Source organism: Asterias rubens, chromosome 9 (genome assembly GCF_902459465.1).
Source record: "Asterias rubens chromosome 9, eAstRub1.3, whole genome shotgun sequence".
NCBI classification, from domain to species: domain Eukaryota; kingdom Metazoa; phylum Echinodermata; class Asteroidea; order Forcipulatida; family Asteriidae; genus Asterias; species Asterias rubens.
The window spans coordinates 1,494,695-1,713,818 of record NC_047070.1 but is presented as its reverse complement, the minus strand read 5'-3'; the positions used below and the strand labels follow the sequence as shown (position 1 = coordinate 1,713,818).

Here is a 219,124-nt window from a genome sequence, read left to right as displayed (position 1 = left end):
CTGCTCTGAATTCATGGCATAGCATTGGACGACGAACTGCGTCTGATACATATACTGACATGGTACATGTACTATGTATTTGATGTACTGCATGTATCATGGAAAACCTCGAAAAACCATGCTTCGACCCCACAGTAATCAGATTGAGAATCTTGCCATGCAGGACGATGCTGTTTCTTCTGCTTCTATTTTCCAGATCTTCGTTTTATTTCTCAAGCTTATAGGAGTAAGAATGGTTGGCATTTGAACGGGTGTTTATCATATGGGTGAGGGATAGGTTCTTGTCGTTGATTATTTCCACGTTGGCTTGCAAGTCGCTGATTTCTTGATCATGTTTGGAGACGGCGTGCGAGACTTCTGAAAGCTTGATTTCCAGGTTGGATATTTTTGAGCCCATCGTGGCCAGTATATGTATCTATGCAGTATGTCGACCAATGCTACCAGGTGAATTCAGAGCGGGCCGGTGCTTGCGTAGAGCCTTGGACAAGGCTACATTGTGGTTTGTGTTATGATTCGCATGATGTCAATGACGTCATGATGCCACTCAAAGCTTTATATTCAATATTGTATTTATACTTTTAAACTTAACTTTCTTTAACTGACATTTAGGCTATACCCTTTCTATTGAGCATGTATTTCGTTTCATAAAACTATGTTCGATTTACATAAATTTTTGGGAATACGTTAAAATAACTGTCATTATATACATGAAGGCCACAAGGGGTTACTGTATTTTAATTATATTTTCAGATTAAAGTAATGTTTTTGACATGAAATGAAATAATGTCAATTCAATTCTGTATAAGGATTGATTACATGAATTAAAAGATTCGTTTTTACAAAACCAAAATTATGTGGACTTTCAAGATTTTCCTTTGGAAGTGCTGTTTGCATAATTTTGGATTTGTAAAAACTAATCTTTTAAAGGCAGTGGACACTATTGGTAATTACTCAAAATAATTATTAGCATAAAACCTTGATTGGTGACGAGTAATGGGGAGAGGTTGATGGTATAAAACATTGTGAGAAACGGCTCCCTCTGAATTGCCATAGTTTTCGAGAAAGAAAGAAATTTCCACAAATTTGATTTCGAGGCCTCAGATTTAGAACTTGAGGTCTCGAAATCAACCATCTAAACACACACAACTTCGTGTGACAAGGGTGTTTTTTTTCTTTCATTATTATCTCGCAACTTCGACGACCAATAGAGCTCAAATTTTCACAGGTTAGTTATTTTATGCATATGTTGAGATACACCAACTGTGAAGGCTAGTCTTTGACAATTACCAATAGTGTCCACTGCCTTTAATTCATGATTATCAACAATCGAGATGAACTTATTTACATGAGGATTGGTTACAGTTTAAAGGCACTGGACATCTTTGGAAATAACTGTCAAAGACCAGTATTTTTACTTGGTGTATTCCAACATATGCATAAAACAGCACTTAAAACAACAAACCTGTGAACATTTGGGCTTAATTGGTCATCGAAGTCGTACAAGAATCATGAAAGATAAACACCCTTGCATTACTTTGTGGTTTCAGATGCATAAAAAGGGTTTCAGCTGAAGTCTTTTATTATTTGAGTGAGAAATTACCTCTTTCTAAAAACTTTGTTACTCTCGAGGGAAACGTTTTTCCCAATGTTTTATACAAACTATCAACAGCTCTTTTTTTATGCCAACAACTATTTTGAGTTATTAACAATAGTGTCCAATGCCTACTGTGAAGGATATCACTTGTTCGTGCCTTTGAGCTGTGTTGTTTAACAACTCCTTGCTTGATGTCCCATACGAGGGAAAGTGATGCCAACCTCCCCGTTTAAAGGGGTTTTACAGGATTGAAATGTACTCATTAATTTTTCGTCTTTGATTTGTAGAAAATGCATACTGTTTTATTATATAATTTTCTTAGTTTGTAAGAATATTGATTACAAAACACTACTGAGAACGTTATCATAAAGTTTTAGCTTTGTTGAAAAAGCGAGCCTTTATCACTGACATAAAAGTGCCTCACAAAACTGTTCGAGTGCAGAATAACTCTAATTAGTTAAAATCTTTAGTGATTTGGTTGCTTTTAGCATTAACTTTGCTAATTGCAGGCGAACTCTGTTCTTCCAATAATTTTGCTTGGTAAATATAAAAGAAACATGAAATGCAGTTAACCATTGTTTGTTTCCCTCTTCGCTTTCCTTTGGTTGTATTGGTGTTGATAACGTCCTGCTTGGTTTAACTTAGCTTCATGTCACACCAGGCAACATGCAGGCAACACAGCTCCAGACAATCTCCAGAAAGAAAGGCACCCTGACCTCAGCACCCTTCTGGCACCCTCGCCCTAATCCCTCACCCTAATCCAACACCCTAATCTTCCTAAACCCAGCACCCTAACCTCAGCACCCTAAACCCATCACCCTAGCCCCAGCACCCTTGATCTAACCCCAGCACCCTCACCCTAATGCTGAAACCCTCAACCAAAACTAAGCACCCCTGGCCCGGCACCTAGTCCTGACACCCTCACCCTAATCCCGGCACTCCCACCCTAATCCCAGCACTTTCGCTCTAACCCCGGCACCCTCACCCCAACTCTGGAACCCTCGACCTAACCTAAGCACCCTCACCTCTGCACCCTAATTCTGGCACTCACCCTCGCCTCGGCACCCTAGCCCCAGAACCCTAATCCCGGCACTCCCACCCTAATCCCAGCACTTTCGCTCTAACCCCGGCACCCTCACCCCAACTCTGGAACCCTCAACCTAACCTAAGCACCCTCACCCTAATTCTGGCACTCACCCTCACCTCGGCACCCTAGCCCCAGAACCCTAATCCCGGCACCCGCGCCCTAATCCCAGCACTTTCGCTCTAACCCCGGCACCCTCACCCCAACTCTGGAACCCTCAACCTAACCTAAGCACCCTCACCTCTGCACCCTAATTCTGGCACTCACCCTCGCCTCGGCACCCTATCCCCAGAACCCTAATCCCGGCACCCGCGCCCTAATCCCAGCACTTTCGCTCTAACCCCGGCACCCTCACCCCAACTCTGGAACCCTCAACCTAACCTAAGCACCCTCACCTCTGCACCCTAATTCTGGCACTCACCCTCACCTCGGCACCCTATCCCCAGAACCCTAATCCCGGCACCCGCGCCCTAATCCCAGCACTTTCGCTCTAACCCCGGCACCCTTACCCCAACTCTGGAACCCTCACCTCTGCACCCCAATTCTGGCACTCACCCTCGCCTCGGCACCCTTGCCCCAGAACCCTAATCCCGGCACCCGCGCCCTAATCCCAGCACTTTCGCTCTAACCCCGGCACCCTCACCCAAACTCTGGAACCCTCAACCTAACCTAAGCACCCTCACCTCTGCACCCTAATTCTGGCACACACCCTCACCTCGGCACCCTAGCCCCAGAACCCTAATCCAGGCACCCGCGCCCTAATCCCAGCACCCTCACCCTAACCCCGGCACCCTCACCCCAACTCTGGAACCCTCAACCTAACCTAAGCACCCTCACCTCTGCACCCTAATTCTGGCACTCACCCTCACCTCGGCACCCTAGCCCCAGAACCCTAATCCCGGCACCCGCGCCCTAATCCCAGCACCCTCACCCTAACCCCGGGCCAGCACCCTCACGCTAACCCAGCATCCTCGCTCAAATCCTGGCACCCTCACCCTAACTCTAGCCTCCTTACCCATGAGTAAGGATGAGAGTCTCTAACCCTTATCCCTGCACCCTCACGATACCAGCATTTTAATCAAATTTAGGCCAAAATGTGAAATAATTACAAGTCGAGCAGTTTTGTGTAATTTAGACCAAAATGTGAAAACAAATCACAAGGGGTAAGTCTAGCAGTTCAAACAAATTTAGGCCAAAAAGTACACAATCACAATGGGTAAAGCCAGCATTTCAGTCAAATGTCGAAAAAAAGGTTCAGCATTATTTTTTGGGCCAAAAAGTGAAAAGAAAAAACAAACAAAGGGTTGGTCCAGCATTTGTTCCCGCATTTAGTCCAAATTGAGAAAACGTCATAAGGGGTAAGTACAGGATTTTTGTTTCATCTAGGCGTAAAAAATCACAAGGGGGGTTAGTCCAGCAGTTTTGTCAAATTTGTGTCAAAAATGAAAAAATCGCAAGGGGTAAGTTCAGCATTTTTGTTTAATTAAGGCCAAAAAGTGAAAAAATTGCAAGGGGTAAGTTCAGCATTTTTTCCGCATTTAGGCCAAAAAGAGAAAAATCACAAGGGGTAAGTTCAGCATTTTTGTTTAATTAAGGCCAAAAAGTGAAAAAATTGCAAGGGGTAAGTTCAGCATTTTTCTCAAATTTAGGCCAAAAAGTGAAAAAAATCACAAGGGGTAAGTTCAGCAGTTTAATCAAATTAAGCCAAAAGGTAAAAAAAAAAAAAACACAAGGGGAGAAGTCCAGCATTTAGGCCAAAAAGAGACAAAATCACAAGGGGTAAGTTCAGAATTTTTTCCACATTTAGGCCAAAAAGAGAAAAAATCACAAGGGGTAAGTCCAGCAGTTTTGTCAAATTTGTGTCAAAAATGAAAAAATCGCAAGGGGTAAGTTCAGCATTTTTGTTTAATTAAGGCCAAAAAGTGAAAAAATTGCAAGGGGTAAGTTCAGCATTTTTTCCGCATTTAGGCCAAAAAGAGAAAAATCACAAGGGGTAAGTTCAGCATTTTTGTTTAATTAAGGCCAAAAAGTGAAAAAATTTGCAAGGGGTAAGTTCAGCATTTTTCTCAAATTTAGGCCAAAAAGTGAAAAAAATCACAAGGGGTAAGTTCAGCAGTTTAATCAAATTAAGCCAAAAGGTAAAACAAAAAAAAACACAAGGGGGTAAGTCCAGCATTTAGGCCAAAAAGAGACAAAATCACAAGGGGTAAGTTCAGAATTTTTTCCACATTTAGGCCAAAAAGAGAAAAAATCACAAGGGGTAAGTCCAGCAGTTTTGTCAAATTTGTGTCAAAAATGAAAAAATTGCAAGGGGTAAGTTCAGCATTTTTCTCAAATTTAGGCCAAAAAGTGAACAAAATCACAAGGGGCAAGTTAAGAATTTTTTCCACATTTAGGCCAAAAAGAGAAAAAATCACAAGGGGTAAGTCCAGCAGTTTTGTCAAATTTGTGTCAAAAATGAAAAAATTGCAAGGGGTAAGTTCAGCATTTTTTCCGCATTTAGGCCAAAAAGAGAAAAATCACAAGGGGTAAGTTCAGCATTTTTGTTTAATTAAGGCCAAAAAGTGAAAAAATTGCAAGGGGTAAGTTCAGCATTTTTCTCAAATTTAGGCCAAAAAGTGAAAAAAATCACAAGGGGTAAGTTCAGCAATTTAATCAAATTAAGCCAAAAGGTAAAAAAAAAAAAAACACAAGGGGGTAAGTCCAGCATTTAGGCCAAAAAGAGACAAAATCACAAGGGTAAGTTCAGAATTTTTTCCACATTTAGGCCAAAAAGAGAAAAAATCACAAGGGGTAAGTCCAGCAGTTTTGTCAAATTTGTGTCAAAAATAAAAAAATTGCAAGGGTTAAGTTCAGCATTTTTCTCAAATTTGTGTCAAAAATGAAAAAATTGCAAGGGGTAAGTTCAGCATGTTTCTCAAATTTAGGCCAAAAAGTTAACAAAATCACAAGGGGTAAGTTCAGAATTTTTTCCACATTTAGGCCAAAAAGAGAAAAAATCACAAGGGGTAAGGCCAGCAGTTTTGTCAAATTTGTGTCAAAAATGAAAAAATTGCGAGGGGTAAGTTCAGCATTTTTTCCGCATTTAGGCCAAAAAGAGAAAAATCACAAGGGGTAAGTTCAGCATTTTTGTTTAATTAAGGCCAAAAAGTGAAAAAATTGCATGGGGTAAGTTCAGCATTTTTCTCAAATTTAGGCCAAAAAGTGAACAAAATCACAAGGGGTAAGTTCAGAATTTTTTCCACATTTAGGCCAAAAAGAGAAAAAATCACAAGGGGTAAGTCCAGCAGTTTTGTCAAATTTGTGTCAAAAATGAAAAAATCGCAAGGGGTAAGTTCAGCATTTTTGTTTAATTAAGGCCAAAAGTGAAAAAAATCACAAGGGGTAAGTTCAGCAGTTTAATCAAATTAGGCCAAAAAGTAAAAAAAAAAAACACAAGGGGGTAAGTCCAGCATTTAGGCCAAAAAGAGACAAAATCACAAGGGGTAAGTTCAGAATTTTTTCCACATTTAGGCCAAAAAGAGAAAAAATCACAAGGGGTAAGTCCAGCAGTTTTGTCAAATTTGTGTCAAAAATGAAAAAATTGCAAGGGGTAAGTTCATCATTTTTTCCGCATTTAGGCCAAAAAGAGAAAAATCACAAGGGGTAAGTTCAGCATTTTTGTTTAATTAAGGCCAAAAAGTGAAAAAATTGCAAGGGGTAAGTTCAGCATTTTTCTAAAATTTAGGCCAAAAAGTGAAAAAAATCACAAGGGGTAAGTTCAGCAGTTTAATCAAATTAGGCCAAAAAATAAAAAAGAAACACAAGGGGGTAAGTCCAGCATTTAGGCCAAAAAGAGACAAAATCACAAGGGGTAAGTTCAGAATTTTTTCCACATTTAGGCCAAAAAGAGAAAAAATCACAAGGGGTAAGTCCAGCAGTTTTGTCAAATTTGTGTCAAAAATGAAAAAATTGCAAGGGGTAAGTTCACAATTTTTCTCAAATTTAGGCCAAAAAGTGAACAAAATCACAAGGGGTAAGTTCAGAATTTTTTCCACATTTAGGCCAAAAAGAGAAAAAAATGCAAGGGGTAAGTTCAGCATTTTTGTTTAATTAAGGCCAAAAAGTGAAAAAATTGCAAGGGGTAAGTTCAGCATTTTTCTCAAATTTAGGCCAAAAAGTTAACAAAATCACAAGGGGTAAGTTCAGAATTTTTTCCACATTTAGGCCAAAAAGAGAAAAAATCACAAGGGGTAAGTCCAGCAGTTTTGTCAAATTTATTGTCTGGTTTATTGCTCGGATACAAGAGTTGGAATAAGCATTTTTTACCTTTATCAACACAAGAGGGCAGAAATGATTAAGCATCTTACCTGTGACACATTTAGCCCTGTGTGGCTTGGACCTGACCCAGGGACCAATTTCATAAAGCTGCTTAAGCAGAAATGAGCAGTCAGAAAATAGTACATGTGACATGGAAGGTTTGCTGCTAAGCTTATTCTAGTATTAAGCATAATTTTGTGGCGCTTGGCTGCTCTATAAAACTGGGCCCAGGTTGCACATCATATGTCAATCAACAAGATAGAGTGAATACTTGAGAACAAGAGATAAAAACAAAAACTACGCAAACATTCTTTAACCAAACCGATCTCAATGCCTTAATGTTTCCTAGTGCCAAGGGGGGTCAGGTTGGTGTAGTGGTGTCTTGCCTTGCCTTCCATCTCAAGGACCCTGGTTCGAATCACACTGGGGGCACTATATGTGGATTGGGTTTTCAGTCCATACCTGATTGTGTGGGTTTTCCTTGGAAAAAAGACATTAGTTCTTTTCGGAAATTTTGTCACATTTCGAGATGCAATGAGTTTAAACAACAAATGAACTAATAGAACTAAATTATTGAGGAAATTATGGACCACTATGAGTTCATTACTTTACGGGAAATGCATATTTGTTTTAAGCTCTCCCAATAAAATACTTTCGTAAGAGGCAGCAGACAACTAGACTTAGAAGCAGAACAACTGTGGAAAATTCTTGTACTTTTGGCTGAAGGTGTCACGGTTTGTTGCAAAGCAGTTGGAGCCGGTGCTGTCGCATCCACACATGAAGGCCTTGCATTGTGCTTTCTTATCAGATGCTGGGTACTGGTCCTCTGTACCTATAAACCAACCATACAAAGCCAGGTGGTCAGTGAAGTTTAACACCATTCATAAATACCCCAGACAGTTTCGCTTTTGGTGGAAAGGGTGTCACTTGGGGATGTTTAAACGGTTGATAGCTGGAGCTGTTTATAACTGGTCGTTTACGGATAGCATTTGTGGGGGTTTGACCATGGATGCGAGGATGCATAACTGCGAGTGCAAATGCTATCCGAGAACCGTCTCTTAAAAATGCACCACATGTAACAGAACTCAAGAATGTCCGAAAACAGATAACTTTTTCCTAAAGAGTTTCCTACTTTATTACACCTTTTGACCAAAATGGCATTTATGAAAAACCTTTAAAAAACTTTAAAAACCTAGCCAGGTCGTGGCCTTGAGTAGAGGCCCTCACCTTCGGCTCGGGTCTTTATCGCATGGCCACGACCCTGCCGGTTTTAAACGGTCGTTTAAGTACTCGTCCTCATTGGTTCTTCAGGCCTGGAATGTCATCTTGGACAGGGCAAGGCCATTTTTATTTTGCAAAGGGCACTTCCATTGGGGAAATCTTAAAGTCAATGGAAAACCTTTAGAGGGGCACCAGGGCCAAGACCTGGGGTGGATTTCACAAGGAGATAAGACTATTCTTATACAGTATAAAACAAGTTATTGTATAGCTTTAGGACTAGCCTTAAGTTTTTAATACCTAGTTAGGACTAGTGTTAGGACCAGTCCTAAGTTCCTTGTGAAATTGACCCCAGGGGTAAAGGAGGCCAAGGCCTCCGTTGCCTGCGTGTGATTTCAGGACTGGGTTCTAAAGGATGATGTACTCACTGCATGTGACTGAACAGGTACCATCAGCAGCCTTAGTCTCTTGATAATCATAGGTGATCAAGTATCTATCTGACATACTGCACCCGTTGTTCATAGCCTCTCTGTAGCAAGCGTCGTGATAACCACAGCATCTGAATGAATTACAAATTAAACCATTATATATATCAGGGATCAAAACAATAGCAAACTTTATAATGCGCACATATCCATCGATAGAGTGCCCCAGGCACCTACAATAGTACAGTACAAACTCACATTAAATTATACATGGAAATAATTATCATATTACAATGAGGGCGAAAAGGATGTGATAGGCTGTTGAAAAAAACCTAAACTGTGAACGAAAGAGTGAAAGCTTTAGAGGGCAAAAGCTTACAAAAACTAGTGCTAAGCCTACTAACATAAATTTATCTTTGGCTTAAAAAGCCCTCCTCTGCAATCATGAAGAGTCGTTGAAAAACAATTGTGAGAAACGGCTCCCTCTGAGGTAAAATAGCTTTTGGAGTAAGAGGTTATTTTTCACTCAAATAGCAAAAGACTTCAGCTGAAGTCTCTTATTATGTGTCTGAAAACACACAAATTTGTGCAACAAGGGTGTTTTTTCTCTCATTATTCTCTCGGAACTTCGATGACAAATTGAGTCAAAATTAATGCCTTGAGAATACTGGTCTTTGACAATTTCCAAACATGTCCGCCTTTAATGTCAAGATATTTCAACACCTTTTTTAAACAACTAAATTGTAGCTTGAAACTTACTTGTCCGTTGCATCCCTTGGATCACCTTTCCCGCCGAATCCACAGTGGCAACCATAACCCATATAATCAGACATTGCATCCGAGAAGCTGAGACCAACGGTGCACATGGTCATTTCATTGAATTGCGGTAAACTTGCTGCAAGTCAAAATGAAAATAAGAGGTATTTTATTTTGCTAAAAAAAATTGTTTGGCTGGTACCCTTGTTCTGGTAAGCATAATTTTGTTGTGCTTAGCAGCTGGGCCCAATTTCATAAAGCTGCTTATTGGTTAGCAATTTCTTGCTTAACAGAGCAAAAATAATTGCTTAAGCCTAAACCTATTTCACGAGCGGTTGCTAGTTTTAGTACGTAAACAAACTGCGCACCCAACATTTTAGATCTTTTGCTTGAGCAAAAAAGAAGAAGGTACTGACAAAATGGCGGGCGAAATAAATGGAGAGTGGAGATAAAACAAATCACCTTCTCCATCTGTTACGTATTATTTGTATTGGTTCAAAGCGCCCCTTGAAAAGTTTACACACTAACCTCAGACTAAACAAGAAGAAGATGCATACGTACAACATTTCTGAAACATTTAAGACACTCGTTCACTTTGCTGCACCAACTGTACACACACACAAGTAAATTACACACCGCTGCGCCGCCACACAAAATACGCATTGCAATGATGTTGCACTATGCGCTGTGCTTAAACAGGGTGCTTAAGTAAATAATAGAGGCTTTAAGAACCCATTTTGCTTGCTTACCGCTTTAAGCAAAAAACCTTGATCAAGCAATTACTATGAAATGAAAAATTTGCTAGACACGTCCGTTAAGCACAAAATCGACTGTTAAGCAGCTCTATGAGGTTAGGCCCTGTTTGTGCTTAAGCAGCTCTTTGAAATTGGGTCCAGGACCATGACATCACCATGTCTCAGCATGCGACCCCTCCTAGCCCCCTACCCACTAAAGCCTACCTGAGCCAGCTGCGACAAGTGTGAGGAGTAACAACAACTTCATGTTGAAGAAAGATGTCCCTGATTCAATTATACAGAGAATTACAAGGCGTACCGGTGTCAGACTGATGCCCTGAGAGAAGTGGTACTAAGTATGGTGCGTGTCGTGTTATTTATACAACTGCTTATGACGTAGTTCAGCAAATCAGTTATGACAAAACAAAAGATAACAATTTTTGAGCGAAAAACAAAACAAAACAAAAAAACAGAAAAATATACAGTAAGTTTGAGTAAACATGTATCAGCGATTATACAGATTGACCACTGGAATAAGTTTGACATAATATTCAGATAACGGCTGAAATGTTGATACCAATAAGTGACTGTAATTGACAGAAATTATTTGGCCGAGGTCTTTAAAAGCTGAAAAGCTGCAACAGTACAAAATATCTTCCATTAAACAAAGATCATTGATTTTTTTCATAAAGACCTACATATTATATTTAAATAATATAAAACGTAAAAATCAATCTTAAACCTTAATAAAACTTCTCACCCCCCCCAAAAAAAACCCCCTCGAAAAAAAAAATCTTTGCTTAGATTGACACTTCATTCTAAAAACTGCAGAGTTAGAATTTATCCTGGGGGGCATATTCTAGGAGCATGAACCTTTTAAGGGTCAGACTGACCTGTAAACTGGTTGAAGAATGGAATTTTGACTCAGATTCTGGGTCAGTTTGACATTATTTGGGGGTTATTTAGTCACAGATTGCAAGTAATTCTGACCCAGAAAGGGGTATAATTATAAGCCACATAGAATCCGGATCAGGGTAAATGTTAACCAAGGATTTTTGTGCCTCTCCTTTGGCCAAAAGGTGTCAACTGAATTACCACCATTTAGGGGGAAGCAGGTTTAAAGGTTCCATACTCACTCACTCTACCGCAGGGGTCCGTCACGCTGATCTCATATGTCCACGGTTAGTAGCTAGGTTCCAGAGTTAGTCAACCTTACTTGGTATACCCAGTTCCTCGATCCAAGATGTCCTCGGGCTGCCTCTAGTTCTTGAGCAACCAGATGCCAGTGGGATTCTGCCTCTGCACTTTAGGGCCGTGTTTAGTGCCTTCTTTCCCGGGGTGTTGTCGTCAAGGCGGGCAATGTGGCTGCAAAGAGCCTCTCTGCGGTTATGAACTAGGAAGTTAATGGTGGCAATTTCTGCATCCTTGTTGGAAGGCCTCTAGTCTAGTCAATCTGGAGGAGTGTCCATGTGTCAAAACCGTACAGAAGAACTGGCATGATGCAGGTACACTACAAAAAGGGAACTAAGCAGAACATAGACATATGGCCTGTCGGCGTATTTATGTTTTTTATTCTTAAATCCTTGTGCGTGTATCTTGTGCTATTTTTGTATCTGCCTGTTGTTTCAATAAAGTTTTCTTATGTCTTCTTATGTCTTAACATTGAGTAACAAAAGCTACATGTGTCTCATGTTTTTTTCGAAAACAGGCGCCCGTATTACAACAAAAATATTAATTAATGATGTCTTCCATCATGAAAACTATAAAAAAAAAAATTCTCATAATAAAAAATAAAAATAACAAAAAAAAACCTGTACTAGAATGTTTCTGTCTGTTGAAGCTCCTTAGGTTCCTTATTGGTACATGTGAGTGCTATGGATTTAAAAAGTTATCAATATACACCACAATGGAAACTGACTGGTCAATATACACCACAATGGAAACTGACTGGTCAATATACACCACAATGGAAACTGACTGGTCAATATACACCACAATGGAAACTGACTGGTCAATATACACCACAATGGAAACTGACTGGTCAATATACACCACAATGGAAACTGACTGGGTAAATTTTGAAAAGTTCAAAGAACGCGTGTATCTTTTCTGCGGAACACATGTGTGGTGATAACAAACTATTTTCAGCAGGACTGACACTCATTCTAAACAAAGTTTGTGGGATTATTGCAGCTGTAAGAGTACCAGACAGCTGTCTGTCAGGACTATCAGCAAACAACTTACAGTAATTGAATAACACAGGCATTTTACAGCCAAAATTCAAAATGACCGCCAACAAAAAATATAGTACTTTTGTTACACAAGATGTGTTGGCTTTTGACAATAGTAAGATTAAGAATACAACACTGCCATATGAAGTTGGTTCACAAAAACTGCTATGATATGAATAAAACCCAAACAGAAAAAATATTGTCTGCGGAGTGGAACGTGTGCCAACTTCACAGAGTATGACAGATCTTTATTTTTAACTGTACACCAATATCATACCACTGGTTCTTGTCCACTATTAATAAAGCTCATTCCTGAACTTTGGGAAGTACCATTGCTGATTCAATTCCGATGTAAGGCCTACAATGTAACCCTATTAATTTTTTTTGGGACAACCAAGTACACGGTGTCTACGTTAAATCATAAAGAAAACGACATTGCATTACTTTCTTTCTTTGTTACTGAAAAAATTTGAATTTATTGAAATTTGACACTCAGTATTGATTTAAATTTACTTTCATCTGAAAAGAAAAAATACATTCATGCTTGACTACAACTGGGGGTTATTTAGGCCAAACTTATTACAGAAGTTTTAAAGGAACTTTGAGAGAGAAAGACAATTAAAGTCATAATTAGGCGTTGTTCAAGTTAAGAATTATATCTCATATTTATGACTTAGTACAAGTCATAAATTAGAACTCATAAAATATGGCTTAGTACAAGTCCAAATTATGATATAATGAGTTTTATCATGGTTTTAACTGTTCTCAATAACCCTTTAATGCACACGCAACTTAAAGAGTTAGAAAAATAGAAATAATAATAATAATAACAATAATAATAATAATAATAATAATAATAATAATAATAATAATAATAATAATAATAAAGTGCTAATTTGAATAACTAAAGCTCGGACCAATTTGAAGGGACTCAAAAACAAGTAATTAACTCAGACTTTATTCAAAACGAGCTCATGGCTTATTTGGACACAGCTTTTGGCTGTAGGTGAAAACAATAATTGTTGACACTGTTAGGTAAAACAGGAGTTAGTGTTTATTGCTACAAAAACAGCAAAAAAAAACAATACTGGCAGCATGAGGTCAATTAGATAAATGGACAGTTATCAATAAAATAACCGTGAAAAACAAAGATTAGAATGAGATAAAACATTGCCATGAAGTGCATTCTGTGGTGATCAACAGTGTCTTTGTACGAGCACTGGATACGTTTTATTTATTGTCAAAGACCATTGCCCAATATTATATCACAAAGCTGCTTAAGAAAAAAATGTGCTTAACGATTGTTTGCTAAGCAAAACTGAGCAGGATACGAGTCACATATTGCACATGTGACGTAGCAAATTAGCTGGTAACTTTGTTCAGCTTAACCTTATTCTGGTACACATAATTTTGTTTCGCTTAGCAACATTTCGTGCTTAAAGGATTTGGGTACTTTTTCAAAATGTCCATAGATTTACATTAAACTTACAGGGTTTGACGATAATGATAGTGGAAAGCTTCCTTTCAAATATTACTTACTGAGGTGCTGTGGTTTTTGAGAAATGATTAAAAAAATGTCATGAAAATACGTTTGTAAATTATTAAAATAGTTTTCATGACATTGTTTTACTCATTTCCCAAAAACTACAGCACCTCAGCACATAAAATTTTCAGGGAAGCTTTCTACTATCATTATCTTTAAACTGTGTAAGTTTAGTGTAAATCTGTGGACACTGTGTTTTTTGTCCTACAAAAGTTACATAGACCCTTTAAGCAGCTCTATTTAAATGGGCCCAGTTTCTAACTTGATGTATCCCAACATATGCATAAAATAACAACTATGTAAAAATTTGGGCTCAATCGGTCATCGAAGTTGCAAGAGAAAAATGAAGAAAAAAACCCCACTCTTGTAGCACAAATTTGTGTCCTTTTAGATGCCAAAAAAAGGCTTCAAGCCTGAAGTCTTTCTCAAATTAAAATTTTTGTATTGGAAAAACCTGTTTCTCATAAACTCTGTTACTTCCGAGGGAGCCGTTTCTCACCCTTTTTTTTTATATCAACAGCTCTCCCTTGCTTCTACCAAGTAAGGTTTAATGCTTATATATAAGTCGCTACCAAACACGCCCAGTATCTTTAAATATAAAACTGACAAGACACGTTCTCTTGGTGATATCTCAAAATGGCGCTAAAAGTCAATCTGAAATGCTATGCAGCATCTCTGCTTTGATAAAACATGCAACCGTTGCAACCACCATGTGCATTGACAATAAACCATGTATACACAAAACATCTTCATATAATATAAGATAGTAAATTAATTTAAAAATAGATCAGGACGTTGAGAGAAAAGGTGCTAAGAAATAATAACTAATGATATAAGTGTCATTTTTTTCATGTACATGTGTTAAATGTTAGTTATCAATGGACATGTGAATATTTTAAAGACACAAACCAGAGGGAGTGAAAAGGAACTTAAACGCCATTACGGGAAAGCCCCATCAAAGAATTTCAGTGTTTGGCAACGAAAACTTGGGAAAGTGTACATCCTTTTGAGTAAGTGAGTGTGTTTACATTACGAGCAGTTACATTTGCCTGGGACATTCAGCAGCACTACTGGATTTTGCATGATCCAACGGGAGACTTTGGAACAATAGATGGCAGCAGACTAAAGCCCGGTTTATAATTTCTGCGAATGCAAATGCAAATGTGACGTCACATGGCTGTTTTCTTTTGAAGCTGAGCACAAGTCAACTACTGCAAACTATTTGTTGAAAATTTGTGTCGTCAAAGTCCGTAAGACATTTGTATTTACACAAAGTATGAAACGGGCTTAACCAGGTAAATTTCCATTTTTTACGCAGTTCTGAGAACGATGGATTTACGTGGTAAGTCTGCTGCTACCTAGCATCCCACGAGTCCCCCACTAAATCCACTGTTTGGAATACCAATTACATGCAGATAACCGTTGTAAGTTGCCAGACAAAAATGCGTCTTTTAAGCCTCTTCCTTTAATGGAGCATTCCCAACGTAAACATTTAATGGATAAAAAGCTCAAATTCTAACAATGTGTTAATGAAAGCTTCAGTATTACAATGTCAATGGACTTATCGGAATGCGCCTCATCTTTTCTTGTGACCCTTTTGAGCCTGCTTTGTACCCCTCTTCCCCTTTGGAGCCACTTTCTTCCAAAGGCCTCCAGACTTTGCTTTAATTCTGCAAAAGAGGGAGGAGAAAAATGGGAGAAAAGTAGTAACAAATCAATTTTTGAGAGTTGTTTGAGCACTGTGTTGTGATGTTGAATGTGATGTCTTGCAAAACTTACAATGGATGTGACTGGACAAACTTGTAGCAGTCAGCTAATGCAATCCTATAAATTCCAAGGGAGTCACATATTCAAGCATAATGTTTAGCCTTTGGGAAAAAAAGTAGATTTTGTTGATTGAATACAGAGGGCTTATCTTGAAATGTGGGGGCAATCTTTGGCCAATTAGAGGCATAATTGATGAACGAAACAGAAGATAGAGCCTCAAAACTTGAGCCACAGAATTTGGGACTTTTGGATTGCCAGCATCATCAATGGCGGGTGCGGGGGCGAGGGGTAATTATGTCAAAGATGGAGCATGCCAGCGTGAAGCCTTTTGCATTCTAGATGCTCTGTGGTGCAATCTTGGGCCAGTTAGAGGCACGATTGTAGAACGAAACAGAACACTGATTGTGCTGCTGGATGTGTCATCAAATAAATAACAAGTAAAAAAAAAAAAAAACGTCTGTAATTTCAAATCCGTGACAGTTGAAGAAATCTCACCTTCGATTGAGCTGTTGTCTGTTGAGAGGCAGATAGGCATAAGGATCATCTTTGTTCTTCTTCTTGATGTCACCTTTGGCTTTCTACAAGAGGTTAGAAACACAAAATGGAAAAGACTTGTTGAAATCTACAAGTGCATAGGATTTGAAAACTTTGCTAGAATAACTAAGAGAGGTTTGCGGTAATACCATGTGAGTATCTCATTCGAGTAGTGTTGGTTCTGAAAAGAATCGGTGGTTACCAACCCAACGACAGGTTCTTCCTAAGAACCAACACTACTCGAAACAGATTTTCACATGGTGTTAACGCAAACTTCTCTTAGTTACTTGAGAGTTGTTGTCCCTTGATCTTGTTAACTTAGGGAGCGTCCCAAAAGTCAGGTGCCCTTTTAAGCGAAAAGGAACATTCCCATGGACCGTCAGAATTTTTTGCTAGATGACATCATTTTGCCAAAGTACAGGAGCAATCATAAATAAGTGAATGCGCATGTTAGAATATATTAAAACTTCAAATGGAACATTCCAGCAGTCCAAAAGAGCCGTCCATGAGCACACGCTAGAAACTTGTCCGATCAAGTTAGAACGTTTCTACCATTCCCATTTATGAGACGTTCCATTATAAAATGTCATGATATGGCCAGGATTGTAGTCAGCTGAAGGAATAAAAGCAGTACTAATGAGAATATCTGATTGAAACATACCTTTGCCTTGTACTCCGCTCCAGGCTCTTTTAATGTCCGCTTAGCAACAGCAATCGGTCTGTGGATTCCACTCCCACCAGCTACGTTAGAAAACAAAAACACCATTCGCCAGATCACAGATTTACAAATAATTTACAGGGTTTACAGAAGGTAATGGTGAAAGACTTAACTTGAAATATTATTCCATGAAATGCTTTACTTTTTGACAAAACATTAAAACAATATCAATTCTCAATAGCGAGAATTACGAATTTATTTTAAACACATGTCATGACACGGCGAAACGTGTGGAAACAAGGGTGGGATTTCTCCCGACTCCGATGACCGATTGAGCCTAAATTTTCACAGGTTTGTTAATTTATATATAAGTTGTGGTACACGAGGTGTGAGCCTTGGACAATATTGTCTACCGAAAGTGTCCAATGGCTTTAAAGGCATTGCTCAAGAAGTGTAGCATCAACACTGCATCCTGGGAGGAGCAGGCAGGAGATCGAGCCTCATGGAGGCAACTGTTGCACAGACGCACTGCTAGCTCTGATTCAAATTGTCTAGCTCAGGCAAACACACAAGGCATTCTTCGCTTACACAGTAAGCGCAGAATACAGCGGTAAGCAGAGCCATGAAATTGGGCCCTGGTAGTTTGTGGAAGTTAAATGGCGGAAAAGATGCGGATAAAAAAGGAGCGACTTACCTTGGTATTTGTTGGGTGTCTCGTCTTCATCATCACTGATGCTGAAATCTTCCATCTTTCTTTTCCGATTTGTCTGCAAGAAATAAAAATATAAAAAAAAATTGAAAAAAAGAATGCCTACAAAACTACTTTCTTTTTTATATCCTTAAACCAAAAACAGTTTGTCACATACAGTCAAAATAAAATACAACCAATTAGATGCTAGATTGAGGTTACCATAACAGCAAAACAAATAACAAACAAAGACCAGGTTTTGTTCATTCTTTGCTTACCCCTGTAAAACGTGATTCTATAGGCTAGTTTTGCTGGTTACCTTAATCTGGTAATCATATTTTTTGTGCTTAGGCAGCTATATGAAATTGGGCCCAAGACCCAATTTCATAAAGCTGTTTGGCAGAAAATACTGCCTAGCAAATTTCTTTACTAACGCGTACCCATCGCAACAAGGTCAACTTGTGTTAAGCAAGTTTATGTGCTTACATGGTTTATAAAATTGGGCCCTGGCCCCCATTTCATAAAGCTGTTCAGCAGAAAATACTGTTAGACAAATTTCTTTGCTAAGCAAACATTGAGTGAGGCACCAGTTGCCACAATGTAAACTTAAATGGAACTTTGGCTGGTAACCTGTTGCTGTCAAACAATACTTTTCTGTGCCAAGCAAGTTTTTTTGTGCTTACAGGGTTTATAAAATATGGCCCAGGTCCTCAACTAACCTTCCTTGCAGCTAGTTCCTCATCCATCATCTCATCTAACTCATCTGCCTCCTCCGACGCCTTCCCTTTTCTCTTCTTCCCCGGCCCAGACTTCTTCCCTTCCTGCCCATCCTCGTCGTCGTTCGGCTCGGTGATGATAAGACGACCGTCTGGCATTGTCTTGAAGTTGTGTTTGACCCCTGTGTATGATTTCTCTGTCTTTTCTTCAGGCTTTGTGGCTTTATTTCAGAGAAGAACAAAGACATTCTGATCAATTAATTTTTTTAGAAACAAACTTGGTGGATAACTAGTTACCCGATGCGAGGTAATTTCTCATACTATCCAGGTTTCAGAACATGATCCTGTTCACCTTTATCCGATGTGATGTTATTAAATAGAGATCATAATGCCAAACAATTTGATCAATTTAATATCATTCCAGCAAATGTCTCACAAATGGGTTAATTCTAGTCACAAACATGAGTCTTGAAAAATTCTTCTCTTGGAGGGCCTGAACATAATCTTGGACTCACCCAGAACTCTTCTGGAGACACTCGGATCAAGGAAGTCTAGCGGCGCCTCTTCACTTTGCCCCTCCTTCAGCCATGCTGCTCCCTGCTCCCTGGCTTGGTGCTTCTTGCTCTTACGACCTTTGACCTTCTGACCTTTACCCTTGGCTTTGTCATCATCCTCCTCATCGGTTTCAGACTCAGAATCTTGAAGGAGCTCTTCGATACTGAAGGTGAAACAAATATCAAGCTCAATTCATTTTCAGGAATTTCTAATATTTTTCTTTATTTGTGATGCCATCAAGCTAAATGAGTCGGAACTATCAGTATGGAAAGATCAGCCAAAACAGACCAACAGGAATGACAATTTAAAAAAATATTTTTCTTGTAAGTTTAAATGCAAAAACAAATGTTATAAATTTTTGGGGCAAGTTCCTTCCTGAAAAATAACATAAAAAGAGGTTCAAATTAACATTGATATAAAAATGTGCTGATATATTTTCAAAGAACAACTCAACTTTATAAGAGATTTTAAATTTGCATCGGGGATAAGGAATATTAATTTTGGTTTTTACCCATACACTGATGTGTGTTAGCACTGTATACTCAGTACTTTACTTATCTGGCTGGTCTCGTCCGTCTGTCTGTCCTTGTCTAGTCCTAGTCTTGTCTGTCCCAGGGTAAATTTTAAAAAAGCACTATGCTTCAAATTCTCCCTGCATGTTGGTAATAACTTAACGGAGTATTTTTTTAGCCATGTTATAATTATGTCTCAATTCTGTAGACTGTATAATGCTTGTATTACATTTGATGCTTTTGTTGTTGTTGCCAATATTGAAATAAACACATATTTGTTGATTTTGCTTAACACCCTAGAGCCTTGCCAACTGACCCCTCATGTTCGAGTCCTCTTTTTGAAATCCACCCCAGAGTCCTTACCTTTTAGGTTTTGGTTTTTGAGGTGCGAGGGCTGTATTCTCCTCCTCTTCCTCATCAAGTTCAGCTTGCTGGCTCTCCTTCAAGGCTCGATGTCTCTTAGTCCGCTCCTGCCGCTTTTGAATGTTATGTAACATCTTCTGCTGAGCGTCAGGGACAAGTTTGTAGATCATCTCGTACCTGTTGAGTTGGACGATGGAAAGTATTTATAATTTAAATATTTATTATTAAATTAATTTTTTATAATTTTTTACTCAGTTGGTCATTGAAGTTGCAAAAGAATATTTAAAGAAGAAAAAGACCTTCTTGCACAAATTTGTGTGCTTTTAGATGCCAATAAGGCTTCAAGCCAGTGAGTCTTTTATTATTTGAGTGAGAAATTTCTTCTTTCTCAAAAACTATGTTACTTCAGAGGGAGCCGTTTCTTACAATGTTTTATACTATCAACAGCTTCCCATTACTCGTTACCAAGTAAGTAAGTTTTAAGCTAACAATTATTTTGAGTATTTACCAATAGTGACTAGTGTCTTTAAGAAGATGAAACTCACCCAAACTTTCTGACAAACTTGGTGTATATTGAGCGTACTGGTACACGTAGATTCCTCTGGTTGGCATTGCCCATCCTCCCAAGGTGCAATATCTGCAGAATGAAACAAATATTACAAAAAAGAAAATGTCAACTCAGAAATAAAAACACAAGTTAGATCTATGACAGGCACAGGGTATAAATAGCTTCCTGATGAGTATCGTGAAGGGAAAATTTACACATTTTACAGTTATCTCAAGAATAAAAAGTTTCCAAAGTATACAGTGTAACATCAAAATGTGTTTATTTCTGATAGATTAAAAAAACTCATCATGTGAAACTTTCATAATACCGACCACTCATTTCATTACAGCCATAATTGCAGAAACTTTTATCTTACCTTGTGACTGCTTATATTTATTTTTTGATTTTTAATTTATGTTTTAACCTTTCTTGTATGCCCTTGTATGTGTATTTCTTTTGCATATTACAAATATTGTAATATTTTGTATTGCTGGTAGAACATTTATATATTTATATATTTTTTATATTTCAATATAAAGTGCTCTTTAGGACCAGCTGGAGAGGAGAGCCTCTAGACAGGAACTCTGTTCCTTTTAGGCAATCCTTCGGGCTCCAGCTTTTTCTTTTTCTTTCCTTTGTATTTTAATTCAGAGATGTGATAGGCTGTTGACAAAAACCTAAACTACATGTATGAGCGCTTAGTATGAAAGCTTTTGAGGGCAAAGCATGAACGCTTGCGAGCGCGAACTTATACATTTATCGTATATGTACATTTATCTTTGTTTTGAAAGCCCTACTCTGCATGCAATCTGGGGTGTTTCCAATGGTCTTCATTTTCTTATGAATTTGATTTAAAATTATTTGTGTAAGGTAGTTGTTATTTCTTTTTCGGTGGGGGTTAAAAAAAAAAACAGATTTCCAGTTAAAAACACAGAAATCACATCCCAGTAAAATGCTCATTGTTGTGTCTAATATATTTAATCTACCCCAGGAACTGCCTGCCGACTGAAATTACCTCGTCCACATCCATTGCTTCCTTCAAAACCTGTTTGAAGACCCACTTGTTTCTTAAATGATTGTACTGCCTTCAAGGTTTTGATTACTGTTTAGTTTAAGTTTTAATTTACTCATTATTGTAATGTGTTTGCTTAGAACTGCTACTGGCTTCCTTCAAAACCCTTAGACCCACTTGTTTCTTAAATGTTTGTACTGCCTTCCAGGTTTTAGTTACTGTTCGGTTTAAGTTTACCCAACATTGTAATTTGTTTGCTTCGATCTGCTTCTGGCTGGTCCAGGTTTTAGGGATGGTTCATTTCCAGTAATTGTATTCCTGTTTTTTAATTTCTTAGGTTTGTTAATGATAAATTACTTAGATTAGTTCTTTTTAGCCTTTTTTCTTTCTTAAATTGTATCTATGTGAAGCGCCTTGAGCGTCTTTTAGGCGGACTTTGGCACTATATAAGTTTTCGTTATTATTATTATTATTATTATTATTATTATTATTATTATTATTATTATTATTATTATTATTATTATTATTATTATTATTATTATTATTATTATTATTATTATTATTATTATTATTATTATTATTATTATTATTATTATTATTATTATTATTATTATTATTATTATTATTATTATTATTAAGAAACGAAATAAACATAAATATAAACATAGTGGAGACAAATTTATAAAGAGCTGAAGAGGCACTTACCAGTGGTTCCACATACTGCGCCATAGTGACGTCCTCCAAGATAGCAACAAGGACCTTAACGAGACCGAGGGTGGCGCTAAGAACTTCTCTTGCATTGGACTGGAGTAGACTGCACACTCCCTCCATCATCTGACTCATGAAGGACCCTTGTACAACATCTATAAAAAAAACCGATAAAACAAAACATCAAGTTTGTTGGAGGTTTTGGTTTTTTGTTGGGTTGTTTTGTTGGGGTGCTGTTGTGTTTGTTTGTTTGTTTGTTTGTTTGTTTGTTTATGTTGTTAATATGCATTGTGTTATTATTTCAATGATCTTATTACTATCCATTGTTTTATAAAGGCACCAGCGCCATCAAGCTTTGCTTTAATGGGCCATGCCTACATACAGTTTTTCAGTCTTGTAAAATCCTATTCTTTGTATTTGTATATAGAAAGACAGTTCTCTAAAGAACAAACTCAACATGGCAAGAAGATACATAAATGGTGTTTGCCGCAAACCAAACATATAAAGGTAATTGCTCACTAAAATATTTGAATCTGAGAAAGATTTTTGGCCCTAATTAAGCCTTTCTCAGGCATCTAAAATCACACAAATTTGTGCAACAAAGATAATGAACAATTTATAAAAAATCATTGGTATTGAAAGGTCTGTACTCAGAAGATATCTCTGTATACAGTCTTTATTAGGCCAAGTAAAAAAATACCAGTTGATCATCCGGGTTTTTCTAAAAACAGGAGGATGAGGGCCTTTTTATTTTCTATTTTTTATTTCTTTCAAAGGTGGCCGCAAAGTATTTAAATTCAAACTGGCCAACAATTCTGCAATTTAAAGTCACCACTTGCTTAAATGAGTTAGAGTTCTTAACAGATTATAAAGTTAATCTAGAAACACACCAATTTCTTTCCTTTTGACAAACAAGTGCAAAATAAAAAATAGCAAAACATGGATGAGGGAGGGGAAGGGAAACTGTTATTTTTTTTATTTAGCCTTAACAAGTCTTTATAAAATTTATTATGATTATTATAAAGGAAGTGCCGCAGGAAAGGCCGTCCGATGGATCAAAACAACTACATTGATGGCATTAGAACTTCCTTTTTGTCTTCCACTCGGAAGTTAACAAGTTCAGAAGGAAAACCAAAACAAATGTGGTTGTCTAAAAGCAGTATGGACAACCACAACCGGGCAACATACAGAATAAAGTTACTGATGTGACTTTTTCGTTCCTAGTTTGTAACTTTGACCGATAATTTTCAGCATCAAACGACTAGCATTTCAAGAACTTTTTCCAATGTTTCTTGCTTCTTCAGAGCTTAGTGGCTAGCAGCCCCCAAAAACATCAACTCGATGAAGTAGTTTTTTTGCCCTACATTTATGGTAAGTGGAGGTTTCTCTCAAAAGGGATGGACCGTGGGGATTAAAGTTGACATCATTTTTATAGTTTTTAGCTTTCTGGTATAATCTTAATTTCGACCAACTGTGTTCTGTTATGACAATGAATTGAAAAAGAAGTGATACTTATAATTATGTTGTTTTATCTCAAATTAACTCACCCCCTAAATTTGTTTCACTCCCTGGCTGGACTATAGTGAGACCACGGAGGCTACCTCCACGGTGAAACTAACTTTTGAGTAATACACAAGATTTCCCCTAGTCCATATGTATCAGGAAGTACAAAATTTCCATCACACTTTTTTTCAGAACAAAGTTTCTGTTATGCCCTTTCAACAAAGGAAATAGTATTTACCTAAAATCCTGGGCCCAATTTCACAGAGCTGCTTATAAGCACAACAAATTAGTTAAGCATAACAAATTATGCTTACCAAAATAAGGTTATCAGCTAAACTGCCATGTCAAATGTACAATTTGTGACTGGTATCCTGTTAACTTCTGCTTGGCAGACAATTGGTATAAATACTTTCTGCTTTAGAAAAATTATGCTTACCAGAATAAGGTTACCAGCTAAACTGCCATGTCAAATGTACAATTTGTGACTGGTATCCTGTTAACTTCTGCTTGGCAGACAATTGGTATAAATACTTTCTGCTTTGGAAACATTAGGATTACCAGAATAAGGTTAGCAGCTAAACTACCATGTCACATGTAAAGTTTGTGACTGGTATCCTGCTAATTTATGCTTAGCAGACAATTGTTATGCAATAATTGCTGCTTAAGCACTGGTCATAACTTTGTTAGGCCCACTCCCAAAGTTGGTTCTCATTGTGTAATCTACATTGCAGACTGGGTGGTTACTATAATTATGATACAATTACGTACTCATTATTGTTCAAGACTCTGGACACTGTTGGTAATTGTCAAAGACCAGTCTTCTCACTTGGTGTATCTCAACATATGCACAAAATAACAAACCTGTGAAAATTTTAGCTCGATTGATTGTTGGAGTTGCGAGATAACTATGAAAGAAAAAACACCCTTGTCACACGAATTTGTGTGCTTTCAGATGCTTGATTTCGAGACCTCAATTTCTAAACTTGAGGTATCGAAATCAAATTAGTCGCAAATCACTTCTTTCTCGAAAACTACGTTACTTCAGAGGAAGCCATTTCTCACAATGTTTTATATTATCAACCTCTCCCCATTACTCATTACCAAGTGAGGTTTTATGCTGATAATTACTTTGAGTAATTACCAATAGTGTCCACTGCCTTTAAATTATAATCCAAGAAACTAATGTTTGTTTTTACTAATTACATGCTCTCTAAATTTTGAAGAGTTATATGAGGGACAACTCTTTTTCGGTCTTCCACTCTTTTAGATTGAAGTTTGCATCTTTTTTAGTGATTTTCCATCTGACCTGTTGTGAAACCCCTCTAAAAGAGTGAAATAATCACCACTCTTTTAAAGAGCCATATGAGGGACAAAGAGTGGTGTTTTTCACTCTTTTACATTTAGAGAGTGGAACAGTAACAGAAAGGCAATTAGAAACACCTCTGCAATCCAACGAGGATAGCTAGAATTAATAACAGTGAACCTAAGGAGAAGACATTGTAATAGCTTGTAAACAGAGCTCGCCTGCAGGGGTCGAAAAGACCAGTTAAAATCTCTGATGCAAATTAAAAACATCAAGTTCAGATTTCTATGTTTTTTTGCTTTTCCATACTCTGAAACAACTGAACTTTATTTTTGAATCCAAACACAAGAAAGCGTACAATAAATAACATTTATTTTTCATGTCAACAATTAGCATACACTAGAAAACAAATATCAATGAATATAATAATGAAGGATGGATGCAATGTATACAAAATTTGAATAACTACGGAAATTAACGCTCACAGTCAACATGCAGGGGGAAAAAGTTTAAGCATAATGCTTTTGTATCTTTCCCTGAGACAGACAAGAACTTGGACGACAAGGACAAAAGTAAAAAAAAAAAAAATAAATAAAAAGATACAGAGAGAATGAAGATTTTGGGATAATTTGGTTTGGAGACATTAGTGAAACACCCTTTAGTCCTACAGAGCTGAACTGAAGAACCATAGGTACTGTTAAAATTGTTTGGTTACCACGCATGCATATCCAATCTTTCACCCGTAATTGAGGTTCAACAATAACAAATATAACAGCAGCCTTGGAAAAAACCAACAGTTTTCTTTCAATTTCATTGGGAGTCTACTCTTTAGCTGTCCATCCATCCATGCATTCCCTTTACACACTTTGTGGTACTGGTCAACAAAATTCCAGCTCCTGATCCTGCAGTAACATGGAGCAGCAGCTATTCATAGTTTGCCAACCATTCACCTGGCATTGTAGCCCACACAAATGAGAAATCACTGAACTGTTCAGAGAACATCCCAGAGCTGGGACTGTATATAAAAACAGCAGAGATTGTAGTGAGGGTGTTTTAAAGAAAGAAAAAAAGGGCTGAATGCTGGGACCTTTACAGCGGAAGAGTTTTACTCGTCGTTTCCTCAATCTATAAACCAAAGTGGAGAGCAACATTAACTGGACTTAGTGGACAGATAGAGATGAGAGTGAAGTCAGGTTTGAGGTAGTGTGAACGGAGACACCTGTTGCTTTCAACTGGACTTGCCAATAAATCACTGTTCTATCGTGAAGTCAGTTCACTACCATTGATGGGATTGATCTTCGGCTAACCCTGGTAGGACATCCTGTGCCACTGCAACGGAGAAGTCCAACTTGGGCTCGACTTCAGCATAGAAAGCAACGTTGATTACTAGATGACTGGTGACATTTGGATTTAAGGTTTGTAGTTGAATGATTCTCAACACTTTCACCTCCACTTTTTTTTTTAAAGCAAAATAGGAACAGTTTCTGTATCCTTTCACCACTTTTTCATGGGTTATGAAATAACACAGTATCTAATTTAATCAAATGAGATATTCCGTTTTGTAAAAATGAATGAGAAAGTGGAGGCAGAAACGGAAACTTCTCTGCCAAATATTTGTATGTTTTGTATAAAGTATAAAGTCTTTACGGTCAGTGATTTTATGGGGTGGTTTGAAAGGAAATTCGTTTGAAATTTGGGCAAACTTCTACATCTCGACCTACATCTATGATAATACTTGTCAAAGCCTTTTCAGCATCTAGACAAGGTGAGAAGACAATGAGGAAATTTCAGTTTAAGAAGTGGGAGGAAAACTTCAGAGAATTGTTCCAGGGAAAACCCACGAAGTCAAGTAGGGACTGAATAACCCAATACACATAGTGCCCCCCGGTAGGATTTGAACCGGGGTCCCATAGGTGGAAGGTGAGGCAAGACACCACTGTACACCAACCAGACTTTGCAAGGTTTCGCCCGAAACAACCAAATGACCATTAGAAAATATCCTCAAAGTTTGAAAATGTTTTAGGATCAGGTGGTGTATACTCCATGTGAAGTCAGTATTATTATTATTTTTTCTCTCTCTTAAAGGGTGGCTGCAGTGGGTTTATTAAAAATTTAAACGATTAAACATGACTTTTTAAACCTGAAATATTTTTTTTATTTTTTTTATTTAATGTGCAAGTATTTTAAAAGTGGTTTTCAAGAGATTAGGGGAACACACCCCGCCCCTAAAAGGGAGCCTTCATGTGACGTCATGTCGGGAACCCGAGCCGTCGGGCCCCCTGGCTGTGTGCATATAGAGACGTGTGCATTGTGTGGCCTGGTACCTATGCGCGTGTAGTTAGGAACCAGACTCTTTTTGCCGCCGATATGTTTGAATTCCCGACGTGACGTCGATGTTAGGGGGGCGGTAACAATCCACAAAAGGGGGGCATGACTTATTCGCTAATTACGCAAGTGAGATATGTCGGGGAAAAAACAAAACACATTTGATTGATGTTCAATACATATATCAGAAATAAATGACAGCAAAATTAACTGTTTATGTTAATTCACTGCAGCATCCCTTTAAAGATGAAAGCAAAAAATAGTTGGTGGATGGCCTGAGATTTCGACCTTAGCAGAGTCTAACTCGAATGCTAAATAAATTGAAAACACTACACACTAAACTGGTATACCTGTTTATTTATATGTGTTTTGTTGTAATTCAGTATTTGAGAAAAAGACTTTCTAACTGGGTCTTTCTATTGGTAATTACTCAAAATAATTATTACCGTAAAACCTTACTTGATTACGAGCAATGGGGAGCTGAGAGGTTGGTATAAAACGTTGTGAGAAACAGCTCCCTCTGAAGTAATGTAGTTTTCATGAAAGAAGTAATTTTCCACGAATTTGATTTTGAGACCTCAGATTTAGAATTTGAGGTCTCGAAATCAAGCATCTGAAAGCACACAACTTCATGTGACAGGGGTGTATTTTCTGTCATTGTTATCTCGCAACTTCGACGACCAATTGAGCTCAAATGTTCACAGGTTTGTTATTTTGTGCATAATGTTGAGAAACACCAAGTGAGAAGACTGGTCTTTGACAATTACCATTAGTGTCCAGTGTCTTTAAACCATTGGTCCTTTTTTGTATAGTGAGTAGTTTATTTGTAGAGTGGTGTGTCGTAATGTGTTTTTTATGTATTTTTAAAAATATGTTAAAATATGTTTATACAAACTTTTCCCAGTACAATTGTATATTTATATTTTATTCTCTTCTACAAGAAGAGACACAAAATATGATACCATACAATAAACAATAATAATAATACCAAAACTTATATAGCGCCCTAATCATGTAAACATGCTCTAGGGCGCTGAACATGTAAAAATAGACAAACTAAATGAAAATACGGAAATATAACGGGAGTAAAAATTCTTCAACACATTTAACCAGTTATAGTAAACATACTTTAAAATAGAATTTGTTTAGATAAACATCTGTTATGATTCTATTGATATTTTTTACTAATCTTGTAATTTTATTGATTCATACATTTTTATTATTTTGTCTGCGCATTGATTTAATTTTCAGGCCTGTATGCTTTTTAAAAGAGCAAGGGCGTAAAGACATTTTCTGCTTGGTAAAGGGCACCCTATGAGGCAATTGTACATTTGTACTGTAGCATTTCAAGGGCACCAAGGCAATAACCAGGGGGCATGGAGGCAATCGCCTCTGTTGCTTCCAGGCTTGAATTTATTTTGTTTTTGTGTGTGTATCTGTATTGTTGCAGGTTTAAATGTATTTTGTGAAACATTCTGAGGCCTTGGAAAAGGCGCTATATAAATGCTTAATTGGTTAATCCTTTATATAATTATTACTAGTTATAGTATTATTATCATTATATGTTTATGCCTCGGATTAAAAGTTAAATCTATAAAACGGACACAACTTTGTGTGACAGGAGTGTTTTTTCTTTCATTATTATCTCTCAACTTCGAAGACCAATTGAGCTCATATTTTCACAGGTTTGTTATGTTATGCATATGTTGAGATACACCAAGTGGGAAGACTAGCCTTTGACAATTACCAAAAGGGACCAGTGTCTTTAAGTGTTGAGTACAATAGATTAATTGTGACACAATGTAGTGTAGGATTTAATAAAATATTTTGTATGGTGTAAATTTAGGCATGAACTGTAACTTACAAAATCCCAATGGTTTGTACAGTAGTTTGAATGGCGCAAATGAGAATATCCAAAAAAAAATCAGCTAGTCCTAGAAAAAGTTGCATTAATGTAAATTAAAACAGACTCTCATTTTTTCTTTGCTCAACCAACATAAACAACCAAAAATACCTTCTCAATAAAAGGCAATGGCCCTTGAAGACCTTTTATAGATGGAAATTTGCATCAGGACAAAGAATTTGTGTGTTACAGGTACTCATATATACACCGATGTGTTATAGTGCTGTATACTTGGTACTTATGGCAGACCTCCTGTTGTTTTTAATAACACTGTTAATTGTAATATTAAAGGCACTGGACATCTTAGGTAAATTTCAAAGACCCTTATTCTCACTAGGAGTATCCAAACATAATGCATTAAAAACACAACGTTGTGAAAGTTTTGACTCAAATTGGTCATCAAAGTTGCAAGAAAATAATGAATGAAAAAACACCACTGTTGCACAAATTTGTGTGCTTTCAGATGCCTCATATCATTCTGTAAACCATCTCAGCTCCCTGGGGAGTATACAGCCTGTGCTGCCAAATATGTAACGCACTAAAGGAACACGTTGCCTTGGATCGGTTGAGTTGTTTTTTTGGAAAGCGTTTGTAACCGTTTGTTATAAAATGCATATGTTTAGGAAGATGTTCAAAAGTAGAATACAATGATCCACACACATTTGCCTCGAAATTGCGTGGTTTTCCTTTTACTTTGCGAATCTTTACAAATATTTGACTCCCATAAATGGCCGACCGTGTTCGTCGACGAGGTAAAAGGAAAACCACGCAATTTCGAGTGATACTTGTGTGGATCATTAAATTCTACTTTTAAAATAACTTTCTAATCATATGCATTCTATAACAAATGGTTGCGTACGCTTTTCAAAGACCAACTCGACCGATCCAAGGCAACGTGTTCCATTAACCCTAACCCCTAAGCATGCTAATCAATCACAAGAACCATCTCTGCCCTCACAGGTACCCATTTACCCCTGGGTGGAGAGAAGCTTATGGTTAAGTTTCCTGCTCAAGGACACAAGTGTCATGACCCACAGTCTGCTGATCAGAGCTTGAGTTCAGTGCTCTTATCCGCGAGACCACGAGATACATTGATACATGTACAGTGTACCTCACCATGCAATGCCTCATGCTTCGCCATGCATCTGAAGCTCTCGACCACTTAATCTGAGATCTTGTCTTTGTATCGCAAAATTTAATCTCTTCTTAAAACTTATCTTTATGTAATGCCGGTTTTCAAAGACTAATTCTATTGTGTCTGTTTTCTTCCGTTTTGTTTTTGGTTTTACTGCGCCCTGAACACCCAACAGGGTGGATATGTGCACATTAAAAGTCTTTGTTATTATAATTATTATTATTATAAACTGTAAACACTTCCTGATGACTTTTCTGCGGTACATACAACTATACATCACACCTGTTTTTAAACAGGATATTTTGTCTCAATGAGCGTGATTCACCTGGAAAGCCTTTTGTCTTCTTCAAACCGATATTTCTAAATATTCCCCGAGGGCTTGATCACTGAAAAAAGGGGGAAATTGCGGATGCATTGTGTATTCAATTACAAAAGTGAATCAAAACTCTTTGATACATGCATGTCCATGTAATTCCAGATGAAATGATAATAAACCTGATGAGTTAGACCAATACAAGACTTTTAGACGGTCCTTTTTTTCAAAGTAGTGCGCGTGCTCAGACCTTTGGGGGCAATACTGAGCCTGCTGCGCGCGCACGCTCAGAGCAGCAAAAAAAAAAAAAATCTCCTATTGCAGAAAGTAATAGTGAAAGACTTCCCTTGAAATATTATTCCATGAAATGCTTTACTTTTTGAGAAAACATTAAAACAATATCGATATCGAGAATTACGGATTTATTTTAAACACATGTCATGACAAGGCGAAACGTGCAGAAACAAGGGTGGGTTTTCCCCATTATTTTCTCCCGACTACGATGACTGATTGAACCTAAATTTTCACAGGTTTGTTATTTTATATATAAGTTGTGATACACAAAGTGTGGGCCTTTGGACAATACTGTTTACCGATGTTGTGCGATTGCTTTAAAGGCAGTGGACAGTATTGGTAATTACTCAAAAGATAAAAAACTATTTTCACGTAAAAGATTGTAGAAAGTTCTTTTTCAACAAGATTCTGGTCTTTTAAAGGATTTGGGTACTTTTTGTAGGTGAAAAAACACAATGTCCACAGATTCACATTAAACTTACAATGTTTGAAGATAAAGATTGTAGAAAGCGTCCTAAAAATTTTAGTTGCTGAGGTGTTGCAGTTTTTGAGAAATGAGTAAAACAATGTAATGAAAGTACGGTTTTACATACTAAACTAATTTTCGTCTCATGATCACCGAAACGAAAATTATTTTCATGACATTGTTTTACTCATTTCTCAAAAACTACAGCACCTCATCAAGTAATATTTCCAGGGAAGCTTTTTACTATCATTATCTTCAAACTGTGTAAGTTTAGTGTAAATCTGTGGACATTGTGTTTTTTCACCTACAAAATTATTTCTGGAACGTAAAAAAGGTGAGCTACGAGCCCTGCAGTCTTGTGGAACTCCACCCTAAAAAAAGGCCTCCCCCCCCCCTCCTTCCAAAAAGACAAGACGCTAAACATGTTTTGTTTTTTTGCCTCACTTCTGCTTATCTAACGTATTTCTTAATAATGATGACAGTGTTTTATAACTGGTTTGCGTTTGACATAAAAATTTACACAAATTTGGGCTTTTAAACAATTCCAAAATTGCCGATGGTACACTTACAAATGTATATGGGTTTTCAAAAATAGGCCAGACATAGACATGGCACCATGTGCTTAGAAACGTAGTATTAAGTGCGGTATAAATTTGCATTTTTATTATTATTATTATTTTAATAATCAACCGCTCAAGGTCCAAAACAAAACAAAGCAGTAAATAATCATGACGATATTGTTAAAAATGAATTGTGCTTAAAACGTGATCGAACTACCAGGGGAGACATACATGTACAGTACCATAGAGCTGTAGCTTTAAGAATGTACGCTGTTTATAGTTAAATAAGATTTGTGTTACTCCATTGAACTCAGATAAACATTTATTTCCATACTTCTATGAAAAAAAAATTGACAAATACATATATATATATACATGTACATAATGAATAGGGTAGATGGCCTTAGCTTTCGATCCAATCCGGACCTTCTTCAGAGGCATAAGACAAGTACAAACAAATACATATCCATTTATAGAAAAAGAGAGGGGGAAAGGGATTAAGGAAAGGATCCAGAAAGAAGCGGGAAAATAACAGCCAATCAAAGTTCCTATTTCAGAAACAATATTGGGGGCTATGAACCAATAGGAGTGAAGTGGCGAGGACAAAGGATGTTTAGAATGAAAGGAAGGGTTACTGGACCATAAAAGTGGTAAATGTATAGTTCGACAACAATGGAGGGAGACATGAAAGGGTAGGATTAGAGAGCAAGTTGCATCATGATGCAACTAACAATGGTCAATTAATAAGAATAGCAAGATCAAAGGTATGATGATTTTAAAAATAGGTATGAGGGACCTGTGGAAAAAAAAGGGGGGGGGGTTACTTACATCAGATAGTTACAGTGATGAATTTATAAAAACAACTTTAAACTAGGTTAATTTATATTTTATGTACAGAATATATACAACATATGAGTTCTTAGGCAGAAGTGAAGTGGAGGGTAATGAGAAGTTATTTAACACCAGTGTTTATGTTAAGTCCAAAGGGTTTGACTGTCTTGAGTTGGTGAATCCAGTGTGATTCTCTATTCTTGCGGTGTGTGTCATCACCATTGCAAGCTTCAATCACCAGAAGTTCAACATCAATGACACTATGATTGGGGCTGTTGAAGTGGATAGAGACTGGGTACGGTTTCTTAGTCTTTATGGAAGAGACATGATTCGCAAAGCGAAGACTAAGTTTGGTCTTAGTCTCTCCCACATATTGTAGCCCACATCTCTTACATGATATGACATAGACTACATTAGACGTGCTGCATTCAGAGTCGGTCTTGATGTTGTATGAAGAGCCAGTGGTATGACTCTTCACCTTAAGTGAGGGCTTAATGTGCAGACACGTTTTGCATTTGGAACGGGTACATTTGTGACAGCCCAGTATATCTGTCGGGGGTTGTGTTTGGACTGTACCTGGGGGAAGTTTGGCCCTGACTAGTATGTCACCAAGGTTCTTAGGGCGGCGGAATGCAACCATGGGAACCTCAGTGATTGCTGAGTGTAACCTGCTGGAGGAGTGAAGTATAGGCATGTTATTATTGAGAATTGAGGGAAGTTTGGGTAGTTTGGGGTGGAAGGTGGTGACCAAAGCAACTCTATTGGTAGGAGGTTTTTTAGCTCCCGTGTTAGTCAACAGAGTATGACGAGGTACGTTGAGAGCCCTGTTGATAGCAAGTTGGACCCTACGTTCGCTGTGTCCCCTAGATACAAGGTGTTTCCTTAGCTCTGATGAGCGCCTCTTGTACAGGGTATCTGTGGAACAGATACGCCTGATACGTAAGGCCTGACTGTAAGCAATTGCCTTCTTACAGTGACTAGGGTGACAGCTATTGGAGAGAAGGTACTGGTGGGTGTCGGTGGGTTTACTGTAAACATCTGTGACAAGGCCATTAGGAGACTTGGTTATTGTCACATCTAGAAAGTTCACACTGGTGAGAGATTGTACACATATTTTATTGTCCACGTTAAAAACATAGAAACTTGACATCCACTGGCCAAATTACAAGATGTTATAATGATGGAAAAGATAGATTAAGTATAAATGGTGCTGTTTTGAAGCTGAAGCTTGTGGAAAACAGCAACAACAAAATACGCCCCAAAACACCAAACTAACAAACAAACAGACACGCAGACGTAAAGATATAGACAAACATGGAACATGACAACAGCTACACTGACACAGGACACATCAGAGGTGATACAACAAAATACAAAACTAGCAAAAGATTATAATAAACAAGTATAATGGGATTAAGAGGTGAACTGAGCGCATTACTTCGCATTCTTTGGAGGGGAAGCTATGCATATTGGGAGATAAGGCAACATCACACCAAACACTTACTGTAGAGGCAACAAAGGTGATTGCCTCCATGCCCCCAGGTCATTGCCTTGGTGCCCACGAAAATTAATGCTCCAGTAGAAACTTACAATTTCATCCCTTTACCAAGGAGAAAACGAATACAGGCCTGCCACATTTCAACAAAGTGCAAACCCTGCTGACAAGACTAGACAGTTTAGCTATAGCATTTAGCAGGTGCCCTAAATCATGACAATGCATGATGCAATCAAGCAAAATGAATGGTTTGATGTCCCAGGTAACTTTGTGTACATTTGAAAAGAGCATAATCTATGCGTTAATACTAATGAAACCCCATTCTGATACCACATTTTGTTCAAAAGTTGTGTGAAAGTAGAAACACAGCTTTGCTCCTGTCTTAACTCAAGGACACGTCGAACGAGTAATTACGATTAGAGGCATGCATAATACATGTATTGTTATGCAGAAACAAAACCAAATGAGCATAGTAAATCTGTTTCCCATTTTAATTACCATAACTTTGAAATGATGTTATGTAATCTTTTTCACACAGTCAATTTTCCTAGTGTTTTGTTATTAAACCACTGTATGTATGTACAGTGTACATGTATTTTTATGCAGGTTTATTAAAAACAAAACCAAATTCGCAAAAATCAAATAGTCTTTCCTTTTTTTAATTATTCACCCAGTCAATTTTCCAACTGGTTTGTTACTAACTAAATAAAATAAAATCTCACCGCATACATGTGGAACTTCAGATGCTGTTGTTCTCTTACATTGTTCTCTTACATTGTTTAAAAACTTGCTGAAAACCCATTTATTAAAATCCTCATACACTTAGCTTTATACATGTCTTGACTTAGATTATTCATTGCATAATTATTTTGTATTGTATTCTATATTTCTTCTTTGTTGTGTATTTTATTTTTATTTTTTTGTTCGGAGCCTCCGAATAGGGTCTTGTACACTAGATAGATGGCGCAATATAAATGCATTATTATTATTATTATTATTATTATTATTATTATTATTATTATTATGTATACTGTGATGTAATACTTGACGGTATAATAGTATATACGCACAGCTACATTGGTAATAACTATAAGTCTAAACAATAATTATGCTGGTCATCTCAAACAAAATGTAATGGTCCATGCTGAAACCAGCAACTTTCTGCTAAAACTGGGTTTATATTTGCTTATCAAATAGATGAGAAAAACATCTTTCAAATGACATCTAGTTCAGTCCAATAAAGTAAGTAGTTGTATTCATTTTATTCCCCCTCCCCCCTCCCCCCATTTTATTGCCCAAATTTGCCGTATGTTTGTTGACTGTGCGAGAGCGTATGTGTACAAATGCCAGTTAATGATAAAGCAAACAATTAATTTTTGTTTCATTGATATATGTTTAATGTATTTTGTCATTGATGTTTCCGTAAATTGTCTGCATGCAACTTTTTTTTTTATTTTTTAAGATTAAGATGAAAGCTTCATATCTTTTTGGATAGCCTAATAACTTTTTGGATAGTCTATTAACTTTTTGGATAGTCTATTAACTTTTTGGATAGCCTAATAAATTTATGAATAGCCAAATAACTTTTTGTATAGCGTTATAACTTTTTTGTTAGCCTATATGGATAGCAGTAACTTTTTGGATTGGCTTTTTGGATTGCCTCATAACTTTTTAAATTGCCTAAAAATTGTTTGGATAGCCTAATAACTAAACAGCTTTATAACTTGTTGGATTGCCTCATAACTTGTTGGATTGCCTCATAACTTTTTGGATTGCCTCATAACGTTTCGGACAGCCTAATAGTTTTTTTGTGTCATATATTTGAGCGGTTGTGCAACTATGATCTGTGATCACACCCTGAGGTTCTCTGCTTCAACTTTAAAGAAAGTTTATTTTGTTTCCTTTTCTTTATAAATGTGGGTTCTTTTTGGATTGGCAAGAAGAAATAAGCCAGTTTTTTAAGAGAAATCCCACACTTTAGGGTAGGTTCTTTAGAGTGGTCATTAGCAAAATCTAGTCATCAAAATTAGTAAAAATGTCAATCTGCTAAAAAATTACATGCAGACCAAGAAGGTCATGGCTTCCGTGCCCCTGGTCTTAGCCTCGGTGCCCCTACAAAGGTTTCCCATTGACTTGAAGAGTTTCCAATGGAAGTGCCCTTTGCAAAATGGAACTGGCCTTGCCCTATCAAAGATGAAATTCCTGGCCTGACAAGACGGATTAAAACTCAAACTACAACACTAGCCTTCTCGCCAGCTGAGAGGGTGATATACATGTACATGTACAAAGTTTCACTGCGAAAACAAAGACTTCTACACTAAAGTCAGTAGTAGTTCATTTGGTATTTCATTAGGGGGAACTACTGTTTCAGTTCAACCATGGGCTGCATGTATCTTGAATATTGCTACCCTCACCCCCCCCCCCCCAATATGTTACAGCTGGTTTTCTCATACCCGTGCTTTTCACTAAATAGGCTGAAGTGATGATGTATGACCGTGAACTAAACCAGCACTGGTAGTACACATGGCATTGACAGTACACACCAACCATGGACAGGGACACAACACCAACACTCTGAGTTAGCAGAAAGTGGTTGCTATTTTGATGAGTTTATAACAATGGATAATATCAATTCTCTGAGAGTGTTTGATTTGTTTGGTGCTGATGAAATTCCAACTTGTTTTAATTTTGATGGCTTAGAGACTGTCTTTACAGACAATGTGACGAGTGAGTACAAACAAATTGTGACATACACTGTAGACATGTATAATTAAAGTGCTGGGTTGAGAAATTTTGACACAAATGTACAATATGTGTACAAAATTCTTTTGTTTGAAAGGTAGGTAAATGATAAGTTCTCCAAAATGAATGACAATTAAAATTTACTTAGTGGTAAGCTATGCAGCTGTTGATTTCATTAACTATTTTGAGCCTTTTTTTTAAAGTTATATTTGTGAAAAGTTTGTCACCCAAAACAATTGCATCTGAGAATTTTTTTTCTGAGGTTTGGTTTGTACCTGCTGTCACCTTGCTAAACATGGATGGATTTTATTTTCTTGTGAACAGATACTTTATTTTGTTGCCGTCTCTGCAGAACCCTTTAATCAGCTGAAACTTTTATGTGACTTTTGATGTATCCGTCTTTATAATTTTGCCTGTAATTGGCACTATGTTGACAACAATGTTTGACCTTATAATCTTTAACCCGATTCTCCCCATGCACAACCTATATAGCGCACTCTGCAATTGCAGTGGTACTGTGTGCTTTTGCTGTGGTGCCTTTTGCAAAGTTCCATTACAAACTTTTAATTCTCCTCATAGAAATGCCCCTTTTCAGAGAAAAATTGCTGTGGCCCTTTAAGAATGAACTTCAAGGCCCGTAGCTATGTCATAAAACAAATATAAACCTTGGGGTTTTTTAATGAAAAAAAAAACCCTCAAAATCAAACCAACAGTCTCATTTTCAATAGACTTATCTCTGAAGTTTTACAAAATATTTAGAAAAAAATAGTTTTGCAATAATAATACTCATAATTATTTAGCACTTTATAACACCCGAGGGCATATTAAAACACTCAGTTAAACATTTTATTTAAATAGTAAGCGTACTTATGTTTGAAATATCAGACATTTATTTACATAAACAGCCAACCATACCAGAAAACACCAGGACGGACACCTTCTATTGAAAACAACTGTACTGGGTTCTCTTACATGCATCAAAACAAAACAAAAACAGCGTCATATTCGAAACACCAACACACTCTTTGAAGAGTAAATTAAAAACACATCTATTCTCTTCTCGCTCATAAACTTACTTTGAATAGTGTAAAATGCGCTTTATAAGTCTTGTTTATTATTATTATTATTAATGTCCCAATTTAAGGAGGAAGCTCAAGGATTCAAGTGTCAAGTAAAATTTCAAATGAATACAGCGATGTTGTACATTAATTTTGGTTTTTACCCATACACCGATGTTGTACATGTTTAGACAAGTACAAAGCATGTGTGTTTATGTTCAACAAAATAAAACTAATTTCAGACAGAACCTCTTTAGAAAAGTGGTACTTGCATCAAGGTTATAAAAAGTAAGCTCGCAGATTTAATTATAATTTTTTTTTTTTTAAAAGGCAAAATAAATATTACCAAACATACTTTTAAAGGTACTTTTTGAAATGGTTGAGGTCACCCTGTACTTACTTTCCTTATTAGTTCACTAAGGTGTAATTATGTGTAAGTACAATATATTGACTTTTCTGTTTCAACATAGATGCATAAAATGATGTTTGAAGCTTTGCAATTGCATAGTGTGAGTATGAAGAATCAGCTATAAATAATACTAAACTTGTGGGTTCAACCCTGTATCAGGTCTTTCTCCTGAAGACGAGCAGAGTTTGAAACATCAAGACCAAACCGGCTCTTTTCAGAGCCAACATTCCCTCAAAAGAGAAGTAATACATGGCTGTACCTGCAAGTTTACTATCATTTATATTTTATTCTTATAGACACTGTGGCCCATGTTTCGCCCAAACCGCCCCCTCTTGTTAACAAAACACTGTATAAGGGCAAAAAGAGGTGTAGTCATGATAAGATTGCATACACTTTCTAGCTGGCTGCCAAAACAAAGGTTTTGCCCGGTGGTATGAGCGCGTGTCAGGTTATGGTTTTCGAGTGACGTCAGAGGTCACATCATCTATAGACACACATGTAAAGTATTTGTAAACAACAATAGTTTCAAGGAACTTGAACTTCTTATTCTAAATATGTGTTTTCTCTTTACTTTTCTTTTTCCTTCAGTGAGGGTCTCAAACTTTGTGAGTGTCTTCGGCAAGTAAAGCATTTCCAAAATGGCACTGAAAAAAATCGCAACCAAGCGCAACATATCTGCCCTGATGCTTCTACTCCTGATGCAGGTCCTTCTGACCTATGTTGGCGTATGGGTGGCTCTCGATAGCAAGAATTACGACAGTTATCCGGGCAAACTTAAACGCCAGGACATGGCCGTCGCATTCTCCACGCAGAATGGTGGTAAGACAGCAACCACAGGTGTTCCTCTGCTTCAAACCAACTTGACAACAACTCTTGGAGCAAAGGACAACAGTTCTCATCTAAAGACATCTCCCAAAAGTAAACTTAAAAGTGAGAATCTTGCGAACGTCACCAAGGAGCACCTGGTCGGTAAAGTTCAAGTATCGGGGAGTAAATGGCTGCTTCATTTGTTTTCAGAGAGCAAGTCTTACTGTAATGGCAAGATTGAAATGATAGAGAACGTCGCTGCATTGTTCAGGAATGCAGTTATCGACCCTTCGCTCGGCAGTGCCCAGGCACAAAGCAGAGCCAACGTCAAAGATGTTCTTCTGCAGAAGGAATTACTGGAGTTTTACCGCCTCAAGAAGGGATACCTTAAAGTCGATGACTGCTCCGATGTACCGGCCCCTAAGAATGTACAAATTGATGGGGGTAAGAGCGACCACATCAAGGAATTTAATAAGGCGGTTGAAATTTCAACGAATGCCGCTGACGTCACTCACCGATATGATGGAGACTTTGTCATTATGATGACCCGCTATGAGTATGCCAATGTTTACTGGACTGTCATTGATCTCTATGATGCTTTCCTCATGATGCGATTCTACAATAGAACATTCAACTCAACCGACCTCTTGCTCTTCGACGCTCACCCACTAACGAAACTTGATGAGATTTTCGATGGAGTGTTCAGGCGAGTGATCCGTCCTAGAGACTTGACCCAGCCTACTCGCTTCAGAAACTTAGTCCAGTGTTTCCATCGAGGAAAAAGCCCGGTTCTGAGGAAAATTCTTCAGCCTTTACCCCTTGTGAATGAATTCAGAAGTCAAGTTATGTTGGCAATGAAAATCGAACTTCAACCACTGGCAGATCGAAAAAGGCGTTGTGCAGAGAACACACTCAACGTGCTCTTTATCTGGCGGAGGAATTACGTTGCGCATCCACGAAACCCAGCAGGCGTCGTTGCAAGAAAAATTTCCAATGAAGACGAACTGTTGAACATTACAAGACGCAACTTCCCAAAATACAGCGTCGTCGGTGAACAACTGGATAAGTACCCTGTGAAGAGACAGCTTGAGGTGATGGGTAACGTGGACATTATGGTCAGCATGCATGGGGCAGCTTTTGGCTTTGTCATCTTCATGCAAGAGGGATCAGGAGTTCTTGAGATGTGGCCAAAAGGTGATCCAGGAAATTGGCACATGGAGTATCTTGCCAGACGCAACCGACTTTATTATAAATCCTGGCAAAACAACGATGAGAAAAACGAAGACCGGAGGATGAAAGCGACTAAAGTATCCACTCAAATCGTGAAAGACGCGGTGAAAGGGTTAAGTGAAAGTGTTTGCTCAAAATACTTGAAAGATCCGTTGTAGGAGTATTTTAAAGTTTTTTCGACACCGAGGCTCAAATTTCAGGAAACTGTTTACCACTGAACTCTGCGCTATCAATAAAGTGCATGATTCTCGAGTGTAGAGTTCTGCGATAAGCAAAGCCATGTATCTATGAAGCCAATGGTTGCCATGAAAGATTCCAAGACACCATGAAAGATTCAGAAGCCACCCGTGGTGTCTTTTATAACTTCCTGCCACCTTTTCTAAAAACTATTTTAACACGGGGTCCCAATTTCCACTGTTTTACAGCAAAACCCTGGGAATCAAATTTTCAAAGGACTTTTAAAATTCCTTGATACTAGCAAAAAGTTTTTCTAGATGAAAGTGTTGATAGAAATGTTTTCACAATTTGAATGTCATGTGTTTATTTTTGAACGAATATATGAATATAAAGTGTTTTTTTACAGTTTTCATTTTTATAAAAAGGTTAAGGTAAAAATTCTAAATGTTTTAAGTTCTTTTAATATTTGCCAACTTGCACAATTTTAAATTAAGTACTTCCATCAAGAATTTTTATCATTTGTTAACTTGTATTTTTTAAAGTTCCAAATTTGTATATTTTGAACAAGTTCTACATGCTTTAAAAGCATCATGTTCTATATTAAATTAAACATTTTTTAAATAAGTTGAATTTAATTTGTTTTTAAAGGGTTAAAGTTATTAATGCATGCATGTAATGTGCCGCCAATTTTAGATTTTCCATTGGTTGAGCTTGCAAATTTTTGCTACAGGATTGTCACATAATATTAATGTCCATAGTTGACACAGAATAAATGTGCAGCAGACACATACATGTCACAGTCAAGCTCAGCATTCTCTGTGTTCTATTTTTACGGTCAAGCATAAACCTGCATTTTGGACAATCTATCGAGAAATTTTTTGTTTTGCAGTTTGAGTTTGGCCTATATAGTGTACTTGAGGTAAGGGTTTATACTAAGTCAGTCTATACATGTAGTGTTGTTTGTTAATGTTTTAAGAGTCATTCCACACTTCTGTGTCAGGCTTTTGTGTTTTAAGTTTCTCAGAAGTTTTCACAAACAGCACGGGTCCAAATGAAGAATGTGTCTTTATTAACGCGTGAATGGAAGTAGGTAAAATCTTGCGACCGTTTGTGGCCCATCACACAGAACTCATTCTCACTAGAGTCTGAAAAAATGTAGTCTTGTTGCAAGATGATAGTGATGTGCGCAGCTAGGAGGGAACGTGCAGGGGACTGCGATAGTGGATGACGTCTTGCACCAGGACTACCAAGAATGTAGTGAGGACAAATTCGGTGTGATGGGGGGGGGGGGGTATAACGGGTTACAGAGTTGAGAAGGTCCATGATGTTAAATTCTTATTGAAATTATTTTTTAACAACTTTGTATTCAGATTTTACTTTATGACTTTAAATTAAAAACTAGAATAGTAGTCCAAACTCGAACAATTTTGGTGTAATTGGGAAATTAAATGATTTTTTGTTCAGTTTTTTTTTCTTCTAAATTTTGTGCAAACACTAGGTGTTCGGCTTTCGTTGGGTCAGTGTTTGAATCAATGAAAAGAGTGTTGTGAATACTTTTAATAGCTCATCAAATTGCAAAGAAATCAAACCGAAAATGTTTTTTTGCTGTGAACACCTAAAAAACACTCCAATCTATTTGTACTAATCAGAGATTTTTGAACGCTAGGTGGCATCAGACTTAAGTAGCTTGGAGGAATAAGGGTGACTCATTTTGCACTTAATTTGAAGGTTGGGTCAAAGATTGGTTTTTGTTTACTGGAATGCTGATTTATAGGCAAAAATATGAAAAAAGGATATAATACAAGTCACATGTGAAAGTTTCAGCGAAAAAACAACCTAAGAGCACATCACATTTTTTTCTAAACAATGTTAAATCCATCCACCAGTAGGCAAGACAACTGGTACCAATGGTATCCTTGGCCGCAGCATTCACAAACAAACACTGACCTATAAATGTTTTCACGCATGAATCATTTCTCAGAATCCAAAGTATCCAAAAATAGTTTATTATAGGCGATGTGACCTCTGACGTCACACGAAAGCCATAACATGATTCGTGCGCATACCGCCGGGCAAAACCTTTGTGTTTTGGCAGCCAGCTAGAAAGTGTACGCAATCTTACTGTGACTGCGCAACTCAGTGCCCAGCGAAACATGACGTATGAGTGTTTTGTCAACAGAGACGGTTTGAATGTAAACATAGGTCACATCGTCTATACTAGCACCAGCTGCAGTGCTTTTCACCATGCAACATTTGATGGTCGATAACTTTTTGACTTTTGAGTGCGTAGTTAGAGTATCGCAGTACCTTAACGTTTCGTAGGCAACTCAGCATACATGTAATTGCCAATATGGATGTTAAATTTTTTAAAGATTGATTAAGGTCTCGTTTGAAACTACATGTATATTTTAAAACATATTTTTTTAACGGACTTTCTCAAAAATATTATGTATAATTTCAATCTATTCGTACCAATAAGAGACTTTGGAACGATAGGTGGCAGCAGACTTACAGGGTAAATTTCAATTGTTTGCGTAATTCTGATTATACGCACTTCACCAAGAACAATGGATTTACCTGGTAAGTCTGCTGCCACCAAGTGTCCCAATAGTCCCTGGCTATATGCAGTACTTTAATAAAGGGTAATATGTGTATAAAGAATGTGTGGGGCTGTAATGTTGGTACCTAGGGGTGTATTAGACTTGTGTGTAATTCCATCCAAATCTTCTAGAAATCACATTTTTCTGAAGTGGGTAAACGTTACGAAATGTTTCTTATCGATAATAATCCCACCCAGAAAGCAATAAAACATTGATATTCTATGAATATAAAGGTTATGGTATGAAAACATGGTTTTTGTTCAGCAGAACTTAACAAAGTGGTCTAACTTGAAGGAACGTTACAGAATTGGTAAGAACAAAAAAACGTGAAGATCACAGATTTAGATATCTGTCTGAAATGTTAAAATTGATGAGAAATAAATAAAACTAATTCCCCGTTTGGAGTTTATCGCTCACTGAACGTTTTATTCATTTTAGTTTTTGCAGCGATGTCATGCAAAAATGTGTAATCGGTTTTTCACTATTTTCTTGTGACCGAGATGGCCGATCGATCTCAATTTTCTAGAGGTTTGTCAGTTTATGTATATGGTGGAATACATAAAGTGCTTACACTGCCAGCAACTGATTTGTTAGCAAAAACCAATTCTGTAATGTTCCTTTAACTTAATTCTCCCGACTCGCACAACGGATTAAGGCCAGAATTTTCACAGGTTTGATATTTCATGGCTGACCGCACAAAACACAAACACTGTCCTTGTCTATTTTGTCAGCTCTACCACGATACTCCAATAGGTTGAAATTATTTGCTTCAGTCAGGTAGAAATAGAACTCAATAGAAATACAACTCAGATAATGCTTGTCTTTGTAACCACTTTCCGCCTTGAGTCAACTCAAAGCCGCTATTTTAGTTAACTTCCGTTGTTCAACCCAAAATCATTTAAAATTTGTCTGTTTTCTTGTGGTTTATAAAATTTTGGTTGTATGGCAAATTTGTAATTGTTAAGCTTTCTAAATTTTTTCTGTATCCAGGCTTTTCACATGATATTTATTTTTTATATTTTAAGAACTTCCACAAACGGAGGTGGTCAAGCTCATAACATTTTTTAGGTGTTCGGGCAACAGCCCGAACAACTCTTTGATTTTGTTCGTTTTTTTTTTTTAGGTGTTCGGGCAACAGCCCGAACAACTCTTTAATTAGGTGTTCGGGCAACAGCCCGAACAACTCATTGATTTTGTTCGTTTTTTGTTTTTTGTTTTTTTTGGGGGGGGTTTTTCTTATTCTTCTCGCTGTCGATTGTCCGCAAGAAAAAGCATAGATGCGAAGCTTGCATTAAGTTGAAACTTTGCACACAGGACAATAACCAGTAGATGATGCAAAAGTTTTTACGTCACGATGACGTCATCAGTTGACGAGATACACTCATTCAAAGTTTATTATTTCAAAAAAAGGGATTCTTACAATCAATACAACATCGGAAAGGTCAATAAAAACTCCGTAAACGCCTCGCAGATATGACCCCTTTTTGATCTTGTCTTCTGGTTCAAAATTGGGGGTTGAAAATTCTAAAATTCATGTATAAAGGACTACAAAATTCCCCCATTGATTGCGCTTAAAGATTTTACAATTACATGTACATGTACTTTGTCACCACGTGTAAGCGTGCGGTGCATTGCGGTCACCACGTGTAAGTATGCGGTGCATTGAGGAGCATAGTCACGCTCTGCACCACGTGTTGATCATTTTACTCTGCGTTCGAGGTGTTCTCAACAAACATTTCCCTTTCGGTTAGTTAGTCTCTTCTCCAGTCGTTATTATGCATAAGTTCCTATTTCCTCAACCACAAAAGCTATTTTGACAATCTAAACATCAAATGAAAGGGCCTCACGTACTTCACAAAAATGGGTACGTTGGTGACCTTCTCTTGACCTTTGACCTTTTTAAACCGGAAGGGCCTGTGAAATGCTTTGAAAAGGCATTATTTAAAGGCTTTTAGGTTGAAATGTACACTTTTTGATGCTTTACCATAAAATTATTACACATCAAGAAAACTGTTTGGTTTTGATTTCTTTGCAATTTGACGAGCTATTAACAACACTTTTTCATTGATTCAAACACTGACCCAACAATAGCCGAACACCTAGTGTTTGTTTGTACAAACACTATATCTAGTTAATTTCTTAGGTTTGTTAAAGATTAATTACTTAGATTAGTTCTTTTTAGCCTTTTTTTTCTTTTTCTTAAATTGTATCTATGTGAAGCGCCTTGAGCGTCTTTTAGGCGGACTTTGGCGCTATATAAGTTTTCGTTGTTATTATTATTATTATATTATTTCCATCAAGGCCTTGACTGCTGGACCACACTCTCGAGGCCAGTGGTTTTGGCTTTGGGCCACCCAGTACACTGCTGGACCACACTCTCGAGGCCAGTGGTTTTGGCTTTGGGCCACCCAGTAAACTGCTGGACCACACTCTCGAGGCCAGTGGTTTTGGCTTTGGGCCACCCAGTAAACTGCTGGACCACACTCTCGAGGCCAGTGGTTTTGGCTTTGGGCCACCCAGTAAACTGCTGGACCACACTCTCGAGGCCAGTGGTTTTGGCTTTGGGCCACCCAGTAAACTGCTGGACCACACTCTCGAGGCCAGTGGTTTTGGCTTTGGGCCACCCAGTAAACTGCTGGACCACACTCTCGAGGCCAGTGGTTTTGGCTTTGGGCCACCCAGTAAACTGCTGGACCACACTCTCGAGGCCAGTGGTTTTGGCTTTGGGCCACCCAGTAAACTGCTGGACCACACTCTCGAGGCCAGTGGTTTTGGCTTTGGGCCACCCAGTAAACTGCTGGACCACACTCTCGAGGCCAGTGGTTTTGGCTTTGCGCCACCCAGTAAACTGCTGGACCACACTCTCGAGGCCAGTGGTTTTGGCTTTGGGCCACCCAGTAAACTGCTGGACCACACTCTCGAGGCCAGTGGTTTTGGCTTTGGGCCACCCAGTAAACTGCTGGACCACACTCTCGAGGGCAGTGGTTTTGGCTTTGGGCCACCCAGTAAACTGCTGGACCACACTCTCGAGGCCAGTGGTTTTGGCTTTGGGCCACCCAGTAAACTGCTGGACCACACTCTCGAGGCCAGTGGTTTTGGCTTTGGGCCACCCAGTAAACTGCTGGACCACACTCTCGAGGCCAGTGGTTTTGGCTTTGGGCCACCCAGTAAACTGCTGGACCACACTCTCGAGGCCAGTGGTTTTGGCTTTGGGCCACCCAGTAAACTGCTGGACCACACTCTCGAGGCCAGTGGTTTTGGCTTTGGGCCACCCAGTAAACTGCTGGACCACACTCTCGAGGCCAGTGGTTTTGGCTTTGGGCCACCCAGTAAACTGCTGAACCACACGCTCGAGGCCAGTGGTTTCGGCTTTGGGCCACCCAGTACACTGCTGGACCACACTCTCGAGGCCAGTGGTTTTGGCTTTGGGCCACCCAGTACACTCTCGAGGCCAGTGGTTTTGGCTTTGGGCCACCCAGTAAACTGCTGGACCACACTCTCGAGGCCAGTGATTTTGGCTTTGGGCCACCCAGTATACTGCTGGACCACACTCTCGAGGCCAGTGGTTTTGGCTTTGGGCCACCCAGTACACTTATGACCAGACAAGTCTGACAGTCTTTTGTTTTTTCCAGTTGAGTAAAAATAATTCACTGTGTAAAATCTTGAATACACATAAACCTTAAAAACTTTGAGTCTGACCAACATCTGTTAATTCTCTTGAGAAACAAAATATACTTTCCAATATCTGACAAAATAAGACATTGTCTTTGCGCTTGTTCTATCATGGTTCAATTAAACAAAATTCTGGTCCGGTAAACGTTTTGAGCTACAGGTTCTGCGATCCTGTGGGTTTCCAAATTGTGAACCGTTTTCATTTACTTATGTACAAATATAATTATGTATATCATGTTTTACTTAAAGCCAATACACTTTCGGAACAGCAAAAAAAAAAAAATCACAGATTTACAAATAACTTACAGGGTTTACAGAAGGTAATGGTAAAAGACTTCTCTTGAAATATTATTCCATGAAATGCTTTACTTTTTGAGAAAACATTAAAACAATATCAATTCTCGATATCGAGAATTACGGATTTATTTTAAACACATGTCATGACACGGCGAAACGTGCGGAAACAAGGGTTGGTTTTCCCGTTATTTTCTCACGACTCTGATGACCGATTGAGCCTAAATTTTCACAGGTTTGTTATTTTGTATAGAAGTTGTGACACACGAAGTGTGGGCCTTGGACAATACTGTTTACCAAAAGGGTCCAATGGCTTTAAAAGGCAATGTGTGTGTACACAAAAGCAAAATATACTTAGTTTGGAAGACACAGTCTATTTGGGGCTTTAATTCTTACATGTATGTAAAGGGTTTACATGATTTTTAAATGCATACTCTAGTTGTTTTCATTTTATAGTATTTGTTTATTTTCAATTAAACTTAAAAAGTACTGTGACAAATTTAAAGTGTTTGACAGATAAAGATATTTTTTAATAAATTTGTTTAAGACAACACAGGGTGAGCAGTGTGTATTTTGTACAGTGTGTACAGGATGTGTAAATCCACTAGGACAAATGTGGGCTATGTACATAAAATGGGCGCAATTATTGATGTCCAGAAAAGGGTTTTGTGGACGAATGATCACCACATGGGATCTTGAGCCAATGGTGATTTTGGGGACCACTGCGGATCGGCTGTTCTTCTACTGTCGCTTCCCAAGGGTGCATAGATTAAGATGAATCCAATCGAACGACTAATAATTATTTTAAATTATATGTAGGCTCATTCAGCAGCATACGTTTGTACTGCTTCATGGTACCTGTACTTTCATCACAAACATTTAGGACCATTTTTAGTTTCATTTAATGGTTTATTCTTTCATTATGTATAAACCTACTCCAAAATCAAGGAACATTAGGAAGAAATTTTTATTGAGAAAACGCGGCATTTACAATAAAAAAAGGACGGAAAGCAACTGCATGAGAATGCACCAGCCAAAACTGGCAACGATAAAAAGAAAAACAGCTAGGCTCTATTTAAAATGCGAGTGAGGTAGGGGGGATATCACTTTTGCTGTGTACCTATCAATTTTGAAATTCAGTTCTTGAAATTGTTGCGTGTTTCTGAGTGACATAGAATGAGATTCGGGATTTATTGTTAAACCAATTTCCAAAGCTGTTAGAAGAAGCACAGTTTTTGGCAAAATTGAAAACACTATTCATGTCTCCTGTTGGACATAGTTATTACATTCACTGATAGATGAATTAAAAAGTGCAGCTTGTTTAGAGACACACCCTTGATAGAATATATTACCCCATACAATAGGGAACTTCATTGGCTACCGATTAGAGAACGAATCCATTTTAAAATTAACAAAACTACTCTTCGATATATAGCCACTTTACTGTCACACTACACTCCTCCACGATTTCTACGGATGACACTTATCGTCACTCGCTTGAATGCTCCCTGAGCAAACAAAGTTCTAGGTAAAAAAACTTTCATTGTTGGTGGGCCAATGCTTCGGAACAATCTCCCTATACTACTGCCATTAGTGAATCTGTTACTCTATCTACGTTTCGTAGTTCTAATTAGTGGAAGACCGCACTGGATGGCGCACAATCGTCAATAAGTCAGCTGTGGTGCCCCTACGACTTTCAAGGTTATGTGATTAAGCACGAGTACAAGTTCTAAAGACTCACTTTTACCATGTTAATTGCTTTCTAGTAGGTTATGATCTTGATGAAATAGCGGCTTTTTAAATTTAAATTGTTGTGCTATGTTATAGGCCTTCATTGGAAGTGTCATGGCCGAGCGGTTAAGAGCATCGTATTCAGATGGGACAAAAAGCCGTTGGCCCCATGTGTTGCGTAACGCATGTAAAAGAACCCAGTGCACTTACCGAAAAGAGAAAGGGTTCCCCCCGGTGTTACTGGCTGTAAACCCTTACAAGGTGCTAAATAATTGGGTCTCAGAATTCATCACTTCAACAACCTATCTTTCTGAAAGTTTGTATATACTCAGCACCTTGAGTACCTTGTTTGGTAGATACATGCGTTATATAAGACTTCCATATTATTATTGACCACAGTGAGGTCACCGTTTTAGCTTGTAATTTGGTATGCAAGGGATCTATTGTGCACATAGGTTGAATGATGGTTAAACAGAGGGATTTATTTGGCCATATCTATCAAATGGAATAAGCATAACCATTTTCAAGAAGTGACAAATCCGCCCCGCAATTCCACGTTTTGAGTAAAGTTTAGATACAAATCAAAGTGCAAAATTCTTCTGAAGACGATTAGACCATACTGATCAAAACTTTGAGTTGATAAACCACCAGTTCTTTTCAGAACCACCACAACTCAAAGCGAGAGTTTATGTCACGATATCTTTGCAAACCCTTATAAATTTCAAATTTAAGGAAGAGTTACTTGCTGAATTATTTGCAACAAAAGTGCACAATTTGGCAAAATAAAACGTTAAAGTTGTACACTGTAAAAAATAAAAAAAAATAAAAAAAAAGATTGATTGATGCTTACACTAAGATAGAGTGCTCGCCAAATATTTTCATTGAACAATTTTGAGATCGAAACATTACCAAACTACACATTAAAGGCACTAGATACTAATGGTAAATAGTCAAAATAATTGTTAGCATAAAAACTTGGTAACTAGCAATGGAGTAATGTTGAGAAATAGGTCCATCTGAAGTTTTTGAAAAAGAGGTAATTTCTCATCAAAATATTAAAAGACTTCAGGTCTTGAGCCTTCTATGAGGCATCTGAAAGCAGACAAATTTGTGCAACAAGGGTATTTTTCTTTCATTATTCTCTTGCAACTTATTCTCAATGACCAACAGAGCCCAAATTTTCACTGGTTTGTTATTTAATGCATATATTGGGATACGCCAAGAAAGAATACTGGTCTTTGACAATTACCAAAGGTGTCAAGTGCCTTAAAAGTGATAATAAAGTGATAATAAAGAGACATTTGTGAAGAAAAACCAGAAAAAGGAAAAGACTGCAAGAGGAAATACTTACCTTTAAACTCATACACAACTCGTGTAAGAGCTTGCACAGTAGCACTAATCATCTGCGGGGAACCAGCTAAACCAGCTGACAGCATCCCAATATAGCGACCCACACAAGCTGCGAATAGGAATACAAAAGAAAAATTGAAGAATAATCCGCCCAAAGTTCAAAACCTAAAAGAGATTGTTGCAAACTGCTGACCAACCAAAATGGCCTGAAGTTTCGACCCTAGCAGAGTCATTCGAGAAAGACATTTTAGCCTTCGAGAAAGACTCTGCTAGGGTCAAAACGTCAGGCCACAAACTATTTTTTTGTAAAAACTCAAAAGCACTTACATACGGAAGCCCATTAGCGCCAGTAAAATATAAATTTCAAATCCGTTATTACAGATTAGCAATCCATTATTACGGATTGCAAATCCGTTATAACGGATTACTTATCCGTAATAATGAATCGCGAATCCGTAATAACGGATTTGAATTTTATTTTTTGCTGGCACTAATGGGCCTTCGTACTTACACTTTAAAATCTGTGATATAAGAATTAAAATAAAGGCAAAATTTCATGTGGCAGCTATTGGCATATACCTTACATTCAAATTGTGAGATCGTTTTATATAATTTAAAAGACAAAATGAAGTCATCACCAAGTTGAATGTTTTTACTGCATAGCAACAGACCAATCCTTTAGTCTATGTCAATGGCATATTTTCAACAAACTTTGACATTGGCATCTGAAAATAACTACAGATTTCATAACTTATACCTGCAGGACCAGATACTTAGGCCTTTGATTCGCCCCTTAGGGGTGCGATAAAGCCCTTTATCTTCAAGTACTAATCCTCCAATCAGATTCGCAGAATGGGGTGGTGATAAAAACCTATATTGCACGGCTAATATCACTACCTGCGTATTGTGTGTTCTATGTCACGCCCCAACTTTGCTTGAAGATAAATACGTTATCACACGCGCTCGTGGAAATACGGAAAATGTAGCGCGTCTGCAGCCCATATCCTACTCTGCCTTCAGCCTCGAAGCGCTATATTTTTCCGTATTCCACTCGCGCTTGTGTGATAACTTATAATATAAGAACCTAATATTATAATACCTTCTTTTGGTTCCTCTGACCATCTCATCATTGCCTTGCCAAGGTCAACCAAGAGCTCAAAGGCTGTGCCCCTTGTCTTAGAGTTGACCTCCTTGGTGCAAAGAATGATCTCTGGTATGATCGTTTCAAGGAAGTCCAGGTTTTCCGAGGGAAGGACGTGAATGATGTGAATCAGACATTTCATGCGGGGCTGAAAAGCAGGAAAAGGAAGAAAATTATTCATCGTGGTAAAATATTTTCATATTGTTCAAACTTTTTTCAACTGAAAAAAAAAAATTTAAAATAGTTAACGGTCTTATGTTTTGCCCCTAGCAGAGTCTTTCTCGAAGGCTAAATGACAACACAACAAAATATACCAGAAGGGAAACTGATGGGGGGTAAATTTTAAATAATTTAAAGTTAAACACAGACAAATTGACTAGATAAACGTGGCAGCACTTTACTAACTAAGCTATCAAGGCAGTCAGTTTCCCTTGCAGTTTATTACTTGATGTTCGAAATAAAAACTTTGATTTCTATATAGGGCTAGATAGCTCAGTTGATAGAGTGCTGGCACATTAATCCGGAGGTTGTATTAAATTCCGCACTGTAAACTTTGCTCTTGTGAAACCCATTTTTTGTAATCACTTATTTCATCATTCAAAGCCTTTTCTTACGATAGAAAGTGATATTTCTGACGAGACTTTAAGACTTTTTTCCCTCTTTCATTGAACAGGATAAGCTGCAATGTAATAAATATTCATTGAATATTCACAAATAAATTTAAATAATTTCCAGAATTTGTCCATACCCCTTTGGAGGCCGGTGATGAACTGGAGAGTGAAGTGACGAGTGTCTCTTGAAGCTCCAGTAGGTGTGATGATACAAACTGGCGCCCCGCCTCCGTGGAACCATCGCACAGGTGTTCCATTATGCGGTATGCTTTCTTCTGCATTGTGCGGTGGGTGCTCTGTTATGAAAACAAACACAACAGTTTATGTGCAACAATTATTTATATTTACTTGAATTTATATTGCACCTGCTGTGTAATGTTTCCAGAGGTAGAAATAAATAAATAAAAAAAACCAGAAACATTACACTGGAATTCATCGACCATGATTAGGTTAGAGAAAAAAAAAAAGAAAAAAAAAAGAAAAAAAACAGCGCCCCCGCCTGCTTCCTTTTAAGAGGACGCCTCCTTTTTTTGTTCACAAAAAAAAGAGGATACTCTTTAACAAAATCAATATAAACCACAATCTGAGACAAATTATTAATATTAATTTTAAATAGCCCAGCCATTTGTTGTTGAAAGTGTGTTTTCTTTCCCAAAAAGCAGAAGGCTTAACATGTTTTTTAATTTTGTATTTGGCCTTAAATCAAATGCAGAATAAAGAGATTAAAGATAACATTCTGTGATCCACTCATTCATTGATTTCTATCAAAAAGTTTAATTAGAAAAATTGGGGGAAAACCTTACTCTACCTTTTGTAAAAATGGTCTGAACTGCTCTGTGTTTGATACCCTTCAAGTGTAATTGTTGTGGAAATCCCAAACATTCAATGACGATCGTAAGTCAAATCAAGTACAGTGTTTTTATCCACTCGGCCACATGTTTCTTGGTTCTGCTACAAAAAGCCTTTGTTTCCCCCGGTACCCCTGGTTAACTTGGTTAACTTCGTTGAAGCACTGTACAAAAGGCACACTGCTCTCCAAAACAGAGGACGGAGCTCAAGCCTGGAATTCATAAAAGGCAAGTGCCAGAAGCACTTGGCTTTTGGGCTCTTGTATAACATTGTGTCAAGATCAGGGATGTAATAGGCTGTTGGAAAAAAAACCTGTGAGCGGAAAGTGTGAAAGCTTGCGAGCACGAAAGCTTGCGAGCATGAGGCCTGCTTACATACATTTACCTTTGGTTTAAAAAGCCCTACTCTGCAATCTGGGGGTGTCTACATGGTTTTGTCTTCATGGTGGTGTTTTTGAATTTTATTTTTGGGATGGGGTGGTTTAAAAAAAATATATATCTGGGCGCCTTGTTCGGTTTTCTGGAAAAGTGCGCATTATAAATCCATATTATTATTATTATTATTATTAAAAATGGAGAAATTACATCTTTGGAGTAGATTTCACTAAAAGTTAAGACTAGTCTTATCTAGAGTTAGGACAAGTTGCTAGTCCTAACTTCGGACTCCTTACTCTTTGTGAAATCAACCTCAAGTTCTTACTGTGAGAAGTTTACTGACGATCTCAAACATCTTCTTCATATGTTTCTCATCGAGATGGGGAGTCAGAGCAATGGCCAGGTCCATTAGAGGATGGTGGTCTGCTGTCTCCACCGATAGCTTAGCGGAAAGCTTCTCAAATAAGCCAATAATCAGCTGAAAAGAGTAAAAGAGAAAACACATTTACAAACTGCTTACCAACCAATCAATAAATTTATCATTTATTTTATATGGCGCCAATCCAACAGTCGTTGTTCATAGCGCCGTACAGTAGGCTTTAAAAAAAAAAGGTGAGATTTAAGCAAAGTTTTGAAAGTGCCTTAGAAGTAGATTGTTCTGAGGAAGATGATTCCACATCCTTGGTGCTGCGATAGAAAAGGCATGATCCCCAAACTGTGCTTGGTTCTTTGAAAGTGAAAAATTTAAGTTTGGGAACAGGAACGCAGATTTCTGACAGAATCTTTGATGGACATCAGGTCAGTGAGATATAAAGGAGCTGAGGCATTGAGGCAGAACAAGAGTAGGGGGTTCTTAAATTGAGAGCGTGACTCAACTGGTAGCCAGTGAAGACTCTTCAGGATTGGTGTGGCATGATCACACCTCTTAAATATACTACCATATGAGCTGCCCAACAAAAAGATTAACTGTGCATCCGTTTAGTGTAATGACCCAGGTAACTCAATTTAAACAAACCCACTAGTGGAAAGGATGAGTAGTTTTGGACTCTTTGTGGCGAAACTCAGAAAATCTTTCCCGTAAAGTACAAAAAACCAACCTCTGGGTCGGCAATCTTGAAGTACACCTTAGCAGTCTCAAGAACAGCAGCCAGCGTAGTGTCTTCTCTTGAGTTTCCACTGGTGTAGATGTTGAAGAAAATGGGCAGGAAATTCTTGGCAAAGCGAGCCACCTCTGCACGATTCTCTTCTACAGGAAAAAAAATAACCATTATAAAAACATATAACAGAAACAGCATTGATTATTTCCCAGTAAGCTGATTTTCTCTACTCAAGAAAAATTGTTCCGTTCAATATGCTATTATTTTTCTAAAAGACAACTATAAAAACCTATAACCTACAACCATTTCACTTTGAAGTAATGTGGTTATATACAAATATATCAGTGTTTTTATACCTCATGTATAGAATCCTCTAATCTGATTGTTTAAAAGTGGAGTCATGGAAACAACTATGCCCCCTTTTTCTATCAAGATGACGTCATATTGACTATGCCCGGGGCATAGTCAATTGACTATGCCCGCTCTGAAAATAACGCAACTATAATATGTATAATGTAAGACTAGCGTGCCGTGTCATGGCAAGCCATGACCATTTTTCGCAGACGACCTTTCACCTTATAGTTAGAGTGTTGTTGATAAGAAGAATCTTTATTCGGTATATACAAGAAATATTGACTGCTTAATAATCGGGGAACAGTTAAAATTATAGGCCCTCGGTGATGTCAAAACCATGACTATGCCCTCAGCTCCCTCAGCTTCGCTTCGGGCATAGTCATGGTTTTGACATCACCTTGGGCCTATAATTGTGTATTTCTATTTGGGATTATTATTCCTAAGTGGACATATTCGCTAAAAATTTTCAGCAATTTTTTTATTATTTTTCTTTAAGGCAAGTCGCTAGACACAAAAGGCCTGAAGGCCACTTCAAGGTGTGGGCTACAATTATTCTTTTCCAGAGGCCGTTGCCACCTACTCCTAGGACTGAAACAGGGTTACCCCCTTTACAGTCCATAAGGATGTAGGCTTGGGTATCATCAATCAGAAGCCTGGTCGGTAGAGCAGAAAGCACTACCTCCCCAATTTTACGTAGCAAGTGTCACGAGTGGGATTCAAACCCAAACTCCGAGCTTAAATCCGATGCTCTTAACCGCTTGGCCATGACACACCACGCTATTTAAAAAATGCGACCACCTTTTGAAATGAAACTTACAGCTGTCGGTTATATTGCGTATTTACATTTCTGTAAATCAATCCAATGGCTGATAAAAGTATACTTTTCTTTCAAGTCATACCTTTATCCAAATTTCTTGTGACAAGATGTCGGATGGCGGCGCATACATCATATCTTAGCTCAGGTCTGTCGCTGAGGGCCGATCCAAGGATACGAGCGATCCCCTTGAAGGCAGGACTGATATCTACAGGGTCTTTACAGAATCCTGGTAGTAGAGACCATAGCTGGGCCTCTAGAATATCGTAGGTTTTACCCTCGACCTTACGACCTTGATGGCTGCAGTCCATGGCTGATGAAAAAAGAGTAATGAAAAATAATAATGAGAAATAGAATTAGCTGTTGTAAACTGCGTCCCAACCAAAAGGACCTATGGTAAAAATGCTAAAATTTTAATGGCCTGACGTTTCAACAATGTTTACAATCTTTACAAACATGTTTTATATACCGCCATTTCATCTAGATCACAGTTTCGGTTCTTGACAACCCTAGCGGATTCTTTCTCGAGGCTAAGCAAAAGAAAGACTCTGCTAGGGTCGAAATGTCAGGCCATTAACAACTTTTTGAAAAATAATATCAATAACAAACTTGTGAAAAGTTATGCTCAATCAGTCATCGGAGTCACAAGAAACTATTTTTTAAAAATGTTTTTAGTGTTTTACAAACAAATTCAGCCCCCCTCCTAACCTAACATCAATGATCTTATATTGGATTTGAGAAAATACATGGTGAGTTATCAATGTATATTTGGTTTGCGGTAACACCATGTGTATCTACTTGCTGTGAAGATTATGTTCTTTTGGAGAGCTTGTCTCCAAAAGAAGTAGACTTTTTGGAAATCGGGAGACTTCTCTACTACCGCTCTCTACTTTCGGAGTCCAGAAGACTCAGTCCTGCTTTCTAACTACTACCTGGGCGGAAGGTAAGAAATCCGCAGGGATAACTATTTTTGCTTAGTGGATCGAGGGGACTTCTTGCTATTAAAGATGCTATGTCAGATTTTTTGCCCCAAACATTAAAAAATAGACTTTTTTGAGTGAATGGTATTTCAAAGAGTATCACCCGCTCTAACGAAAAAAAGTTCAACTTTTACTTTTAATGGTCAGGAACCATGACAATAATTTAAAACATTTTTTGATAAAACACATAAGAATTGGTCCTGTGATATATTGTCGGGATCCAGACAAAAACTAATTTTGAGCACTTTATTTTAATGAAAGCTTGTAAGTTTCTCCACCCCCATCAAAATACCTATTGAATTTTAAATCAAAATTTGTGGGTCAAATCGGCCAAAAAACTGACATAGCATCTTTAACTTCACTGCCACGTGTGTTCTTAATTGGTCTGAGCATTTCAACTAGCAGTCCTCGTCAGTAGAAAAGTCTCCTGAATTCCTAAATTCTCTGCAGTAGTAGACTAAATAGCAAGACAAGTTCTCAAAAGAACATAATCTACCCAGCACATCCATATACACATGGTGTTATTGCAAACCAAATATACATCTAATAGATGGAAATTTGCATCGGGGATAAAGAATATTAATTTTGGTTTTACCAATATACACATATGTGTGTTAGCACTGTATACTCAGTACTTTCCCGAGCTCTGTGTTGAAAAAAAAAATAGCCCGGTAGCTAGAGGCAGTTTAAAACTTATATTTAAGCGGCAGCTATTGACCCCTCACGCGCGACACAAGCGGAGACTGTTGCCACGCTCACCATGTTGGTGGTCAATAGGTTTACGTGTAAACGAGGCGTCGCCTAAAACGTGCACTTCACTGAAAAACCCACGTTGACATTGACCACCAAAATGGTGCATCCAATATTATTCTGATGATGATGTCAGGTGAATTGGGTCAATTGATATACATCAATAATCTTGTGGATCCATTTTACTTTCGTCCAACAAACCTTTTGCTTTAAGCCTCGCAGCCAGGGGTAGGAAATACTTGGTGAAGAACTGCAGCTTGGTGTTACAGACATTGTCTCTGATGACAGGCAGAAGCCAGCTCCGAGGAAAGTTATAGTTATCTCTGAAAAAAAAAAAAAATGTGTTTGAACAAAGACAAATATACTGGAGTGAGACTTGAACTAACGATACCTGGATTAATGTACTGGCACTCCAGCAACTGAGCAATATAGCTCTATGTTGGCGGTCTTATAAGTCATTATCTTTGTCTTGGGGTTGTCAATAAGAAGCTATGTAATCAAGAATCACACCCAGGTTTACAATTCAACCTGGGAAGCGACAGCTATCACCTACTAGAGATCGATTTTTTAATTAAATTTAAATTAATAAACCACAAGGTTCCAGTGCCAAATTTCATGGCTCTGCTTACCTGCCGATATCTGAGCTTATGATCACCATTCCCCACTTACAAGCAAGCACCAGAGTTCTGAGCTAGCTGTGTAAGCGAAGAATGCCTAATAAAGTAGAGTATGGCACCTGGACACAAAAAAACTGCCAGCTAACTGATTCTTTGCTTACGATGAGCAGAGCCATGAAATTGGGCCCTGACATTGTGCTTTGCCTGTATAAACATTATTAGTAACTTAATTATCTTTGAACTTTTGCTATCTTGTAACATATTTTGTCTATCTTCATATTTTTTAAAAGTCTTTGCTACTGTGCAGAGTATTTTTATTCACTGTTTAATATAACATTTTTTGGTGCTTTTCAATATTTATTGTAAAGCACTTTGATCCTTTGGGGAGGCGCTATATAAATGTTGAATGATAAAAATGATAATAATAACATATATACTCACTCATCCCCAGTAATCTGCAGAGGTACAGCAGCCAGAACAAACGATGGTTCCATGGTACGGACAGCCATCCCTACAGCGCGATCAAGCTCTTGGGTGTAGGAAAAGTGATGCGTAGTTCTCAGATCGCACATGGACTGAAGACACTTCTTCATGAAATGGCAACCTTCCTTACCAATAACCTGTTGAATGCAAATTAAAACAAATTAATAATAATAATGTTGTGTTCTATAGCACAGGTATCCTAAAGGATGATTATGGCGCTTACTGTAACAAGATCAAGAATTATAAAAAAAAATAAAAAAAATTATGGAATGTATTAGAAGAGTTTATGAAAAATCTGAGTCTTAAGGGTTGTTTTGAAAATGTCTATTGACTGGCTGGCTCTGATGGAATGTGGTAGACTGTTCAATACCTTCCCTGCAGCTACCATTAAATGGTTTATAGTTCCTTTTGTAGATCAAGTTGTTAGAAAAAATGAATTCTCATCAAGAATAAAATGCATGTAATATAATTTACCTTTAGAAGTTTCAGCTCGTCAAGTTTTTGAGAGAAAAAAAAAGGGAAAATCACAGAGCAATGTTTTCAGGAGAGTCGCGTAAATCTGTGTACATGCTTAAATAATTTTTGTCTCCCGAAACAAATTGATTTTGGTGAAATTGTTGTACTAATTATTCAAAAACTATCGCACATCAGCAAGTTTTATTTTCAGGGAAGCTTTCTACTATCATTGTCTTCAAACTGTGTAAGTTTAATGTTAATCTGTTTGTATTTTGTGTCGTACAAAAAGTACCCAGACACTTTAAGGATAACAGCCACTCACTGCATCTTACCTCAAAGAAGGATCTCAGTATCTGCAGCACCTGGCCCCAGGAGGAGTGATACTTGTAGGATAGACCGCCCTCAGCAGTTTGGAACATCTTATGTATTGGTGTGGAGGAGCCTTTAGTCAGCTCTGTAGCTAGCCAGTCCCTGGCTGGTTTAACGCACTCGTACAACAGGGTCTACGGAAACAAGCATTGCACAGGATTCAAGTTAATAAAGGCACTATTTACACAGTGCAAGAGTCGGACTGGGTTTACATCATCCTAGAGCTAGCCAGAGGTCGCAGGACTCTAATTGCTGGCAGGGCAACCTGTTGGAATGCTGAGATGGATGGCGCATAGACTGCTGTAGAGGGTAGATGATTCCAGATCTTAACTGTTCTTGGGTAGAATGAAAATTTGTATTGGTCGTTAGAGGCATCTGTTATGGTATACTTAGTGTGATCCTGTCTGCCAATGTATGTAGCTAACTTGATAGATGGTGGCGATTGGATGTTGACGAGACCATGGTGTATTTTGAAGAACATGGTAGACTGTGCAAGGAGGCGTCTTACATGCAGTGTCTCCCATCCCAAGTTGTTAATGAGCTCTGTGATCGAGGTTTCTCTTTGGTAATCAGTGAAAATGAAGCGTGTTGCTGATCTTTGTATATGCAATAAGAGGGTTAACAGTAACAAGTATTCCATCAACTGATTCCCTAAACTTCTTTCACTCACCTGGATTGTCTTGGATGCCTTGACAGTGATTTCCGACTGTTTCGATAAAAAACAGTTCATTGCCGCGTTCATTATTCGAGGTAGATGACTTACACACAGCTTCTGGTCAAGTCTGTAGGTTGGAACAGAAGATTAACTTTAATAACAATCCACAAACAGATTCTTTATCCCCGATTCAATTCTAATGACTATTAAATCATTGCGATACCCACTCCTAAAACTGTATACTCACTCAGGACTTTCCCAAGTTCCGTGAGCCTTTGTTCAAACTGCCTCTAGCTACCGGGCAATCTCAATGGTCTAGTTAGTAAGATACTGCTCTAGAATTGCAAAGGTCTAAGGCCGTGTCCGAAACGACGACTTCGGCTACAGCTACGGCTAGATCGCGCGCGTCTGCCTATTCTTCAACACTGGTAGACGCGCTGATCTAGACGTAGCTGTAGCCGAAGTCGTCGTTTCGGACACGGCCTTAGGTTCGAATCCCACCCAAGTAACATGCCTGTAAGTTTTTTCACAGAACTCGGGAAAGTACTGAGTGTACAGTGCTTAAACACATCTGTGTAAGGGTAAAACCAAAATGAATAATCTCATATAAATTATATGACAAATGTAGATTTGCAAAAAATAGTTAATAGCCTGACGTTTCGACCCTAGCTAAAGGGCTTTCTCAAAGGCTTAACGACAACACAACAAACATGAACAGGTAACTAAGTGTATTTTGTTAACATTCTATGTACTGATATTCTCATATTGAATTATTTTCTAAAAGAGTATGGAATTAACGTCATAATTGAATTGAAACTGCATTTGTGTTGCATACCTTGCAAGGTTAGTATGAGCAGCTTCCATGACAGCTAGCCACGCCTGCATGGGTTGTACATCATTCTCTCCCGGCTGGTAATCGTATAATGCATTGATGAGTTGAGCATTGAGACTGGCTGGGAGGTAAGACGCCTTGGGTTTGGCTATGAACATCCCATGAAGGGCTTGCATACACACAGACGTCATCAACTGAAGAGGGGAAAAGAGATTTTAGGTTATGTTCACAAGCCTCCTATAATAATAATGATAATAATAATAGTAATAATTTATGGTCTATATTTGAGTGTTTTTACAGCCTGTTAATGCACTTTTTTGCTTGTAAAGTTGTATATCTACTTTGCTTATATTTTTATGGGTGTACTTTTCTTTAAGCTGTTCACTTAATGTTGCCATTTTCTTAATCTTTTGCAATTTTTACTGTCATGCGCCCTCGAACAGGCTGGTTCTGGAGAGAGCGCATTATAAGATCAATAAATTATTATTACTTTCATTATAGTGAATAGAACCATAAGGTCCCTATGCGCTGTCAGTATTTTCCTACAAATCCTTTTTTTAATTTGAAACTTCTAAAAACCGCAGTAATTCACATGTTACAATGCAAATCAATACACATGTATTAATACAGGGCACAGCTACGGTATCCAATTGTTGAAGCCGGAAATTTACTTACCACATTACTCAATGTCATCAGTCGTAGGATCGTTTCACAGGCCAATTTCAAACTGCTTTGCGGCAGACACGACATCACCTCTTTCAGAAGACCCAATACGTGCATGGTAGTCGCCACTTCACCGGTTCCTAGTCAAGTCAATCAAATAATCAATAAAAACAATCAATCAATTAATCAATCATTCAAACTATTGATCAATCAGTCAATGCCATTGAATAGACTCTTTAACTGTGTTTCTCATCCTTGTTTACCATGCCTTGCTAATGTATTTGCTTAAGTGTTATCTTTGGGTGTTGTTTCAAATCCACGCTACTGACCTGTTTTTTGTAACAGTTTTCCTTGTCTATTACTGATGTAACTTTGTACTTTTCTATGTTTTTGTAAATTCTGTATAATTTGTGAATGAATAAAGTGTTTGCTTTGAAAAGTCAAAAGTCAATCAGTCAATCAGTCAATCAGTCAATCAGTCAATCAGTCATCAATCAATCAGTCAATCAGTCAATTAATCAATCAGTCAATCAGTCATCAATCAATCAGTGAATCAGTCATCAATCAATCAGCCAATCAGTCATTCAGTCAATCAGTCAATCAGTCAATCAATCACGCAGTCAATAAGTCAATCAATCACTCAGCCAATCAGTCAAAAAATGAGGTATGTATAAGGGAAGGTACACGTTTGGCAATCAGTCTTAATATAAATGACAATAAGACGTTTTGGTTAGAAGCCTACAGCAGCTTTCTATAGTATAAAGCATTTTGAGAAACATTTAATTTCGAAGTAATGTGGTTATAATTTGAATCCGAGAAGCTGTACCAAAGTAACGGTGACAAAAAGGGAAGGTATATTTTGCCTTTAAAGGAACACGTTGCCTTGGATCAGTCGAGTTGGTCTTTGAAAAGCGTTTGTAACCGTTTGTTATAATAATTTAAAAGTAGAATACAATGATCAACACAAATTGCCTCGAAATTGCGTGGTTTTCCTTTTACTTTGCGAACTAACATGGTCGGCCATCTATGGGAGTCAAAAATTTGACTTCCATAAATGGCCGACCGTGTTAGTTGACGAGGTAAAATGAAAACCACGCAATTTCGAGTGATACTTGTGAGGATCATTATATTCTACTTTTAAAATATCTTTTTAATCATATGCATTTTATAACAAACGGTTACAAACGCTTCACAAAGACCAACTCGACCGATCCAAGGCAACATGTTCCTTTAAGGACACAAGTGTCAAGAAGAGTACTCAATCAGGCCCCCAAAATTCATAAAGCTGAAGAAAAAACCGTGAAGGATACCAAGTCACATATGGCACACATGACATGGTATATTTGCTGGTAACCCTATTCTGGTAGGCATGATGAAAATGAAACTAACCAAGATTAGTAGTTGGTTACCTACCTCCACATGCCTGTATTTCCTCTATGCAGAACTTAGCTGTTGGGCCAGCAGCAGGGTGGTGGGAGGGAGCATCGTCTACAAGCATGAAACCACTGCCTTTTAGAATGGCACAGACAGCATGGTGAGCTGCCTTACGCACCTATCAACATGATCAAACAATAAAACAATAATAATATTTTGGGAGGCTAATCATCCATACATTGAGCGTAACTAATCAGTTATTTAGACTACATGTAGGGTCCAATTACATTGAGCTGTTTAAGCAGAAGATTTTGCTCTTAGAATTTTGTTCTTAGCACAATTTTCTTCTTGAGCTCCTCAAGGGACAGCAAGGCACTAAGTCTTTTCGTAAGCCACTAATCTTTAAAGGTGGTGGGTAAAGGCACTTACTGCCTTAAAAGAACTGAAAAGCACACAACTTAACAGAAAACCGCTCAAAAACGTCACGTGTAATATGGTATTTTTTTACTTAGTAAGTTTTAAATAGTTTTTTGGGTTTGAACAAAAAGAAAACCTGACTGGAGCAGGACTTAAACCAATGACCTCCGGATTAATGTACTCGTGTTCCCACGCTCTACATCCATTTGTTTTCCTGTAAGAGGTCAAAGGTCGTCTTAAAATCAACTTTAAAGACACTGGACACTATTAGTTATTGTCAAAGACCAGTCTCCTCACTTGGTGTATCTCATTGATGAGATAATAATGAAAGAAAAACACCCTTGTCACACAAGTTGTGTGCGTTTAGATGCTTGATTTCGAGGATCTCAAAATCAAATTCGTGGGAAATTACCTGTTTCGTGGAAAATTACCTGTTTCTCGAAAACTATGTCACTTCAACCTCTCCCCATTACTCGTCACCAAGTAAGGTTTTATGCTAATAATTATTTTGAGTAAATACCAATAGTGTCCACTGCCTTTAAGTGTTTGTGTAATTGAGACAAGGGCTACTACATAATACAAGATTGCATTTAGCGCAAACCTACCTTTGGTTTTTGGTGGATGGTATAGCTGAGTAGACCTTGGTATACATGCATGGTAGAAGACTCTCCCCACGTACTGTAATCCTGCTGCCTTAGGGTCGTACTGAGGCATACTAGGCAGGATCTCAGTAATGTAGTCCCGTTCTGGTGCATTTGCGACGCTAAGATATCTAAGAAAGATTTGCTGATCTGTGAAAACTTCAGACGAAGCACCGAGGTTGGAAGTCTGGAGTGGAAGAGATTAATAATTATAAAATTAATAATAATAATAATAATAATAATAATAACAATAACAATAACAATAACAATAACAATAACAATAACAATAACAATAACAATAATATCTTAAATAATAATAATCCACCCTGCTGGGTGTTCAAGGCGCAGTAAAACCAAAACAGTACGAAAGAAAACAGTCACAACAAAATTAGCCCTTGAAAACCTGTGACATAAGATAAGTTTTGATGCGTGGTGCAGCTGAAGAAAAAGACCTGTCACCCCAGGAGTGTCGAGACTTGGGTTCATTTAGGAAAAGCATAGTACTGGATCGAAGATTCCTTGATGGAGTGAAAACTTGAAGTAGTTCTGAGATATAGTGGGGAGCCCTGCCGTTATATGGCGATCGTTAGGTGGGCATGCTGAACACAAATACACTTTTAATTTTAGATTAACCCTCATAGTGTTAGTGTTAGCACTGTAAACTCAGTACTTTCCCGAGTTCTGTGAACAAAATCACAGGCTTATTACTCAGGTGGGATTCAAACCCCGACCCTTGCAAATCTAGAGCAGTGTCTTACCAACGAGACTACCGAAACTGCCTGGTTAGCTAGAGGCAGTTTGAATCCTATATTTTAGTACCTGGCTGCAATGATCATACATTTTTAAAACAAAATTACTAACTAAATTGTGTGTTTTTTCCAGATGCAAAATTAACATCTATTAGATCCAGAGTATTTGACACAATAATTTTACAGATAATAATACTGTAAGAGGCAATACTGACCTTTTAATGACGAGGCTAATAAGAAAGAGAATTGCCGACAGCGATTCTTCACTATCTACATTGTCCACAGCAGTCATCTGTTCAGTAAAACATTTAAAAAAAAACAAAAAAACATTTAGACATGAATAATTCATATAGATAGGTGATGAAAGCCATCAAGTTTTGCTTTGCATTTCTATTGTCATATTTTCACTATTTAGAGAGGTAAACAATAGAGGGATGGTCCCCAAATTGACAGAGTTCATCATAAGTCAACGTCATACTGTTGGGCGCCTGTTCGATTAAATCTCCTGACGATGACTTGAGTCAAAATGTTGAGACCAATTAAGAACTCACTCCGTGGTAGTGAAGTTAACAACGAGAAGTCCCCCCGATCCACTAAACGAAAGTAGTAGTCCCCGCTGACTTCCTATCTTCCACCCAGGTAGTAATTAATGAGCAAGACAGTTCTTTCGGGAGTAGAGAAGTGTCCTTAATTCCGTAAATATTAAGTGGTAGTAGAATAAATTGCAAGTTCTAAAAAAAAAACAATCTACGCAGGAAGTAATACACACATGGTGTTATTGCAAACCAAAGACATTGATACCTCACCATGCAATGCTTTAAATCCCATATATATTATTCCGCCACCCCCACCCCCCCCCCCCCCCCCACCAAAAGAAGACTGTGGCGAACACTGTATCCTTATAACTCACCAAAGCGCCGAAGTATTCTGTTTCTGTTTCTTTGCCTCCTTGCTCTCTGATGACCTCAGTCACTGCAGCCAAGACGGCACAAACCTTGAGTACATAAACAACAAAAAATTATAATTGTTACGCCCAAATCACGTATGTTGGCATCTCCGGTCTGGTAGAGACTCGACTGCCAAAGTTTCAGGGCAAGGTCCTACTACTTGCCGCCAACTCACTTGTGCCGTCAAATTGACCACTACACAGATGGCAGGTATGCGTTAGTCTTGACCCAAGATTCAACGATCAATTTACACGAAGCGAAGTTACACAATACACTATAGCGTCTATAGCGTCTATTCCATATTCAGGAAAGCGCCCTCTGTTGTCCATGTTGAACAAGCTCTGTGAAAAAGCCAGATGGCCCCGACAGCTATGCTGCTTTGTGATAAATTTTTCACGAGAAAAAAAAATCAATTAAATGTAGTAAAATTAAAGGAAATGTAACGTAAAGCTAATGAAAATGATCTTTTAGCTCATACTTTACAGTTCTATACCTCTTTTGTGAATTTTAAATGTTTATTGGAGGAGTCGACTGCGAGTTGACGGCACCAAGCGAGTTGACGGCAAGCTTGGGTAAACCTCTACACGTACCTCTTTGTGTGACGCTGCGTTGGACTCCCAGTAACGTTTGACTTTGTAGAAAGCTGGATTGGAGCAATCACTGACACCACTCAAGAAGGTCTTCATGGTGTCACCACCGGTTGATTCCATGTCGTCTCCGCCGAGGCTGAAATCTGTAGATTCGTCATTGTGATGGGCCAAAGCTTTCGCTGTCAATTGCATTCCACCTAAAATATGAGCAAGAAAGATAAATCCACTTATGTTAAAAAAAAACAAAAAAAAAAAACATCCTGCTTTTTAATTTGAAAAAATAACAACGGGCCTTTTTTTCTTTTTTTTCAACATCCTTTAAAAATAATTTCTTTACTAATCGGGGTGATAGGATCCGTGGTTATTTACTTGTTTTACTTTTTTATTTATTACAACACATTTTTTGGGGGGAACATTTTCACTCATTTTGACTAAAAGGGAACATCTCATTTTTGAGTTGACTGTGGGGGGGGGGGGAGTAAATTTTTCCTATAATTTTTCCTAATTTAATTATAAATAAAAAAAAAATCATAAATGAAAAAGTGGTGGTGATGTTGGGTGCGATCGGTCAATCTGCGCGATTGGTCGATCGCGCAGCGCTATTGAAAGATCAATTAAGATCAATTGGTCGCGCAGCAATCGGTCGATCGCGCAACAATCGGTCGATCGCGCAATGAACATCTTTGCGTGATTGACCGATCGTGCAGGAATGGGTTTGCGCGATGGACCGATCGTGCAGGTAAACCATTCCTAGGGGTGATTTCTCAAAGCAATAACATTTAATGCAAGACAAATTTTCAGTATCACCAAAGTGATTTATATTGTGACGTCACACTTTAGTTAGCAACTACGATTGATTTGCAGTTACAATAAATCTTACATCTTTGTGAATTCGGCCCCTGAACATCGGCCGATCGCGCCAAACAATTCCTGCACAATCGACCGATCGCGCAAAACAATTCCTGCACAATCGGCCGATCGCGCAAAACCATTCCTGCACAATCGGTCGATTGCGCTGAGCCATTCCCGCACGATCGGTTGATCGTGCATGTTCGTTGCCGAATGTTGCGCGATCGACCGATTGTTGCGCGATCGACCGATTGTTGCGCGATCTACCGATTGGTGCGCGATCGACCAATTGCTGAGCAATCAATAGATATTTCAATAGCGCAGCGCGATCGGTTGATAGCGCAGCGCGATCAGTTGATCGCGCAGATTGACCAATAGCGCCCAACAGTGATACCCAGAAACTTTTCCTTTGGAATAAAAATAAAATAAAACATGTAGGCCTACAATTTACAATTGGATACCATCAATTTATGAAGAATATGTGAATATTTATAATTTTTATATAAATTCTTGAAGTCAACGTCCCATTACAAACGTCTAGCATGACTCACCGCCTCCTCTTCCGAAAGCACCGGGTGATCGACGCGCAGGTCCCGGTAGGAATCGGTTGTTGGCGGCCGCTTGGCGATGATTCATCTTCGCCGGGTTGCTCACACAGCTCTGGCCCTTCTTCCATCTCTTGACTTTCTTTGCGGAACCACTCTTCATACGACCTGGACCCTTAACCATGTTTGTTTCACAGGATTAGTATTTAGATGAGAAAAAAAAACAATTAAAAAGTTGTTTAAAGTCCACCTAGCTCACCGAAGAAGCACGAACACACAACACATGTGGCGCATTGCTCAATAGTCAACCTACGCGTAATGAATGAAGTCAAGATTAAAAGTAATAGTTTGTACTGAACGGAATGCAATAACAGACTGGTACTTTTTGATCATTTATTACCGTTGTAGCGCCCTCAAGTGGTAAGGATTTACCAATTTACATGTTGTGTTTTTGTGTTTTTGTGCACAAAATAGCCAATGTCATTGTCAACTACAGTCTACTGAGATGAAATTCCTGCTAAGCATACACTGATCGCAAAGTAACAAGCAAGATACAGTTAACCACATTAGCATCATGATACCTCATATATTTTACCACCTTGGAATTTGGACGGCTTTCTTCTGCATGTGTTGTTTGTAAGTCATTTAATATTGCACTTTGTATTATAATTTATTATTATGTTTCCTCTTTCTTTTTTCTTGCTTCCTTGCTTGACCTTGAATTTAAAAATAACGCTCACAGAAAAAGGAAACACAGAAGTAATTGAACTGCATTCTGAACTGCAATTGACCTGTTTGGGAACATTATGACCTATATTTGTTTTTGTAGTAAATGTATATTATTGTATATTGCCTTAAATAAAGTTCATAAAACTATTTATTCATGAAGTAATGATTTATCTTCAAATAAATAGGCTAATGAATTATAGGAAAAAGTTCCGTATGGCGCCACCACTTTTTCATTCGAAATAAAATAATATAGTATCTAATTTACCTGATTGATATATCCCTTTTTGTAAAAATGAGTGAAAAAGTGGTGGCGCCATACGGAAAGTTATCCGAATTATATAATTAACACAATTGTATTAATTTATAATGAAAAAAGTAATAAATGTGGGACTACAAAATTGTAACTACAACTTTACACATTTTACAGAGTTGTTGTTCGTTTGAATTCCACCAACTCGTGATTTCACAGTAATACTAGTCTACAATAGTAGTAGTAAGTCCCTAAGAAGTTATGTAGTAAGAAGTAATGATGTATTACAAGAACAAGAAGCTAGCACAACTAATTTTGTGCAATCCATTTGTTGTAAATTTAATGAGAGATAGGATGTTGTTACTTCTATAAACCATAGTGGCTCATGGGGGAGCTTTATAGTTTCTAGAGAAGTAGGATGTTGTGGGAGCTTAGCCAAGTTTCCAAGTTTTGAAGATCCTGTAAACAAGCAAACAAACAAATAAAAGCCTTTACAAAAACATTTAGGGTTCCGTAACACTAACATTAGCAGGTCATTAACAATTTATAAAAACTGAGATGCTACTTTTTCCACCATAACTTTTCTCACTGATGATACAGATTTGGTTTTAGTTCATGTACACCAAACGTCACTGATGCTCCTCAAATCCCGATTGGACATTCATCTTGTTATCAAGGAACCATTGAAAGCAACCTAAAGGGACAAATACCTCTAGATGCTGAAGGGAAACTGACGACGCATCCATGTGATCCAATACCCACGACTGTTGCTCCAACGACTGTTGCTCCAACAACACAAGGTCAATAGATGTTAAATTTGCATTGGGGATAAACAAATCAAGAATGTTTGGTTTTTACCCATATACACCGATGTATGTTAGCACTGTATACTCAGTACATACCCGAGTTCTGTGAAAAAAAATCATGACATATATTTTTGTCATATTACTCAGGTGGGATTCGAACCCACACAAGGTTAGTAGTGTATTGTAGTTGTACTGCATAGATTCCTACACAGGGCTCAATTTCATGGCTCCGCTTACTGTAAGCAAAGAGTCTATGCTTATGGAAACAGGGAACTCCGCGCTTACTTCTTCAGGCCCAACTCACCATGTTAGCGCATTTTACCTTTGTGAAAGTTCAAATTCCAAAGATTCCAAAGAGTGATCATTGGCTTGTTTGTGATTAAGGTGTTATTACACCGGTCACTGGGCCATTTATTTCATTCGTGAAACCATCTCAGCTCCCTGGGAGTATACAGCCTGGGGTGCCAACGCTCAGCTTATTCCATCTCTGCCCTCACAAGTACCCATTTGACCCCTGGGTGATGAGAAGCAGTTATAGTTAAAGTGGCTTTCCCAAGGACACAAGTGGCATGACCGGGATTCGAACCCACACCCTGATGACTTGGCACCCAGAACATGAGTTGGAGGCACTTAACTGCTCACTTGGACATTTTTTTTTTTTTTAATTCTTTTTTATAAGTATTAAATATTTGTTTTCCCCTGTAGCTGGAAGTGGAAAACAAAAACCTGGTAGCGTGGTTACAACTGTTGGTCCAGCGACGGCCAGAAATGTATCATGTACTGCCCTCCTGTATTTTAACAATGGAGGGAAAGTGACGACCGATGTCACATGGACGGTAAACTTCACGTGTGGGACAAGTGAGGATTGCCCACAAACAGTAAGTAGTAGTTAAAGGCAGTGGACACTATTGGTAATTACTCAAAATAATTATTACCATAAAACCTTACTTGGTAATGAGTAATGGGGAGCTGATGATAGTATAATACACTGTGAGGAACGGCTCCCTCTGAAGTGACGTAGTTTTTTGAGAAAGAATTAATTTTCCACGAATTTGATGTCGTGACCTCAGATTTAGAATTTGAGGTGTCAAAATCAAGCATCTGAAAGCACACAACTTCGTGTGACCATGGTGCGACAAGGTTGTTTTATTTTTTCATTATTATCTTGCAACTTCGACGACCGATTGAGCTAAAATTTTCACAGGTTTGTTATTTTATGCATATATGTTGAGATACACCAAGTGAGAAGACTAGTCTTTGACAATTACCAATAGTGACCAGTGTCTTTAAAGGCTGGTCCACACCAAAGTAGTTGTCAAAATGTCCAAACCTGTGCTAAAAATAATAAAACAGGTTTGGTCTGGTTAGAACGTATAGATTTGGCCGGAAAATGCCTATAGTGTGACCCTAGTCAATTGAAGTCTGGTAATGAGTTGGGTCTATCTGTGAACGAGATGAACGTGCTCCAAACGGACCTGGTCTGTGTGCATCCAATGTCGCCTGATCGCACCACATCTAGCACATCCGTAATAATAACAACCAGTTTTTAAATCGCGCTTTTCACACCCAAAGGGCGTCTCAAAGCGCTTCAAACAGTTTTACCCCTGGTCACTGGGTCATTCAATTCATTCCTTAAACCATAAACCATCTCAGCTCCCTGGGGAGTGTACAGGCTGTGCAACAACCATGCGCTACTCGGCTAAATCAAACACAAGAACCATCCCTGCCCTCAAAGGGACCCATTTTTCCCAGGAGAAGCAATTTTAGTTAAGTGTCTTGCTCACGGACACAAGTGTCGTGACCGGGTCTCGAACCCACACTCTACTGAACAGAAAAACAAGAGCTTGAGTGCGGTGCTCTTATCAGCTCAGCCATGACACTCCGTTTAAAAATGTGTACTTTTTGTCTTTTCTTTGTACAGATTGGCAAACAGTTTTGTTGTTCAGGACCAGATTGTAATAGTCTCCAGTTCTTCCAGAAAAGTAGTCGAATGTCGATGGCCACCGTCGATAGCTGTCTGACTGGCAGTCAAACAAGCGCAGATACAGGTACAGAGGTTCAAAATCAACACTGGTCCGAGGCCAGTGGTTTTAGCATAGGCCAGTAAACTTACTACCTTACCAGTCCGGCCGTCTTGTGGTTTTGAATAATAACACCTCACTGCATCTTAAGTTTAAACTGATAATATACTGTGTCCTTCAATTCCATTGAGTATTAAAGTATTACGATACCCATACCAAAAAAATGAGATAAATCTTAGTGCTCATTTCAAAAACGGCTCAAATGTGTGTCTAGAGTTCTTCTCATTTTGAATCAGGTCTTGTAACGCATTCTCTGATCCAGAAAAGGTTTTGAGACACCCTTACATTTCCTCATTTCTTCAAAGTGAAATGTTTTCAGAAGGCATAATTATTAAGGAGGAACTGCTAAAAGCTTACTTTTAAACATACTCAAATTATATTTTTATCGTTGGCAGGGGTCTGGTTTTACACATCTTTTGATGACAGTTTTATACTTTTGTTTTAACCTTGACGGCCCCTGTACAACTTGTAACTATTGTGTATGTCTAAAGATTTAAAATAAAATAAATAAATAAATAAAATAAATAAAGAAGTGGCATTAGTGAGAGGAGTGTTCAAAGAGTTCCAGAGTTTAGGACCTTGCTATTTAATACTATTGTGAGAAAGAAGGGTCCTAGTTAAGGGGAGGTGATAGTGGGAAGCTTGACGGCTACAATGAGTATGGACAAGCTGCTGCAGACTGTTAACCACAAGTTTTTATTGCTAGGGATTTTGAAGAGATTACCAAATATACCATTTTATTGACCCCCAAATGATATCTTGGATCCTGCTCCCCCCAAAGAAAAATAATACAAAACGCAACACTTAACTAGTGCTCCTAGATTTTTGGCTTGAGCTGAACTGCTATCAGTGACTTAAGAAAGTTTAGCTTTTGGCTGTCACTCTTGCCTTGTGCTTGTGTTCGCCTAACCGAACACCCAACCATCAGAACACTCTCATCTGCTCACACCGAACACCCAACCATCAGAACACTCTCATCTGCTCACACCGAACACTCTCATCTGCTCACACCGAACACTCAACCATCAGAACACTCTCATCTGCTCACACCGAACACCCAACCATCAGAACACTCTCATCTGCTCACACCGAACACCCAACCATCAGAACACTCTCATCTGCTCACACCGAACACTCTCATCTGCTCACACCGAACACTCAACCATCAGAACACTCTCATCTGCTCACACCGAACACCCAACCATCAGAACACTCTCATCTGCTCACACCGAACACCCAACCATCAGAACACTCTCATCTGCTCACACCGAACACCCAACCATCAGAACACTCTCATCTGCTCACACCGAACACCCAACCATCAGAACACTCTCATCTGCTCACACTGAACAACCAACCATCAGAACACTCTCATCTGCTCACACCGAACACCCAACCATCAGAACACTCTCATCTGCTCACACCGAACACCCAACCATCAGAACACTCTCATCTGCTCACACCGAACACCCAACCATCAGAACACTCTCATCTGCTCACACTGAACAACCAACCATCAGAACACTCTCATCTGCTCACACTGAACAACCAACCATCAGAACACTCTCATCTGCTCACACCGAACACCCAACCATCAGAACACTCTCATCTGCTCACAACCGGACTTTCTCCTTTATTGCTCCGCGAATATGGAACAACCTCCCAGTACGCATCAGAAATTGTAACTCTTTGCCATTGTTCAAAAAATATCTCAAAACTCACTTGTATCAGATGTAATTTGTTGTATTTATAGTTCCATTGGTCTTGCTCTTTCCAGCGCTTTGATCTTGATGTAAAGGCGCTTTATAAATATTTAGTTGTATGTATGTATGTGTAGGGAACTGTAGAAACTGCTTTGGTATTTAGGTATGGAAAAAAACTAATGTACGGTTTTGAGAGGTACTGATTAAAAAACAATCGTGTGTTTTTTACAGGATCTTTGGTTGTCTCAAGAAAGTGCCAAGGGGCGAGCCATTACTGCTATAACTCAACCAAGGATGACAAGACTTCATTTGGCTGTGCGTTAGATAAGCAATGTCAAAGCAGCTCCCCATCATGCTCAGAGGTGAAGTGAACTTGTTGTGTTAAAAAGTGAAAAATCCAGAGTTCCATTTCTTTATAAAAAGGAAACAAACATATTTTTGTCAATCTAAATCCAATGTGGACTATATCATCAAAACCATTGTGAGTAGAATTTGCATTGTGGAAGTTTAATTACTTGAAAGTGTAGTAGGGGGCAGTGATCGGTGGGCCTGCCAGGACTCACAAATTTTGCCCAGCACTCTGAGCAATGAAAGATTGTTCCACCCAGCACAGATTCAACAATTTTGTCCGCTGGGCATTGATCTGAGCATAGCTGAGACGTAGCTAATGATAAGGAGTATCAAATGTCACAGAGAAAGAACACAGTCAAAAGGCCATTCAACTTATTGCACTGCCCCATAACACCAACAGTTTAGAAACCTGGCATCACTTCAGCAATAATGGACCCATAACTAAACATGAATAATTTTGTTGATCCGCTCTCCCTTGGTTGACATTGAACAGATTTAGACTTATTGGCCACCACTAAAATTGGTCTAGCTACAACCCGGAGTAGCACCATGTGAACAAAATCTCTTTTGAGTACTGAAAAGGACCGGTGGTTGACAACTCAATGTTTCGATCTATATGCTCTGATCGTCTTCGGGAGAAAGCTATGTAACAAATGTCGCGATAGCGAACAATTATTACATGTTTTTTACCAGCAGGTATTTTTTTTTCTGTTCACTTTCTATAGGACAGTAATTTTACTGTGTGTTGCTGTGATAGTAATGATTGCAACGGCTCACCACATAATGCCTTAGTTCATCCAACATCGATAGTGCCTTTACAAACAACGTCTCGTCTTGTTACTGTGGTATGTAGAATCTTTTTGGTAAAATAATAGTAGGTTCATATATAGCGCTTGACCACATAACTCCCATCAACTAAAAACTTTTTTTCTATATTAATACTAGGATGCTGATGTAATTTTTGTATGTGGAAATAATTAATAACGGCTTAATTTTCTGTCTTACACCTGTTTTGTCCTGTATTTTAATGTCTCTCTGTTTTTTTGTCTGTCCGTTCATAGGCTGGGGAAAAAAAGCTTTGCTTCTCCCTCGAGCTAGATTTTATTATTTCTTATATATTTACTATAATTTTGACCATGTTACTCTGTATTATTTGCAACATTGAGTAACGTATTTATCTATCTATCTTAATCTACTTATCTATAAACTAATAACAATAATAATAACAACAAAAATAAGACTTGTACTGCGCACATATCCACCCTGCTGGGTTTCCCATAAAACAATGCAACCACTTTAAAATAGGCATTCTAACTTTCAAGGCACTCCAAGGTTAAGCCCGACTCTACATGAAACCTGTTGACTCCCCGAACTATAAGAGCAAGTCTAAGATTCACCAGCAACATGCTCCTTGTTCCCCGGTTTCGTTTAGCTAGCTACGGGGACTGGGGGGTTTAACAGCACATCACCAAGGCTCTGGAATTCACTTCAAGAAATCTCAGGGAAATACACAACATCTCCCTTTTTCAGCAGCAACTGAAGACACACCAGTTCACACTTGCTTTCCATACCATTTTGAGAATTCCATCTTGACCGTCGCCTTTGAATGGTTTTCTTCAGATTAAAGTGCGCCTTCACAAATGCTGTGTTATATGCTTGTATACACAACACCTAGGACTACAGATTATTGTTATTTCAGAGCGCCAGTATTTCCCTCCCCTTTTGGTTCAATCTCAGCTCCCAAATTTGTTAATTTTTTTATCTTGTAGAACAAGACCTATTCCAATTGGATGCTGATAACTTTCATTGCGGCTGGCTTCCTGATTGGTGGTTTAATGGGAGTCTTTGTCATGGTTTTGTGTCGGAGGTGGAAGAGAAAAAGAGCCCATGGACCGCTTCAGATCTCCTACAGTCGAGTCAGCGCTGATCTCACTAACGAAGACGATGATAATGTCTTTAGCTATTAATTTCTTTGGGGACCGATACAGAAAATCAACATTAGCGAGGTTTAGCTGCACGTAATACGCGAGCAAATACGTGGACGTCAACAAATTGTGTTGTTTCTGGGTGACGTTACCGCTTTGGGCTTATTGCATGCTCACGTATTACATCTGCGCGCACGTACGTACCTGACGCGAAAAATTCTAACTTCACGTATGCGTCAAACGTGAGATTTTAGCGACTCGGTTTTCTGACGTTCACACGAAAAGTGCAGCTAAACCTCCCTGTTATAATAATGTGAGCGATCATGCTAAATGAATCTTTGTCAGTACTGAGAAGCGAGCCAAAACAGGCCAACGGGGGTCAAAATTTTTCAAAATAATTTTATATTGGCAACTTTTTTCCTGATAAATAACATAAAAAAGAGGTTAAAATTAGCGCTGACAAAAATTATACTGATGTATTTTCAATAAACAACTTTACTTTAAAGGCACTGGACACTTTTGGTAATTACTCAAAATAGTCGTAACCATAACAACTTAGTTGGTAACTAGCAATGGAGAACTGTAGACAGTTGATAGTATCCAACATTGTGAGAAACGGCTTCCTCTGAAGTAACATAGTGTTTGACTGAAGTAACATAGTGTTTGATGAAGCAGTTATTTCTCACTCAGAAAAAACTGAAGCCTTTTGTTATGCATCTGAAAGCACACAAATTTGTGCAACAAGGGTGTTTTTTCTTTCATTATTGTTTTGGAACTTCGATGACCAATTGAACCACAAAATTTTCACAGATTTGTTACTTTATGCAGTGTTGGAAAACTGGTCTTCAACAATACCAAAGGTATTCAGTGACTCGGGTCAAATGTTCATCAGTAAAATGCTAGTCCAACAACTTTCAACTCTATTTAGCCAGGTGCGTATCCAAGAATTTTACTGGGAAGGGTAAAATAAAAATAAATAAATAAAATTTAAATGTAACTTGGCGATAGTTATGGTTATGGGTAGGACGCAAGCAGGCAGTAAATAAGATATTTTGCTTTTTTTAATTTGATAGAAAAACTAAAAGACCTACAAAAAAATTTGGAGAGCAGGGTAAGGTTCTGAGCAGGAAAACTAAGGGGGTCCAAGGTCCCTGGACCCAACCCCGTAGTTTTCCTGACATTTCTTCACTAAACTTTTAATTTAGTCTTTTACTTGTTTATTAAAACCGTTGAAAATACATTTTACAAATTAGGGAAAACAATTAAGTTATAGTAGTCAACTTGCCTTGGAAGAAAACAGTAGATACATTTTTAGTTTTTAGCTATTTAAGTTTCTATTTTTCTATGACTAGTTTTGCGGACTGAGCATGTCACTAGGCCAAACTATTTTTCTTCGTTGAATTATTTCTTCTCTGGTTTGTTTTATACTGAATTAAATGTTATGGTTTTGTACATATTACTTGTTAGTATACTTCAGAAGTCACTGCTGAAAAAGAAATTAAAGTACTGAAAATTATGTTTTATTTGTGTTTTACACAACGCTGTAGCTGAATTACGAATAGTACTAATTTGCATACCAACGACTTTAAAAACTTAACATTTTTGTGTTGTTACATTTGATTTTTATTGTATAAATTGTTTTATTTTATTTTTTATTATTTATAAAGTATGTTTAACCTTTGTGTTTAGCAAAGGTTTTGTTACAAAATGCTGTCAATTATTTTCTAGGACCAAGATAAGTTTCTTGAGTTTTTACCGACTGCAAACTGTTTGTTACTTTATAGATCAGCATTTTGCCCAATAGCCTTAAAGCTTTTTTTCCCAACCATTACTTTAGAAACCACCCTTCATCGATAAACTCCATTTAATAGAAGCTCCAAAGGATGCAAAAGCAATTTCATGAAATCCATACTAATTGCACTAGCGACCTTATAGTTTTGAGCCAATGATATAGGCTGTTCTGATTGAAGGATTGTCAGGAATGAGAATTGTTTTTGATTGAAAATAAAATGTGAAACTTGGACTCTAGTAATTCAGGAAGTTCAATGAAAAGATTGTCTTTGGGTAAACCCCTGCAGTTATAGACTTCAAGGAGCTTTTGGGAACAGTTTCATCAGAACTAGAAAAATAGATCAGAGATATATTTCTTCATATCTGGAGAAAATTATTTGATGTTAAAGTAAATTTATGAAGAAAACAAAATTGTAAAAACAAATTTTAATAGTTTTTCTGAAGTTGATTCTAATTCTTAAAGAAAACAAAGCCCTTTTTCGAGTAAAAAGTAAATCGGACCGAGTGAAACCCAAAATTTATGACTATTTGCAATTTTGCGTGTTGCTTTTAAGCTGGACTCTGTCTCTGGTGATTCTAAACAGCAGAGTGTGGGTTCGAGTCCCGATCGTGACACTTGGGTCCTTCAGCAAGACACTTATACATAATTGCTTTGTCTTTCTGATTGGACGTTAAGACGTAGGTCCCGTGTTGAACCCAGCACACTTATTGTTAAGAGAAGGGGTTCGTCCCGGTGTTTTTCGGTATGGTTGGCTGCAGATTGCACAAACAGCACCTTGTAAACCATGGTGCTATGTAAATAAATGGGTTTTATATTTTAAACAAAGCTACGCATACCTAGTAAGAATAATTAATTTGTGTTTTCAGAGAATGTCTAGTGAGATAGAGTGCTATATAACAACTGCTTAGTAGTATTCTTATATGGACATTTTTTAACCCGGTTCATACTTTGTGCGAATGTGAAGAGCTGTTTTCGCAGCGAATGTTTCACAGGAGTTGAACTCGGTCAACTTGCAAATTGGAAATTGGTGATGTCAAAATTTGTATCGCTTTTGCATTAAGTATGAACTGAGTTTGTTCATGCTATGAAAAACTGTGGTAAATATCGTATTTCACAAAGTGCGTAAGCCCCGACAAGAAGTGACGTTGAACTACGACCTAACAACAGCGAATTCCACTGAAATGAGAACTTCACAAGGGTACTGCTGCAGTGAAGTGTTCTCCTAAGTTTTTTACATTCAAAAGTGTCTTGAAATTATTTATATTTGACTTTGTGAGAGAGGGGAAAAGGTTAGCTTAATGTCTATGATTCGATTTGGGGTTTTTAACAAAGAAAGTTTTACTGGAGCGGGATTTGAACCAACAACCATGGGATTAACGTGCCGGCGCTCTACCAACTGAGCCATCTAGCCCTTTGTTGGCAGTCTCCCTATTTTTTCAATATCTTTGTTCGGGAGTGCCAGTCAGAAGTTGTACAAGTGTTAACTGCCCTGTAGCCAGGGATCACATCCAAGTTAACGATACAACCTGGGCAGCGGCAGCCTGGCTATACAGCAGTTGACGATTGTATTGCTTCTGACTGAATAAGTTGGTAGAGCGTCGGCACATTAATCCGGAGGTCGATGGGTCTTATCCTACTCTAATCAATTTTTCTTTGTTCAACCCCAAAATCATCTTGTAGATTATTATTTGAAATTTTAATTAGTTAATAATTGTTGATCAGTACTTGTAGGAGTATTCACAATGTTACTATACAAACAAGTTGTTTTGTAAAAAATGCTGTGACTAGTTGACTTTTCTTGACCATTGGTTGAAAATTTATATTGTGAATTTATTTTAACCGATAAGATTGCATAGGTTTTAAAAGGCATAGGTTATAAAAGGCATAGATTTTAAAACATTTTCATTTTGTAGTAATGGACAAAAATTACTAGTGGTTTTTTTTTTCAATTTAATTTTTTTTTGTAATCGAATTGTTGACTCTATGAGATTTGTATTTGTACAAGATGGCCTTATCTTTGAAAAGAAAACAAGTTCAGTTCTGCAAGAAGGTATTCATTTGAGATGTGTTATTTCATGTGTCCTGTGTGTTTGTGTTCACAATTATCTGGGTATATAATTTTTCTGTAACGGCCGAGTCACACTGCTGCGCTAACGAAAACCACACTCGCGACGCAAAAAGAACGCATTCAATTGGTTGAATTGCTCCACGCAGAATACGCACACAGTCATTCAACCAATAGAATGCGTTCGCATCGTGATCGGCCTTTAGTCACGTCCTCTTCCCACAAACAATGTCTCCACTGATTACTTAGACTTGTTGACAAGTCTGTCGCGGTGAGAATTCAGGTTTTCCGCGATCGTATACTGCTCTCGCAAGATCACTGCTCTCGCAAGATCACTGCTCTCACGCGATGCTGCTGGCTATGTTAGAAAAGGCCCCGTCCCTATAACTGTCCAAGCAAGTTCAAGGAACATGAAGCATATTGCTGATAGACCTCAGGCCTGGTCTAGTTCTAGTTGTACAGCTTTTGCATATAGGGCGGCGCCGTACACAAGTCTATGGAGTTACATCACACATACAAATCACACTCAGGTTGGGGAAACTGTCCACACATCTGATAGTAACTATTCAATATGATTTATTATTCAATATAATATAATCTCCACACAGGGTTTTAAAATCCTAACAGCTTTATGCAGAAACTGTACATCATTACCTGAAAAAAGCTTCACTTTTGGACCGAGTTGAAGCACGAGACCTGGTTATGGCTGCTTTCTAAAAGAGTGAAATTCAGCAGGATACATGAATTGGTGGTCCAGTCTAAAATTTAAGCTCAGCAAAGTTTTTACAAGTTAACCTACTCAATTCAGTTTCAACTCTCTTGTGATTTGTAAGACCTGACGAATCAATTTCACTAAGAGCTAAGATTGATATTAACTGCGAATCAATCTTAATTGATAAGCAAAGTGTGATATTGAATCTTGGTGCTTTGTGAAATCAAGTAAAGTTCTCTTTTTTGCAGTGCAGCAATAAGTAATGTATGCCCTCATCCACGAATTCAAGACATTTCTATTGGGAGACTTACGAATGCTCAGTGGCAGCTGAAAATCATCTAGATTTCCATTGTTTGAATAGTTTTGAGTTTTCATTTCAAAGAACAATGGATTCAATTGGTAAAAAGTCCAAGTGTACAGTGCCATTAAGAGTAAGGAATAGAGGGAGCGATGTAAAAAATCACAGGAATTCTAAAATAATCACACTTACTATTGCCGTGGCATTGTTTGGAAGCTCACCTATACTTAAATTCCTCAGAATTTAATCATTTTTAACAATCAAAAAGTAACATTTCATTCTAGTCAACATTCCCCCAAACAATCAAAGTGATTTTTGTGTTAACTTCCAATTTAAAAAGAAGATAAATACAATCTCATTCTTATAGTGAAGCTCAACGAGGTATTGAACTCTCCACAAAATATATTTGTATTCCGAGCGAGCTTAGCCGAGTTTTTTTCCTCTCATATATATTTTCAGAATTGACTTGAAGGGATAACCAAAGTTGAATGACCTCTGCAAGTAAATGTACATGTCTTGGCGTTTTCATTAATTTATGTCAAAGGCCCTTTTTGCAACCATGACTTCGGCTTAGACTATAGCTTAGGCTCCAGCTTAGTATTTGCCAGGGCCCAATTTCACAAAGCCTGTAAGCACAAGAAAATCTTGCTTAGCAAAAACAGGTTACCATCCATAATACCATACAGTTACAAATGCTGCGACTGGTACCCCACTCATTTCTTGCTTAGCAAAGAAATTTGCTCAGCAGAATTTTCTGCCCAACAGCTTTATGAAACTGGCCACAGGTATTTTGAAAACGTACACTTTTGGTCAGCACTTCAAGTTTAAGCAGGCGCCTAAAGCTTTAGCACAAGCCTGAGCCATGACTTCATTACTTGATCTCTTTCATGAGACGTTAACTCTCCTCGGTGAAAATTGTCTCCAAATGCCAATTTCAGTCCGTTTATTTTCCTTTGACTTGTTGAGGGTGTTTTGCAGTGGGTGGTTTTTGTTGTTTATTTTGTTTTTTGTATAGTAGTAGTGTGGTTTCATCTTGCAGACATTCAATCACATGAACCTCAAACTTTGCCGGCTTTTTCCATCTCCTACAAATAAATAAAGAAAAGAAAAAATTAATTTATTGTAGGAATTGATTTACTGTGGATTTGTTTTTCTTCTACACTACGCTGTTAACTTGTTATCTACAGTATACTTTTCAATTTGAAAAGACAATTTGACACTAAAAAATACAGTTGAAATTTTACAAATTTTTTTAAAATTTATTCTTTTATTTATTTATTTTAATTAGGGGGGAAATGTAAACCAATTATACTGCAAAGAACACAACAATCCCTTCTGAATAAATATAAATCAGAAAGTATTTTACAAACTATATCAAGAGGGCATAAATGAACACATACCAATAATACAGTTTAATTATTGGTTTATTTTTAAAAAATTTGAACCCATCACATTGCAAAGTTAACAAAACATACACTGTATAAAAGATAAATAATAAATTCGCACAAAAGTATTTCACAAAACACATCAAAAGAACACACATGAACACATACAAAATCAATGGTTTTGGATGTAGAAATAGTTTAAGTCACAGCACATGAATCATTCATACAACTTTCTTAAGAGGGATTTGAAGCTTTGCATGGTGGGGAGTAAAAGCAGGGTAGGTTTGTAGTAGCACCGCGTGTATATCTTTATTTGAGTGGTGTTGGTTCTGAAAAGAACCGGTAGTTGACAACTCTACCGGTTCTTTCTAGAACCAACACTTCTCAAAAGAGTACGCAAACCTCACCTTACTACAACTTTCTTGTTAACATAACATAACATAACAATTAAAATTTATAAGACGCTATTTCATCAAGATCATAGCGCACTAGAAAGAAATTAACATGGAAAAAGATGAGTCTTAAGGACTTTACGAATAGTATTAGATTCCCTAATGGCAGTTGGGAGATTGTTCCAAATCATTGGCCAAGCCACACTGAAAGCCTTTTGACCTAGAACTTTGTTTGCTTGGGGAACATTCAAGCGAGTGATGTCAAGTGTGGAACGAAGAAATCGTGGAGGAGTGTAATGTGACAGTAAAGTGGTAATATAATGAGGTGTTGTTTTGTTAAAGCATTTGTTCAATTTTCCTTGACCCTAAAAAGTTTACCTTGAGCATGGTGACACCCATCTGTGCCGGTGACATCGTTACTGCTACTCCAGCGTCCCTCAGAGCTTCTATCTTATGTTCAGCTCCTCCTTTTCCTCCTGCTATGATGGCTCCGGCGTGACCCATCCTTCGTCCTGGTGGTGCTGTCAGACCAGCGATGAATGATGCAACGGGCTTACGGTTGGCTCCCTACAGAAACCACAAATCAAAGAGGGAAATCTAAATACCCTTTGCTGTCACATTTTTAAAAACACTGCGAATGTGATAATTATCTTACAATTCTCTTTCAAGAGTATCAAAGTACACAATACACATAAACACAAATAGATCTTCTCTGAGCACTTGTTCAACTTATTTTCATTCTGTAGCCGATTTCACAAAATACTAGGATTAATCCCCTTAAGTTTGACATGCTACAGTGCAAGGCTGGGACTCGTCCTAAGTCCTAAGCTAAATCCTAAGTTAGGAAGAGTTTGGTGAAATCGACAGCTGGTCTTGTAAAATAAATTCTGGTCCAGTCAAAAATTTCAAGCTACAACCCCTGCAGTCTTGTTGATTTTCTCCCAAAATGTAAGCCCTGGGGTCGATTTCACAAAGAGTTAAGACTAGTCCTAACTTAGGAGATACTAAAAACGTATGGCTAGTCCTAAGTTAAGACGAGTAACTTGTCCTAACTCGAGATAAAACTAGTCTTACTTCTTTGTGAAATCCACCCCTATCCCTGTAACATTGTATCTACACTTGCCATATTATTGGCCTTGAGGAAGTCTGCTGCTTTCTCCTCAGCCCCGCCTCCAATCTCTCCGATGAGAACAATCCCTTCAGTCGCAGGGTCTTGAAGAAATACATCCAGGCAGTCCACAAAGTTGGTTCCATTAAAAGGATCACCGCCGATTCCTTTGGTGGAAAAACAGAAGAGAAAATGTTTGGTGCAGTTTTTTTTTCATAGAATTTAGAAAAAAGACAAGTCAATTTATTTATTCACTCATTGATCATTCATAATAAATAAAGGATTATATTCATGCATTCAGTCTGGCCAAAAGCAGAACTGAATTTAGTTTACAGTAAAAGCAAATATAGATCAATTACACAGTCAACAAAAATTATATAAAATGCAGAAATACCATACACTTCAAAAATATAAAAACTTCAAAAATATATAAAACATTAAAAAGGTCTGATACAAGATGGAGACATGAAATACAACAACAAATAACAAATTGGATGAAAACAAATTGACTCGAGGAGCAAGTACCTAAAAAAAACAAAAGAAAAAAAGGCAGAACTATAAACAAACGGCATCAGGAAAACCAGCTAAATAGATAGGGGCTCTGTACTACAAAATAATACATTTTTCATGTAAAAGCACATTGTCCATGTCAAGACCCCAATATGCAGTATAGGCATGAACCTTACTTAAAGTCACCTGGAAATAAAAAAAATTTTCTTTCAAACATAAGAGTAAATGCTTACGAACAATAAAACAATTTTTTTAGTAATTGTTTGTCGTGATTTATATGTTTAAAAAATATATAAAGTTGTTTGGGGGGCTGACTCCGCCTACCCCTTTTGTGACCTCAATCGAGGCAGACTTTGCCTGAAATGCGTATTTTAAACACACGTGCAAAGTACATGTACGTCCAAGTCGTGAGTTGGTACATTTCAAAAACCTGGTCGGCATTGCCGGAAACAAACAAAACAATATTTTGGAAACGTACAAACTCACGACTTGGTCCGTACATGTACTTTGCAATTGTGTTTACTCTACGCATTACAGGCAAAGTCTTTCTCGATTGACGTCAAGGGTTGGGGTCTACTCTTAAATTTGTAAACAACATAAGAACTGATTTTTTAAAACCTTAGTTAACCGTTTGTTCACATTCCACTCATCAAAACACATATATTAGTGACAAAAGCTTTATTTTGAAAAAATACCACTTCCAGGTGACTTTAAAGTAAACTCAGATTGCAGAAACATTACAATATAACAATTCAAAGCACTCAATGATGTTGACCAACAGCATAAGATGAAGGTTCGCTGAATAAGTACTTCCCACATTACTTACCAATACACAAAGATTGTCCGAGGCCTGTATTTGTGGTCTGAGCAACTGCTTCATAGGTGAGTGTACCCGATCTAGACACAATGCCGATCTTTCCGGGTTTGTGAATATGGCCCGGCATAATTCCAATCTTACATGCACCAGGCTGTGTTGAGAAAGGAAAAAGGATACATTCACAATTCATCACTGCAATAACCATCTTTCTGAAAGTTTGTATATACTCAACGCCTTGAGTACCTTGTTTGGTAGATACGCGCGCTATATAAGACTTTGATTTTATTATTATTATTATAATAATAGTTTATAACTATCCTTACTTAACTCACCTTAATAATTCCAGGACAGTTGGGCCCTATCAGTCGTGTCTTGCTTTGCCTAGTGAGACGGTGTTTGATGCGCACCATATCTTGCTGTGGGATGCCTTCTGTGATGCAGACAACCAGACCGATCTCAGCCTCTATGGCCTCCAGGATTGCGGCAGCGGCAAAAGGAGGTGGGACGTAGATGACAGTGGCATCGCAGTCTGTCGCCTCCTTGGCCTGGTTGGAGAATAAACAGATTATACACAAATTTGATTTAAAATTCAAATTTGAATTGAAATTTCACTTATAATTGAACTGAATTGAAATGGTTGATTGATAAATATTTCATCGCAGCCAGAGGCTATTCAGACAAATCTTTACAGATAAGAATATTTACAAATACATATTTATAAAAATGACAACGAAAGAAATCAGAAATCAAACCTAGATAGGTAATATGGCAATAAAACGATAGCAAAATATAAACCATGATTAAACACGACAGAATCAGTAAAACCAAAAGCTGCTAAAAAGTACAATCAACCAGAAACACTAAAAAGAGAGGGAGGAAATGAGCAACACCATTAACATCAATACAAAAACAGCTAAAACAGACACTATACAAATGATAAGAATTGAGTTAAAAAGCAATACATAGATTTAAAGCAAAATGTATATACATGTATGTATAATTTAAAACCCCCAAAGCAATCCCCCGGTAAACAAGATTCTCAAGTGTCTCTTGTAGGATTGTTTTGTGCAGTTCAAGTTCAGCAAACCCAACAAGTGAGAAATAGGACTGTTGTAAAATATTGGTTCGACAGCGAAGTTCAAAGATTTGTGAGGTACTTCTGGTGTTGTGAACACAGGCTCTCTTTGGTGGTAGGAGCCTTTTTCGCACAACCACGACCCTGATCATCGGTAGGGGACAAGAAGTGCTGGGCAAATAGTGAAATTTGGTTTTTGGTTAACCGCTGGCCAAGTATTCAAAATTAATCGACTATTCAAATATTATATAAACGGAATCCGGTTTCTTGGTAGTAATTAGGGGACTATCCGGTTAATTAAAAGGTATCCGCGCCCATTGCGGATATCCGGTTAGGTCAAAAACGGTATCCACGTCATGGTTAGGAAAAACTATTCGCTAATTACCGGATATTCAAATTATTCGCCCAGGCCTAGGGACAAGAGAGGGACTAGAGCAACAGCTCTCCCACCGATCGCCATGCACGACAACAAGGAATTGACACATAATGTCAAATTTAAGCTGACCTCTTTGCAGTTATTGAAGACTGGTAGACCTGTGGCTGTTTGGCCAGCCTTTCCTGGTGTGACTCCTCCAACCATATTGGTGCCATACTCCAAGGCTTGTGCAGTGTGGAAGGCTCCCTGCAGGAGAAAAAAAGCAGTAGATAATCCAATCAGTGTTAGTGCTATGACTTGGATTACAAAAAGACCTATAGAGGTGTGATAAAGCGCTTTATTATAAGAACCTCTGAGGATTAATACTAATATTAATAATTTTTATTTTGGTTTACGCATATACACCGATGTGTTGAAGCACTGTATACTCAGTACTTTCCCCTGAGTACTGAAAAAAAGTCACAGGCATTTTACTCAGGTTGGGTTCGAACCCACGACCCAATTCTAGAGCAGTGTCTTACCAATTAGACAACCAAGATTACCGGTACCGAGAGGCAGTTTGAATCCTACGTTTTTAGCGATAATAGATGTTAAATTTGCATCGGGGATAAAGAATATTAATTTTGGTTTTTACCCATACACCGATGTGTGGAAGCACTGTATACTCAGTACTTTCCCGAATCACGTGAATTTTTTTTTAACCAAAAGTCACAGGCATTTTACTCAGGCTTGGTTCGAACCCATGACCCAATTCTAGAGCAGTGTCTTACCAACTAGGCCACCTGAGATTGCCGGTACCGAGAGGCAGTTTGAATCCTACGTTTTTAGTGATAATAGATGTTAAATTTGCATCGGGGATAAAGAATATTAATTTTGGTTTTTACCCATACACCGATATGTGGAAGCACTGTATACTCAGTACTTTCCCGAATCACGTGAATTTTTTTTTAAACAAAAGTCACAGGCATTTTACTCAGGCTGGGTTCGAACCCACGACCCAATTCTAGAGCAGTGTCTTACCAACTAGGCCACCTGAGATTGCCGGTACAGAGAGGCAGTTTGAGTCCTACGTTTTTAGCGATAATAGATGTTAAATTTGCATCGGGGATAAAGAATATTAATTTTGGTTTTTACCCATACACCGATGTGTGGAAGCACTGTATACTCATTACTTTCCCGAGTCATGTGAATTTTTTTTTAATCCTGATTTAAATTGAACATCTTTTATTATTATTATTATCAGACTTGTCACACAGGATTTCATATAGTTACCTGCTTGCCAGTGATGCCTTGACATATAACTCTTGTTTCACTGGTAAGTTGAAGATTCATTCTAGAGTGTGTGTAGCAGTTTCTCGTTCCGGCTACACGGCTGCTCTGAGCTGTTAAAAAAAAACCAAGTATTTAAAAGAAATATTAGTATTATGAATATTCATGTACCAAGAGCTACTGCTACAAGATTTATCGAAAATGTAACACCATTCATTTTGTTTTCCCTAATTTCTCACTAATAAGTGATGAAAAAGTCATATATTAGGGTCTATAGTTTACATTCTTTTACAATTAATAAGGAAACATAATGACATACGAATTTACTTGGTGAGGAGAAACACTGTCAGCTGTTGATAGTATTTTAATAAACAATTATCAATACTGTCAACTTGTCAATACGCAAGTTAGTGAACATATTACAAGAAAAATTATGCAAATTACAATACAATGTTAAAAACAAACATTTACAAGCAAAAGCAATCGTACAATAATAGAAAACAAAATCAAAACACATTGTAATGGAGATTGAGGGGGCCCATAAAAAGCAGAGTTTTTCGAGTACGGACCCCCCCTAGCTGTCACGAAGAAAGCAATGTAAGCAATTCCAATGTTATAACAAAGAAAAATGTTGCGAAAAAACATTTCAATTTACAAGAAGAACAAATTTCACAAAACAGAAAGCATTATTAAGCAATAAAATCAGGAGGATGGAACTACGCAAAGAGAAGGCTTTCTATTTTTTTTTCGAATTGCACCGGCCGTGATGGGGACTAATTTCCCGACGGCTCCACGACAGTTCTGTGCGTGATAGCTCTATGGCGTGCACACACAAAAAATCATTTGGTGCACACTCCTTGTTCCGTCTCGTCTCTGTGCTACAACGTCGCTAACTTTTACGATAATTATATTCCAAAAATAATAATATTTGTAATGTTTTTAATATTAACTTCGTAACAGGATCAAGCTTTTTATGGTTATAGTGGGACTGAACTTTTACATAAAAAATGAGGCCTACCAGTCATGCAGGTGTCAGGACACTTCGTACCTCTGCCACTTAGTACCCTGGACACTTTGTACCTTTTCAAGGTACAAAGTGACTTTAGACACTTCGTACCTTGGACACTTCATACCTTCTTACAAGTCACCTCGTACCTTCTCACGAGTCACTTCGTACCTTCTCACGAGACACTACCTACCTTCGTACTAATTCTGGATTTCATTAATCATTTATGATTATTTTGTGCTTTGTGAGCGGATGATTATGAAATAAAAGCAAATCAAACCAACTGTTACTATTTTGTTGGGACCAAGGAGCCATTTTGATTGCGTGATTGTTTGACTTTAAAATATTTGTAAAAATTATTGGCGGAAGATGTTGTCCTTGGCGGTAATTAACTTATACAAAATATTAATTTCACATTAAAAATGACAGTCACTAATTCAAACAAAAATTATGACTCATTATGTACTATCAATTTTTATCTCAACGAACATTAAATTATTGAGGAATACACATTTTAATGAAGGTACGAAGTGACGCGACTGAGGGTACGATGTGACTCAGCTGATGGTCACTTCGTACCCCACCCACGGTACGCAGTGACCAATTTGGTTACGGTACGAAGTGTCCCGAAGCTTTTAGTTTATATTGTTTTTCTGTATAATTTAATACACTTTAGATTTGTTAAATTTCTATGTACTGTTTATTTCTAACAATTGTTTTTTTTTTCTCAACAAGAGTATGGAATAAACGTGTATTGAATTGAAGGTACAAAGTGTCCAGGGTACGAAGTTGCAAAGGTACGAAGTGTCCGACATCCGTCACACAGTGTGAAAATCGAACTTTTTCAACTGGGTGCCAAGTTTGTATTACTATTTAGTACATGTGCCGAGTTTGTGGGTGCCGAGTTTGCAAGGTGCCGAGGTTGAAGAGGAAAAGTTTCCGTATGGCGCCACCACTTTTTCATTCGATATAAAATAATATAGGAACTTATTTACCTTAATTGATATATCCCTTTTTGTAAAAATGAGTGAAAAAGTGGTGGCGCCATACGGAAAGTTATCCGTTGAAGGTGCCGAGTTTGCAAGGTGCCGAGTTTGCAAGGTGCCGAGTTTGCAAGGTGCCGAGGTTGCAAGGTGCCGAGGTTGCAAGGTGCCGAGGTTGCAAGGTGCCGAGGTTGCAAAAGGTGCCGAGGTTGCAAGGTGCCGAGTTTGCAGGTGCCGAGTTTGCCGAGTGACCTGTACCCGCCCACCATCCCACACACACGGACATACGCAAACGCAATACCACGTCCAACGTAAACGAATATAAAAAACTGACCAGAAACTTTTCGTTTAATTTATGAGCAAGCTTGTATTTCTCGTAAAATAGCTCAACGAAAAACAAGAGGAATGTCTTACATACAATAACGTTTTAAAATAAAGCAAATTTTCACAATGTTTTTACCCCAATTTCGGGCCAATATCCTTCCAGCGAGAGCCATGATGTCTTTTGGGAGTTCGTGTGAAAAAGAAGAACCGGGTTGAAGCCTCCTCTAAAAAGATACGAAGAATAGTGTGTTAAATGTATTTCGTATCCTTTTAAATTAGAAATGGAAACAGCGCCACCAATCGACAGAATCGTTTTATTAGATAGAACAACAAGCAAGAGCAGAGAAAACAAGCAAGCAATCAAGCTTTAAAAAGCAGTGTTTAATCTCGTTTCTGATGAGCTGCTGGCTGTTCTAAGTACAAAAATGGCCACTCCTGCATCAAATGAGAAGAATTTAGTCGATGAATTGGAGTCTACATTTCAAGTGAGTTAGATTGGATGATTTGTAATTTGACTCTCAATCGAAATGATGATGATGATTATTTCAATAATTTGCTCATTGCTGCTGACTATAATTTGTAATGAATAATTGAATCGGAAAAGTTTCTGTATGGCGCCACCACTTTTTCATTCGAAATAAAATAATATAGTATCTAATTTACCTGATTGATAAATCCCTTTTTGTAAAAATGAGTGAAAAAGTGGTGGCGCCATACGGAAAGTTATCCAATAATTTAGTATCTAATTTACCTCAATGTAAAAAAGTGTGAAAAAGTGGTGGCACCATACGGAAAGTATCCGGATATTTTTCCGGTACTGTAGGGAAATCTGTCCCCCAGAGATTCTTTCCGGGCCCTCATTATTTTATGGGATGGCACTGGCTGTTTGAGGATCACGAGGAGAATTCAACACAAAAGAGGGCGCTATATTATATATAGTGTGTACACAGTTTGCTAAATGCCGTAGTAAGGTTGGGAATTTGGGGGGGGGGGAGGTCAGGGTTACAAGATTCTCCTGCCACACCGGCACCAGCTAAAGGTTTATTAAACGATAATTAAGCTACATTTTTAAGCGAACTCTTTGACTTTAGATTAGTGATAATTAGTAGTGTACCCATAGTAGCTGACAGCCATGCTGACAGTAAACATTTAATTAAATGTATTAATTATTGGGTCTAGGGTTGATTGGGGCCCTTTTGACAGCTGTTGCATAATAGACCTGGCAGTAAACTTGGGCGCTGTACTCCTTTTGACAAATGTTGACAAAAAAGGAGTACAGCGCCCCGGTTACAAGGTAATTGCTTAGTAGCTGGGTCAGTGGAATGGCTCCAGCAATTATTTGAACCAACACAATTTGTGTTCAAATCCCTCATTATACTGATTTGCATAGTTTAGCTAGCTACAAATTTCTTAAGAGGAATATTAAACATGTTTTTACAACAAATAGAGCCCCTTTGTAAAACTTTTTGATTTGTTTATCCCTTAGAAAATAGCAGTCATATTAGACCCAAGAACTGGGGCCTTTTTTTTAAATTTTGACAAAATGCATGATCTTCGTACTAGAAGATGCTAATGTCATAATTGTTAATAATTATGACACAGCCCCAGTTATTGGGTCTACAGTCATATAAATGTTTTTCTGAGAGCTCTTCCCTAAACAATTTATTTTTACATGGTTAATATTTTTTCTACATTTACCAACAGGGTTGTTTCTCGGCATTGGTTGCTCAGGATCACCTCAATGCTGTGGATCAACAGGAAATCAGAACAGGTGTGGGATTAAGTTTGTTTCTTCTTCTCTTCTTCCCTCTTTGAAGTGCATACTTGCTCTAGTTGAGGATGAAGCCTGGTTCAAACTTCCTGCGTCAAATGCAACACAAATTTCACAACAAATAATTTGAATCAGTTGACTTGTGCTCAACTCCTGCGCAACATTCGCTGCGAATCAGCCCTTTGATGTCACAAATCATATCACATTTGAAGGAAGTATGAACTGGGCTTAAGACATTAATCACTTGCATCTTGCATTACCTTTTTAGGCAACTAAAGCAAATTTGTTCAACAAGGGTGTTCTTTCTTTCATTATTCTCTTGCAACTCAGATGACCAATTGAGTCAACATTTTTACATATTTTTGTTGTTATTTTATGCATATGTTTGGATACATCAAGTGAGGGTACTGGTCTTCACCAATTACCAAAGGTGTCCAGTTCTCTTAAGCAGCTCATGAAATTGGGCCCTGCGTTGTTAAACTTGCCTTGACTTGTTGAGCAGATTTGATTTTAAAAAAATATTGTTTTTTGGTCTGCAGGTGTTGAGCACTCCATTCAGCGATTCTTGGACACGGCGAAGGAATTGGAGAATTATTTCCTGCAGCGGCAGCAGATGTTAGCAGTCACAAGGCCGGAACTTCCCATCAAAGAGGTGATTTGGGTACCCAGAGTTTCTAGATGTCTATCGATTGATTTCCCTTTTTAAACAAATTATTTATATGCAAGTTCGCCTCAAACAAGGCTAAAAGCCACTCCTGGTATTATAAGGGGTACAAGAAAAGAATTATTAAATGTGAAAAATAGCTAAGGAGAGCTGAAGGTAGGAATCAAGATTCCTTCAGAACATGTCAACATGCGTCAATTGTGTCGCTTCACCTCCAAAGTGGAAGTTTGTAAGCAAAAATAAACAGAGTATCCAGGCTTTGAACTTCGCTCTTGAACGAACACGGCAGTTTGGCTCTGGTTAGAGGCACCTCTATGAAGAAAATGTCAATTTGTTTTGGAACTTTGCAAAGGGCACCATAACAAAGCACAGGGCACCACAGCGATTGATGTGGGTGGGTTAACTTGAGGCCTTGGGTATCATTCATGGCACATGTGCCTTGTTACTTCGGCTGGTAACCCTTTTCTGGTAAGCATAATTGTATTTTGCTTAGCACTTGCTTCTCTTTCCCACATCTGTCAGTCATGAATTTGTGGTTTCCTCTTGGCAGGAAATTGACGAGCTGAAGGGTGAACTACAGCGCAGGGAACTCCTCGTCGAGCAACACAAGACCAACGTTCAGAAATGGCTCAACATGCTTCAGCACTCGGACAACGTCCCGTCTGTTGCATCGCAGCATCAGCAGCAAGGACAGCAGCAGCAAGGACAGCAGCAGCAGCAGTCACAGCAACAATCCCCCAGACAGATGGGACCCAGGGGTATGGGTGCCGGGTATACTAGCCACCCACCTGCACCCCTGAGTGGTCCCCTGGCGCATTTGGAACATGCCGCATCGAGTATCGGGGGTAGTTTTGAGCGGAGGTGAGGAGGAACAAGCGGCATGGCTGAACTATAATTGCAGGCCTTTGACCTCGATATTGAAGGGACATCGTAATTTTCCTATGAGGAAATGTCAATTTGTATTGGAACTTTACAAATGGCACCACAGCAAAAGCACAGGGCACCACTGCAATTGCTGTGGATGCCCTGGGTTATTTTGGGGCCTGCTATCGGATACATCGTCAGAACATCTAAGAATCAGAGTATCTCTACACGGCCCAAACCTCAGCCAGATCAGGGGGTTGGAAGTAGTTTCAATCTTAACCATGTAAAACCCTCTTGCAGCTGTGCTTGACTCTTAGTAAAAAGAGAACTGAACAGCCCATTTCTGGGCAAGGCATACCATAGTATCAATGCCCGGTTACAGACAGTACAACAGGGTTGGCCTAAACTTTTTCAGTGATTGGTCAGTGGGACCAGTTAGTAAAAAATCGGAGGCCAATTTCAATTAGCTGCTTTAACCAAAAATGATTCTCTGCTTTACCTAAAATTTACCTAGGGCACAAGCTGTTTTTTTAACAGGACAAAAAGAAAGTTATGCAGCCAGCTTGCGGGTTTACCATAATTTAACAGTTTACAAAATTCTTCTGTTAACTTTCAAGGCTCAAACATGTCAATCTCCTGCTTATTTATCTGAACTTGTTAATCATTATTCCCCTACTCGGACTTTACGATCATCTCAACAGTCATTGCTTTCTGATACCAGAGCTTCTTCCATTTTTTATGGCCACAGATCTTTTTCTTATGCTGCACCGTTTCTTTGGAATAGTCTTCCTGTGCATATTCGCCAAGCTAATACTTTACAATGTTTTAAGTCCCTGTCGAAAACTCATTTGTTTAAAGCTGCTTTTTTGTAATTTGCTTATTTGTATCTTGTATCTTTCTCTAATTGTTTATTTTATTGTTTCTTTAATGCGCTTAGAGGCTTTTGCATTAGGCGCTTTACAAATGTCTTATTATTAACTTGGCATAGTTGTTATGTGCATTGCTTACAATAAGAGCAAGAGAGTTGATGTGTCTTTTTCTGTGCTTGTGGAAATCACACAGTTAGACAAAAAAGTGGGCCATAAAGCAGCACTTTGAGATCGGGCCCGGTAGTTTGGAGATCACAAACTGAAATGACAAGGGCAAATAAATTAATTTAATGATTAATGTTCATGTTTATTTAATAAACAACGCATCACCAGCTACAATCCTTTTTAATAGTGGCACCCATTGTGGGGTCTGCGCTTCAGCAGGGGTGTGAACAGCATTGACGGGGGAGGATTTGTTTAGGCTGGAATTGTAGCTTCAATGGTACATTTAATTTGAATAATCCTTACTGTTGTTATCAATATCGTATTAAAACTATTTCGCTCCAATTGGTATTTAAGATATTTCAAATATTATCTTGAACCCAAACGTGGCCTTTTGGGATTCGGGCGATGCCAACACAACTCGTGTCTTGCAAACTTTGATTAATTTTTATGCCTTTGAGAAATCATCACGTTAATGGTGGTAGCAAATCTTTTAAGACTCTGGAGTTTTATTTAAATAGTAATCATGATTTAAAAGTCAAATGAAATAAATACATGAATACAAAACTAAAGTGTTACACTGTTTCTGTAAAGTGTGTATGATTGTTTGTATAAGCATATTATTAAATGAAGCTACCATAAATTATTTTGTCTCCTGATCTAATATTGTTTTTTGTTCGTTTTAAAAATTTAAACTGATGGTTCACCACTGAATAAACTGAAACAAGTATTAAAGCCTGAATAGTTTGCTTAGCAGACACCAGAGCCTATTTCCATAAAGCTGTTGAGCAGAAAATGGTGCTGAGCAATCTTGTTTTGCTGAGCAGAAATCAGCAGGGAACCAGTTACAAACATTGTACGTTTGATGGTAGCGTGTCTGGTAGAGCGCTGGCATGTGAAACTGGTGGACATTGGTTCGAATTCCGCTCTAGTCTAGCTTTCTTTGTTCAACTCCAAATTCTGTATAATTCTTCCACATTTATTTTGACGAGTTACAGCATTTCAACGGGCCTGATTTCACTCGTATTTTAGTAAGGCGGAGACCGTTCATATTAAATTCTAGATTTAGTCTGAGCAATTTTTAGCCTTCAAGAAAGACAGCTATTTTTTGCATTTATAACCTCGGTTCTTTTGGTTGGTAAGTTGTTAGCAACAGCTTATTCTATTTTCTCAATCATAAACTGAGCATACACTATCGAGTATGCAAGCAGCCAACTCTTTTAAAGCCATTGGACACTTTCGGTAAACGGTATTGTCCAAGGCTAACACTTCGTGTATCACAACTTCTATATCAAATAACAAACCTGTGAAAATTTAGGCTCAATTGGTCATCGGAGTCGGGAGAAAATAACGGGAAAACCCCCCTTGTTTTCGCGCGTTTCGCCGTGTCATGACATGTGTTTCAAATAAATCGGTAATTCTCGTCAACGAGAATTGATATTGTTTTAATGTTTTCTCAAAAAGTAAAGCATTTCATGGAATAATATTTCAAGAGAAGTATTTCACCACTACCTTCTGTAAACCCTGTAAGTTATTAGTAAATCTGTGAACTTTTTTTTTTTCTGTACCAAAAGGGTCCAATGGCTTTAAAGAGTAACTTATCTCCCAATATGTAGCACAGTCTTTCCTGTGGGTTTATTGCCCCAGTTTGCTTCCTCCAGGCAGATTTTAATCTGTGCAGTTTAAGTCTCTTATCACAATTTTTTCTTCAGACCAATTGCCCCCATCAGATCATTTGTCTTGTTATAATTAATTAACTAGTTAATTAATTATTTCAGTAATTAAATATGTCTTGTGTTTTACCTCTTCTAAAGCCACTGCACTACAAGCCTTGGCCTCCACAATATTGGCTTTTTGCATTTCTTTTATGTACTCATCAAGCATACAAGATGGAAATAAATGTTAGACTGAATTAAAGTCAAACAAATTTGACCGTGAGAAGGCTGCTTTTCTAAAGTCTATTTTATCACTTAATTGGTGTGGGTGGGTGAACTTGATCTAAGACTGGTGGGCCATTCTTTCAGCAAACTCTACAATCGTTCTCAACGGACGACCTGTAAGAATTAGAAAGCAAGAAAGAAACAAAATTATCACAAAAAATCGAATAGGATCTTCAGTACAGAGAAAAAAAAAAAGAGGTTTCGACAGTTTAACTTAAAAAAACATTTTGCATCTTCCAGTTCAAGTTGGACTTGTGGACAAGGTGATATTGTCCGACTCTCTCCGCGATTCCCACAATACTGGCGATGTTCTCGCGTGACTGCAGGCCCCCGCGAGACTACTGCTCTCACGCAGTGCAGACTCATAAGTAGTACGCAGCCAGCAGCTTCGCGCGAGAGCAGTGATCTCGCGAGAGTGGGCAAAGCTCAGGTGGTATAACTTCACACTGGTCAATGGGCTAATATCTTCTTCTTTTTTTCCAATCTTTCTCAGCTCCCTGGGTAGTATACAACTCCGGGCAGCCATGGCGCTCCAAAAGCTTTGTCATACATAATATCAACCTCTACCCTCACAGGTACCCATTTATACCCCTGGGTGAAGAGAAGCAATTATAGTAAAGCATCTTGCTCAAGGACACAAGTGTCATGATCAGGACCCGAACCCACACTCCGATGACTTAACACCAGAACTTGAATGCGATGCTCTAAACCACTCGGCCATGACACCCTACACTATGATAATAATTATATAGTACCCATTTATACCACTGGGTGAAGAGAAGCAATTATGGTAAAGCGTCTTGCTTAATGACACAAGTGTTACGACCATGACTCTAACCCACACTCTGATGACTTAACCATCAGAACTTGAATTTAATGCTCTGAACCACTCAGCCATGACACCCTACATGGCTGTACTTTAACCACAAAAGCCTAATGGAGAGATTCCCTCGGCCCCAGCTGCCAGTCTATCAAGGAGCGCTGGGATGGGCTAATCGCTTGCACAGACTCTTGTTCAGGAAGTACGTCACGTATGCAGTGCATCAAAATATGGTGCAGTGTGAGTGTGATGCATGATGGGACTGCGCATTATTAAACCAATGACAGTGCATGATACGTTAGCCCATCCCAGCGCCTTTGGTTAAAGCAAGGCACTGGGGGCGAGCGAAATGGAGAGATTCCCTTACCAGTCATGCCTCTCCCAAGATATGGGATCTCATCTGTATTCTCCATCACACCAGCTATGTCTAAATGGGCCCAAGCAGGGATAGTCACAAACTCCTTTAAGAATGCTGCTGCCGTGCAGGCTGAACCAGCCCTATTACAATAAAGGACAACAACACATTAACAACATCCTTTTCATCTGACAACTAACATCGGTTATCTCCATGTAATTCCTTTTCCACAAAACTTACTTAAAGCCAGTGAACACTATTGGTAATTGTCAATGACTAGTCTTCACAGTTGATGTATCTCAACATATGCATAAAATAACAAACCTGTGAAAATATGAGCTCAATCAGTCGTTGAAGTTGCAAGATAATAATGAAAGAAAAAACACCCTTGTCACACAAAGTTGTGTGCTTTCAGATGCTTGATTTCGAGACCTCAAGTTCTAAACTTGAGGTATCGAAATCAAAGTCGTGGAAAATTACTTCTTTCTCGAAATTACGTCACTTCAGAGGAAGCTGTTTCTCGCAATGTTTTATACTATCAACCTCTCCCTATAACTTATAATCAAGAAAGGTTTTATGATGATAATTATTTTGAGTAATTACCAATAGTGTCCACTGCCTTTAATTGGATCGTTTACAAACATTTACAAACTAGAAAGAGACTAGAATAAAACATCCTTTCATCTGACAACAAAAACCTGTTTGCTATCTCCACGTAGTTCCTTTTCCAAACAGTGGACTTAATTGGATCAGGCACAAACCAGTAGGGCTGCTGACTGCTGCATGCAGATTAACTGCTCATCCATTAAGTTTTTTAATTACTCAAGTAATTCAATGTGAACACACCCACAGGGGAAAATTATGTATATTTTGAGTTTTTGTGGCGAAACTCAGAAAATCTTTAATGGAACTTTCTTGTACCAACTCCAACCAAAGAGGGTCTCGAGTACAAATTCCAAAGGGCTGAGATTGAATTGCTTTGGACAGGATTTGACCATCACTCTTTGAACTCAAACTTAAAAGCTGCTTGCTTGCTTCGGTCGAACTGTGTCTTCAAATCACGATGGTTCTTCATGCCATTTTGTTTCCCATACACCTCTGTTAAAATTCATGCATGACGAAATAATTCTTACCCAATGAGGCTATAGGCGCAAGTCCGCCACCACTTGCAGTGGCTGCACAAACCGCCTCGTTTTGGGTTAAAATTGTGACGCACTCATGCCTAAATATTATGAGAGGCGTATTGCCAACTAATCTGCTGAATCCAGACCCATGTTACTGACCTTTCATATTTGCCGATGTTGCTGAGGTCCGCTAGATGACAATCGTTGACCTGAGAGCTGTAGTGTTGGAATATTGGCATCCGCCACAGTCTGTCCCCAGTCTCTATACCGGCCTGTAAAAACAGCACAATCAAAAGAATTTTTTTATTTTTTTCATCGGATAAAAAAGTCATCTAGAGTCTTTCATCAATACTTAAAGGCAGTGGACACTAATGGTAATTACTCAAAATAATTATAAGCATAGAAACCTACTTGGTAACGAGCAATGGGGAGAGGTTGATGGTATAAAACATTGTGAGAAACAGCTCTGAAGTAACGGAGTTTTGAGAAAGAAGTAATTTCCCATTAAAATATTTGAATTTTATTATGCAAGCATCTGAAAGCACACAACTTGTGCAACCAGGGCGTTTCTTCTTCCATTACTCTCTCGCAACTTCGACGACGAATTGAGTCCCAAGGTTTGTTATTTTATGCATATGTTAAGATACATCAAGTGAGAAGACTGGTCATTGACAATTACCAATAGTGTCCATTGTCTTTAAAGGGAAGGTATTTGTTTGAAACCATTCTAAATAATGTGCGTCCCAAGGGATAGAAAACTACAGGTGTGGACACCGTGTGTAAAATATTTCGTTCGCAATTTGGGTTTTCCATATGGTTTAATCCTCATTTTCTAATGAATGTAATCTTCATGATAAAATATTCAAAAAATTCTAATTTTTTGTTTATATTTTTTTTTTCTTTTTGTGATTGGGGTTTAATTTTTTTTTTTTCCGGTTAAAATGGAGAAATCACATCCTACCCACCTGATGAAGACTGGACCAAAGGGATTCTGAGGTTGTGAATGTTCCCGTAGCTGCTGAACCAAGAGCAACACCGATGGCTCCTGCATCACAAACAAATAGAAAGCATTACTTGAGATACTAAAAAATTATTCAAAATAAAATAAAATAAAACATAAAAAACACCCAACATAGTTGTCACAGTAAAGTGTCTAACATAGACACAAATGACAAAACCGGGATTCGAACCAGCATTTGAAAGATAATACGGGAATAAAAGAGTGGTACGAGTCTTATTATGGGAGTGTCGCTGACCAGCAGAGTGTGGGTTCGAATCCCAAGCCGTGACACTTGTGTCCTTAAGCAAGACACATAACCATTGCCACGTCCTTTGGATGGCTCGCCCTTTTGAAACATAGGACCAGCCTCCTTCCCGTGTCTCTAAATTACCATCACCACAATCTCACTTTTAGTCATTAAAGGAACACGTTGCCTTGGATCGGTCGAGTTGGTCTTTGAAAAGCGTTTGTAACTGTTTGTTATAAAATGCATATGGGTAGAAAGATGTTGTAAAAGTAGAATACAATGATCCACACAAACATGCCTGGAAATTGCACGGTTTTCCTTTTACCTCGTCGTCTAACACGGTCGGCCATTTATGATGGCCGACCACCTTAGTTCGCACAGTAAAAGGAAAACCACGCAATTTTGAGGCAAACTTGTGTGGATCATTGTATTCTACTTTTAAAACATCTTTCCAACCATACGCTTTTTATAAAAAAAAACGGTTACACACGCTTTTTATAGACCAACTCGTCCAATCCAAGGCAACATGTTCCTTTAATTATAACTTGATCGCCCAGTCACTTTCTTTCAGTAGATACTAATATATATAAGTGGTTTTTCTTGTAATTGTCTTTAGCCCTAGAACTTACAATTTTTTTTAGCGTTTCAATGTTGTTTCTGTATGCGAGCATTTTAGTTACCCTTTTTTGGATCTGATAAATAAGAGTTTAATTTAATTTAATTTAATTGTAGTGAATCACCTGTTAGGGTCGCAAGATTGATGACTGCCTTTGGATTGAGCTCTGAGCAGGCATAGCTCAGAGCATCAGCGAGGATGAGTCTCCCCTCAGCATCAGTGTTATCGACCTGCATATATGTGGAATGAAAGGAAATTTATAATAATCGATAATACACTAATCTAGGTAAAAATACATTATTACACGCCAAAACTTAAAGACAGTGGGCATTATTGGTAATCCAAAAAAATTATTAGCGTAAAACCTCACTTGGTAAGGAGTAATGGGGAGCTGTTGAAAAAAATTGCAAAAAATAGTTAATGGCCAGAAGTTTCGACCCTAGCAGAGTCTTTCTCGAAGGCTAAATGACAACACAACAAACATGAACCAGTGTAAAACATTCTAAGAAACAGCTCCCTCTGAAGTAACATAGTTTCCGAGAAAGAAGTAATTTTCCACGAATTTGATTTCAAGACCACAGAATTAGATTTTGAGGTCTCGAAATCAAGCATCTGAAAGGACACAACTTCGTGTGGCATGGGTTGTTTCTCTCATTAATATCTCACAACTTTGACGACCGATTGAGCTCAAATTTTCACAGGTTTGTTATTTTATGCATATGTTGAGATACACCAAGTGAGAAGACGGGTCCTTGACAATTACCAAAAGTGTTGAGCAGTGGCTTTAAAGGCAAAGAATAATTTTGGTTTTAGGAACCATTTGATTGCTTTAATCCTGTATAAATGTAGATAAAGAAACCAACATCTGAAAGTTTCATTTCAAACAGTGGTAGTGTTTTTAAGATACCGCCGAAAAGCGAGAGAAAATAATTTATGTCAACGCAGGAAGAATAATCCTTTGTAGGAATACAATCTGAAAAGCGTTATGAGATAACGCTTCTCAAATTAAAATTAAGGGGCATATTAACTTGTATATTTTTAACTTTAAGAGTGATTACCAAACGTATAACTTCCCTTTAAGGTTATGATACTGATTTATGGAAGAGAAAGATATTTAAATCTGAAAGACACAAATATTGGTTTATGAAAGTACCTGTATCGTCTTCCCATTCATCGCCGTGACAACATCCCCAGGCTTCATGGCGGATCCATTGATGAGATTCTCACAGAGCGGCGCCAGAGCAACCACATTGATTGGCAGCTGAAGCATCGCTATGGCATCCATTGCCCCGGCAACCACAGCTGCCCCGCCCATATCACCTCGCATGAGATCCATACCTTTGGCTGGTTTGATGGAAATACCGCCGCTGTTTTAATAACAAAAATAACAATAATTATAGAACAATCTTATAGTGTGCAAAACATAACTGGAATAAGTCTCAATGGTTTTGAGGTTGGGTTTGAAATTGTCCAGGGTAGCAGCTTTTCTCAGTGAAGATGGTAGGGCATTCCACAATTTGGGTGAGGTGTATAAAAAAGCCTTGGCGCCATATGATTTAGTCCTTGGTGTTGCGATAGACAGGAAGTTTTGGGAAAAAGAGAGAAGATCTAGGAAGTTGATGACAGCAGAGCAACTCAATGACGTAATTTGGAGCTGTTCGGTTCAGAGCCTTAAACGCGAGTAGGAGTATTTTGTAATCAATGCTTTTTTGTGTTATACAAACAGAGAGGGGGAAGGTTTGACAAAGACACAGTATAGATCATGTGCCTTTTGTTTACTTCTAAACATGTATATATTTACTAAATCGCCCTCACATTACAAGGAAATTCCATAAAAGAATTTCCAAGTTCGTCCACAACTAATAAATCGCTATGGTACCCACTGCTAAAAATATAGAATTCTACCTGACTCTAGCTACTGGGCAATCTCGGTGATCTATCTGGTAAGACACTGCTCTAGAATTACACAGGTTGTGGGATCGAATCCCACCCGAGTAAAACGGCAGTGAATTTTGTTCACAGAACTCGGGGAAAGTACTGAGTGTACAATGCTTACACATATCGGTGTGTTTGTTTTAAAGCCATTGGACACTTTCGGTAAACAGTATTGTCCAAATGCCCACACCTCGTGTTTTACAACTTATATATAAAATAACAAACCTGTGAAAATTTAGGCTCAATCGGTCATCGGAGTCGGGAGAAAACAGTGGGAAAATCCACCCTTGTTTCCGCACGTTTTGCCGTGTAATGACATGTGTTTTAAAAAAAAAACGTTATTCATGATATCGAGAATTGATAATTGTTTTAATGTTTTCTCAAAAAGTAAAGCATTTCATGGAGTAATATTTCAAGGGAAGTCTTTCACCATTACCTTCTGTAAACCCTGTAAGTTATTTGTAAATCTGTGAACATTTAATTTTTGTTCTGTTCAGAAATTGTCCAATGGCTTTAAAGAATAAGGTGACATACCTGTCAAATGTGACTCCCTTGCCAACCAAGACGAGAGGTTGGACTTCAGGGTTGGTCCCGGTGTACGACATCTCAAGGAAGATTGGAGCCTGGTCTGAACCTTTGGAGACACCCAAGAACCCACCCATGTTCTTTTCTAATGCCCAGTGCACAGTGCTGAAAGAGAAGAAAACGAAAACAAGTCGATAATCTTCTCATGACTGATAATATAATAACAATAATAATAACCAGTTTTTATATAGCACTTTTCACACCCGAAGTGTGTCTTAAAGCACTTCCAAAATTACTACCCCTAGTCACTGGGCCTTAAATCACTCCTTAAACCATCTCAGCTAACTGGTGGGGAGTATGCAGCCTGTGCAACATTAATATGCGCTACTCGGCTAAATCAGTCACAAGAACCATCTCTGCCCTCACAGGTACCCATTTACCCCTGGGTGGAGAGGAGCAATTGTGTCTTGCTCAGGGACACAAGTGTCATGTCGGGATTCGAACCCACACTCTGCTGCACAGAAGCACCAGTGCTTTGAGTTCGGTGCTCTTATGTATTCGCTCGGCCAAAACAGTTACAATATGATACACTGATACCCTAGCAGGCCTGGGACCACTTTCATAAAAGCAGCAAATATTGTCTTTGAGAAAGACTCTGCTAGGGTCGAAACGTCAGGCCATCAACTATTTTTGGCAGCACATATATGGTAAACAATTTATTGCTGAGCAAAAAGGAGCAGGATACCAGTCATAAATTGTACATGTGACATTGTATTTTGGCTGTTAACCTTATTCAATGGCCTGCTTTTATCTAATTGATGTTCAGATTTTACTTGGTCTTTTGCTTGTTTTTCTTGATTATAACATTTTCAATTCTTGTCTATTGTTTTGTTGTATTGTCACACCATTTTTGAGTAAAAGTAATTCAATTTCAATGTGCAATTTTCAATGTGTAAATTTAGGGGAGTGGCTGAACTATTTCACATATTTTTTTATAATTTTTATTACCAATTTACCTCCTATTTAATTTCAAATTTTAAATTTATGTAAAATTGTTGTAATTCAGCCTTTGTGCTGCGAGGACAGTTTTTTAATAAACCATTTTATCTATCTATCTATCATAATTATTGTGTGCTTAGCTATTTTTAGGGTGCTTAAGCAGCTCTATAAAATGGGGCCCTGCACACAATCCCTTACAGGAACATACTGAATGTTGAAGCACCTTGACCGTCACTGCGTGACGGATTTGAGCGCTATATAAGAAGCCCTAGTTAGTAGTAGTTAACTTACTGGGATGTTGAAGCACCTTGACCGTCACTGCGTGACGGATTTGAGCTCTATATAAGAAGCCCTAGTTAGTAGTAGTTAACTTACTGGGCCCTGGTTAGTACGGTCTTGGTTACTCTCAGCTGCTCTCCAGTGATCTCTGCAAACCTTCTCGGAGTACACTTGTTGGCCGGCATCTCCATCAGCCTCCTGGCAAAGTTCTGACTGCTCGCCAATGTAAGGCCCTTATTCCACAGGTCCGTTACTGAACTGTTAATTAAGAAACAGAATTAGCAACCAAAAGAACCAATGGTAAAAATGCCAAAAACTTGTTACGAACTATAAGGACCTATGGTATAAATGCCCCAAAATAGTTAATGGCCTGATGTTTTGACCTTAAGCAGAGTCTTTCTCGAAGGCTAAATGACAACACAACACACAAGGTCTTGGCCTTGGTGCCCTTTCAAAATTTTTCAAAGATGGAGGTGTCATTTTCATTGGAAATGGCCTTGCCCTCGTAAAGATTTTTTTTAGGACCAACCCACCTCTGTTCAAGTCTCTTTACAGACCTAATCTTGGCCTTGGTGCCCCTTCAAAAGTTTTCAAAGATGGAGGTGTCATTTTCATTGGAAATGGCCTTGCCCTCGTAAAGATTTTTTTTAGGACCAACCCACCTCTGTTCAAGTCTCTTTACAGACCTAATCTTGGCCTTGGTGCCCCTTCAAAAGTTTTCAAAGATGGAGGTGTCATTTTCATTGGAAATGACCTTGCCCTTGTAAAGATTTTTTTTAGGACCAACCCACCTCTGTTCAAGTCTCTTTACAGACCTAATCTTGGCCTTGGTGCCCCTTCAAAAGTTTTCAAAGATGGAGGTGTCATTTTCATTGGAAATGGCCTTGCCCTCGTAAAGATTTTTTTTAGGACCAACCCACCTCTGTTCAAGTCTCTTTACAGACCTAATCTTGGCCTTGGTGCCCCTTCACAAGTTCTCAAATGAGATGGATGTGTCCTGTATATTGAAAATGGCCTTGCCCTCTTGAAGATTTCAGTTTTTGGTTGCAGGAGCGGGATTTAAAAATAAATTCTTTTTTTCAGGAACCAGCCCACCTTTCTTGATCACCATAGAGGCCAAGCTCTACATGTGGTTTCCTGTTGGTTGAGTCTTTCAGTTCATCGTACGTAAAGAGAGTCAGGCTGGCACCCTCCGCAGCAGCTGTGAAAACAAAACCAAATCATAAACCAAAAATTCAAAATAAGTTGTTTAATTAGATAACCAGCTTTTAGAATTGGGCCCAGATCGAAACTTTGAGTTTTTAACGACCAGTTCTTTTCAGACCCAACACAACTCAAAGAGATTTCACATGGTGTTACCGCAAACCTCTCTTAGTTATTCTTTAACAGTTGCATAGGGCACTTTTGTCGACTGCACCCTACCCCCTCTTCCTAAGGCCGGGTTATAGTCGGTCGGGCGATGGTCTCACGATGGAAATCTCTACTGTGCATACAAAACACAGTTAATATGCCTCAGCGATGACTATAAACTGTGTTTTTAAGGATCGCGCGTCAAGATTTTCATCGCGCAACCATCGTGCGACCAACTATAAACCAGCCTTTACCATTGACTAAACAGGCCTACTGGTCAGCTTTGGACAGGGGCATAAATGAGTCAGTCATGACTCTAAGGACTACAACGACGAACGAAAGAAACAGAAAGTTAAGACGACATACCTTGAGCGTTGCTGCACGGGTCCACGCTGATGTTTCTCACACCCTCCTCCCTAAGCTGAGCAGCTCCAGCAGCGACGGCCGCTCGGATGTTTTCTTTTCCTTCATTTATTTGCTCAGATTCACTAAGTCCGGCCGACTGCTTGCCGAGACCTACCACTGCAACACTGCTAAAATCATCCTTGAAGTTGGAAAAGGAGAAAGGTGAAGGGAATAGAAGATCAGTAAAACCCTTGGTGGACTTCTACAACAATACTTACGAGAGATCGCCTAACAAGACAGGGCCACTTTCACCAGGGGCACGTTGCCACCTCATCCTGGGGTTGAAACAGGGTTACCCCTTCCGATCCATGCCCCTTAGCCATTGCCTTTGTGCCCTTTTAAGTGCCACAGTACTAGTTTATACTTGTCTGGGTAAAAATCCCGTTGACAGCAGCATTGTCAACTCATCTTAAATGCAACACTGGACACTATAGACTTTATGCACATGACGTCATTTCAGTACGGCGCACCCGCATTGAGGTCAAAAGAAGGTTGTTCATTGGCCAATCTATGTGCGTTTCGATTGTTTCGTCACCGTTTGACCTCAAAGATGGCGGCTGGATGACGTCAATGCATAAGGTCTATTGGTAATTACTCAAAGTATATATAAGCATAAAAACTTACTTGGCAACGAGCAATGGAGAGCTGGTGAATGAAAGTAAACATTGTGAGAAACGGCTCTTTTTGAATTTCTCACTAAAATATTTGAATCCAAGAAAGACTTCAGACCTGAAGCCTTTCTCAGACATCTGAAAGAACACAAGTTTGTGTAACAAGTGTGTTTTTCTTTCATTCTTTTCTTGCAACTTTGATGACCATTTTACCCCAAATTTTTCATAGACTTGTTAGTCTATGCAAGATGTTGGGACACACAAAGTGAAAATACTGGTATATATTTACCAAACGTATCCAGTGTCTTTAAGATGAATCTTTGTGCTTGGTGAAAACGGGCCTGGGTCAGTTCTGACTGATCAAATTTAATCAGTCTTAAGTTTTGATCACTTGATTTTAGTACTAACCTGTTTGATGTCATAGAGAATCTTGGTTTTTCCTTGCTTGATGGTCGGCCCAGCACTGTGGGAGTAAAACATTGAATGGTACTATGGTACAGATAAAGAATTGAGAGCAGGTTGACTCAGTGGTTTCTTTCCCTGCCTTTCACCTCTGTGAACTCTGGTTCGAATCTCACCAATTTAGAATTTGAGGTCTCGAAATCCAGCATCTGAAAGGGTGTTTTTTCCGACTTCGATGACCAATTGAGCCCAAATGTGTAGGTCAGAACTTCTATTGGTTATTTGGGGTTAGTTTTTGAGCCATATATTCAGTTAAAGACAATGGACACTATTGGTAATTGTCAAAGACTTGTCTTCTCATTTGTTGTATCTCAACATATGCATAAAATATCAAACCTGTGAAAATTGAGAATAATGAGAAGGAAATAGCGCACATGTCCGTCACTAGGCCTGGGCGAATTATTCAAATATCCGGTTAATGGCGAATAGGTTTTCCTATCCGTAACCGCGAATGCCTTTTTTTTTCTTAACCGGATATCCGCATAGGGCGCGAATATTCTTTTAATATCCGAACATCCGCGGATGTCGGGCGTCAACTGATTGGAATGTTTTGTCTGAATCCTTATGAAACTTCTATCAAGGCAGCATAAAACAGCATACCACCTCCGTGAAGAGTTAAAACAATGACATTTCTGACGTAATTTGTTCAAACATTACGAAAGTTTTCCTTCAAGTAGAGTCAATCACGATCAAAAGAAAAAGCAAATCGCCATCTTTAAATTAGATCCGGTTATTTTTATGAATGAACCGAGTGACACTGTCTAAAACTAATATAATTTTTTTTTTTTTTTTTCGCCCTCTAGCGGCTAAAAAAACTGTTCGAATATCCGGTTAATTTTGGATAGTTGGCCAGCGGTATCCGAATATCAAAATTTCACTATTCGCCCAGCACTATCCGTCACTCAGTGACGCTCCTGGCACTGTAACATACAGTAATGAGTATTTCCTGCAAGATGTGGGACTACGTTTGAATTATGAGACCTAATTCTGATAGCACCATGTAATGTTTTACAAGGTGCTACTGGCGCAATTTGCTGCATAATAAAAGGCTTCAGGCCTGAAGTATTTTATTATTTGAGTGAGAAATTACCTCTTTCTCACAAACTATGTTTATTTATACTATCAACAGCTCGCCATTGCTCGTTACCAAGTATGTTTTTATGCTGAAGAATTATTTTGAGTTATTACCAACATTGTTCAATTCAGTTTGTGATCCTCACTTTCACAGTTGGCCTCGCTCTTCAACTTCACAACAACAATATGTTCAAGTGTAAACCCGACAACTGGGTTGCTTGGTACTCAGCAAGGCGCAGACAGGGTAACTTCATTGGGCACTAGACATGCTAGAGTATGATTGCGTTGGCGCTGGGGCCAGGGATACAAAGCGGATTGGACCCAAATGGGGGCTAAGTTCTTACATGTTGAGAAGATCCTGCAGTCTCCCAGATGTTCTGTTGTTGACTTCTTCGGCAGCTTTTGTGAAGATGAAACCTTCTTCTTTGTCGTCTTCTTTGCTGTAAACACCTAAAACTAATCCAGGCTTCTGTAAAATTAAAAACCACATGAAATCACTAATATGCCTGTGGTCTAATTGGGAAAAAAATAAGGTCCCAATTTCATAAAGCCTGTAATACAAGCTTTGGTGTGTAAGTAAACACTAGGTCTGGTAAGCACAAAAACTTGCTAATAGGGGGTAAGCACAGGAAAATATTGCCTCTAGGCCTACAAGCAAAAACAGCCAACATTCCAAATCTAAACGGTTTAATGAAATTGGAACCTGCTCTAGAAGGCAAAGGTCGTGGGTTTGAATCCCAGCTGAGTAATGTGCCTGTTTTTTTTTGTTTTTTTTTACTTTTACACTCCATCAGGGACTCGGAAGTCCAGCCAGCCTGGCCAACTTCAAACTTCCAATCCAAGTGTTGGGCGCAAACTGGGTTGTTCTAAAACCCCCTCGACCCACAACCCTCGACATCCGCCCCGTGTTCCAAGAATGTCCAAATTCCGAATTCATAAAATGCCGCTTTACGGCCGAGTAAGAATGAACGATTTAGAATTCACAGTGTGTGTGATCCGCGACGCAACTTCCTTCCACGACTAGACTTGATTTCAAGTCTGAGAATGCATGCGATTATTAATCTGCATCAGCCACACAGTTGTATTACTCTACACCGATTGGGTACCCCAAAACACGTGTGGGCCATTTTGGTCGGTCGGGTCTATAACCTCGAGCTCCGCGCATAGAGCAACTAGTAGTACACAGAACGGGAGGGATCGGCCGGAAATGGGTCTGCCTGAACTTCACGTAATGAGTTGGCCGTAATCGTACTCGGGCGGTAAATGCAGGTTCCCAGTTGGGATAATAATCTTATTCAGGCTCAGATCGGCCAAGAGATACGCGTGGAAATGCCGCGTTTTTTTATCTGTACATCACAATTGCCACAGGACCGATCTAAGCAGCCAATCATGCGCAGTTTGCTTCGTGCATACCACGTGTGTATGGTTTGTCTCGTACGCTGTGTTTAGATGTGCGAGGCATGGTGTGTAGTCGACGTCAGCATACAAATGTGTGCATGATTGGCTGAGGTTGTGAACTGTAGCAATTTCGGTGTACAGAAAAAACAATTGCAATAAAGTCGGGTGGTCGAGGGGGTCGTGGGTCTCGAGGGGGTTTTAGATCAACCTGCGCAAACTAGCCGCCCGCGCTAGCTTGAAGCACGTGCGAGCAATCTTCAAGATGGGCAGCGCATACTTCAACTTCATTCAAGGTATTTTATTGGGAGTGAAATTTGCGCTTGGCAAATTTGTGTGTGCTGATGAAGTTTGGTGCTACATTTCGCCAAGCTCATTATGAACTGCACGGCATAACATGACACATATAGATAGGCCATACGGTACTCCTAGAACTATTTCGGTTTCGTCCGGCTATCGTACGGGAGACGATAGCCGGACGAAACCGAAATAGTTCTAGGAGTAGGCCTAGAATATCTAGTGGAATATCTAGTGCGCAGGCTAAGTGTGCACACATTTAGATCGAGCCATCAAGTTTGCGCGCTCGGCGGAGGCTGAAGTTTGCGCGAGGATTGACAGAAGTTTGCGCCCAACACAAGCATTAGAAAATCAGACGAAAAAAGTATCTGACAATACAATTAAACTTTAACTGTTAGTGTACAATTGAAAAGACTCACTTTCTCCTGTCCTGTGCAAAAAGCCTGGCTGCATATCCCGACATTCTTAATCTTAGACAGTCTTTGAAAAATGAACCTCCCACAAACTTGTCCGACGGGCGCCGCCATCTTGTTTAGCCAGGAAAATACAACACGGACTAAAGAGGGCGCCCTATGACGCTAGAAAGAAACGAAACAGGTTCTGGAGGTTACTAAGGCCGTGTCCGAAACGACGACTTCGGCTACAGCTACGTCTAGATCAGCGCGTCTACCAGTGTTGAAGAATAGCAGACGCGCGCGATCTAGCCGTAGCTGTAGCCGAAGTCGCCGTTTCGGACACGGCCTTAAACCTTCGAAACCAGGTAATTGGAAAAAGTATCATAAAACAAGCTCTGTTTTTAAGTTCCTATACCCATTCCTATGTCAAGAAACAGGTCCCGGAGGTTAGTACATAAAACAACAAAAACTTTCAGGCCTAATACACTACAGGTTCTGTTTTCAAATTCCTCTGTCCACCTCCATGTCAAGGAACAGGTCCTGGAGGTTAGTGCACAAAATAACCTCTGAGACCCGTTAATTGGAAAAAAAAACAACTTTCTGGCCATATACAAGTTCTGTTTTAAAATTCCTTAGACCTGGTAATAAGACATGAAAGTTTTTTTATTAACTTATTTAATAACAAACTTTCACGTCCTAAACAAGTTTTGTTTTAAAATCCTTATATCCATCCCATGTCAGAAGAAACAGGTCTGGAAGGTTAGTGCACAGAATATTAACCTCCAAGACCTGGTAATAAAACAACAAAAAACAGTTATGCCTAACACAAGTTCTGTTTAAACATTCCTATGTCCATCTCCATGTCAAGAAACAGGTCCTGGAGGTTAGTACATAAATAAACTAACCTCTGAGACCCGGTAATAAAAAAAAAACGGTCATGAATAATACAAGTTCTGTTTTAAATCGTACTGGAGGTAAAGGGATACGTTTCCTTGGATGGGCCATTTAGTTTTTATGGAGTCAAAAACTTCACCTTTGTCACGCGAAGTTGTGTGCTTTTAGATGGTTGATTTCGAGACCTCAAATTCTAAATAATCTGAGGTCTCGAAATCAAAATCGTGGAAAGTTACTTCTTCTTCGAAAACTATATGTCACTTCAGAGGGAGCCGTTTCTCACAATGTTTTATAATGTCAACCTCTCCCCATTACTCGTCACCAAGTAAGGTTTTATGCTAATATTATTTTGAGTAATTACCAATAGTGTCCACTGACTTTAACGTGGTTAGGGTTGGGCAGTTATAACTGATCAGGTTCGTAACCTTTACATTAAGCCAAGGTCTGGATTCCAGACATTAATTAAAGATTAAGAGTTAATCATTAAGGAATAAACCGATCTGGTATGTGAGGCATCAGTTTAGTCACACGTTTATTAATATTTGCTCGACACCCACACGACATAAACTTCTATGACATCGATACCATTTAAAGAACTGACTCCGCGGTAGTACAGTTAATTACGATCATGTAAGCTCAAGTAGTAGTCCCAGCCTATTTCTGTGACCATCCCCAGGTAAGTATATAGTTAATAGGCAGGACAGTTCTTTTCAGAACTGAGAAGTCTCTCGAACATACTCCGCAGTAATTCTACCTCCATGGTAGAATAAAGCAAGACAGTTCTCTAAAAAGAACAAACTCTACCTGGCAAGATATCACGACCGCAAACCAAATATATATTGATACCTCACCATGCAATGCCTCAAATCATATTTGTATCTATGACTTTGTTATTGTGTCATCATAATATTGTGGCCCTTGATTACGAGATCGTAGGTAAATACATGCGGGTCACTTTTTCTGTGTTAGTTGACCCTCAAAATAGTCAACATGTACAACAAAATTGACAAGGGCGTGTATTCTCAAATCCAAACAGAGGAATTTTATGTTTTTACAGAGCTCGGGCGGGAAGGTATAGAAATATTTCAGTATACAAATCTTTAATACACACACATGTAGTAATGGTAAATTCACGAATTTTTGTTTTGAAGTAGGCATAACGCAGTTTTTCAGAAAGAGCTGATTTCTTACTCGGATATTTAAAGGCAGTGGACACTATTGGTAATTACTCAAAATAATTATTAGCATAAAACCTTTCTTGGTAACGAGTAATGAGGAGAGGTTGATATTATAAAACATTGTGAGAAACGAATCCCTCTGAAGTAACGTAGTTTTCGAGAAAGAAGTAATTTCCACGGATTTGATTTCCGAGACCTCAGATTTAGAAGTTGAGGTCTCGAAATCAAGCATCTGAAAGCACACAACTTCGTGCGACAAGTGTTTTTTTCCCTTTCATTATTATGGGGGGGGGGGGTGGTGGGAAAGGGGTGTACCAATTTCTCTTGAATCGTTTTGACGTAAATAGTTGTATGTTTGAAATAAACTCTGACACAATCAAAATGAGGATCGATCATGTGTGACACAAAGAGTCAAAACATGGTATAATGTTTGTTAATACTGAAAATTTTTGTTTGTACTGTACGGGTTGGCTTATGGTAAGCGAACCGATTTCGTTGGAGTCGTTTTTGGCAAAGATTGTTGTTTGTTGAGATAAACTCTGACCCAATCAAAATAAGGATCGATCATGTGTGACATAAAGAGTCAAAGTATGGCATTTTGTTAATACTGAGAATTTTGCTTTGTAGTGTACGGGTTGGCTTATGGTAAGCGAGCCGATTTCTTTGGAGTCATTCTTGGCAAAGATTTTTGTTTGTTTGAGGTAAACTATGACTTCATTCAAAATATGTCTCGATTCTGTGTGACAAAAAGTCAAAATAAATGGAATAATACTGAGAATACGGGTTGGCTTTTATAAATGGTGAGCGAACAAAATTCGTTTAAGTCTTTTGGGCAAAGACTGTTTTATGTTTGAGGTAAACTTATCAAAATATGTCTCGAACTTGTGTGACAAAAGAGTCAAATGTGGCATAATGTTAGTTAATACTGAGAATTTTGCTTTGTACTGTAAAGGCAAAATTTCATAGTGCTGTAAAGCACACAAATTAATTTGCTCAGCATGACATTTCTCTTATCCCTTGATAAAAATAGGAATCCCAACCAAATTTCCACGTGATTTTCAGGACAAGCAAACAGCAGCAATACCAGTAAGAAGCAACGTACAACAAATGGAAATTTGGTTGGTAATCCTGTTTTAACCAAGGAAGAAATTTCATGCTAAGCAATTTTTTAGTGCTTAGCAGCTCTATGAAATTGGGCCCTGGTTGGCTTAGTAAGGGAACCAATTTCTTTTGAGTTTTTATTGGCAAAGCGTAAATGTTATTTTGTTTGAGGTGAACTCTGACTCAATCAAAATAAGTCTCTATCCTGTGTGACACTAATAAAAGTCAAAATAAATGGCATAATTTGTATTATTGTTTGTTACAATACTGAGAATACGGGCTGACTTTATAGATGGTGAGCGAACCAAATTCTTTTGAGTCATTTGGGTATGACTCGTTTTATGTTTGAGGTAAACTCCGACCCAATCAAAATATGTCTCGATCTGGTGTCAAATAATGTCATCATGTTTGTTATAATATACTGTGAATTTTGCTTTGTGTGATTCGGGCTTGTTTGTAGTGGTGAGGGAACCAGTATTTTATTTGAGTCGTTTTTGGAATAGACTGCTGTTTGTTTGAGGTAAACTTCCAGCCAGATGACTCATTTCAAATAAGTCTCGATCTTACGTGACTAAAGTCACAATAAAATTGCATAATTTTGGGGAAAATCCACATTCTTTTCAGTCATTTGGGTATGACTCGTTTTATGTTTGAGGTAAACTCCGACCCAATCAAAATAAATGTCTCGATCCGGTGTCAAATAATGTCATCATGTTTGTTATAATATACTGTGAATTTTGCTTTGTGTGATTCGGGCTTGATTGTAGTGGTGAGGGAACCAGTATTTTATTTGAGTCGTTTTTGGAATAGACTGCTGTTTGTTTGAGGTAAACTTCCAGCCAGATGACTCATTTCAAATAAGTTTCGATCTTACGTGACTAAAGTCACAATAAAATTGCATAATTTTGGGGAAAATCCAACAGTTTTCGGGTTGAATAGTATTTTCAAATTAGCATAAACTCATTTAATTTCTTTTGACAATGGTGACGTGACAATCAATTACCAAGATTTGTAAAAAGAAAAGCCACATGCAGGAGATATGGTCCGTTTTACACGTTTGCAGAAAAAACAAGTTGCCTCTTCTGTATCAGCTTATTCAACTGGTAAAGCTTAGCATAATTTACAAGCTTATAAAATAGTCGAGTGCCGCAGTATGCCTAGTGTATATTGCGACGGCTTCATGTGCTTACTGCTATAGTAGCTTAAAGTATGTTGCTGGCTTAATGGGTGTAATAATTTCTTGCTTTAAAAGCTATTTGCTTTCGCATATCTGCGTCTGGTTGTTTTTTATAATAAGCATAATTTGCAAGCTTTAAGAAACAGACTTGCCCTTCGCCGAGAACTGCTCATGTATGTTCCTGTACTACTTCCTGCTTAGCAGCTTTGAGTAAAGTTGAAAGCGAATAATGAAAGAAAACAAACTAGTTGCACATTTGTGTGCTTTAAGTAGCCCTAAAAAGGGCCTCAGGCCTGGTGACTTTATTTGCAGTGAGAAATTATATTTTTCTAAAACAAAACTACGTTTCAGAGGGAGCCATTTCTCATTCTATCAACAGCTCTCCATTACTCGTTACCAAGTTAGTTTTTATGCTAGCAATTATTTAGAGTAACTAGAGATAGTGATTGTAAACAATCACAAAGCTGTTCCCGAATGTTTTGTTAATAAAAATTGTCTATGCTACAATAAAACACACACACTACAACTACATGACATGTGAAATCTAAAGGAGCTTTAACAATTATTTAGAGTAATTATCAATAGTGGCCACCTGTAGTGGTCTTGATGAGAAATTACCATAGAGGAAGGCAGTGGATGTGGAATGGTGTGACTATGGGGTGTGACTAATTAAAGATTATGATCTATCTTGAGGAGGCGGCCCAAGTCAAAAGTCAACGGGATAAACCCTGGATTAACTCCCACGTCAACAGTACTTTAGGTTCAAGGTGTCTGTGGTCAAATTTAGCACGGGAAATGAACTTTGTGATGTATTAGTAAACATCATATAAAAGGCAATGATGAAAGTTCTGCCTTGTTAGAAGGCACATTTTCTCGAGTTATTGCTCTTTTGTACTCGGTATATAAATTGGAAAATATAACAGTTTCTAATGACTGTTGGAGTTGCAAGCGAGAATCCAACAATTTGCCGAATATAATGCTGCAAGGAGTGCTGAAGCTATAGGGTTAACTTTTTAGGTGGACAAGGCCGGGTAAAAACAAAAATTTAGGTGGGGTTGGGGGGTATCTTCTGGCCAATAACTGCTGATTCCGTTTGCATTTCTATTGAAAAAACAAAACCCTTTTAAAGCTTGATACTTGGTGCTCCTTCTTTTATTAAATTCTTTGAAACAAATAATAATTGGTGCAGGTAAAATTCGTCGCGCTTCCGTATAAGTTGACATTTCGTTTTCTTTCTCCGAATCAAAATTTGTCGAGTTCCCAAAAATAATTATGGAAACCAAACATGTCAGTCATAACGCATACTCAATTTTTGAAAAACATAACGGATCCACCTGTAAAAACGAATCCTTAATACTCTATGACAATTACCGGAAATGCATGACGTCACCAATTGGTTAAACCCTGGTCTTCCTAAACATCCTGTGTTGCCCCGTTTCTATAAAACTCATGCAGAGAAAGCTTTTTCATCAACCCGGACTGAACGCATCCTTCCATGACCAAAGTAAGCTGCACGAAAAACAATAAAAGAAGAACTCTTAAGACGAGTAGAACACCAGTAAGAACCTCAGATTCAGTCAGTTTTAAAAGGTAAGTTTTGAACCTGCGTGCCAGGGAACAATTTCATCAATCACTTTTGCATAGCAAAATGTTTTGACTGAATATACTTTTTGCACACTGAATGGATATATTGAGTAGCATAATTCTGACTATTTTGTTGAGTAGCAACTGACACATTTGCAGCATTTTGCCCTGCTGTACAAGAGAGACCATTCACTGACCTGTATTGCAGTGTATTCTGCAGTTGTGTTGATGAAGATAGGGAATGCAAACTTTATATATAGCTATAAGCGAAGTCTCGAACCTGTATTTCATGGTGTACTTTATGCAGTTGTTGTATTGATAAAGTTTCGGAGTGTAAACTTGACAGTTTTGCATTTTGGATAAATTTAGCGAGGTATTTTAAATCTGAATTTCAGTGATGCAATGTTGTTGCTATGGCAGTCAATCTTGCTCAGAAGACATTTATATAGCGCCAAAAGCAATTCAAAGGCGCTCAAGACAGTTACATGAAATTAATTACAGTACACTCGTTGAAAAAAGATAACATTTGAGAGCAGTTTATCGCCGGTATTAATAACGTTTTGAAATGCAAACTTGATATAGTCTTTTTTTAGCGAGGTAAGACTTGATCCTGAATTTTAGTGCAATGCTTTTGCCATGTCGCATGTATTTAAACCATTTTGGAATGCAAACTTGATAGGCTTTGAGTAATAATGTGTTATGGGCTATTGTTGAGGTTATTACCTCGTCGGTAAGCTGAAACATTTTATGAAGGTCTAGTCTAAGTTCAACCGTTTATATTAAAACTAGGCATTATGGGATTGTGAACAAATACGTAGAGCTGTTCCGTGTTGTATTGATTTGATTGAGTGCTTCAAAGCTTTATAGTTGGTCTGATTTTAGATAGAAGACTTGTGATTTTTTACAGTTCCTTCTTTTAGTCACCATAAGGCATCTGGACACTTTTGGTATTTACTCAAAATAATTGTTAGCATAAAACCTTACTTGGTCAAGAGTAATGGGGAGAGGTTGGTAGTATACAACATTGTGAGCAACCGCTCCCTCTGAAGTGTTAGTTTTTGTGGAAGAAATATCAGTAAAATATTTTGAATTGATTTTCATTTCGAGACCTCACGCGTGAGGTCTCGAAACCAAGCATGAAAGCACACAACGTCGTGTAACAAGGGTGTTTTTTATTCTTGCTTGAGTTCAAATGTTGTTATTTTGTGCATCTGTGGTTGAGATACACCAAGCAAGCAGAATGGTCTTTGATTATTCCCAAAGGTGTCCAGTGCCTTCTATAAGTGTGCCTAGAAACCTAAACCCGAGGAGGTCTACTTCAACTGTTTTAATTAAAACAATGGTGTGTCTAATTAACCGAACAACCTCCGCGTTAACCTTCAAGTACTTTTTTGCTTTTTAGCTTGGGAAGTAATTAGCTAAGTATGCATCGTAGTTGAATCATTGCTTGATGGTGTATTAAAAAAAGGAACGATTTTAATATAGCACATCAAGTGTTTGCAAAATAGATCAGTAAACATAATAGTGTTGTGCAAACACAAGTGACCTATTGTGTACTAATTGGTAATGGTTGCTAATAACATAGAGTACAAGAGGTCGGTACATGTCATGCGATTTATACATGTAGGCGATTTTGAGCATTCCGGGCGTTTTTACTGAACCCTGTTCTAATTCCTTGATCCATTGTTTAAACACATTGTTTAATATATCACCTTGGAGGAATGCTTCCTTCCTCCATGATATTAATAAACACTGACCGCTTTCAGACTAAACAAAGGGTTCAGTTGCTTCATTTGCCTCAAGGCGAACTGCATTGATTTCGGACCATTGTTTGTAGCGGTACACCGGTACGACACGCAGAAAGAGCAACATTTTTGTTTTATGTTCTAAAACGTTTTCTTTATTATCCTTCCAAAGTTACCTTTGAGTCCGTCAAAATGAAGCCTACAGGAATTACAGCAATCATCTTTATAGCAGTCTTATGCTGTCCATTGTTTGTATCATCGGAGCCATTGACATGTAAGTACCACCACTTTTCAAATTCGGTTCTCTAATGGAGGAAGGAATTTACTTGTTATTTTTGTCTCAATGCAAGTGGTTGCCTTAAAAACCATTGCCTATAAGATCTGCTTCTAAAATGGATCCCTCTGCAGTGTCATTTGTTTTCATCCAGTTCTTGATATTTTTTACTGTGAAGTTGTATTTTAAACGGATCGTTCTTGGGTGATAATTTCTTTTATTTGTTGATACTGTGAAGAAGAAAAACTTTGAAGTACAATTGATGAGTAGAATTTTTTTTATAATGCGATGTTGGTACATGGTTGCGTAAGAGATCGAAAAATGAGTGCAAGAAACAAGTTTCTTAAGTGCTCTTAAAAGTTCTTATACTTTTATTTTACCGATCGACACGGTTGTATGAAGCACTGTAAAAAAAGAAAAATCTCATCAGATTTATTTTGGAAAAATTCACCACCAAAGTTAGTCAAAGGTTGGATGTATTGCGATTTTATTGCAAATTATATAGTTTGAAAATGTTTACTTTGTTGGTACATGGTTGTCAAAAATAAGGTGCGCAAAAGAAGTTTCCGAAGTGCTCAGTTCTTATACTTAAAATTACGAAAGTGAAATAATTTATTAAATAGGAATGTTAATTATAAAGGATGGTAAAACAATCTGTCCATACGACACATTATAAGCAGAACCAAGCTTAAGTAGGATTTGAAACTTTGCATGATGGAAAGTGACGACATGGAAAGTTTTGCAGTAACACATGTAAAGACTATCTATAATGAGTTGGGGTGGTCCTAAAAAGTACCGTTGGATTCAACTCAACGTTTCGGTCAGTATGCTCTGATCGTCTTCTGGAGAACCAAACTTTATATAACATGCTCTCTTTATGATGTTTGACTGTATTTTGTTTCTTATGATCGTCAGGGTCATGCCTGGTGCTTGACATCTTTGAGCAACCTTCTTTCCAATGTAAAACCGGAGTGGATTCTTGCACGCTAAAGAGGTACGAGTGCGACTCCGTTGCTGACTGCGCTGACATGTCGGACGAGGATCACTGCGCAGAGCAACATAAAGGTCAGCCGCTAGTCTTAGTTCGAGACGTTAATTTCTGTCCTACAGACGATGTTACCTATGACATCACATTTTTGTTTCAAAAGAGCAACCAAGCCTAGACTTCCTGCTGGCATGAATTGTACACAGCTCCATGAAAGAAAGCATAACATCTTATATTATTTTATGGAGATTGCACTGTGAAATGGGCACATCTCAAAACTTGTTCTGCCGTTACATAAGTCTTGGATTCATGTGGAAATTATGACTCAAAATGCTAACTTTCCAGTATGACCATCAGTGCAGTATCTTGCCTGAGGCCCAAGACTGAACGAGGTCACAGTTACCGAAATATTTTTTTTTGTTTTATCCAGGATACTAAAATCAGTCCAGATACTGTTTAACACCATGGTCCCGATAACAGCAATTGGACACTTTCGGTACACAAAACAAATACAAGTTCACAGATTTACAAATAACTTACAGGGTTTACAGAAAGTAATAATGGTGAAATACTTCTCTTGAAATATCGTTCCATGAAATGCTTTACTTTTTGAAAACATTAAACAATATCAATTCTCGATATCGAGAATTACGGATTTATTTTAAACACATGTCATGACACGGCGAAACGTGCGGATACAAGGGTGGGTTTTCCCGTTATTTTCTCCCGACTCCGATGACCGATTGAGCCTAAATTTTCACAGGTTCGTTATTTTATCTAAGTTGTGATTCACGAAGTGTGGGCCTTTGGACAATACTGTTTACCGATGTTGTGCGATTGCTTTAAAAGAAAAACGAAAAAAGAAAGAACTGTAGTAACACTCACAGTGGAAAACAACCAAGTACAATACGGAAAAGAAACATTCACAACACAAGATACAAAAGAACAATACTCTTTCTATTGTTTTAAAACATTACAGGAGGCATTCTGAACATGGGTAGTTATTCATATAACAGAGTATGTGATTTACCAAATCGGGACAAGAAACTTTCAAAATTTGTTCTTCCATCAATTAAAAAAAAGAAAATCACGCGATATCTGCTTTGCTGTATCGTTGTAATTGTCTACAGGGATCAACAAATGCTTGAACAATACTATGATGCTATTGCACACATTGTTTATAAGTGTACATGCCTTTCCTACTCCTGCCGATAGTGGCGCTCTACGAGACATTTTAACTCATCTTTATAATATTCTACAACCTCTTTCGTTTCCTCGACAGAAAGTTGTACTGCAGATTTCCTGAATAAGAAGACCATGAATGGCGAGCCTCTTCAGAAGTTTGAGTGCGATGACGGCATGTGCATCTTAGGCTGTCAACGATGTGATACTACGGTCGACTGCTTAGATGCTTCGGATGAAATTGGGTGTGGCCCCAACGAGCCCAAACCGCCTTGTAATTAGAGAAACAGTTTACTACTTTTGGGAGTAAGAAAACAGCTTCATTCATTTACGAAGTTTATATAATTTTTAAAGATTTCTTGACATGTATATTGTGATTATTATTATATCGGAAATTGAGTGGCACCATCGCAGTCTACAAATCGAATGATCCAAACTGCCTTGTAACTACAAGTTGTAGTTAAAGCAACTCTTTACAACTTAAGGGATTTAAGCAAACAACTTCATTTATAATGTCAATTTGTTTTCTTCTAAGATTTTGTTAAACTGTATGATTATTCAATGTGGCACGATCGCATTCTACCAGTCGAATTATGCAAACCTCCTTGAAATATTGAGATTAACAGTTTACTAATTTGGAGATTTAAGAAAACAGCTTCATTCATTTCTGGAGTTAATATAATTTGTTGACTCAGATTTCTTGACATGTATATTAGAATAATAATAATACCAAAACTGATGATCATTATATCAGAAATTTGGTGGCACCATCGCATTCTAACAATCGAATTATCCAAACCGCCTTGTAATTAGAGCAACTTTTTAAACTTTTGGGGATTAAGGAAAACTACTTAATTTATGAATTTATTATTTTTCAAAATTTACCCAGTCAGTTTCCCTTGTGGTTTATATTGATATCATTTGTTGACCTGTATTTGAATGTTATCAGAAATGTGGTGGTACGATCGCATTTCTACAAATCGAACTAGGCCTATCCAACAGGAAAATATTGAAACATAGTTCCAATGTATCACAATTCTACAAATTGAACTATCCATTTCCAAACAGGAAACAAGCATCTTTCAGAATGTATTAATGAGAATCAAACTTTTACTTTCTCATAATTTGTCCATGCCATATTTGAATTTTACACTGCCCTTGTTTTGTTACTATTTCATTACTTTTTGAGTAGCTAGGAAAGGAAAATACGAATGCTACATTTTTCTGCGTAATGGTTTTTAATTTTAAGGGGTTTACGATATTGGGAATATAGAATTAGCGGTTGCAAACTGCTCACCAACCAAAATCGGCAAAATGTCATAAAAAATGCACCAAAAAAAGTATATATATTTTGTAATAACCGTTTCGAGAAAGACTCTGCTATACGGTCAAAACGCCAGACCGCTAACTATTTGTTTGCATTACGATATTGTAAACAATTTCCCACTTTTAGCCGTTTAGTTCATGGAAATCTTTTTAAATATGAAAATGAATTGAAATTATTTTGTACGATTCTGAAAACATGATATATTAAAGACAATGGACACTATTGGTAATTGTCAAAGACCAGTCTTCTCAATTGGTGTATCTATTCATATGCATAAAATAACAAACCTGTGAAAGTTTGAGCTCGATTGGTCATCAGAGTTGCAAGATAACTATGAAAGAAAAAACACCCTTGTCATACGAACTTGTGTGCTTTCAGACTTGATTTCGAGACCTCAAATTCTAAACTTGAGGTCTCAAAATCAAATTCGTGGAAAATTACTTCTTTCTCGAGAACTATGTCACTTCAAAGGGAACCGTTTCTCACAATGTTTTATACTATCAACCTCTCTCTATTACTTGTTACCAAGTGAGGTTACCAAGTGGACTTCTGTTTATTTATCTCATGGTTTCCAAGAGAACAATAGTTATACAATCAAATAAACTGACATTCCCCCTTAAAGGCAGTGGACACTATTGGTAATTACTCAAAATAATTATTGCCATAAAACCTTTCTTGGTGAAGAGTAATGGGGAGAGGTTGGTGGTATACAACATTGTGAGAAACAGCTCCCTCTGAAGTGACATGTTTTCGAGAAAGAAGTAATTTTCCACGAATTTGATTTCGAGATTTGAGGTTTAGAACTTGAGGTCTCGAAATCAACCATCTAAACGCACACAACTTCGTGTGACAAGGGTGTTTTCTTCTTTCATTATTATCTCGCAACTTTGATGACCGATTGAGCTCAAATTTTCTCAGGTTAATTATTTTATGCATATGTTGAGATACACCAACTGTGAGGCTAGTCTTTGACAACTACCAATAGTGTCCACTGCCTTTAAGTTTTTGACAGACAGAATTTCAGAAAGCAAATTTTATCATTCAATATGTTCAGAAATCATGAAATATGAAGTTCGTTTTGAAAGGCAGTTGGTGGGCATTGGAAGCTTGTTAGTCTCAAGAAGGGAACTTATAACCCATATCGCTCTTTTGATTATTATTTGATATTTTGTTTAGTATTCATCATGTTTCATTCTGTAGAGGGTCCTGCAAAAGAGTTCCTAAGTTTGTTTTAGCACAAATTTCTTAGCACAAATTTCTTAGCACTTCATGTTTATTCTATTATTTAATTATGTATTTATTTAGTTATTTATTTAGCCACGAGCAATCACCTCCATCTTGTTTCAGTGATAAATTGTATAAATAAAGGGGTGAAGAAAACGGGGATTCATAACTTTTCCTCTTATTTTCTTTAATTTTGTTTTATTGAATATGTTTTATAACAAATGAATAAATTTGAAACGAAATATTATGCTTCCAGAGAGCTGATTCCTTTAAGCCACACTGACTATTTTACTGAATAATTCTAAATCTATATCTAAATCCACGCTTAAAGACACTGAACACTATTGGTAATTGTCAAAGACAAGTCTTCTCAAACACTTGGTGTATCTCAACATATAGGCCCTATATGCATAAAATAACAAACCTGTGCTCAATTGGTCATCGAAGTTGCGAGATAACAATGAACGAAAAACACCCTGGTCACACGAAGTTGTGTGCTTTCAGGTGCTTGATTTCGAGACCTCAAATTCTAAACTTGAGGTCTCTTAATCAAATTCGTGGAAAATTAATTCTTTCTCAAAAACTACGTCACTTAAGAGGGAGCCGTTCTCACGATGTGTTATACTATCAACCTCTCCCCATTACTCATTACATGTAAGTTTTTATGCTAATAATTATTTTGAGTAATTACCAATAGTGTTCACTGCCTTTAAGTAAAGGGCCGTTCCAGGGGGGGGGGGGCAACGGGTGTCATGCCCACACCCATTACAGGCTTTACGGTCACCTCAACATACATTTTCATTTCTACATTTTTATTTCTACAAACATATTTGTGATCAAATCAATGTAGAATTAAATTGCAACCCTGCCTACCCTCCTCAATTTTGACTCAGTGGAAATATTACTAATCAAATACTTGAATTTAGATTCCACACTAAAAAGTACTGGATTTAAAGGAACACGTTGCCTAGAATATTATTTCTATAAACATATTTGTGATCAAATCAATGTAGAATTAAATTGCAACCCTGCCTACCCTCCTCAATTTTGACTCAGTGGAAATATTATTAATCAAATACTTGAATTTAGATTCCACACTAAAAAATACTGGATTTATAGGAACACGTTGCCTTGGATCGGACTAGTTGGTCTTTGAAAAGCATTTGTAACTGTTGTAAAATGCATTAGTTAGATATATATTTTAAAAGTAGAATACAACGATCCACACAAATATGACTCGAAATTGCGTGGTTTTCCTTTTACTTAGCGAACTAACACGGGTGCCCATTTATGGGAATCAAAAATATTACTCTCATAAATGGCCGACCGTATTAGTCGACGAGGTAAAAGAAAAATTTCGCAATTTTGAGTGATACTTGTGCAATTTCGAGTGATACTTGTGTGGATCATTTGTATTCTACTTTTAAAACATTTTTCAAATCATATGCATTTTACAACAAACGGTTACAAATGCTTTTCAAAGACCAACTCGACCGATCCAAGGCACCGTGTTCCTTTAATGTTATTAACGTTTTTCTTCAAATATTGTTACAAGCCTTCGTTGTTTATTTGGAAACTTAAAGCAGAAAATACGGTTGGTTTATCATTTATATGAGATCAGATATAAAGCAGTATAATCAGATAAGTTTGGGGTATAATGGTCTTTTTTGTGGACTTTATTTTTCGTTTTCAAGTTTAACTACCTCAAAAGAGCAGCAAAATATTTCGTTAAAGCCATTGGACTTTCGGGAAACAGTACTATCCAAGGCCCACACTTGTATCACAACTTATATATAAACTTATATATACAATTACAAACCTGTGAACATTTAGGCTAAATCGGTCATCGGAGTCGGAACGGGAACCCCACCCTTGTTTCCGCACGTTTCGCCGTGTCGTGACGTGTGTTTAAAATAAATCCGCAATTCTATCGAGAACTGATATTGTTTTAATATTTTCTCAAAAGTACAGCATTTCATGGAATAAGATTTCAAGACAAGTCTTTCACCATTACCTTCTGTAAACCCTGTAAGTTATTTGTAAAACTGTGAACTTTTTGTCTGTTCCGAAAGTGTCCAATTGCTGTATTATGCACACTTGATTTGGGGCATAAATCTTAAATGTTCCCTTTGAAGTAAAGCCGACTGTAGTGGGCGTATACAACGTTTTATATTGACCCTTTCACGAGTCCGCCCATACCATTTTATTTTGTTTAGTTTTAATTCTTCAGACAATACAAACATTATATAAAAAAAAACTGAGTCCGTCCATTGAAAGGCAAAAGTAAAACAAAATGTGCCCTCCCAGTCCTTACACAGAAATCTAAAATTGTAGTGAAATTAAAAGCTAAAGATGGCAAGTTAAAGCAATACAGAAACGATAGAACCACCGTATAAAAACTGATGCCCCCATATTGTCAAATGAAAGCAAAAAACACCGACCAGACGTTTGGGGGAATAGTTAAATTTTTAATAAAAATACAGGAAATACAAATTTAATTCTGCCAATTCCGTCAATTCGGACACGGCTTTGTCAGCTTTCTTTCCCCTTTGGTGGCGTTCTGAGTATCAGTAGCGGTGTTCACCGTTCAGTTCCGAGTTTCCCGGAAACATTCTGACTGTGCTTTCTGATTCATAACTGGAATCCCATGATGTTGTTCCCGTTATATAGAATTCAAATGCAACATCTGGTTTTATGCAGTCTATGACCTTGAACTACTAATTCAATCCTAGCGCACACAACGGTGGCAACTTTTTCGAACTCCATCGACTAAACTTGAGGACCTCTTCCAACATTTATAAGACCCTCTGTATGTTTCATAAGACCTGAGCTCAATTTCAAAGAGCTGCTAAGCACAAATATTTGCTTAGCATGACTTTTTTTAATATATAAAAACAGGATTACCAACCAATTTGTTGCATTGTTATACTGCTTGTTAGTAGTATTCAGATGTCGTTTGCAAATCCTGATAACCACTTGGAAATTTGGTTGGTAATCCTATATTGCTAGACGAACGAAAAACAAACACCACAATAAACCTTGTGCTGAAATCATGTGCTGATTTTGAATAAACCCGTTTTGTGATGTTCCGTTTTGGGGTTTTCAAAGTTTAGAACTGCTATTTCACGACGAAGCTCCACCCCTTTTAACCAAGGCACCCACCCATTTCATGCAAGATGTTTCCCTATGTTTCCGAATTTATGTAAAATGTTCATCTTTTGTATACCTTTTTTACGAACTCTTGGCATTGTGTACGTCTACCATCATGGGAGGTAGAAAACATTGAGTGCAACTACGGGGCAAGCACAATAGAAATTTCTTAGTATACAAGCAATTCGAACAATGAATCTGCACTCACAGGTGGTAGCTTAACATTTTGTGGTTTTCCCAAAATATTAATGACAAAAAAACATTACTCAAAAGGTGTTATCGATTTGAGGGCCCAAACCGTGATGGATGGGTCGCTGTTTTAAAGGGTTTATGTACTTTTTGTAGAACAAAAAAACACAATGTACACAGATGTTCACTACACTTACACAGTTTGAAGATAATGATAGTAGAAAGCTTCCCTGAAAATATTACATGCTGAGGTGCTGTAGTTTTGGGGAAATGAGTAAAACAATGTCATGAAAATAATTTTGGTCTCATTAGACCAAAATTATTTTAAGCATTTACAAACGTATTTTCATTACATTGTTTTACTCATTTCTCAAAAACTACAGCACCTCAGTAAGTAATATTTGAAGGGAAGCTTTCCACTATCATTATCTTCAAACCCTGTAAGTTTAATGTAAATCTATGGACATTTTGAAAAAGTACCCAAATCCTTGAAAGACAAAGGATGCCTTAATTTTGGGAACCGTTCGATTATACGCAATAAAACCTGCAGTATAAAATGTTCATTTCGATGTGCCGCGCCGCAAATCTGAAGCGGTTATGCCTCGCAGAACTGGATTACACGACCAGAGAAGCGTTTCATGCAGAAACTTTTCTCTGATCTGTAATCTTTCTGAATCCCCTCTCTTAAAACCACATCCCTCGGTGGGAGTCTTTTCTCAAAATATTACAGAGTCAAAAGTTACAGCGCTTCCTACCAAGTAAGATTTTATTGGTCATTAAATTTTGAGTACTTTATATACCCTCCTTTTAAATGAAGAAAAGAAAATTGTGCGATTACAGTGCGTGCTCTTGGAAGTAATGTAAATTATTTCTCTTTCAGGCCAAATAAAAGAAAATATCACTTGATCGACGGTCCGGGTTTTTCCAAAAAAGAGGAGGATGAGGGCCTTTTTATTTTTAATTTGTTGTTTCTATCAAACTGGCCACCAATCATTTTAATTCAAATTGGCCACCAACATTGAGTTTAAAAGTCACCACTCACTTTGTAGTTTCAAAATCATAAAAGATTAATAAGTTAATCGACAAAAAACACAGAAAAAGGGAAAAACACAATAGTAAAAAAAAAAGGATGCAGCCTTAAAAAGGGATGAGGGAGGGGATGGTCAACTGTTTTTGTTTGCCTTACTTTACGATACCAAGGTGCATTGTTATTAAGGTTTTTATAAAGTTTATACAGTAGAGCCTTATACAGAATAAATTCAGTACTTTTTGTCATTCCAAAAGAACAACAAGTCGGCCACATATAATTAAAACAACGGAACGTTTAAAAAAAAAAAAAAAAAAAACCGTTATACTGTGCCTTTAAAACCATTAAAATATCAATTGAAAACTTTATTGTTTGGATTTCTCGTTTAAACTTGCTTTTCTAGAAAAAAATAAATATATTTTACCCTTCTGAAAACATTTTTATTTGTTGTGCACCGTGGAAGCAACTTTTTTTTAACCCCAAAAAGAAAAGGTATGCCAATAACTCATACATCGTGTACGTATAATAATTATGATAAGGTAGGGTTTTTGTTTGTTCATTTGGCAGCAATACGTAATAATACCTAAACATCCATATAAGGCAGTCGTAATAAGAAACAGCCATCGGGGTCTTCGAAATACTTTACTTGAACAATAGACGGTTCGTCATTCACAGATATTTACAACACATTACATCATAACTACATCACAACAAACTCATTAACAACCAATTCATCCTCTGTTTAGCCCGCGTTTTGACGAACATCAATATAAGGCATGTAATCGTTATAAGAGAGTGTGACTCCTTAATACTAACCCCTATGAACTTAAATAATGCATAGTTATTTACAACACATTACCTCATACTTACTTCACAACAAACTCACAAACAACCAATCAATTTATCCTCTGTTTGGCCCGCGTTTGGCGAACATCCATATAAGGCATGCAATCGTTAAGAGAATGTGGGTCTTTCAAATATCACCCCTATTGACTTTAAACAATGCACAGATATTTACAACACATTGACTCATAGATATACCACAACCAACTCACAATCCTGAAATACTTTCCACATCACAGTTTTAAGAAAATCGAGGACACCAGACCAACTTTTTGTTTGTTTCCCGCTCTTTTGTTATTGTGTGTGTGTAAAACCATGACCATGCAAACATTAACAATTTGGCAAAAAGAACCAAGTAAGAAACCAGTCAAGGGTAGCGTCGGCCTCTCTGACTTATGTCACCTCTAGGAAACAAAAGCCTTAGACCTAAAAATGAAACGACCTTCTAAACAGGAACCAAAAACTAATACAAATTTGAACCGTTTTGTTGTTTTTGTGTATAACGCGTATAGATGCTTACGTCACGATAGGTCGAACGATATACCAAAAGGTGCTATTTAAAGGTTGTTTTAAATCATGACACATATCTACTGAAATGTAGATTTTGCAACAAGTTTATTCTAATTTTTTTTTTTTTTTACGACCCAGCTTGGAACAGTTTAAACACCTACGTTGGTGCTGAAAAATCAAAGTCCCCCCCTCCTCAAAAAAAAAAAGATGTCGAAATGTGAAAACGAACACCTTTTGTTGGGTGTAATTTGTGGCCAATTAAGACCAACAATTATTAGTATAACCTTTAAACAAATTAAATTTATTTGTATACTTTTCCCACACGATTAGTAAAAGAGTTTATGTTATCGGGGGTGGGGGTTCTTTTTTTTTAAAGTTTTTGTACTTTGGTCGTGGGGTGTTCAAGAATACTTGATTTATATATTTTTTTAATATTAAAATACTCTTTATGACTCAGAGAAGTAACAAGTGATGTGTTTTGGGGTATTTTTTTGACTAAGATTTGTGAGTATTTTCCTGTAATAACATCAAAGTGTCACGCAGCATTGTGACAAGCACGCGTTGTATAGTAATAAACCAACGACATTTTCCGCTTTAGCGGTTGCTAAAAGTTTCCAAATAAACATCTTTATTTCGAAACTTTTAGCGGAAAATGCGGTTGGTTTATACTTGATTTGATTGAAATAACACTTACTTGGTAACTAATTGTTGTGGGCTCACTCGTTTAAACCTCAGATAAACAGTATTAAACCCGAGCAAAATTTGTCAAGCTGGTTTATGTCTCCATTGTTGAAAACGCGAGATCACATTTGTTTATTTATTTGTTTGTTTGTTTGTTTGTATGTATGTTTGTTTATTTGTTTGTTTGTTTATTGTTTGTTTGTCTATTTAATGCTTACAGCCGTTTGAATAAATAAATAGATTGATGACACGCGACGCCACCAGCCCCTCCCCCGCGTCTTTGATCAATTAATGCGATGGTTATGCATTTTGTAGATTTTGTGCTAACATCAAACAAAATTAATCACGTGTGTTGTTTCTCTTCAAGATCATCCGGGGAGGTTGGGGGTAAGAGAGTGGCAAGGTATCTACGTGACCACTCCCTCTTTCTGGTTTAACGCCAGTAGCTACAGACACTATGTATATAGGGCTACACAGGGCGTGTTTACGCTTTTTTTCTGGAAGCTCATTCTCCTACATATACCGTTGTTTTCTGTACCATACGAGTTCTTGAATACTTTTTACATTAATCTGTATGCTTCTTCAAACTATCGTATTTTAAAGTTCTTAAAGATCCTTTTTGTGTGTTGTTTGCTGGCGAATGAAACATGAAGAAAATAACTTTTTTTTGTATTTATTACATAGTTATATCAGTACCAATCCTCTAAAGTCGAGAATAGCCTCGTTTTGAAAACCACCAAAAACCATCGCTGCTTATTATCGAAATCAAGAACCCTACAAAGTTAACGTGTGAAAAAAATCCACACACGGTTCAATAAACATCCCCCACCGCAACAGTGACTATACAAACAAAATGACGTCACCATTGTCATTACCCGATCACTGCAGTTCTAGTAAACTGTGTAACTTGGGGAATAATTTGTTCCCCTTGCTTGAACGCCGGAAGTGATGATGTAATGTTAAGTATTACCCCAATATCCTATGAGTATTATTAGTTCCTGGTTCTATGGAGTTACAAAGGAACTTGGTTTTGGCGGGAGGTGGAACATTTCTCTATAAATACAGCGATGGTACCCTCTACCTCATCATTAAACCTCGCTGAACTGAGAGACAAAGTCTGAAAACACAAAGCCGAACAGAGACTCTCTGCAAACCAAACTCCACTCTGCAAACCTAACTTCATTACCATACACCACGAGAGGTAAGACTTGTTTGTTCATTTATATTATTTATTTATTACTATTGGTACTTTACCTCAGCCTGTGAGTAATCGATGTGAGCCAAAGGCGTTGAACCATCCAAGCCTCTGTTTGGGTGAATTTGAATGGATTGTTAAAGCCATTGGACACTTTCGGTAAACAGTATTGTCTAAAGGCCCACACTTCGTGTATCACAACTTATATATAAAACAACAAACCTGTGAAAATTTAGGCTCAATCGGTCATCGGAGTCGGGAGAATATAACGGGTAAACCCACCCTTGTTTCCGCACGTTTCGCCGTGTCATGTGTTCAAAATAAATCCGTTATTCTCGATATCGAGAATTGATAATTGTTTTAATGTTTTCTCAAAAAGTAAAGCATTTCATGGAATAATGTTTCAAGAGAAGTCTTTCATCATTACCTTAAGTTATTTTGTCCTGTTCTGAAAGTGTCCAATGGCTTTAAGTTCTACTGTTGTAGTCAGAGAAGCTTAAAACTTCCAAATTGGACTGCAAGGCCTATCTCGTGTACACTAAACTAAGAAAATACTTGAAGCAAACACCAAACAATTTTCGGTTTTAAATTGTAAGAAACATTGGCAAGCTTTTGTTTGATAAACCGTGACCATCTGACAAGATTTCAACTTTGATGACAAGCAATACAATCTTTTTAAAACTCGTGCACAATCTAAACATTTCTAGTTGCAAACACCAAACAGCTTCTGGTGTTGAAATAAAAAAAAACCTTTTGCAAGCTTGATTTATACACAATGTGATTTATGTGTTCAGTCAGACAAGATTTTAACTTTTATGAAAAGTCCTTATACAATATTTACCTCGGGTACACTTAAAATTGCCTGAAGCAAAAAACCAATATCTTTTGGTTTAAGAACTGGATGAAACAATTATCAAGCTTTTTTCACGCGATCATCTTTCTATTTCGCCATGGATGGATTCACAGAACTTAATTGTAACTTTCCCCTCTCTATGTTTCAAACTGGCATCTCGCAGCTAACCACACTAGTACAAAGACAAAATACCAAATCAGGATGTCAATGATTTGTTAGGCCTATTTGGTGGTTTCTATAAATACACTACTAAATCAACGGGTTGCATAATTAAGAAGTTTTTTTCCATTATTAAAGTGTCCGTTTGTTTGCTTCGTTTGTTGTGTTTCTTGAAGTGGGTCTTATTCTTGTTGGATACCTAGAACCACAAACTTTCAATGTGAGCGATTTTGCAATTTGTTTGGGAAATAATATACCTGCGTTTGGATGTTACTTTCAAGTGTTTCTTTGTTGTTTGTTTTTCAAACAGAAACTCCACCGAAAACCAAAATGATGAAGATCGCAGCATCACTGACTATCGCTGTCATTTGCGCAACGCTGTTTGTAGCAACAGATGCCGCCAACGATGGATATTCAGGTAAATATGACTACCCAAAACAGCTTCATAGACCCGCTATCCCGAGCGACTTGAAGGTGAGACCACGCACCGAGGGACACTCGACTCGCGCGAGTGGTCTCCCCTTCTAGTCACTTTGGATTGCGGCTACCCTAAACTGGGAGAAAAGTCCAGTTTGGACCCCACATACTGAAATTCGAAACATGAAAGTTGGGAATTTTAGTTCAACAGAGGGCGCTATCAAACGCAATAACTACACATAGCACGCACCTCATTGCAAAAATGTCATTATATTGACAACAAATCAATACATTTCTGCAACTCAATTTCCTATTCCCTTTAAATTGTTGGTATGTAAGCCGTTCAGCTTTTGAGTGAGGCTCATCCAAAAGTAAAAACGTCCACTGAGCAAGTCGACTGGCTTTACTCCATCTTGGGAGAACAACACTATCTCCATTTTTCTTTTAGCAAAATGGGGCATTTTTAGACCAAAATGCTCCAAGTCATCTTAAAGTCATGACCACACTTTGTGATGTGCATCACAAGTCGGCCATCTGGGTCACGACAAAATGGTGTAAAAACGATCATTTTGCATTCAACAAAATAAATCAACGAAAACTCCAAACGGGAATTTATTTTTTTTTGTTTCTCATTAATGACATTAATTTTAAGACAGAAATATTTCAAGGGATATTTTCCACTATCATCATCATCATAATTTTTTCTGATAAATTCTTTAATGTTCCTTTAATTTTACAGATTTATGTTCAACTCTCCGGACAAAGGGTTTCACGAGGCTCTTCACTTGTGCAACCCAGACCGACGTATGCACGCATACACGGTACGAATGTGACTCCGTTGTTGACTGCCCAGACTTTTCGGATGAGGACCATTGCGTAGTTCAGCATGCAGGTTAGTGTTTTACTAGTCTTGATTTCAAGCCTGTGTTTGGTCGTCCGTGATAAAGTTACCAATAGAGGGCGCCGATTGGAGACTTTTAGAACGCTAGGTAGCAACTTTTGTACAAACTTATTCTGATAACGCCCTCTGAACTATCCTCATTCAGCCTATGTTAATTTCCCATATGGGGAACATAATCTTTGGGGGACAGATTTACCTAAGAATTCGGTGTTAGAGATGGTGTTACACTTCAGAACTATGGGCTACATTATACACTAGCACGATATGTTTACACAAAACTCAACTACCTTGCTCAAAATCGTGCATAATTCACCAAAGGGGTGTTGTTTTAAATAGATGCTAAATTTGCATCGGGTATAAAAAATATTCATTTTTGTTTTTTAACCCATCGATGTGTGCTTAGCACTGTATACTCAGTACTTACCCGAGTTCTGTGAAAAAAATATCACAGGCATATTACTCGGATGGGATTCGAACCCACGATCTTTGCAGTTCTAGAGCAGTGTCATACGTCAAAGAGTTGTTGTGGTTGTTTTTGTTGGAGTGCTTGTTGTTTATAGTTGCCTGTTTTCCAGTTTAATATTCTTATGTCTCTGTTTCTTTCTAATAATGTGTTCATTCTATTTCAATCACTTATAGCAAGCTGCATCAACGATTTCAATGGCAAGACCACATCAAACAACCAGCCTCTTGAGATGTTCCGCTGCGATGATGGCATGTGTATCTTAGGATGTTACCAATGTGACAACACACAAGACTGTGTGGATGGATCGGACGAACGTGGATGCACCGAGAACCACATTAGACCGCCATGTTATTAGGATATTTACCCCCTCAACGATAACCCCGAATGAAACTTTATAAACAATAACACTATATGTAGCCTGAACATCTGACGTCACCAGTCATCTAATTTACCCAGTCAGTTTCCCTTGTGTGGTTTATAACTTTGTTTATATCTGTGTGAATGAGCTTATATTGCGTTTGAACAATAGATACCGTATTTTCCTGTACATCTTAGGCCGTGTTTCGGCAATGATTATGACGTGTCCAGATTGCTGTATTCAGTCAAAAGCTCCAGCCACGTCAAAAGTCAATTACTGGACAGTTTGGTCAAATGCTTTAAGATTTTGTTCAATGCAAAAACAAGCAGTTGGGCACTTATAACGTGGTTCATCACCAGCCTTACCGCTGCCAACATGAATTTCGGTTTTACCAATTTCAAAACAACAAAACACAGTGTCCACAGATTTACATTAAACTTACACGGTTTAAAGATAATGATGGTAGAAAGCTTCCCTTAAAATATTACTTGCTAAAGTGCTGTAGTTTTTTAGCATTGAGTAAAACAGTTTCACGAAAATAATGTTCGTCTCAGTGGGGTGAAAATGATTTTAGCATGTACAGCGGATTTACGCGACTCTCTGTAATCATTGCACTGTGATTTTAACCTTTTCCCAACAAAAATGTATGACTAATGAAGCTGAAATTTACAGGTGAACTAAATTACTACATCCTCATTCTGAGTAACTAGGGATTTATGTCATTGCCAAAATCTTGATATACAAAAGGTATCAAAACCTTTTCGGTTGAAACTATGAAACACAACTGTGTCCCTTTATTTCTGTGAGGTATTGGAATTGTAGATGGAGGTTCACAGTATTTTATTTAATTTATGTTTTATCAATGTGTCATGTGTCGTTATGTAAATAAATACAAACATTATTTTTTAAGTCAAAAATTATGTGTGTTTTTGTGTATCTATCATTGTGATTATTTTGTGTAGGTCTAGTACACTCATTTCTACTTCGACAATAAGAGACTTTCTGGGACGATAGGTGGCAGCAGACTTACCGGGTAAAGCCAGTGTTCTTAGAATTATGCGCTATTCAGAACTACGTAAACAATGGAAATTTACCCAGTGAGTCTGCTGCCATCTAGCAAGTTGGAAAGTCTCCCATTGGAAGAAAACCAACTGATATTGTGAGACATTTTCAAATCATCGAAAAACATTTCTTAGACCAGACTGACATCTTTAACTATTCCCAAAAACTTCCAAACTCTCACTCTCAAGATAAATGGGAGCAAAGATAGTAGAAGAAAACAAAACTTGATAAGGTGCTCCGAGTTAAGACACATCAACATTTCCCCAAATATGCTGTGGCAAAAGATTAAAAAGTAATTACGTCAACACATTTGATGTGGGATAAGCTTGTGATTGTTTTGTGTAGGTCTAGTACACTCATTTCTAATTCGCTAATTGGAAGATAACCTTATTGTGAAAATATTCAAATCATCGAGAAACACTTCTTTTACCATTCTCAAAACTACCAAACTCTCACTTTCAAGATAAATGGAAGCAAAGATAGTAGAAGAAAAGAAAACTTGATAGGACGCCCTTCAGGATGATGATACAAAAAAAACGAATTTTATCCATCAACATTTCCCCAAATTTGCTATGGCAAAAGATTAAAGAGTAACTTCGTTAACACATTTGATATGGGATATAAATTACATTTTTAATTTGTAAGTGAAGCCAACAGCTGTTGGCCTAAGCGACAACCGTTTATAGATCTGGTGTGGCGGCAGACTCTGTGTCCCCCCGCCCTGATTATGAAAGTTAAACCATTTTGTGATGTAATTTTTTTCATTTCTTTTTTTCTTTTTTAAGTTTTCGGGGCTGATATTTCATTCAATATGAAGCTTAACCCCTTTCCTTGTAACCATGGCAACCACTCTGTCATCGCGTCATTTCATGCAGGGTTTCTCTATAGCCCATGATTTGTAACGCACATGTACATGGGTACATTTCCCCATCAACTCTTTATTCAATTCAAAAAATAAATTTAGAAATGGTTTTTTAAAACATGTATTGCAGTTAAAAAAATGAATTGCACATGCAAAAATCAAATAATTAAAAATACATCAAACAGAAATTAACAAATTGCATTGCGTCTCTATAATGTCTAGGCCTGATTCAGATTTGACATCCATGAACTCAAACTGCTATTAAACAGGTCAACAGAACCCCCCCCCCCCCCCCAAAAAAAAAAAAAAAAAAAAAAAAAAAAAATGGGCCCCGAAAGGCTGCGTCTTACGGGGACACCATTATCCGCAACCTTTGGCAAGCACATTCTGTTCCAACAATTATAGGCCTAGCCTACTCACAGTGTAAGCGAACTCTTTGCGTTCTCGATAGGGCCTAATTAAAACTTGACATCCCAAAACTGCTTTTCAACAGAAATAACCTTTCCATGGCATGACAAACAGCTCACCAAAAAAGAAGTTCACATTTTCCCCAATATATTTTTCCCTGCGTCATTAAACGGGGCACCATTGACTTTATTGCAACCAATCCGAACAACAACTTAAATCTGGACTCACAGTGTAGGCTATAATATTGTGAGGTTTTCCCAGAACATTCATGACAAAAGATCATAATTTGAAAAGTTGTTTACAATGTAAGGGCCCCACGCTGTGATTGATGGGTCGACCTATTGAAGCTTGACTTGAAAGGCAACTGATGCAATCCCATATATGTAGAAAATTAAAAAACAATAAAACTATAACCTGTGAACAAATTCGTTTCAAAAGTTAGAAACATTTGTTATAGATATCGCCGCAAATCTGCGGCGGTTATGCCACGCAGGAAGAATTCTCAGTAACTGGAATACACAATCTGAGAAACGTTTCATGCAGAACCTTTCTCAGATTGACAATCTTCCTGAATCTCTTGCTCTAAAACTACACTGCGTTTCTCAAAATATTACACAATCAACAGCGGCAGCGCTTCTTACCAAGTCAGATTTGATTGATCTTTAAATTTGTCAGTAACGAAAAATAATTGTGCGATTTATGTGCGCGTTCTTTGAAGTAAAATAAACTAGTTTTCTGTTACATTGCCGATACCAATGTGCATTGTTATAAAGGTTGTGTAATATAGCCATTACAGAATGTTGTTTTATATTACTAGATTCATTGTGAAAATATTTGTTTCGTTTCTTGATTACCCTTTTCTTTTTCTGTGAGTCTTCTTCCTCTCACCCTCACAAATAATTTGACAGCGGGGCCTAACACCTATTTACTTAAACAATATCACTGTACGTCATTCACAGATAATTTACAACACATTACTTCATAATAATACATCACAAAAGACTCACTAACAACCAATTTTATCCTCCGTTTAGCCCGCGTTTTGCGCACATCCATATAAGGCATGTAGGCCTAATCGTTATAAGAGAGTGCGTATGGGTCTTTCCCTTGGGAAACAAAAGCTGTAGACCTACAATGAAATGACCTTTAAAAACACTAATAAAAATGGAACTTAATTGTGTTTGTTTGTTTGTTTACGTTTGCAATTGCTTACGTCACGATAGGTCAAACGATAAACATTATTATGACGCTTTTTAAAAGTTGTTTGTAATCATGACACATATCTACTGAAATTAAGAAATGCAACAAGTTCATTCTGATTAATTATCTACGACACAGTTTGCAACAGTTTAAACACATTCTTTGGTGCTGAAAAATCCCCCCGAAAAGGATGGCGAAATGTGAAAACGTAGGCTTTACCTTTATGATTCAACAAGTGATATGTTTTGCGGTATTTTTGGTGAGATAAGATATATGAGGATATTCCTTTAATAACAGAAATAAGGGTAAGCCGACATAACAAACGTCAGGGGATAACCGACTTGTAAAAAGACTATCAGAGCATATACTGATCGAAACATCGAATTGAAACCTACGATTCTTTTCAAAATCACCCCAACTCATTTAAAGATTATCATTACATGGTGTTACCGCGAACCTAACCATACCGAATTTCCACCATGCAAAGTTCCAAATCCTACTCGACTTGTTATTGTAAAAATTTTCACAGAGATTTGTGACAAAGCGCAAGCCCTCGTTGCAGTAATAAACCAACCGCACTTTTCGCTTAAAGTTTTCATGCGGTTGCTAAAAGTTTCCAAATAGACATCTTAATTTATTTCAAAATTTTTAGCGGAAATTGCAGTTGGATTGTTACTTCTGATTTGATTGAAATAACACTATAACTATTATACTTGATAACTTGTGGACTAACTCGTTTAACAACGTCAGATAACCCGAGCAAAAAAAAAAAACAGCTAGTGTATATCACCCTGATGTTCAATTCAACATTCAATTCAACATTATTCCAATCGCAGATTTTCCAGCTTGAAAACGCGAGATCAAGTTTGTTTGTTTGTTTATTTGTTTGTTTTTTGTTTTTGTTTTGTTTTGTCTGTTTCATCTTTACAACCGTTTGTGCGGCACCTAAATGTACATGTTTGGGGCTACATTAAGGTCCGGGCTACATTTAGGTACATGTTTGGGCTACATTTATGTCCGGGCTACATTTGGGTACATGTTTGGGGCTACAATTAGGTCCGGGCTACATTTAGGTACATGTTGGGGCTACATTTAGGTCAGGCTACATTTAGGGCTCGGGCTACATTTAGGTGCCGCACAACCGTTTGATTAAATAATCAGATTGATGACGCAACGATACCACCAGCCCCCCCCCCCCCCACTACCACTGTCTTATGATCAGTTAATCTTGTAGATTTTGTGCTAACACCAAACAAATTAAATGTATTGTTTCTACTCAAGATCATCCGGGTAGGTTGGGGGTACTGGAGAGTGGCAAGGTTTCAAGGTTTCTACGCGACCCCTCCCTCTTTCTAGTTACGCCAGTTTACAGACAATAGGTATAATAATAGGCCTACAGCAATGTATGGGGGAATGGTGTTTAAGCTTTTATCTGGAAGCTCATTTTGTTTCCTGTATCTTACGAGTTCCTCAACATCTTTTACATTTCTGTATTCTTCTTCAAACTATCGTATTTTGATGTTCTTAAAGATTCTTTTTGTGTGTTGTTGTTGTCATTGTTCTTAAAGACACTGAACACTATTGGTAATTGTCATCTCAACATATGCATAAAATAACCAACCTGTGAAAATTATCTCAACATATGCATAAAATAACCAACCTGTGAAAATTTGAGCTCAATCGGTCGTCGAAGTTGTGAGATAATTATGAAAGAAAAAACACCCTTATCACACGAAGTTGTGTGCTTTCAGATGCTTGATTTAGAGACCTCAAATTCTAAATCAATTCGAAATCAAATTCCTGGAAAATTACTTCTTTCTCGTAAACTATAGCTTCAGGGGGAGCCGTTTCTCACAATGTTTTATACTATCAACCTCTCCCCATTACTCGTTACCAAATTAAGGCTTAATGCTGGTAAATATTTTGAGTAATTACCAAATAGTGTCCACTGCCTTTAAATGTTTGCTGGCGCATGAAACATGAAGATTTTTTGTGTGTACTTATAACATTAATTATCTCAGTACCAAGAATCCTCCAAAGTCGAGAAAATAGCGTTTTCCAAAAACCGTCACTGCTTATTTTAAGTATCATTATCGAAATTAGGCAAACCTACAAAAAAGTTAACGTGCGAAAACACACCTATATAAAAACATCCATACACAGTTCAATAACCCCCCCCCCCCACCGCGACAGTGACTATACAAACAAAATGACGTCACCATTGTCATTACCCGATCACTGCAGTTCTAGTAAACTGTGTAACTTGGGGAATAATTTGTTCCCCTTGCTTGAACAACGGAAGTGTTGAGGTAATGTTAAGTATTACCCCAATATCCTATGAGTATTATTAGTTCCTGGTTCTATGGAGTAACAAAGGAACTTGGTTTTGGCGGGAGGTGGAACATTTCTCTATAAATACAGCCATTGTATCCTCCACCTACTCATTAAACCTCGCTGAACTGAGAGACAAAGTCTGAAAACACAAAGCCGAACAGAGACTCTCTGCAAACCAAACTCCACTCTGCAAACCTAACTTCATTACCATACACCACGAGAGGTAAGACTTGTTTGTTCATTTATATTATTTATTTATTACTATTGGTACTTTACCTCAGCCTGTGTATGAACGATGTGAGCCGAAGGCGTTGAACTGTCATCCATGCCACTGTTTGGGTGGAACAAAATAAATACACTTCAAACACAGTTAAGTTCTAGTTGTAGTCAGAGAAACTTAAAACTTCCACATTGGATTGCAAGGCCTACAAGAACAATCATTATCTCGTGTACATTAAACTTTAAAAAATGCATAAAGCAAACACCAAACAACTTTTGGTATTAAAATTGAGTGAAACATTTGCAAGCTTTTGTTTGATACACCGTGACCATAAGATTTCAATTTGATGACAAGCAATACCATCTTTTTAAAACTCGTGCACACTCTAAACATTTCTAGTTGCAAACACCAAACAGCTTCTGGTGCTAATATACAAATATAACATTGTTTGAGGGTGACTAGTCGATATTAGCTCCCCGAGGTATTAGAAGTTGACAAACTAGTTCCCGAGGCGAAGCCGAGGGAACTAGTTTGTCAACTTCCAATACCGATAATGAAGTGGGTCTCAATCTGTTTGGATACCTTCAACCACAAACTTTCAATGTGAGAGATTTTGCAATTTGTTTGGGAAATAATATACCTGCGTTTGGATGTTACTTTCAAGTGTTTCTTTGTTGTTTGTTTTTCAAACAGAAACTCCACCGAAATCCACAATGATGAAGATCGCAGCATCACTGACTATCGCTGTCATTTGCGCAACGCTGTTTGTAGCAACAGATGCCGCCAACGATGGATATTCAGGTAAATATGACTACCCAAAACAGCTTCATAGACCCGCTATCCCGAGCGACTTGAAGGTGACACCACGCACCGAGGGGCACTCGACTTTGGTCACTTGCGGATTGCGGCTACCCTAAACTGGGAGAAAGTCCAGTTTGGACCCCACATACTGAAATTCGAAACATGAAACTTGGGAAGTTTAGTTCAACAGAGGGCGCTACCAAACGCAATAACTACACATAGCACGCACCTCATTGCAAAAATGTCATTATATTGACAACAAATCAATACATTTCTGCAACTCAATTTCCTATTCCCTTTAAATTGTTAGTAGTTAAGCTGTTCAGCTTTTGAATTAGGATCATCCAAAAGTAAAAACGCCCACTGAACAAGTCAACTGGCCTTACGGCATCTTGGGGGAACAACAATATCTTACTTTTTTGAGCAAAATGGGGCATTTTTAGACCAAAATGCTCCAAGTCATCTGAAAGTCAACAACTCCACAACTTTTGATGTGGATCACAAGTCGGCCATCTGGGTTACGAGAAAATAGTGAAAAACCGATCATTTTGCATGACATCGATTCACAGAATGAATAAAACGCTCAGTGAGCGATAAACTCCAAACGGGAATTTAGTTTTATTTATATCTCATCAAACATGGCATTAATTGTAAGACAAAAATATTTCAAGGGATATTTTCTACTATCATCATCATCATCATTAGACCGTGTAGGTTTCATGTAAATCTGTGATCTTAGACGAGGTTTTTTTCTGACCAATTTTTTAATGTTCCTTTTATTTTACAGATTTATGTTCAACTCTCCGGACAAGGGGTTTCACGAGGCTCTTTACTTGTGCAACCCACATCGACGTATGCACGCATACACGGTACGAATGTGACTCCGTTGTTGACTGCCCGGACTTTTCGGATGAAGATCATTGCGTAATTCAGCATGCAAGTTAGTGTTTTACTTGTCTTGGGGTGCGTTTTGGCGACCCCAACCAAAGCCCAACCAACTCAACAAGTCGGTTACCGGTTGGTCTGAACAGCATCGACACCGCGCTCAACCGAACACGCAAAAACGCTCAACCGATAACCAGTGTTTCTGGTAGGGGTCGCCAAACATACTCATGGTTTCAAGCCTGTTTTGTGGTCGTCCGTGATAAAGTTACCAATAGAGGGCGCCGATTGGAAACTTTTAGAACGCTAGGTGGCAACATTTTGTACAAACTTATTCTGATAGCGCCCTCTCTGAACCATCCTCCTTCAGCCTATGTCAATTTCCCATATGGATGGGGAACTGAATTTTCGGGGACAGATTTACCTAAGCACGATTAATTACATAAAAATCATCACCTACCTTGCTAAAAATCGAGCATAATTCACCAATGGGTTGTTGTTTTAAATAATATGTTAAATTTGCATCGGGGATAAACAAAAATCATTTTTGTTTTTTAACCCATAATACACCGATGTATGTTTAGCACTGTTTACTCAGTACTTACCCGAGTTCTGTGATAAAAATATCACAGGCATATTACTCGGATGGGATTCGAACCCACGATCTTTGCAATTCTAGAGCAGTGTCATACATCAAAGGGTTGTTGCGTTTGTTTTTGTTCGGGTGCTTGTTGTTTAGTTTCCTGTTTTTCAGTTTTATATATGTCTCTATTTCTTTCTAATAATGTGCTCATTCTTTTTCAACCATTCAGCAAACTGCATCAACGATTTCAAAGGCAAGACCGCATCAAACAACCAGCCTCTTGAGACCTTCCGCTGCGATGATGGCATGTGTATCTTAGGATGTTACCAATGTGACAATATACAAGACTGTGTGGATGGATCGGACGAACGTGGATGCACCGAGAACCACATTAGACCGCCATGTTATTAGGAAAGTTTACCCCCTCAACGATGACCCCGAATGGGAGGTCACACACAACTAACCCCGTAACACATCAAAAGTAGACTGGTCCCTAGCCTGGCCATCTGAAGTCACACTTCCAGGCTCGTGAATTACCCATGAGAGTGGCCTCGTGCCTAGGTCAATCCCCGTCCATAATCACATTTCACCTACATTCATAAGGCCGGTTTATAGTCGGTCGCGCGATGGTCGCGCGACGGAAATCTTGCACGCAATCCTAAGACTGCGGCCTAAAAACCGTGTCTGTTTATGATTGCGCGTCAAGATTTCCGACGCCCGACCATCGCGCGACCGACTATAAACGGGCCTATATATGCATACACAACCGAAAGTGCAACTTAACCACATTCCCTCAGATACCAATCAAAACACAGAAAGCGTACGTCACTTCGGGTTTATCCAATGAAATATTTGTATCCCATTAAATCACTGGTTCTAAAAAGCAAGTTCCAGTCTTTAATCCTTGCGGATAAAGACAGGGAACCAGTCTACTATGCGCTTAGAGGCTTTTGCATTAGGCGCTTTACAAATGTCTTATTGTTATTATTATTATTACATCAAAAGTAATTTCTTACCGCTATTGATGGTTTTGGTTATATTACACAACCATTGGTTGATGTCGATAATATGCTAAAGGAAACAGTATTACACAAAATTATCTCTAATCAAAACACAGCTTTACTTTGGAATTTTTTTCCTGGTATCTTTGAAAAATGGTTTCGTATCCCTTTTCTTTTCGCGAGGTATTAGTTTTGCAGATACAAGGTTCACAGTATTTTATTTAACTTATGTTTTTATCTATGTGTGTCGTAAGAATATTTAAATTCTGCTTTGTTTAAGATACAACTTTTGTTTTTAAATGAACAGTTATTATGGTTATGTGAATAGATAAATAAATTATTCTTTAAGTACATGAAGATTGTTGTCAAAAATTGTTTGTGTATATTTTGCGATTAACTTTCGTAGACCTGGTATGAAAATATTAATATAATTCATAAGGAACTCATTTTCAATTCGCTTACGAGTGGAATGTAACCAATGGGGGATTTTAGGGATGATAGGTGGCAGCAGACTTACCTGGGGCCAATTTCATAGAGCTGCTTAAGAAAAAAAATTGCTTAAGCACGAAAATAGCTCGCTTATTTTACACATGTTTCTGGCCAAAATTTCATGCCATATACATTGCTTATGACTAGTATTTAGCTGTTGTTTACTTATCATAACAATTGAGTGGAGTCTTGGCAGGTAATCTGATTTTACTAAGCAATGAATTTTTTGCTTAAGCAAAATTTTTTGCTTAAGCAGCTCTATGAAATTGGGCCCAGGTAACTTCATTGTTCTTGGTAAAGTGCGCATGCTCAGAACTAAACAAAAAGCAATGGAAATTTACACCTGGCAAGTCTGCTGCCACCTAGCGTTCCAAAATCTCTCATTTACATTGTGAGAATATTTTAAATCTTCGAGAAACATTTCTTAGTGCAAAGATTAGATAGATCAATATTTGTTAGAGTTTTGTTAAGTGTTATTAAAGGCAGTGGATACTATTGGTAGTTACTCAAAATAATGATTAGCATAAAACCTCACTTGGTAACAAGTAAAGGGGAGAGGTTGATAATATAAAACGTTGTGAGAAACGACTCCCTCTGAAGTGACGTATTTTCAAGAAAGAAGTAATTTTCCATGAATTTGATTTCGAGACCTCAGATTTAGAATTTGAGGTATCGAAATCAAGCATCTGAAAGCACACAACTTCGTGTGACAAGGGTGGTTTTTCCTTTCATAGTTATCTCGCAACTCCGACGACCAATCAAGCTCAAATTTTCACAGGTTTGTTATTTTATGCAAATGTTGAGACACACCAAGTGAGAAAACTGGTCTTTGACAATTACCAATAGTGTTGATTGTCTTTAAGTGCTCCGAGTCAGGTTGCAAAATAAAAAGCATGGGTAAAGTATTTAGTAGACAAGTATCAAATTTATAAAGAAAATTAGATCGTTAAACTACACAAGTAATGAAAGTTTTGGCAACAGCTTTTACCACGTCTCCTGACCCAACAGATAATCCACTTTCGGTCACTGTGTGTTACATTATTTAAAACTGTACAAAATCACAATAACGATCCATAAGACAGACTTACCTAAAATAACCAAGGCCAGTCTTTTTCAAACAATTCTTTTCCCCATTTCATTCTTGCTGTTCCTTCGTCATTAGACTTGAATAAGTGCAACTGCCGTTCGACCCTTCTGCCTAAAACAAAACGTGATATAAAGCATTTCAATAGAGGGCGTTCACATGACTAGAAAACGTTGAAAAATACTGAATAACTCCACAAAATGGTAAATTATATCAATTAAAAAAAATTTAAAAAATTATGATAAATACATGTATATGGCCTTTTCTAATTCTAAGACCCGGCTTGGACTGCCCTCCTCCGGCTCTTGGCTGGTCAGTGCCGCCTTCATCAGCCGCATGCTGAGATGAACTTTGACAAAAAGGCCCTAGCTAACAAAGGGTGCGTTCGTTTAGCTTCCCTGGGTCGACCCCGGTGTGTGGCGGTTTTCTTTTTTAGGACGAACGTGGATAATTATCTGCACACGTTCGTCCTGGGGAAAAAAACGCCACTCACCGGAGTCGACCTGGGGAAGCTAAACGAACGCACCCAAAAGAACCAAGAAGCAAAATAAACAAACTAGAAAATCGCTGTCAAAGCTTCAAGCTCAGAAAAGGAAGGATCAGAATAAATTTGCCTAAAGCTCTAATAGCGTGAGGAGGTGCGCCAAACTGCTACGTATTTCTTCAAATCCACACTTTAACTGATGTGTCAGTTTCCAGATATGAATGTAAACCACTCTTTAAAGGCAAAGGATACATTGATGTTTTTAACCGTTCACGTCATCCTACATAAATGTAGATGTACAATAAAACTAAAGCCAAGTTTAATAAAACACCTGTGATCGTCAGTTTTTCCCAAAAAGAGGAGGATGAGGGCCTGTTTATTTTTTTTTCCATTTTTTTTTTTCAAAGATGACCGCCAAGTATATTAATTCAAACTGGTCAACAATTGTTCAGTTTAAAGTCAACAATTACTTTATGTGTACAAGTTCTTAAACAATTAAAAAGTTGAATAACAAATGCACCGAAAATGTGTCTTTTGTCAAAAAAAATGTATTAAAAAAAGTATAAAAAAGGACGCGGTCTCAAAAACGGATTAGGGAGGGAACGACCAACTGGTATATTTGTTTGGCCTAACCGGAGAAAATGTCCTTTTCAAAAGGTGGTATAGCGTTTTTGAGATATCGCCGTAAATCTGGAGCGAACAAATGTCCAAGCAGAGAGAATTATTCCCAAGACGATTACACAATCTGAGAAGGGTTACATCTCTAACGCTTCTCAGATTCAAGTTTGACAGATCAAAACTTACTTTTATTTTTACATAAACACATTACTTCAAAGTGAAATGACTCTCAAAAATGCTTTATACTATCGAAAGCTGCTGTAGGTTTCTATCTAAAAGTGTGTAGTGTCATTGATTTTAAGAGTGATTATCAAACGTGTCATTCCCTTTAAAATCCAGCAGTGAGTGTCCTTTCTGGTTAAAATGCCCCTGTGGTGCGCAACATCAGGACAAGCTTTTTCAACAGGTTAAGAGAGTTTGTTTTGCATTTCTAAACGATTTATTTTATCAAGTGTATTGTTAGCATGTCCATGTAGTGCCTTGGTTAATTTAATGGCACTGTACACGTTTAGTAATATTGTCAAAGACTATGTGTTCATGTGATGGATACATTAAACATAAATTATTCATCATAACAGCTCTGGTGAACGTTTAGACTCAATTTGTCATCGAAGTTGCAAGAGAATAATGAACGAAAATACACTCTTGTTGCACAATTCTGTGTTATGTGTGCTTTCAGTTGCATCATAAACGAATTTAGGACCTGTAATAGGTTTGAGAGAGAAATTACATCTTTATTAAAAACTACGTTACTTTTTAATAAAGGGATCCGGTTCTCACAATGATTCACAGCCCTTCATTACTGGTTCAAGTTCGTTTATATGCTAACAAATATTTATAGTAATTACCAATAGTGTCCAGTGCCTTGAAGACAATGGAAATATTAAAACTATGTTAGCTTTTGCTGACATCAGCTCCCACTGCTCGGTTAGTTTTTTCCGCAAAACCACCACCCAAGCTGTCGAGTGACACCCTAAAGTTCTCTTTATTGTCATATATTGAGAACAACTCGCCGCATGTACTATATGCGCACGAATAAGCTTTTTGTTACATGCAAGGATACCCGGTAGACTAGTTGACTGTTTCATGTCTGAAAAAACCTTTAAAGGCAGTGGACACTATTGGTAATTGTCATAGACTAGTCTTCACAGTTGGTGTATCTCAACATGCATATAAAATAACGAACCTGTGAAAATTTGAGCTTAATCGGTCATCGAACTTGCGAGATATGAATGAAAGAAAAAAACACCCTTGTCACATGAAGGTGTGTCACTGTGTGCGTTTAGATGGTTGATTTCGAGACCTCAAGTTCTAAATCTGAGGTCTCGAAATCAAATTCGTGGAAAATTACTTCTTTTTCAGAGGGAGCCGTTTCTCACAATGTTTTATACCATCAACCTCTCCCTATTACTCAACACCAAGAAAGGTTTTATGCTAATAATTATTTTGAGTAATTACCAATAGTGTCCACTGCCTTTAAAGTTTTTATAAGATTGGGTGAACTCATGAAACTCAAATAACGATTTTACTATGGAAATTCATTGTTCTGACTTTACAGTTAAAACAATACTGTCATTATACAAGGAATTTTTCTAAAGGTTCATTTCAAAATGCCCACATCAAACCAAAAACATCAAAATGATTTCACTTCTTCCAAGTGCCTCGAAAACTTGACTTGCTTTTTTTATGTATTTTTAAGACAGGTTAGTGGTACAGTGTTGTATTGAAATTAGGCCGAAGTATGGATTGTATGGGAGACCATTGGATGATCCTTCAAGATTAAAGTCGTTCATGCAGCAATGCTAAAGGCAGAAAGTCAACAAGATATGGTTTGCGGTAGCACCATGTGTAAATCTATTTTGAGTATAGTGGTGGTTTTTAAGAAGAACCGTTGGTGGACAACTCAACGTTTTGATCAGTATGTTCTGATTACTCTTGGGATTAGCATAAAAGCAATGGTGGCTGCACGGATGTGTATCATTATACAAATCAGATGTGAACAGCAAAACCCATCATATATAAAAGTTTTGAATAAAACCAACTTATCGGGAATATAATGTAAAACCCACAAAACCTTTGGTTTTTGGAACCGTTCGAATGTTACAATCATATATAAATAGAATATAGACCTACACAAGTAAAACTAACTCAAGAAAATTTTATTTCAAAATCTTGTCTCGTTTTTTGAGATAGGAATAATACTCCCTATAATAGGAATTCTATACAATCTGAGAAGCGTTACCGCGGTAACCGTTCCTTATACTCAAATGTTGGGGGATAAAAAGTGATACATTATTGATGTCAGGACACTTTGTATACCCATCGTACCTTGGACACTTCGTACCTTCTCACAAAACACTAAGTACCTCTTACTAATTCACATTGCCAAAATATAATTAACTGGACCCGTTGTGACTAGACTTGAGTTCAAGGTTGTTTTTTTTCAATGTATTCTCTCAGAATTCATTTTACTTTCCAAAGCCGCTGCACTTCTTACCACATAAGTTGGATTGTCATTACTTTTCAGAGTCATTACCAAAAGTATACGGACCCGGACACTATTGGTAATTGTCAAAGACCAGTCTTCTCACTTAGTGTATCTCAACATATGCATAAAATAACAATTCTGTGAAAATTTGAGCTCAATTGGTCGTCGAAGTTGCGAGATAATAATGAAAGAAAAAAACACATTGTCACACGAAGTTGTGTGCTTTCAGATGCTTGATTTCGAGACCTCAAATTCTACATCTGAGGTCTCGAAATCAAATTCGTAGAAAATTACTTCTTTCTCGAAAACTACATTTCTTTAGAGAGAGCCGTTTCTCACAATGTTTTATACTATCAACCTCTCCCCATTACTCGTTACCAAGTGAGGTTTTATGCTAACAGTTATTTTGAGTCATTACCAATAGTGTACACTGCCTTTAAGGAGACCAATGGCAAAAAATACGGCAGCAGGCACCCACGAAATGTTTATGATTATTCTTGACCTGAAAATCATACTAAAATAATAGTGTCTGATGAAATAATAAACACACACAACAACAAAATAAAGTAGTTTGTGTCGTTCAAGGTCACAATAGTCTCTGTACTTTCCCATGTGTGTCTACGTAAAGGGTGTAGTGTGAGGAAATCTATTGTGAAGTTTACTGTAAATGTAAGGTCAAGAAATAACCATGTTTTTTTGTGACGCCATATTATGTAAAACTATAGAGATAGGACTAAAACAAAACTTACAGGGGGTTGAAATTGTTACACTTTTGGTCCATCAAAATAACAGAATTGTAAGCCAAAGATAATTTTGGTTTTAGCTTCTTCTTTTTTTATTGACAATGACTCATGAAAGAAATAAGGTAAAAACTTTCACATACACGATTATTTTTGTTGTTGATAATCATAAATTCAATAACTCAATTATCGCCCTCTTAATAAACAAAACATCACTAACAACCTCTACGGATTGTATCGATTTACTTTATAAGAGAATAATATTAAGATGCTATGTCTTTCTTGAATCGGAAAAGAAAATAGCCGTAGACTGATGCATTCAACGGCTGTTTCATGCAGGGGCAAGGAAAACCAGGACGACCCTAATACCCCGAACCTCGAGTTAAAGCTCTTGGTGTTGAACAACAGTACAAAAGATGTGGGAAATGACTGGTCCGCGATTGTTGTTCGTGGGTATGGTATGCAAGGACAAACACAAATACAATAGAAAGTGAGTCTGAATAAGTATTGACGAGGTTTCTTGTTATTCAAATCGGGTCAGGGTGTGGGCGATGGAGCAGCGAGTGATTTTACCACGGTTTTGATTTGGCATTCACTGCTGTATACTTTTTCACCTGGTACGGTAGTCTAGTTGCAGACACACATAGCCAGCTGACGTAGCAATTTGAAGATCTTCGTTTCGACTTGACTGTTGGTAAGTATGGCTTTATTTTCTCAACAATAGATAACGTGTTTGTGGAATGTTGAATCTCATCGCTACTTACTTCACGCTTTCTAGTCCATATGTATCATTTACCCACTAATGGTTTTGGTTTTAACAAAGTAGTGAAAGTGATAGCAGTTGGATTCGGTATCCGACCAAGTGTCACTAATGACATACCTTTTTTGATGATCTGTCACTCTTTTGATTAGAACTCGTTCTATATTTGTTTGTATCAATTTCATATTATAAGAACGTCCACTGCATTGTTTTATGTGAACATTCATGTATTTATCCTTCTCGATCTCAATAAAGAATTCAGTTGGTGTTCATGTTTCGTGTGGACTTAACTACAAACCGATTTGCTTTGCATTTGTACATGGCCATGATGTCAATCTTTTAACTCTGTTAATAAATACAGCAACCGAAATAGAGGAAGAGTGAATTTTAATTGGGTCTGCCAATGCTAGTAGTTTTTGTAAAGTTCGATCGTGAAAGATACCGTATCCGGTAATGAATCTGATCTCCACCATTTTGGTCAATATTGATATCCTTGACCTTGACCTGTCCATGATTTTGAGCACTCTGAACTATTACAAAGAAATTCTGTACCAAAGAGTTGAAATCAAGAACAAAGGGGTCATGATGGGTCCATGGTGGTCCTTATTATTCATACCAAAAATTCGCTCGATTTATAAATGCTGAAGTCGACTTTGAAACTCGGTGAGTGAGCATTCAGAATTCACATTGATAGTATTAATATATGTAACTTTTACCTGTTTGTGTTTCTAGTTTAGGGTAATTCCAAGAGTAGTGTGAACTTGCCCTCCACCCCAATGTGTTTAGTACGAAATAGTAATATTAAAGAAATCCTCAATTAAAATACCATTAAATTGGCAAGTTTTGTGTACAACCAGCAGTAGACTATTGTGACTGTTCAGAGACACATTTTTTATTCAGGTACATTAACTAAAATCATGAATACTATTTTATTAGCAGGCCTTTGTTGTTTCGTACTTCTTGTAAAAAAAAGTAATCAATTCTTTCCCCTGCATACCCCGCCCCTCCTAAACCTTTCCTCACCTTATTCAGACAGACATGTGCAGATTGCGCCACAACCCGAAATATGTTACAAACTGAAACTCAAAATTATGAATTTAATTGTGAAGTTCTATCAGCTGATTTAATACACATTCATTAGATAGAAAAAGAATCGAAGCTATTTCATATTCTTTTGCAAAGTTATGTTAACAATTAGAACGAGAGCAAGCAACCTTACTTGTACATGCTGCTCGAACGATTGAACGGCATCCAATGGACAGTGTTTTGCACGCGCATCCACATTGGTGATGACCTGGGCGTTTCCCAACCCCTGGGTTTGAGGGGATTACGTAACAACAGCTTCTTGAAGGAAAGATGCTTTCTTGACGCATGCGTTGGTAGTAGTGTAGTCTGGGCTGCAAGGTGTGTAGCCCAGTGTGAATACAAAGCACAACGTGGACGTTTACAATGTGTAAAGAAAACACTGCCATTGTACCAGTGGCGTCACCCAGAAATGTCCAATTGGGGTGCAAGCAAAAGCCATAATTTGGAGTATCGAATCTTTCATTTGAACAACCTTTACTGGAATGCAAAATTCAATGGTGTTATTTACATTGTAACAATTACGTGAAAAGTCTTACTTTAACATTAAAAATGTGTTTTTTGCAAATGATTTGCCTTAAAGGCAGTGGACACTATTGGTAATTGTCAAAGACTAGCCTTCACAGTTGGTGTATCTCAACATATGCATAACATAACTAACATGTGAAAATTTGAGCTCCATCGGTCATCGAAGTTGCGAGATAATAATGAAAGAAAAAACACCCTTGTCACACGAAGTTGTGTGCGTTTGGATGGTTGATTTCGAGACCTCAAGTTCTAAACTTGAGGTCTCGAAATCAAACTCGTGGAAAATTACTTATTTCTCGAAAACTATGGCACTTCAGACGGAGCCGTTTCTCACATTGTTTTAAACCGTCAACCTCTCCCCATTACTCGTCACCAAGAAAGGTTTTATGCTAATAATTATTTTGAGTAATTACCAATAGTGTCCACTGCCTTTAAAGGGGGTTATTCTTTATATTAAAAACGATAATATATTATGAATGGCGATAGTCAATGCTTTTAAGGAAAACAAAATCTTATTTTCTTGTCTTATTATTCATCTTCTTGTAGGGCCTACTTGGTTCATGGTCCTTCGTAATTTTGTTTTGTGTGTCTTGGTCAAATAAATCATAACAATAATAATAACTAAAACATTTCGTCATGTTCTGTACCTACACAGACTACTAATTAATCTACAAAGATGGAGATGTCCCGGATGTTGCTGATCTGCGCCATGGTGGTTGCCTGTGTGTACGCAGGGCAGAAGAAGGGCATGTCGGTAAAGAACAATGGTAAGTTTGAAGACAAATATTTGCAGTTTGAGGCTTATTTCATTGGTTTTTTGTATGTTTCGTGAAAGAAGTAATTTCTACCAAAATATTTGAATTTATTTTGAGACCTCAGAATTTGATTTTGAGGTGTCGAAATCAAGCATCTGAAAGCATACAATTTCGTGTGACGAGGGTGTTTTTTCTTCTATTATTAACTTCGACGACCAATATTGAGCTCAAATTTTCGCAGGATTGTTATTTTGTGTATAATATGTTGGGATACAACAAGTGAGAATACTGGTCTTTGAAAATTACAAAAAGTGTCCACTACAGTACCTTAAATCATTATCCAGAAGTGTTACATATACATTTTAGTTAAATCTAACAAAATGTGTCTTGTTCATCAACAGATTTGTGCGACAAATACACCGACACTTCTGACTACGCGTCTTGCGGGGTACAGGACGATAATGGCAACGAACTGTGCTATCTCAACACAAAGGACCACGTCAAGTGCGACAGCGTAAAAGATTGCCCAAACTTTGCCGATGAGAAGGGTTGCAAAAAGGAGCACATGGGTAAGTGAATTATTCATAACGATTACAACTCTTGAAGGAAAATTACTGAATTGTTTTTTTTGCTAGAAAACAGTTGCTGGCAGTGTAAGCGATTCATGTAATCCACCATATACATAGGCCTATACTGGCAAACCTGTAAAAGTTGGAGATCGAGCGGCCATCTTGGTGACGAGAAAATATAGAAAGCCGATAAGCTATTTTGCTTGACATCGATGCAAACAAAAATGAATACAAGTTAAACGAACACTGAGCAATAAACATCAAAATCGAAATTATATTTTTTTTTTCTCATCAAATGACATTTCAGACATTAATATTTTAAGGGATGTTTTCTTCTATCATCATCATTAGACCGTGCAGGTTTTTATGTAAAAAATATGTGATCTTCACGGTTTTTATCGTTTACCAATTCTATCTGCTTGGTTTGGTATTCTTATACAGTCAAGAAATAAAACGATTATTTATTTATTTAAAAATCTTAAGAAATACACAATGATTACAAGTTTACGGAGGCTGGTCAAGTCTTAAGATGTGTACAACCAGAACCCTGCCAACGAAAAAATATAATCATATAATTGTAAAAAAAAAAAAAAGATTGCACCTAAGGAGAATGTTCTCTTTGTCACTAGAAAGAGAACATATAGAAGTCAAGAATCTTATTTCTACTTTGTGTTTATGAGCCTTTCATATGTACCGATGTACGTTAGCACTGTAATCAGTACTAGCCCGAACTCTGTTGAATAAATCACAGGCATATTTCTCGAGTGGGATTCGAACCCAACACATTTGCAATTCTAGAGCAGCGTCTTACCAACTAGAGGCCAATGGTGTGTAAACAATTATACCCATTTATTGTGTTTTCGATTCCAGTTATTTTGTATAATCCTTTCTTCGGTTTTTTTTCTCCACACTAGAATACTGCGCCAGTGGATTCGAAGGCAAGGACTTGGAGGTTTACCACTGTGCTAACTTCACCACGGCTGATGGATTCCCGGAGGGTGACTCAATGTGTATCTCCACGCTACAGTTATGCGACGGTGAATCCGACTGCCCTCAACGAGACGACGAAGCAAACTGCCCAAACAACAAATAAATCCCCATTTCCCCGATGACGTCACATTAAAGGAAAACGTTGCCTTGGATCGGACGAGTTGGTCTGTAAAAAGCGTTTGTAACCGTCTTTTATAAGAATGCATATGGTTAGAAAGATGTTTTTAAAGTAGAATACAATGATCCACACAAACATGCCTGGAAATTGCGTGGTCTTCCTTTTACTTTGCAAACAAACACGGTCGGCCATTAATTTTATGTGAGTCAAATATTTGACCCCCATAAATGGCCGACCGTGTTAGTTGACGAGGTCAAAGGAACACCGTGCAACTTCCAGGCATGTTTGTGTGGATCATTGTATTCTACTTTTAAAACATCTTTCCAACCATATTTGTATGCATTTTAAAATAAACGGTTACAAACGCCTTTCAAAGACCAACTCGACGGATCCAATGCAACTTCCTTTAAAGCCCGATACAAACTTACTCCGAATGCTTTGAGCGAAGCGAAGTTTCTTGAGTCGCAAGAGGGAAAACAGCGCTGATTATTGCGTCACCAATCATCGCATCTCATTCGCAGGAAGTAGGAACCGGACTTAATCCTATAGAGCTAAGTGACCGCCATTAGATTGAGTTAACATTAAGTGCAAACATGCAAAAGCCAAGAGCGCTATACCATCTCGAGACCATTAGTTCCTTGTACATCATCCAACTGGCGTAAAAGTACGTCAGTGACCTGTTTTTAAGCATTTATGTCTTTAGTATAATCATCTAAGACCCACTAAAAAATCACTTTCGATACCAGACTATGTAATCAACTTTTCACTTCTTCCTTACTATAGATTTAACACTATTTATAACCTGTATTATTCTTTTTCTAATGAAAAGTATCGCTGTAGTTTCTGAGTATTCGCCTAAATATATTTACAATTGTTCATCGATAATAAAGATAGATATACAGTAAACTTACTGATTTAAACATCATGTTTGTTACATATGCTTACAATTATTCATAAACTAGATTGACTTCATGTTAAAAGATCAGCTATGCATCTTTGACTATTTTATCAAATGTAGACTACTAGAGATCTTATAGGCCTATCTGTTTACAATGTTAAAGCATGGAGAGGTGACTAATTTGTACTGTACTTATTTCTAATGACAAAATATAATTAGATGTGGTTGCAAACAAATTATCAACCAAATGGAACGACGGTATAAATGCAAAATGTACTTATTTCTATTAAAATTTGTCAATACACTCTCGAGTTTATAGATCCATTTTGTGCGCCAATTCAATCCGATCTGTAACACAACTTTCGAATTTCGAAACGAACCGTTACTAATAACTGAGTTTAGAAAATTAGGCGTAAGGTCAAAAACTGTAAAGACAACCTTTCTGGTCCGAAGTGGTGAATAAATCATTGCTATTTTCTTTTGTACATCTCTGGTATCTTTGCAGTCATTTTCTGTTTGTGCTGTGAGGTTAGCTTTTACGTGTTTATGTGTACATGTACCTGGTACCATGTAGTTAAAATTTATTCGTTTGTTTAGTTTGCGCTTCTGGAATCACAACGGGCAGAAATCACTCACATTTCACTGTTCAACATTTAAAGACAGTGGACACAGTTGGTAATACTCAAAATAATTGTCAGCATAAAAACCAAGTTGGTAACAAGCAATGGTGAGCTGTTGATGGTATAAAACATTGTGAGAAACGGCTCCCTCTGAAGTAACGTAGTTTCGAGAAAGAAGTAGTTTTCCACAAATTTGATTTTCGAGGCCTCGGAATTAAAAAATGCGGAAATTACTGGGGAAATATCATGCCAGAATATCATTACATGTACATGTAGTATAATATAAATAAATACATTATGTAGTGAATAAAATAATATGTACATCGTGTACATTCTGGTACATCAAACGGATTTCTGTGTCGGTAGGTGGCGCCCTTGTGATCATTGTATCTGATCTAAGTCAATTTTCGCCTAATGCCAGGCTTTTTACTCCATGTGAGTTTATCGGATTCAAGCTAAATTTAGACAAAAATGCAACACTTATGATTTATTCTATTTTACCCTATTTTCGACAACAAATATTTGGGTGAGACAGTGCCCTGCGCGATCTCTTTCCCCGTCTAGCCAGCTCTGTTCGGACGTGTGTGTGTTACTCTTGAGAAGGATTTAGAGGTAACTCAAACTTCCAGAGTTTGAAAAGCAAAATAGTATACAGATGTCAGCAAATTGATTTTACTGGGAGACTAAGTTGTTTTGTTTCAGTATAAGTTGGTCGATATACGGGCAACTGTATTAGAACGGTGTGCGACATTTTTTCATAACTTTCTGTTTGTGTTTTTGTGATAAGAAACGGTTTCCTAACTGAGATACATAAGACGGACATTGGACATTCCATACTCCTTAAGTGTGTGGAGTAACCTCATGAATCACACACATTCCAGAAGATTCCACCAGTAATACTGGCTCCGAAGTTGGTCCCAAAGTTCGATTGAAAGAGTAGACTTGTGGACAGTCGTTAAATGTCTGTCGCGGTGATATCATTCCAAATTCCGCGGTTCCCGCGGTATTCTCGCGAGACTGCTGGCCCCGTGAGACTACTGCTCTCACGACTACGGTCCAAAGATTATAGAGCGCCATAGGCGCCCTACGGTCCAATTTAACGGTGAGTAGAAGTCGGCAACCAGCATTTCGCGCGAGAGCAGTGATCTCCGAGAGCACCGCCACAACTCGACTATCTCACCGCAGCAGACCATTGACTTCTCCACAAGTCTATTGACAGAGGGACCGGGTATTGAAAACTGCCAGCCAAACACTTCAGAGCAGATGAATCCAATTAATCAGAGGGTTTGATCTTGGTAGGTTTATGTCAGTACAATTTTGCGCACTAAAATATGACTGGAATAAAAATGCATTTGGGTCGCTCCAGTAAATTTGTCCTAAATGTTAATACCCAAAGTTAAAACTCACCCAGCAGTCAGTTTCCTTCGTGGCTGATTACCTGATACTGAAAATATTTGTCAGTCCCTCAAAAGAAAACTTGCACATTTTCTGGGGTCTGACGACCCCACCTTAGATATAATGGCATGGTCCAGTCTAGGACATCAATGACTATGACTTCCCCTTAAGATATTGTACTTTAAAGAAAACACTCCAGTGAAATAAATATAAAAGTGCCGTTACTTAGGCCTGAGCTAAACGTCACACTTTTGCTGGCCTTAGTGCGGTGTTTAGCGCATGCCTTTGTATCCGATAGCTTACTTAAGGGTTGGTGGTGGAATCAATCTTGTCTGGATTGTTGGACTCGCCACCCGTCCGCTCCTTGAGTTTCTCCTCGAAGCAGGCCTAAAGGTTGCAGCTAAGAAGGGAAAGTTTGGGCAACAATGACGAAATACGAGGCCAAGATCCCGATTACCTTGAACCAAAGGGAGAACAAATGCATTGTTAGTTTTCAACTGACATTTAATAATAACAAGAACGAGGTTTTAGAAAGCGCACATAATCCACCCAGGTGCTCAGGGCGAAACAAAAACAAAAAAGGTTTAATGTTATTATGTTAAATTTGCATCGGGGATGAAGAATATTCATTTTGGTTTTACCCATATACACCGATGTATGTTAACACTGTATACTCAGTTACCTCAGTTACCGAGTTTCGTGAACAAAATCACAGGAATATTACTCAGTCGGGATTTGAACCCACGACCTTTGCAATTCTAGATCAGAGCAGTGTCAAAGGTTTAAATACAACAATTGATCTTTAGACATGATGTGTGTTTTGAGAGATGGTTTGAAAGAGTGAATAGAAGTGGATGTTTTGATAATATGAAGAGGTAGTTGATTCCAGAGATGATGTTCTGCAACAGAAAAAGATGAGATTTGACTTCTTTAAGAAGGTATTTGCTTCCAGATTGAAGGTTGCGAGATGGTTTGTAGATTTTGAGCATATCCATGATGTAAGCAGGTGCTTGCCCATTGAGTGATTTGAAAACAATGAGCATCAGTTTATAGAGGATTCTAAATGGTTATTGTTCCCATTTGTTCCCTTTGCAGAGCTTATTAGCTTATTAGCTGTTCCGATATTAGCTTTACCGGAAGTGGGACTATAATATCAAGATCTACACAACCGATTTTATAGACTCCTTGGCATTGCAGATTAATCTTTGGTAGCTGTGGGCCCATGTTGACCTTTACTTACGGGTCAACCGGGAAGTAAGACCTTATAACAAGAGCTACACAGCTTTTTTGAAACTTTTTTTCAGTTATATATTCCTTGGGCAATGAAGCACATATTCCAAGCAAAACAACACGGAACAGCTTCGTGTTTGTTCACAAACACTTAATGTCTAGTTTATTCTTTGAAAGTACTTTTCATCTAAAAGAAAAAAATACCAAGAATTAAGGTCCTACATGAAGTACCATGTCCATTTAATTCGTCTTACCGTAAGAACAAAATCTCTTGTTATCGCTGCCCAACTCCAGACGGTCAGAGCGGTGGGTTTGCCGTGAAGTTTGGCCAAAAATAGCATCACCTGAAATCGGTTTCAATTTAAGAACAATATTCAATGTTTGAAAAGCTATTTCTTTGTAGGTATTTGTCTATTTTTAACGATTGATTTATATTGCGCCCATTTCATAAGTACACAATACAAGCGCATAACAAAACAATCAAGAAACAATTAAATAAATAACAACAGCAGAATGCATTATTTTAAATGGTAACAACAGCACACAATCACAAAATAAACAAATTGTTTAGAACTTAAGAAATACCACATTCCATAATTGCTGACACAAGACCCTTACAGAAGTTCTCGTTTTTCACTGAAAACATTCGGGTCGGAATTGGTTCTGACTCTAGGTCCCAACTTGTGAATACCTGACTCATTAATGAGTCAGTCTGACTGCTAAATAAATTGGATTGTGACTAGGTATTGGCGCAGGCTGGGCCCAGTTTCATAGCGCTGCTTAACGGTAAGCAAATTTGCGTGCTGACTGAAGCAGACAAATTTGCTTAAGCCTTAGTGTATTTCACAGGTTAGCAGAATAATTGGACGGCCATATTGCACGTTTACCGTTGCTTTGCATTGTGACGCCACATACTTTCGTGCGGTAAGCACCGGAAGGTTAGCATGCTTTTTCGTGTGCTTACGGTTAGCAGCGATATGAAATGGAAAGCACACGGTAAGCACAAAATCGGCCGCTAAGCAACTCTATGAAATTGGCCCCTGGAGGCCACTCCCGTTATTCACGAGCCTCGAAGTGTGACGTCAATGTTCAGGCTAATAATTGTTTCAAGTCCCGTTCTCGTGCAAGAGCTCCCTATATCCAAATAGCAAACAAAATGTAGCTACTGTGGTCCCGAGAATGCGCGACACAGGTCACAGGATGCAGTCCGCACAACAGTTTTTCGACGTTTGGCGATGGGACTGAAAATAAAAAGGACTCTCACGGGATTGGGACTTGAGACAAGTCTAGTAATGCATGTACCTGTATTGGGGTTCCTTCCTCCGATTGATCCCAAACAGAAATGTCATGAACGTAATTTTCTGCATCATGTGCCTGCAATGATTAAAAATTTATTATAAACTAAATGAAAGAAGGTCAGATAAAAATGGATACTCAACAAATCATGATGATGCTGATGGTATCACCAGCGTTCATAAATAAAAGCAGTTGTTTCTGACCAACGTGTTTGGAGGGCCATCATCCGATGCTCCGCATCGACTGAATGAATGAATGAATGAATGTTTTTAACACATCTTATTCTGGTTGTAATTTTCTTAGCAATTTTAAGATCAACAGTAGGCACTCCGACATTCTTACTTTCCATCACGGTAAACCTAAAACTGATTTTTATAGATATTCTGCAGTTATTCGTTTTCCTAAAGCGTTTTCTGAACTCAAACCACAAACCCGAAACTCTTTAATTTTTCATTCCTTTCAGACGTTTCGTTCCATCTTGCGAGATAATTTAGCCAACTAAGTTCATTTTGGTTCGGCCCGGTAGGTTTTTTACGTTATTAATACATTGGTTCAACTGGCCTTGATCTTTCCTTAAGTTAAATTTTTACATCTGCACATTTTTATTTCATCTTTTTATTGTCTTTGTTATTATTTTATTACCCCCCCCCCCCCATTTTAACTCGTATTGGTGTTTCTGCTTATTTTTTGGACAATATTGAAGGGTCTTTGTACTTTTTAGTTGGCTAATGTGCTTTTTTCTAACAGAAATTATGGTGTTCACGGATTTACATTGAGCTTTTAGGGTTTGGGGATGGTGATGGTGGAGGGCTTCCCTTGGAATGTTGCTTGCTGGTGTGCTGTGGCTTTTGGGGGATGGGTGGGGCAATGTCGCAGAGTTAATTTTCGTCTCAGTTTTGGCGTGTAGGGTCGTATTGGCCAGTTATGGGATGTTTTGGTATAATATCATGGCTGGTTGATGGGTTTTTGCATGCTAAAATAATGTTCATCGCACTGAGACGAAATATGTTTTGTGACTTTTTTTGCTCATTTCTCAGGGGCTGCAGTTCCTCGGTGTATGGTATTTCGGGGGAGGCTTTCTACTGTCATTGTCTTCGGGCCCTGTAGGTTTGTTGCGAATCTGTGGACATTTTGAAAAAGTACCTTGTGTATATCGTTTGTGTTATTGCTTTTTACTTGCCATCTTTTGTTTAAACTTTTACTGCAATTTTAGAGTGTTTAATGTATAGTATATAATGTGTATTTTTTATGAGCTAGGTCTGGGAGAGCACATCTTTTTTGATGACAGTTTTTTGACTTTTGCCCTTCCCTGGACGGCCTGTGCTTGTTTTATTGTTTTGCTTTTTTTTGTCCGATAAAATAAAAAATATAAAAAATACCCAGACAGTTTCTGTACTCCTATTGGTGGAGAGCGCGTCACGTGGGGGTGTTTAAACGGTTGATAATTGCCAGTGTTTATAACCGGCTGGCTTCCGCGTGTCAGGCGCGCAAGATTATCACGCGGAACGCAATTCATAGCTATTAGTAACAGCGCGTAACCTACTTCTAAGCGCGCGCGTAATCTATTTCTAAGCGCGCGTGCGTACACACAGCCCACGCGGAACAGACTCTTCACAAAGTTTTTGAGGAAAACAAAATTCAAATTTCGAACTTTGAACTGTCGAAGTGTCCGTAATTGTATTTTTGTAACGTTTTTTAACAAAAGGGCATTTATGAATGGGAATAAAAGAGTAGTGACTCGTTCTTGAACGTCCGTTTAAAACCTTGCAGGGTCGTTGCCGTGCGCTAAAGGCCCTCGTACGGTGTACATAGTTATGGAATGAAGGCAGCAGACTAGAGCCCAAACACCCTTCTAGAGGTGTACATAGTTATGGAATAAAGGCTGCAGACTAGAGCCCAAACAACCTTCTAGAGGTGTACATAGTTATGGAATAAAGGCTGCAGACTAGAGCCCAAACAACCTTGAAGGCTGCAGACTAGAGCCCAAACAACCTTCTAGAGGTGTACATAGTTATGGAATAAAGGCTGCAGACTAGAGCCCAAACAACCTTGAAGGCTGCAGACTAGAGCCCAAACAACCTTCTAGAGGTGTACATAGTTATGGAATAAAGGCTGCAGACTAGAGCCCAAACAACCTTGAAGGCTGCAGACTAGAGCCCAAACAACCTTCTAGAGGTGTACATAGTTATGGAATAAAGGCTGCAGACTAGAGCCCAAACAACCTTGAAGGCTGCAGACTAGAGCCCAAACAACCTTCTAGAGGTGTACATAGTTATGGAATGAAGGCTGCAGACTAGAGCCCAAGCAACCTTCTAGAGGCTCTTGAACAAATATCGGACACAAAAATGCAAACAATGCGACGAAGTATGCGATCAAGTATGCAATAATATTTGCGACATCACAAGTATTTGCAAAGATATTTGAGACATCGCAAATCTGCAAAGATATTTGCGACATCGCAAATATTTGCAAAGGTATTTGCAAAGATATTTGCAAAGATATTTGCGACATCGCACATGTCTGTAAAGATATTTGCAAAGATGTTTGCGACATCACAAATATTTGCAAAGATATTTGCGATGTGCGATGTCCCTTCAGGGCCACCATTACCCTCGCCTTCGGGTCGGGCCTTTATCACACGGCAACTCGACCATGCCGGCTTTAAACGGCCGTGTAAAGGCCGGTTTATAGTCGGTCGCGCGATGGTCGCTCGACGGAAATCTTGCGCGCAATCCTAAGACTGAGGCCTAAAATCCGTGTCTTTTTATGATCGCGCGTCAAGATTTCCGACGCCCGACCATCGCGCGACCGACTATAACTCGGCCTTAAGAACTCGTCGCTACCCTTTTATTCCCTTAATATTTTGCTGCAAATATTGGACTACATTTGAATTATGAGATTTACTCCTTCTGTATAGCACCATGTAAGTGTTTACAAGGTGCTGTGACGAAATATGCTACCAATCATGTTTTATATATGATTTCTACTTGTGTTGGACACCATTTTGAGGTAACAAATTAAAATAAAAACTGTTTTAACATGTTATTTCTGTCTCTAAATTTTTCAAAATTCTAAATATTTTCATATTTAATAAATGGATTTGCTTCTGGACCCAACTCATAAGGTTTATCGCGATTCAGAAACGCAATGCATTGTGGGAAGGAATATGGGGCGGTTTCTATGCAGTTTCTACGACTCGCGCACGCAACGCCTATATATTTGTGTGGGTTCAACAGCGCCCTCTCTTGATATTTTGCTAATCGCGATAAACCTTATTACCAGAATTTAACCGACTAGGAGAACATATGAATTCTCCGGCCAAAGCTGTAACGTCCTAACCAGCCGACCAAACCAGTTTACGATTTGTTAAGGACGAGTTCGGACGTTTTTTATAACTAGTTTGGTGTGGCCCAACCTTTACAAAAGCTTTTAGGAAATATTTTTTTTCCAGGGATTCTATTGTCCTCTGTCTCTTCTCTTATTAAAAGCACTGGACACTATTGGTAATTACTAAAAAAAATTATTAGCATAACAACTTAAGTGGTAACGAACAATGGAGAGCTGTTGATAGTATAACACATCGTGAGTACGGCTCCCTCGTAAGTAACGTAGTTTTTGAGAAAGAAGTAATTTCCCACTCAAATATTTGAATTGATTGCGAGACCTCAGCTGAGATCTCGAAATCAAGCATAATTATATATAAGCAGACAAGTGCGACAAGTGTGTTTTTTCTTCCATTATTCTCTCGCAACTTCGACGACCTATTGAGTTCAAATTTTCAAAAGTTTGTTGTTTTGTGCATATGTTGAGATACACCAAGTGGGAAGACTGGTCTTTGACAATTACCAAAAGGTGTCCAGTGCATAAACGTACAAACATAACAAGATAACAAACACAAATACACATTCCATTAAGAATGATATAAAGAAATAGTCTCAATTGAAGTTGACTCCGTTGGTGTAAAACGTTATTTGTCCATCAATAGTTCTTCACATTGTTTGTTTAATAAAAATGATGAACGTTTCCCGTTCATTTTCATTTTGTACAAATGAAATCTACACATCAACACATTCAACAAGATCAAATTAACCACTCTGATATAAACATTGGTAATGCCGATTATAAAACACATTTATTGTCCATTTATAAATACCTCAGACAGTTTCGCTTTTCCTATTGGTGGAGAGCGCCATGGTGTGTATAAACCTTTGTTTATGACACCCGAGCTTGCACCTTATCTTATAAGTATTATGGCTTTGTCAGCCTACCGGGATACTAGTACACAACTTCAAATAAAACAGGCTAGTGAGACTTCTTATTAGAGAACACAATAGCTTTATTTAATAACTTAACTTACGAAACTTAGGTAAATTAAAGACGGAGACTCCAACCTCCCAGACCAGGCTAACGGCTACTCGCGATCATAGGCCGCGCCCTGGTATAAGTACTATACCCCGTACTTAATTAGTATTCATAATATTACTACGCCATCATACGAAAAGTAGTCCCATAACATAAGACAGTTTCTTCATTCCTATTATCAAGAACCAGGCCTAGTTGGGATTAAACCACTAGTTGAAAACCTCTTCACCACACATTGATTCCCTAATGGAAATTGAGTAATTGGTCTCTTCCTTGATCCATTAAAATGTTATTTTCCTACCTGTTCGTGAATCTGGACAGCGAACCAGAACAGCACCCCGATCGAACCACCGCAGATGAATAACCAAATTGCGCAGATTATGACATCCCCTGGTTGGCTGTTGTAACGCGTTATCTGGTAGAGCAGGGTTGCAATCTCGGCCAGAGAGCTCGCAACGATAAACCCTAAAAATGGCGAGAGGATTTCATTCGCCGTCGCAACAACCCTATGATAAAAAATTAAACAAATTAAAATAATAATAACATTATATAAATTAATCAAAATTCATTTATTAAGCGCCAAAATCAAAAGTTTGCTCTAGGCGCTGAGGCACAGTTGAATAGTAAAGACTGCTGGAACAGGTGAGCTTTAAGGAATGTCTTGAATGAGGTAAGTGAGCGGGCCTTTTTACGAGGGTGTTTTTTCTTTTCTTTTTCTTTACAGAGTTAAGACCAGTGTTATCTTGAGTTAGTAAGGACTAGCCTTAAGTTTTTTTAAATCTCAAAAAGACTAGTCCTAGGTTTAGGACTAGTCCAACTCTTTGTGAAATCGACCCCAGGAAGCTTATTCTACATTTCGGGGCCATATCCAGAGAAAGATCTCTCTGCAGAAGTTGAATAGCGAGTTCTTGTCGCAACAAAAAGGGAGCAAGAGGTAGACGAACAAAGATGTATTTGTTGGGATCTCAATTTGAGCATGTCCATGATACAGGAGCTTGTTTATGGTACACGTTAAACATCAGTATCATACTTTTGAAGATGATTCTTTGAGGGATTGGAAACCAATATCTTCGATTAGATGACGACTGATGGAGTTATACTTGCGTTTATTAGAGTCAATCTATCAGCATTCTTTTGAACATTATAAAACCTTCTTTTCAAGAAGATCAAGCAACAAGGAGATCAGTGTCTTTTAGGACATACATCGACTCACTTTGCTAAGCGTTGATGCTCGCATCTTAGTTTTTCGAAGCTGAACTGAAGTTTTCCATCTTCAGAGATGCCATTTTGGAGTTTCTCATTGAACTTTTCGAACATCCTGGACATCAACTTGGAGAAAAGGACACATAAACTAACTGTGAAAATATAGGGAAATGCACTGGCGAAGTAGACGAAAACCATCGGCAGTCTTCCTTCTGGGGGGAACGGTTCGTACAGAAACTCGACCGCACTCCGAATTTCATCGATAGGTCCGAAAGTGAAAAACACGAAAACAAAACCGTCGAAGCAGTCTATCACAACAGGGATGAGTATGGCGATGAACACGGCGCGTTTCACCCATCGTCTTTCTCCTGTGATCCCCAAGCCAGGAACCTCGCCGTAAACCCGGTGCAGGTGTGCCACGAACGATTGGAAACGTACCCGTGAGAAGGTGCAGTGGTAGAACCAGCATGAAATCCCAAAGGCACATTGAAAATGCCACGTTCCAGGGGCGATCATAGTCAAGAAAACGCTCAAATTCCCGATGTTCTGTGCCATTGGGAGAATGAATCGAAGAGCGTTGGCCCAGGCTATTAGGTTGATAAAGATGCAATACAGTCGCCGTGGATCGAGCAACCTCACGGGGAGGGACTTGGAGGCGTCGATCGGTGGGTAGTACAGGCCATACACGGTCATCATAATCAGGATGGGTCGCAACTCTCGGGTTAAATCGATCGCAGGATTCGAGTCTGGGTGTTCTGACTCAATGGCGTCTGTCTCGACCTGGTTTGGATGTGGACCATCGACCTTCCCGTCCAACTCCTCGGTACATCCATGAGTTGTCTTGACCGCCAACTTGGTTTGAGGGTTCGGTTTAGGTCTGGTGGCCGTGTTATTGGTCTGACCATCCCACTGAGAGCCATGCGGATTGCGAGCTGAATACATGATGCTTATTCGACTCACAAAATTACGAAATGAATCTCCACCGATCTTTGTCTAAGAAAGAGAGGTTTGCGGTAACACCATGTGAATCAAATAGAACAATGTCTATCAACCAATGACTGTGCAGAAACTCGGTATAATACCAAATAATAACGGCCACTTTCTGTAATGTTTTGTTCAAAGAATCGCTTGTAGATAATGGTTTGTCCAGTGTGTTTGTTTTCCAGGCCTAAAGTACAATTAATGGTTTATGCGGATGTAAAAGCTTCTCAACGCCACAAAGTGTCCGGACGTGGACGTAAGAGATAAGTGTTCCTTTAAAGGCACTGGACAGTATTGGTTATTACTCAAAATTTAATGTGCATAAAAACTTACTTGGGAACATGATGGAGAGATGTTAAGAGTATAAAACATTGTGAGAAACGGCTCCCTCATGAAGTAACGTAGTTTTCGAGAAAGAAGTAACTTTCCATCACGAATTTGACTTCGAGACGCCAGACTTAGATTTTGAGGTCTCGAAATCAAGCACCTGAAAGCACACAATTTCATGTGACAAGGGTATTTTCTTTTCTTTCATTGATATCTCACAACTTCGACGACCAATATTGAGCTCAAATTTTCACAGGCTTGTTATTTTATGCATATGTTGAGATACACCAAGTGAGAAGACTGGTCTTAGACAATTACCAATAGTGTCCAGTATCTTTAAGGAATTATTATTCCTTTTAATTAACTCCTGGAACGGATGCATTTTAAAAGCATTTTCCGTTATCCTAATTGACTACATTATTACGGGCTTGTGCATTCAGCCACTTAATGTAATTAAGCTCTTTGCCATTTCTTGGTTATATAGATGGTCCTGCCTTCACGTACAATTCGAGGCAGAGGCTGGATAGATAATATGACAAAGTGGACTTAAGAAGTGTAGGAAAGCTGAAAAGAGCAGCGATTGAAAGTGAACAGCGACTCCAGGAGTGCGTCCCCAGAGGATGAGGCGGCCACGGACGCAGGTCTTTGCCTAGAATTGATTCAAGTCCCTTTCTCGTGCGAAAGGTCCCTTAGCATATCCGCCGTCAAAATGTAGCTAGCGATTGCACGGGATTGGGACTTGAATCAAGTCTAGTCTTTGCCAAATGATGACGATGACCTTGGTGATTTCGTTCTTGGTCTTTTCATTGTCAGCCGAGTCAGTCCGCACCTTACCTCTATATCGTTTCAGTATATTGAAACGAGACACCTTTCATTTAGAACTCCGGAGTCAAAAGATTTGTACAAGATAAAGAATGGCATACTATAAGTGTCCAAAGTCACTTAGTACCTTGTATTAAAAGGTACGTCTGTGCGGCACCTAAATGTAGCCCGAGCCCTAAGTGTAGCCTGACCTAAATGTAGCCCCAAACATGTACCTATATGTAGCCCGGACCTAAATTTAGCCCAAACATGTACCTAGATGTAGCCCGGACCTAAATGTAGCCCCAAACATGTACTTATATGTAGGTCAGGCTACATTTAGGGCTCGGGCTACATTAAGGTGCCGCACAGACGTCTAACGTACATGTACAATCAACTGGTACAAAAATCAAGCCTGTGATTGTTCAATAAGGCGCGACTTTAAATAAAGGCAGTATTATACATTTGGTTTTTAGAACCCTTCTAATGATTACTCTACTCCTAAAAAGTAGCTGCACACAAAACAATTGTAGCATGTGAACATATCATCTCAATTAAGGTGGTCACTTTTTTGAGATTATCGCTGAAAATCCGGAGCGAATATTATGTCCATGAAGAGAGAATGCTTCTCAACAACAGTTTTAATGCAATTAGTTTTTAAAAAGTGATTACCATAATCCACTTACTTTAAGCCAAATGATGCCCTTTTAACCAAATGGATTGTCTGTTTATTTTTTGTTTATTTTTGTTGATGTCGAGCTTCCTGGCAAGCGGTCTTTGTTCCTGATGGGGAAGGAGAGCCGGCGGATCTTTGGTCGAAAAGTTAACAATCTTAAAAAGAGAACTTGTGGCATCAAATACAACTTTAAACCAATTTCTTATAATGTTACCTGAAATCTGTTGGTGGCATTGGATTCCCCGTACATGATAACCTTGAAGAGGAAATTTAATTTAGTTTTCTACCTTATAGTAAAAAGGATATGCAAATAAATACATTTTAACTTGTCAGTGGCGACCATCTTGGAGTTTTTGATTTTGAGTCATTATGGGACATTTTTGAGCTTGGCATACAGCAAATTCGAGCTCAGCACCCCTCAATACCCCTAAAAAACTCGAATGCCATCAATTAACACAATTTGCCTTCAGCACTTTGCACATTTTCACAATTTGTACCCAGTCTTTAACCCGTATTGTTCTTTTTCTAATGCAAAATAGAATTGTAGTTTACCTGAGTAGTTGCCTTAAAATATTTACAATAAATAAAATTGTTCATAGACAATAAATATAGATATACAGTAAACTTACTGATTAAACATCATGTTTGATATCAATCACACTACAATTATTCATAAACTAAACTTTATGTACAGTACATGTACAAAGATCAGCTACAACGTTTACTATTATTTTTAAATACGTATAATATGCTACTTGTTTTTGAGATTAATTTCTACTATTTTGTTCAGTCCTTTGCAAGTGGGCCTACAATATTTTTTACAATGTGAAGGTTAATTTAGTTGGACATGTAGATCCTACTGTACTTACTTCTAATAAGTTCTTGAAAGGATTTGTTAATACACTGTTGAGTCTCGAACCGATTTGTGCGCCGATTCGACTGATCTGTAACTATCTTTTCGAATTTTGAAACTTTCGGTTCGGAACCGTTACTAGGAAATCAGGCTTAATGTACAAATTGTAACGGACAATTCTCTCTATCCTGAAATGGTAAATGAATCATTTATACTTTTCTGTTAATAGCTCTGGTGTCCTTTCAGAAATTTTTCTTTGAGTGTTGAGATCGTACGTATAGGCCTACTGTACGTGATTCTTAAATGTTAAAAGTTTGCCATTTTGGATTCACAACATGTAAAAAATCATTCATAATTCACTATCCAAAGCAACATATAAACTGTACATGTATATACATGTACATGTGCAGTACATTCATTCAGTCGATGCGGCGATCGGATGGCCCTCCAAACACGCTGGTCATCCATTGCTGTACGCAGCTCTTCCCGACGCAGTCCAGAGTCCCGGCACAGTGCAGCTGGTTTGTGGTCTGCCACATGAACAGTGACCCATACGTGTATATTGTACATGTATACCCTAATATGAATTCACAATATAAGAAGCGTTACTGAAGTAACGTTTCTCAGATTCAAATGTTGGGGCATTGTACAGGTGTGCATGTTATTTTTACCTAACCACATTACTTCAAAATAAAATGTTTTCAAAATGCTTTGTGCTATCGAAAGCTGCTCCCATCATAGACTTCTTAATACCGATAGTTTGTATTGCCATCCATTTAAAGAGTAATAACTAAACGTATACATTCCCCATTAATAGTCAGCTTATTTTATAATGCAATATTTGGCTGTGGGGGGGGGGGAGACAATTTATCGAGAACAAAGGGCTGGCATATAGGTGTTATTTACTTAGCAATTTTCAGAGGGAAACTAAAAACGGACAAAATATCATGCCAACGTTTCGTGTAAAACATTCAATAACGTGTAAAACAAGTATAACATGTACAACAAAACGGGTACACTAAATGGATTTTTGTGTCGATAGAGGGCGCCTAAATAGCTTACACCTTGTGACTTTATTTGATCTTACTTAAATTTCGACTAATGCAGAGCTTATGGTATAGTCCCTGATGTGAGTGATCAGATTTAGGAAACATTTCGACAAAAATGCAAGGTTTTACCCCTTATTCCATTTTAGCCTATTTTCGACACAAAATATTTGGGTGAGACAGTGAAAGCTACGTGATCTGATGAAAATACATGTAGGCCGCTACGTAGTGAAAAATCCAACAGGGAGTCCGTGAATAATCAATTGGAAACCCTAAAACTCTTTCTACGCATCCAGCATTGGACACTTTCGGTAAACAGTATTGTCCAAGGCCCACACTTTGTGTATCACAACTTATATATAAAATAACAAACCTGTGAAAATTTAGGCTCAATTGGTCATCGGAGTCGGGAGAAAATAACGGGAAAACCCACCCTTGTTTCCGCACGTTTCGCCGTGTCATGACTGTGTTTAAAAATAAAATCCGTAATTCTCGATATCGAGAATTGACATTGTTTTAATCTTTTCTCAAAAAGATTACTTTTCTGTAGTACAAACTGTCATCATTGGTTTGTTTAAAACATTATTATGTCACTTTTGGAGATTTCAAGGAACACGACACTCCCAATCTAAAGAGACAAAGTGCAGCTATATGTAAACATTCAATGTCGGTTTTCGGGAATTAATATTAATTATCAACTAGTTATTTAGGTCCTACCACATGTCCTACGCAATTTGTAAACTAGCGTTTCCATATAAATACGTATTAATAAGTTAAATCATTATATAATCATATTGGGGGGATGGCCTTAGCTTTCGAACCCCATTCTACCCCAATGTTCAAACCAACCGGATCTTTTTCAGATGCATGAACATAAATATAACCATGGAGCACTCCATGATATAACCAATAACAAAAAACAATTATACTAGTTTAACTAATATAACAGCTTCCTTGATGCTTTTAGAGTCTTGTTTTCTTCTTTTTGTCTTTTTTCTGATTTTTTCTTCTTTTTCGTTTAATGACTTTTTCTTATACGGTGCTGTGGCCAATATGCTGCCGATCATTGTGAATGAATTAAACTGTGACTTCAAGAATTATGATTGTCCACTCCCGCACACAGGCCCTCCAACAATAAATCAATACATGCAACAGCCGTCTAGCTTCAACAGGTAACTACCGTCGTTATGCACCAGTGTACACGCACAGGTACCACTCTGCAGCAGGCACATAGGGGTTCCGTGTGGACGACATACATGGGCATACAATTATAATTACACCGCAGGCCGATCAATATACCAATCTGCGAGGAATGAAATGTTGGGAGTAAATAGATGACACTAACCATGTAAATTGATGCCGAAATGAAGATCATTTGATGGCAGGAATGGAAGGGGACGACTGGATGTTGTACATGGTGAGACGTGAAGTCAAGATGGATCGTTAACTGTACTTGTTGGGTCGTGCAAGTGCAAAATACCGGGCTGTGTGCGCCTTGCGTGATAGAGGAATGCCTATTGTTACCAACAGCACCAACAGCCAGTCGACAATGGTGGCCATTATTTGCTCATCGCTATAGCCATGGTGGTATAGACATAGCGAGCCGCTGGGCCAAAACACAGCAGGTAACGTGAATACATTGATATCGAATTGCACGCTTGGAATTCCATTCGTATCATCATGACGGATTCGGGGTTTGGAACCGTTGACAGTTCTACGGTTTCCTCCGGTATCCCAATGGATATGTGGAACGACACCATGGAGTCTACGACCGAGATGGCGTGGGAGAATATCACACTTTCTACGGCAGCATCATGGATAAACGGCAGCACGAACTCGATGGACCTCAACAACAGTTCAGGGTATCTAACCCTAGACGTAACCCTCGAATCCAATTCCACAACAGCTGGTTTTGTGAATGCCACTAGTTTGATTGCCTCTACCGTAACCAGTAGCTCAACAGCTTCTCTGACAACTTCAGAGCCAGTTGCAGCTTCAGGGGTTGCGATCGCAGCAGCCGTATTTATGGTAATGTTTCTTCTTCTTGCTCTGGCAGGAAATGTATGCTGCCTGATTGCTCTCAGACACAAAACCTTAGAGAAAGCTGTCGCGATCTACACCTTCTTGGGCAACCTCTGTGCTGTTCAATTCAGTGATAGTATCCTAAACATGAGCCTGATCATTGGAGCTGCTTCCAGTGGCGGCTGGCCGTTTGGAACCTTCATGTGCCAGTTCAGTGCCTTCATTCTAAACCTACTCAACGCAGAATCCATTCTAGCTTTGACTTTGCTTGCCCTTGACCGCTTGCTAGCGGTCAAATGGCCTGAAACTTACAGCAATATGAACAGGGCCAAAGCCAGCTTCATCACAGGGTATGCATGGCTCCACGGTACCCTCTTCACACTCTTTATCCTAGCTGGGGTCATTCCTTCCGAATACCTCCCAGATTGCTACCTCTGCTCAGTTTCATCGGGGACAGGTTACGTGTACGTCGTGTTTTTCTCATTATTTTGCTACATTCTCCCGCTGATCATCATAATTTCAATGTATGGCGTCATCGTTAAGGTGGCTGTAGACGAGAAGCCAACAGTGCAGAACTTTAATGCCGAGCTGCACTACGCCAACAGGCTGGGTCGTCGGTCAAAGCTCTGGAGCGAACTCAGACGAGCTAAGGTCATCGGGGCACTTGTGATCTTTTGGTGTGTGTTTCAAGGTCCTTACCTAGCCTTGCAGACTGTCTACCTTTACGGTAACTCCAGCTATCCAAGTGAAACTGATAATGTTTTCTCATCTGATCTGAAGACTGCCTTCACGTGGATGCGATTCTGCTATCCGTGGATCGTCTCCGTCGTGGTCATCGTAGGCTTCCCTGAGGTCAGGGAAGAGTTCGTCAGCTCCGTTTGCCACAAAAACAACACAGTCAACTCCGGGATGGGAAAGCAAGAGATGCTGGCCAAACCAGGCGTGCGGACCTCATGGGCGAGCGATGCATCAAGCAGCCGACCATCCACTCTAGGTCGATCATTCCAGGTCCCCGTCCTGTTTGCCACATCGGGAGGTCTTCGGCTCCAGATTGGCAACAGTAAGAGAGACAATGACGTGGACAGAGCAGCCGATTACCGGCAAGATGGTTTCCATCCAGACCCAAGGATGAAGTACGACCCCACCAAGTCCCGCTACCCTCCACCATTGACCCCAGTACCTCAAGGTAGTGATGAGGAGACTGGTGGAAGTTGGGACCTACGTACTGGCATCCCTGAACCAGAAGAGGTCGCCCAGGAGGCCACACTCGTCTCTACCATCAGCTCATCAGATCCTGAGCGTACCAGGTCGCAAAGTACCTCGTCTAGTTTCCAGCTTTCGTTGACCAGTCGGGAGCTGAAGATGCACCGTAGTTCCTCACCGAAAAGCCCTGTTGGTAGCCCAAGGAATGTGTTGACAGAGACCCCACCTGGATCTATTCCACCATCTGAATCCAGCACACCTCGGTAGTATCGACAGGTGAGTTTGGATGTGTGTAAAAGCACAGTGTTCTCCCTTAAAGGCACTGGACACCTTTGGTAATAGCTAAAATACAGTATATTCTCACTTGGTATATCCCAAAATATAAAAATAACAAATCTGTGAAAACTTTCACTCAATTGGTCATCGAAGTTGCAAAAGATTGATGAAAGAAAACCCACCCTTGTTGCACAATGTGTGTTCTTTCAGATGCCTAATAACGTCTTCAATTCTTTTAATTTTTGAATAAGAAATTACCTCTTTAAAAAACATATATACTTAAGAGGGAGCCATTTCTCACAATGTTTTATACTATCAACTGCTCTCACTAATGCTTGTTACCAAGTAAGTTGTTTTTATGCTAACAGTTATTTCGAGTAATTACCAATAGTGCCCATGCCTTTAATTAAAGATTCTGACAAGTTCAACTTTTATTGTGTTATTTTTGTTCTTGTGCAAATCCACGATGGGGACATTCACTTTACTTTGAAAGCGACAATTTAATTTACATTCAAGTGCTTTACTCCATTTATTTTTATTTGGAGGGATGGTGAATTGGTTGTGTAGTAGTTAGCTACAAAATGTTAAAATAATATGAACTTTAGGGAGACCCAATTCTGAACTCGAAAGCCATTTTTTTTTTTTTTTTTTTTTTTTCCCCTTGATGACTTTATAGTCCGTTGATTAAACTTGGAAGGACTTAGGAAAAGTTTCCGCATGGCGCCACCACTTTTTCATTCGATATGAAATAATATAGTATCTAATTTACCTCATTGATATATCCCTTTTTGTAAAAATGAGTGAAAAAGTGGTGGCGCCATACGGAAAGTTACCCAGGACTTATTTGACAGTGGATTTTGAAATGTGTTCGTGAAGATAAAATTAATGAGAAAACAATTATGGATCAGGGTACAATAAAGCGGAGCAAAATGCTATACAAAATGTGTCAGATGCTACTCAAAAACCACAATTCGCTACTCAATGTTAGCATTCAGTGTGCAGGATATAAGTTCAGGACAAATTTGTTGCTATTTATTATGCAAAACTGTCGGACGGAAGCATTCCCTGGTAATTGGTATTATTCAAATTGACGTAGACAGTAACTTGTCTGGTCTCAAAGCGGGAAACAGTAATCTGCATTATCACTGCGTTTTGAAAACATGGATGTTGGTTGCCTGCTAGTTTAAAAGGAACACGTTGCCTTGGATTGGTCTAGTAGGTCTATGAAAAGCGTTTGTAACCGTTTGTTTTAAAATGCATATGGATAGAAAGATGTTGTAAAAGTAGAATACAACGATCCACACAAATTTACCTCGAAATTGCACGGTTTTCATTTACCTCGTCGACTAACACGGTCGGCCATTTATGATAGTCAATATTTGACTCCCATAAACGGCCGACCGTGTTAGTTCGCACAGTAAAAGAAAAACCGCGCAATTTCGCGGCAAATTTGTGTGGATCATTGTATTCTACTTCTAAAATGTAAAACGTCTTTCCAACCAGATGCATTTTATTTAAAAAAATATTTAAAAAGGGTTACAGACGCTTTTTATAGACCAACTCGTCCGATCCAGATGCATTTATAAGCTAATTGAAAAAACACTCTAGGTAAATGTATTTCCTTTGTCCGTGGTCAAGGCTGAAACGATCGAGGTGTGAACGTTGCTATGCAAACATAATGGTTGTAAGGTTATGGGTTGGGATAAATTTTATAGGGAAAAACGTCATAAAGTAAACCTATCAAACACCAAATAGAAATATTCTGTTTGGTCTGAAGTATTGTCAACTTTTTGGAATGGACAATCCCTGTTCAAAGTTCATGACAAGCATAAAACCTTTACATTGAAATTCTGGTGTAATGTGTATTGTTGTTTTACTTTGAGTGTAACTTATTCATAATTTGCTTGTAAAAAAGTCGAAGCATTTATTCATATCTTAAAGTTTCAAGTCAATAAACTCGCCATGCAACCAGTCTGTAAAATTACATCAAATTATGATGTGGTCATTAGCAGAGGGGAAACAAAACACTCACAAAATAACGTAGACCTATCTATAAAAACAACTGTTAAAGGAACACGTTGCCTTGGATCGGACGAGCTGGTCTATAAAAAGCGTTTGTTTTTTTCCTTTTACTTTGCGAACTGACACGGTCGGCCATTACGGGAGTCAAAATGTTGACTCCCATAAATGGCCGACGGTGTTTGTCGACGAGGTATAAGTAAAACCACGCAAATTCGAGTGATACTTGTGTAGATCATTATATTCTACTTTTAAAATATCTTTCTAATCATATGCATTTTATAACAAACTGTTACAACCGCTTTTGAAAGACCAACTCGACTGATCCGAGGCAACGTTTCCTTTAAATGAAAAAGATAAATGAAATACAATCTGGGGAAACACCATGTAAACTATGAACCGTCCTTATTAGACAGTGGACACATTTTGTAATTGTCAAAGACTAGTCTTCTCACTTTGTGTATCTCACTCAACATATTTTTTTATGCATAAAAACAAACCTGTGAAAATTTGAGTATATTGGCCGCCTAAGTTGCGAGATAACAATGGAAGAAGCATGTAATTCTGAGGTCTCAAAATCAAATTGGTGGAAAATTATTTCTTTCTCAATAACTACGTCACTTCAGAGGAGCCGTTTCTCGCAATGTTTTATACTATCAACCTCTACCAAGAAAGGTTTTATGCTAATAATTATTTTGAGAAATTACCAATAGTGTCCACTGCCTTTAAATGGAAGGTATACGTTTGGTTATCGACTTAAAATTGTATGGCAAATACAAACTATTGATAAGAAGCCTGCGACAACTTTCGGTTTATAAGTATAAAGCATTTTGAGAAACGGTTCACTTATAATTAATTTGGTTAATTTGTACACAAATATATTAGTTTTATGGCTCAAAACAAATGTTCTACAATTGTTATTTTCTTAACACAAATTTGATCCCATATTTACCCAGTCAGTTTCCATTGTGATTCATTGTTCGATCAATAAATAAATTTTAGAAAAAACGGGGAAAAAAACAGAGAATTAAAAAATTATATTCAATACCAAAACGTCTGTGAAATCAATAATGAGTTTTACCGTTTTTACAACAGCTCTTTTTACAAACCAAACAAGTTTTGGTGATTTCTGTTCATCATATTCGAGCAAGTAACCGTGTCGATGATTGTGTTTTAGACATCATTTAGACATCCATTTAGGAGTGGGGTAACGTCCGTCGATATATCGAAATTACTCAAAAACTCGATAATTTATTGACATCGCAATTGCCGACGTCACTGTTTTAATCATATCGAAATATCGAAAATTTCGATTAATCGAAAATTTCGCTAATATCGAAAATTTCATGAGTGTCGATACCAAGCTGCAACAAAACCCTTGAGATTCAAATTGGGTTTTGAATTGAATTGAATTGAATTGAATTGAATTGAATTGTTTATTTGTCAAGTATAAACAATACATGAAATTTAAAATCCAATTGTACAGCAACAAATAAAATATTAAAATATAAAAATTGCACAAGATTCCCCCTTTCCATTACATAAAAGCCCTTATTTGTCTACGTAGTTTGTTGGGTGTTGTTTGATTGTGTGTTTGTTTTGGTTTTGGGTTTTTTGTGGGTGTTTTTTTTTTTGGGGGGGGGGGGGGGGGCTGTTACAAAATATATATATATAAATTGAAGTAGTATGTTCTGGTAATTTGTCTACCAGTTCAAAATTATATAAAATACCATACTATCTCGATGTTCAGATTGTGTGTCTGCCATTGTCCATATCTCACTGATGCAACAAGGGGTCACTACGGACACAAACAATAATTTTTGTTGGGCCTTACTTAAAAGTGACAAGGATTTGGCCCTCAACGAAGCTAAGTGTTTTTTTTACAACACATACATTAGTGTATTTTTTTACTTTATGTATGTTAAAGGCAGTGGACACTTTTGGTAATAACTCAAAACAATTATTATCATAAAACCTTACTTGGTAACGAGTAATGGGGAGAGGTTGATGGTATAAAACATTGTGAGAAACAGCTCCCTCTGAAGTGACGTAGTTTTCGAGAAAGAGGTAATTTTCCACGAATTTGATTTCGAGACCTCAAGTTTAGAACTTGAGGTCTCGAAATCAAGCATCAGAAAGCACACAACTTCGTGTGACAGGGGTGTTTTTTCTTTCATTATTATCTCGCAACTTTGATTACCGATTGAGCTCAGACTTTCACAGGTTTGTTATTTTATGCATATGTTGAGATACACCAACTGTGAAGGCTAGTCTTTGACAATTACCAATAGTGTCCACTGCCTTTAAAGGCACTTAATACTATTATTGGGGATAACTTCATGTGACAAGGTTTTTCTTCTTCCATTATTATCTCGCATCTTCGACGACCAATTTAGTTTAAATTTTTACAGATTTGTTATTTTATGCATGTTATGTTGAGATACACCTAGTGGGAAGACTGGTCTTTGACAATTACCAAAGGTGTCCAGTGTCTTTAAGAGACACGAAATACATATGTGTCAAAACTACCCCAAATGGGCCAAACCATGCTGACGCAGAATCATATTTTTTGTTATAAAAACATTAATAAATTTTAATACCGCTTGCTTCACATGGCGTTTATTGCACGCACTAACAAAGCAGCTAAAACACTTTTCCATACATGCTTATTTATAGACAAAGATTGGAACAACAACTGTTCTAAACTATGTGCAAAAAAGGCCAAACATGCAATGCAGCATACAGCTGCTGAGCTTCATCCAATCGGGCCGACATTAACAATAATTTTATACGCTGGAAACAATTAAGGAGAAAGAGTAGAAGTGTTATTTGCTGGATAACTTTGCTTACCTCAACCCTTAGAAGAAAAGACCACTTCGCTGTTATACATCCAGCATTGTCGTGAGGCAAAATTGGTGTGCTTTAATTGTGTTTTAATTAATAAGAAAGTTATCAACAATAACAGAGTTCCGACATCCATCCAAGGTCATATCATGAGTGTGTACAAACTAAAGCACATGTTTCACAGGTCTGGCACTTCGCCTATATCTCATACTAGTGCATCGTCAATGGACAGAACCAGACTAATTTGGATAGAAGGCTGGCTCTTTCAACATAATCTTACATGATTTTAGTTATTTATATTTATTATTTTATATTACATGTGTAAATTGATGAACACAAACAAACAGATTCATTGGGTTTTTTTCTTCTCTTTTTCTTTTTCTGTTTAATAATGAAGAATAAAAACTAAGATCGCAGCATTGGGGGAATGAATGAAAGTGCCGGTTGTAAAATGACAAGAGCACATTATATACACATGTGATTATAGACCGTCCAAAATAGTCATTTTCTCTAAAGCAGATACCACAGTGCTCTTTTAGGCATTCAGTCAAAACCTTTTGAACAAATTGAACACCGACTTATTTTCTGCACACACCTGTGTGCGCCAACCTACTCTTTCAGTCGTGGGATTAACTTAATGACGTCATAATAACAATGACCAATCACCCGAACAATAAGGCTTGGCGGGTACTATCTCACAAGAGAGTGCCAGACCGTTATGTCAATACGTTGGTGTTAAAAGCAAAGTACACACACGTTTTGGAACACGGCGCATGTATGTACCGGCCAGCGAATGCCACGGGACACGTTTGGTAGTTATAAGAGACCGGTATTCTCACTTGTTGTATCCCAATATACATGAATAACATAACAATACTGTGAAAATTTCGGCTTAATTGGTCATCGAAGTTGTAAGAAAAAATGGAAGAAAATACACCTTCTTGCTCAAATTATTTGTGTGCTTTCAGATGCATGAGATCAGCCTTGAACGAATGGGTATCTAAATAGACCCATTTCCTGCAAAATAAGAAATTTGCTGAAAACATTTATTAGCAACTGAACTTGTTGTCGATTTTCTTCGTCAATTTGTAAGCATGAATTTAAAGATGCTATGCCAGATTTGTGGCCCCAAACATTAAAAAATAAAAACAATTTAGTGCATAGTGTTTCAAAGAGTATCACCCGCTCTAACGAAAAAAGGTTTAACTTTTACTTTTAATGGTCAGGAACCATGACAAAAAATTAAAACGTTTCTTGTATAAAACACATTAGAATTGGTCACGTGATATATTGTCGGGATCCCGACAAAAACTAATTTTGAGCACTTAATTTCACTGCTACTAATAATTGGCGGACTTTTTCGAGCAATGGCTCAAATGAAAGCTTGTAACTTTCTCGACCCCCATCAAAATACCATTAAATTTTAAATCAAAATTTGTGGGTCAAATCGGCCAAAAATCTGACATACAATGACTAATGAAAACTTTGCCATGCGGGGCCAAAATTCCTCCCCCATTTGCTGGCAATAATTTCGTCAAATCAAGGGAAACTATAGGCTTAGGCTACGCCCATGTTGTATAATTAATCCCGTAGTCTTGCAAATGCCATTATTATTTCACGGCCATTTTTACCATGGGCTCTGCGATTGTGGCTAGAGGGATATCTCAAGGTTGAAGTGAAGACTAGTGTTGCTATATATAATCATGGAGGAATATCTCCTCCATGATATAATGTATAGTAGGCCTAGGCCTACCGCAGGTTTGTTTGCTTCGTTCTGGAAAGAGCAAGGGCACCAAAGCAATGACCAGGGGGCACCGAGGCATTTTCTCATTGGTAAAGGGCACCCTATGAGGAAATTGTAAATTTCTATTGGAGCATTTCAAGGGCACCAAGACAATGACAGGGAGCTTAAAGGCAATCACCTTGCCCCAGTGGAGTATCAGACGGAATACACACTGCACAATTTTACTGACGAACTGATAGGCTGTGCATCCTCTCCCACCATTTTCTATTGAACAAAGAAAGACACAAATCAATACCCACCCCTTTGCCCTTCCTCTGTGGTGATTGGTGGCACCAATGGATCAATAATTTCCAGATGCGTAGCTGAAATTTGCCTATGCCATGTGCACGTACACAATGGGCAGTTTATGTACATGTTATGTGCTCTGGAAGGTAGTGTTGGCACTTAAAAAATTACATATTATGAGCTTTCGTTAACAACAAGTACTTCATCGGGTGCGATAAGTACGAAAACACATGCAGTTGTGAAGCCAAGGACATGGGGTGCGTTCGTTTAGCTTCCCTGGGTCGCCCCCGGTGTGTGGTGGGTTTTTTTCAGGACGAACGTGGGTAATTATCTGCACACGTTCGTCCTGGAAAAAGAAAACGCCACACACCGGGGTCGACCCAGGGCAGCTAAACGAACGCACCATATATATGAAGAATAACAACATTTTATTAATTATTATTCGTCCAATTTTTAGCACATAAAACAGGTGTAACCATGCAAGTTCTATCGCGTCTTGGACCTACATGAATGTACACTAATCCAAACTAATTAGTCAACAACGCTAAAACATCACTTTTACTATTAACGTTGAGAGAAGTACATGAAGGTGAAAGTCCATCTAGGGCAATCATAATACTTAACCACAGAACGATAGGCGAGAGCCTCTGAATGGCTTGCCATGCCATATTAATGAGCAATAATTCCATATTAATCATTAAATGCAATGTTGATCGATCAGGGACCCTGGAATATTATTTTTATGGGACAATTTTATTCAGAGATTGTTATGAGCTAATATAGGTTTTCTCGGTCAAATTCGGCAAATGAGCAGCCAATTTCATTTTCATGCGTTCGAAATAAAGCTGTTTTGCCTCTCCAGTTGTTACTGCGTTTCAAATTCAGAATTCGGCCATTCTATTTAATTTCGAGTCGAGTCAAATTTCTTTAGCACTATGTTCAATTTAGCGTATCGTCATTCTTTTTCGTGACACACACGCCTCAAGAAGAGTCTGCGAATTTGAATGCTGCTTTGATTGGTTTGTGCTGACACTGTCCCTACTTGCCAGGTAGATTCTGTTCTATAAAGGAAGACAAGTTATCAAATTTTACAACTTCGGAATTCATTATGCATTCTGGGCTTTAATTTATGGGGGAAATAATTTGTAGGCAAACATTGTTCAACCATGCGCCAATCCCCTTTTCTGAATTATTATCAACATCAAACAATGATGAATCTACTGAATCTATAGCTATTAATTTTGCATTATGCAAATATGTTGTTGGGGCGGGCTTGTGTTAACTTGAGTGATAGTTGCATATCACAATATCGCTGAAATATATTGCATTATTTATCACTCTATCTATACTGCATAATTCTGCGTTCAGTATTAGGGAACGGATCACAGGGACGTTTTTGCGACGCTTGAAATGGCAAAAATATTCTCAGCTACCGTTTGGTACGCGTGTTTGTGTGTTTTCTGTTACTTGATGTATTTTATTTATATCTATTTAATGTGGTAGTCAATTTGAACCGATAAAAAATCTTTAAATCTTGTTTTCGCGGCGTCGATGAGTTTGCACTTTTGGGTACATTCATTCATACAATTACCTATTTACATTAAGGCTTCAACCCGCCACATTCCCTAATACAATATCAATCAAAGCTTGTCTTGTTGTGATGTTGAAGATCAAAAAATGTAGCTATACTTGGTTTACGGCGTTTGTTACGGCAAAGCCAATGGGATGGGGGCTGGTCACAGATCGTGTTCCAACTATTGTCCACCCCCCATGCCCTACGAAAAGAAACAATAGATAGTTCAGTGCCCTCAAATAAAAACCCAAAAAGCACGACCCAGCATAAGCCCTATCTGTTGTTCCTCTGTGCTGTATTATTAAACGAAAGGGTTGGTTAGACACCTCAAAGACAAAATCATGACAAACTTCCATCTTAATTTTAACCCCCGTATTTTCCATTAATTTAGATTTACAGGGAGCGCCATCTTTTCCCGCCTTTTCACCACCCCGAGCAAGGAAAATGAGACATGTAACAGCCGTCGAGTGCAGCCGTTTTGACCAGATCTTGTGGTAGAGGTCTACGTGATCACCGTGTTCAAGGGTTAGCCATTATGTTTTGTGGATAACATGAATGTACATTTAAATTCGCACGGTTTTGTCGAGGTTGGTAGCCTAATAACTTGGGAAAATTAAGAAAGAAAGGCAAGCTACAATTAAATAACAAAACTAAAGGTAATTTTTCCGAGTATAAAGCATCTCTTTTGTTGGTTTTGTGGGCGTTATTTTCATACAATTTGTTTTTAACCTTTTGAGCACCTTTGCCATACTGCGGTCAGATGCCCTGCCTGCATAAACCTACCTTTGTCACTTTACGAAAAAGATACCAGACTATCAATTATTCACCGCAGCTGTTTTACTGGGAAAAAAGGGGGAAAACCCAAAACATTCTGACGGATACAAAATGGGGAAGTTTGTTTGTAAGTGCCTTAGTCTACGAGAAATTCAAAAGCATTAACCCAGTTTTTAAACTTTGAAGTGTCGAAAGGACATTGTAAACCCCACTGTCAGTGTAGCACTTCACTATGTGTATGTGAGGTGAACTATGATTGTCTACATTATAAAATCAATCAGGCAACAAACTTTAGATAAAATTTGATAATTTTGTCTCGATAACGGGCTGATTCATAATGTTAGTTTAGCAATTATGTTTGGATAAAGAATTTTGTGATGTAAAGTCTATGCATGCTGTTTTTTTTTTTTTTTTTTTTTTTTTTTTTTTTTTAAGCATTTATTTTCAAGGGCACCAACCTTACAATTTTGTTTAAATCTTTTGAACACCGTTGCCATACTGCGGTCAGATACCCTGCCTGTAAGACCTACACTTGTCACTTTACGAAAAAGATACCAGACTATCCATGTGGGCATGGAGGTTGAAGCCCCTATTTATTGCAGAAGGAGAATTTTATTGAATACAGTTGCACCTTATACCATTGGGCAACTAAGTTCATAAACACTGCTTATGGCGGGTATACTTTTGGTAAGAAGAGCACTGATTATTAAAACATTATAGGAAACGACCCCTTTGAGTGTAGTTTTCATAGAAGTAATATTTCAACAACAAACTTGGACAATATGAGGAAACCTTCAGGCATGAAGCCTTTCTCAGGCATCTGAAAGCACACAATATGCAACAAGGACGTTCTGTTTTTCTTTCGACTTCGATTTTTACTAATATTGAGCTCAAATTTCCACATGTCTGTTTATAAATGCAAATGTTGGGATACACCAACTGAGGATAACTGGTTTTGACAATTACCAGTGGACACTATTGGTAATTACTCAAAACAATTATTATCATAAAACCTTACTTGGTAACGAGTAATGGGGAGAGGTTGGTAGTATAAAACATTGTGAGAAACGGCTCCCTCTGAAGTGGAGTAGTTTTCGAGAAAAAAGTAATTTCCCACGAATTTGATTTCGAGACCTCAGATTTAGAACTTGATGTCTCGAAATCAAGCATCTGAAAGCACACAACTCCGTGTGACAAGGGTCTTTTTTCTTTCATTATTATCTCGCAACTTCGATGACCGATTGAGCTCAAATTTTCACAGGTTTGTTATCTTATGCATATGTTGAGATACACCAAGTGAGAAGACAGGTCTTTGACAATTACCAATAGTGTCCAGTGTCTTTAAACAATTTCCTTGTCATAAAAAGAAGCAGATTTCCCTGTGTACATGTATATATAATTATTGGGGTTTTTACAGCAACATTTCTCTCTGAAATTAGGCCACCGTGTTACTTTTTTAATGATTTATATTTTCAATGCCGTCAACACTAAAAACACTAGCACTAATAATTATTATTTTAAATGCATATCCTTGAACTGTATTGAATCTAAAGTGAATTTTTTGTTGGAAATACCCTTACAAAAAAGTTCAATGCCAAAGAAAATAGAAGTAGGAAAAAATCTGTTGAAATCCGTCCAAACGCACGAACTCACACGAAGTTTTGGGGTTTGAAATCGTCTGCAATACAAATAAATTTTGCATAGAGTGGTTGGACCATGGGGCCTAGAAGTAGTTATGTTTTCACTGAGGTGAGGAGGGGAATTGCTAAAAAAGGTCGCTAAAGAGTATGCCTGTATTTTATTTGAGTTTTTAATATTTAATTAACTGTGCCGATATGATTTCTGAAAATTTGCACAAGGGTGGTCGAGACTAACTTGGACTCTTAGCTACACAGAGAACAATTGCATTTATTTACACTTTGTGTTGACATAACTTAACTCAAGCTTTGGAGGTATGATACATCATTGATAATATTTGTTTTCCTGTTAAGTAATTAGGTTGAAATATTCAAAGCATTGATCGATTGGTAAAACGCCAAATCATTTGGAAACATAACTGCCTGATGGGTTCTCACATCTGGGATTTGATTGACAAAAATGTGACAACTCAAAGGTTGTAACATTATTGCAAAACAGTGAAAACAATTTTGTTCAAAGATAAAAATCAGCAACTTGTTCTCATAATTCAAACTTTTCTGGAATGTGTTTTTTATAGTATTACCGACACTTTCATTTACAATTAAATGTTTCTCATACAGGAGAGAGATTTACTGGGATCCTTCCTCCGTGTGAAAAAAGGTCTTTATCCACAAATTTCATTAAAAAAGAATGCCATATGGTCATGTCGCACGAGGCAACTTTTGCATGCAACTTGGAGGCAACCAACTGCAATGAAGGCTTTAGAACCACATGCATATTTTTCAAGCAATGTCTTACAATCCCCGATCCAGGTAGAACAAAAATTGGGCATTCAAATGCGAGTGTCTTTTCTTCATGAAGATTGCCTGTGGAACTGGTCGCCTGAAAAAAAATTGCTTGCTGTAGCATGTCCCTTACTCTCCCGTAATCACTGCTGTTTCATCTTTTTCAAATATTTAGTAAGTTTTAAAAAGTCATAAGAATAAAAAGTATCCCTTAAAACTTTTCAAAGTTTTATTGGTCCAGACTGCAATAAAAAAGTTTGAAAAATAGATTAGATAATATTGTAAATAGAAAAAGGCAATAATTGCAATTTCAGGTGAGATGAATAGCTACAATGTAAAAAGGTAATTAAAGTACTGTGTAAAGGCTTATTTTATAAACATTTGAAAGCAAACGCAAATATGTATATAATGTGAACTATATATAAATAATAGTTTTGTACTTGTGTGTACATACACTCCTTAGTAATTACTTCGCCAATTGTGCACTCACATTACTGTTTTAAAAGGCCATGATTGAAAACAAATTGTGATAGAATAGTTTTGAAAATTCTTTCTGTAAGTTTTTACTCTGAAATACTCTGTACATTTTTAAATCATCCTTTTTAGAACAGTTATTCTGCATTAATTACTTTTGGGGGGATCCATTTGAGTTGATATGTATTTTTAACTGTCTTTGTTAATAGGTGACAGTTACTACATAAATACATATAAAAGTGATACAAGAAGTATTATCCATATGTGCCTATAAGAATATTTGTTTGGTAAAGGTCAAGGGTCAAAAAAGTGTTGGATTGACCACAGCAGTACTAAAAACCATATAATGCAAGTACAATTTAAAACCAAATCCATTACAACTGAACAAAATATATATTGAAGAACATTTCTAGTCTCTGGTGGGTCCTATCAGAAACTTGAAACACAAAAGTTTCTGGTCTAACACAAACTTGAAGCACAAGTAGACAAAAATGTAAGGGAATAAATACTTTATAGTCATCAACCCACCACAAAACATATACATGTACTCGTTGTTCATCTGAGGGGAAACAAAGAGGTGTTTATATCATAAATTAATTAAGTTAACAGATATTTCCACAAGTAGAGAACAACAATGTTTATACTTGAAATTCTGAAACAAAAACAGAAATATTGAGAATCCGTCCATATCTCAATAATAATATGAGAATAGAAAAATGTATACAAAAAAATTATCTATCAAACAATAGATTTTGTTCAGTATTCAAATTTTATTTTTCTTGATGTATAGCCGTTAAAAACTTAAATTGCCGAGATGAGATTTGCTGGATGTGAAAAATTCCTTTAAAAAAATGCTTGGTGACCCGAGTCCAATTTGATAAAGCATGTAAGCACCAGACCTACTAGCTACAGGGGTCGATTTCACAACAAGTTAGGACTATTCCTAAGTTGCTATGAGATATTAAAAATGTATGACTAGTCCTAAGTTAGGACGAGTAACTCGTCCTAACAAGAGATAAGACTAGTCTTAAAGGCAGTGGACACTATTGGTAATTACTCAAAATAAATGTTAGCATAAAACCTTTCTTGGTGACGAGTAATGGGGAGAGGTTAATGGTATAAAACATTGTGAGAAACAGCTCCCTCTGAAGTGCCACAGTTTTCGAGAGAGAAGTAATTTTTCACGAATTTGATTTCGAGACCTCAGATTTAGAACTTGAGGTCTCGAAATCAACCATCTAAACGCACACAACTTCGTGTGACAAGGGTGTTTTTTTAATTATCTCGCAACTTCGAAGACCGATTGAGCTCAAATTTTCACAGGTTTGTTATGTTATGCATATGTTGAGATACACCAACTGTGAAGGCTAGTCTTTGACAATTACCAATAGTGTCCACTGCCTTTAACTCTTTGTGAAATCCACCCAAGGATTGCTGCTAAGTAAAAACAGGTTGCCAGCCAACATTATATAAAAGTTTACACTGCTGCATCTGGAGCCCCAACAAATTCTGCTTAGCAAAGAATTTAGTTTGTTAAGCAGTACTTTTCTGCTAGACAGCTTTATGAAATTGGGTCCAGGGTAGAATACAGGATAGTGTGCGTCCTCATCCGCAAGGGTTGGATCAGAATCAAGCAATTTAAAGAAGTGCTAAAAAGATAATGTAACTAATAGTTTTGTTTTTTTCTACTGATATGGCTTGTGGTAAATTGCGTGTGTGTTTGTGGATACGATGTGCCTTTCAAATAACGATTTCGAAAAATTAAACGTCACGATTTGTAGATACCTAGTTTTTATTGGTGGTTTTTGATAAAATACAAATTTAAATAAGTTTAAATGGTTGATATTTACAACAGAAATCAGTATTTATAAAGCAATGTGGCCTTCTTATAAAAAAGCAAATAGGATAACAAGTTTTTTTTTTTTATCACAATGTCTTTTTTAAATCCACTGCAATATCTCTTAACTCTGAGTGTTTTTTGATGTATGAATGATGTGACTAGATAGTGTAGTAACTAGAGCAGTAATTATGAAACAATTGTGACAGCTTGAACCTTGTTTATCATCCAAACTTTTAGCGCACTTTGTTTGAAAATGTAAGATGAGAATATAATGTGTCCATAACCACTGTACCTTGAAGTGAAAGTTTCTCAAAATGAAAGCTGTTGTCGAAGTTGCGAGATAATAATGAAAGAAAAAACACCCAAAGTTGCTTGCTTTCAGATGCTTGATTTCGAGAGCTCAAAATCTAATTTTGAGGTCTCGAAATCAAATTCATGGAAAATTACTTCTTTCTCGAAAACTACATTACTTCAGAGGGAACCAGTTCTGAAAAAGTTTTATACTATCAACCTCTCCCCATTACCAATAGTGTCCACTGTCTTTAATATCAAAGTCTTACCACGTAGGCTTTTAAGGTCATTCACTTTCAGAGTCATTACCAAATGTCTGTATACAATTGGTACTGAATCGTAAAGCTGCGCCCCGAAACAGTGGGAACCAGTCCATGGTTTATATTATACATGTACTCCAACTGGTCACCAGCTCTTCTCACCTAAATAAGCTGTTGCAAACAACTTACCAACCAAAAGAACCATACTAAATGCAAACATAATTTTACGGCCTAATGTGTCGACCCTAGCAGAGTCTTTCTTGAAGGCTGCATGGACATTACACATTAAATTTTGCGTCAATTTGCTGAGGTCTAGGCGCACTACACGGTTGTGTAAATACCTATTGCCACAGCAAATGAACAACTACATAAAAGCAAATTAATTTCGGCAGTGGCTACAAATTTGAGGTGTTTGCTACATCCAAAAACACCTGTCGTTCAAAAAGGCCTGGATATAAATACTCTAACCTTTCGACTATTAGGGGAAAACCGATGGTAACAAGTCGACAGGTTTACATATTCAGCTATGAACATTGCATTGTACTGTACTCCGTGCACATTGGCAGGGTAATCGTTCTCATGATATCAGTAGTTGCTATGGTAACCACCGACTACATCCAAGCTTTAACACGTTCCACTCACCAGCAAGGTCGCTCCAAACACATTAGTTCCACGTGACTGGCCGATCAATAATGACTGGGTTTATTTGTCTACTGTCGATTATCATTGGATATGTAAAGGACAGGTATACGTTTGGTAATCACTGATACATTTAATGGCAACATAAACTCTTGGTTAAAGCCTACAGCAGTTTTGGATAGTATACAGCGCTTTTGAGAAACATTTCACTTCTTTGATGTAAAAAGATGTCAGTTTTTATACCCTAAAAATTTAATCTGTCCTGCTCGGACATATTTGCTCTGGATTCTCGGCGATATCTCAAAAACCCAGATGAAATTTTCACATGTTAGTTTTGTTGTATTCAACACTTACATATATTTAAAGGCAGTGGACACTATTGGTAATTAATCAAAATAATTATTAGCATAAAACCTCACTTGGTAATGAGTTAATGGGGAGAGGTTGATAGTATAAAACATTGTGAGAAACGGCTCCCTCTGAAGTGACGTAGTTTTTGAGGAAGAAGTAATTTTCCAGGAATTTGATTGCGAGACCTCAAGTTTAGAATTTGAGGTCTCGAAATCAAGCATCTGAAAGCATACAACTACGTGTGACAATGGTGTTTTTTCTTTCATAGTTATCTCCCAACTTTGACGACCAATCGAGCTCAAATTTTGTTCGCTATTTTATGCATATGTTGAGATACCAAGTGAGAGGACTGGTCTTTGACAATTACCAATAGTGTCCAGTGTCTTTAACACAATCGAACGGTTCCATAAACAGAAGGTTTACTTTGCCTTTAATAATGAGTAATGTGTTCATTAAACATTAACAACTTCAGACACACAACAAGTTGATTGATTGACCAAAAATATGTACTCTAATAAGTGACCTTACTGATTGTGCCTGTAACATAGCTAGGTAATGTGGGAGTATAGTCAATAAAAAATGCAGAAGTCAGAAACGACCTTGTTGTTTTGTCATGTTTTTTTTTTTCTTTTTGTCAATTTTCTGTCATTCACCCCAAAATTGATTTCCAATATCCCCAGTCAGTTGCCCTTGTGATATATGACTTGATATTTATAGCAATTAAGACTTTTGCCAGACTTTCGACTATGAATTCACTGTTGTGATTGGTCTACTCATTCAGGTGTGGGTTGGGGGTGTCTTTATGTATTGGTCTTTTTTACTGTCCCTTGCCTTTTTCTGTTTCTGAGATGTATATTGTCTGGGCATGTGGTTATGATTAAACAGAAATGAATGGCCTCCAAAGGGTTAAAGACAGTGGACACTATTGGTAATTACTCAAAATAATTATTAGCAATAAACCTTACTTGGTAACGAGTAATGGGGAGAGGTTGGTAGTATAAAACATTGTGAGAAACGGCTCCCTCTGAAGTGACGAGAAAGAAGTAATTTTCCAGGAATTTGATTTCGAGACCTCAGATTTAGAATTTGAGGTCTCGAATCAAACATCTGAAAGCACACAACTTCGTGTGACAAGGGTGTTTTTTCTTTCATTATTATCTCGCAACTTCGATGACCGATTGAGCTCAAATTTTCACAGGCTTGTTATTTTATGCACATGTTTAGATACACAAAGTGAGAAGACTGGTCTTAGACAATTACCAATAGTGTCCAGTGTCTTTAAATACGGACTGAGATAATCTCGATATATCAACGGGGAATCAGTATTTGACTTAGAGCTGGTGCGGATGAGTTTCTTGATAACCTCCTCAAGCCGAGGGCGTCGACCTCACTGTATGAAGAAGCCTCCTGCTGGCGATGGTGGTCTAGTTTCAGCCTCCACTGCATGGCCAATGCAGTGGCTTCCTCCTCGTCTCTATTTCCACCCGGAGCCGGCCTCAACCCCTGATTGAGAAAAAATGAAATTTTGAAAATTTTGAATCAATCAAACCATTCCCTTGTGTTATTATTATGATATTTTATGCTGCCATTTCACACAGAACAGAAAAAAATACTTGCAAACAAAAGTTTAGCTACAGGAAAACAAAAAAGTAAACATGTTTTACAGAACTACCTACAGACTAAAATAGCAATTGAGCACTGGTCCTGAATGAAGAAGACTGACAGTAGGTTTGAATACAACAAGGAACAATAGACAAGGGGCTAAATAAAAACTATCTGATCTGTATTCAAAGATTGGTTGCAACTAATCGGGAAAAAACAAACAATTGGATATGTTAAAATTTTTTAGAATAATAATCTAAGTATTTATATTGTGATCTTACACATAAAAGTTACCACAACGCTTTACAACAATAATATACAAGCAATCAACAATTAACATTACATAGGAATGAGAATGAAATAAATAGCCTATAGAGTAAGCAAAATAAGTCTGGTAAAGATGAATTTTAACATATGTTTTGAAATCAGTAAGCAAGGATAGATGTATGAAGAAAGTTGCGTAGTTGATATAAATTGAACATTAAGGCACATGATATCATTAACCAATAACCTTAATTATTTAGTGCCAGTAAATATCAACTATGATGTTCCTAGTACATGAACATTATTACCCCCTAATCACTGGGCCTTTTCATTCCTTAAACCATCTTTGCTTCCTGGGGACTATGCAGCCTGTGCTGCCAATTATGTAGCGCAGCACGTTCAAACAATAATAAATAAACCATCTCCACCTAACATGCCTAATGGTCACCCAATTATCCCTGTGTGAAGAGAAGCAATTATGGTTAATTGTCTTTCCAAGGACACAAATGTCATGACCAAGCTTCTTATCCACACACAGAGTATAGAAATCATTACGTTTAAAAATGCAGTGAAAAAAACAAAATGACAACAATGCATGGGAGAGGAAAGGGTCCATTAACAAGCACGGGTTGTCGGGCATGGATCCCTCGGATATATTGTTTGTACGTAGGGTACATGTACACCTAGGATTAGGAAGGACCTCAAAGATTAGGAAGGACCTCAGCTACATACAACAAACACAATACAATACAATAAACAAACAACATATTAAGACAGTTTAGACAAGCAATAGAATGACAATGGAGAAAATTATGAAATCGATGAATTTAGAAAGAAATACAAAAGATACCACAAAGTTAACACAAAGTGAATCTATTTCATTTTGATCAGGTTTTACGGCAGAAGAATAATAGAAATATTTGTCCCACAGAATTAATGTGGGGGTTTTGGGTTGTTTTTTTTGGGGTTTTTTTTTGGGGGGGGGAGTGAAAAGAACCTTACACAATATGTACAACCATGTCATGTCTACATGCTTCGTTTTTGAAAGGGCAAGGGCACCAAGGCATTTTCTCCTTGGTAAAGAAAGGGCACCCTATGAAGAAATTTCTACTGGAGCATTTCAAGGGCACCAAGACACCAGGGGCATGGAGGATTGCCTTTGTTGCCTCTGTAAAGTATTAGGCCTGCATACCACATAATAATAGGCATTTATAATGCGCCATATCAATCTTAAGAAATATTCAAGGCACACAGACAATGCAAAAAAACAAAATATGTACATATCAATCAATCAATCAATTAATCAATCAATCAATCAATCAATCAATCAATCAGAAAACATTTATTTAGCGTCAATATCAACAAAATCAATGAGCCAAAATCAATCACATATTTAGTGAAAAGAAACTAGAAAGCAAAATAACATAAGGGAAAACATACAGTATTTTTCAATTGAAAGCAACAAAACTATAAATTAAAGAAATACATCTTGAAAAGGTGAGTTTTCAAAGAAACTTTGAACTTGTGTACATCGGAAACATTACAAATAATTAATAAATCTATAACCATGGGATATTCTAAAGACTAGCATTCCTAGGACATGACTTTTACCTTGACACAAGCCGCCTCCGTAGCTTTCAGCGTATTCAACACAGCCTGCATCAAGTTATCTGCATTCTTCATTAAGATGATGTCTGTGGTGTCATCGTTGGGTGTGGCTGTCTTGACGCTGGCGATGATACTAAGCTGTGTGCAGAGAGATGGGATGTTCTCGGCACAGTAGCGGAGATCACTGCCAACTCTGAAAACAATTAAAAACACTGATCATCGTTGGAGTCCAAAGGCTTGAGAAATTCAGGCAATCTGAAATTAGAAATCTGTAATTTCAATTTTCAATGGCAGATGCATTTGGATACAATGTACCAAGCTGAAAGTACAGAATCTTACACTTTAGTGGGATAGTATACACATAATGAATGTTTATGAGTGCAATGGTGCGAATATGTTCATGAGTTGAAAGATGGAATGTTCTATTCAACGAGGCGGAGCCGAGTTGAATGGAACATTCCAGCTTTCAACGAATGAACATATTCGCACCATTGCACGAATGAAAAACATTCATTATTTGTTTTATATAACATCCAAGTAGAACTTTGTCATTTTGATTGAAAGAAACAACTTCCAAAACAAACAATTTCAACTGTAGAAGCCGAATGCTAGTAATTTTACTATGCTTTCTTGCAGTAACACCTGCTGCGTTACCAAAGACACGCGCACGCAGTGATGTTTTTACTCAGCTTTTTCGTTCCATCCGAAAAGTACCATTGCACGCTGGCAGCGTGCCAGCGTGCAATGGTACTTTTCGGATGGAACGAAAAAGCACGGCGAGTGACTCAGCGTGCAATGGTACTTTTATTTGCTATCACGTGACGGACAATCCTCCAATCAAATGGCAAGGATCTGCTTGGGTGTTATATAATTGTTTTTAATTTAACATGGAATTGAAATGTGCATAAAAGGATTAAAACTTCTTAAAAACCGTGCCAGCATGATTTTCCCCTTAATCCTAAAAAGTGACTCCCATTGAGTTTGTAAACAAGTAAGAATACTGTATTGAGATAAACCAGTAAACAGAATGTTTTACAAAGTAGATTTTCCAGAATTCATCAGATTTCTTTACTACCACAGAGTAGTGTTTCAGAATTCAGGAGACTTCTCGATTCTAAAAAGAACTGTCCTGCTATTTAACTACTACTGAGCGGAAGGTAGGAAATCTGCCAGGACTTTAGTGGACCGAGGGGACTTCTCTTTATTAACCTCACTTCAGTGGAGTTCTTAAATGGTCTCAACATTTTGACTAGCTTGCTCTGGTCACCATCAGGAGACAAATAGGAATAGAAACTCCACTGCCTTTTAGTCCCATATGCATGATCTTTGTAAAAAGGGAAAGGCCTGTTCAATGAAATGTTTTGTCAACCTTAATAGCCTAGCTCTTTATCATGGGGTATCATTGATCTGATTGTGTGTAGGACACTGGATTTGGGCAGTGGTCAGGGACATTAAGGGCCACTTCATTGTCCAGAATTGTATTATAATGTACACAGCAGCAGTGTTACTCTGGAAGTCAAGCATCATTGACCGCAACCAAATACTTGGTTGGGGGACCTTTTGTCTCTTGTCCAGTTGGACTAGCAGAACAGGGCCCAATTTCATAGAGCTGCTAAGCACAAAAATTTGCTTAGCATGAAATTTCTTCTTTGATAAAAACAGGATTACCAACCAAATTTGTATTCGTTGCATATTGCTTGTTACTCCTACTCAGCTGTTGCTTGCTTATCCCGAGTATCACATGGAAATTTGGTTGGTAATCCTGTTTTTATCAAGGAAGAAATTTCACGCTTAGCAAATTTGTGTGCTTAGCAGCTCTATGAAATTGGGCCCTGGACAAGACTGGACAAACACACAACCTTCCCATGACATTAAAATTGACCGTGGTTAAGTCTAGTCTACTCCAATTACCCACCAAAACTTTATCTAATAGTGTCCCCAATATTCTTATTATTCTGGTTTAGTTATATTTTACTACAGGCAGAAAAGTACATGTACATTTACAAATTTCAACAATTCATATAGATCAAAATATATTGATATATTCTGTACTCATTAGTTATATACAAACTTACATGAAAAAATCAACAAAATGAACCCCCGAAAAACATGCAGACATTTTTTTAAAGGGCTGGGGAAAAAAGAGGGGAAAAAACCTTCAACAGAGTATTGACAACAACAAAAAGCACACTAATAGAAGATTTAAAAGGGGTCTCTGAAAATACATGATACATGCAAATGAAGCTGTCCCACAAAGAAATCACCCTAATAGTTAAAAGAATAATAACAACTGCTTGTAGTTCTTGATAGTGAATTTTACAACAAGGTATCAATGAGCTTTACATTATTTAGTGCTTCGGTCATTGGCCCAATAACATTCCTAAAATCTTTCTCAGCTCTCTGGGTGTCAAGTATACAGCCCTGGGCTGCCGTCGCGCTCTAAAGACTTTTTCATACACACCCTTGCAGGTACCCATTTTTACCACTGTCTGAAAAAAAAAAAAAAGTTATAGTAAAGTAGCTTGCTCAAGGACACAACTGTCACGACTGGGATTCAAACCCACATTCTGATGACGTAACCACCAGAACTTGAACTCAATACTCTAAACCACTCGGCCATGACACCCATTATGACACCTTTTCTCACCTTTCATTCAGACAGTATTTGGAGATGATTTCAGCGAATCTGAAGATGACTCGACCGTTAGCAGCAATAGCTTTGGATGTGTTGATCATCTCATCTTTAGCCTGGTGCAATAAAAAAGAAAGCAAAATAACTAACGGCAACAAACTTTTTCAAGTTGCCTAACAACTGATTTTGTGCTTACTGTGCAATTTCGATTTCATAGCACACAAAAAGGCATGTTAAAGGAACATTACAGAATTGGTTTTTGCTAACAAAACAGTTGCTGACAGTGTAAGCACTTTAAATGTCATCCACCATACATAAACTGATAAACCTGTAGAAGTTTGAGATCAATTGGCCGTCTTGGTCAGGAGAGAATAGTGAAAAACCGACTACAAATTTTGCATTGCATCGATGGCAAAATAAAAATGAATTAAATGCTCACTGAGCGATAAACTCCAAACGCGAAGTTAGTTTCTTGATTCCTCATCAAATATGACATTTCAGACAGAAATATTTCAAGGAATGTTTCAACTATCATCATCATTAGACCGTGTATGTTTTATGTAAATCTGTGATCTTCACGAGTTTTGTTTCTTACCATTTCTGTAACGTTCCTTTAACCTTTCAGTGAATACTGTATGCAAATGAATGACATAACAATGTAAATTAACGCTGAATGCGTAAGATGCCCGCCTAATTTTCTTGCCAACCTGTCGAAACACCCATAAGCATAAGCAAATTGTTCTGCTACAGTAAGCACCAAAATGTGGTTACCATTAAGCAGCGATATGAAATTGGCCCTTGCTAGCAAGTTACATTCTTGTTCATTTCCTGCGCTTCTTAAAATGCTTATATAAAAATGTAAATCTGTATCTTAATTCAGTCTTTGGACTGCGACAAACAGATGTTTTCTACAATAAACCAGTAATAATTATTTCAACAATCCATTCTCCCTATTCAATCACAGACATTTAATGATTTACTCACAGCTTGATCATTAACTCTACGAGAAAATCTTGCCATGTCGTACATCTGAGCTGAAATCGTCTTGGCAACCCTGACGATAGAATTTGTCTCATCTTCCCATTTCTCCACTTCTCGTTGAAGAACCAATGCTGCTGCCTACATGATTTAAAGAAACAATCAGTCCGTCCTTCATTTGAAAAAAAAAACCTGAACTATGAGAGCTAAGTATGAAAGCTTATATTCATTTTTCTTTGGTTTTAAAAGACCTACTCTGCAAGTTGGGATGTTCCATATGGTTTTATATTCATGTTCTTATGAATATGAGTTTAGTTTTGGGGGGTTTTCTTTCCCTTAAGAAAAAAAAACCTGGAGAAATCACATTCCTGATTACCAGAAAGATATAATAGTGATAATAATTTAATATTTATTTCTATTTTGAATAATCCTCGCTTGTGGAAAAACACCCCAAAACTCTTTTTAAAAAACACAATTTCTACGCCTCAAACCCTTGAACTTAAGTGAACTTCCCATTCATTGTGCAATCCATTCAGCAGCTTACAAATCCCCCAGGCTTTAAAAACCTTTTTCCCCCAAACGTTTTGCTAAAAGCAAGAGAGAAAAGTTGTTTATTTATCCAAGTGAATTTAATTGTGTACATGCAATCCAGGGGAGCAGATGGTCCACTGAACAGGGTATGATCAGCGGAGCGTAAACCATGTTTGAGTATGAACAAATAGTGAAACTACTCAGTTATACAAAAAAGTTCAATTTGTGGGTAATTTACGTGCTGCCTTTAAAGGCACTGTACAAGTTTGGTAATTGTCCAAGACCAGTGTTCTCACCTGGTGTATCCCATCATAAGCATAAAATAACAAGCCTGTGAAAATTTGGGCTCAATCGGTCATCGAAGTTGTGAGAAAATTAGGAAAGAAAAAACACCCTTGTTGGACAAATTTGTGTGCTTTCAGATAGGAATAAAAGACTTCTAGCAAGAATTTTAGTCAGAAATTACCTCTTTCTAAAAAACTACGTTACTTATTTCAGAGGGAGACGTTTCCCACAATGTTTTATACTATCAACAGTTCTCCAATGCTAATTACCAAGTCAGTTTTTAAGTTAATATTTGTTTTGGGTTATTACCATACGTGTACCTTCCCTTTAAAGATTAGAGTTACGTCTACCCATAACAAAGTATGTCACTTTGTGTGGTGGATTCATAACATTATTATTATTTTTTATTTTGCAATATCATTTAACATAATATTTCATACATAAATTATGAACACACTTCTTTGTGACTTTCCTTTCACTCTTTCAGTTTCATTATCGTACAAGTACAATCTGTTTTAGGTAATAAAAAAAAATCACAAATTACACATGTAAACAAGCAATTTTAATGACTTTGGGATGTACCAAGGCAACACAAATCAGCAAGATTAATTTTGTTTGGTGAACAAGACCTATTAGGTTTTTTTTTAATACAGAATTTAGAAAAAACCTGTAAAGGCTAGGCATTTTAGGTTAAAAAGACAGATTCTAAATTGACTCACTGCAATGGATGTGCTGCACTTGCTGTAAGTGTGATTCAAGAAGCTTGCTTCATTCTCCATCTTCGGAGTTGAGAATGTAGGGGTACTGGTTGCTGAACGCTGTACCGGTGTCTTCTGCAACCTGAGTTTCAGAACCAAACAGGTCAAATATTTTTAAAGAAATTTTGCGACACAAAAAAACTAGCACTTTGTTGTTATTATTGTTGTACAATTACTTACCGGGGGCTGACAAATTGAAGTGGGGGGGGGGGGGGGGCTGTTGTAATGATCAAAGCAAACATGTGGATGTATATGGAATTCTATTTCATAGGATAACGGGCTATCCCTCCCAAGAACTGTAGTTCACTAGTATTCATAGAATTCAAATTATATTTCATTCATTCATGTAATTTAAAATAGTGTAAAGGCAGTGCGAACAAGAAACTGCCTCTAGCTACCAGGCAATCTCGGTGGTCTAGTTGGTATGAACCTGCTCTAGAATTGCAAGGGTCATGGGTTCGAATCCCACCCGAGTAATATGCCTGTGGTTTTTTCACAGAACTCGGGAAAGTGCTGAGTTTACATTGCTAACACACATCGATGTATGGGTAAAACCAAAATTATTAACAAATTGTGAACTTACTCTTGCAGTCCCAGTGATCGGGTTCGATACATACTGTAGACAAAACACAAAGGGAATTTTTACATTTTGGTTAATGTAAAACATGGACACTCGATCTTTTTAAGTGGCATGAAAATCTTGTTATTAAGAGTCGCCAATGTTTTAGACCAGAAGCATTTTACGAGATTTGAAGAAGAAAAACTTTCGTCCTGCACACTTAATTTAAGGTTATAAACACATTTTGTGTGTTAGCTTTTGGATGTTTGAAACAAAATTGTAAATGTTTTCACTTCAGCTTTTAAAAGGTAGGCTGTACTTTTGGTAAATACTTCACAAATTAATGACCATAAATACTATAAGAGCAATCCTAAAATGGATTTGTTCTTTAATAGGTAGCCAATGAATGCTGGTGATGAATTTCTAAAAGTCCTGTTTACCTTCTTTGGTCTTCCACCTCTTTTAGGGTCCATGTTTTCTTGGTTCCATCTTGCTCATCTTCGTTCGTCTCTCTTGGATGTCCTCCTGGAGAAGAATGACGACTAGAAGATGAGGCACGCAAGGAGGCACGCCACTGGGGTAGGCGGGAGGGTGAGGCAGGCGATGAACGGAGACCACTCGTCAGTGCAGTGGGAGTGGAATGGTGACGGGGTGCAAAGCCTGGTGTGGTGCCTTCATGGTGACAGTGGAGTGAGGATAGGGTCAGGGGTCAGGGGTTAAGGGAGGGGGTCGGGAGGTTGAGGGGGTCGGGTTGAGGGATAAGGAAGGAGTATTAGGGTGGGAAAGCACAGCAATTTGGTGAGTGTTATAAGTGTTAAATCACGCCATGAATTAAAATGGAAGGTTATAAGCTTGGGGTGGTGCATTGTGTGAGGTTATTTCACAATCATGTAAGGCCGAGAATAAACTATGAATATTAGTAAACTTGCGGGTACAACAATGCGAGTAGTGGCTCTGAAAAGAGCCAGTTTGATCTTGATGTTTCAAACAGTATACTGACTTCCTTCAGGAGAAAGCCTAAAGATGAGCAGAGTGCAGTTATTCATAGTTTATTCTTATCCTTCACACCAATGCAAAGCTTCAAACATCACATATGTATGGTCATTTTGAAATATGTGCATAGATACAATAGGCCAATCACAAGTGCCATTTATAAAAAATTATAATATAAGATTTGCATAGCGCTGGTATCTAGAAAGCAGGCCTGTATGCTTCATTTTTGAAAGGGAAAAGGCACCAAGGCATTTTCTCCTTGGTAGAGGGCACCCTAAAAGGATATTGTAAATTTCTACCGGAGCATTTCAAGGGCACCAAGGCAATGGCCAGGGGGCATGGAGGCAAGTCGCTGTTGTTGCCTCAGTGAAGTATCAGGCCTGAAGATATGACTCCATGTGTGGTGCAGCAATGAAACTGGGATAACATATTAGGGGCCACAAAGGTGTCCAGTGCCTTTAATGCTTGCAATAATGCTTTGTGTTGGCTGCTCCAAAGTTGTGTAATGCACTACCGCCTTGTTTATGGGGAGGTATTTAGCTGGGGTCCTTCAAGGCCAAACTAAAGACTCACTTATTTAGGGAGGCTTTTTACGATCTGTAATTACACTTTTATTGCAATTGTGTGGGTGACAGCTTTTATGATCTGTGTGCAATTTGCTTCTGTGTGTTTTTAAGTCTGTTTTGTAATTGTTTGTTGCAAGTTTTACTGATTGTTATTTGCTGTAACTTTTTACCGGACTTTTGTTGTTTGCTATAACTTTTTAATGGATTTTTGATGTAATTATGCATTTGATTGCTTTCGGATGGATTAATTTTCATAATTTTAATTTTTTTTACTGGTATTGTGTTTTGTTATGCATTCTCGAACAGGTTGGTCCTGGAGAGAGCACAATATAAGTTCAATATATTATTATTATTATTATAATATCTAGAGACTTAGGACTGGACATACCTTGCTTAGGCAATGTCTGAAGGAGGTTGAGCTGTAGTGGAGACAGACCAGTCGTGTCGAGGGGCTTCAAGCTCTCCTCGTAGGCAGACCCTGCCGAGTGGAAGATGGATGCGGGCATCTGCTTGCTGCATCTCAGAGCAGTAGTTACATCTGATGATAGGTGTGGAATTAATAGAATAGTGAACAAATAATAATTGTATTTATAAAGCGCATTTTCTATAGGATACAAAGCACTAGGGGAGAAAGCAACCAAAACCAGCAGAATCAAATACAAATTGCAAAGTTTGATTGAACAGATGTGTTTTTAAGAACAGCTTGAAAAAGTGTGTCTTTATTCAAGTTTGGACTTTAGTGTCTTCTTTAAATGGCTTTCGCAACAAGAAAATATAGTTAAAAGTTTTCTTTAAATGTGTTTCTGAACAACAAACATTTAAATTTGTTGTTTAAACTTACCCAAGCTGTTTTGATTGACACCTCTAAAAATCATATCAAACTGTTTCTTGGTATCAGTTTGCAGTTACAATTAAATATGGATGAATTTTTTCTCTGCATAAAAGTGACTGATTACCTTTGACGGCCGATGACAGAGCATCAGGAATATCGTTCAATCCCGCTATGACTGCCCTGGCATTACACGCCCATTCTCTCTTCACACTGCCAACGTCTGCTCTGGTCATCACAACATTATCTGAAATAAAATCACACATTCTCAAAACTTCAATCTTGTTGCGCATGTTTTTAATAATAGGGACTTTTCGTTTTCGACGACGGATGGTTCTGCGACGGTAAAGATGACATTTGGCGTCATCTGCGCATGCGTCGGCTTTGAGGACGGTCGTCCCTCAATTTCTACGACAGTACTTGGGATGAATCTTAAACGACAACGTTTAGCTGAACAACCGTCGCAGAACCATCCGTCGTTGAAAACGAAAAGTCCCTACTAATAATATGGAGCATTAATAATCAGCTATTGTAAAGGCATTTTTCACTGTGTCAGAAGGCAACCCTACTATATTTTTAGCAGATAAATGGAACCTTGTGTCCAGGATTAAAAAAATTAGTTCAACCCTGCGAAATCAAGGGAGATATTATTATTGTACATTGTGGAATTTTAGTTCAAGATCAGTGGTTTTGTCTGTGCAGAAATTGTTTGCATGCAATCTTTTGCACAATCAGTAGGTCTTGCAGGAATAGTTTGCGCAATTGTTTTTCTTCTTGGTTGAGAAATGTTCATACAAATCAAAGTTATTTCTATTATATACCTGCAAGATTCCTTGCTTGGGTGACAGCTATCGGAGTTAGTCTACACAGAGCATCAACGGCAGCAAACACAGCGATCTTTAAGGGTCCTGCTTGAGCTGATTTCAGAGCCACTGCACAGGCCTGCCGGATGCCTGAAACTGTAGAAGTCAAGTAGTCGGACTGGGTCTGAAACTCATCCAGTAGCTCCAGTCTGGAGGGACCTACAAAGAAAACAGAAGACGATTCAGAATAGTCAACAGCAGGGCTTGCCCTTAAAGACACTGGACACTATTGGTAATTGTCAAAGACCAGTCTTCTCACTTGGTGTATCTCAACATTATGCATAAAATAACAAACCGGTGAAAATATGAGCTCAATTGGTCGTCGGAGTTGCGAGATAACTATGAAAGAAAAAAACACCCTTGACACACAAAGTTGTGTGCTTTCAGATGCTTGATTTCGAGACCTCAAATTCTAATTCTGAGGTCTCGAAAATCAAATTCGTGGAAAATTACGTCTTTCTCGAAAACTATGTTACTTCAGAGGGAGCCGTTTCTCATAATGTTTTATACTATCAACAGCTCCCCATTACTCATAACCAAGTATGTTTTTATGCTAATAATTGTTTTGAGTAATTACCAATAATGTCCACTGCCTTTAACACTAGCCTGGTGTACCTTGTCTAGTAAAAACTGCTACAGGCTAGGAAACACCACCTCTCAACTTGCCCTGTGGGCTACCAGAAACTGTGCAACCTACTTGTTTAAAATGTTCATGTATGTTCCATTCAGATGTGAATAATACAATTTTTAAAGTGTGGTAATTTATTTGTTTGAGTGTAACTTTATTTGCCTATAACACTGGAAATGCCATTGAAAACAACTTATGTTGGTGACATTTCATCAAAAATATCTGGTTCATTTGAGACATTACTTTGTTCTTCAGTGCATGGATTATTTTTATGAAGAAATTCGCCACTTGCTCTGTAAGCAAAGAATGGTGATTGTACGCTCAGAATTTGGCAGTAATCAGAGCCATGAAATTGGGCCATGGGCTGCTGCGTACAATCTTCTTTTTTTTATTATGTTCGTAATGATTTTGCTAAATAAAGATTGATTGAATTGGGTGTGAGAATAAGAATAAACTATAAATAATAGTAAACTTGCATGGACAAGCCGGTTTGGTCTTGACGTTTTAAACAATATACTCTGCTCGTCTTCGGGAGAATTTTCTTTTTTTTTTTAAATATGAGAACGTTTGTTCACCTGAGGCTTGGCTGACTGCCATTGCTGCTCCACTCAGTCTGTCCAGGGGTATAGTCATCTCACCTACAATCTGGTCAATCAGAATAAGCTGCAGCTGTGCCTGTTTAAAAAAATCAATTATTTGGGGTTGAACAAAGATAAATCTACTAGAGCAGGAATAATATAAAACTTAAAGGCACTTAACACTATTGGTAGTTACTCAAAATACATGTTGGCATAGAAACCTACTTGGTAACAAGCAATGGAAAGCTGTTGATAGTATAAAACATTGTGAGAAACGGCTCTCTTTGAAGGAACATATAATAATAATAATAGTAATATAAGCATTTATATAGCGCCCCACAAAGATCGGAGCGCTTTACAAGATAGTTTTGGAGAGAGGTAATTTCTCACTCAGACTCCAGTCTTGAAGCCTTTTAACATTTTTCATGCATTCACGCATGCGTACAGACCCTATTGGTTGGCAAACACCATATGGATGTGCACAATTGTGTCTGCCTCACGCAGCCATAAACCGCATACAATTTTCCCTCATTTTGCCAACCAAAATGTACGTGCAATTTACATCATATGATCGGGTCTATTCTGAAGGTATTTTATTCTTACCTTCGCAGACCATTCTCTCCGCAGCAGGGCAACTCTCTGCAAACTCCTGTTCTTCCGTTCCGATGATGGCTCATCAGTCTGTACCCGGGAGCAGCTGACTACAGCCTCTGACAGGAGATTAGTGAGTCTGGTCACAGACTCACTGCCTTCCTGCAGGGAATCATGGCAGGCCAAGTCTGATGTACAGCTGCAGAGGTCAAAGGTGGAGAATGTTAAATTTTCTAACCAGTGGAATGAATTGTGAATAATTACAATAAAGTTTTAAGAGACAGTGTATTTTTTATTTTGCAGCATAGTTTCGTCGGTAAACTGATCCAAACTTAACACATTGAAAATGCAATCAAAGATATTCAACAAACCTCGCTATGGTATTAACCATGTGACCGATCTTTAGAGCGTAATCTTTCACTCTCTGCACATGCTCAGTGACCTCATCATGGCTGCCCTCCATAGCAACGGTTTCTAAAAAGCTAGTCACATGACTCATTTCCATATTGTAGTCATCAATGATTGAGATGAGTTGCCGCTGTTTGACCGACCAGTCCAGCCAACGTCTTGCTATCAAATCCTCCAGCACCGGCTCACCTGGAAATAAAAAAGAGTGAAAAGTTTAATAATAATGGGCTCTTATATAGCCCTTAATTACACCCCTAGGGGTGTAAGTACTAAGTATTTTGTCCTGCGAGGTATGTGGAGCTACGTTTTGAAGTATGAGACCTAATCCTTTATAGCACAATGTAATGGTTTACAAATAAACCAGGGCACAATATGCTGCCAACCAAACCAGGAACACCGGGGCGGGGGCGAACCCCTTGTCTTTTTGATAAGTACCTTGGGTTCTTTTACATGCATTACACAACACATGGGACCAACGGCTTGACGTCCCATCCGAAGGACGAAGCAATGGTTAAGTGTCTTGCTTAAAAGGACTGGAACTCAAGACTGGGACTCAAACCCACACTCTGCTGAACAGAAACACCAAAGCTTGAGTCCGGTGCTCTTAACCGCTAGGCCAAGACACGACACAATTGAAAATTTAAAATTGTTAAATTTAACATGCTAATTGAAAATAACAGACCTATTGTAGATACCTCAGTAGGTAGAGCCCTGGCCCAGTAATCCAGAGATCCATGGTTCACATCCTACTCTAGCCAATTTTCTTTGAACAACCCAAAATTAATACAAAATTTACTCAGTCAGTTTCCCCTTAAAGGCAGTGCACACTTTTGGTAATTGTCAAAGACCAATCTTCTCACTTGGTGTATCTCAACATATGCATAAAATAACAAACCTGTGAACATTTGAGTTCAATTGGTCGTCGAAGTTGCGAGATATGAATGAAATAAAAAACACCCTTGTCACACGAAGTTGTGTGCGTTTAGATGGTTGATTTCGGGACCTCAAATTCTAAATCTGAGGTCTCGAAATCAAATTCGTAGAAAATTACTTCTTTCTCGAAATCTACGTTACTTCAGACGGAGCTGTTTCTCACATTGTTTTATACTATCAACAGCTTCCCATTACTCGTTACCAAGTAAGGTTTTACGCGAATAATTTTGTTGAGTAATTACCAATAGTGTCCACTGCCTTTAATGATTATATTTTGTACTAGTCCCATTTTTAAATTAAAAACAAACCTGGGTTGATAACTGTTTCATTGGCTGCACTGATCAGGCTGTGCGTTAATTTCGTCCAATCAGAAGCCTCCTTGTGCAGCAGCTGGATTTGTGTGGATGATGCGGACATCTTGGATTGGTTGAGATTGAAGCCAGCTTGAGTTGCCTCGGTAATACCTTGTACCAAATGACATACCTTTTGCACATGCAAGTTCAGTGCATCAATCTGTCACAAATGAAATAAAACAAAACATATTTAGGCTGTCATTCTGATGAAGTGGTATAGCCTCCCATCTATGGGACCCTGGTTCAAATCCCACCAGGGGCACTATGTGAATAAGGTTTCAGTCCTTGCTTGACTGCATGTTTTTTCTGGAATAACTCTGTGGGGTTTTCCTCCCACATCTAAAACTAAAACTTCCTTCCTTGTCTTCTCTCATTGGGGTTCTTGACCAAGCTAGTCCAGTGACTCGGAGGCAATGGTTTAATAGATGTTATTTGCCCGTGTATTGTTTTCACAGACCTCAGGAATTAATTACACATTGGTGTAAGGGTAAACACAAATTATTAAAACTATCCAAAACCCGATGCAAACATAACATCTTGTAAAATATTTTGGAAAAAAACCCTGCAACAACCGACCTCTCTTGGTAGACTCTCAGTGGCCCCGCCCAAAGACGCCTCCATCAAACTGTTGCCCGGCTGCCCCCAACAGCCAATCATCTCCTTCAGGGCGGAGCCTATATCAATGACCAATGAGGTCCAAGCTTCGGCTAGGAGGTTGACGTCCATCTTTGCGGAATCTGTGCCCGATACTGCCAACTTGGACTGCTCCGTCAGAGTTGAGGTATGAGAAATGAGTTGTAATACTTGGGTATCAATTTTCCTGTGAAGGAAAAAAAAAAGTTTCTTACGATAATAAAAGTTGTTCCTTGCTTTATTGATAAATTTGTTTCCGAATCTATTGTACATCTTTTCCAATTCTATGTCATTTTCTTTCTTTTTTCTTTTCTTCAAATTTTATGTCTTTTATCCAATTCTATGCCTTTCCAATTCTATGTTGTTTCCATTTCTACCATCTCTTCCAATTTTCCATCTTTTCTAATAATTTTTCTTTTCCAATTCTCCTTCTTTTCCAATACTACTCCCTTTCCACTTCTGTTTCTTCCAACTCTATGTCTTTCCCAATAATATGTCTTTCCCACTAGGCCCATGTCTTTTTGAATCTATGTCTTTTCTAATTTTATGTCTTTTCCAAGACAAAGAAACATTCAAGAGAACAGATTATCTCTAGGATGTGACTATAGAGATAACTTTATAAACAGTTCGCTATTGTTTCCCCAAAAAACCTCCCCAACGTTAAGCACCCCTCACATTATATAAAAATAATAGCGGCTTCTTATAAAGCGCGCATGTCCGTCACTCAGTGACGCTCATGGCGCTGTAAGTACGTGGGACTACGTTTGAATTATGAGACCTACTCCTTTTACATAGCACTATGTAATGGTTAAGAAGGTGCTGTGGCGCAATATGCTGCCAATCAAACCAGGAACACCGGGGTGAACTTCTTCTTTTTTCGATAAGTGAACTGGGTTCTTTTTCTGCTACACCCACCCTTTCAATTGCGAGTCTCCAGTAAAGTCCGACGCCTTAGCAGCAAGGCAGGCCAAGAATGAGCTCTTGTTCTCTGCTTCTATGCAGAGCCTTCCGACCCTCCTTGGGTCCTGGTCAGGTGTGAACAGCGCCCTCACTAGTCCAGCCATGGGGTACGACAACTTTAAAGGTTTTACTGTAGAAGGGATACAAGGATTATTTATTCAACTGGCTGGAGTTCAATTCAAAATCGTAAAAATACGCCAAACTCCTGGATTTTTTGTCAGAGACCCTACCATATGCTTCAAAGTCTCTACTTAATAATAATATAATAGTCGAAGCATTTATATACGACCTTACACAGAAAAGGTACCACAGCGCTTTAAAACAATAATATACAAGCAATCAACAACTAACAATACAAAGGAATGAGAATGAAATAAATAGCCCAGTAGCAAAATAAGTCTGGTAAAGATGAATTTTAAGATATGTTTTGAATTCAGTAAGTGAAATAGCATGACATATTTGAAAGGAAGATTTTAACAAGGGTTCGGAGCAGCTGCATTAATAAAACCTTTGGAAGATGAGGTGCATCTGGTTTGCCGTTTATTTTCATAGTCATTACGAAAGGTATTTTTAAACATTAACTGACGATGATCTGAAAACTATTTTAAAATACCTTTTTTCTTAGTTGCTGGTGAATGCTTGAGTTTAAGAGTTGACATTTCATCTTCCAGGGTTAGGTTTGGATCGGAGTCCAAGACTCCAGCTGATGCAGGAAGAGGTTTACTCAAGAAGGACTCCTTGGAGAAACGGAGACGTCTTGGAGATGTACGACCTTCATCATCATAAGTTGGGAAATCTACAAGAAGGATAGAGTATGTTGTTTTTCTTTCGTCCCATTACAACTAAAAATTATGCTTTATTAAAATAAGTGATGTTTGAAGTTTTGCATGGTGTGACAGTAGAATTAACTATAAATAACAGAAAAGTTGCAGGTACAACCAAACAATAAATCTCTTGTGAGGGGTTGTTGTGCTCTGAAGAGAGCCGGTTCAGTCTCGACTCTTAAACGTTATGAACAGTATACTCTGCTCGTCATCAGAACGAGCAGAGTATACCATTAGAAACGTTGACACCAAACCGGCTCTTTTCAGAGCCAACACTCTCTCAAAAGAGAATTATTACATGGTTGTACCCGAAAGTTTACTATTGTTCTTAAACAACAGAATTCTGTCGTGCAAAGGGCATTTTTACAAACTCCATTATCCCCTTGAAGATATTGTCACCTATGGTAACGAAAGAGTTCAGCACATTATACTTGGTACTTTACCAACCCTGTTTAAAAAAGAACGAGCATATGACAGTTAAAGACACAGGACACTATTGGTAATTGCCAAAGGCCATGTCTTCTCACTTGGTGTATCTCAACATAAGCATAAAATAACAAACCTGTGAAAATTTGAGCTCAATTGGTTGGTGAAGTTGCGAGATAATAATGAAAGAAAAAACACCCTTGTCACACAAAGTTGTGTGCTTTCAGATGCTTGATTTTGAGACCTCAAATTCTAAATCTGAGGTCTCAAAATCAAATTCGTGGAAAATTACTTCTTTCTCGAAAACTATGTTACTTCAGAGGGAGCCGTTTCTCACAATGTTTTATACTATCAACAGCTCCCCATTCCTCATAACCAAGTATGTTTTTATGCTGATAATTATTTTGAGTAATTACCAATAGTGTCCACTGCCTTTAAGTTCAGCTATTAACTCTGCTTTCTACTAACCCTCAGCCTTTGCAGTGCTTCCACTTCTCACACTTTCCCTAAGCGGGTTCAAGATGTCCGGATGGTCCCGTCCAATAACTGCTTGGCCCACTTTGTGTACACACTCCAACAGGTGCAAGCCTCGTTCCGTCAGCTGCTGGTGCGCCCTCTTGTGCTGGAAGTGGGACAGGGCCTTCTGCGCAGCATTTTTTATCAGACTGTTTGCTGTGAAGAGATGATATCATTTGTCTTTGATACATAATGACTAATAATATTACTGAGTTCTTTTATAACGCTTTATCACACTCGATAAAGACCAGTCTTCTCACTTGGTGTATCCCAACATAATTTGAATAAAATAACACATCTGTAAAAAATTTTGAATTAATTGGTCATCGAGGTTGCAAGAGAATATTAGAAAAAAAACTCTCTTGTTGCACAAATTTGTAAGCTTTCAGATGCCTAAAGGCTTCAGGTCTGAAATATTTTAATATTTGAGTGAGAAATCACTCTTTCTCAAAAACTATTTTACTTCACGGAGAGCCGTTTCTCACAATGTTTTATACTATCAACAGCTCTCCATCACTTGTAACAAGTAAGTTTTTATGCTAACAATTATTTTGAGTAATTACTAAACAGTGTCTTAGGGTTGATTGCTCAAAGAGTTAGGACTAGTCATAACCTAACTTAGGACTAGTCCAAAGTTAGGGCGTAAGGAGTTAGGAGTAACTCATCCTAACTCAAGATAAGACACTGTTTGTAAAAACCACCCCAGTTCCTTGAATGAATGACTTTAAGACAATCTTTTTAAGTACCTTGCTCTAACTGGCTGATATGAACCTTCAATCCATTCCTGAATATCGGCTCGTCAGACGCCTCCACCTGGTTATACGCCACCTGGAGGACCCTCTTAACTCGACCTAAGAGGTTATTGGCTGCCTCCGCTAAGAGGTCACGGTCCGTTATGACCTCAGCTTGTTGGCATTCTTTAAGGTCATCCTCGATGTAAGATTCTGTGAATTAAAAAATAGACTAAGTCGTTGCAAAGTACTTACCAACCAAAAGGACCTTTGGCATAAATGCAAAAAATAGTTAATGTCCTGGTGTTTCGACCCTAGCAGAGGCTAAAACTAATAACACAGACAGTTTGCCATCAATTGATTGGAGATTTGAACACACTAGAGGGCAGCAGACACACTAAGTAAACATGTGGACATAGACCTTATCGCAAATAGTCGGAGGTCCTTGGTTCAAGTCCAACTCCAGTCAAAATGTCTTTGGTAAAATCCAAAGACCGTGATATCAAAATGTAAGGGAGGTGTATAGACCCTTTGAAATTACTTACATTTATAGCACTGCTTCATTCTTACATGTTTTGTATACTGCCATTCCAATAACACATCATAATTTCATCCCCTAGTTAGGCATACTACTTCCCACTATTGACCTATAGGTGTGTTATACATGAAACAGCAGCAGGGTCAAACTAAGGTCAAAGCCAAACTTCATTAGCACAAACCCAAGTTGAAACAAAGGATTTCCAAACATGTACTTTGTGATGTTATAATTTATTAACCTATGGCATTCAGACATTAATTTGTCTAACTACCTATTTTACTAAATATAAAATAATAATACATTTTTTGTTGAAGGTTTAACTGTCATAGAAGTTTTAATTAATTATTAGGAGAAAAAGTAAGCTGCACAAACTACATGTTTACTTATATACTTTGGATTTGCCTAGTAACAACGGGCTCCAGGCCACTGCCTGCCCTGACTTCACAGGTAAAGTTGCTTTATTTTTATCCCATTTTAAACTTATTATTTCTCCATTTTATACTTAGAGTTTCACAAAGTGATTTATCTCATTTTTACAGCAAATTATTATAGATTTGTTTAATGATACTTGTGGAATTTTAGAGGCTTGTGAGTGTATTTTTGAGATGGAAAATTGCCATGAAATATAGAAAATGGTACTTTTGAGAAGTACATGGTGTTTGTACGGCTGGCATATGTGAAATGGCCATGTGTAATACTTGTAATGTGCTAATTAAGTAATGGGTTTTTGGTTAAATTCTTGTTGGCCTAATTTCAAGATAATAAGCTTTAGTACATGTCTCTTGTTCTTAAAATGAGCAACCATAAATTCTGGAAATGTAAACTCAGCGATTGCTTAGATACTGCTGGTGGATTTGTGCTTTTGGGGTGGGTTTGCTGCGCCGCTTGGTTGTTGCTAAAGAAATGCCTAACCGAGGGTTTGTTTCTGCCATATGTCTTTACACAGTTGCTGAGTAGTGTAAGCAAAAGTAAAACTGTGAATAATTATAATTAATAATTCCTTTTTGTTATCACTGCCTGCCCTGACCTCACAGGCGCAGGTTCGTCACAGATGAGAATAAATCTCCTAAACCTGAGAGCTGTCATTTAAAGAGAAGATTCCAAAGCCCTTCATTGAACCTGTGTGCCATCCCCCTCCCTCAAGATTATCAACAAGCCCCCGAAAGCCCATATCTCACAGAAAAAAAAAAAAAAAAATTAAAAAAAGATGTAAAATGAGTTAGGCCGTGTCTGAATTGGCAGGTTTGGCTACAGCTACAGCTGTTGCTAAGGGTGTTGTTAAGGACAGTCTATAACCTCAATGCACGATGACGTGTAATTCTAGCCATAGCTGTATCGGCTAATTCAGACACGCCGTATACGCTTCACATACCTGAAATTTCCATGAATCTATTAGCGTCGATGTGCTCATTCACAGCCTCCACCAATCGATGTACCTCATTCTGCCACTCTCGTCGAATCAGCTTCAAGTGTTGAACGGCTCCTTTGTCTAGAATGTCCTGGCGGACAGCAAGGCATGCTGGGAGCACCTCGGGGTCGAGCCTCTCAAGGGATCTCACAATGAGCAGGAGGGCATTAGCTTCTAAGATGTAAAACCAATCACTACTGTCAACTGCTTGGATCATTGTCTCATTAATACAAAAATGAAAAACAATCTCTCTTTCCTTGATATTCTTGTTTATTTCTCTCTATTTTTCAGAAAGGGGTATATTATTTAACATTTTCCTTTTTTGTATTTAGTGTATTTTTATATATGTATATTTTTAGTTTTGTCTTCTTCTTTTCATTTTAGAAATATTTTATTTGTTTTCAAGTAACCAGTGCAGGCCTCAGAGTTAAAGGCTTTTTATTTATTTATTTATTTATTTAATACAAAACCCTTATTTGAGTGGGTTAGGGGGAAATGCTTGAAATTGAGCAAGTTTTTGCTAACATTGGCCGAGATAATCGCTTAAAATAAATCTGAAAGACTCACGGGAAACATCAGTGCAACTCACTGCAATGAAACTGCCAAGTTGACACATTCTATCTGCATGCTCATGGAACGTCTCCTCCAAAGGTTGTAAAATTCTATTGCAGTCCTTCTCTCGCAATGGTCCCTTCTCCTGAAAGATTTGTGAAGAGGTGAGTACATAGATTTAATTTATTTTTATTATGGAATTTGAGATATTGCATGGTGAGGTAGTAATATATATTTGGTTTGCGGTAAACACCGTGTGTATCTACTTGCCAGGTAGATTTTGTTCTTTAGAGAACTGCCTTGCTTTAAATCTTACTAATGCGGAGTAGATTTTCAGAATTTGTTTTTATTTCATCTTATCACAGCATGCAAACAAACATTTTCCTTTGTGCCGGTAACTCCTCACGCCAAGCTAAGTCCCGTAGCCTTAGATATTAAGGGGTCTTTCTCAGGACTGGCTTCTAATACAGGTCATCTATCTACTGAATCACAGGTTCTTTATCAGTGCAACTTAAAATCATAGAAATTAAACCATTGCTTATATGAAAGAGATTTGCTGTGGCCAGCTTGGCGTTTACATCCCCTAGTGGGAGTGTGCTGAGTTCCCTTGATGGGAAGATCATCTTAACAAATAAAGAAACAAACCTTAAGTGTGAGTGTAGCAGCTTTGATCATCCTATCCAGTGGCTCTGATGTCTCAACGAAGGCGTCGACAGTCAGTCCAAGGACAGCATACTTAACAAGCTTCTCAAGAACCAACAGCTCTTTGGCCAGACACTCACAGGTTCGGGCGTAGTCGCTGCGTAGCTGCTTGAAGTCCGGGTTGTCACTGATGCCTTCCGATTGGTCATGAATGACGCTGCGCTGCTTCAAGATCTGTTGTGAAAACAATGCTGAAGATGAGGGCGGAACACATTGTAATAATATATTGAAAATAACTAGTTCTTTCACGATATAGAAAGGTTTGCGGTAACACCATGTAATGACTATCTCTAATGAGTTAGGGTGGTTCTGAAAAGAACCTTTGGTTTCAACTCGACGTTTCGATCAGTATGCTCTGATCGTCTTCTGGAGAGAGATAGTCATTAGAGATAGTCATTATATGGTGTTACCGCAAACCTTTCTATATCGTATTTCCACCATGCAAAGTTTCAAATCCTACTTAGTTCTTTCACGCTGAATACTTGTTTGCTCACAGTAAACGCTTGTTTACTCAGGTAAACAAACTGTGGACAGTATTGCTTTAGTGTCCCCTTACCTGTTTGCAGGATGAGATGATTTGCTCTTGTAGGTTCTCTCTGGACAGTGATCCGACAGCCATACTGTGTCTGACCACATCCTCCAGGTTGCCATAGAAGTCTGGGTCTAGGGAGGAACGGTGCTTTGGCGAGAGCAGACGTATCAACTAAAAAAAAGGCGGAAAAACAGTCAATAAAGTTGTCATGTCCGTGCAAAAAATTTGATATCGATTCTGCAACAACCGTTGTGCCTCACACAAAAATTCTCTGTGCAAAAACATTGTCTGGCTACAGTTAGGAAAGGTCCTTTGGGGAAAGCAGACGCATCAACTAGAAAGAAGAAATATTATAAAATATATAAAACAAATATTTGTTCATGTCCGTGTTAAAAGTTGTATCTTTTGCCCACTTGTTGCCTGTTAAATGTACCTTTTGTACAATGAGTCATAAGAATCCTACCTTGTCAAGATTGGACGCAAAGTGTCCCGCCTCTTCCTTACGATCTCCCTCGTCATCATCCTTCTCTTTATCTCTCGATGCAGATAAACCATCTTCTAGTTGCCTCTCCATCAAGGAGATAAGGTCTGAGACGGTAGACGAAACCTGGTTTATCACGTAGTCTCGACTTGCCTACGAGAACAACAAGTCATTGATGAAATGAAAAGCCCATCTCGGCCCCCTCTCGGCCCCATCTCGGCCCCATCTCAGCCCTTCCATGGCAAAACAGCCATATAAAGCCTAATTCCATTGGACTTTTTCTAAAGGTTTTTTTTTACTTTTTGTGACACAAAACACAATGTCCACAGATTTACATTAAACTTACACAGATTGAAGATAATGTTGGTAGAAAGCTCCCCCTTAAAATATTACTTGCTGAGGTGCTGTAGTTTTTGAGAATTTAGTAAAACAATGTAACAAAAATAATTTTTCTCTGAGGAGACGAAAATCATTTTAGCACGTACAACCTTTTACCAGTAATGGTGACTAAATCCAGCACTGGTAAATACGTTGTAAATGCTAAAATAATTTCCGTATTCTGATACAAAAATTCACGATTCGACTGAGCGATCAATCGTCTAAGTGACTACGACACTAGTCACATTAGTCGCCTGCGCCTAGTGTCCAGTGCCTTTAATTCTGCATTTCTCCCTAACTAACCTTGGCTTGTGGATTGTTGAGATACTTCACAGACGTCTGCATAGCAGCACTGAGCGTGGGTACAGACTTCCTGAGTGAGTCCATAGCGACCAGTATCTGCTCCTTGCTCAGGGGTTGGGTGAGATCTTGCTGACGTCTGTCACACAAACTGCTTAACATCATTACAGATTCAGTAAACGCCTACACAACAAACACAATGATCATGTTGTTAAAAATTATACCAACATTATCAGTGCTCTTTCTACCTGTAGAGTCTGGTTCATACTTCATGCGAGTGTGAGGCGAATTTTGTCGTCACAAGTTCGCAACGAATAAATCGCAACAGTTGAACTCCTGTGGAACAATATTGCGAATTGAACACTGACGCCACAGGGCTGTTTTCACAGCGAATGTTTCCCAGGAGTTCAACTGTTGCGATTTATTTGTACCGAATTTGTGACGTAAAAATTTGTGTTGCATTCGCAGGAAGCATGAACCAGTCTTCAGGCCCATGTCACATGAGGAAATTTACAGTCAACACATTCCAGGCAATCTCCATGAAGACATGCATGCATATTTGAATGACCACATGTTTTCCTTGGGGATCTTAACACATTGCTTGAAAAATGACTTGTGTGCTACCAAAGCGGTCCTACAGCATGCACTGCTGTTTGTTGCCTCCAAGTTGCCTGTAAAAGTTTCCTCATGTGACAAGTTCCTAAGGCCCATATCACACGAGGCAATTCACAGGCAACCAGTTCCAGGCATCTCCAAGAAGATATGCATTAAAGATGCTATGTCTGTTTTTTATGCCCCAAACATTAAAAAATAGATTTTTTCGAGTGAATGGTATTTAAAAGAGTATCACCCGCTCTGACAAAAAAAATTTAACTTTTACTTTTAATGCTCAGGAACCGTGAATTTTTTTTTTAACGTTTCTGATAAAACACATAAGAATTGGTCATGTGATATATTGTCGGGATCCCGACAAAAACTAATTTTGAGCACTTTATTTCACTGCTACTAATAATTGGCGGACTTTTTCGAGCAATGGCTCAAAGGAAAGCTTGTAGCTTTCTCGACTCCCATCAAAATACCTATTGAATTTTAAATCAGAATTTTTGGGTCAAATCGGCCAAAAATCTGACATAGCATCTTTAACATGTTTCTCTTGGGGATCGTAGTTAAGACACTGTTAAACATTACTCATGTGTTACCACAGTGGTCCCTGAAGCATGCACTGCAGTTGGTTGCATATTTTTGGATACACCAATTGAGAATACTGGTCTTTGACAACTACCAAAGGCGTCCAGTGCCTTTCATAAACCACTAATAAATAAATAAAACAACAGTAAAAAGTGATCTACCTTGAATGAAGTGACCAGAGCTTTCATGGAGTCCACAGATTTCACCAGTCGGAGTCTGTCCAGGACGTAGCGAGCTGCTTGGATGATTCGACGTACCTCTGCACCATCAGACACCAATAGAACCTGACATCATATTCAGATACATAAAAATTAAAAAATGATGGTCATGTCCAATTCAGTGACACTCCAACTCTGTTGACTTGAGATAAACATAAAATCGAAAAAAAACGTTTTTAAATGTTTCATGGGTGTGGTCAGCTTCCAGGTATTATGTTTGTATTTTGTCAGGTTGACTGGAGTGTTTGGCGAACATAAAGAGGACCAGAAAAACCAGTAGACAAATGTGTCAGGGGAATTATTTGTTGTGGGGAGCCTGCAAGGATATTTGTTCAGCTCCCTTTGTTACAGCTATAACATGTTTTCATGACTACTTGGCAATAATCAGTTGCGTGTGGGTGATTCTATAATAAAATCACTCCGTCTCATGCCTCGTGAAAGACATTAGTTGTGTATTCCGCTGAGATTCAGGTAAGATGTAATAAATATGATTGCGAGCTGCTTAGATGATTCAACGTACCTCTGCAGTCACATCAGACACAAAGAGAACCTGCCATCATATTCAGATAAATAAATGGCTAACAGGTGCACAATTACACTGTACAAAAAAATTCACCTATTTAAATTTATAATAAAATAAAAATTATATTTGCATTTACAGCTGTATCTCATTAAAGCAATCGCACAACATCGGTAAACAGTATTGTCCAAAGGCCCACACTTCATGTATCACAACTTATATATAAAATTAAAAACCTGTGAAAACTTAGGCTCGATCGGTCATCGGAGCCAGGAGAAAATAACGGGAAAACCCACCCTTGTTTCCGCACGTTTTGCTATGTCATGACTTGTGTTTAGAATAAATCTGTTATTCTCGATATATCGAGGAGAATTGAAAATTGTTTTAATGTTTTCTCAAAAAGTAAAGCATTTCGTGAATAATATTTCAAGGGAAGTCTTTCACCATAACCTTCTGCAAACCCTGTTAGTTACGAAAGTGTCCAACGGCTTTAAAATAGCATATTCAACACAACACCCAGGGCCCTTTAACAAAATGCCTGTGTGGACTCATTATCCATAACATTGTAAACTAAACAGTCCAACTTCAATCTCAACTAGTCTGACATCAATCTCATTATACATTCAACAACAGCTGTAGTTTCATGGAACACAATCGGTTCTCTAGGATTAACATATGGACCTATTAACATGACGAATGCTATTTATTCAGTTATTCTATTCACTAAACAGGGTGGTAACAAAACATCTTCAATTGGGGTGGGGGTGGGTTCTCAAAATATGCATACAACAATTATCACACGAGAGCTTGATTTCACAAAGCAATATCATAGTGATTTGTATTGTGACATCACACCTTACTTAGCAGCTGCAATTGATTTGCAGTTAAGATCAAATAAAGCTCTTTGTTAAATCGGCCCCAAAGTATACAACTTTGTAAGATCAGGAAAATCTTGCTTGGGGTATCACAGGCCTGATACTTCACGGAGGCAACGGAGGCGATTGCCTCCGTTGCCCCTTGTCATTGCCTTGGTGCCCTTGAAATGCTCTAGTAGAAATTTACAATTCCCTCATAGGGTGCCCTTTGCCAAAGAGAAAATGCCTTGGTGCCCTTACCCTTTAAAAAACGAAGCATACAGGCCTGGTATCAGAAACTGGTTACCAGCCAAAATTCCAAATAGCTAACAATACATTGCTACAGATGGTGCCCTACAAATTTTTTTGCTTAGCCAATTCATTAGCTAAGCAGTATTTTCTGCGTATCACCTTTATGAAATTGAGCTCAAGCCTGTGTTTAATTGCATAAGACATAAAAGACATAAGAAACTTTATACTCTCTAAAAAGAAGAGATTATTACATTGCTTACACAAGGTTAAAAATGTTTAAAAATTAAAGAAGTAACAAAAGGCAGATACAAATATAGCACAAGAAAACAATGCACAAAGATTTGAGAATTTAAAAAAAAATACCTTTACGGTTGCTTGTAGTAGTCTCCGTGCAGCAGTTACCATATTCTCCTTAGCTTCTTCAGAATGTGGTTCAGCTTGTAGTCTTTGAACAGCCATCAGAACATTGCGTCCTGTAGACTTCATCCGGTCACACGCCTTGGGCATTTCAGAACACAACACCTGCAAATAAAAAAAAAAATTAAATACAGGGTTACGAGTAACAAACAGGGAGTTTGCCCTTTCAAAAAACGACGCAGGAGTGTTTTGCAGGAGTTGAGCAGTGCTCAACTCTTCCAAAATATTTGTATCACATTCGCAGAAACTATGAACCGGGCTTCACTCTGTGTTTGTGGACTTTCTGGGGGCATTACCACAGGGGAATACTGTACCTCATCTCTGGACTGTTGAACAAGAGTCTGCCCAACCTGACCCAAATCTTCAGTGGCCCGTAAGACCTGCTGAGCAAAGGGGACAAGATTGGGCAGCTTGCCCCCTTCCCTCTCGGCAGAATCATTCAATATAATCAGCTGCGATACCTGCAAGTAAATAAAATAAAAAATACAATTTTGCATGGTTTTCTTGGCATGTTATTTGAAATTCAAAATAAGATCTTTAAAAAAATCAAACAATATGAGAAAGTGCTAAGAATAAATAAATGAAGAAGATGATGAAGTGTTACAATAGAATCACATAGAAAGCAATAAAACAAAATTGTATTAAAAGACAAATTCTGATCGACAGTTCAATAACTGGGGCGCTGTATTCTTTTTTAGAAATTCTGGTACTTTCCTTTTACAAGGTTTTTGACATTTATAATATATTGTTATTGTAAGGCCCTTTTGCTGAGTTACATTACATGCAAAAATATCTTCAAATGATTGAATAAAAAAACACTGCCAGACATGCAGGGTGCGAACCCCTTCTCTTGGTGCTCCTAGAACTATATTAATGTTCATGGCGCTATCGTTCATGAAGACGATAGCGGTACAAACCTCCATATTTCTTAGAGGGGGTGTCTTTTACGTGCATTTGTTGTCAACGAGACTGACAGCTTTACGCCCCATTCGAAGAGGAACGAAGGAAATAATAACTACATCAAGTAATTTATTTATAAAAATATTAATTGCTTTTAGTTTTAGGTTTAATTTGTTGTTATATAATGGCAGTAGGAAAAATACAGTAGGAAAAATACATTTTTCCTTAAAAATAGATGAATGAATCTGTTTTTATGGTTGTCAAATTTCATGACAGTGTTTTGTTTAACATGATGTATATATGCGGTAACCCTTCTTCTGTAAGAAAAAATTTCAGTGGTTTTGGAGTTAATTAACGGCGGATAAATTGGTGGCGACGTCCGGAAGATTATCCCTAACTAAACATGACAACGTCTTTCTTGATTGATGAATTATTATTATTTTGATTTTGAAAACATTTTAGGCCTATATACTATATTTAAAATAAAATAAATACCTGTGCTGCAATTGGAGCCAAAACTCTCTCGATCGAGCGCGTCTGTACCATTGAAGCCACAATATTTGTGGCTGCACCACCCTCCATTTCGTCAAACTGTGCTCTCTTCGTTTACATTTAGTTTCTTACAACAACAATTGTGAGTTGAAAACAAATCAAACCATTGTAAATTGATTTCTTGTTGATGACGAGTCCCACAAACATTTAGACAACTTGTTTCCCTTTTAGTCTGGTCTCTTTATAAACAACTTCAGTTTTCTATGGTTGCTACGATCCGTTATTCAGACGCCATACCAACGGCGATCGAGAGTCGGAGCCCAGTCTAGATTCCCGTATGAACTGCGTGTACGCAAAATGGTTACACGACTTGACCAAACTCATTCAAATACGGTAAACCCCGCCCACCAAAAGGGGGTGTTGCACAGAAATGTATCATTTTTTTGACAACTTTTACAATTTCCCCTTGATCAATATAAAGCAAAGTGCCTTAGGAGAAGAAGTTGCTAAAATTAACATAACAATTAAAATCTTTGTCCAAATCTGGAACGCTCCGAAGTCCGAAAACTTGAAAGTAGGCCTCATAGAAAAATGACAAATGGATGCCATCTTTGATATAAAGACGATGCTTGCACACGTGTTGACATTAGATAATATTGACGACGAGTGATATTTAAAAGTGGCATTTTCAATGCACGGTGCTGGAAATTAGCATTTTTGTAACATTTACAGCAATCAGGACCCAGCCGCGGGTGCTGCGCAAGCAAACACAACACGCCGCCTATTTTATAAGCAGAAATGCGCGACTGTGATGAGACCGATAAAAAAAAGCCATTTACAGCTCAACAACTTAGGGCTAGGCCTATGGTTATTTAATTGGTAATATCTGGTATCAGCGTTTTCATTTTCATTTCAAGTTCTATTTTTGACGTAACATTTTCTTATTTCCCCCTTTTTTTTCTTTTTTTTTTGAGGGGGGGGGGCCCTTCCTGTAATCTTTTTTATGGCAGTTTGATAGTGTTAGTGGGTGAACAAGCAGCAGTTCGATTGACTATATAATGTTGCCTAAACACTGAAACAGCGGGTCGTGTAGATAAATGAACCTTTGAAACAGACGCCTTATAACCCCCCCCCCCCCCCCACGCCCTCTACTCTTTCAATTCCACAACTGAAAATGTTCAATCTGGCTAAATACTCATGTTAAGATGTTTATTATTTAGAGAAAAAAACTCAATGGTTTGGATCAAGGTGACCATCCTCTTTAATAATTCTCAGTTACGTGTCAAACTAGGAGCCAACGTCCTTCGGGATAAATCATGCCAGACAGATTGGTCGCTTAAATTATAGGTTGATTCCAAGAAGCAAGAAAAATACAGTCATCAATTTTAATCTTCACTTTTATTTCTACCAAAAAATTTTGAAAGCTGCTAAGTACAATTTATAGCAATAAAGTGCGCATAATTAAAACAAAAAATCATAAATTAACACATGTATTGTAGCTATATAGTCTATTCAAGTTACGACTCATTTCGTTATTGACCCCTTAACCAATATTTTAATGTGAGATATCAGTCAAGGTACAACATAATGGCAATGTAATTGGATAGTTTAGCAAAGTAATACCACCGTTATGTGATGTCTGCCAATAATAAAGTACATTACAATCACATTGGTTAACACATTATTGCCCATTGTAAGAAATACAAAAATTAGCTGAAACAAAAACGTTTCCTAAATTACTGT

General features: G+C 38.0%; 13 protein-coding genes and 1 long non-coding RNA gene across 17 annotated transcripts; 8 read left to right on the top strand and 6 right to left on the bottom strand.

Annotated features, from left to right (window-relative positions):
* Window positions 1-6,958: 6,958 nt before the first annotated feature.
* Window positions 6,959-11,645, bottom strand: LOC117295023 (phospholipase A2 AP-PLA2-I-like). Of its 3 annotated transcripts, none has more exons than XM_033777585.1 (4): window positions 11,247-11,645; window positions 9,380-9,515; window positions 8,624-8,754; window positions 6,959-7,809 (listed from the first exon to the last, which is right to left on the bottom strand). In XM_033777585.1, exons 2-4 carry the CDS (start codon window positions 9,490-9,492, stop codon window positions 7,658-7,660), a joined length of 396 nt encoding a protein of 131 aa, XP_033633476.1. In that variant the 5' UTR covers window positions 9,493-9,515; window positions 11,247-11,645; the 3' UTR covers window positions 6,959-7,657. The 3 variants fall into 3 exon arrangements, with proteins under 3 accessions (XP_033633476.1, XP_033633477.1, XP_033633475.1); XM_033777586.1 differs by having other exon boundaries at window positions 11,251-11,273; XM_033777584.1 differs by lacking the exon at window positions 11,247-11,645 and adding an exon at window positions 10,336-10,487.
* A 3,400-nt stretch (window positions 11,646-15,045) lies between these two features.
* Window positions 15,046-67,581, bottom strand: LOC117294398 (RRP12-like protein). The gene is made up of 27 exons (XM_033776777.1): window positions 67,306-67,581; window positions 65,906-66,102; window positions 65,279-65,362; window positions 64,584-64,660; window positions 63,584-63,806; window positions 62,601-62,739; window positions 61,200-61,327; window positions 60,528-60,718; window positions 59,708-59,819; window positions 59,001-59,171; window positions 58,171-58,349; window positions 57,314-57,435; window positions 55,468-55,695; window positions 54,215-54,363; window positions 53,443-53,595; window positions 52,032-52,190; window positions 51,242-51,431; window positions 50,144-50,251; window positions 21,942-22,099; window positions 20,223-20,314; window positions 19,678-19,854; window positions 18,763-18,965; window positions 18,251-18,468; window positions 17,538-17,610; window positions 16,847-16,926; window positions 16,147-16,229; window positions 15,046-15,554 (listed from the first exon to the last, which is right to left on the bottom strand). The coding sequence occupies exons 1-27, from the start codon at window positions 67,481-67,483 to the stop codon at window positions 15,461-15,463; spliced, it is 3,966 nt and encodes a 1,321-aa protein (XP_033632668.1). The 5' UTR covers window positions 67,484-67,581; the 3' UTR covers window positions 15,046-15,460.
* On the top strand, window positions 25,760-42,586 carry LOC117294399. Its single transcript, XM_033776778.1, has 2 exons — window positions 25,760-26,165; window positions 38,870-42,586. The coding sequence occupies exon 2, from the start codon at window positions 38,920-38,922 to the stop codon at window positions 40,474-40,476; it is 1,557 nt and encodes a 518-aa protein (XP_033632669.1). The 5' UTR covers window positions 25,760-26,165; window positions 38,870-38,919; the 3' UTR covers window positions 40,477-42,586.
* Window positions 67,582-67,718: 137 nt separating the features above from the next.
* Window positions 67,719-75,779, top strand: LOC117294791. The gene is made up of 7 exons (XM_033777315.1): window positions 67,719-67,935; window positions 68,879-69,078; window positions 69,790-69,962; window positions 71,006-71,132; window positions 73,100-73,230; window positions 73,945-74,064; window positions 74,989-75,779. The coding sequence occupies exons 1-7, from the start codon at window positions 67,874-67,876 to the stop codon at window positions 75,184-75,186; spliced, it is 1,011 nt and encodes a 336-aa protein (XP_033633206.1). The 5' UTR covers window positions 67,719-67,873; the 3' UTR covers window positions 75,187-75,779.
* Window positions 75,780-81,021: 5,242 nt separating this feature from the next.
* LOC117294555 (succinate--CoA ligase [ADP/GDP-forming] subunit alpha, mitochondrial-like) lies at window positions 81,022-91,023 on the bottom strand. Its single transcript, XM_033777013.1, has 9 exons — window positions 90,955-91,023; window positions 89,393-89,480; window positions 86,947-87,056; window positions 85,804-85,920; window positions 84,556-84,768; window positions 84,233-84,374; window positions 82,912-83,063; window positions 82,167-82,355; window positions 81,022-81,096 (listed from the first exon to the last, which is right to left on the bottom strand). Exons 2-9 carry the CDS (start codon window positions 89,427-89,429, stop codon window positions 81,070-81,072), a joined length of 987 nt encoding a protein of 328 aa, XP_033632904.1. The 5' UTR covers window positions 89,430-89,480; window positions 90,955-91,023; the 3' UTR covers window positions 81,022-81,069.
* Window positions 89,521-93,214, top strand: LOC117294556 (mediator of RNA polymerase II transcription subunit 28-like). Its single transcript, XM_033777014.1, has 4 exons — window positions 89,521-89,741; window positions 90,961-91,027; window positions 91,567-91,679; window positions 92,242-93,214. The coding sequence occupies exons 1-4, from the start codon at window positions 89,682-89,684 to the stop codon at window positions 92,554-92,556; spliced, it is 555 nt and encodes a 184-aa protein (XP_033632905.1). The 5' UTR covers window positions 89,521-89,681; the 3' UTR covers window positions 92,557-93,214.
* Window positions 93,215-95,137: 1,923 nt separating this feature from the next.
* Window positions 95,138-139,032, bottom strand: LOC117294898 (cytosol aminopeptidase-like). Its single transcript, XM_033777448.1, has 14 exons — window positions 138,978-139,032; window positions 109,440-109,598; window positions 107,673-107,797; window positions 106,201-106,255; window positions 105,143-105,320; window positions 104,522-104,627; window positions 103,523-103,684; window positions 102,158-102,313; window positions 100,842-101,055; window positions 99,813-99,918; window positions 98,791-98,870; window positions 97,985-98,097; window positions 96,714-96,844; window positions 95,138-95,640 (listed from the first exon to the last, which is right to left on the bottom strand). Exons 1-14 carry the CDS (start codon window positions 139,026-139,028, stop codon window positions 95,585-95,587), a joined length of 1,692 nt encoding a protein of 563 aa, XP_033633339.1. The 5' UTR covers window positions 139,029-139,032; the 3' UTR covers window positions 95,138-95,584.
* LOC117294902 (low-density lipoprotein receptor-like) lies at window positions 115,209-121,066 on the top strand. The gene is made up of 4 exons (XM_033777452.1): window positions 115,209-115,355; window positions 117,267-117,368; window positions 118,284-118,433; window positions 119,636-121,066. The coding sequence occupies exons 2-4, from the start codon at window positions 117,287-117,289 to the stop codon at window positions 119,815-119,817; spliced, it is 414 nt and encodes a 137-aa protein (XP_033633343.1). The 5' UTR covers window positions 115,209-115,355; window positions 117,267-117,286; the 3' UTR covers window positions 119,818-121,066.
* Window positions 129,480-132,850, top strand: LOC117294900 (low-density lipoprotein receptor-like). Its single transcript, XM_033777450.1, has 4 exons — window positions 129,480-129,687; window positions 131,004-131,111; window positions 131,850-132,002; window positions 132,651-132,850. Exons 2-4 carry the CDS (start codon window positions 131,024-131,026, stop codon window positions 132,830-132,832), a joined length of 423 nt encoding a protein of 140 aa, XP_033633341.1. The 5' UTR covers window positions 129,480-129,687; window positions 131,004-131,023; the 3' UTR covers window positions 132,833-132,850.
* Window positions 138,804-141,777, top strand: LOC117294901 (low-density lipoprotein receptor-like). The gene is made up of 4 exons (XM_033777451.1): window positions 138,804-138,924; window positions 139,615-139,722; window positions 140,510-140,662; window positions 141,417-141,777. Exons 2-4 carry the CDS (start codon window positions 139,635-139,637, stop codon window positions 141,596-141,598), a joined length of 423 nt encoding a protein of 140 aa, XP_033633342.1. The 5' UTR covers window positions 138,804-138,924; window positions 139,615-139,634; the 3' UTR covers window positions 141,599-141,777.
* Window positions 141,778-148,677: 6,900 nt separating this feature from the next.
* LOC117294899 (LDL receptor repeat-containing protein egg-1-like) lies at window positions 148,678-152,981 on the top strand. The gene is made up of 4 exons (XM_033777449.1): window positions 148,678-148,785; window positions 151,118-151,229; window positions 151,619-151,786; window positions 152,701-152,981. Exons 2-4 carry the CDS (start codon window positions 151,139-151,141, stop codon window positions 152,877-152,879), a joined length of 438 nt encoding a protein of 145 aa, XP_033633340.1. The 5' UTR covers window positions 148,678-148,785; window positions 151,118-151,138; the 3' UTR covers window positions 152,880-152,981.
* A 1,564-nt stretch (window positions 152,982-154,545) lies between these two features.
* Window positions 154,546-177,081, bottom strand: LOC117294903. Its single transcript, XR_004519584.1, has 5 exons — window positions 176,953-177,081; window positions 162,997-163,201; window positions 158,340-158,411; window positions 157,292-157,381; window positions 154,546-156,264 (listed from the first exon to the last, which is right to left on the bottom strand). It is a non-coding gene; the product is annotated as an uncharacterized LOC117294903 (long non-coding RNA).
* LOC117294897 (oxytocin receptor-like) lies at window positions 169,860-181,722 on the top strand. Its single transcript, XM_033777446.1, has 2 exons — window positions 169,860-172,083; window positions 180,948-181,722. Exon 1 carries the CDS (start codon window positions 170,263-170,265, stop codon window positions 172,072-172,074), a length of 1,812 nt encoding a protein of 603 aa, XP_033633337.1. The 5' UTR covers window positions 169,860-170,262; the 3' UTR covers window positions 172,075-172,083; window positions 180,948-181,722.
* Window positions 181,723-188,811: 7,089 nt separating this feature from the next.
* LOC117294992 lies at window positions 188,812-217,601 on the bottom strand. 2 transcript variants are annotated; one of them, XM_033777554.1, is made up of 29 exons: window positions 217,385-217,601; window positions 216,304-216,450; window positions 215,936-216,094; window positions 213,890-214,012; window positions 212,544-212,723; window positions 211,845-212,015; window positions 211,406-211,552; window positions 210,793-211,023; window positions 210,163-210,292; window positions 209,560-209,769; window positions 207,665-207,862; window positions 206,871-207,074; window positions 205,766-205,948; window positions 205,108-205,282; window positions 204,136-204,379; window positions 203,515-203,719; window positions 202,237-202,462; window positions 201,878-202,064; window positions 201,272-201,371; window positions 200,027-200,227; window positions 199,333-199,452; window positions 198,765-198,914; window positions 197,258-197,489; window positions 196,842-196,874; window positions 196,220-196,340; window positions 194,691-194,825; window positions 193,722-193,822; window positions 191,078-191,267; window positions 188,812-189,103 (listed from the first exon to the last, which is right to left on the bottom strand). In XM_033777554.1, the coding sequence occupies exons 1-29, from the start codon at window positions 217,469-217,471 to the stop codon at window positions 188,909-188,911; spliced, it is 4,785 nt and encodes a 1,594-aa protein (XP_033633445.1). In that variant the 5' UTR covers window positions 217,472-217,601; the 3' UTR covers window positions 188,812-188,908. The 2 variants fall into 2 exon arrangements, with proteins under 2 accessions (XP_033633445.1, XP_033633446.1); XM_033777555.1 differs by having other exon boundaries at window positions 197,258-197,342.
* Between the last annotated feature and the right edge of the window lie 1,523 nt (window positions 217,602-219,124).

Bases quoted from the DNA above. Each gene is read 5' to 3' on its own strand.
- LOC117295023 (XM_033777584.1), bottom strand. From the start codon at position 10,378: ATGAAGTTGTTGTTACTCCTCACACTTGTCGCAGCTGGCTCAG. The intron at 9,516-10,335 runs GTAGGCTTTAGT...TTTGACTTGCAG, and splicing joins ACTTGTCGCAGCTGGCTCAG to CAAGTTTACCGCAATTCAAT. The intron at 7,810-8,623 runs GTGAGTACATCA...GTTGGTTTATAG, and splicing joins TACCTGTTCAGTCACATGCA to GTACAGAGGACCAGTACCCA.
- LOC117294399 (XM_033776778.1), top strand. From the start codon at position 38,920: ATGGCACTGAAAAAAATCGCAACCAAGCGCAACATATCTGCCCTGATG.
- LOC117294398 (XM_033776777.1), bottom strand. From the start codon at position 67,483: ATGGTTAAGGGTCCAGGTCGTATGAAGAGTGGTTCCGCAAAGAAAGTC. The intron at 65,363-65,905 runs GTACGTGTAGAG...TATGTACTCAAG, and splicing joins ACGCAGCGTCACACAAAGAG to GTTTGTGCCGTCTTGGCTGC. The intron at 52,191-53,442 runs GTAAGAACTTGA...TTTTCATAACAG, and splicing joins TCGTCAGTAAACTTCTCACA to AGCACCCACCGCACAATGCA.
- LOC117294791 (XM_033777315.1), top strand. From the start codon at position 67,874: ATGATACCTCATATATTTTACCACCTTGGAATTTGGACGGCTTTCTTC. The intron at 69,079-69,789 runs GTCAATAGATGT...TTTCCCCTGTAG, and splicing joins TGTTGCTCCAACAACACAAG to CTGGAAGTGGAAAACAAAAA. The intron at 73,231-73,944 runs GTGAAGTGAACT...CACTTTCTATAG, and splicing joins GCTCCCCATCATGCTCAGAG to GACAGTAATTTTACTGTGTG.
- LOC117294555 (XM_033777013.1), bottom strand. From the start codon at position 89,429: ATGGCTCTCGCTGGAAGGATATTGGCCCGAAATTGGG. The intron at 87,057-89,392 runs GTAAAAACATTG...TTTTTTTAACAG, and splicing joins GATATTGGCCCGAAATTGGG to CTCAGAGCAGCCGTGTAGCC. The intron at 81,097-82,166 runs GTAAACTTTTTA...ATTTATTTGTAG, and splicing joins TGGGTGTCACCATGCTCAAG to GAGATGGAAAAAGCCGGCAA.
- LOC117294556 (XM_033777014.1), top strand. From the start codon at position 89,682: ATGGCCACTCCTGCATCAAATGAGAAGAATTTAGTCGATGAATTGGAG. The intron at 91,028-91,566 runs GTGTGGGATTAA...TTTGGTCTGCAG, and splicing joins TCAACAGGAAATCAGAACAG to GTGTTGAGCACTCCATTCAG. The intron at 91,680-92,241 runs GTGATTTGGGTA...TCCTCTTGGCAG, and splicing joins CGGAACTTCCCATCAAAGAG to GAAATTGACGAGCTGAAGGG.
- LOC117294902 (XM_033777452.1), top strand. From the start codon at position 117,287: ATGAAGCCTACAGGAATTACAGCAATCATCTTTATAGCAGTCTTATGC. The intron at 117,369-118,283 runs GTAAGTACCACC...TATGATCGTCAG, and splicing joins ATCATCGGAGCCATTGACAT to GGTCATGCCTGGTGCTTGAC. The intron at 118,434-119,635 runs GTCAGCCGCTAG...TTTCCTCGACAG, and splicing joins CTGCGCAGAGCAACATAAAG to AAAGTTGTACTGCAGATTTC.
- LOC117294900 (XM_033777450.1), top strand. From the start codon at position 131,024: ATGATGAAGATCGCAGCATCACTGACTATCGCTGTCATTTGCGCAACG. The intron at 131,112-131,849 runs GTAAATATGACT...TTAATTTTACAG, and splicing joins CGCCAACGATGGATATTCAG to ATTTATGTTCAACTCTCCGG. The intron at 132,003-132,650 runs GTTAGTGTTTTA...AATCACTTATAG, and splicing joins TTGCGTAGTTCAGCATGCAG to CAAGCTGCATCAACGATTTC.
- LOC117294898 (XM_033777448.1), bottom strand. From the start codon at position 139,028: ATGGATGACAGTTCAACGCCTTCGGCTCACATCGTTCATACACAGGCT. The intron at 109,599-138,977 runs GTAAAGTACCAA...GTTTCTTTCTAG, and splicing joins TCGTTCATACACAGGCTGAG to CGTCATAGGGCGCCCTCTTT. The intron at 103,685-104,521 runs GTGGGCTGGTTC...CTTAATTAACAG, and splicing joins CTCTATGGTGATCAAGAAAG to TTCAGTAACGGACCTGTGGA.
- LOC117294901 (XM_033777451.1), top strand. From the start codon at position 139,635: ATGATGAAGATCGCAGCATCACTGACTATCGCTGTCATTTGCGCAACG. The intron at 139,723-140,509 runs GTAAATATGACT...TTTATTTTACAG, and splicing joins CGCCAACGATGGATATTCAG to ATTTATGTTCAACTCTCCGG. The intron at 140,663-141,416 runs GTTAGTGTTTTA...TCAACCATTCAG, and splicing joins TTGCGTAATTCAGCATGCAA to CAAACTGCATCAACGATTTC.
- LOC117294899 (XM_033777449.1), top strand. From the start codon at position 151,139: ATGGAGATGTCCCGGATGTTGCTGATCTGCGCCATGGTGGTTGCCTGT. The intron at 151,230-151,618 runs GTAAGTTTGAAG...GTTCATCAACAG, and splicing joins CATGTCGGTAAAGAACAATG to ATTTGTGCGACAAATACACC. The intron at 151,787-152,700 runs GTAAGTGAATTA...TCTCCACACTAG, and splicing joins TTGCAAAAAGGAGCACATGG to AATACTGCGCCAGTGGATTC.
- LOC117294897 (XM_033777446.1), top strand. From the start codon at position 170,263: ATGACGGATTCGGGGTTTGGAACCGTTGACAGTTCTACGGTTTCCTCC.
- LOC117294992 (XM_033777554.1), bottom strand. From the start codon at position 217,471: ATGGAGGGTGGTGCAGCCACAAATATTGTGGCTTCAATGGTACAGACG. The intron at 216,095-216,303 runs GTACAGTATTCC...TTTTATTTGCAG, and splicing joins TTCAACAGTCCAGAGATGAG to GTGTTGTGTTCTGAAATGCC. The intron at 211,024-211,405 runs GTAAGGGGACAC...TTTTCACAACAG, and splicing joins TCATCTCATCCTGCAAACAG to ATCTTGAAGCAGCGCAGCGT.